The 256,565-nt window shown below is 42.4% G+C and overlaps 5 protein-coding genes across 13 annotated transcripts; 2 read left to right on the forward strand and 3 right to left on the reverse strand.

The window, feature by feature from the left end:
• The first annotated feature begins 18,434 nt into the window (after positions 1–18,434).
• On the forward strand, positions 18,435–146,502 carry LDLRAD3 (low density lipoprotein receptor class A domain containing 3). Of its 6 annotated transcripts, none has more exons than XR_003991215.1 (9): positions 18,435–18,550; positions 47,329–47,475; positions 54,977–55,102; positions 57,796–57,930; positions 100,808–101,153; positions 109,431–109,643; positions 130,702–130,849; positions 133,426–133,595; positions 146,372–146,502. XR_003991215.1 is itself a non-coding variant. In XM_030484614.1 (6 exons), the coding sequence occupies exons 1-6, from the start codon at positions 18,517–18,519 to the stop codon at positions 109,492–109,494; spliced, it is 852 nt and encodes a 283-aa protein (XP_030340474.1). In that variant the 5' UTR covers positions 18,435–18,516; the 3' UTR covers positions 109,495–110,430. The 6 variants fall into 6 exon arrangements, 4 of the variants coding, with proteins under 4 accessions (XP_030340474.1, XP_030340472.1, XP_030340473.1 ...); XR_003991214.1 differs by lacking the exon at positions 146,372–146,502 and adding an exon at positions 138,656–140,149; XM_030484614.1 differs by lacking the exons at positions 130,702–130,849; positions 133,426–133,595; positions 146,372–146,502 and having other exon boundaries at positions 109,431–110,430.
• Positions 122,183–129,147, reverse strand: COMMD9 (COMM domain containing 9). Its single transcript, XM_030484616.1, has 6 exons — positions 129,027–129,147; positions 128,800–128,925; positions 128,196–128,335; positions 127,294–127,328; positions 125,726–125,829; positions 122,183–124,887 (listed from the first exon to the last, which is right to left on the reverse strand). Exons 1-6 carry the CDS (start codon positions 129,075–129,077, stop codon positions 124,747–124,749), a joined length of 597 nt encoding a protein of 198 aa, XP_030340476.1. The 5' UTR covers positions 129,078–129,147; the 3' UTR covers positions 122,183–124,746.
• Positions 146,503–148,993: 2,491 nt separating the features above from the next.
• On the forward strand, positions 148,994–189,376 carry PRR5L (proline rich 5 like). Of its 2 annotated transcripts, none has more exons than XM_030482985.1 (9): positions 148,994–149,354; positions 156,703–156,976; positions 158,350–158,430; positions 161,820–161,868; positions 173,895–173,952; positions 177,914–178,005; positions 181,315–181,455; positions 182,882–183,008; positions 186,602–189,376. In XM_030482985.1, the coding sequence occupies exons 2-9, from the start codon at positions 156,807–156,809 to the stop codon at positions 186,982–186,984; spliced, it is 1,101 nt and encodes a 366-aa protein (XP_030338845.1). In that variant the 5' UTR covers positions 148,994–149,354; positions 156,703–156,806; the 3' UTR covers positions 186,985–189,376. The 2 variants fall into 2 exon arrangements, with proteins under 2 accessions (XP_030338845.1, XP_030338847.1); XM_030482987.1 differs by lacking the exon at positions 173,895–173,952 and adding an exon at positions 178,983–178,992.
• Positions 189,377–193,282: 3,906 nt separating this feature from the next.
• On the reverse strand, positions 193,283–212,561 carry TRAF6 (TNF receptor associated factor 6). Of its 2 annotated transcripts, XM_030482984.1 has the most exons (7): positions 212,502–212,561; positions 205,547–205,867; positions 201,606–201,756; positions 200,858–201,016; positions 200,167–200,238; positions 198,760–198,837; positions 193,283–197,901 (listed from the first exon to the last, which is right to left on the reverse strand). In XM_030482984.1, exons 2-7 carry the CDS (start codon positions 205,834–205,836, stop codon positions 197,020–197,022), a joined length of 1,632 nt encoding a protein of 543 aa, XP_030338844.1. In that variant the 5' UTR covers positions 205,837–205,867; positions 212,502–212,561; the 3' UTR covers positions 193,283–197,019. The 2 variants fall into 2 exon arrangements, with proteins under 2 accessions (XP_030338844.1, XP_030338843.1); XM_030482983.1 differs by lacking the exon at positions 212,502–212,561 and having other exon boundaries at positions 205,547–206,872.
• A 5,970-nt stretch (positions 212,562–218,531) lies between these two features.
• Positions 218,532–226,862, reverse strand: OLFML1 (olfactomedin like 1). 2 transcript variants are annotated; one of them, XM_030482969.1, is made up of 3 exons: positions 226,437–226,862; positions 224,146–224,434; positions 218,532–221,033 (listed from the first exon to the last, which is right to left on the reverse strand). In XM_030482969.1, exons 1-3 carry the CDS (start codon positions 226,560–226,562, stop codon positions 220,255–220,257), a joined length of 1,194 nt encoding a protein of 397 aa, XP_030338829.1. In that variant the 5' UTR covers positions 226,563–226,862; the 3' UTR covers positions 218,532–220,254. The 2 variants fall into 2 exon arrangements, with proteins under 2 accessions (XP_030338829.1, XP_030338830.1); XM_030482970.1 differs by having other exon boundaries at positions 224,146–224,244; positions 226,437–226,493.
• Positions 226,863–256,565: the final 29,703 nt, after the last annotated feature.

The following is a 256,565-nucleotide window of genomic DNA, read 5'->3' on the forward strand; positions in this document are numbered from 1 at the left end:
CATTGAGAGAGAGTCATCCCTCAGAGTATTATCTCCCTGCTGCAAAATTGTATTGTTAACTAATACCAGCTGAGATCTTTCCATAGGGAAGTAAATAAATAAGGGCCTCCGCAACTCCTGACTTGTTGCAGAAAAACCACCCATGATGTGTTTGACAGGAAAAGAAAGAAACAAGCTCCCTAATGTGTGAATCTAAAGAAACAGAATTATGAATTTCTCCCTGTTAAGGTTTACTGCAAAAAAGGGCTTTGTCTTCCAGCTTTAGAAAAGGCAGTGTCTTGCTTTAGAGCACGTCTGGCTCCCCGTGGCAGAGGGGCTACAGCAAGGAACAAGGGGTGAAAGCGAAGCAGCCTGGAGCGGGAAGCCCCCAAGCCCATTCTCCCCTGTGGTGAAGGAGAGGGAGGGATGCTGCTGCAGTTCAGGCAGGGTTGGAGGCTGCCAGGGCTGCCTGCTCGCACAACCATGGGGTGCTGTGCCCAGGAGGGCAAGGGAGAGCGCCTGCGGCAACCACAGCTCTGTCAGTCACACAGAGTCTTCAGTCTTGACCTGGTGCTAATATGCTCATTGAAAGCAGCCCAGCAAAGAGGGACTTGGGGTGTTGGTTGATGATAAGCTCACCATGACCCATGCCCTGGGCTGCATCACCAGCAGCGTGAGCAGCAGGTTGAGAGAGGGGATTCTCCCCCTCTGCTCCTCTCTGCCCAACCCAGTCTGTGACTCCATGATTCTATGTGAATTTATAGTGTGAACCAGCTCCTGTGCCCTGTTTCATATGAGCAGCCAGGTCCTGAGGGGCATCTGTAGGAAGCCCTGGAGAGACGAGCCAGCAGATGGCTCCTATCCCCAGGAGCCATGCAGCAAAGAGGCAAAGCATCCCAGAGGAGGCAAAAAAAACCAACACAAAATCCTCTGTATTTCCAAGGATTCTCCCTGTATTTCTAAGTGGGGAAACTCAGGCACGAATCAGAAGCCACTGCAAAAAAATGTCAGAAATAAATCCTCTTCCTCTGCTGGCAAGGAGACGGGGAGCACAGCCACATGTAGGGTCAGGCTACGGGGAAGAAGCAGCACCATCACCCTATGCGTGGGTCTTGCTGCGGTTGGTTTGGATATGCAGCAGCTAAGAGAATTTGGGTTTAGTCCTCGTGCCTCAGGCCTAAATGTGGCCCCAGTGAGTCCCCACCATGTGTAGGGAGGTGGCAAGGGAGCCGAGACCTGATGCTTGAGCTTCAAGAGCCCACACCACATATGAACCACAGAGGAGATTCTTCTCAATGTTTCTCCCCACCATCGTGCTGGCACCTCCTCCATCAGTCTTGCCAGCAAAACCTGAGAAAAGGGCAAGGCAGAAAGTGTAGCTGAGTACTTACCCTCTCCAACAAAAAAACCCCAAACAATCCTTTGGACCCATCCAGGGCTGAAGAAACATGTCATGTGAGGTGTTCTAATGCATCCTGATGGATCTTCAGGGGAGGCAGGAAAAGTAGCAAGGCTTTTCCTGGCAAGGAGAGCCATCTGCCTGCTCGACTGAAAGCAGGGAATCACAGACTGGTTTGGGTTGGAAGGGAACTTAAAGGTCAACTAGTTCCAACCCCCTGCCACAGCAGGGACATAACGGGACGCCTTCCACTAGACACAAAGTGAAGTGATAAATGCTGCTGTTCCTGCCGAGGGAGGTATGGCCATGCAGGAGTGCTAAAAGCACCTGAAAGAGCAGCAAGGTGGAACTGGCAGGGTCACGCTGTACCAGCATTCGGAGGGTGCTGCTCTGACTGATACCAGCTCCCTCTAGTACAGTGGGTATCTTTTGACTTCTAAAGTTGGAGTCATTAGTCACCAAACCTGAGGGCATCTCATCTCTGATACAGATTTCCCGCACTGGCTGCTGATCCAGGCTATAATCACGTTGGGTTTTTTTCCAGGGCCAGGCAAGAAGCAGACTGAAAATTAGTTGAGAGCTGGGGTCAAATGAGGAAGAAGCATGTTTCCCCAAGGAAAAATATTTCTCAGTTAATGAAGTGCAAACACAAATGGCAGGGAGGGGGTGAGGACCAGCAAGCCACTGACCAGTACTCATTAAACCTCTGAGTACTATGAAATATAATGAAGGCCACAGCCATGCTGTCCAGGAGCATCAGGGTAATGCATCTGCCCATTTCTTGTGTTCCTGTGCTCCTGTTAATTTCTTCCCCACTATAAGAAGAGGTGAGGCAGGAGAAGAGCTGGCACAGATGCCTTTTCCTGGTGGGAGTTGCTGTGCCACTCTAGTTTGTCATAGGGTCAAGGGGGATGAAATCCCAAAGCCATAAATCTCGCTGGTGGGCAGCTTAGGAGGGGAGCTGGCACGCAGCTCCTGCCCAGTGTCTTAGTCGTTTTGGAGACAGAGCAAATCATGAGATTAATTCTCGTTTTTTTTTTTTTTTTTTTTTGGATGCCCTTGTCAGCAGAAAAAAAATATTAAATTCACTGTAAGCAGAAGCCTTCACTCATGCTACCCAAGAAAATATATTAACTTAAGAAGCCACTTGTGCTAGCAGGTTTTCAGCATCTGTGTTTACCTCTGGCTGGTTCTTCTTGGGCATAGACAGGTCACGGCCACTGGAAAATCACTTGAGCTCCATGAAAAAGCATTTTTCACACGTGAACAGCATTTTCAAATAACTGAAGTCATCAGGAAATTACCATCCTCCCTGGAACATGGGTATCGAGCCAGGGGCATCACTGGGTCTCCAGCAGAGCTGTTTAACTGGGGTATGGTTTTCAGTGTGACTCAACCCCTGGAGAGCTGGGGACCAACCCGTAACAGTTACTTTTTGCTGTGTCCTGAGAAAGAGGCAGCGAGTCTTTCTGAATCTCGAGGGTGGACTTGGGTGATGATTTTGTAGTTGCCACAAGTGTCACCTAGGATTAAACCCATGCCTGCATTTGGACTTCCCCACTAACATGTTCAATCCAGTGAATTACCAGCCTGATCCCATCTCCTATCTAGCCTCTCTACTGCTCTGGTGGCTTTCCCAGCCTTTCTGGGAGAGTAGGGTTCAGAGTGTCCCAGAGTAATACTGTGGAATTCTTCTGTCCCTGGGGTGGGAGAGCCATGGTGCTGCCCACAGCTTAAGGAGATTAGTAAGAGAGTGACTCTCCCCCTCTACATGGCTCTGGTGAAACACCCCCACCCCCCCAGTCCTGCTTCCAGCTCTGGGGACAACACCACAAGAGAGTCGTGATGCTGCTGAAGCAAGGACAGAGGAGGCCATGGAGATGCTCCGAAGGCTGGAGCAGCTCTGGTCTGGAGACAGGCTGAGAGAGCTGGGCTTGGAGAAGAGAAGGCTCTGGGGAGACCTGAGAGCAGCTTCCAGTGCCTAAAGGGGCTGACAAGAAATCTGGAGAGGGGCTTTTGACAAGGGCCTGTAGTGACAGGACAAGGGGGAATGGCTTTAAACTGACAGAGGAGAGATTGAGATGAGATATTAGGAAGAAGTTCTTCCCCGTGAGGGTGCTGAGGCGCTGGCACAGGTTGCCCAGAGAAGCTGTGGCTGCCCCATCCCTGGCAGTGTTCAAGGCCAGGTTGGACGGGGCTTGGAGCAACCTGGCCTAGTGGAAGGTGTCCCTGCCTGTGGCAGGGGGTTGGAACTAGATGAGCTTTAACATCCCTTGCAACCCAAACCATCCTATGAATATGGCTATAACATGTTGGAAAAATATCCATCCAGGTTCACAAACTGAAAACCAATCTAATTTAACTCACCCTCTTCTGTCTTCTCCTTTATTCACAGGACTGTGCTATAGCAGTAGTAGAGGTGTGGATCTAATACAATCACACGGCCATCTTGCCAGAAATACCCCTTGCCACAGGGGAGCTGCAGCAGCACTGAGCTGAAAGAGGCTCACAACTTTTGCAACTGAATTCCAGAAATGGACTACTTTGACTATTTTTTCACCTTAAGGCAGCAGGATTACAGTCTGCTCTAGATTTCTGATCACACTACACACCTGAAAGGCAAAATGATCAGAGCAACAGAGCCTTAAACTATATTAATGACAACTGATTTCCAGGCCCAGTAAAAATAGAAGGTGGAAGGTTTAATTAAAAGTTTGACGATGACACAGGTAGAAGTGGAGAGATTTATGACCTGCTTTCTGTTTTCCAGAGGAACTGAGCACCTGAAGCACCTGCTAAAGCTGGTGGGATTCATGGGTGCCCAGCACCTGTGAAAACTAGGCCAGATTTGTCTTGTCTACTGAGCAGATGGGGAAGAAGCCATGGAAATATACTTTTTACATGGGAATTCATTTACTGTCTTTTTTTGTGGGAGCTGTCAGTTCCCTGATGTATTACTTCTCCCTCTGCTGGTATCCATACAGGATCCAGAACACAGAGGCATGGGAAATATCTACTTTGTGTCCTTTAGGGTTGCCAATGACTTTTGCCCTTGCCCAAATGACAGGTTGTACTGCACAGCCCTTCTGCCTGCAGGAGGCAGGGTTTAGTTTGGCAGGACCCTCCTTTCACCCATTTCACTCCCACCCAGCAAGTACATGGGTTTTTCTGTATATATGCCTTGGTAGCTCCTTGGTATCCTTGGAACTCCCCATTGCTTACCCTGGTCTTGCAGAACCACATAATCATAGAATTGCAGAATGGTTTGGGTTGGAAGTAACCAGACCAGCTGGTTCCATCTCCCCTGCCATGGGCAGGTACACCTTGTCTTCAGCCTGGCCTCATATTTATCTCTTTTTCTCTCTCTTCTTCCTCTTGCTCTTTCTATATACGTATGTATGTAATCAACAGCTCCTTCTGCATTGCTTGGCTCCTTCGTCTTTTCTTTGCCTGTCAACACCTCCTAGACTAAAGACTCTCCCCTGACTTCTTTCCCTCCTCTGCTAAGTAACCATGAGTAATTCTGGCCATGGCCTGCTCTGTTCCCTGAGCCGTGTGTGGTCTATTTTGTATGTACCCCTTATAGTCTCCTGCATTTGCAGAAAAGCAGTTGCTGAGCAAAGAGCACAACAGCACACATGGGGCCACTGTGGCTGCACCTCAGTTTCCTGCCTGCTTTTTTGTGTATCATGGGAGGATTTCTTATTTGCATGTTTTCTACTTCCAGGCACACTACGTGTGTGTGCACAGACACACACATTCAAATGAAAGACAGTCGTGTTTAATGCATTTTCTGTGTCTTCATCTGAAAGCCAGCAAAAGGAATAATCTCAAGAGTAAATGCTCCCTTGGGATATACTGTGGCTTGTCCAGATACAGCTTTTCTTCACCGGCTATTCCCCGTTGCTTTGTGCTGCCATTTTATATCCCTGCTGTGCTGCTGCGTGCCCTTGCAAAGGGCCCTGCATTAGGGATGGAGATACTTTTATTCATTAAGATCTACTCTTTTTCTGACACTGGTAACATCTGCAGGGGAAAATACATCAGATAGATACACCAGACTTCAGCATGGAGAGGACAAAAAGAATTTCCTTATAACCTTCCTGGCCTGCTTCACTGCCTGGGAATCAGAAAAAAAAGCAGGCAAGGCTGCTTCTTCAGAGTGAAGGTCTGAACCACACAAATGCTGGATGGCCCAGATTACCAGAGGACACATTAGCATGTTCACCACCTTCCAGGGTCAAGTCCACATGTCATGCTACACGATATGGACTCATGCGTGACAGTGGGGCTTTGAGCAACCTGGTCTACTGGGAAGTGTTTAAGTGTTTAAAGAGTGTCTCACTGTTGAAGTGAGAGGTCCAAGTGAGGTTGAATGTGGATATGTGTTGTTCAAAGTTGTCATCTTGTCACAGTTCACACCTTCATCCTGCGTAGTGAAGTGTCAACCCATGCACAGCTGGAATTCCTGCCAACAGAAGGGCAAGAGTTGGTAGGCGAAATCCGCACAGTGCCTCTTTGGGTCCCTGAAATCAGACTCTTGCAGGGCTCCAGTGTTGTGTGACCTTTCGCTAGGCTATCAGACAGAGGTGATTTTCTCTTTTGTAAGAAAACAAACAAAAAATCATCTGACTTCAGAGGATTCATTGTCAAAATGCCTTCCATCTGTGTGGTATTCTGTTTGTTACTTGCTTTTGTCTTCTGCTCCTGAGGGGTTAAGACATGTATTCTTCCTGGGCTATTGCTTTACTACAGAGAGACTGAAAAGGCGGATTTGTTTTATCTATCTATGACAATGTAGTTGTATGTTCTGAATCGCCACTGGCAGAGCCGAAAGCAGCTTAAGAAAGCAGCCAATATCTTCCTCCTGATGCAGAGTTCTTCCCTGAAGGGCAGTCCTTGTGTTTTAATAAATATGATATATAGGAGCTGTGATTACTTCCACTGCTACTGTCCATTTCTCTGTTGTTCACAAATACTGGAGTTATTTTGAAATCCTGGAGCTTTTAACTTGTTTATAGTTTTGGCAGTCCAAGCAGATCTAATTATAGTGGCAATTAATGCTTATTAAGACACACAAACATACAGATTTGTTTCATGGTTTGCTTTCAGATTCTGGAAAGGCTGGGTTGCTCTGCCACAGAATGGCTGCTGATGAATGGAGGATTATATCCTGTGAGTTTTATCTCAGAGGGTGAAGTTCAGCATTTCCTGATTCCACAGAAGCCAATATGCTATCTTGCAACTTATGGAGATGCTGGGTGAGCATCTAAATATCCCTGCCTCAAGCCCCTGGTTAGTGCAAGGGCTCGTGCAATGTGTTGTATTCACTTAGAGCCTCTCTCTTTAAAGAAATAAAAGTAAGAACAACAAAAACAGAAGAAAAGGGGAGGGAAAAGGGAGAAATGTAACATTTCCAGAAAGACCTGTGGGTCAGGAAGAGTAGAGATGGGTGAACTTATAGGCCTGATCCAGAAGACTGGAAAATTCACTGGGTTTTGGCTCAATCACTACACATACAGCAAGATGTATGGCTTCTGCTCTGGTCAGGAAAACAAGGCTTTTGTCCCCAGGTTAATTGGGCTGACATCATTTGCAACACATGTACAGATTTTGTGACAGCAAACCCAAACTACGAGGACCCTGTGGGTGTTGCCACATACAAGACCACAGAAGAGACCAGAGCCATACCCACTGCCAGCCAGCTCCAAGTCTGGAGATCTTCCAGCACGGTGCCATTGGTGGCAAGTTGATACAGTGCTACTTGCTAATGGCCTCTTCCTTGTGGCCCAAGAAGGATTTCTTATTTTAAAAAAAGGGGCTGTATCAGGGCTACAGGCTACATGTGGGTATAATTCTTTAAAAAGAGCGAAGGCGGGCTGCCATCCAGAGAGCCCAGTCCACACTGAAGTCTTAAAAAAGCCAGAGGAAAGACAATGTCACTGTAAGGATTTCTGCAGCTCCATATCCAGCCTAAGAAGACCATAGGCCCTGCTTTCTGGCTCAATGAGCAACATGGAAGATAAGGGCATTTTATCTCCATTGAAAAGATTAATGTCAAGCATGAGGATTAGTTCTCTGCAGCACAAGAGATTAAGTTTGGATTTTGCAAGCTTTCCCATTATCGGCTTTCTCCCCACAGGCACCCTCCCTGGACAACACTGAATCTCAGAGAGTGTCTCTCATCCAGCTGTATTTCCTTTTGCTCTGACTCCACATGAAAGCAACCACTATACTGAGACTGTGTTTCACTGTGCAGATTTACCATGCCTCTCCCATACACCTCCAGGGATAAAACCTGCCTTCTGTACTAGAAAAGGAAAAGAAGTGAGTTTGCTGCTGCTGGGCAGAGGGTCCTATACCTGATCCTGCTGCGCCAGCCAGAGGTGGTATCTCATCCTCCGGCTATAGCCATCACTGTTCATCAGCTCTCCTGGCAAACTGGTTCATATGAGCACTTCTATGTGGCAAAACCAACCAGAATAACTTACAGTATCTACTTACATTGCTTAAACTTATCCAGGTCATTTTGCCTGAAGTGGGTTAAGGGGTGCTCTCATTTGGAAGTCAGAGGAGGAATCAAATTGTCATCATAGAATCACAGACTGGTTTGGGTTGGAAGGGACCTTAAAGCTCATCTAGTTCCAACCCCCTGGGACTGGAACAGGGGGACACCTTGAGCAACTAGACCAGGTTGCTCCAAGCCCCGTCCAACCTGGCCCTGAACACTGCCAGGGATGAGGCAGCCACAGCTTCTCTGGGAAACCTGTGCCAGCGCCTCACCACCCTCACAGTGAAGAACTTCTTCCTGATATCTCATCTAAATCTCCCTTCTGTCAGGTTAAACCCATTCCCCCTTGTCCTATCCCTGCATGTCCCTCAAAAAGACCCTCTCAGGTTTCTTGTTGGCCCCTTTAGGCACTGGAAGCTGCTCTCAGGTCTCCCCAGAGCCTTCTCTTCTCCAGGCTGAACAAGCCCAGCTCTCTCAGCCTGTCTTCATTCTCTCTGAAACTGCTGAAGGAAAGGCTTCTTCTGTATTCAGGCATCTGCACCGCCAAGAGCCAGGAGCAAGACACAGGTGTATGCCAGATGGAGAGCGGAAGGAATGTGACAGCGAAGGATGTGCTGACAGCCTTGAAATGCAAAGTGCCTATGGCCTGACTTCACCCAGGACCGTATGCTTCAGCAGCTGTGTCTGTTTCAAACAACCCTGGGTTCAGGAGGTTCCTCAAGTCTGCTGCTCTTAAGATAATTTCTGGCCATATTTTTTGTCTCACCAGCTTAATAGTCCCCAACTTGAGCAAGGCTGACATCACACTTGCCACTTGCAAGCCAGGGAGCAGGGGGCAGAGCCCACACTGCAGGTATCTCCCAGCACACAATCATCGAATCCTAGAATAGTTTGCATTGGAAAGGACCTTCAAAGGTCATCTAGTTCTAACCCCCTGCAATGAGCAGGGACACCCTCAACTAGATCAGGTTGATCAGAATCACATCCAGCCTGGCCTTGGATGTCTCCAGGGATGGCACATGTTGACATCCTGCTTAGCTTGGCTTTGTCCTTTCTTCTGGATCTGTAGCCCACCAGCAGAGCAAAGACCATAGAGGAATACTTCTTGCTGTTTGTGTTAAATGTTTTAATTTCATGAGGCAGAGAACCTAAACTGTGTCTGTGGGCAAAGCTGCAATAGAAGTAAAATCAGGGCTTTGTTTCAGGAATCTTGGAGTTGCTTTGATTGTTTGCCCAGTAAGGTTTCATATCATGATAGGATCAAATATGCTTTACAGGCAGTAAAACTGAGTCACAGAAGACAAACAGATGTCTAACTTTACAGAGGAACACACACCAAGCTAGAGAACATAAATCATAGAATGGTTTGGGTTGTAACCTCATCTAGTGGAAGGTGCCCTTGCCTGTGGCAGGGAGTTGGAAATAGACGAGCTTTAAGGTCCCTTCCAACCCAAACCATTCTATGATATAGGCTGATGCCAGCTAGCCAGGGACATTAGCATACGCTGACCCATACCTCTTTTCAAATGCCATCGCTCTCTCTGCGTACTGAGTCTGTAGGACCCCACAGACTTGTAACCTGGCCTGGACCATCCAGTTTATGCTCTGTCCCCACAGAGCTCATAATGAAGCAATGAAATCTGGAGCTGTGAAAAATGCATTTCAAATTGAATAATGAAGAAAGTGTTGACGGAAAGGTCCTGTTTAATTATGATCGATAAAATTCTAGGAAAAGGCCCCATTCGTTTTCCCAAGTTTTATTAAATACTTAATAGGCTGCTGCTGAGGTAAATCTATGTGTGTATAATGAGAGTTTAAAAATGATTGTGGCCATACTAATGGCCCCTCACAATATTAAAAAACAGAGTGTGTGAAAATGCAAATACCTCTGTATCTTTCTTGTCAGTTTTTATTTTGCACCTTGTGGGAGCCCTATTTAATCTCTGGCAATAACGAATTTCCCCTGGGTTCTTAGCATTGTCTTTCCTGTCTCTAATAACAGATTGGCAAACCCAGTCACAATTAGTTAAAAGCAATATTGTCGGGTGAATATAATCATGGCCAGTAACTGGGCAACTGCCTGCTTCATCTGATTATCAGCCTGTGACGCACTGTAACCTGTTAACCTTGATGTGACCAGCTTCCTGACACTTGTGGCACAAGTGAAGTGTGACATGATTAAACAAGACTGATCAGTTTTGCTCACCAGGACAATATGCGGCAGCTGCTGTGCTTGGAATGTACAATGCAGTGAAAGCGTTGGATCCCATAATTTAGCTGTTCTGATTGCTTCCCTCTGACTGGAGGGATGATTGTCCTCTCCAAACACATGTAGAACTGTGTGTGGACGCAGTGACTTTTTTGTGATGGCTCCCTGTAGGACAGGACGGGGCTTTGAGCAACCCGGTCTAGTGGAAGATGACCCTGCCCATGGTAGGGGGTTGAAATTAGATTAGCTTTAAGGTCCCTTCCAACCCAAACCGTTCTATGATATGATTCTATGATACAATTGTCCTGATCTTCTGCATAAAATTTGGAGCCTTTCCCCGGGGCGCTGGGTTGCCTGCTGTTGGTGCTGTTGGTGTGGTGTTCTGAGCAGCTGCAGACATGTACATGTTTGGTAAGTTAATCTGTTGATGTGTCCTTCATAAAGCAAAATAAAAAATAAATCTCTGCTAACCTTGCAAGCCCTCTGTTGTTTACTGGAAAAGGCTAATAGGAAAAGGGAAGGAGATACAAAGAAACAAGAACATTAAGATGAAAAGAAAATAATTACCTTGGATGGGATATGAAATCAAGAGCGATATTTTTCCTCCCTGCTATGGACATTTATTTTCACTAATAGAGTACTGGGATGAGGAGACATTGTTCTCCTAATGTAGTCAAAACAAACGTAAAATCCTCAGTCTGACACTGAAAATGACTGATGCTTGTGCAGGAGGCTGGGCTCAGGCAATCCAGATCACTATCGCCCTGTCTTCTCACGTATAACTCTGCATGTTTCAGTCCACATAAACAAATCCTAAATTCTTGCTCAAGGATGAGGCCTTTCAAATAAATACACATCTGTAATTCAAAGCAGAATGCATGCAGAATAAAAATGCCTGAAATTAGCGGTATCATAAAATCATAGAATCATAGAATCATAGAGTGGTTTGGATTGGAAGGGACCTTAAAGATCCAACACCCTGCTATGGGCAGGGACACCTTCCACTAGATCGGGTTGTTCAAAGCTGGCTGTAAATCCTTTGTGCTGCTCTTCAAGTGCTCCTTTGCTGACCTGTGATCACTCTCCAGCTCTTCTCATTGACTAGATTAATTAGTAGAGCTTTACAAGCTACACAAAAGGCTTCAGGATGGCATGGAAGAGAATTGAGACACCAGCCTCGGCAGTGGCAGGTTGGGGAAGATGCTTTCCTGGAACAGTATCTCAGCCTTCAGCTTCTGGTAATTTTGAGAATGATTTCATGGTCAAACACTCACATGTTCAGGATTACCTAGCAGAATATTATATGACTGCCAGCAAATCAAATCATTTTGAATGAAGATGAGCAAGCCACATAAGCCCAGTCAGAGAACTGCAGTTAACTAATCACTTGTCTGACCTCAACTGCTCTCTAATTACAGTGTCTAGTCCTGGGTGCCTTAGATAAATGCTTATAATAATATAATGCCTGTTATAGGAGAACTGGCAGTGGTTTGTGTGTAGACACATCAAGCTGAGAAGGGTATTAAGTCCTGTGAGACAGTGCAGGCAGGTCTGGTGCCTGTTGCCAGCTTCTCCTCCCTGCCCACCACCTGGGGTGATGTTGCCACAGTGCCCAGCAAGACATGTGGGGGCCACCCCAGTCCCTGCTTCCCCTCCATCTGCCCTTCCCCTCTCCCCAGGGTATGCCTCCTCGGAAGATGAATCCTCAGATGGCCCAGGTGTGGACAGGAGCACTCCATTGCTCCTGTAACAGGTTATTAACAGGTGCCAGCATTGCCGTGGGCAGGCAGCGGGCCATGAGACTGTTTTGCTTTGGAAGCAGCCACCCCACGTTAATGGCATGTTTAATGTATAAGCACAGTATTGCATCCAGCCAACATGTGCCAGGCTGCTCAGCACTGTGAACCACAGTGTGGATGGGGCAGCCTGGGGGACTGGGATGGAGTTTCTAATCTGTGAAATCCGGGTCAAAGCAGGATAAATCCAATCTGATGACCCCCCCCCGTGTGACATGAAGCCCTGACAAACTACCACCAGGCATCAACCCAAGTTTTTCTGCTGGAAACCCTTTGATTGTCAAGCTCTAGGGAATGAAGCCCTGAACAGGTACTAAAAGCAAGTACTTAGGCTGGGCTAGCAAAACTAGAGCCTGGGGTCTTCCCAGAGCTTGTGCCTGTGAGTACTTTTTCTTCCGCAGGGAGCAACGAGTCTCTGCCATGTTTGTAAGCTTTGGCCATCTGAGACCTCACACTGAACATCACCCAGCTGCAGCAGGAAGGCAGCTGTCTGCCTCCTCCAAAGCAGAGAGGTCATCTCATCACCCAAGGCAAATATCCACTGCACCACACTCGCAAAAGCGTTAGTGATAGGAGTGCTGTGCAGAGGTCACAGTGGTGGGTGAGGTCTTCTTTGGGCTGAGCACAGGGCTAGAATATTGGGAAACTATCACCCGAACAGGTGTAGAATAGAGAGGAAATGATCGCAAATAAATGCTAGGATTAGCTGTTGGCTCACAAAAGGGAAGATGAATGGAATAGGGTATCCTCTCAGTCAACTAATGTAATTCACACTGGTAATGAATGCCAGCACACCAGTACTCTGCCAAGCCAAAGACATTCTGGGCTAGTCCTACAGTGTGAAATTATTTTCCCATTCCTGGTGTATTTTCCCATTCCCACTCTTTCTTCTGGATGTAGGTTAAATTCAAGGATGTGTTCTCTATTTTTAATAGCTGCCTTGGTTTTTTTCTCCAGGTGCCTGCTTTTGCATTTCTCTGATGTTTCCCGTGGGAATAGTTCTCAGTGACTCCCTACAATGACACTCGAGAAGACAGAATGTTAAGTATGAATCATTGATGCCACGAAGAATTCCCTGATATTGCTACCAAAAGGGAGATGGAGGAGGTAAGAGTTGAGGGTGGAAAGCAGTATTCTAAATAATTTCTTGGAAGCTTTTAAGTGCGTTTGGTAAGTCTTTGCATTAAGGCCATACATCTCTGGTACAGATGTCTTTGAAACTAGCTTTATACAAAGGCATCAGTTTGAGATAGTAGCCTCTAAGCATTTATTTAACTCTTTATCTTTTATTTGGGACAGGATTGATGCAAGGTAACAGTCTGTAATAACACACCAGACACAAGCTGTCTTGACCTGGTGATTTTAGATTGCCCGATGTTAATAGCTGCCTCTTAGCATTCCTGTTGCCTGGCTTCCTGTTTACTTACCATTTGTATCTTAACAGCCCTGATGTGGTACCAATTCATTAACTCCTTCTTCCTCTGTACAGAACAGAAAAAAAATGTGTCCTCCTGCCTCAGTGATGAAGACAGGAATTTGTAGTGATGGACTAATGCTATTGCTAGGATCCCTCTCATTCTTGAAAAAAAAAACTTCTACAACTTGTTTTGCTCTTTTAGAATCTCCAACTCTGCTTGCCATAGGATTTTCCCCATTTTATTGTTCTTTACTCATCTATTTTCTATGCTTTAGTCTTAACTGCCTGTATAGGACAGAAACTTATACCTAAACGTGTTCCTAAGACGGAGCTTTTGTCTCATGAAGAAATTAGAGTATTGATAGCTGTCTTTTAATTGACACCTCTCAGCTGGATACAGGCTAGCTTAATCTGACTTGCTACATCTCAGTGCTAGTCACAGTTTAGTTATCAATAAGGTCAAACTTGGAAAGAATTGACTGACTGAAAATAAAGCTTTGAAAAGAGGGTTAGTAAGGATAAATCTCATTTTCATGCCATCCCAGGAAGTTCAGCCACCAGCATTTCAAACAGCTCTGCTAGGGCCTGACTTCTGCTAATATCTGCAAGATCAGGGGAGCGCTCACTATTTATATCACTAAATTTTTACAAGCTAACCCAAAGGAATGCCTATACAGTGCTCTAGTCAACCTCAAGAGGCTTCTAAACACACTGAATAAATAAACACTCAGCTGTTACCAAATAACCCAAACCAACCAAGCCAGTGGCCATGTAAGTGCAGAACAAGACCATGCTATGCATTTGTGCAACATGTTGAGAGACCTGCAGCCTGTGCAACATGTTGAGGTCCTGCAGTCCTGCATCCAGCTCTGGGGACAACAGCACAAGAGGGATGTGGAGCTGTTGGAGTGAGTCCAGAGGAGGCCATGAATATGCTCTGAGGGCTGGAGCATCTCTGCTCTGGAGACAGGCTGAGAGCTGGGCTTGTTCAGCCTGGAGAAGAGAAGGCTCCGGGGAGACCTTAGAGCAGCTTCCAGTGCCTAAAGGGGCCAACAAGAAACCTGAGAGGGGCTTTTTGAGGGGCATGCAGGGATAGGACAAACGAAGATTTATATTAGACATAAGGAAGAAGTTCTTCTCTGTGAGGGTGGTGAGGCACTGGCACAGGTTGCCCAGAGAAGCTGTGGCTGCTCCATCCCTGGCAGTGTTCAAGGCCAGGTTGGACGGGGCTTGGAGCAACCTGGTCTAGTGGGAGGTGTCCCTGCCCATGGCAGGGGGTTGGAACTAGATGAGCTTTAATGTCTCTTCCAACCCAAACCAGTCTGGGAAGGTGGCTGATAGAACACTGTTATGGAGCTTGTAAGGACTTATATAGTTTTCTAACCTACCTGTATTAACAAAAGTGTGATAGAAGAGACGCAAGGTTCCGGCTGCAATCTGGAGTGTGGTAGCGAAGGGCAGACATGCATGCAGGGGTGGAGAAGGGCTCTCTGACATTGCGTGTGTAATCTAATCTAGGCCATAATGATTTCCTACTGGCTCAGCATCAGTCACATCGTTACCCTAACACTGAAATTAGATCTTGCCTGTCAGTGACATTTGCCTTCCTATCTGGACCATCTCTGTAGTGCAGTACTTCCTGGCTCAATTCCTGTGGGACCAACAATCCCAGTTATGTCGACACAGACATAGCAGAAAGCTTTTACTGAGCACTCCCCGCAGGCCAGGCAAACCATCAAAGTGAGTGTTTCAAAATGCCATTACTCCCTTGTGTAAAATAAAAATATCTCTGTGTTACAGTTTGGGGTCTTATTCCCTTCCAACTCCCTGCACTGATCAGAAACAAACAAAACACCAAACACTAAAAAGACATGTGAAGTATATGCCTTATTGTGCTGCTGTCAGCTCAGAGTTAATTTTCTTCATAGTAGCTGGTATGGGGCTGTGTTTTGGGTTTGTGCTGGGAACAGTGTTGATCACACAGGGATGTTTCAGTCCCTGCTGAGCAGCGCTTACACAGAGCCGAGGCCTTTTCTGCTCCTTACTCCACCCCACCAGGAGCAGGCTGGGGGCCCACAAAGAGCTGCGAGGGGGCACGGCCAGGACAGCTGACCCCAACTCCTACCAAAGGGATGCTCCATGCCATAGGACGTCACGCACAGCACGTAAAGCTGGGGAAAGAAGAGAGAAGGGGAGGACATTCAGAGTGATGGTGTTTGTCTTCCCAAGTCACTGTTATATGTGATGAAGCCCCGCTGTCCTGGAGCTGGCTGAACACCTGCCTGTCCATAGGAGGTGGTGAATGAATTCCGTGTTTTGCTTTGCTTCAGTGCACGTGGCTTTTGCTTTACCTGTTAAACTGTCTTTATCTCAAGCCACAAGTTTTCTCACTTTTACTCTTCCCATTCTCTCCCCCATCCCAATGGAGGGCAGGGAGCAATCATAATGAACTGTTGTGGGGCTGAGTTGCCAGCTGGAGTTAAACCATGACAATACATCAGGGTGTTCTGGCTATCAGAGACACCAGTGCAAGTGCCTCCCAAACCCATTCATTCTAGGCAGAAATAATTCACACCTGCAGCATTCTTCATTTGCCAGCAGGTAAGAGGTTGCTCGTCATTCCTTGTAACATATGTTTCTGAGGATTTGGCTCATCCTGAAGCAGACATTTAAAAAGTCAGATCAACCCTAGAAGTACTTTCTAGAAGGACTTTCTCCTGGAACAGCTTGAAGAACATTAGTCATCGAAAAGACTGAATCTTGGACAAACTCCACATTCCAGATTACCATTTAAAAATATAACATTTTAAACAAACATTTAAATGTAAGCAAACATTCAATTCACCCTTGTTAGCAATGACTTAATTCCTATTTTTTCAAATACCAGCTGAGTTCCAAGTTAGAAGCAGCACACATGGTATAGATTATCTTCTCCTGACATCTTGTTGCCTTGCATTTCAGGAGGGCTTAGAAGAGGTAATTCACCCCTTACCTAATCACATAGCCATTTTGTGGTCAAGATCATTTTTAAAGGTGTCTGATTAAGGACCTCAGTGTTCAACTACAAAAGAATTAATTTAAGTTCTGTCACTCAGAAAATTCAGTTTTAGTTTGGGTCTTATTTTCCTGTAAAGGTTTTAGGATCCAAGCTACTCCTTTCCCTTCCACCTTGTGTTTTTAATGACTTGTCTACTTCTTGTTACATTTCCTTTACCACATATACAAAGGCATCAGGGTGAGATAACACCAGGTGTTTTGTGAAAATATATTAAAAAGAAATTCCCACATATTAGCATAAATGGGGGCTTTCATGATGTGTTTTTGTCATGATGTGGAGCAAAGGAGAGGCACCCTAGTTTGAAAATAGGTGTTGAACCACAGGCATGAGTTAAGCTCAGACCTTCAGGTGACACAGACACCAGAGGTAGTGTAACATTTTACTTTGGTTCAGGATTTACACACATAATATAGTTTTATAGTATTTTCATGAATTACAGCAGATTTTCATTATCAAGACATACAATTTTCATTTTTGTTATTTATTTGTTAGATCGTCTTTAAGGGACAGCAGGTTCTAAAGTGCTGTGGTCCTGCTTGGGGATATGTATTGATCTAGGCATTCATTTATTGACTATCTACTTTACTGCCAAATAATCTGTTTGCCTGTCCTCATCTGCTTTAGATTCTGGAAGCAGCCTGGAAATTTCACACACTGCCCATTACATTGATGGAAAATATCGATATGCTAATTGTGCAGGAGGTCACTGGAAGACCAGGGAACAGCATAACCATCTTGCTGCTCTACATGCTGCCTAGGATTACTTATTTTGAAATCTTTAGCTGAAAATATTGACACCTTAGGTAATGAATAAAACTCACATCATAGAATCATAGAATGGTTTGGGTTGGAAGGGACCTTAATGATCCTCATCAAAGAAACAAAATTTTTTTAAAAACTTTTTGAATTAAAAAAACCCCAAACCAAACACCTACAAATGCAGTGGATTTCCAGTAAGTCCCTCCAGAAAACACAAGTATTCAGGTCAATAAACCTACGACCTGAATGGTGAGGTGTGGGGGGTGAGGAGCTTGCAAACAAGAATGCTATTTGGCTTTGCAGCTAGAGAACTGTAACTACAGAACTGGCTAATTTATAGGTACATTTATGAATACATAAAATGGAAAAGATGCCTTTTTTTTTGCAAGTGCTCCTAGTTTGCAGTTGAATATGCTTGTGTAACTCCCTGCTGCCCCATGGAGTAGGATGAAAAGGTAAAACAAGAGTCAGAACTTTCTACCAGCATTTCTGATTTTTAACTTTGTCCTTTGTAACAGAGTGGGTGGAATTGGGAATTTGCTTCGCTTGAGCAAGGTATCTGGGGATCCAGTCCCTAAAAGAGGCTGACAAGAAACCTTGAAAGGAGCTTTTACCAAGGGCAGGCAGGGACAGGACAAGGGGAGATTTAGATGAGAGATTAGGCAGAAGTTCTTCCCTGTGAGGGTGGTGAGGCGCTGGCACAGGTTGCCCAGAGAAGCTGTGGCTGCCCCATTCCTGGCAGTGTTCAAGGCCAGGTTGGATGGGGCTTGGAGCAACCTGGTCTAGTGGTAGGTGTCCCTGCCCGTGGCAGGGGCTTGGAGTTGGATGAGCTTTCAGGTCCCTTCCAGCCCAAACCAGTCTGTGATTCTATGATTTCCGCAGGTACAGCCTGTCTGCAGGGGCGCAGCCCTGACCCTAACTCTTCCAGACGCCACTCAGGGCCTCCTGCCTACTACTACACATCAAGTTCGTTGTGTGACATGGTGATGCCACCACAACACGTCACCATCCTCAAAACTGGATGTCGGCGCCTGATGGGCAGAAGCTGTGACAAAGCGGAGGCAGCTCTCGTGGCTTTTCCGGGTGCGTGTGCGGGCAGCGAGGCCTGCAGCCCCCGCAGGATCCCCCGGCCGGCTCCCAGGGCCTACCTCCGCGCCTGTCCCCTACGGGGTCCACACCCTCCCGAGCGGGGCGCGCCGACGCGGCGCTGTGGCGGGGCGCCGGCAGCGGGCGGTCACGGCCGCGCTGTGGGGCGGGGCGGGGCGGCGGCGGCCCCCGCCCTCGGTCCCTCCCCCGGCCTCCCACCGCCCACCGGCCGCAAGCTCCGCCGGGGCCGGGCTGACGGAACGGAGGAGCCCCGAAGTTGTGGAGCGGCCGGCGCGGGGGCCATGTGGCTGCTGTGGCTGCTGCTGGGCTCGGCGGGTGAGTGCGGGCGGTGGCGGCTGCCCGGGAGCGGCCGGGGGGGCGTGCTCCGCTCGCCGGAGGAGGGCTCCGGGCCTCCCTCCCTCCCTTCTCCCGCCTCCCTTCGGCGGCTCGCTGCGAGCCGGGCCGGGGGCGCCGCCGGCCTTCCCTCCCCTCCGCTGCTCTCCCCTCCCATGGCGGGCCGGGCGCGGGGCTCGCTGGGTGGGCCGGGCCTGGCCGTGGCGGACGGAGACCCTCCCCTCCCTCCCCTCAGGGCGGTCCCAGGGCACCCGCTATGGGGTGCGTGGGGCAAGCGTGAGGCGAGGCACTTGGCGGGAAGGTTCCGGCGCATCTGGGCCGAGCTTGGGCATCGAAGCCGCTGAGGGGCCGCGGCCCCGCTGGTACAGCCCGGGCCGGCCGATGCGGGCCCCCTTCTCCTTGCCGAGGCCTTCCCAGGGCGGAGGAGGCCGGGGCGGGCTCGGGCAGACGCGCGGCCGGGGTCTGCACCGAAGGGAAACGCTCGGGTCCTGCTTGGGTGTACTTGGCGTATTCACGGGGCATTTCCTACTTTTTATTAATATTCGTCTTGTAGAAACTCTTTTCCCCCTCTCCCCCACGGTCGGCATCTGTCTGTCAAAGCCGGCGAGTTGATGATGTTTTGCGCAGCTTTGCTGCAGGTGTGAATTATTTCTGCAACGTGATTTGAGCGGGCGCCTTTCCAGACAGTGTAAGTAGCCTGGCTGCGTGCTGCTGGGTCTGCTTCCGATCGCGCCTTGGCGATGGAGTGATGACATGCACTGGGTACAACTCTGATTATCGGGTTCCCTTTCTTTTTTCTTTTTTTCTTTTTCGAAGAGTATTTGTTGTCATGAGGAATTGACAAGTTTCATAGCTTCAGTGGTAAAAGTTTGTTTCAAAAAAAGTTTGTGTGTAGATGGATAGGAAGGAAGAGAAGCACAATAGGACTCGAACTGTTTTGAAATTAACTAACTGCAAACCAAAGTGGCAACGTTCGTAAGTCTTGTGTAGGTTTGTCTCTTTGCAACACTACTTCAGCAGTTCCTTCTTTTGGAAAGCTTCAGGCCCAGCTCACGTTTGTTTATCAGGATTGCATTGCCTTCTTCCGTATTCATTTCCATTTACTACTGCCAAAACCTTACATAATTATTCATAGCAAGGTGTAGTTTCCATGTGTTGAATATATTTGCTTGTAATATCACCCTTAGATTCACATGGAGGGTTCCATGCTGCAAGATACTGATCTTCACATGGGAAGATTTCCCAGCCACCCACACTGGTGTTCCTGCTCCACCTTGGCCTGGGGGCAGTGACCAAGAAGACCTGTTTCTCATTTGGAAGTTAGTACTTCAGCTTTTCGACTGCAGGCTGCCCTTCTTGCACAAGAGTTACCCTGCAGTTATTTAACCAGAGGCTCTAGCTTGTTTTGGGGCAGAATCAAAGAGCTTTCTGAGCCCATTGGGTTTTTTTTGTTCTGTTGTGTTTTGTTTTTTGTTTTTTTTTTTTTTTTTGTTTTTTTTTTTATTCACTTCTGTTTTTCTTTTGAAGAGTAAAGTATGGGGTCTTTGGGGATTTCTTTTTTAAGTGTTGCTTCCTTTGTATATTTTGGCGGCCCTGCAAGCTTCCCATAGGGCAAATTAGCTTATCTCTGCCTGGCCTTTGCTCTATTTTGAGTTTTAATTCTGATAACTCCTGAAAATACTTCTTTTCCTGTTGAATCTTTTTTTGGGTGCAGATGGGAAACCTTGAAACCCTGGGGATCGATTTCAGTTAACAGAAAATAACCACTGTGTAGTGTCTCTGTGTCTAAACAGTTCTGCTATGTGCAGAAGTAACTTGTCTTGGGTTGTGTTGGTGAAGACTTGGAAGGCAAAGTATCGATATTTTATTTCCATCTTTATTCCTAATATTGTTGGATCAACTAGTGCTTTTGATTCTGAAAGACTCTTATCTGAATGGGAAAGGTTTTATCATGATGTGATATATCGTGTGAACTTACAGTTCAAGGCCAGGTGGGATGGGAGATGAGCCATAATGGAGATGAATTCTAATGAATACAGGGAATGTTTTGAAGCTGACAGAGGGGAGATTTAGATGAGATATTAGGAACACGTTCTTTCCTCTCTGTGAGGGTGGAGAGGCACTGGCACAGGTTGCCCAGAGAAGCTGTGGCTGCCTCATCCCTGGCAGTGTTCAAGGCCAGGTTGGACGGGGCTTGGAGCAACCTGGTCTAGTGGAAGGTGTCCCTGCCCATGGCAGGGAGTTGGAACTAGATGAGCTTTCAGGTCCCTTCCAACCCAAAACAGTCTGTGATTCTATAATTCTGGTTTGATTTCAGTTTGTAATTGCAGCTGATAATCAGAAAGAAACTATATTGATCTGAAGCATTATCTTGATCTTCCCGATTCCCTGGTTTTCCTTTTCCATTCCCGCCTCATTTCAGGTCTCTTCAAGCTCTTGGGTATGTGCACACCCAGTCTCTTTCACCAAGTGAACAGGGAGATGAAAGCAGGTCATGCCCAGCGCTGATCCCCTCCTGCTGCCCTGCCTGTGCCATGCTCTGACCCAGTTCACAGTGGTTCCCAGTTCCTTTGGCTCGTTGTCAGCCCAGGAGTTCCTGGACGTAGATTAGGTCCTGCAAGGATTCCAGTTACCAGCTTAGACTGTAACAACATTTTTGAGTAAGTTAATGTAGAAGAAGGTTTGTTAGTTAGAAAACAGACATCTATGTATTTCATCTTCCACAGTTTGTACTGCTTCAGTAATACAAGCTGATCTAAACACAGTTAGAGTGAGTCTAGGGAAGGATTGCTTCAGAAAGCTGCAAGTACATAATAGCTGAATAAACCAGTGAAATGTAAACAGTCCCTAAATGAAAAATGGACTCTGTAATTCTGATTATCACTATGCTTTATCTTCTATTCAAGAAAAACTGAATCTACTGAATATATTTGAACGCAGATGTAAGTATTTTTTTCTTCAGCCTGTATATCCTCCATTCAGGAGTGAAATGATGGCAGGAGTCACAAATATTTAGCTAAATGAACTGCTTTTTAGAAGTATGATTGCAAAGTGAGCGGAAAAGGAAGACTACTTTCTTATGACAAGTTCAAACCTTCTCGTTTGAGGTATGGAGTAGGTCTTAAAAATGTCAGTCTTCAACTGGCTGGAGAGTCAAAGTGTGGTCAGTGCAGCCCTGGAATTCCTGAGTGTGGTCCCCAACATGTCACAGCTCGGTGGAAAGACCTTTCTGAGCCAAATACGCAGTGTATATATTATACCTCTTAACTTGCCCTGTGTTAAGGGAAGGCTTTTGTGTCTTGTTCTCCAGCCTTTTGGTCTAATACTGTTGGACTCAGGACCCTCTTCCACAGACAGCATAAACATGCAGGGCTATACATGTGATTTTGTCGCAATTTGTAAATAAATCTCAAATACTGTCAAACAAATGAAACATCCCCAAAATCAAGCTGGGGTAGGAGCTGCTTGAAGAATAACATTGCCATGTTCATCTGCATCGCGTAATGTCTGCTAGCCGAAAACTTCCCCGTGCTACTAATGAAGTAGTATTTCCTTACATGGGAGTTCATTTGTGCTAACACTCAGAGACACTGAGTAGTGTCTCTCACTTTTAGTAGAGGTTTTCAAGCAAAGACGTTCTATGTACTGCATGGGAAGAGCACTGCTGAACACTGTCCTGCTCTACTGTGCAAGTAGAGAACAAGAAAACCACTCACTACTTGGAGAACTGCGTCAGTCCTGTTTATACACTAGGTCTATTTTGTATTTTTGATGCAATCTTCTGAAAAACTCTTAAACTGGGTCTAGTGCTCCATAACCAGTGTTTATCTCTCTCAGCACGGAAGCCAGCAGTGGGCTTGCGTAGCACGTCAGTGTGTTGGAGATGAACAAGGATTCTTGTAGTGCGTTTGGCGAGTCAATAAACTTCCAACTTGGCAAAGCAGTGGGAGAAATAGGTGATACGCAACCAGCCAACCATGTCCTGGGCTGCGTCACCAGCAGGGTGACCAGCAGGTCCAGGGAGGGGATTCTTACCCTCTACTCCGCTCTGATGAGACCCCCCCCAGCAGTGCTGTGTCCAGCCCTGGGGGCAACAACACAAGAGGGACAAGGAGCTGTTGGAGCGAGTCCAGAGGAGGCCACGGAGATGCTCTAGGGGCTGGAGCAGCTCTGCTCTGGAGCCAGGTCGAGAGAGCTGGGCTTGTTCAGCCTGGAGAAGAGAAGGCTCCGGGGAGACCTTAGAGCAGCTTCCAGTGCCTAAAGGGGCTGACAAGAAACCTGGAGAGGGACTTTTGACGAGGGCCTGTAGTGACAGGACAAGGAGGAATGGCTTTAAACTGACTTAAAACTGATATTAGGAAGAAGTTCTTCCCTGTGAGGGTGCTGAGGCCCTGGCACAGGTTTCCCAGAGAGGCTGTGGCTGCCCCATCCCTGGCAGTGTTCAAGGCCAGGTTGGACGGGGCTTGGAGCAACCTCGTCTAGTGGAAGGTGTCCCTGCCCGTGGCAGGGACCTGGAACTAGATGAGCTTTGAGGTCCCTTCCAACCGAAACCATTCTATGATTCTATGGTTTGCTGAAGATGTAGGTCTGCCAGCAGTCTTAATGAGAGCAACTGGGAAGTACTAAGCTTAGTGCAAAGCTCCACATCTGTGCTGGAGAGAATGTTTGGGATTTCTCACAGGAGCCAGCACCCACAGACAGGTTCTCTCAGGATGAGTTTCTGGTTATCTGGTTTGATGCTTGAGGCTGTTGTCAGACTTTACTCTTGCAGGGTCCTTTTTGATGCAGGTACTGAAATAAGCAGATGATGATTTTATGGGTTTCATGTAAACTTCAGGGGTTTTGGTTAGTGTCAGGGCAAGCGATGTCTCCTTGGCTAGGCTTCCATAGGTTTCTGTTGCTCCTCGGGTGTGGGAAGTTGCAGGGCTTAGGAGCTTCCAGTCGTCCATCCCACTTGGGGTAACTCTGCCACAACAGAAACCTGCGGTTGTCGAGGGCTGGGAGGGTGAAAGCGTGATTGCAGTGTTGCAGTCACATGTTGTGATAGGAGGTGGAGATGGCTAGTTATGAAATAGGTTGTAAAAATGCACCTTTCGTTCAAATGTAAAATAAAGTGTTACAAACTTACAGTCAGTCGGCATTGCCTGATACAGAGCGAGACTAGCAAGCTCCATACTTCTTTGGATGCAAAAACGTCCTTGTGATAATATGTTTATCCTACTTCCATTTGTATGCTGATTATCTACCAGGTGAGGAATAAAATGGCTCCCTTTGCTGTAAAGCTGGTGGACTGTAGTGTGAGATGTACTGTGGTGGATAGTAGCGCTCTCTATTTTGCTATCTTGTCCATTGGGGCAGCTAATGATGAGTTTTAGGAAGCCTCGTAGGCTGTTGCTGTTCAGTTGTCCCACCTGCTGCAAACTGGAACTGTGTATGTCCTACCTTTTGTAGAAGGCATGCTGTGATAAGTATTTAAACTGGCATTTTCAGGGCTTGAACTTGAAAACAGTTTCATTGTCAGCAGGCGGGTTTTGGAGATGAGAAGGGAGAAGGATCTTATGTTTCAATAGTTGTTCTTGGGTTTGGGCATTTTTGTCTTTTCAGGTATTAAAGCAGAAGAGATCTTGCAATCTTCTGCTCTGCAAGATCTCGTAACAGGATATGTGAAGATGCAGAATGGAATATTTCAAGTAAAACTAGTTTTAATGATATATTTTAAGCTATCTTTAAAGTGAAACATTTAATGACAGGCTGCCCTTTGCCTGAAATATAAGTAGATCATGGCTGGAGGTAATTGTAGAGTCAGCCATTAGTATAATGAGTTTATCATTAATTTATTGACTGCTGGACAATTTTTGAGGGGGAGCTCATGTGTTTTAAAAAAACAACAACCCAGAACACAAACCAACAACAAAGAGAAAAATTTAAACAAATAGCTTAAGAAAAACCAAATCAATAAACTTTGCCACCACCCCTGCAGTAAGCATTTAACTAAATTAGTGTGTCTCATAATGAAACTGTTAATTTATATGATCGGTGGAAATTTGCATTTGCTGTGGACTGAGTGTGTATCCAGATACTTGCTTCTCTGACATGTACAAACTTGTTAAGCTGCAGTAACTTGATCGTGTCTTTGAGTGTCTTTTTTTATGCAGCCTCTTGTGCTCGTAAAACTGTCAGAGTAAAAGGCAGTTTAAGCCAACTTTATGTTGCATGCAGGATGGACTATTTGGACAGAAAAGCCTTTTTAAGGGAGGAGATGGCATAATGCTAATTGATTTTGGTATGAGTTTTAATTTGCACATGGGAAATGTGGAAGCAGTGAGAAGGTTTCTAAATGGAGCCATTTGACACTCTGCTCGTTCTTGTTTTTGGCTGCTTGTGCAGGTATCCCCAACTTGATTGCAAAGGAGCTTGTGGAATTGGATGCCTAATTTAGTCGCACTTTATAGAAATATGTCCTCTTTGAAAGGTTGAGAGGAGAAATAGGTAGTTTCTGTTGGTGTTGAAGGGCTGGAGAATCTTGTGGATGGATAATCCAAGAGGCCCAGAGGAACAAAACCGAAGTGGAAGCAGTTTGTGGGAGGGTGGCTAGTGAGAGCTTTCTCCTCTGTGATCCTCAAGCCTTCTTCCTGCTATGACCTGGGCAGCTGTGAACTTGGGCACAATTAAAACATATCAAGCAAAGCTGTTTTTTTGGATATGAGCGAACGGTTGTGTAAGTTGCTGTGCCACAGAGTGCGACATGTCACAGTGAACCAGGAGCTGAGGGAATGAGGGGAAGGTGATGTTGCCATGAAACTTGTCTAAAATGATCTCTGTACCATGAGTCTTTATCATACTGTGTGATCCTTTATGTGGGGGTCAGAATCATCATTTTGGGGGTTGGAACCATCTGATCTTTAAGGTCTCATCCAACCTAAACATTCTGTGATTTAGGATTAGGGGCTGATGAACTCATAGCAGATCTGGGGAGGTCCTGATATTGTGTCCTTTTAGGCAGGAGGTTTCAGTTATTTTAAAATGGATTTAATATCTCTCAGACAGCCTGTAAGCCTTAATTTATTAAAGGTCAGGAAGTGTGTAAGTGGAATATGGTTGAAGTATGCTGTTCTGTTATGAAACAGGTTTTTTTAATAGGACCAAAAATATATTTTTTTCAGTTTTCAGTGCTGTATTTTGTGGACTTGTCTCTTAGCACTGATTTATCACTTCAATTGTGAAGGAGCCAGATGGCACAGCTCCAGACAGAACACATCTGCCAGCCACATCTGTGTCAGCTCAATGCTTGTACTCCGCTGGGCAAAGCTGTTCAGGGTCTTCGTGTGCTGCAGGATGTACTCCAGGTTGTATTACTGATCAGCAGCATGACTTTGGGCAAGAACTCTTTCTTTCCTAGCTCTACTCATTTACCTTTTACCTGTTTAATCAGGGTTTTTTGGATACCGACTCTCTTCCCATCTTTCTCTTATGCTATTAGCACTACCCTAATTTTAGTTAAGATTTGTATGTTACAAATAACAGGCAAATCTTTCTACACTTCAGAATAGCTCTTTACTTTGAAGAAAGGTTCTCAATATGATGATTTTTTTTTCTCAAGCATTCCTGTTTTTTCTTGGTTTTGTTGGTGTTGCAGTAAAGTCATTAAGATTCTCCAAACAGAGGAGTTTCAGGTTTAGAAAAATTTGAATTTTGATATAGACACACCAATGGATATAATTATGACAATCTGTGTATTTAGAAAGTTGCTTTTTTTTCCCCCCCCCTTCTGTAAGGCAGGGCAAGAGTTGGCACCTTGTAGTCCTGTTTCTTGTCCAGGATGCTCTTCACAGGTAACACATGCTGTATTGAACCTGCTACCTAGTAGCTGCTTCACAGGGGACGTGGTTGTTGCCCATACATGGCCTCAGAAGGTGATACTTCAGCTGGTGTTTCTGAGTGTGGAGGCTGCAAAGACAGTCTTGGACTTTGTGTTCTGCTGCTGTTTTCCTGATGCAAGAGTAAGTTATGTCAAGGGCTATTAAATGTTTCTGCTGGACTTTCTATTAGTTTAGCTAAAATTCTGCAGCTAAAAATAGCATTATTTCTCAGATTGTGAATCCCTTTCTTGTCAAATTCAGTCTTCTTTCCCTTTCTTTCTTTCCCTGTATCCTTATTCTTTTGTTTGGAAGCTGGATGCTAATGGCTTAGTCTTCACTAAGTTAGTCAGCCTGAAGAAGAGAAGGCTCTGGGGAGCCCTTAAAGCAGCTTCCATACCTAAAGGGGTTGACAAGAAAGCTGGAGAGGGGCTTTTGGCAAGGGCCTGTAGTGACAGGACAAGGGGGAATGGCTTTAAACTTTCGGAGGGGAGATTTGGGTGAGATATTAGGAAGAAGTAGAACCTGTGCTGTAGCTTGAGTTTGGAAGGTGGTGTTTGGGTACAGCAGACTGCTAGGGACTTGGTCTCCCTCGGTTCTTGGTACAGTTTCACAAGTGAATTGTGCATCTAGAGCAAGTTCCTCAATTTCTGAGAGATGAGTTATGATGTAGAGTCAATATTTTTGCTTGACACACAATTGAAGGTGTGCATGTATGTCTAAATAATTTGTGAATTTGGGCACTGTCAGGGAATGATATATGATATGCTAGAGCAGTTCCTTGTGGTGTTTAATATGCAGACTAGCCCTGCTGTGCTTCACCTGCCAAAACACATCAGCTCTTCATGAACAGATAAATTGATAGAGTCAGCACTTAAGATCTCCAAAGGAAGCGCATTTCAGTCAATGAACTCCAAAGGCAAAATAACTCTTCTAAGTTGTTAACTGCTGTCCTGTCAATGGCATAAGGTGCTTTTGTGGCTGGGGCCAAAACTGTAGTTGTAAGAGCTGGGTAGAACTGCACACTACTAAAACACTGGGCTGCATCACCAGCAGGTTGAGGGAGGTCATCCTGCCCCTCTACTCCGCTCTGGTGAGAGCACCCCTGCAGTGCTGCATCTGGCTCTGTGGACAACAGCGCAAGAGGGACATAGAGCTGTTGGAGTGAGTCCAGAGGAGGCCATGAAGACGCTTCAAGGGCTGGAGCAGCTCTGCTCTGGAGGCAGGCTGAGAGAGCTGGGCTTGTTCAGCCTGGAGAAGAGAAGGCTCTAGGGAGACCTTAGAGCAGGTCTAGGGAAGGTATCCCTGTCCATGGCAGGGGTTTGGAACTAGTTGAGCTTTAAGGTCCCTTCCAACCCACACCATTCTATGATTCTGTGACTATATGGTCTAACTGGAATCTGAAGTGCATGTGTTTTGCGTTGAGGAGAATGGTGATTCTCCAGAGGAGTTAGGGGCTCTGATGCTGATCTTGGGGATGGGAGGACTAAATCTTCCATGATCTGAACCACAATAAGAAACATGTCTTATCAAGGACTTGGCATCATGTAAAACAGTCTTCCGCTTTGCTTGTCAGAGTCAGTGGAAAGACAATACGGATGCTGAGATCAAGATCTGCTCTGGCTGGCAGAATGCAGACTGCCATGGTGAAATCCTGGAGTCTGGAAGAACTGTACTTCCCAATCAGTTTTAAAAGACTAAGTCATTAAACTAATTATGCATAATTCAGAATTGGCTAGGGAGCAATAGCAGTGTGTTTGTGGGGACTGTTCCCTGTTCAAATTCAAAACGGGCTTTTTTTTTTTTTTTTTTTTTTCCTTTTAACCAAGCTTTGGAAAGGTGGAAAGAAGGAACCTGGAGAGGAAGAATACGATCCATGTGGCTGATGCTAGTCCCATCTCTTAATAAAGTGCTGGATGAATTTCACATACCTGATTGTGAGTGAAATAAAAGCCTATATTGAGTTAATTAGAATTGTAAAAAAAATTAAAGAATCCCAACAAACCAAACAACCCAAAACAAACAACAAAAAAACTCAAACCCCAAACAAACAAAAAAACCCCAAACCACTGTGAACAGATCATTCACTTTGCCGTATAATCAAGGTTCTGCATGTTAAACTTGCCCTTCATTAACCAGAGTACTGTTGAATTCTGATTTACAGTCTCTAAAACATTTTTGTTTGCTAGCCCTTTCTTAAAAGGTAAGGTTTACCTCCACTTGTTAGGCATTTTTGATCTTGTGAATGTGTTGGCTTTGAGTATCACCAAATGCGAAGGTAAGAAAAAAGTGAAGCCCTGTAATACTTTAGCCTATGAACACTCGCAATCTACAAGCATTTGTTCTTGTACAGTTGGATGGAGGGCTTCCTCCTAGATCTGTACCCAGTATGTGAATTTCAGGAACCAATTCTTTTTTCTCTCCTCCAAAAAAGGAGCCACCATGTGCAGTGAACAGGAGTGTACTTCTGACCAGAGATCAGAGTGATTGGACTAGAACTCTTAACAGAGTACCTGAATGATAAAAAGGGTGTTGATAGAGTTCCTAAGAACAGTGTTCAGTTCTGGGCCCGCCATTACAAGAAAGACATTGAGGTGCTGGAGCGAGTCTAGAGAAAGGCAACGGAGCTGGTGGAGGGTCTGGAGCACAGGTCTGATGAGGAAAGGCTGAGGGAACTGGGATGTTTAGTCTGGAGAAGAGAAGGCTCAAGGGGAACCTTGTCACTCTCTACAGCTACCTGAAAGGAGGATGGAGTGAGGTAGCAGTCAGTCTCTTCTCCCAGGTAACAATAGGACAAGAGGAAATGGCCTCAAGCTGCACCAGGGAAGGCTTAGATTGGGTATTAGGAAAAATTTCTTCCCCAGAAGGGTGATCAGGCATTGGAACAGGCTGCCCAGGGAAGTGGTGGAATCACTGTCCCCGGAAGTGTTCAAAACCTGTGTAGATGAGGCCCTCAGTGACATGGTTTAGTGGTGGACTTGGCAGTGCTGATGTAATGGTTCTATGCTGATTCTATGATTCTGTATTAGTTACATCAGAAATGCCCGGTGTCTCTTCCTGGAGCAGCTTTGGTAACTCAGGTTCTCAAAGTTAAAGGCTCTCTACTTATTATTGACTTCTATATGAGTTAGACTTTGGTGTGTAATCAGATTAGGTATCCTTAAAATTTCTAATGGGATCCTTGAAAATCTGCCAATGGACTGTTTAGGTTTTCTGATGAATTGTTTTAATGGAGCTCTGCCTTGCTATTTGGTTAAGTCTTCAGAGTAGCCTCAGGCTGCTTACTTTCCAATTTCCTTGTGTTATCTGTAGATAAATGTCTACCTTATTGGAGCTTAATGGCCAATTAGCTGAGTCAAATGAAATCTGAAAATACAAAAAGCAGTTCTGATCGCTGGCAGGATCTTCTTGTCCCAACCGAGGCTGAATCCAGAGCTGCTGGCCTGCTGGCTGCCTTGTACATAGTCTCATGAGGACAGTGTGTTCGGCCTGTAGAGCCTAGTTTAGCTAATTTTCACTGCAGTGTTGGTGCTTCAATTGTTTGCTCATCAGTAGCTCCAAAATTAGGCAGCCCACTCTTGTGAACGGACTTTCCCATTTAAGAAGCGATCAGTGTAACTTCCTTTGGACCTGTATCAGAGACACCTTTGTAAGGCCTGTCGGAGCCTGTTAAAATTAAACCAACACAACTTAGACTTCTAAAATACCTGGTGGTTATCTCTTTTGAACAGGAAGCATGTCTGATATGAGGTATCTCAAAGAGGCAGTGACTTTTGGGAAATCAGGCACTCTTTCCACCTTCACCAGTCTGGCCCTTGAAGGTGGCATGAGTTGGGTGTTTGCACACGTAAGCATTCCAAGCTGCTCTGCACATCTCTGTAAGAAAACACACTTGACATAGACTTAGTAAATATTCCAGTGTTTACGTCAGTTTGGAAGGACTGTGTTGGCCTATTGTTTTGGAAAAAAATGTGTTACTGAAATGCTGTAGTAAATGTTTTGGTTAGAGAACAGTTTGAGTGAGCTCAACTGACAACACTAAACCCTAAGTGTAAGCAGCTGTACCAAGAGCTTGTCATTGCATGATTCCAGGGCACAGTTGTTTTGGATACCTTGAAATCTACAGATTCATAATTGTTTTCTAAACAAGCTTCCCAAGTTGTTTCCTGCTCCTTCCACAATGCTGCTGCTTCATTAAATGCTGCTTCAGCATTAAACAGAGTTAAGGGATAGGTACGTATGCATACAAGAGGAGAACAAAAGTTGATACCATAGCAGGTATGAACCATACCAGGTTCATATTGAGACCCTGTGAGTGTAAAGAGGAGGGCAGTTAATCTCTGTATCTAAAATGACTTTAATTTTTTAGGTCCAGGGGATCACTTACCTCTATAAAATCACTGTGTGGTAGTTGAGCAGGCAGGAGTTTGGGAAGCTGGAGTTTCATCACCTAGAGGGTGGGCCTACCTGTATTTTAATCAGAATCTCTGGACTGAGTATTAGCTGGAATATATATATATATATATGGGTATTAGACACCCCATTCCTGGCAGTGTTCAAGGCCAGATTGGACGGGGCTTGGAGCAACCTGATCTAGTGGAAGGTGTCCCTGCCCGTGGCAGGGGGTTGGAACTAGATGAGCTTTAAGGTCCCTTCCAACCCAAACCAGTCTGTGATTCTACGATACCTGCTCAAAGATTTTTTTGTTGTGACTTTTCATGTTTACTACTGAGGAATAAATTATTCAAGATACACCTGTGGCCTTTAATATTAATACTTTGCATTTTTTATTAGGCTTCTTAAATAGCAGTTTATATATTTGGAAAACTATTGATCAGTATATATCTTCAGGTACCCATCTTCTTGGCATCTGGGCAGCAGGGAAATATAAATTATGGATACTTGCAACATTCCCATGGGATAGGAGAGCATTAGTAATCATTAACTGATTAGGAAGACTGAAGCCAAGGAAAGCAGAGTAATGTAATCATATAAGACATCTGTGGCAGGGCTGAACCCCTGTCTCTGGTCTTCTTAAATTCCACCCAGGAAGCTGCCGTTTCCTGAAAGGGATCCTGTCTGCAAGGCTGGATTGTGTCACAAGTGCTGACATTAATCTTCCTCCTCCTGAAGCTTGCATCACCAGCATTCCTGTTGGGAGCAGACTAGGAGTCGGCACACTAGCATTGAACCATTGTAGTGTTTAACGTGTCATTGTGGTGTTTCAACACCAGCTGGGTGATGTACTGCTGCCAGTTGGTGTAGCCTCAACACTGGCAACTGCTGTTGAGGGTGGAAGCTCCAGGAGTGTGGAGAGTTATGTTTAAGTGCATGTGGACAGCACATAGGGCTGTCCGTTTGGTAAGCCTGATGAAGAACTGGGAAGGGGCAGGACAGGTAACACAACGTGCAATGAATGGTCATGTCCTCCTGTGTCTGTTTGGTTTTTAGTAGTACAAATAGGTAGTGGCATCAGTGGGAAGCTCAGGTGGGAAGTACAGAAGGAGTAGACTGTGTTCTTTTTCCTAAATTACTTTTATGTGTTAGTAATAGGGAATGTGCCTGTATGGTACCACTGACAGCCTTGAGTGGCTGGCAGGAGGGTTTTAAATCCAAGACTGAGTTCTGTGGCTTTCTGCTGAGCTTCTGGTTGAATTTATTTACCTTGGAAAAAAAGTTGGCTGACTTGAAGACACACTGTATACAGGCTTAAAATATCTTGAAATAGTAAGGCTTGAATACCACCTTTGCTTTCTCAGGAGCAAATACTGCCACTGAACATGTAGATCACATTTTAAAGTGGTTTTTCCCTAGCTGCCCTTTTTTGAACACAGCCTTTTTTTTTTTTTTTTTTTTCTTTTTTTTTCCCCCTTTGACAAGGTAGTAAGATGTAGTTACTGAAATTACTTGATTTTGTACATGGAGCAGTCACCGTGCCTCTCTGAAGAGGGAGTATTTCACACATGGGTAGAGTGGGACACAAATCAAGGTGATGTTCAAGTAGATGTACAAGTAGAACCAAGATAACATTCTAGAGATAACAGTGCTCCTTGGCAGTGCACATCACCAGGCCTATTGTTTGCTGTCTGCCTTGCTTTGTGCCTTACTTGAAATGGAGATACCACTTACCCACCTCAGCTTCTTGAGTTTCATAAAGGCTGGTAAGTGCTTGGTATCCCAGAGTGAGTCTCATCAATAATTCATTATCACTTAATTGCTGGAGCTGATTTCTGATTGATTTGGTAAGTAGGACACTAGGAAATAGCACATTTCCCCAGTCAGTTCTGCTTTGCTGCTTCTGCCAGCCTCTCATGGGGGAGTTGTCCACATGCCTTCTCACTCTGCCATGGATGCTTTGCCCTAGGGCCACGATAAAACTGGAGGAGCTTGCAAAAAGAACGGGATAGGCAGCATCAGGTGGGGTTTTGGATTTTTTCTTGCATCAGTAGCTTGCCCAAGAAAGGCTGGACCACGAAAGCTGGAGTTGGAGGGTTCAGCTCACACCGTCACTGTGTGTCACTTCTACATCTTTTGGTTGCTCAGATAGAGAGGCTTCTCCTGGATGTCTTTCATTCCTGCTGCTTCCCAAAAGTGCTGAAAGTTCTGCTTGTTCTGTCTGTTGCTGCTGCCTATAAGCTAGTCTGAGAAGACTGTTTCAGTTGTCCCTTTTAGCTCACACATGAAACACATGAACACCATGTAGGACACCTGCAATCTGTGTTATGTTTTCCAGGAACAAGGTTGTTTGGCGCTAGAGTCCTGGGCAAGTTTTAGCATTGCATTATATTCTCTGTATCTTAGTTTTCCCTTGATACTGTCAGCTAGTTCACGACTATGGGTCAGTGTACGTGGTCAATAGTAATTATTATGTTTGTGTTAAATTCCTGAATCAGAAATACCCATCTACATAACTTGCAGAAGATCAATGAGTGTGTAAATCTTTCCTTTCTGTTATATATTGTTTAAATTAGTTAAAAAAATAATTGCATAGGAGGTTAGAAAAATGGGAAATCCATCACATTCAGCCTTTGTTGAGTGATTGAAAAATTGAAGTTAAATGAGTTGTATTTATTAATTGAGCTTCACACCTTTTTCCTTTCTAAAAGGGACTAACCCTTGAGTAAAAGAGAAGCCCTGTTGCTTAAGTAGAAGGCAAAGACAACTGAAGTGCTTTCAGTATAACGGGCAACTATATAGCTAATTTCTCCTGCAGCCGCTCCGGTTACATGGCCATTAACAGTTAAATTATTAATAAAGTACTGCTGAAGGAAGCTAATGTTGGTTATCCTCTTTCCTCTGTGCTAGTCACCAGGGACACAGGGGTCTCATTCCTCAAGCAATGTGAGATGGAGACAGGCTTTCTTCCAGACTTGATGTGGAGAACGTGGCCAAGTTGTCAGTGTCTTTCACAAGGAATTTACTCTATGTTACAATGAATGATGAGCAACCTCTTACCTACTGGTTGAGGCCTGCCTAGAATGAACGGGTTTGGGAGGCTCTTGCACTGGTGTCTCTGATAGCCAGAACACCCTGATGTATTGTCATGGCTTAACTCCAGCTGGCAACTCAGCCCCACACAGTTCATTATGATTGCTCCCTGCCCTCCATTGGGATGGGGGAGAGAATGGGAAGAGTAAAAGTGAGAAAACTTGTGGCTTGAGATAAAGACAGTTTAACAGGTAAAGCAAAAGCCACGTGCACTGAAGCAAAGCAAAACATGGAATTCATTCACCATCTCCTATGGACAGGCAGGTGTTCAGCCAGCTCCAGGACAGCAGGGCTTCATCATATATAACGGTGACTTGGGAAGACAAACACCATCACTCTGAATGTCCTCCCCTTCTCTCTTCTTTCCCCAGCTTTACGTGCTGTGCGTGACGTCCTATGGCATGGAGCATCCCTTTGGTAGGAGTTGGGGTCAGCTGTCCTGGCCGTGCCCCCTCGCAGCTCTTTGTGGGCCCCCAGCCTGCTCCTGGTGGGGTGGAGTAAGGAGCAGAAAAGGCCTCGGCTCTGTGTAAGCGCTGCTCAGCAGGGACTGAAACATCCCTGTGTGATCAACACTGTTCCCAGCACAAACCCAAAACACAGCCCCATACCAGCTACTATGAAGAAAATTAACTCTGTCTGAGCCAAAGCCAGGCCAGTTGTGTAATATGAGTCACAGGTTATCCAGTGACATCACCTGTGTCTCATGATGGTGTTTGTCCTGTGTCCCAGGCTTGTTCTGTTCTGCTGAAGTGGCATGTCTCCTGCTAACAGGAGTGTAGAGCTGCCCTGTGAAATTGCTGTGGCAGGTTGTCACTAAGATTAGTGTTAAAGTACCCTTTTTTGGAAGTGTCTTGAAGGATAGTGACTGTTTGTCTGTTTGTTTGTAATAAAACCAAGATTTTAAAAGGTCCTGAATTCATGGTCTATATGATTTAAGTGCAGGATTCATCATCCTTGCAAAGTATTTTTGTCATTGTAATGGTGATACATTTTTATTTATTTTTTTTTTTTGGTGCTAGTGTGCTGATCTCCATATACTTCAGTGATTTGCCACTATTGGGTAACATAAGTGAAGGAAAAATTTAGGGAAGATAATTATGTTAAATTAAAACCCCCTTCTACTTTTGTAGGAGGAAAGTCTGCTCTTCATTATGTTTTTTTTCCATTCGCTTTGCATCTTGTCTGACGTATATGATCTCTTTCTGAAGTATTTAACTAATTTTCTAAGGCTATAGCAGGGTCCATTACCTCAGGGAGTTTTGTACCTCACCTGTGAAGGCCTGTTCCTCTGATCCCAATGAAGTGGATTCAGAGAAGAGAGAAAACCTCAGTGTATGGATAACTGTGGTTAACCGCACTTTCCGACTGGGAAGGTGGGAGCTGTGGCTCTGCAAGTCTTTGACAGAAAATGTGAGCAGAATGTGTCAGCTTGTCTTTTAAGAATCAGACTTTAAGAAATGAGTCTAAGAAGAATCTTGGGTGCCTTTTTAAGGAAGTAATTGCTCCCAAGTCTTTTCAGTTCAGGTTTCTCCAGGAGAAAAATGATTTTTGGATGTTCAGCACCTCTCCTACAGAGACAGGCTGAGAGAGCTGGGCTTGTTCAGCCTGGAGAAGAGAAGGCTCTGGGGAGACCTTAGAGCAGCTTCTGGTGCCTTAAGGGGCCGACAAGAAACCTGGAGAGGGGCTTTTGACAAGGGCCTGTAGTGACAGGACAAGGGGGAATGGCTTTAAACTGACAGGGGGGAGATTTGGATGAGATATTAGGAAGAAGTTCTTCCCTGTGAGGGTGGTGAGGCCCTGGCACACGTTGCCCAAAGAAGCTGTGGCTGCCCCATCCCTGGCAGTGTTCAAGGCCGGGTTGGACGGGGCTTGGAGCAACCTGGTCTAGTGGAAGGTGTCCCTGCCTGTGGCAGGGGGTTAGAACTACATCAGCTTTAAGGTCCCTTCCAACCCAAACCGCTCTCTGGTTTTGTGATTCCCATTCTATTAAATGTGGGCCAGCGTGTTTAAAGTGAGATTACATGTTGCAGCACCTCTGGTCCTTTGTAAGTCTGCTTAGGTACTTTGTTAGAAAATCTAAATCCAAATGAGCAGCAGCCAGTAAGGGCTGCAAGTGGTTTGAGATGTTGTTCTGTCCAGTAAGAATTGTTGTAGAGTAAGATGATTGAAGAGTTACTGTAACAGCAGCGATGCACAGACACAACAGCTCATGGAAATGCAAAGGCTGGAGACTGCTTTGCTTGGTTGCTGCTTGTTTTAAGTGGAATAGGAGAAACCTTGGTTAGTGTTCAACTAGTGGTCTGTTTTGACAGCAGTAGGTGTCAGTTTAGTACTACGTATTATCTACCAGAACATCCTTTAAAATACCTATTATGTTCAGTGTGCATTGTCTTCTGAACTTCTTGTGGGGTGTGGGAAGGACAGAAAGGAAGGTGCAAATGTATGTGAGTGGTAATGGAGAGCCACAGTTAGAGCCAGCCAGTTGCTTATTTTTTGAGGCTGTAAAAGAAATGTGAACATGGTTGTTACAGAGAAAATATGTTCTGGTTTTCCTTGTATTTCAAAGACATCTCTTCCTGCTTGCCTTATGTTACACAGATGTGATAGCTGCTTGGCAGAAGTCTTGGCATTGCATGGCATTAGCAATTCTCTGCTCACTGACCTGAAAGAAATAGCTGTCGAAACTCAGAAATGCAGGGTTTTGAGCTGTGCTGCCTTATCCAGTCAATACAGTGGGATTTTTTTTCTTTATTTCTTTCCAGAGATTAGGGGAAAAATTAGACAAGCTTCCATGAAGTGTGATAGCTTTCTTTTAATTGTGGTTAATCAAATACAGTCTCAACCAGTAAAAAAGCACAGTGTGTAAGACCCACTACACTAAATTTACACCCTGCAATTTTCAGACATTAGCTGCCGCTAAATTGGCAGAGAGACTGGAGTCAAATATACCTGCTTTGCAATTATATCTGCTGCATTGGTAATTATGGGAATGGCCAACTAGGCCAGTGAGACTGAAAATTAAAATTAGCCCTTAATGTCAGCATGCTGAAACTGCTGTTTCATTTGTGTATTTATTCATCGAGACACTCGAGAACCTCCGTTATGGCCAGTCTCAGGTGCTACTGCAAATGATAATGCTTGCTTCCCTAGATCCTTGAAAAACATATTGGCACATCTATGAATGTAGTGCATCCTAAGTTTGGGGGTTGTGTGAAAACAAGTGTATCCTGCCTTGGAACCAACTAGGTACACGCTTTGAGAATAATAAATTTATCACTTAATATGTAGAAGCTGTGTCTCTTGTCTGAGCATCTTGAGTTCTCTGGGTTACTGAGATGTTATGGACTTCTGTTTCTGCTGAAAAATTCACAAAATTCCTGAGAATCTTGTCTGTTCCTCCTGGTCTCCATCTGTGTAACTCTGGGGGTGATTCCCCTGCTCCGCGGTTTGGTTCCACACTCTGTCTGGACACGTCTGGATAGGAAGCCCTCCCAGCTTCTTCAGAAAGTTCGCTTTATAGCAAACATAAATGTGCTGGATGCCAGGAGGAATGCGGAGCTTTCAGAATTTGCTCAATCAGCAAAAATGATGCATGGGTTTATACCAAGGTTTTGAAGATCTCCTAAGTTTTGAGGGCCGCAAAGATGCTCTGAGGGCTGGAGCACCTCTCTTATGGAGACAGGCTGAGAGAGCTGGGCTTGTTCAGCCTGGAGAAGATAAGGCTCCTGGGAGACCTTAGAGCAGCTTCCAGTGCCTAAAGGGGCTGACAAGAAACCTGGAGAGGGGCTTTTGACGAGGGCCTGTAGTGACAGGACAAGGGGGAATGGGTTTAAACTGACAGGGGGGAGATTCAGATGAGATATTAGGAAGAAGTTCTTCCCTGTGAGGGTGGTGAGGCCCTGGCACAGGTTGCCCAAAGAAGCTGTGGCTGCCCCATCCCTGGCAGTGTTCAAGGCCAGGTTGGATGGGGCTTGGAGCAACCTGGTCTAGTGGAAGGTGTCCCTGCCTGTGGCAGGGGCTTGGAACTAGATGAGCTTTAAGGTCCCTTCCAGCCAAAACCATTCTGAGATTCTAGGATTTTTCTCCTGCATGCATCCAAAGTTTTTCTGCTTTTTGCTAAATCTTCCTCTGTCTTCATTCCTGTATTCTTCACTCTTCACTGTACTCTTAAATGCAGCAACTATTGAAAGAGCCAAAGTCCAAGATCGCCTATATCGCATACAGCCCCCTGATTTTACTGCTAGTTTGAAAGCAGTTTATAATACATGGTTTGCATGGAAAGGGTCTTGCTATGCAGTATTTACTGTAAAGAACTCATCACCAGTGCCTTGTGGAAGGTTGCAGAGCCACACCACGCACCCCACATTATTTTCCTCCCTGTGCTGGGGGCACTGCATGTGTTCCTTTATGATGGAAAGAAGTTGTTGTGCTCAGCTCAGGCTTCAATGAGCAAGTGAAATAGATAAGGTGAAACTAAACTCTTGTGAAAAGAATGAGCTCTCACTTCAGTATAATCCCTGCCATGTATTTTCCTAACAGCATGTTTCCCATTGACAGAATGCAAATGCCATTTATTTTTCTATTGTTGATTTGCTTACAGGAAGCAGCAGAAATCTAACCCATGCAGCAAATACCGAGTCACTTTATCTTCTGTATAGATTTTTGTTATTACTGTATAAAGCGCATCAAAGAGCTCAGTTTAAATGGGAGAAAAGCATGCTTTAGGTAGGTGGCTATAAAAGCTGTTATTTTTCACTTGAAGTGATTATTTTCTAGGTCTCTGGTAGTGATTAGGAGAAATTCCCAAATTCAAGTAAATCACTAGTTGTTGTATACATCTGTCTTTCCTGAACCCTATCTTCTGCCCTCACTTAACTCTCTTTTGAGGTTTACCTAGTGCATGATGTGTCATCAGAGCTACAAGGAAAGGGCAAATGCACATGATCTTTTATAAAAGAAACCTCTTGATTCTGAAGTATTGGCAAAATCTCTGCAAATAGACCTAGGGCATGACATTTGAAGAGGTTCATGTCCTGTGAAGTCTCACTGTTGAATTAGACCAGTGTATTAGTGGTGATCTCCAAAGCATTGCGAGTGTGCTGTGAGTTCCTGGATAGTCTAAAGGATGTTGCTGAGGCTGCACCATGGCTTGTTGTGTTTTCAGTATAGGGTGGAAGAAAACTGGCTCATTATAAGCCAGCCTGGTGGTCCTGTTAAATCAAGGCTTGAGTTTGGCTTGTGATGTTAAATGCATTTTTTTCTAAAAGGATTTTTTTTTTTTTTATCATCTATTTCCAGGTAATTCTTCTGTTTAGGGGCACTGGCTGTGTGCCATCACTGGCACCTGGCACAACCCCTCTCCTCTTAAACTGTTGCTTTTCCTAATTGTCTTCTGCTAATTCTGGTAATTTTAGCGGTTGCTTCAGTGTATTGTTTGGAAAACCATTGTTGTTCCTCTTCCAGATATTTTTAGGAAGCCTCAGGAGAGAGGTTTCTGGTCTCCTTGTTTTCTGTTCTTGGGGCAAGACTTCAAAACAGGAGCTGAGTTGCCTTCCCAGGGGAGGGAAGTCTGCAGATCTCTCTGTGTCTAGATTAAAATTGTGGTTATCTGTCATCAGTTTCCTCACACTTGGAAATTAGCCCAGTGTTGTCGAGTGACAGTTTATGAGATTTTTTTCCTTATTGTTAAGGACACTGATGTTTTGTTTGTTACTCTGGCACGCATCCTGGCCTTTCCTGGCTTTGCCCCCTGTGCGGAGCCTCACATCCCAGCTGTGTCTAGCTGGCTCTTTTCAAGGTGTGGCCTTTTCATGTAGTCACACAGCCCCACTTCACTCTTTGTTACCAATATCACAGCTTGCTTTCTTCTCCTGATGTGGAGCACCGATTCTAAATGCATAAATTACTCCTGCTAGCATCAGGAGTATAATATATAACATGTAATGTGTAAAATAGCAGTCCTGCATGTGGGTTGGGGTACTCCCAAGCACAACAACAAGCTGAGCAGAGACTGGATTTAAAGCAGCCCTGAGGAGAAGGGTTTGGGGATGTTGGTTGACAAGAAGCTCCCCATGATCCAGCAGTGTGCGCTTGCAGCCCAGAAACCACCCGTGTCCTGGGCTGCATCACCAGCAGCGTGAGCAGCAGGTCAAGCGAGGGCATTCTCCTCCTCTTCTCTGCTCTGGTGAGACCCCCCTTGCAGTGCTGCGTCCAGCTCTGGGGACAGCAACACAAGAGGGGCGAAGAGCTGTTGGAGTGAGTCCAGAGAAGGCCATGAAGATGTTCCAAGGGCTGGAGCAGCTCTGCTCTGGAGACGGGCTGAGAGAGCTGGGCTTGTTCAGCCTGGAGGAGAGAAAGCTGCAGGGAGACCTTAGAGCAGCTCTAGTGGAAGGTGTCCCTTCCCATGGCAGGGGTTTGGAACTAGATGAGCTTTAAGGTCCCTTCCAACCCAAACCATTTCAAGTTCCTGTCATAATTTATCTTGATTATCATAATTTATTCTTGATTTGCTTATTCCACCATGTTCACTCAGTGAGTTAGCTTTCAGAGCCTGGCTCTGTCTCTGGCACACCTGTTATCGAATGCTTATTCACCAGTAAGGTCTCAGCATGGGATACCAGCCTTTACCACCTACATGCTTGCTAGGACACAGCATGGCATATCTGGTTCTGATATGCAGCTTTCCTTACTGGGGAAGACTTCCATATGCAGCTGTCAAGACAATTATTGCTCTTGAAAACTTGCCTTTGCTGCTTAAAGAAGGAATTGTGGCATAGTTGTTAAGGACAAGCAACTCTATTAGCCTAAGTAATATCTGTTGGAGTTGGAAATGGAAGGAGTGGTTTTGTTTTAGGTTATCTGGTTTAGATAGATTCTGAGAAGAGACTACAGTCCTTGTCTTCCTCTTAATCTCTTAACTCATGCCACAGCATCAAGAAGGTGTTTGGGCTGTCCCTCCTTCTAGGGCATGTGTGTTCCTCTCCCTCTCCTCTGGGGTGGCAGATGTGCTTGAAACTTGGTGGTGGGTTGATGCATAGAGTGGTGAGAGCGAATAGCTTTTAGGTAAACTTTTTTTAAGCTTGCTGCCCACTTGTGTATAAGTTTTATGCAACTGGATAGTAAGACGGAAGACAGGAATTAACAGTCAGGGTTGAAGAAAGATGTGGCAGCTAATGCTGATTTGTATCATTAAGCTGCTGAGGAGATACACCATTAGCTAATCACAGCTGTGTACAAAAAGCAGCTGTGGTTAGTTTGATGTAGTGCTTCTGAAACTGACCAGTAATCATAGACTCCTAGAACGGTTTGGGTTGGGAGGGATCTTAAAGCTCATCTAGTTCCAATCCCCCTTCCATTAGACCAGGTTGCTCCAAGCCCTGTCCAGCCTGGCCTTGAACACTGCCAGGGATGGGGCAGCCACAGCTTCTCTGGGCAACCTGTGCCAGGGCCTCACCACCCTCACAGGGGAGAACTTCTCACTAATATCTCACCTAACTCTCCCCTCTGTCAGCGTAAAGCCATCCCCCCGTGCCCTGTCACTACATACCCTTGCCAAAAGCCCCTCTCCAGATTTCTTGTATCTGCGTAGTGCAAAAAAAAAAAGAAAAAAAATAGTCCTTTCAGAAACAAGTCTCAAAGAGCAATTAAAAACTTTGACAGTAGACGTTCAGATTCTGTGTTGGGGAAACTGAAAGTTAACTGTGCTAGGTAGTAAAACAAACCAATGGCTCTCCAAGGTGCTCATTGTTACATGGAGTTTCTGTTCATCACTTCTGTTCTAGGTTATTCCTTTAAATATGATTAAGTTTTGGACATTGGACTTTTGTTCTGGACCTGCTAGGTATTGGTTGGGCAAATATTTTTTTTACCAGCTCAGCTCAAATATGTGTACCTGAACCATTATGCAGCTATGCTGCAAAATCCCAAATTCATTTCAGACGTCATTGTTCTTTATTCCTTTCTTGCCCTTCTTGTCATTCAGTTGAATCATACATTCTTTAATCTTAGTGCTGACTTTGTGCAAGAATTACTGTCCAGTTCCACCATTTGCTTCACTGGTTTACACAAGCTTATGATTTATGCTGGGCAATGCTGCTGGAAGTCTCCTGTTGCCAAAGAAGATGTTAGACAAACAGGGCTGTGTTTGAGAGAACAAGTAGCTAAAATCTGGGTATAACAGGAGAAAGTAACTATACCTAAAGGGGGCTGACAAGAAACCTGGAGAGGGGCTTTTGACAAGGGCCTGTAGTGACAGGACAAGGGGAATGGCTTTAAACTGAAAGAGGGGAGATTTAAGTGAGATACTAGGAAGAAGTTCTTCCCTGTGAGAGTGGTGAGGTGCTGGCAGAGGTTGCCCAGAGAAGCTGTGGCTGCCCCATCCCTGGCAGTGTTCAAGGCCAGGTTGGATGGGGCTTGGAGCAACCTGGTCTAGTGGGAGGTGTCCCTGCCCATGGGAGGGGCTTGAAACTAGATGAGCTTTAAGGTCCCTTCCAACCCAAACCATTCAGTGATACACAGATCTGCATGTAATTTGGTTTCATCTCACATGAATGTTTAAAGGCTAGATTTATGGGTGACTGATTACGCCCTGCATTGAGAGAGCACTTTAAAATTTCGTGTTCTATTGTGTTTTGCAGACAGAATATAATTGTCTCAGCAGATTGTGAACTAAAGGCAATTTTTTATTGAATACCTAGCAAAGATCCCTGAATCAAGCACAGACTGGTTTGGTTGGATGGGACCTGTCCAAGATTAAATATAACCTTCAAATCATTCCCTAATAACCAACCATTTGGTTTTACCTTACTACACCATGTGCAGGAAGTGAGTCATTGGAGTTTCTGCTCTTTTGACTAGGCCTGATCAATTTTAAATCTTGAAAATGCTAGACATTGAATATATTGCATCTTGTGGGTCACAGTTGGAAAACTGAAAGAGGGGAAGTTGAACCTGAACAGTGAGCAGTTCCTTGAATAATTTACCCACTGCTTTTGCAAAGAAACGTTTTTGAGTACTCCTATTGCAATGGGACTGTCAGTCTGCCTTTACAAATAACCCTCATGACTTCCAGTGTTGCATATGCAATGTAATCATCAGGCAGTTTAAATGAGGATAGGGGAGGATAGGGATTAAAACTGTTCAAGAGGATTTAAGTTGTCGATAATCACTGGCAGGTGTCCTTTACTTGTGACAGATGGCTTAGGTGTTGTTAGAGGCTTTGCGGCAGAGCAGGAGAGAGCTTGTCTTATTCTTTGCTTCCCAAAGCCAGCCTGAATGTGCACTGGGATGCTTTTTTGCTGTTCTGGCAAGGTGCCTTTGCAGTAGTGCATAGCAAAGCAAATAAAGCTGAAGACTAGCATTTATGGGAATTTGAGATTAATGAACATGCAGCTGCAAACAACTTTTTGGATTCTATTAAAGGTGTTCGTTGAAGAGATGGAAAGTAAACTTCATCCTCATTAGTGTACTTTCCTACCTGTTTGGTGCTGTTAATAGGCAATCTTTTATGCACTACATGCTTGAATTCAGTATAGGGCTTTCTTAAAAACTAATGCCCTCTTTTCATTTTAACATGGGTAAAGTGTAGTAAAGAGATTAAGTTAGTTGCTACAGATGCTTTGTATGGGTTCAGGAGTCCTGACTTTGCTGTTCCCTCATAAGCATGCATTGGCTCTGCCTTCCGTTTCAGTGCAGCGACCATTAAGCCAAGCCTGCCATAATTCCACTCTTGTTACCTTGCTGATAACACTTTTATAGCCAGCAAAGTTTATGTATGCACATGTTAAACTGAAGTTTATAGGCCAAGCATAATGTTTGGAGTTTCTTCACACTCAGCTTTTGAATTCCTCTTCTGGGTGCATTATCTGCATTAGTAGATATCCATAAAGTAGATGCAGAGCGAGTCAGATATTTCATGTCAATACAAAGAAGTATGATAAGATACATCAGTCCTTAGTGGCTAAATTTACAGGAGCAGCTGGACCTGAAGCATTTGTAAATGGTTTTGCAGTCTCTGAGGAATCAAGTCTCATAATATCTTAGCACCATTTGTTTGCCATCTTTAAGATGATGGAGGAAGATCAAAAATTTTTGTTCAAGTCTGCTGTTACAGCTCACCTTCCTCTAGTTGTGATGTGTTTTGCTGGTGTACGAATACTGGCAGGTATTGACGGTCATGTCTTTTTGATGCCATCTTGCTTCAAAATCCAGCTACTGACACGTTCTAGTTTCTCTCCTTTTGTTTTCACCACATGTTGCAGATTTCAGTAGAGAGCAGATTTCAGATGTGCTGAAAACAAACCTGGTGTGGATTTACACCAAGCAAAGGGATAAGCAGAAAGAAAGAATGAATTAATTCAAGTATGGAACATGCTGCGTGTATCATGTGATAGGAAAGTATCCAGAGTACCTCGTCAGCCTCACAGCTCCATACCAGCCAGGATCAAAATAATTCTCCTCACATTTGAAAAACTTTAAGCAGTAATCCATTGAAAGTATCCAGTACAGATCCCAGGATTCCCACAGACATGCCAGAAGGTTGGCAGTGAAGAGTTCACACTTCATCATTGGCAACAGATCCTTTTTGCAAAGAGGCTGAAGTTACTGGCATGGTTCATGAGGGTGTTGAACACAGAAGTGTCTTGTATTTCTTCCTCAAAACCTCCTTGGCCAGGGTGACTATCTACTCTTACTGATGATACTTTCTTATACAGAGGCAGCAGTGTTACCAGTAGTGATCTGTTCAGTAATGGGCACAGTTCTCTGGAGTGCCTCCAGGTAAAGTTGTTGGTTTTTTTTTTTTGTGAAAGATATCCTTGACTTGCTTTCTTAATACAGTGTGAAGTGCTCAGTATGACTTATCCTTTTATTTATTTTTCCCTGATTCTTTTTTCAGTGAGTATTAAATATTTAGATGCGAACATTTTTGGAAGTGGCTGCTAAAACAGATTGACTTTCCTTACTCAGACCCTTCAAAGTGAAACACAAGTCCCTTTTTTTACTCAGCCCAGATGGTATGCTTCTTAAAGTGAGCAATGTGTTGCAGTGAAAATGGACCACTTCTATCCCTTTCTTCCCTTCCTCCTTTACTTAACTGCAAACGTCCATGTAGCTCATATTTGGGCTGAATTCAAAATTAGTCAGAGGCTTCAGGGTAAATATGTCAACTATTGGAAAGCCAGCTCTGCCAGATTGAAGGGATTTCTGCCTCTGCCCAAAGGCAGCATAGCAAGTTGGCTGCACAAAACCTGACATTGGTATGGACCTTATTAGAAAATGGACAAGATCATAGAATCACAGACAGGTTTGGGTTGGAAGGGACCTGAAAGCTCATCCAGTTCCAACCCCCTCCCATGGGCAGGGGCACCTTCCACTAGACCAGGTTGCTCCAAGCCCTGTCCAACCTGGCCTTGAACACTGCCAGGGATGGGGCAGCCACAGCTTCTCTGGGAAACCTGTGCCAGGGCCTCAGCACCCTCACAGGGAAGAACTTCTTCCTAATGCCTAATTGCAATCTCCCCTCTGTCAGTTTAAACCCATTCCCCCTTGTCCTGGCACTACAGGCCCTCGCCAGAAGCTCCTCTCCAGATTTCTTGTTGGCCCCTTTGGGCACCGGAAGCTGCTCTAAGGTCTCCCCAGCTGAACAAGCCCAGCTCTCTCAGCCTGTCTCCATAGGAGACAGATCTGGTATCTGTTATTAGCTAGAAAATTGCCCAAGTCTAGATGAGGCTTTCACATTAGTGTTGGCAGCATGATTTTTTATTTTGAATATGCACAGCTTCCCTGTGGAAGTGGAGTGGGTTGGATGAGAGATGTAGGTATGAGATGAGACAAGAAGGTAGCAAAGAGCAATAGGGAGAGATCATAGAATCATAGAATACTTTGGGTTGGAAGGGACCTTCAAAGCTCATCTAGTCCAACCCCGCTGCAATGAGCAGGGACATCTTCAACTAGATCACGTTGCTCAAGGCCCCATCCAACTTGGCCTTGAATATCGCAGAACTTTTAAATCCTCTCTAATGAAAGTTATTACAACTTACAGGAAAGTCTTACATACTGACCTGAAAGCTATTTTTTAGGGGGAGTGTGGAGAAAGAATTTAGGTTCTGCTGTTGAAGCTCTTGGATGCTTTATAACCAACCTATATTTGGCCAATTCAGGAGTTTCTGGAAAACCTCATGCTGAGAGGGTCATTGTTTTGGCATCTGAATTTTCAAAAATGCCTTTACGGAGTGGATTCCTCCCTGGGCCTGCAGGAACAAGCTAGGAAAGGGTCTTCTCTGAAAGTGCTGATCCTGGCAGCTGTGATCTGTTTGGTGCCCCATGCAGTACTGAAGTGTGGGCCACTTGCCTTGCTGGTGTTGAACCAGGCGTTCAACACAAACCTGGTGTTGAGCCATAAAGACTTGCAGGCAGGTGGTGGGAGGAGGGATGTTTTTGTGACACCTCCACCCTTATCTGGGAAGGTTTGTGCTTCAGTTTTCTGCAGTATGGTCAAGTGCATGTTCCATAGCACTAGCCTGGAACGCAACAGATGAAGATGAAGGGAAGGATATTCTTCCTTCATCTACTGCCTTGGCTTGCAGCTTCCCTCCAACTTGACAATAGGACATGCGATTTTCGTGCTTGTTAAAACCACTGAGTGTCATTATCTTCTCTCACTGAACTCTGTGATTCTGTGATATCTGCATTCCAAAAGCAATGCACAAAGTGGGAAATGTGGTAGATTAAAATGACTGACTAGACCTGTGTTTAATCTTGAATCTTGAAGACAAATCTTTAGATTTCGCCCTTGTGCTGTTTTTATCCTGCTGCTATACCCCCTCCACTTGGCAGAGTCTTAGAGTGCCAACTGCCTTACTAGCCTGGGGGCAGATGTCCAGGGGACTAAATTAACACCAAGAACCTCAATTCTAAGTTAATTGAAAATTTAGTATAAATTAGTCAATATGCTATCCACCTCCTACCCCTTGGGTAACGGCAAAAAAATAGTCTGCAAAGCTAAGTACTGATGTGACAAAAGCTTGAGAGTATGGAGGTGAATTCCTACAGCCTTGTCCATTTGACTTGTGTTTAGACTGACTCTGTGAAGGAGAGATCTTTCTTTGTATTTTTTAACACTTGGCTTTGACCTGAGGATACATAGAAGCTGCATGTGTGTTCCTAAGAAAGAAAATAGCAAGATAGAAATCTGTGAACTGGGGAGTGTGAATGGAGAGCAGCTAAAATGATAATTTAGGGAAAAGAAAGTACTACCAAGTACCATACTTGGGATACTGATAGGATAATGAGAAAACTACCAGGGTCAGGATGCATTTGTCTTGTCTTCATTCAACCACTGATAAACACTTTGATCAGTGGTTGCTTCTTTTTGCCTCTTTTAAAATCCCCTGTAAACTTTTTTCTTCTTTGTCTCAGAGAGCCAACTGTTGCCTGGGAATAACTTCACAAATGAATGCAACATTCCTGGAAACTTCATGTGCAGTAACGGGCGCTGCATCCCGGGGGCCTGGCAGTGTGATGGGCTGCCAGACTGCTTTGATGACAGTGATGAGCGAGAATGCCGTAAGTGACATTGCTATGACTTTAACGTGCTTAATATTACAAGATTGGCTGGGTAGTGTTACCGGTGTGCTCTGTGGTGTGTATTAGGTAAGTAACAAAACTACTGCCAGTTTTTTAATTTAGCTGTTGTTAGAAAAAAATGTACAGCCTTCCTTATCATTTCAGGTCTTTAACATTCTTCAAAGTGTCCAATTTTAATACAGCACTTGGTAGCTGGTGCCTAAACCCCTATTCACAGATGGATAGATTGAGACAGACTTGATTTACTATTCTTTCAGTGGAAGACTGTGGTTTTTAGAGATCCTGTGTATACTGTTCCAGCACACTGTCCTAGTGCTTTAAGTTGACCTCCACTGTCATCGAGACTGCTTCCTTTCATTTCAAAATCATTGACTGTATCCTGTTATTTTTGATCTCTCAAAATGTAATTTTGAACCCTTTGAAACTTAATACTAACTTTCTGGAAAATACACCAAATGAGTTGGTTAATAATATTTACATGTTTTAATCTGTTCTACAGTACTCCTAGTTCTAGAGAGCTAAAAAAAGTCTGACCTGGTTCTCCTCTGTGATTTCATCTTTATCTTAGCATTAATTAAGGTTCAGTTCATGTTATTCAGCCATTAGTTAGCATTAAACTTTCTAGCCTATATGTTTTACCCAGACAGCAAGATGATGCTGCAGCATAACACTAGGATTTAAAATACAGCTGGGAGTGGAAAAAAACTTGAATTTCATGGGATTCTAGAATGACTGAGAAATTTCTGAGAAGTTACTGCTTTTCATCTGACCAATGTTGGTCCTTCACATATATACTTTATGGAGATTTTCATTAAACTGAAGCTGAATTGTAAGAAGCTTACCTTTCCCAGGAGGGACTTCCTTGGAAGTCAAAGACATCGTTAGCTTTGCTTATGGAGCAGAAGGAAGAAAGAATAGCTTCTGCCAAACTACCTGAGTAGAAATACCATGTTTTGTTAAAAGCTCTTGCTTCTTTAAAACTTGATAACTTTTCTTTACCCCCAGTTATCCATCCCTTTTAAAATAAGGGGGCTTTAATAACTGTGCTGTGGAAATCTCCATACATAGTTCTCCTTTAAGCCAGTGAGCTTTTCTCACTTTCTAAGGCATTAAAAGTATCTGTATAAAATATCTGAAGCTTTGCAGTCTCTATAAAGCATCAGGCTTGTGTTGCAACAGCAAGAAAAAAAAAGGGTTAAAAAAAATTAACCTGTCTCACTTAGATTTTACCATAGAATCACAGACTGGTTTGAGTTGGAAGGGACCTCAAAGCTCATCTAGTTCCAAGCCCCTGCCACGGGCAGGGACACCTTCCACTAGACCAGGTTGCTTCAAGCCCTGTCCAACCTGGCCTTGAACACTGCCAGGGATGGGGCAGCCACACAGTCTCTGCACAAGGACCCTGTGTCGAAAAAGTGGAAAATGGGTCAAAAGGTTGGTGTACCATTTTGAAGTAAATGGGTTATCTTTAGTGCTGACCTTTATATACACCTGCTGACATATTCCTTGGGGCCACACCATCACATTGTTGGAAGGATTCTTTTCTTGAGATTTAAGAATATGCTAATATTCTTAGTTAAACTCATAATTTACTCTTGTCATCTTTGTTTCCTATTTCCTTTGCTCTTTGTACATCTTTGTATTAGGTTATTACAGAAAGAACAAGGCGAACACTGCGAACAGCTTTTGTCAGCTAATGAGCAGCAGCTAGTGAGTGGTGGCATGTTGCTGCCTTCATCAGCTAACGAGCAGCAGATGGTGCAGATTCAGAACATGGCACGTCAGCCCTTCTAAGTGCCTGTCATGACAGCAGCCAGAATTAGAGACACACCAAATACCCAAAAGTCTAGATTTTCCTTTGTCACTCAGAGCCATTTCTTACATGCCAACTTTGCATGTTCAGCTATGAGCAAATAGCATCACACAGTGACTACAGTGACTAGCCCTGTTAAGCTGGGGGCTAAAGTGTGTAGGCTGTAGGCTAGAAAAACATCCTATGCAGGGATAGCTTGGGGCAGCACGTTCTCATGTTAGGAACCTCTGCCTGTTACGTGTTTCAGTTTCCACTTGCCATTGTGACACAAAGATAAGGTAAAGCAGGTTTTTGAGTCAATTGCTAAAAGGCCGTGTGATTCGAGTGTTGAGATGTCTGAGCAACAGGGCATTACCCATGCTTCTAAGAATGTGCTGCCAACACACTTCTGCACTGGCTAGCCAGAACTGGCCTCTGTAGGATGAGGGGTAATGGCTTTAAACTGAAAGAGAGGAGATTCACGCTAGACATGAGGAAAAAAATTTTTACGATGAGGGTGGTAAAATACTGGAACAGGTTACCCAGAGAGGTGGTAGATGCACCATCCCTGGAGACTAGTCTAATTACAGAAACTGAATACTTTCAAACTCTGCCTTCCTGCTAAAATGTGTGAAATGTTGGAAGTGTGGGGCTTGTTGGTTTTTTTAAGAGTATGATCTGGGATTTAACTCTTCCTCTAAAAAAGACTAAGTCTACCTTTCTGGTACCCTCCCTTACAATGTATCTCCATCTAGTGCTTTTTAAATGGCTGTGGAGAAAGCACAAGTCTGACAAGAAACCGATATGTAGGTAATATTTTTATACTGACTGCTTATGGCGGGGGTGGTGGCTTTAATATATGAAAGGACAAAATCTAACAGCAAGGCCAGAACTCAGGAACAGAGAAGCATTCTACCAGAGCTTTCACCCTGGAAAGATCATGGCAATGAAAATGTGCAGTTGTAGTAGGTTTTGTGTATTTATGTTAATGGAGGAAGCATTGTCATGTGCTAGGATTCCAGGCTTTGGGATGTTGTGCAAACAAACACCTTACAAAACTGTACAAAACTAATCTTCAGTGGTCCCATTCATATTTCTAATCCAGTAAAAATTTGTGTAAAAGGCTAATGAGTTCAAGACTTCTTTTCTTTTTCTAAATAATTTAAATATGTAGCAGAAAGCTACAAGTTCCTCTATAAAAGTAGTTGTATGTGTTGCAGTACTTGTACGTGTACACGTGGAAGACCTCTGGACCTCTGTTCACAACTTACAATCACGGGGTGCTTCTAAGCCTCCTGTTTTTGTTGCTGCTTACTGTAATCTCCTGGTTGACCTGGAATATTTGTTGCAGGTATATTCTGACAGACATCAGAATTCTTGAGCAAAGCTGAATATTAAACAATGCGTGAAATGAGCATCTGCATTACTTTGGAAGATGCTGTAAGCCAGCTGCTGATCTTTTTGTCACTTACTCAGATGGCTCTCAAACTTGGAATATGAAACTGGAATGAACTCTTGTTTTCACTCATGATCAAGCAACCAAATGCTTAGTAGTTATAATAAGATTTGTAATGATATGACCATGGTGAATGTTTCATTTGAAGCTCAATTACAGAAGTTTACACATGAGTAAGGACAAGTACAGTAACTACTTACATTTGATAGCTTTTTATGCAAGCATTTGTGGTGCTAATTATTTAATCCTTTTGATAGTCTGCTCTAGATGGGGGGGGGGGTCAGTAAATAGCCCGATGGGAGAGCTTGGAATGAGGCAAGTTTAACAGTTGGGTGGAATCAGTGGCATAACTGAAATAAAAAGGTCAGGTAGGTAGTAGTCCAGGATGGAGCGAGAGATCATAGCTTATCGGTACGCTGAGGTCCTCTGAGGAAGGTTGCCCCTGATACTGAAGTCCCTTAAGGGCAGCATTCTGTCCCGACTGAGTTCATCCTGAGTAACTTGGCAACTTTGAAGTAGTGCTTAATTTTTAGGGTATAACAGCTGGCCTAGATTTTGTCCTTTTGTGTGATGATAACTTCTAAAATACTTTTTCTAGTGAGAAATCACTTTATTGAAAGTCTGAAAAACAAGCTTTTTGTCTGTGCTCTCTTACGACATCTTGTGTGCTTTGTGATCATTTCGAAGGACTGAAATACAGACTTCTAGACTGTGAAAGAGTACTTTAAGGCCTTACTGTCTGGCAACAAGTAAAGGCCACTGACCCATAGTAGTCCAACTCTGAAGTGCTTTCTCTTTTTCCCCTTTTCCAAGGAAGCAGTTTACTCTTCATGGCAGCAGACTCCATTGGCTTTTTTACTTTAGCATTGTCCTTTCTCTCAATGTAAACTATAGTTTAAATATTGCCCACGTAAGTGAGTGATAGTTTACTATGTTGGAGGCAACTTCTCATGTTTCCTATGGGGCTAATTTTACTACATAAAAAACCAAAAAAAAAAACCACCCCAAAACAAACAGCAAAAAATTTGCTGCCTTTGAAATGAAGTACTTTTTAGGCTTGCTTTCTTTGAGTTTACATTAGTAATTTATGACTAGCAACTCTTTCACCTGAGTGGCTAAACAGGGAGCAAAGGCAAGAGTGACCCAAAGGCTTTTGTAGGTTCAGTGAACGTTCTACAGTTGGCTGTGTTATGGATCAAAACTCATTAAATTGTGGACCTGTTGGAGCAAGTCCAGAGGAGGCCACAAAGATGCTCTGAGGGCTGGAGCAGCTCTGCTATGAAGGCAGGCTGAGAGAGCTGGGCTTGTTCAGCCTGGAGAAGAGAAGGCTCCTGGGAGACCTTAGAGCAGCTTCCAGTGCCTAAAGGGGCCAACAAAAAATCTGGAGAGGGGCTTTTGACAAGGGCCTGTAGTGACAGGACAAGGGAATGGCTTTGAACTGACAGAGGGGAGATTGAGATGAGATATCAGGAAGAAGTTCTTCCCTGTGAGGGTGGTGAGGCACTGGCACAGGTTTCCCAGAGAAGCTGTGGCTGCCCCATCCCTGGCAGTGTTCAAGGCCGGGTTGGACGGGGCTTGGAGCAACCTGGTCTAGTGGAAGGTGTCCCTGCCCATGGCAGGGGGTTGGAAGTGGATGAGCTTTAAGGTCTCTTCCAACCCAAGGCATTCTGTGATTCTGTGAACTTCTGCCATAGTAGAATATTGTGAGGATTTTATACTGGGAATAGTATTCAAGTGCCAGCTTTTTCTAGGTAGGAAAAAGCTAGCTGAGAAGTGAAACTTTTCCATGTCGTTCTGCAAGACAGCCCTGTTGAAGATCTCTGTGATGCATTTGCCTTCTGTGCTGAGGCAGCTGAATGACTGCAGGTAGCGGTGGCTTTCCCACTAGGAACTGAACTGAAAATACTGTAGAGTCCAAACAGTGATTAACTAGCCCAAAATAACTGTTGGTATTAACTGTTAGGGTTTGTATCAGGTTTTGGGGTGAAAGGTATCCCAGTGCCATTCTGCTATGTTACATAGTGTTGCAAAATTGATCCTTCTCCACTCTGTAAATTCAAGTTAAAACCTGTTTTTCAGAGTTGAAAGATTAAAATCTAACTTCTTTGTGTAGAAAGAGTTGTTAAAGATATTTCAACTTTAACAAGTTGAAAAGAATATTTTTAACTCCATCATGTAGAGTCTTTACTGAAACGCTGCGCCTTGCCACACACGCATCAAGAAAGACTAGATTTACAGCACTGCCTGATGTGGCTGTGGCATATCTCGACATCAGTTAATGACAGCAGAGAAATTTAAAGTAGTTTATTGTCAAAGTCAGGAAAATACCTGTGGCTCTGCAATAATGCAGCATCTGCACACAATGGTTTCTGTCCGGGGAGCTGCTGTTCTTGCATGCAAGTAATCAAGTTTTGATTAGCTGAATAAATCATCATCTCTTGTTGAACTGAGGCGTGGGCGTGAAGCAGTATGAAGTTGTGTGATTGCTGCCTGACAGGGTTCTAAGGCAACAATTTGACTTCAAAGGTACTGATGCTGAAATACTGTGCAGTTTACTTTTAGCTGCAGGTTGTCACAAATGTCTGCTGCTGTGGATCTGCTACATCCCCTTTCCCTCATTCGAGATTGCAAAATAACTCATAAAAAAAAATAATCAAAATAGAAACATTTGTAGAGTTAAAGAAAGTAAATGTGCTTGTCTTGGTGGCCACATCATGTGGGGTGCCCATAAATGTGATAGGCTGGAGGTGTGGACTCGCTGTCAGAACAGTGATGATTCAGTCACCAAGTTTCTTCCCTATTTAGCAAGACTTATGTAAGAGAAACTCAACCTGTTATATATGTGTAATGTCTTTAAGTGTTGTGGTTGTGTCATTATAGCAAGGAATAGCTCTCATATTTTACTCCAATGCCTAAACAGTAGGTTAGTATTTAGATATGACAAGAAGTTGGGCTATGCCATCTTGTCCTGGCTATATTCCTCAATTCGGTAGTTCACAACTGCACTTTACTTGCTGATAATTATAGAAGAACATTTGATGCCTGTGCTCTATCTATGGAAAGAAAAATCACCTGCCCATCATAGATGTGTTGTAACCTTCTAGTTGGGTTATAACTACGTGTAGCCAATCAAGAATGTCAGAATTGCTTTTGTACAAGGGGGTTTATATGTACATATATATATACAGCACAAGGTTTTACATAGTATATGCGAAATCTAATTTTTTTTTCCCCTGCTGCTGTTCATCTCTGCTAAGAAATTATAAAATAGATTACAGTTTTCTTGAAAAATAGAGCCTTTTCACACTTTGTACCCTAAAGATAGCAAAATGGTTTTCTGTTAATGTTGTAGAGCTGTGCCTGCAAACTCTCGCATCTTCAGTGGAAGGTACAACTGGTCCTGATGGGAAGTTACTATTTTTTTAGAGCCTTAAAAGAAGGGGGTGGGAAGATTGGTTTCTGCATAGCATAAGGAGTGACTTCACACATTCACACGTACAACTTCCAAAATAGTTCTCTTCAAAGAGGGGAGATTGAGATGAGATATTAGGAAGAAGTTCTTCCCTGTGAGGGTGGTGAGGCACTGGCACAGGTTTCCCAGAGAAGCTGTGGCTGCCCCATCCCTGGCAGTGTTCAAGGCCAGGCTGGACAGGGCTTGGAGCAACCTGCTCTAGTGGAAGGTGTCCCTGCCCATGGCAGGGGGTTGGAGCTAGATGAATTTTAAGGTCACTTCCAACCCAAACTGTTCTGTGATTCTATGACTTATGCTTGGGGCAGTGACATTTACAACAGACTTCCATGCACAAAGGAGATAGTTGGTCTTGTTTTCTGTGAAGTATGACCCTCTTAATACTGTTCCTTCAGTGCTCCCAGGCTGGTCAATTCACATGGGTCTTTAAGGGACAGTTAGGAGTATCCTGCTTGCTAAATTTACACACTTGTACTCCAGAGTGTTGAGCAATTTAAATTTGCTTTGAGAGGTTATTTTAGTCAAATTTAAGTTTATATGATTTACAGAATGACTAAAACATTCAAACTAGAAAAAAAATCAACCCAAGCAAATAAAATCTCACAAAAAAACCTTAAAGCAGTTGAAAGCAGGCCATAGGAAGGCACCAAACATTGGTGCCACCATTGCTGCCTAGAGTATCCTGTACTGCGACAAAAGGATCTCTAACCTTTGTAAATGCTTTCTTTCATTCTTACCAACTTCTGTCTGTATCTTCTGCTAGCAAAAGCCAAATCCAAGTGCGGTGCTACATTCTTCCCCTGCGCTAGTGGGATCCACTGCATCATCGGCCGTTTCCGCTGCAATGGCTTCGAGGACTGTCCCGATGGCAGCGATGAAGAGAACTGCAGTAAGTGCAAGCCCACCTGCAAGCGAGGGCACTTTTTCTTCTGTCAGCTCATTAATAGAACTTAGAAAGGAAGCATTTGTTAGCCTTTTGTTTCTGAGTCAAATATTTTCCCTGTCATTCATGATCCCAAAGATCCTTGTGGTTTTCACTTCTTTTTTTTTTTAAAGGTACAGTTTAGTCTTAGTTTGTATATAATGCCTGTATGATACTTAAGGCCCCTTTAACTTTGAAATGAGATTTAAGCTGAGTGTTTGACTTTGAACAGGTTCTCTGTGCTCAGATGTATCTCAAGTTGGCCAAATATTAAAGTTTTTTTAATTTTTTTCTGTTTTTTGTCACTGAAGAATGTGGCTTACTTGTTCAGCATTATTTAGATTTCTCTGTTTATGGATGTTCTCAAACAGTAAAAAAACAAAGGGTTATTTAGTGAATCTCTTGGAAGGAAGAGGTTCTCAAAGTCAGACATGCCTGCCAATGCACTAGTTTGAGGTCAGCATCTTGCAGGGAAGTTCACAGTAGAGAGATCATATGAAATACCACTTGACTTGGGCTAAACCCCCTGTGAGTGCATACGCAGATCATTTGTATCTGTAAGTCTAGCATCATAACATATAGCATATATCATAACAGTGAAGAAAGGTTCTGTTCAATCCAGCAGCTCTGTTGTTATTATCAGGAGCTGGGAAAAGCATGTGTCTGTAGGCAAACTTGCAACAGATACTTAATGACATTTAAAGGTCAGGAGGAGGACAAGGACATCAGCTTTCAAAGATAACAAAAGGGGCAATCTTTATAGTGATCTATCACTCTCTGCTTCTTGGAGTTCTTGCCTTTCTTGTTTGTGTGCTTTCCCTGATAGCATGAACATCTCTTAAGGTGCCGTCTGTTGTTGGCCTGGTATGGGCCTTGGGAGGGCCATGGAAATGAGATAGCATCTCTGCAGAGCAAGTGAAGCTAGAGAAAGAAGATTGAAGGCTAAGGAAATGACTTTGGGTTATACTTTAAAAAGCGGACTAGAAAGAAGTTTCGACAAAAGTGCTTTGAGTATCCTTGAGGTAGCGGACTGACAAGTGGCAGGTCTCAACTGAAAATGCACCAGAGTTGGTTATGAATTACATAAATTCCCATGAGCTTGTAGTGTGTAGCTCCAGTAGGACCTTGCAGCTGATAATAACATGCTGCTGATCTCCCTGTTTCCCTTTGTCTTTTAAGAATGCACCTGGCATTTTCTTACATATCCAAGTGTCTGCTCACTGTTTTGCTTACGTAGAGGAACAACACTGTAGGTCCTAAAGTGACTTGGAAAATTAATGTGCTATGCAAGTGTGCAGTGGTTTCAGACCGAAGGAGACTCGGCACGTTCATGATAAATGTGCTTTGGGGGAGCTGGAGGAATTGGGAGTGTTTGTGTTACATGTTGCAGGTTATATGCAAGGCAGACTTTAAGGTTTGTTTTTTAAAAGAGTCTTTAAAAGCAGCTCTTACTTTAAAGAATAAAAAATATGCAGTAAGTATTTGGGAACTGTAACCCCCTGTGTTATTGTGGCAGAGAAGCACTTTGGAGCAGATAAGGCATCTAAACAGCTTTAACATTTTCAATTGGAAAGTGGCATTCTGTTTCAGTTGTCTTATTACCAAAATCTGGCAGGAATTCAGATAATAGTGCCAAAAACAATTAAGGGACAGAGAGATTGATTTATGAGGAGATACTAAAAACTGCTAAGTTATGCGTATCTCAGCAAAGTGATGACTGTGTTGGAAGTTGAGGCTATATGTGTGCTGTATATGAAAGATGCAAATGCTGTTCGAGGAGGGATTATGTAGTTATGTGTGCTGGGCTATAGCTGAGAGTAGAGGGATGAAATTAAAAACGAGAAAATGAAGATGAATATCAAAGAGACCTCCTTGACAGTGAAGATGCATTGATGCTATGGTGTAATCTGCTAGAAGTGTTGAAAACTGCACTGCTTGAAGCTTTAAATGAAACTAGCATAGCATCTTACAGCATGTTTACTACTGAGTTTGGAGTGGGTGAGAAGACTGCTCTACCTAAACAAGTCTGCTTAAATACTGTTCTGGTTTTGCTCTGTATGCAACACTGGGCTTTATGCGAAAGGATTTTCTAGGCACTGTTGTAACGTGCATGCATATTACCCTCAAGAGGGGTTGAAACTCAAACACTGAAAAATTGAAAAATATCTGCATTGCCATTCTATCAATTCAAAATAGTGAGGAGAATGGGGAAGGTGGAAAAAGACAGAAGCAGAGGTAGATAAAGCACAGTTCTCAGCCAGGATTATTGGCTTGTAGTCTGAAACTTGAGCTAGACAGAGTTTGTTGCGATGGGAAGCAACAGGCAGTGTTTATGGTAGGCAGTGCTGTCCTCCATATGTCTTCAGTGTGAGCAAATGCTGAGCAGTGATTGTGACAGGGGCTCTCATGAGTGAACAGAAGGCTTATCACAACTGTGGGTGGACTGAATCCCTGCTAATGGTAATGAATCCTGCATGAATTAGGAATTTCATCTCTCTCTGTTTAGAGAGACAAGGTTGCTTTGATTGCCAAGTTACTCCCACATATTCAGCAAATTGACCAACTGTTGAGTTGTGACCCATTGTCTTTGATTGCTGAACGGCTGTTTCACTGTCTGGGTAAGAGAATCTCTAATGGAAGATTTCACTCTCTTTTTGCAGCAGCAAATCCCTTGCTTTGCTCTACTGCCCGATTCCACTGTAAAAATGGTCTTTGCATTGATAAGAGCTTTGTGTGCGACAGTCAAAATAACTGTCAAGACAACAGTGATGAAGAAAGCTGCGAAAGCCTCCAAGGTAGGCACTGGGGTTTGATCCGACTCTGCAGTATTATCCCAACTCCAATTAATGCAGAACAAGCTGAGGAGAAAATATGATTCTGTTGGCATCCTCTGTGGGCTAGAGCTGTGGTTTCTGAATTCTGCAACTAATGAGAGTGAGATGGGGAGTGTGTGTGTGTGCGTGTTTTGTATTCAGTGCTCAGAAGACTGGAATCTTTTTCAGATGAATAAAAATGCACTTTTGCAGGAAGTGTTTATAATCTATGATCCAGTGCTCACTGAAGTTGCTGGGAATCCATTTAGTGACTTATGGGAGATGGATTGGACCCAGTGGGACAAGTAGTAAAACTTCAGTTTGAAGTAGTTCAGTGGTCTGTCTGTTTACAAGATGAGTAAATCTGTGTAGGCTTAAAGCTTTATATCGTCATTGCTCAGTTACTTTCTGAAAGGCATGTTTCATTGCAGGACAAGTATGCAGTGAAAAAAATTATTCCTACCTTCCTTTGGGTTTGTATTTAGAGAAAAGGATGAGGACGAGGAAGAAAATTTTTGTTTGAAAGTAGCTGTGTATTGAGTCTTGCGAGAATCATGGAATACTAGAATGGTTTAGATTGGAAGTGACCTTCAAGACCATCTAGTTCCAACTCACTGCCACAGGCAGGGACACCTTCCATTAGACCAGGTTGCTCCAAGCCCTGTCCAGCTTGACCTTGACACTGCCAGGGATGGGGCATGAACTAGGGAAATAAGGAACATCAGGCCAAAGGGGTAAAAGTTGAAAGATTCTAAATCTGCCTCCTTTTTTAATCAATAAAGGTTTGCTATATCCAAATAATTGGAGCCAGATTATTTCATAGGTTAGAAATAATCATATTTTATTTGCGGAGTTCTTTCTGTGGTTTAAAGCCAATTTTGTGCAATATGTTTGTATCCACTTTTAAGAATCTCCATTTTAAGAATCTCAAAATGCAATCTGGCTTTTTTTTTTTTTTCTTTTTAACTTATACTAGAAGTCTACATGTAGTGCTCCTCTGTTTGTTTTCTATAACTTAATACTACAGTATTTTATAAAACATGAAGTATATAGGAATGATTTGAGGTTAACAAACAAATTAGGCAGCCTAATAAGATTAATGTGGGTGCTAAGGTTTCTTGTTGGGTTTCTTTTTTATTTTTTTGTTCCTTTGGCTTCTGAAGCTTAGAGCAGCAGTCTTCTTTTCCAAGGTTGGGATGAGTGTTTCCTCTGCAGATTAATTGCCTGGATTGCCTCCAGTTTGATGGTTGTCATGACAATCTGCTTTTGGAAGTGACTGTCAAGCTCAGGAGAAGAAAAGAGCTGGATTTCATGGAGCCGTTACTTCTGTCTTTATCTTTGTTCCTTCTGGAAAGTCAGATTAATAAGAGGGTTAAGCAAAGTAATTCTGTCTGATTCTATACCCAGGAAAGAAAGAGCCCCCAACAAGAAAGAGGGAACTCTCTCTCATTAGGACTAGAGCAGTGATGGTCTTTGGGTTGGTGGGGTTTTTTTTTTGCAGTTTGTTGTATGAGGTTTTTTTTGGGGGGGGTGTGTGTTTGTTATTATTAAAAGAGTCCAAGTACAGAGTTGGGAATAAGGAGCTCTCAAAAGGAATTGCTGGTTCTGAAGAGTGTGTGTGATTGCCTTTGGCAGCTTAGAGCCTCCCTGAATTGCCATTTCACCATCTGTAAGTGGACAAGTCTCGTGTACCTGTCTTTCAGAGTAAGGATTAAACAGTATAATATGCTCTGCTTCCCATATGAATGTAAGTGACAATTCCCTCTGGGGTTTGCAGCTATGAGTATGTCTGTCGTGGATTCCAAACACAACAACTGCTTTGTGTTAATTGGGAATTAGAGGCTGCTGTGGACAGTCTTTGGTTTCTCATGATTCTTTCTACAGCAGATCTAATTACTGTAATTACAATGTGCTTTGTGTTAACACAGTACCCAAGGTCATTAGCTAGAACTCAAGTGTTCTGGGTACCTAGGGACAGAGCAAAGCAAATCTGTAGGGTATTATGAAATCAAGATAGAGGGTTTTCTTCCCACTATATGTGTTACCAGTGTAATAGAGTGTAGTCTGACATACAGGATTGCCCTTGTGCTATTTTTCTATCTAAAAATGTGTTGATTTAGACATCACTGAGCTTCTGAACCACTGTATGCTAGTGTCATTATCACCATGTAACAGATGGAGAAGAGGGGGCATAGATCAACTAAGTGAAGTGCTCTCAGAGAACAACATCCTGGCTGGTAGAAGCAGAGCTTCATCTGTGCCTGTCTGCTTCAGGGGGATGTTGTGAGATTTAATCAATGTTTGCAAACTGTTTTGAGACATTATGATAACATGTGGAATAGAAGTGTGAATTATTAATTGATACTTTGCTCTCCTTCTGCTCTTGGGTATACTGACAAGCCGTTTAAATTAACACCTCTTCCTACTCCTCCATGATCTTCAAAGGCCTCCTTTATCCTGCTGTCATATGCTCCAGTAGCATATCAGTTTGGGTTGTGTCACATACTCCTCCATGCATAAAGATCCTTTCAATCAAGAAGGGTCACTCTGCTAGGCTAGGAAAACAGGAATGTGACCTCCTCCGGCAAAATGTATTGACCTGCCTTTGACATGGAGCAGCTCAAAATGTGCCATCCTTGGTGAATGACAGTTCTGCAAGCATGCTGCAATTTGAGATGAGCCTGAAGTTGTGGGTTTATAAAGATTAACTTTAGTTCTACATAGGGGTGGAATCATTGCGGGGGGGGGGGGGGGGAAGGGGGGCAATTGAGACCCCAGGATTTAGTTGTGAAAATGGGAGGAAGGTCAAGTTTTTGAGAACATGTTCCCACCCTGCTTTGTCCTTACCACTTGTAATTCAGTGTTGCACATCTTACAGAAGGTTTGTATGTCATGGGAAAAACACCAGTTTAAAAACCAGAATCGTGAAAACTTAGCAGCAGCTCAAATGATTCTGCTCTAATTCCTAACAGTAATTACTTGTAGTTCTTGCTCCTGCCATGGTAAACTTCAGAGCCGTTCCTTTAATCCCAGCCCAGCTATACTATGGTCACCTCCAGTTTCCAGCATTGTAATAGTACAGTCTTAGTCTGGAATGTGGTGTATTCATCTAAGTATGATGAATATGCACCTGAGTTTTGGGATTGGATGGAGGATATAATTGCTTGGATTATCCACATGAGTTACACATATGAATTGTGCTTTCGAGGGGGTTATTCCAGTTTTAACAACACTTGATTGGAAATTTCTGCTCCTCTTCTATACTTAATGGATTTAATCTAGGGAAATGCCTTCCTCCCACTCTTTTTGGTCTTATTACTTTAAGGTCTCTATGCCTCGAATTAACTGAGTGAGCTAATCATTTGTAGGCATCAATCATTCAGGCATCCACTCTATTGGAAGGGAATTCCTTCTTAATATTTTTCAACCACCATGTAAATTTATTTAGCTCTAGGACTGTATTTAATTTATTCTCTTAATAGCTTTTTATCTAAATGTGTTTTTACAGTGCTGCTTCCTTTAGTTTCTCCTGCATTGTGTACTTTTAGTAAAGTACTAGTAAAGTACTAGTAAAGTACTAGAAAGCTTTAACACCAACAAAAGTATACTGGATATTTTATTTCAAACTCCTTTTCCTTTCATGGCCCCTTCCTTCTGAGTTTGTTAAACACCTTTACTAGCTTTAACCCCATTGCCTAGGAAAGGGGGTTTATTGCTGGCAGGGGGTTGAAACCAGATGATCTTTAAGGTCCCTTCATTTTATGATTCTATGAAAAACTTAAAAGGGTGTTTGTAGATCTGAGAGGTGTCCAGCCTCTTCACCTGATCTGCCTGAAGCAGGTGATGACTTGGGTAGTGTAAAAATCAGTTTTATGACCTAGGTCAAATCTTAGACAAGCTTTTGTATCACTAGGGGCTCACCATGTTTGTCAACACCTTTAACAGTGGAAAAAAGGGAAAAAAATGGTCTGGCAGCAATTGCCTTGCCCTGAAAGCAGTTTCTGGAAGGCAATAATAATGACATGGGAGTAACTTTGTGCCTTCAGCTCGTATTATGTCTGTTCCGTAGATAGATGTACTTCAGGATGCTGATGGTAGCCTTCCTTCAAGGCACAGCTTACTTCCATGATGGAGTAATGGGAGTGACTTATTGGACTCTTGCTGTAATCTTTTTTCTTTTTTTTTTTTTAATACATGTTTTTAGTTACTAGGGCTCAAATTGCAGTTCTCAAGCTACTTGCAAAGTCAGTATGTGCACGTAGTAACAGCTACTTTCAGTCAGTGGCTGATAAGGGAAGCTGGAAATGGAGGCTGTAAATGGCATGGGGTTTTCTTCTCACCTGTGCAGAAATGAAATATGAGCTCTTAACAGCTGTGTCCAGATATTTTTACCTTCACTTCATGACATTTATGTCAAATTAACAGTTCTAGAAAAAGGTGATTACATGAGTGTGCAGTTTCTTTGCCTGTGCTTCAGAACTTCACGACTAGGTGATAAAATGTCACACTAGAGGAACACAAGTGTAAAATAAAGGACATTCTTTCTCCCCCTTGTTCTTGAGGCTAATTAAATTCTTTCTTGAGCTGTTATTAGTAAAAGAATTCCTTTCAAATACATTTTCCACAATTTTTTAACAGCATGTAGGTGTTTGAAATACACTGTATACATTGGTGTGTCACACTGTGTCTGGGCTACTGAATTGCATTAACTTTTTTTAGATATCAGTCTCATTTAATTGGGCAAAGGCTTTTCCTGCTGGACTGTAGATGCCAGCCCCCAGTCTTTTTGCTGTCAATGGACGGAATCCAAATAAAAGGCACAGATAATCATAGAATCACAGAATGGTTTGGTTTGGAAGGGACCTTAAAGCTCATCTATTTCCAACCCTCTGCCACAGGCAAGGACACCTTCCACTATACCGGGTTACTCAAAGCCCCATTCAGTAAATCTCCCCTCTGTCAGTTCAAAGCCATCCCCCCTTGTCTTGTCACTACCTGCCCTTGTCAAAAGTCCCTCTCCAGATTTTCTGTACCACCTTTAGGTATTAGATCCAAGCACCTTGTATAAATGTGTCTCTATCCAGATGTTGTAGCAGTTTAATACACAATCAATGATGTAATTCACCTCAAGCAGCATGTTTTCAGTGGAGGCAGTCCCCTAGAGCAGGGTTACCAAAGGTCTGTTGAAAAGTTTTACTGACATCTACTCAAAAAGAATAAATGGAGCGACTCAGGTCAGCCAAATGTCTCTGTAGCTAGTAACTGTGATGGTGAAATGCACTTGACTCATGTCAATGGGGAGGATAGCTAGAAATGCAGAACTGAGATGAAGGTGACCCCACGTGTGTGGGACCGCAGTAGGTCTGGGCGGTTGCGTCTGTTAGTTTGAGAAATCCTTGCTTGGAGTAATTCTGTTTTTTTTCTCAAAGTCGTTCCACTGTGCTGGCATCGCTACAATTTTACTCAGCCTTACAGAAAATATGATCCCGTATCATCTTACAGGAGAAATAACAGTATGGAAAACTGAATTTTGGAGGATGGGGGAATGTGTCACAACCGAGGTGGTATTAACATTAAAGTGAGTATACCAGACTTCCCTAGGTCTTCATGCTCACTCCTGCCAAATGCTGGTCCCAGCCAGCTCAGCGGGAGCATTAGCTTTCTGCAGCTGAGGCAAATGGCAGTTGTTATTGCAGGTCATACTTCAGTGGCCGTACCAAGGTGCTGTATTCACAGCAGAGCATGAATTGCTTTAGCGTGATTTTTAATACCTGAGCAAGATATCAGACAGGGTTCCAGAGAGAACCCTGACAAGAAATCCAGAGAGAGGCTTTTGACAAGGCCATGTAGTGACAGGACAAGGGGGAATGAATGGCTTTGAACTGACAGAGGAGAGAATTACATGAGATACTAGGAAGAAGTTCTTCCCTGTGAGGGTAGTGAGACACTGGCACAGGTTGCCAAAAGAAAGTTCATTTCCAGACATTAAGCCGAGATTCATCTTCAGCCAAGCATTTCTGTACCTGTAAATCTGTGAAGGGTGAGGCCGTTGAATTCTAGCTTTCACTTCTTAGCTGCTCTTGCATTAAGACTTTTGTCCCAGAGTCTCATCAAGCTTCCTTGGAAAGTTGGGCACCACAGTGGATTTTCTTCTGCCTGCAGAAAATTGTGGTGAAAGACATCATGCCAGTCTGTGGTGTGTGCTGTTCCCTGAGTTTGCCAAGCTAACTCATCTTCCTATCTGACATTACCAGATATTCTGTGCTAATTTTCTATAAAAGATCATACTAAAAATCCATATTTATGAGGGATGCTAAAAATGTAAAGCAATTATATGGTTTTCAATTACATAAACATCAACGTGCAATGGAAATTAGATGCTGAAAATAATCAATTTTCTGTTTATTTTTATTATAGAGTCTATGCAAACAGTAAAACCTGCAGAACAAGCAGGGGGAGGAGTGCGGAGGGTACAGTGCCATAAAGTGCTTTTAGAATCTCTATTCAAATTTAGTTGTCAAAGTAGGTATTGGCTGTTAAGGGAGGTAGCAACCTGGTTGAGTAGGAAGTACCACGTGCCGATGACCTGTTCCTATCTATGTCGTGTTAAGTAGTGTTTCCACTAACATGTTCGAAGGTTGGGACAATGAGAGTGCCTGTTCATGTGCCCTGAACATAGAGGTAGCAGCAGCCAGAGCCCCCCTGATACTTCCTGCTGATGGCATGGTAAATGAACTTTGGCATTTTTGGTTGACATCGGCTGTATACCTGATCTCTATTTTAGAGATGACAAATACAAAACTTCTAACTTTTGAAAGCTTTGTGAAAGTTCTCAAGGTTGACCAGAGAAGCTGTGGCTGCCCCATCCCTGGCAGTGTTCAAGGCCAGGTTGGACGGGGCTTGGAGCAACCTGGGCTAGTGGAAGGTGTCCCTGCCCATGGCAGGGGGTTGGAACTAGATGAGCTTTAAGGTCCCTTCCAACCCAAACCAGTCTGTGATTCTAAGTTGATAAAGTCATCTGAAGAAAATAAATACTATTAATCACTTCTGAACGTTATCTGTCGCTTGAAGTGTACCAGCAAGTCACTGTGGGTTCTGGGCACTGGTGCTGAATTACATACTTCAAAGCGGACGCTTTCAAATCTTTTTTGATTCTAATAGCATTATTGCACCACCGTAAATACAGTGATTACCAGTTAGTTGTTAAGTGGAAGTAATTTTGAGGATCTGGTGTTTTTGCTAAGAGGTTAGGAAACTTGTTAACTGCACAAAAGCCTGTGGGAATTAAAAACTAGCTTGTTTTGTTCAACTGTTTATTCCTAGATCATCATTTCCCTTTGACTCCAACATGCTGAACAGCTAGCAAACACCAACCATATTTTAGTGATGGGTGTCTGGGAAAATACTTTAAGACTTCTTTAGGCAGATTTTTCCATGGTAAATGGTGCTTGTGATTTACAGGAGAAGACTCAGGACTATCCTTCTACAGAACACGTTCTAGAGCTAAGAGTTTTCTTCGAGAAGAGTTTTCTGAGCTAAAACTTGAACTGTTTTGTCAGTTAACTTTGAAGTCCATGGTGGCTGGGTCCTTGCTGACTGGTTTGCGAGGAGGTGGTTTGGACTTGGCTTGAGGGAAAGAGATCATTCTATGCAATTAAATGGTAGCTCTGCAAGCTATTTGGCACTGATGCATGTAAGAATCCATAGCTGCAGGAATATTGTATGAGAAAGAGAGTATCCTTATGGGAAGTGACTGACTTGCTGTCAAATGTATTTTCCTTTTTTCACACTCTAGAAGCACAAAGCGATAAGCATGTGACTTCAGAAAAGCAATGCTGGGTGGGAATTTTATCCTTGCTTAATAACTGTATGACTGTGATCAGCCAGGAAAAGGCAGATGAGAAGACCTCATATTCTGCTCAAAAGCTAACAAATTCCAGATTGACTCCTCCCCCTCCCCCCGTTGTTTTTGCTTCCTATTAAAGCCAAATTTGTCTGACCAGATTGGAACAGGTGTGTTGATGATTGCTTAGACAGAGATATTCTTGAGAGATGGCTGAGACAGCAAGGTGGCTACAGCAGGTATGAGGCCAGGTTGGACGAGGCTTGGAGCAACCTGGTCTAGTGGAAGGTGTCCCTGCCCATGGCAGGGGGTTGGAACTAGATGAGCTTTAAGATCCCTTCCAACCTAAACCATTCTGTGATTCTTTGAAAGGACTGAAGCGGTTGTTGTGGTAAAAATGAGACATGATGGCAGTGAGCAGAGCCTGGCTTTCAAATAGTTGGAGGAGATCATAGGCAGGGGCTTGAGCCATGCTCCTACTTAATTATTTTTTTTTTCTTTGTTTTGTTGTGTGAAAGGATCACTTGGCCATAATCTTGTCATATACTACTGTGTGGAGCCTGCTTGTAGAATTAGACTGAGATGGTGGAAACCTGCTCTCACGCACACACAGTCAGTTTTGTGATAAGTCAGCTGCCAAGGTTTACATTCCTGAGCCCAAATTCTTGCTCTTTCCATTCAGTTCATAGCACAAGTATGATCAAATCAGTGAGTGTTTGCAGAAGCCACTGCTGGTCCCTTCCTTGCTTTCCAGACTGCCTTTTCCACCACCTCTTGATAGATAAATCCTGGAGAGCTGATGATTACTTGGCAGCCATATGAGATCAGATTCTAGTCATGACTGATAATTGCAAGAAAATACCCAGAGAATACCTTCTTGGCCAAGCTGGATGTAATTCAAGACTCTATGTGAAGGACTGCTGGCTGGAGGTGCCTAAAGAAATGTGTAGAAGAGTTATCATGAGCTTGTACATGGGAGAGAGATCATAGCCTTTGCAAGTGCTTTTGCAAGCTCAGGTCTGAGGTGGAAACCAAGCAAAATGGAAAAGCACTGTGAAATGAGTTAGCCCTTGACTAATGAATTTCCAGGAAGGTACAGGGCTGCTTTTGGTCTGTGCCTTTCTTGTGTGCACATCAATAATGTGGTGAGTCTTTCCAGAAACCCTAGTACGGAGTAGAGAAAACATACTGAACCTGTTCCTGTGCTCCTTCATTTATTGTTTCACTCTTGCAGTGTTTTCTACTTTCTCTTGTTAGAAAAACTCTTCAAGCAATTTATTGATGTTTTGTTTGTAAATTTCGGGTTTTTTGTTTGGTTTGTTGGGTTGGTTGTTTTTGTTTTGGTTTTTTGGGGGTTTGGTTTTCGTTTGGTTTGGTTTTTTTTGTTTTGTTTTGTTTTTTTTATTGCCTTCTTTCCTGTAGGGCATCAGGTGCTTTTCCTCACTTGTTTTTGTTGTTTGTTTGCTTCCTGGTTTCTTTCTCCCTTCACTTTTTGTATCACGCTCTTCATGTGTTCTGTCCCATCCCTGGCAGTGTTCAAGGCCAGGTTGGATGGGGCTTGGAGCAACCTGGTCTAGTGGAAGGTGTCCCTGCTTGTGGCAGGGGGTTGGAACTAGATGAGCTTTAAGGTCACTTCCAACCCAAACCATTCTGTGATTCTGTGTGTGCTTCTGTGTTTGGTTTTGGCTTTTCTGGAGATGTCAAGAGGAACTATACATTAAGCCACATACAGACGTCAATCCACAACCTACAGTTAAAATACTACAAAGTTTTGTTCCCTCTTCAGGTAAATCTTTCCTACTCAATCATTGTTTCATATTTTGGTGTCACCCTGGAAGGGCAGGAGGTGATCTACGTTTAAAATACAAACCTCAAAACCTCATATGTGGGAGAAATCATACATCTCCCTGACTGGATATACATTCCTTTCTGTTCAGCCCAGCTCTCTGAGGTACCACATCTCTGTCCTCTCCAATACAAGTGCCCGACAGTTGGGCTTCTATGGGAGCATTGCCAGTTGGCAATATAGTATACATAGCAAATGTGTGTTTTACAGAATCACAGACTGGTTTGGGTTGGAGGGACCGTAAAGCTCATCCAGTTCCAGCCCCCTGGGCAGGGACACCTTCCACTAGGCCAGGTTGCTCCAAGCCCCGTCCAACCTGGCGTTGAACACTGCCAGGGATGGGGCAGCCACAAAATCCACAAATCTATTACTGTTGATGAAAATACTTCTTACTTTCTTGATTATAATTTCAGCAGGGTTTTAATATTAAAAGCTTAATGGTGTCCACAAGTCACAGGTGAGAAAAGGAGTCAACTTCTGCTCCTGTTTTGCTGAAGCTGTTAGAGCAGGAATTTTCTTTCTGCCTATTTTACCACATGATCTATACTGCTTATATTTTATAGCCTTGATTTATAGCATATGTTATGAGTTTCTTGGACACAGCAGCAAATGTGGCATTGCAGCAGTGGGTGTGCAGAGCAGGAGCTGCACTAGTAAACTAGCCCACTCATGTATAGTAAAGGCGAGGAGGGAGAGGAAGCCCTTTGCAGCTGGGTTGAGTGCAGGCTGCTGCCAGCAGTTGTTGAGAAGCATTCCTCAGTGACACCTGGGAATAGTGCTTTGAAGAAAAATCTCCCCTGGGGTTTCGATGCTTTTCAGCCACAAGTCTTTGTCGTTTGCAACAGGGTGGAGCTGTTCTTGCAGTGCTTTTGCCCAAGCTTTTCAGTTGTGGGAGCTGACTGAAGAGAGAGGGCAGGGAGAACAAAAAAAATAACTGGGCTTTGTCAACTCCTCCCTTTCCAGGGGCTGCAGGACTGCCTCTCCAAAACGGTTACATTAACGCCTGATGGCAGTTGCCTCTGGCATTGCAATTACAACATAGTCTGTCTCATCTCCTGATAATCATAGAACCACAGACTGGTTTGCGTTTGGCAGGGACCTTAAAGCTCACCTTAGTCCCAACCCCCTGCCATGGGTAGGGGCACCTTGCACTAGACCAGGTTGCTCAAAGCCCCGTCCAACCTGGCCTGAGTAAAACCTTTACCTTTCTTTTCTCTTTTGCATACAGAACAAACTCTCTGGTTCTTTAATTTCCCAAATAGGGGAGCGGACTTCTCTCAGCTGTTGAAGGTAAAGACTGATGTTGAGATTAGAGAGCTCTGCCCTGCACTGGGCTGCTTCTGCTCCTTCTGTGAACTGTATAGTGAATGTGCCCCCTGCATTTAATAAACATGCCATCCCATCTGCATTTCTTAATGAAGATCTGATGGACCAGTTGCTGGGTCTTTTAAAATAATTCTCTTGCAAAAAGATTCTGCTTTTCCTGAGGTAGGATTTATGTAGTGCTGAGCTTGTCTTCTGGCTTGTTACTTTGTCAGTGGTTAGACCACGCTGAATTGAGGACCATTCTGTCATTAGGAACTTCTTAAACTACTGCTCTATGGCTTCATCTTTAAATGTCAACCTTTCTGTTGACATTTTGTGTGTGGTTCAACCTGTCCTGATCTTCTGTCCTCTGCATTTTATCTCTTGCGGGTTTTTATTCCCCCCAAGTCTTGTATGTTTGCATAGGTGCTTTATTTCAGAGGAATACAGGAGGGATGCAGATGTTATGACTTCATTTTTAATTATTTATTATACTGTTTGGGCTTTTTTGATCTCTGGAACTCAAAACAATGATCAAATAAGAATTCTCTTTCATTTTTCTTGGCACTAGTTTCTCTCTCCATGGATGGAAGTGACTGAGGTTGGTTTTCACAGAGTCAGTGACTGGTAAATCACAAGAATCTATCCTCAGTCCAGCTGAATTTATTACCTGCTTCTGGTTTTGCTGGATCTCAATTTCTAAACCCTTCTTCCGCTCTGCATAGTTCACATTTAGCTGCTGCGGGTGAAAGGCAGCTATGCCACAGCCTCAGCAAGTATTTGACAGCATCTTAGGCACTTTCGAGCCGCATGAAAATTATTTCAGGAAGTAGAAATGTGTTTTTACTTGACAAGTATTGTGTGGAATGTCCAGAAAAATGATCTGGTTAGGAGGAGACCTTCCCTGGGAGGGGAGAAGGAGAAGAAAAAGAGAACAACTGTTTATTTTTTACTGCTTTGAAACAGCACCTCTCACAGCTTACTATGTACTTAAACCTGTCTGCTTACTGACTTGTTTCCATTTCAAACCTGGATATAATGAACATAACTTTATAAACATGAGTGTTTAGAAAAAGGGTAAGACAGCTTGAGGGACCTTGTTCTTCAGAGTGTTATATATACTGCTTTCTCTGGAAGTTCCTTTTGCAGAGCAGTTTATGTACAGCTTCAAAGTATTTCCTGCTTAAGAACAATAAGTATCTTAATTAGATAGTTCTGGGCTTTTTTTTTTTTTTTTTTTTTTTTTTAATTTATTTTAAAGATATTTTGCATGGTGAGACTTGAAAGTGATGTTTCTACAATTCCTTTGACTATGTCATCAGGTTGTCATATTCTCCTGAACTGTATAAGCTACCTGCTGACATTATTTTGCTTTTGGGACATCTGGTCAGATGAGGTGAGGTTTATACAGGTAGGCCTCCAAGCCAGGTTTGAAACTGTCAAGAAGTGTTGGTGCCACGCTGCCATGTCTTTTATAGGAAAAGGGAAGGAGAAGGCTTGAGGGAAGGTGTTTATCATAGAATCACAGACTGGTTTGGGTTGGAAGGTATCTTAAAGCTCATCTAGTTCCAACCCTCAGCCATGGGCAGGGACACCTTCCACTAGACCAGATTGCTGCAAGCCCCGTCCAACCTGGCCTTGAACACTGGCAGGGATGGGGCAGCCACAGCTTGTTGTGCCGCCGCCACCTTCTTGTGCCAGTGCCTCACCACCCTCACAGGAGGGAAGAACTTCTTCCTGACATCTAAATCTCCCCTCTGTCACTTTAAAGCCATCCCCGTTTGAAACTCCTGTCTATTGTCATTTAAAGTATTTACTATTACAGATTCTGATGCCACTTCTGCTCTGCATAAGTGTGCTTTACATGAAGCATGGGTTTGGTTCACTGAGGTAGACGTGTTGCCATAGCAGGAGTCTTTAGTGTTAAAGTAGCACTCGTTCCTCCAGGTCAGACTGAGCTTCCCACTCTAGAGACGGTACAGCCCATCACTGAATCTTTTGCCATGTTGCATATAAATACATATTTTAAAAATGCTTTATATAGGTTTCCAGAGCTCAGGTCATTCACTCTGTGTTCTGTTAGGTGCATCCTGCCTCAGGTTTTTCCTTGCAAAATGGCAAAAGCCAAATTAATGACGACAGCTCGCTCAGAAGAGACATATTCAGTAAGTTCAGAAGGCAAAGTGGGAGTCCCAAGAGCTTGCACAGAGAAACTGCTTTGTTCTCCATGAATGCTTAGTTCTTCTCATTTGATTACCTTTCCAGAGGAATTTCATTGAGGGCGGTGGAGCGCAGACTAAGGTAAATTGTAATTTGAGTCCTGTGAAAAGTACCAAGTAAGCTGCAACTCAGGTATTGAAACTTTAAATAAAGGGCTGTATTTCAATCAGTACCATGTGTTTTAATCTGAGATGAAGCCTTAAATATTGCAGAATCTACTAGCACGCTGGAGCAGCAGAGTTATCGGTAAAAGCAGGCACTTAACTTGCTGAATTCTTATTTCTGCTGTTTGCAGTAGCATTTTTCTTCCCTTTCTTCCTCTCTTTACACTGTCACAGGCATCTCTGGAAACTCATTTACCCTAATCCCGTGTTTGACTCATGAGACCCAATGAGCTAATAGCTTGAGAATAAATTGCTCTAGCAATTGCATTCATAAATATCATGAACAGCTTCCTGAAAATGGTGTTTAATTACTTGAGACAAAGCTTTCAAAACATTAAAACAGCTTAAAAATAATTACTTGGCTGAAGCAATGAAGGTCTGTGGGTACGTTTCATTTTTCATAACCCTCTATTTTTTTCCCTTTTCAGAAAATGGCCAAGGAGCCTGTATTAAAAACTAATTAAATGTGCAACCCAAGGAAGACACAGAAAATTCAGAATTTAATGCTAATGCCTTTTTTTTTTTCATTTTGCAGATGATTGCTGCCCACTCACATGCACATGAGTATGCACATCATTGACATTTACAAAGAGCTGACTGTTAACTTTGATATTCTTGGTTTCCAGGATTTTATCTCACAATCACATTATGTAAATGTGTTTTGTAGTGGTTTGTTGTTTTGTTGTTGTTTTTTAAACTTGAGCAGTTTAAATTCAGAATAAGTGTCTGTCTGGAGCACTGCATGTGATGCATCCTGGAAAAGCGTGGCGGAACTATTTTTTCTGTTGAAAGAGAGTCATGTTGCTTGAATTTAATTTTAAAGGCTCTAAAGTATCTTGAACGGGGTAAGACAAACACATCTGACTGATGTGGTGTTTGCCAAGTGAGACAGTGTCCCGCATGGCATCGAATGCATTGCGCTCAGGTGTGGAGGGTTACTGCTGGGTAATTGCTGCCTTTCCTAAAGAAAGACTGGCGGAGAATGGATGGAGAGCATCCCTGAGGAGAAGGACTTGGGGTGTTGGTGACGAGAAGCTCACCATGACCCACAAACTATTCTCTGATTCTCAGTGATAAAATGTGTGCGCTTGTGAGGCTGTGCTCCTGTTGAAACTGTGTAGAAAGGAGTATGCTTGAAGAACGAGCACTTCTAGCTATCCGGTTAAAAAAAAAAAACAACCCAAAACCCACAGTGTTGGATGACAAATTTTGGGACATCACAGGATATGTCTGTTGAGGAGGTGATATTTGACAAAACCTGATTACCATCGCTTCCGGAGGCGTGATCTATTTGTTGTTGGTTGCATGTTTGATTCAATATGAAGAGAAGATCCTGTGGAGCATCCCAGGGCTCTGTAGCTCTGCTGGCTGGGGGGCAGCTCTGGGGAGTTCCCATGCCAGGTAGTTCACCTACCAAAGAAGTAGGAGAGAAGCCTCATTAAAGCCTAGTTTGTGGGTGGTAGTCATGTATAGGCAGGAGCTGGTGGGGACAGGTGATGGATGTGGGAGGAATTTATATTTACTGGGAGAACAGTGTACTTCTGTGAAGCTGCAGTGTATGGTCCATGGTAGCAAAATGACTTTTCGTGAATGCTGTCAAATGCTTTTGGAAATAATATACACAAACTTGTCCTGTCCTTCTCTGAACATAAATCCCTTCTAGCTTTTCATGGGGGGAAAAGGGGATTGAATAGGCAGAAATGGTTCAAGATCATACTTAAGGCACATTAATGTGTCTTTAACCTTAAAAGGTCATTAGTCCATGAATACTGACTTTGAAGTTTGCGATGGGGGCTATTTACCAATCTTGTCCTTTTTAAAACAAAACAACACACCCTTATGTGGGATTGATGCTCAGATGGGAGGGGAAGTTCACCTGTCAAATAGAGAATTCTATTTGGCAAAGAACTTTCCTGTGCAGGTCTGTGTTATGCCAAGAACATGGAGAATGGGGCTTCTTAGCACTACTAGACTTGTAGTTTGATTGTCACAGAATATTTAATGAGTGACATGTGTAGCTAGAGGGGAGTGGTTTTTTTGGGGGGGTCTTTTTTTTTTTTTTTTTTTTTTTTGTGGTTTGGAAGTCTGTTCACTTTCATGTGGCTTTAAGCTTAGAGTGAAATGCAATAACTTGATGCTGTAGGTGCCAGCCGCCAGTCTTTTTGCTGTCAATGGAGGGAATCCAAATAAAAGGCACAGATAATCATAGTATCACAAAACAGTTTGGGTTGGGAGGGACCTTAAAGCTCATCCAGTTCCAACCCCCTGCCACGTGCAGGGACACCTTCCACTAGACCAGGTTGCTCCAAGCCCCGTCCAACCTGGTCTTGAACACTGCCAGGGATGGGGCAGCCACAGCTTCTCTGGGCAACCTGTGCCAGCGCCTCACCAAGACAGTCTTGCTGTCAGGAGAGTCTTGCTCGCTACAGCGTCAGTGTTCAGTAACACCTCCCATCTTCTGCAATGAGCACAAATGTGTGCTCCAGCAATCGGCAGACCCAGAGCATCTTTGCTGGTGGTGCTTTCATTTTCTGTGATGTGGTTCATGCATATGCAACTCACCACTGTGCATTTTAATATCCAAAATGTTTTTTTTTTCCTCCTGGTCCAATACAGAAGTTGCTTTGAAAGCCGAACTAATGTTTGGAATACTTCCCATATTTTGCCCCAGAGCTACAGATATATCTGTTCCATCATATTTTTATGACTTGAGAATGGGCCACTTCAGACATTTTGCTGTATAAAAATTGAGGTAGATTTTTCTCCGAATTACCCTTTAAAATTAAAAACTTCATGCTTTGCGTGTCAGAGTTGTGTATAATTTGCTATGATGATAACCACCTGCCCTCTGTAATGGAGGAGTGAAATGTCTTGAGCTGTTACTGAGTAAGTCTGTGCCTGTTTCAACAGCTTCTGTGTTCCCTTAGCACAGATAAAGAAATCAGCTATGGGTTCTGTTGTGGCTGAGCTTTTCTGGTGTGTTACAGCCACTCTGTGGGGAATTATCAGCCTTTCATACATTTATACCGTGACAGGGTTATGTTAGTTATATTTGTAGTTTCTGTTTTGCAGTTAATGCTGTGTTTGGTTTGTGTTTAAAATTATTAGAGCAAAGGGAAGATATTCTTCTCTGGGCTACATATAGAAAGCTCTGGAAATAACATGTTTGATTTTCTATCATAAGAACTGTGTCACTCCAGAGGATAATGTTTTCCCTTCTGGTTCCCATTACTATAATAGATGCATTCAGAGCATTCTGTTTCTGTCCATTAACATGTAATCATGTGATTGATTCTTGCATGTGAATTAGATACTTTTTCCAAAGGAAATACATATTTTACATGAGTTTTCAGTTCAAAGCACTGGCTATTTGACTTGCCAAGAGAAGATGTTTCTGTGTCATGTGGATATTTTTATTGATCAGAATTTCGTGGGAGGCTGACTTGCCTTTCTGAATGGATCTCTTGTGTTGAGGAAAACTGCTGACCAAGGGTATTTTCAGACATTGTTAATGATTCAGAGAATGTACTGTCAAATAGTTTCTTTTCAGGTTTTTTTATTTTTGGCATAACATCAGGTTAACATTCAGCTTGTTGTGTCTGCATCCTTTGGCACTATGAATTCTTTGCATACTTTGGGATAACCATCCATGCAAACCCTGTGGCTCTGGCTATTTGTGTACCTCTGTTTCTTTTGTTCCCTGATAGAAGGGGATAATACTATATCTGAACTGTAGTAGGATTTCTAGGAGTGTAGCCAGCAGCTGTAAAAATAAAGAAACCTAAAGCACCCATACAACCCCCTTTTTCAGCCCTAAAGAATTATATGGTATGTCCATGGATGATCAATACTGTCTTCCTTCAAACTGCCTTGTGCCAGAGTATAGGATTGATTTGAGACCATAGTTCCAGAATCATTAATTCTGGGGCTGTGTGCTGTTTTATCAGCCAGTACAGGTTTGACCAGTATTTTTGGATTTAGCCACAACACTGGCTATAGGTCAGTTGGAGGAGGACAGATGATACCTATTCAGCTCAGTCTTCAGACACAGTCACTTGTTTTTAATACATTTTTTTATCCCAAACTAGCACTTTGCATCATGTGTCCCAGGTATTTTCAGTTTCACATTACAGTCTGTGGCCTCAGGACTTTTGCTGGGGAGGCAGTGGTTCAGCAGAAGGCACCTAGTCTAGGAAGGGTGTTGAAGCCCCATGGGTAAGCAGATACTCTTGCATGCTTTGTTTACTGCTGAAGCTGAAGTAGACCTCACCTTAAGAGAGCTCCTGCTTTTATCTTCAGAGATGCAAAGAAGGATGTTTTAATGTAATTCTTTATCCTGAATGCTCCAGTCCATTATGGCTTCAGAATTTATTGTGATTTGTGGTATACACCAATTGCAAAGTAAATGAGAACATCCCAGCTGCTTTTGCCCATTGCTGCATTGACAAACTCAGGAGCAGGGTGTCAGTGATAAAGTCTTGTGATCTTAATCTGTTCTTGTATTGATTGTAATGTTTCCTCTGTAATAGAGCCTCTTCCTAGAGCTAGGAGTATTCATGGAGCCTTAGCTTCATGAATGCATCCTCCAAGGAAGGAAGAGAACCTGCTGGAGGGAGTTTGACATTTAGTCACACATTTCACAGTGCAACTCTTGCTCAGTACGTGGAGGTATCCCTTGCTGTTGAACTCCTTAATGTTAATAAGAGGATCTGCATTGTTGGCACCTGATTTTACAAGTCAAAGATGTTGTTTCTATGTTTAAAAATACTTCTCTGCTATTGTAGCTGGAGTATAAATATAGGGACAATCTGTCCGTAGGCTTCCTGGCATACTCTCATTGTCACCAGAGATCATAAAAGTAAGATCAAAGAAAGTGTCCTTGCCACTTGGGCCATCCTAATCAAAGAACTGAGAGATTGAAGTTCCTTGAACATCTGTGATCCTACTCTATGACTTGCAGCAAGTTTCTATCTCTATTTCTTTTTTTCCCCCAGCTTTTAAAATAGTAGTGCTTCCTCATCTCCCAAGGATGTAGTTGGAGATTATATCAATCATTTGTTGATTGATTGCTTAATCATAGAATCACAGAATAGTTTGGTTTGAAAGGGACCTTAAAGCCTGTTAACATCATGGCTTATTTATTTTTTACAGTATACATCTAAAAGTAAGTTGTTCTCTCTTAGAAGTTTTAAAAGACAGGAATCATTTATGTCATTTTAGGCTTGACAGAGTAGCTGTAATTTCAGGTGATTAAAAAAGAAAAAAAAAAAAAACAACCAAAAAACCAGAAAGCAACGGCACAACAGCAAAGGAAAGCTCTGTTGCAAATAGTCAGTTGTATGCTGACAGAGGCCAAATCTCCATGTCAGGGTGTTTGGGTAAGGTTGGTTGCATCTTAATGTGATATCCAGAACTTGCAGTAGGTAACCTATTTGATGAAAGATTATCTCCCTGTCTGCTTTTATCAGGGTGTTTTGTATGATCTACGCAAGCTGCAAAGCACAAAATTACAGAGCAAGGCTTTTGGGAAATGAGAAATTTTTTTTGTTTGTTTGTTTGTTTGTTTTCCCCTAAGTGAATGGGGTAGTTCCTTGTATTGAGATATGAATGGGTTTGTGCAGTTTGATTCAAATTTGGCTTCTCCTGGTAGATCATTTCCCTGGGAAAGAGGAGCTTGTGTATGTGGGATTTCCCTAGAGAAATCAAAACTTCATTACCAAAAATGCCACCAGAACTGCTGTTTGACCTCTGCACTGGTGAAGTGGGCACCTGTCTGTCTGTGTGTGGGAACTGCTTGTACCACTCAGCAGTTTGAAGTGCAACAAAAAAAATGTAGTTGCCCTTCTGATCAATACACTCTGATTCTAGCCTTTTTATGTTTGTTTTATCTCATGTTAATCCTCTTGAGAGCGAGAAGACAGTTAAATACAGAAGGCGTATTTAATCTCTGAATTCCTGGAAGCGAATAGTTTAGAGTTGTATGAAAAAAGAAAAAAAAACAAAACGTGAAGAGGATATTTCCAAAATAAGCATTTACATTTTGATCTCAAAATACTCAGATTCACCTCTAAATCTCTCTATCAAATGTTGTTTTATCTAGGAAAATATGAGAACATACACTCACCCCTTTTCATGTTTATATGTTTTCATTTGAAATCAGTCCAGCAGTTCATAAATATGCAGAATATCAGAGCCCAATTAAGTCGCTTGCTATGCAAGTAAATAATGATGAAGGGAATCACAGACTGGTTTGGGTTGGAAGGGACCTTAAAGCTCATCTAGTTCCAACTCCTGGCCCCGGGCAGGGACACCTTCTACTAGACCAGGTTGCTCAAAGCCCCGTCCAGCCTGGCCTTGAAAAGTTTATCGGTTGTTTCTTATTCACTGTTTTGGGGAGGTGTTTTTGCTTACACAGGTAAGAAATTTATCAGTTTGTGTCTCTTGTGAGGATAAAGGGCTTAGGTGGCCTTTTCCTAGTGTTGGAATGACTTCTCATTACTTCTAACATGTCCAGGTACTCTGCTTCCAATGAAGCCTTTCTGGTTTATTAATTTTTATTTTTTTTTTTGTTAATTGAGCTTGGTGTGTATTAGGCAGATTTTAGTTCTTTGAAAGACTGTCTTTATTAATCAAATCCACTACCCATCAAGAAGAGAAAAATGCCTTTTTGCTAAAACAATGCAATTAAAGAGTGTTTCCACAGTGTTATTTTTCAAGACCTAAATTTACGCTCATTCAGGGCAGCTCTTCTTGGAAGTCAGTGATACAGACAGGGGTTTTTAGCTATAAATCACTGATGAAGGCTAAAACATGAAGTAAATGTAGAACAGAGAAGACATTATTTTTTTTCATTTGGTAAAACAGCTTTTGTTTTACTACAGGGGCGGGGGAGATTTTTGCTGTTTTTAATTAACAGCAGGGGAAGCATCTGGTTCTCTACAGAGGGATTTTACTTGGACAGTAATTTCTTTGTTAGCATCTTCATAATGATTGTGTTCGCATGGTTTGTGTGAACGCAAACCAGCCTCTGTTCCTCTAAAGTTACAACATACAAGCCCCTTGGAGTCTGGGGGGATGATGTAAATGCTGTGGAGGTACTAGGGGTAAGAGACTCATTGCTCCTTGATTTTGTGGTAATCCAAAGGTTATATGTATATGGAGATGCTCCTGTGCCCCCTGAACTCAAAAAAGAACAGTTCTTGTTTGTTAGTTGTTTCTGTGCCCCATCCCTGGCAGTGTTCAAGGTCAGGTTGGACGGGGCTTGGAGCAACCTGGTCTAGTGGAAGGTGTCCCTGCCCATGGCAGGAGGTTGGAACTTGATGAACTTTAAGGTCCCTTCCAACCCAAACCATTCTATAACTCATTCGATGATTCTATGATGTTACGTGAGGTGAAAACACCATTACCTTACGAGTATGATTTTCTAAATAGAAAAGGCCAAGGGAAAAGACTAGAGGCTGAACCAATCACTAAAATTTATAGTAGCTAATGAAGAGTAAAGCAGCTATTTATTACTGCATTTCTTAATGGTGGACACACTTTCAAATGAATATGCTTTACCACAACACATAGCTCTGTAATACCAAGTGATGTGTAATTGCTCCAATTACTCTGTGGAGTAATCAGCTCTGAGGAGAAAAGCTGATACTGATGGTGACAGCGGGTTTGACCTTCCCTGGTTTGGTGCTGGTGGATGCTTTCCTGAGCTCCTTTAGGTGGTGTGGTCTTAGAATTACCCTTTTGCTTGAAAAAAACATATATTATTAAGTTTTTTACCAAGAGTAGTTTTTGACTTGCATAGATTAGATTTGCTTCATGTAGAGGTGTTGGGGGACAGAAGGAGGAGGAACACTGCAAGAAAAAAAAAAATATTTAAAATTTCATGATTGCCAGATCTTGAGTCATTTTCTTTCTAAGCAGATCTGCAGTACATGTCATCACCCACTGACTTTCGTTTCCTTTTAACCCGATTAGAAGGAACACGTACACTAGCAGTCCCTGTGGTGGAGGGGAAATGTACTAAGAGAAAGGATGTTGATGTTACCCCTCATGCAATCACTCCTCTCGGGCCAGGCGAATTTTATATATAGTGTAGAGAAGAACTGGTTGAATCTTTTCCTTATTTCCAAGTATTGGGCATTGCAAAATGAAGCCCAGACGTGAAGGAAATTGGAGTTGTGTAGGGTTGTGTGTGAAGACATGCCCGGTAATGGATTGCTGCTGGCATGGTAAGTTAAACACAGCTATACCTATATATACCTCATCTTAAATATTCGGTTGACAGCTCTTGGATCGCATCATCTCAGCTGCAGGGAAAGAGACTGCTTCCCTTCCATCATTTAGATTAATTTCTGTCAAAGGATATCTGTTCTCATCACATCATCCTAACCAGAAGCTATTAGCTAATCTATAGTTTACAAGATACACATTAAGATGTCTTCAACGGCACTATATGTTAATAAACTTAGATTTGCATCAGTCTGAAAAATTAAATGTCTGTCATTTCAAGCTTCAGCAAGTACTTGAAGTTCAGTGCTAATATTGGAGGACGAAACTGTTACCAAGTACTGATCAAGGTGACAGTATTTGTTGTGAGAACTTGTCAACCAGTCTTGAGATTTCTTTTGTTGTTGTTTTAGAAAAAAAGAAAAAAGAAAAAGAAAAAGGAATGCCTAAGTAGTTTAAATTGCTTTGTAGGTGTTACCAAGATGAACTCTCCAAGACTAGTTGCCCTAGGGGTATCGATATTAGGATCATCAAAATAGAATCATAGAATAGTTAGGGTTGGAAAGGACTTTAAGATCAAATGTTAAGGACCTGATGTCAATATAGCATTCTCCATTTGAAATGGGTAGAAAGTCATCTGATATTGGAGTAATTACTCTGGTGTAAATGAGATTGAAATCAATATCAGATTAGTGGCTAATTGGAGGCCTCTGATTGGTGTGGGTATGCCTTCAGGGGCTGGGGAGAAATTCCCATTGCCAATTCTGCTGGGCAAACTCTGTTCTTTCCCACATTTGCTGCCATTTCTTTTCGTCCATGCCTGAATTTGCAAGCTTTCGTTAATCTAGAGGTCTGTATAGTATAACTGAAGAGCTCTCCTTGGGGGACAGTATTTCAGAATTGTCTGCTAGGAAACATAAACCTGTGAAACCAGAGCAGGTGGAGAAAATTTATATTTATTAAGAAGTAAATCTTACAAACCTCAAATCTTCCTGCCTAATATTGGTGCAGTTGGCTTATATTCTTACTGCTCTTTGTCAAGTCCCAATTCTGTCTGTTTTTCTCACAGGCTTGCTGTATTGTTCTGTGTTCTTGTATTCAGGTTGCGGTACAGCTGGCTGACAGATGAGGGGGATTGCATTTGTTTTGCTTTGAGCAAATTGTATTAACTAAAATACCTCCCACCGGGCTTGCAGTTTGCTCTAAGTAGCACATATCATTAGCTTTTAAAAACCAACAGCATCATAAACTTAGTATTATTTTTGCTTAAATGCTCTATAATTTAAGATGCGCAGTATAACCCTGAGGCAGAACAGCAAAGCTGGATGCACAACTCTGGATGTCCCACAGAATAATGTGGGTTTTTTGTAGATGGAAAAGAGCCTGTATTAACTAGAAGGGAGAGAAAGTTACTTTTTTATTATTATTATTATTATTATTTTTAATTTTATTTTATCAGCAAAGCAGGTTAATTGTTTGACCAGAGCAATCAAGCATGTAAATTAACACAGTCTTGACAGGTATGTTCTTATTTTATATACATGTGCATCTATTACCGGAGAATAGGGTGCCTGGCATGTTTTCTTCTTGCCAAAATGCTTTTGGTAATGAGCAGCAGGCTATGGACAAGCTGTGGCTTGGAAAATGTCGTTCTGTATCTTTGGTTTCCTGCTTTCAGTCAGGGTCAGCATATTCTTCTAGGCAGCTGGAAGCATTTGATCGCACCTTTTTAAAGACATTTTAATGATAAGGACCTTGTCAGAGTTAAACTTGGAGCATGAGAAACTTTGGATCCAGTAGGAAGAAACAAATTGATTTCTCTGTGAAGCGGGAAGGGGTGAAGGGAGAGTCCCAAAGTGCCTGGTTTGCTGTAAGATACAAGAACAAACATATACTGTGTGTTCTAGGAGGAAGTGTCATTAGTTACAGGAGAAAGTCAGAGCCTTGGACTATTTCTATGCAATTCAATCTGGGTTAGGGTTTATTGAAGTGACCCCTTGAACTGTTAAAAATGCACAGTAAACAATGGATGAATGAATGGGAGCTTTTCTCTGCTGGAAAAGATGGAATAGTGTTTAAAATGTTTATCACACACCAGAAGCCTCAGCGCAGAGTGCATTGCCATGGCAAATGCTTATGCGTTGTGGCATGCATTCACTGAGTATAAGTAAATAGAACAGATAAAATTGGTCTGTTGGGCTTTAGATTAAGGGAAATTTGTCTTATTTAAGACAGTATTGGCCTTGGGTCATGCAGTGTAGTATATTTTCTTTCATCCAGCACATTATTAAAAATGCAGTGCAGTATAAAGGATCATTAAGGATGTGCTTTTCATGCATTTCAAAGTTAGGAGTGAAATAGCGATCAACTGGTAAGCGAATGAATAATTAGAGTTTCAGCAAAGAAATCATGCCAAAGACCAAGTCAGAAAGAAAGCTTGTTGCTCATCTGTCATGTATCATTTAGAACTACACTGATGATACTGGTGGAGACAACAGAATGAGAAGGATGCATGTTTGGAAGATCTGTGCCATTAAGGTGTGGCAAAAGTAGTTGGTCAAAAAGATAAACCTAGATCTAGGTCTAGACTGAGACATATCTAGATATGCAGCTGAAGTGTTCTGTCTCTGCTTCCATTCGGGCAGGGCAAAGTAGTTTCGCTTTAGTTTCATACCAATATCTGATTGGGATGATCTCAGCAGGAGGTCATTAGCAAAGGCTCCAAAGGTGGAGGACTCAAATGCACAACCAGGATTAAGTCCCAGCAGGAATGTATCATTTGCACTTAGATCAGAAATACCCAAGATAAGCTGGTTTTCGTTTTCATCCACTATCATAGTTAAAATTTGTCCAAGGGTATGGAACGCTTTGCTGCCCTCATCCTAGGGTGATTAAGAACAAAACTCCTTTAAGAGAGCCTTTAACTGCACAGCTTCAGGCTATTTGGGTGGGAACAGTCTTTTCCTTCTGGTTTTTGTTGTTTGGTTTTTGTTTTGGTTTTTTTTTTGTGTGTGTGTGTGTGTGGTGGTTTTTTGTTTGGTTGGTTTTTTTGGGGGGTGGGTTGTTTGTTTTTTGTTTTTGGCTTTGGTTTTGTTTTCAGGAGAGGATTTGAGAGCCCTTGGGGTAGCGAGGAAGTGAAAGAGGAAGGATACTGCAAAAACTGCGTGGCAAGAGGCAGCTCTGTATTCAATTCTCCTTCTTAAGTACGGCTTAGGTATTTATATGTTGCACCAAGTAGAAAAGCATGAGCAGTCCTTGGACAAGAGATTGGAATTGCTATCTTCGGTCTCTCATTGCTAGGCCATGACCTCCAGCCTAGGGAGGTTCAGTAACTTTGAGGAGGTAGAAGAACATGGATTTGAACTCCCTTGACTAGGTAAGATCGCACAACCCATATTTCCCTGTGCTGTCAGATGCTAGAGAAGGAGAGAATAATACTGGTTTTGTGTTAAATGTCACAAAACGTCTGTTATGGAATTAGCATGCAATGAAGAACATGCATAATATTTGTTTTGTACAATGAGTGTCAAGTTTGGGGTCTTTGTGTAAGAAACAGCACTGATAACAGAGTTTGGAGCACAGAAATGGTCATTGCTTTTTCCTTCATCTCTCCAGATTCTATTACTTCAATACTGGTTTAATTATTTTCTTGGGTATGGTTTCTTGCTACTCATCCTTAAAGCAGCATGGTTTCATTCCCAAGGGCAGAAAACCTTTCCTTTACTGAAATTTGGCTAGTCACTTTCAAAAGGATGCAGTTTTTCTGAGTCTGCAAACCTGATTTATTGGTTAATCCCCACAGAGGATATAGAAAGTGTCATATGTTATATGTTCTATGAGGTTTTTTTGTCTAGACAGAGTATTAGAGTAGGGTTATAAAGATACTCAGGAACATCTGTAATTTTTAAATGTAACAGGACCTATTACTAAGTAACTTCTCAGCTGCCGGTTGCTTTATGCTGAATAAATCCAAATGCCTGCACTTGCTTCCTGCTAAACAGCTTTGGCCTGTGCTTGGATCCAGTCTTATTCAACTTATCAATGACCTGAATGAAGGGATGAAGCATACCCTCAGCCAGTTTACTGATGGCATGAAGTTGGGGAGACTGGCTGATAACACCTGAAGGTTGTGCTGCCATTCAGCGGGACCTCAATAGGCTGGAGAATTGAGCGGAGAGAAACCTTATGAGGTTCAGCAAGGGCAAGTGTTGGGTCCTGCACCTGGGAAAGAAGAACCCCAAGTACCAGCACAGGCTGGGGGCTGACTCGCTAGAGAGCGGGTCAGCTGAGGAGGAGCTGGGAGTATTGGTAGAGAAAGCTCCGGGGACACCTTAGAGCAGTTTCTAGTGCCTAAAGGAGCCAACAAGAAGTCTGGAGAGGGACTTTGGACAAGGGCCTGTAGTGACAGGACAAGGGGGAATGGATTTAAACTGACAGAGGGGAGATTTCAGATTAGGCATTAGGAAGAAATTCTTCCTTGCAAGGGTGGTGAGGCCCTGGCACAGGTTTCCCAGAGAAGCTGTGGCTGCCCCATCCCTGGCAGTGTTCAAGGCCAGGTTGGACGGGGCTTGGAGCAACCTGGTCTAGTGGAGGAAGTAGATGAGCTTTAAGGTCCCTTATAACCCAAATCATTCTATGATTCCATAACAAAAGACTCTTCTCTCCTCCAGTCACTTCCACTTGCACTTCTGGCTCAAACTTGTTTTCTAGGTTTCCTCTTTCTTTCCCTTTATCTGTGCTGCCCATCATCCCTTATGAGAGCTCTGACCGTTTTGCTTGAAGTCTCCTGACCCCTGGCTCCTGTACCAAGGTGACAGAGTGAAATGGTAAGAATAATGAGTTAGAAGAGAAAAATGTCACTCAAACCTAAAGATGTTTAGGGACTTCTGACATCAGGTCTGCTGTTACTGAGCTAAGAAAGTTAAGGCTGAATAGGCCATTTCTGTGGAATCATAGAATGGTTAGGGTTTGAAAGGACCTGAAAGGTCATCTGGTTCCATCAAATGAGCTGCTGCCATAGACCACAGGTACATTTGGATTAAACTTGTTAAACCAGTACTTTTTTGTGAGCATTGTATTATTGAGAATGGTATTTAGAACATGCCATAATGGGCAAATTCCTGTGTCCGGCATCTTGCCAGACTAAGGATTTTCCATCAAACTGAGGTAATCCTGCTAACCTTCACTGATTTCAAGGGGAAACCAGCTCATTACCACAGCAGTAATTAAATCTGCATGCCTACTTGACGGATTTGATACTTAAAGTAGAAGTATTGTGGTGGGGTAGTTGAGATAAATGACAGTGCAACGTTTGCAAGACTGACATAATCTGATTTTATTTTTTCTGTTTTCTGCTTTTCTTCTTTCATTCTTTAAAAGTGTTTCTTAGTGTATGGGTATGCATGGAGCAATCCTCGGGAAATACACACTAGCCTGGAATGTTTCTAGCAGGTATTTTCCAAGTTTTGAAGAAGAGCATAGAGGATTTCCATCAGATGAAAGTTGCAGAGTACATTAAAAAAACAACAACCAAACAAACCCTTGAAGAATTTCACTTGAAACCATGGGCTGTATTTTTGTGTATATGTCTCTGTCACACTGTTGCTGGCTGTTAGCAGAATGAAGAAAAACAAAGTGTCTTTGGTTAAGAAAGTTTTAGACTTATTTACAAAAAGCTTTGCAATTTTGTGTGATTAGAAGTATTTAACAGTAGTCTATGAAAGTATATATTAATATTTTGCTTCACTTTTTAAAGTGGACATGATAAACAAGTAGGGATTCTTCCCCACTGAATTGCAAATTATCTGTAAAAAAGAAATCTTTGCTTTCTGGCAGTGTACCGGTCTAGTTTGTTGAGAATCTCCTAGTTAATAATACACATGTGGCTCACAGGTTCAACAGCCCGTAGACTACTGAGACAGAACAAATACTGTAGTCATTTGGTTTACTGGTAAGGGATCACTGATCATAGGTCTTTACGACACTTACTGAAAGTGCTTTTTTGGCATTCTTGGGCTCTTGACTTTCAATGCTTTTTCTTTTTAATTACCTTTTTAATTACTTGCCATCCACCCTGGGAACTCACAATTGGCTCTTCACTGAGGACTTTCAAAATGAAGAATTCCTCTTGGCTATTACGCTTCCACCTTCTTTATAATAGCAACTCTGCTGATTATGATATACACTTCCTCCTGACTTGATAGAAGTCCCTTTCTGTCTCTTACTTTAGATGTGGTCCAGCACAGCTTTAGCCCTCTGCCCTGTCATACAGCTTTGTAATGCTCAAGTCTTTAGCACTTGTCATGTGTTCTGAAAAGCAGTTTCCAACACAGGTGATGGGATTGAGTGTCTGGGATCTGACTTTTGTTGCAACAATATTTTGAAACATTTTGGACATGTTTGGGGTGTAGTTGCTCTTACCAGTCTTTTTGAAGCTCTTGTTTGTTGCCGTTGTACCATATCTGCTGACAGAGGGGAGATTTAGGTTAGATACTGGGAAGTTCTTCCCTGCAAGGGTGGTGAGGCGCTGGCACAGGTTGCCCAGAGAAGCTGTGGCTGCCCCATCCCTGGCAGTGTTCAAGGCCAGGTTGGATGGGGCTTGGAGCAACCTGGTCTAGTGGAAAGTGTCTCTTCCCATGGCACAGCGTTGGAACTAGATGAGCTTTGAGGTCCCTTCCAACCCAAACCTGTCTGTGATTCTATGATTTGAGGTGTTCCTCTTAAGCCAAAGGATACCAGTCTTGGCTCCAGATAACTGGAAGAAAAGTTAGTGGTAATGCTTCCCTTCCTGCTTTCCTTTCTGAAAATCTGCTGGCTGATTAAACATTGGCAAGATTTCTTGACAGGTGAAAAAACTTAAATTTGATTAAACCAAGAAAGATCGAGGCTATGGAGTTAAGCTGGAAAAGGTGTTTGAAATACGGATGAGTTGACCTTTTTGTTGTTTTGGTTTAAACAGTAATGGATTGTTTTAATGGGCTAAAAAGATAGTATTGCCATTATTGTAAGGACATGGGGTTAACTTGATTAATTTACATGGGGCTGTGCAGTGTAGGCCTCTGAAATGTCCTGTGGTTTGCCGAGAAATGTTACTGGTCATGTTTGAGTACCAGTTACATTCTGGAAATTGCTGGGGCCCCCATGCAGTGCCTCTGCTGCCACAGCATGGAATTTAGATGCTTTTTAGTAGGCGGCAAGATTTTACATTGTACGGTGTCCTTTATAAAAGGCATATCCCAAATCAATAAAACACCATGTGTACAGCTGAAGTAGACTACCCTAGAAAATAAGGAGACTGTTAAATGCTTGCTTATAGCTTTGAAAGATTTTGACCTGTTGATTTAAAAATTTACCATGCACAGCGTGTACACCTGGGCAATTATTTTTCTAGGCCAATTAAAAATCTGGCTTTCCTTCTTGATTATTGCTCTCCCCCAACTTGGAAGGGACCTTAAAGCTGATCTAGTTCTAACCCCTGCCACGGCCAGGGACACCTTCCACTAGACCAGGTTGCTCCAAGCCCCATCCAGCCAGGCCTTGGACACTGCCAGGGATGGGGCAGCCACAGCTTCTCTGGGCAACCTGTGCCAGCGCCTCACCACCCTCACAGGGAAGAACTTCTTCCTGATACCTCATTTCAGTCTCCCCTCTGTCAGTTTAAAGCCATTCTCCTTGCCCTGTCACTTGTCCAAAGCCTCTCTCCAGATTTCTTGTTGGCCCCTTTAGGCACTGGAAGCTGCTCTAAGGTCCCCTGGAGCCTTCTCTTCTCCAGGCTGAGGAAGCCCAGCTCTGTCAGCCTGTTTGTTACTTTAAAAGAAAAATCCATTGTAGAACTGGACATCCAAAATCATTAGTCACCCTTGAAATATTAGGTACTATGTTTGAATGACAGTGAAAGAAAATTCCATGTTTGAGTTTGATCTAAGCTAACTGGCAGAAATGGAGTAGCCCATGTCTTGGGGGATAACATGCTTATGTACTGCATGAGAAGCCAATTGGTAGCAGGCAGCTTTAATATTTTTTTTTGAAGAGTGTACAACTAACAAGTGTACAGCAAATATGTATTAGGATAACACTCTCTTACGTTAAATGGTAAAATTTACAGTACTCCTCTATGCTACATTACTAGTACTCTCTGCCTTGTTACTAAAAGCAGTTAAAAGAACGTTTTGGTGTATGGCACCAATGGAGGTAAAAGCACCATGCTTTCAAGAATGACTTGATTTGAAAAATTTTAATTTTCAATTAAGCTTGAAAGGACAAAGTGCAAAATTAACAAACTTGCAATTAATTTCAGTAGTAATTATGTAAAAATTCCAGGCATATAGAAGATGAGAAGCGTGGAATAATTAGTTGTGGATTTTTTTACTGCTGTAATTACAGTGATGAATATGCATGAGGATGTTTGGGGAAGGGAAGCACAGCAAGCAATTGTATTTAATTAAACTTTTAGCTGGCTTAGTTATGGAGGCTGCTCTTTTTTCTTTAATCCTTTCAAAACTGCTGTGAAACTCCCGAGGCAGGGTAGTTCCACTCGAGTGTGAAAATTACTGTTTAGGATCTGTTTCTTCCTACGTAGAGGTCTACCGGGTCATCTTCATGGAAAGCTGCTTGGCAGAAAAGGACCTGGGGGTGCTGACTGATGCCTGCTGAGCATGAGCCAGCTTGTGCCCAGGCAGCCAAGAAGGCCAACAGCATCCTGGCCTGTATCAGCAACAGTGTGGCCAGCAGGGCCAGGGCAGTGATCATCCGCCTGTGCAGGGCACTGGTGAGGCTGCACCTCGAGTCCTGTGTTCAGATCTGGGCCCCTCTCTACAGGAGAGACATTGAGGTGCTGGAGCGGGTCCAGAAAAGGGTGACAGAGCTGGTGAAGGGTCTGGAGCACAGGTCTGATGAGGAACAGCTAGAGGACTGGGGTGTTCAGTCTGGAGAAGAGAAGGTTCAGGGGGAGCCGTATCACTCTGCAACACCTGAAAGGAGGATGGAGCCAGGAGGTGGTTGGTCTCTTCTCCCAAGTAATGGGTAATAGGACAAGAGGAAATGGCCTCAAGCTGCACCAGTGAATATTTAGTTTGGATATTAAGAAAAAATTTTTCCCCAAAAAGGTGTTCAGGCATTGGAACAGGCTGCCCAGGGAAGTGGTGGAATCACCGTCCCTGGAAGTGCTCAGAAACACTTGGTGGACTTGGCAGTCATGGGGTAACAGTTGAGCTTGATGATCTTGAAGGTCTTTACCAACCTAGTTGATGCTATGATTCTGTAAGTCATAGATAACCATTATGTTCTGATTTTCTGGCTCTTGAAACTTCTGTGGAAAGCCCAATGAAAGTGAATTACAGCTTTTATTGTTTGTGTATTTAAAAGGTTCAAAGAGAAAGATGTAGAGTGATACACAGGTGAGCATGAGGTGGAGAAACCATCCTAATCTTCAATAGCATGAGGCAAGAGTGATGGCTGTACACAGTGATGTTGAGATCAGCCTTTAGCTTCCAGAGGTCTTTTTTATGGGTTCCTTATCTATAGAAACAGAAGGTAGCTGAAAAATTAAAGAAAAATGGTTTGTAAAGGGAGCAAGGAGTCATGAGGAGTGAGTGTATATGATTTGTTTTGTGGTTTTATTCAATGTTTTCTAGATATTTGGTAAGTTCAACTTAGCCTAGAATCCAGTGTGGTTTTTGTTTGGGTTTTTTTGGGGGGAGGGTTATTTTTGGTTTGTTTTGGGGTTTTGGGGGGATTTTTTGGCTTTTTTATTTTGTTTGTTTGTTTTGTTGGTGTGGGGTTTGTTTGTTTTTGGTTTTGGAGGGGTTTTGGGGGGGGCAGTTTTGGGGGTTTTTTTTTCTTTCCTAATTTGTGTTTAGTCAGGCTTTTTAGGTGTTATGTAGGCATGTTAAATCCATCTCCATCTTGAATACATGAACAATGTGGATTTTGACAATGGCTTGTTAAAATATCGCACAGTGCTGGGGAGGACAGTACAGAGTTGCTCCAGGATAATTAAATGCACCTTAACAGTAAAGTAATAAAGCCTCCTCCTTTACAATAGTAAAGAAAAAGTAAATAATCCATTCAATTGTCTGTGTGGAGAAAGGGTATGGTGGTGGATGCTGAGAACTCCTGACTGATCCAGGCTGACAATTTTTAGCTCTACAGCTTTAGGTGGATCATTGTATTAATTTAAGCCTTGGTCTTTAGGAAAGGAAGATGTTCACCTGTCTTTTTGGATTGCTGTAATGTTTCTGTGATTTGTCTATGTATACTTGAGGGAAGAATACTATAAAAGTAATTACGTACGAGTTAGTGATTTGCATCTGTACTAAAAAGGAGCAGTAGTAAATGTGTTTGTTTATTCCTGTTTGAAATGAAGTATACTCTGAAACTTTTTTTAAGAATGATTTTTAAAATTGCTGCAGATGCTCTTATGTGGCTGTGTATATGGGAACGTGTTTCAGCTATTACGAAAGAAGCTCCCTAAAACCTTTGCCCAAATGATGTAGTTATTCCCCAGTACATATTCTATACCGTCACACAGCTTTTGTTTAAATATATCCTGCCACATCATTTCATCTATTTTTTCTTCTTTCTGTGAAGTATATCGTTAAATTTGCTCTGCATCTATTCCCTTTTACCCTTGTCGCCTTTAGTTCTAATCTGCATGACAATCTAAAAATGAGTCACTGAGCTTAATTTTTATAACCCATGGCTATTATAAATACTTTGATCATGTCCCCTCTTTATCATCTTCTCTCAAGACTAAATAAATCTTACTATTTTCTCTATTGGTATTTAAGCCCTGTTTCCCCATTCATCATCGTATCTCATGCTGTACTCTCACCAACCTAATTCTGTCTGTCTTCAAGTAAGCTGGCCAAAATAGGATGCTATCATTCGAGTGCGATTTCATTAGTGTTTTGTAGAATCACACAAGAATATGTTTAATATCCTTTCCTTGTGATAAGCCAGTTTTCTATTAACCTTCTTTACCACTGCAATGCATTAGACCAAGATTCTGTCACTAAAGGTTCATTTTCATGTGACACATTAGCTAATTCCGTGCCTTTTAAACTATGCTTAGCTGTGCTAATCTTTATTATTTGCCTCCTGTCTTTTCATGCAGAATGTGAACTGTAAGTATACTACCAAAAATCTCTTCATTTGTCCTTGCATACAGTAATTATCTTGACGTAGTGATTAATAATTATGATTCTTGCCTCTTCATACAAATCTGAAAATGCATTTTTCCTTCTTGCATTGAACACACACTTTTCATATCAAGAATTGCACAATTCAGCATGATTAGCGCAGTCAGCCAGGGTCAAAGGGAAAATAAATGTTTCCACAATCTCTGTGGAAACAAAAAGCAAGACTGCATCTTCAGCAGGAATAAACCTGGCACTCTCACATTCATTAGGCTGCGTTTGTCAGTGCTGAATAAACAGCCTTTCATCAAGTGCAGCAATTTAATTCATTCTGTAATTAAAGATATTTTTGCTTAATTTATTTATATGAAAACTTGCTGAAGTGAGACCAAAATTCTTATAATGCATATTTCAAAAAGAGGAATGAAGCTTCTGCATAAAGTCCCAGGTACTATAATATCTTGATTTACTGTCTGAAATGTTACACTGAGTCCATCCACAGAGGAAAGCTGTCCAAGTTTCTTCTACACGTGAAATGGAAAGATGAGCTCCTTCTTCCCTGCCCCTGGGTCAGGGCAATCCCAAGCACAACTGCAGGCTGGGAGAGACTGTATGGAGAGCAGCCCTGAGGAGAAGGACTTGGGCATGTTGGGTGGCAAGAAGCTCCTCATGACCCAGCAGTGTGCGCTTGCAGCCCAGAAACCACCCGTGTCCTGGGCTGCATCACCAGCAGCGTGAGCAGCAGGTCAAAGGAGGGGATTCTCCTCCTCCGCTCTGGTGAGACCCCCTAAGTCTTGTAGAATATATAGAATTGTCAATGAAGTATGAACTTGTATTGAACTCAGAAGTAAGATAGGATCATGCAACAAGTGAGAGAAAATTCCTTAAAAGAGGAGATCCATCCTCATTGTAATGAAGGTGTTTTCAGCCTTTTTTTCTGTGTATCTGAGGACAGGCTTGGTGAAACTAATGCAGGTTTGTCAGCTCACTCAGAGAAATAACCCAAATATGGATTTTATGGGGTGTTTTGGGTTATTTGATTGTAAGGGGTGAAGGTTTTAGTGGGGTTTTTTGGACTTACAGGCCAGCGTACAAATTCAGAGGTCTCAGGTTGCTTCACTTTTTCTTTCCCATCCCTTTCTCTGGCATTGTACAGTCTGTGTCTTGTGATCAGGAAGGTCAAATAGGGCTGTGCAATAGCTACTTTCACAACCAATTGTTATCATCTTTGCTGTTGTGTTTTATGGTTTATTGCTTTTTTTTTTTTGCCCCCTTTTTTTTTTTAAATGCTATGAAAGGCGAGATTCAGAGTTCGATTTGCAACCAAGTATGATGTTTGTTAACACCTTCCTGAAGATATAACCTGAACATAGTGAAGCTACTGAGGCCACAATCTGGCAAAACTTTGTTGCTGTTTACACGGAGTTTACAGAGCTTGTAGCTGGAAGCAAACATTAGTTTGTATGTCTAACAATTGTAATGCAAAGTCAGGATAACTTTAAGAAGTAAAGTATCTCACGATGTAACTTCACACAGGTGCTTTCTCTGCTGGAACCGACTAGCGATCACCATCTTGGTTTGAACTGCGTGTCTACCCAAATCCACTTGGTCAGCATGGTCTTGCTTTCCTCTCCTTTTGCTTTCTGGAGGTAGCTTGTGGGGCTCTTGCTGGAATAGATTTGCTGCCTGTTCCTCTGCAGCATCCTAGAAGCAGTCATTGAAGGGGGCGTTGGGTGGGTGTGAATGGATGATGTGAAATGGGACCATAGGAAGGGGATTAGGTGACCTAGCAGGTCTTGTCTGCCTCTGCTGTCTGGTTTGATTCTTTTTTTTCTACTCAAGATCACAACCTGCTAATGGTTTCTGAATAGCTAGGACACTATCTTGAATGAGTGAAGCTATGTGGACCTTGCGTCTGACAACATCTAATCGCAATTCTAGAAAAAATAGGATTGATCATAGCAATATATAAGACAGGGCATGGACTCTGTACTAACACTTTTTCAAAAAACAGAGCCATTAAAATACAGTCCTTGAATGATTAGACTAAATTTAAACAGTATATCTAAAGCACACTTAAGCAGTATTTCTTGCCAAGTACAGCTGACTCTGCAGGGTCTGTTAACCGTGCGCTGCATCTCTTCAAGCCTGATTATCTTTTTTATGCACCCTACCACTAATGCAGCATCTTGGAAACAGTTAATGTCCGCATTCTAGCTAAACAGGATGTCTCTTCTTACCAACCTCCAGAATAAACGCTATAAAAATGCAGTTCATCTGTCTGTCCTGTACAGCATCCCACATTGAGCTTTTTCCAGACATCCTATTGAAATAACATGCATTTTTGCAGGCACGTAAATCACCCAAGATAAATAGGTAACAGTTTCGTAATGTGGTGTAATTTAGTTTCAAGGTTGATAGATGATAAAAACATAAGCATTTTTTCATTTTAATTAGCATACTTTTTGTTTTGAGTTGTATGGGGTTTTTTTCCCTCATAGGTATTCAAATGCTTCCAAAGAATGTTAGCAGAGCATGTCATGGAAATTTGAATTCTAAACTCTCAGGGCCAGACAGGAATATGAAAGGCAAAGCCACCCATGGCCTTTGACAAATCTATTTTCTTCATACTTTTGACTTGAAACTGCTTAAGACCTTTCAAAATTAATCAATGTAGAGCATGCTTCTGCAGGGAGCAGGGACCTGATACAGCATCCAGGCTCTTACCTACCTCAGAGCTCTGCAATTCCAATTAGCCTTTCCAGAAGACAGGACAGTCCACATGCACATAAATTTGCCAGTGTTGTGAAGGGTATTTGGTAGGAAATATACTTGTTATGCCATTAGTTGGAGAAGTGAAGATGAAGCTGATGTTGGAGACTGACTGTGAGTCTGCTTGGGTCTTCCTGGTTAGTTACACTGTTCTCTTAACTCTTGCATTGAAACTTTCTTTTGGTTTAACTTTCAAGACTATACAGTACTACTCATTAAGTGTACACAATGGATTACACAGCAACCAGAGACCCAAAATCTGGATTTTTTTCCTGCAGTTGGGGAATGCTGTTTGTGAATTGAACATCTCTTGGAAGATGAGGGGGAAGGAACAGACTATGGTACAAAATCAGTGGCTGTTATCTTCCACTTAGGCACAGTGCTTGCACTTGGGGCTAGTGCCTGGGATGCTGCTAGTTGTCATAGGTCTTGGCAAGAGCACCAAAAGCATGTTTATGCTGTGAAGACAATACAGTTTTTCTTTCTTTGAAGCACGTTCTCTGCTTTATTTTATAAGCTTGGTCTACCAAAGAGCCTTTTAGCAGTGCTGCTATTTGAGATTTTCAGTTTAAACTTAGTGCCTGGGAGGAGGGTGATAGTAGCGAAAGCCCCTGGAACTGTCAGTGTACCAGGCTCTTGCTGAGTGTCATAAAACGTTACGAGAAGTGTGCAGTAACAAACTTCTTGGCAGCCTCCTTGATAGTGACCCTCCGTTTTCAAAGTAGAAAGAGCAGACAAACAGAAGTAACTGAACCCCTCTATTTAGAGAAGAGGTCTTTATTAGGAGAAAGTTCATCCTTTTTATGGTCTGCCCCTGCTTTTTGGCATAGTTTCTATACTGGTTGTGAATTAATCAAATTACACCACTAACCTTTTGGGCTATCACATGTCTAGGCAGTGCTGCTTGGATCAACGTTGGACTGATCCTGAATTGCATTTGAGTAACACTTTAATTTCCTCCTTGGCCTCCATCCAGCTGCCAAGCCTGGACCTTTTGTTTTCTGTGCTTGATGGCAGACTTTGGCTTTACAGGTTTTTACATTGCTGCCAAGTTAATTTTAGAACTTCAGTTGCCATGACTACTGCTAAGTATTTCTTAGTTCTCTACTTATTTGCTCAGTTTGCTGCTTTCACTTTTTTTTTTTTTCTTTTTATGTGTGTGAAATTCATGGAGTAATTATCCCACCCTGCAGAAGATAAAAAGGAGGGCATGTGAGAGGTGAGGCTCTTGCTCTCCAGTCTGGTGACTTAGCTGCTCTTTCAGTAGCAGCAAAGATTTGAAAGAGCTGCTCTTGTAATGTGCAGTCAGGATGAGGGGTTTTAAGTCTGGGGAGGAAGGCACAGGTAATGCACTCACCTGGATGCACTGAATGAGATGTGCTGAGACCACTGCTACTTCTGCTGACTGTCTTGAGGTTTATCTGTGTCTTGCTGGCTAATTGTATAGACTTATACAACTATACATAGTTCCATGTCATAGAATCCTAGAATGGTTTGGGTTAGAAGGGACCTTAAAGCTCATCTAGTTCCAACCTACAGGTGTCATCCTGCTGCTTTCCCAGAAATTTTACCCATTTACTGAGTGCCTGTTAAGCGAAGATGTAATCAGGTTGTATTATTTTGGCCAGTTCCCATCGGTAAGCTCTGTTTAGTGTGTGTAACACCTCTAATAACAAACCTCTCTTCAGTGCCTTAACCAGAGAAAGCCAAAGCAGGGCAGAAACATGCTTTGAATGCAGTTGAAAACAAATCCTTGTCTTAGGTGTCCAAGGGAAGCATGAGGCTGCGTGGGGAGGGGAGCAAATGGTAACTGAGCGTGAAACTCCGTGAAGTCAGGATGAGAAATTTAAGAGATTTTGGAGAAGTAGCTGGATGCCCTAGGAACTCCTTGCACAAAAAGTAAATAGTGGCAGAGGCTCTGCCTGTCCGTATTTGATTTTTGTCATCTTTAACCTTCCAAATTGCAGCTCTGCTCTTTAGCCAGTCAGAATTTAAATGCGTTGCTACAGTAGCGTCTTTGTTGGAGATGGACCGTGACTCGTGCTCATTAAGGCTACAGATGTCTGCTCAGATTATGCATTTCGAAAGCTTTTTCTGTGATGAACTGTGAAACGCCAGGCTTGAGCAGAGGATTGAGAAAGATAAAATAATAGCCCCTCTTCCCTGTGTCTGGCAGACTTAATGCAGTTGCTCTCAGATCTTTTTAAAAACTTTGAGGCAGCGAATTTGTTCACAGTCAATAAGATAGCTCTCTGAGTGCAACCTGTTGTGTTTCCTTTATCAGTCTTTTCCTAAATTATTCACAAAGCTTTTTACACTGCAAAAATCTCTAATCCGCGGATTCAGCACTTCCCAGATAACTAGGGTTTAATAGGCATAAGTGGCAGTGATAAACTGTTTATATGTGGCGTGATTAGAAAACATAGATCTTCGTAAGGGAGAGAGGGGAAGTAGGAAGAATGAATTTAAACCTGAAATTGGTGACTTTGCATTTAATAGCAGAACAGGCAGAACTATTTAAACCTGACTGGATAATACCTGCTGCTGCTTCTGGGAGAAGATGACTGAATTATCTAGAAATTCAGTTCAGTGACTTCTGTGATGTGTAGACGTTTGCTGAAAGTTACTGGAGCAGAGCTAAAGAGATGTGGCTCTTTCTTCCTAAAGTAGTGGTGCATGTCCAGCTAAGATTTTTCAGGTGTTCTCATATCTCCCCTTCTCCCTATTGCAGTGTGCACAAAATGCGTAGAGGTTCATCATGCAGTCCTATTTAGTGTCATGGTTTAACCCCAGCTGGCAACTGAGCCCCACACAGTCCCAACTGGTGGAATGGGCTAAGAGTTGACAGGGTAAAAGTGGTAAAGCTTGTGGATTGAGATGAAGACAGTTTAATGGGTAAAGCAAAGGCCATGCACACAAGCAAAGCAAGACAAGGAATTCATTCGCTACTTCCCATCACAGGCAGGTGTTCAGCCATCTCCAGGAAAGCAGGATTCCATCATGCATGATGGTGGCTTGGGAAGACAAACACCACCACTCCGAATGTCTCTTTCCCTCCCTTCCTCTCTCCTCCCCCGCTCCCTCCTCCCCCCAGCTTTATACACTGAGCATGACATGGTGTGCAGTATCCCTTGGGTCAGTTTGGGCCAACTGTCTCCTCCTAACCCCTTGTGTGCCCCCATCCTACTCACTGGTGGGGTGAGGAAAAGAAAAGGCCATGGCTCTGTGTAAGCACTGCTTAGCAGGGACTGAAACATCCCTGTGTGATCAACACTGTTCCCAGCACAAACTCAAAACACAGCCCCATACCAGCTACTAGGAAGAAAATTAACTCTGTCCTAGTCAAAATGAGCATAGCTAGGTACTTGTTATTCCCTTCCACATCTCTGTATACTCCCCTGGCTTTGTTACCAAGGAATTACTAAAAAGTTAATCATTTCAATATGATCAGATATATAGTAAGCCAAAGAAAAAACTTGATGTGTAAGTCTCTTGTAAGCAAAACTGTCTCATAGTTCTGCTACTTTTGTTTTAGCTGTGCTATAGAGCAGTTTTCTTGCCCAGAGCATTTTGGAAGACTGTTAAGAGCAGTTGATTTCTCCTCCTTGAATGGGAAGTGCCTTCTCTAGGGCTACATGCCAAGGTAATGTTACTTTCATCTTTTGCAGGTTTAATATAAAGCCTTTGCTAGAAAAGGTAGGTTAGATGCAGGTGTGTCTGTCTTGGTTTAAACTACACCACAGCAGAAGCAAAATGTCACTAGACTTCACTTGTAAGCACGTTTTGGTAAGGGACCTTACGATTGTGCCATCTTGGCCCAGAAGGCGAGAATAAGGTTGTTACAATGGTGGAAGAAGACTTTATTTCAATGAAAGCTGAATCTTCCTAGGCAGAAGATCCATCTCTGAGATAGGGTGCATTCTGTGTTCCTGTAAAGGTATAAAGGCTATGCATGTTTAGGGAGCTGGGGTTTTTTGCATGGGGAGGGAGAGTCTTTCCATGCAAAGTATTCAGCACTGCTCAGGGCACAAGAAAGAGCACTTGATGGGTAAAATGGATTTTTTTCATCTTCACAGGATCATAGAGTCACAGCATAGTTTGGGTTGGAAGGGATGTTAAAGTTCATCCAGTTCCAACCCCCTGCCATGAGCAGGGACACCTTCCACTAGACCAGGTTGCTCCAAGCCCTGTCCAACCTGGTCTTGAAGACTGCCAGGGATGGGGCAGCCACAGCTTTTCTGGGCAACCTGTGCCAGCGCCTCACCACCCTCACGGGGAAGAATTTTTTCCTTACATATATATATATATATATATATATATATATATATATATATATATATATATATATATATATATATATTTTCTGGGCAACCTGTGCCAGCGCCTCACCACCCTCACGGGGAAGAATTTTTTCCTTACATATATATATATATATATATATATATATATGATATATCCGTACCCCTCAGTGCAGCTCCATGTTGGACACACACAGGCTAGAACTAGCTGAATGGATGGAGATGCTTATTCAGATCCCAAAAGCAATATTACTGTGTTGGCACGTTCAAAAGCTGCACCAGATAGCATTATTCAAAAAAGCACCTTCATGGGGCTCTGCTGGTTTGGAGATCTCTACACAGACCTGTGGTCCCTAGTGTAGGCATGCCTTTAGGTTGCTCTTGTTCTCAGAGGTACATTGAACTATGCGGGAATGCAAGCAGCAGATCTAAAAACCTGAGAAAGGGTAGAGCTACTGGCAAAGAAACGATGTTTCACTGGTTGCAGTAATCCCAAAGCTCCAAATCAGCATGTTAATTTCAAATTTACCCAGAATCTCTGCAAGATGTGTGGGTTGTTGCATGAAAAGAACCAGATAAAATAGATGTTTTGTTTCAGGCTGTCCTAAAGCTGGTCATTAGATCCCATCTGACTTTGATCAAGTATTTTCTTCTTCAGCAGTCTGGTTAATCTGTTTGGATTTATGGAAATTTTTTGTGCAGGACCTCAGAGATGCTGTCCTAAACAGATGGATAACTTAAAAGTTTTGGAAATATATTGACATATAATTCACTCTTCTCATTTTTCTTCCCTTTTAATAAAATGGAGATTATAAAGAGAAGGGATGGTGCTGCTGTGGAATAATCCCATGGTAACTAATTAAGTCTCATCAGTTGTGCAAAGGCATCCTGTTCTCAGTCTTATGCCAATGCACTGTAGCCAGTGAGCTAAGATGAATGAAAGTCCTGTGGTATTTTATTGGTATGTCATAATATATTTACCTTCCTTGCAATGAAGGTAGTGCATGGATCAGTTCTTGCAAATAAACTTGTTGATGTTCACATAAAAGTGATCTGCTTGTCGCTATACTCCCTAGGCTAGTCCTTGTCCATGTTATGAATTCATTTCTCAGGTGGTAAATTTAGGGAGTGTATTAAGGAAGCTACAGCAATATGTGATGGCTGTAATTAAAATTACTAATGCATGTAAATTCCTTTCCTCCTTGCTGGTTTGATTTACATTCTTCATGCAGAATTTTCACACTTTGATTGAGCCAGAGATCTCAGGTTGACTGGTAAACAATGATTTTTGCTATCTCTCCAGCGCAGTTGCACAGGGAAATAGATTTAGTAAGGATCCTTGCTGAGATGTGTGACCTTAGGTATCAAGAAATCTGCATGTCTTGCAGCTGACCTGCACAGCTCTAGTCTGTGGTTGGAGTGGCATCATCAGTAAAACAGAACTATTTAAGAGTGGTGGATTTAGTAGTCAGTAACAGGACCAATAACCATAGAATCACAGACTGGTTTGGGTTGGAAGGGACCTTAAAGCTCATCCAGTTCCAACCCCCTGCCACAGGCAAGGACACCTTCCACTAGACCAGGTTGCTCCAAGCCCCGTCCAACCTGGCCTTGAACACTGCCAGGGATGGGGCAGCCACAGCTTCTCTGGGCAACCTGTGCCAGCGCCTCACCACCCTCACAGGGAAGAAATCATGTTCCTTTAGTTCTAGTACAGTCTTTCTTTCCTATCTCGTTCCTTCTTACTGAAGTAGCTGTGACTTAAAATAGAGAAGTTTAAAGGATTAGCTATTTTATGTTGTGTTACCTTACTTGACTAATGCATAAGTTATTTTTAGGGATGCTGGAAAATGTGGTTTGGTGTTTTACCATGGAAGTGAACTACCAAAATAAAATACTGGGAAAAATACCCAAAGCATCTTAATGCAGTACAATGGGTTCTTGAGGAAAGCTCTTCTGTTATACTGGATACAGTTGGTATATATTTCATTATTTTGTTGCTAGAGGAATTTGTAAGTGGCTCAGTGGCAATTCTGAGTGATCAAAAAGCTGGTTTAGTTGGTAGGCGAAAGAAAGGAAAATAACATGTTAAGATTTACTGTCCCAGCCTTCTGCAGTAGGAAATTAAGAATTTGAATGGATAGTCCTCTTGTAATTGTATGGATGCTGGAGATCTAGGGATTGGGTTTGTTTTGGTTGTTTTTGACTTCACTTCTCCTTTTTTCTTGAGATAGATGAATGTCTTGTCAGAATAGTACTTTTCTTTTTGAGTCTGTAAGGAGTTACAGCCTGCACAGAAATGGAAATTCTCCCCCCAAAAAAGAAAATGGTACACAAAGGCTGTATGATCTTGTGAACATGGGGCTGAAATGGAGCCAGGAGAACATGGTTCTGTGGTGCTGGCTCTGGCCTCAAATGCGGCAGAGTTGCATCAGGGTGTTTATGCCGTTTTGCTTCTCTGAGCCTCTTTCCTCCTTTGCGTTTGTTGCCTTTTGCTGTGTTTTCTTATAAGGTTTGCATATAATTCAAGATCCATTCAGATGTCGTCCAGTCATTATTCCATTACCTTTTGCTTCTCTGGGCCCAAAGCCCAGGCAGGAATTCCTTCTGCTGTATGACAACTGAACAAATCCAACTTTTCCACCTTGGATTCTAGTGTGCTGTGCAGCTAGCTTACGCGCTTATGCCTCAGATCTGGGTGTCTTGCCTCTGGAAAAAAAAAGTTATGACTGATAGGTAAGGATGGGGGAGATACTCCCATGACATAATGCATATAAGTCCTACTACAGCATGTGATTTTGTCTTTCTCAGATGGTCTCACCCTAGTAGTTTATATGCTGGCATTAACTGTGGATGAGGATGGACTGAGTGATAGTGAGCCAATCTCTGATTTGCATGCATATGCTTTTCATAAGCTAATTTTTCACAATACAAAGAAAATTTTAAAACTTGCTTTTGTTTCACAGCGCAGTAGCAGAAAACACAGCATAGGTTAAGAGGAGTTTTATATTAAAACACATCTCAGACTTCCTTTTCCTTTTGTCTTGCAGAGGCAGGTAGCGGCCAAGATTATGTGACCTCAGAAAACCAGCTGCTCTACTACCCTAGCATTACCTACGCTATCATCGGCAGCTCCGTCATTTTTGTTCTTGTGGTGGCCTTTCTTGCCTTAGTCCTGCATCACCAACGGAAACGCAACAATCTTATGACCTTGCCAGTGCATCGACTGCAGCACCCTGTCCTGCTGTCCCGGCTGGTGGTCCTTGATCACCCGCACCACTGCAGCGTCACCTACAACGTCAACAATGGGATCCAGTACATGTCCAGCCAGGCCTACCACAGGCCAGTGGACCTGGATTCTCCACCATCCTATTCAGAGGCTGTGCTCGACCAGAGGTATACACAGAAGCTAATTCTGTGCTCACCAAAGTTTCACGCTACTGGTTGTAGCTTTGTTAATCTGTGCTTTTGCTCTCCATTTATTGAGAGCAGCCCTGAGGAGAAGGACTTGGGGGTTTTGGTTGATGAGAAGCTCACCATGACCCAGCAGTGTGTGCTTGCAGCCCCTAGAGCAACTGTGTCCTGGGCTGCATCACCAGGAGTGTGACCAGCAGGTTGAGGGTGGGGATTCTCTCCCTCTACCCCACTCTGGTGAGAACCACTCTGTAGTCCTGTGTCCAGCTCTGGGGGCAACAACACAAGAAGGACGTGGAGTTGTTGAAGCGAGTCCAGAAGAGTCTGAGGCCTGGAGCACCTCTGCTATGGAGAAAGCTGAAAGAGATGGCTTGTTCAGCCTGGACAAGAAAAGGCTCTGGGTAGACTTTAGAGCAGCTTCCAGTGCCTAAAGGGGTGACAAGAAATCTGGAGAGGGGCTTTTAACAAGAGCATGTAGTGATAGGACAAGGGGGAATGACAATGACAAGGGGGAATTTCAGCTGACAGAGGGGAGATTGTGACGGTGGTGAGGCACTGCCACAGGTTGCCCAAAGAAGTGGTAAATGCCCCATCCCTGGCAGTGTTCAAGGCCAGGCTGGATGGAGCCTTGGGCAACGTGGTCTAGTGTGAGCATCCCAGCCTGTGGCAGGGGGGTTGGAACTAGATGATCTTAAGGTCCTTTCCAACCCTAACTATTCTATGATTCTATGATTTAGATGAGATATTAGGAAGAAGCTCTTCCCTGTGAGGGTGGTGAGGCCCTGGCACAGGTTGCCCAGAGAAGCTGTGGCTGCCCCATCCCTGGCAGTGTTCAAGGCCAGGTTGGACGGGGCTTGGAGCAACCTGATCTAGTGGAAGGTGTCCCTGCTCATGGCAGGGGGGTTGAAGCTTCCAACTCAAACCATTCTGTGATTCAATGATTTATCCTTATTACTGCTTTTGACAGAATTTCAGCATTGCATTTCCATCACATGCATAGGGCCAGATCTGGGCAAATTTGAGCTGCTCCTGAATATGAAAAATAACTGGTCCTCAGGTCTCCTTACTGTTACTGGTATTAAAGGGATTTAAGGCAAACTTAAGTTAAGCAGCTGTCATTGGTAGTAGAGATTTTGAGGATGACAGGAGAATGCAAAGAAATGTATCACTTGTCTGGTAGTGTCCTGTGCCAGTCTGGAATCAAAACATGAAAATTAGCTTTGGAGTTTTGCCAAAAAAAAACCAGCTAGGTTGTAGGTCACAGTATCTTCAAAAAAATTACTCTGGTCATATGTAATAACTATATAAAGGTGAGAGGTCTTCAGTTCTTGCATAAAGAAATTGTCAAGTCCATCTGCTCTTCACTATTTTATCAATAGAAGAAAAGGACAGGACTCTGAACTGAAAAGCACTGTTCTCATTTTAAATAGCTGAAAGTGCTTTGAGCTTTTGTGGGTGGCTGCCATTTGGGTTATGATGTGTTTGCAGTTTGACACTGGTTTTATTCGTAGAATTAACCTTTGTTTTAACCTCTGTCTGTAGAGTCTTTCCAAACAAAACTCCTAGACTGACATCCTCTGTACATAAAAAGGGCATGGTATGAACTTCAATGATCCAGATTGTTCACTGTCACCCTGTTGATATTTTTTAGTATGAACTCTCTGATCTAAAAATTATAGTATGATCTTATTCTCTGCATTTGACAGCAGCTCCCATGTCTTAATGTTGATATTCATAATAATGCTATCTTTTCATAAGTAAGGATAACTAAATGAGCAACTGTCCAGATTGTAATCACTTCTCACCTGGGCTGATACAGAGCAGCTATTTAATACATAATTGCTCCCAGGGCCTGTTATCAATCTACTAAACCCTTTTGACCCTTACCTGTTTCCTATCAGAACCAAAAAAACCCAGTTTTCCTGAATCCAGTACTCGTCTATGCCTACTTAGCAGTTGCTCTGCATGTGATATCATGACAGCAAAAGTGATTAGTCATGTAGAGAATTCAGCTCATTATTTATTTGTAGGCCATAAGCCATTAATCTCTGTCGCTTAATGGAGGTTTCCTTAGAGCTTTCTTGTATTCACATCATTTAGGTGTAAATTCACTACTTGCCTTATTTCTTTTGAAGCACTTTCTCAGGTTGTGTAAATGTTATATAGGGAAAATTCTTGCTTCGTGCAGGAGTCTTTGAGGATAAGCTGAGCTTTGTTGGAAGTGCATAGCCATGAAAATTGAGTGTAGAGTGTTAGGCAGAATGTAATTAGCTATGTTGCATCTTGGCCGGAAACCTTGGTGCCCAGTGGGCGTGTGAACGTTTTGGAATGACATGTATGAAGTAGGCAGGTCTGTTTGAGGTTTCCTGATGAGAGTCATCATGAAAAAGCTAAGAAATATGGTTTGTTTTTTTCACAATTGAAAAACTATGTACCACCTTCCATACCACTGTTTTCAGTAACCTCTTACTGTGTTGTGTATCTTACAGCAGACCACCTTGGTTTGACCTTCCTCCACCACCTTATTGTTCTGAATCTGAATCCCCTAATCAGCCAGATCTTCCTCCTTACCGATCTCGGACAGGAAGCTTGGCGAGCACAGATACCCCCATGGCAGGAAGCCCTCTGGGAACAGCTGGCAGTTGGACAAGAGACATCCATGACAGTATGGATGGCCACAGAACTCTTCTTGAGAGGACAGCAGATCAAAATGATTCTCTGGTCAACCACGCTGCTGAAAGAGAAGTATAACTGCTCCAGGATTTGTGATGGGCAGGAAGGCATTTACTTTTTCAAGTCCATATGGGTTAATCTGCTGTGGCTAATAGGTTTCAGGGGGACATGTGCCTGAATGATGACTTGATTTGAATCCGCACTAAGTTAATGTGTGAATTGAGCATTTTGGGCTCATCAGAGGCAGGGCTGCAAGAGCTAAACCTAGAGTCACGTCAGCTCTCCACAATATTTGAGCAAGCAAGTTTTGGTTCAGACTACTAAGAGAAACGTCAGTTCTGTGTCAAAGAACTGATGTGATGTCTTTCTTGGACTATATACTGTGTATGAATGTATATATGTGCTTGTATAATAGAGATGTTGCACACACAAACTTTGCCAGAAGGACTGTTGTTTTCAGACTGCCTCCCGTCCTATCGACATGTGAGCTGTTTCTTCTTACTGCCTGGTGCCAACTGGTGGTCCTTGAAGCACATGAGATGCAGTCTGGAGATCTGGTGTCCAATGCTAGCCCACTAGCAGTGCTCAAATTGCAGAAAATGTCCTACTTGACCCTTCTCTTCATGACCTGGAACATTCTTACTGTGAATGTAATTTTCAGAGTTTAAGCTCATGAGGATACAACAAATCTTTAACTGAGCAAGATGGGTTTTTTCCCAGATGCTAATATCTAGGCTGAATTTGCATGGGTTTTCTTAGGAGCACCACAAAGGTTGGCTTATGTGTCAAGCTTCAAGGCTGAGTACAGTGGCACTGAAGCTTCTCAAAAAAGCAGTGCAAGACTTCTTTTCAAGAGTGAAAAAAGCAACATTAGGCCATGCGTTCCTTCTTAAAAAAAGAAACAAAACCAAAACCAACAAACAACCCAAACAAAACCAACCAACCAAAAAAGTCCCCCACAACCAAACAAAACCCCCAAAAAGGCTAACCCGCGCCACCCCACCCCACCCCCCGCTCTTGCAGTTTAATCTTGAATACTAAAACCAGCTTGAGGCAAAAACTCATTACAGAAAGCTTTAATGTGAATGACTAGTGTGTTATATTTGTAAAATAACTGAAAACAGGTCATGCGGTGTTGGGCTTGTCAGCCCTGTCTATAGCATGTATACACATGTTTAATACTATATGTATGCCTATAAGTAGTGTGTTGCACAGGTTTAGTTCAACTGCACCACTAGAACTCTAAAATGTCAAAATTCCACCATTATTCACGTTCATTTGGTTGAAAACCAGAATTATTTGTGCCTGTTTTGTCCTGACTCTTGGAATGGTCTCCTGTGAAGTGTTTATTAGTGCACAGTGTTGAATTACCTGGGTGAAAGCATCTAAGAGGTAAAGGCGGCAAGAGGGAAGGTAAATTGTGCATTTAAATGCCACCGCAGTGCTGTGTACAGAAAACTATGCTTAGTTACAGGAAACAATGCAGCATGTTCCTCTTGACCGGAGGGAAATTGGCCTTGAAAAATTATTTGTATTTATATATTGGACACATTTCCCACTTCTCCTTCAGTGTAATGAACAGTGTCATTAAACAGACTTTGCTGTTCATTGGAAATGAAAGAAGCTGACTGCCCGCACCTCCTGCTTTCTTCCTCCCCATCTTTCTAAGGTAACATCTTTTGCCCAAAGGTTATATGCTCAGAACACAAGAAGTTTTGAGCTTGAGTGTAAGTAGGGGAACGGCTCGAATTCGGTCTCAGTTCCCACACATACACCTGAATTTATTTTCTGTGGAGTTTTGGGTTTTTTATAATTTCCAGTTCTGGAGTCTACTGCCATGGTATGGAAGAGGCAGGGTCCAGGCAGATTTACAAGCATAGGTCATACCAGGACTGAGATGACATGGTGGGAAGTGCTGGAGAATTCTAATGCTGATGGGCTTCACTGCCTTTGGAAGCAGATTAATGGCAGCCTTTCATTACAGGCTTGCTGGGAGCTCAAGCAATGTAATTACACTGCCCTTCACAGAGCAGGACTTAGCTAATTAATGACTCCGACTCAATAGGCTGACTGTTGTCATCGTCACATAGCAGTTATTCTTTATTTCAGAGGTATGTTAAACTCAGGTACATAGCTGAGTTAATAGTAAAGGTGGGTAGAGGGGTGTCTCCTGTGAGCACTGGGCCCTGCTGTCCGCTCTTGATTTTTGTTTGAGTTCTGCTGAAGCCTCTGTAAGAGAGCTACATAATGCTGTATCAGAATTAGCCTTCACGTTTTTCTGTTGCAATTTTAAAAACATCATGTTGGGCTGTAAAACGTACTGTTGAAGAGTTTGGAGTAGCTTCATTGGAATTAACCACCTTTTTAATTTTGAAGTTACCTCAGGCTGTATTAGTGAAACTAAATCATTGTGTCCTGTGTAACTTACACAGCACATATCCCTCATGCAAGCCTTCCATGGGGGACTGCATTTCACCATGTGCATTCTAAGACACCAGGGTGTGTGAAAACCAAAAATTGTTTGCCTGTGGGATCTGAAAAACATTGCCTTGCTTTGCTAAGAAGTAGGAAAAGAGTGGACATAGCCTGCTTCTTCTGCCTTCTGTGTCAGGCACTGTTATATATGTACATAAATATATATATAGATATATATAAAAATAATACTCTTTCAGGTTGTATATATTCACGAAACTTTTGCATTGAGATAATCCATTTGGACCTTACAAAAAAAGAAAAAGAAGGAAAAAAACATTCTAAATGGTGTGACGTTTTCCCTTCCAGTTAAGGGTATATTTATCTTTGTATAGGAATCTTCTAGTTTTTGAGAACACAAGTTACAAAAGGAGATTGTGCCTTTCTGATTGAATGTTAATATAGGAGTTTGTTAACCACATTTCTGGCTGTTGTTACATATCATTGTCTAGAGACCCAAAAAGAGAAATAAGTCGTGTCTTCCTCTGTTATTACTTATGGGGACCACTGAACTTTGAGGAGCACAGAGGTTTAGTATCTTGTTCCTAAAAGGCATGCTAAAACTTTTAAGGAGGATTTTCATCTTTCTCCAGTTTGCTGGTTTGTAGAACAGATTTGCTAGCTGGTTTCTTCAGAAATTGCTGTAGTATCACGCAGAAATTGTTTATAACATGTCAATTCTAGTACTGTTAATACAGCGTTATACTGCATTATTCAGTGGCATCTTTGGGAAAGTGTGATAGCAACAACCATACTGGTGAAATGAAATATTTCATTGAAAATCCACAGCTTGTAAAGCTGAAGTTAAATGTTCATGAAATACCGTGTGGTAGAATTTCTTTCCAGTAGCTGGTAATACTGTTTGCAGTTCCTCTTAGCCATTTAATTGGAGGTCAGTCCTCCAGGAGCTTTCCTTTATACATAATATTTAAATAAATGGATGTTATTTCAAAGACCTATTCTTACAAAAGTAAAACTGATGAAAGTTTTCTTCCAGATCCAGATTCGCTTTCCACATCTGTATTGAATGGTAACCACTGCAATGAGTAACTCTCTTTAGCACAGGTATTAATATAATTGATTCCAAAAAACCAAATTGAATCCCAGACTGCTTTGGGTTGGAAGGGACCTTAAAGCTCATCTAGTTCCAACCCCTGCCATGGGCAGGGACACCTTCCACTAGACCAGGTTGCTCCAAGCCCCATCCAATCTGGCCATGAACACTGCCAAGGAGGTGTAATAAACAGTAAGATTTGGGTTATGTAAAAATAAACAAATTTCAGGAGTTTTGAGTGTCTGTAACCTCTGCTGAAGTCAGAGTGCTGTGCGTTTAAAATCAGGCCCTTAGCGAATCTGCTTGATAACAGTCTAAAGTTCCTTGTAAGGCAAATTACAATTTACCTTTCTGGTATTGTGCTAATGGAAAACTGGCAGTAATGCTTTTAAAAGAGACCCTGTGAATAATTTTCTCGGCTCTTGTCTACAGCAACATACCTGACAACACTGACTGCATTGCAATTTTTAAATAACTCTGCATTTATTCTTCCTCTCCTTTCAAGTCAAATCAGTTTTATTTACACCACTTCACTTTGATACAGCTAATACGGCCCTTGTGATAGATTTAGAAGCTAGGAGGAAAGAGATGATGACTCTCATTGTAATTAATGCTGCAGCTTGTTAATCTTGTGTGCTTGACTTTTTAGACATCTTAGGAAAGACAAATGTTTTTAGTAGATAAGAAAAACTATTAATGATGAAAAGGATAGTGGGACACTGATTCTTAATTTCATTTCTAATGAATATTTAAAATTGTATAAATGAAGAGTTTAATGCTGTATTTGCAATGTGGTGACTGGATGGCAAGTACTGTTTCTAACTGTGGCTCATTGGAAGCTACTTTGCATATAATGCCTGGAACTAAAATAGTAAGACAAGTGCTCTTCTTGCAGTTCATACTAGGTGTGACATATTTTTCATTAACACAAGGCTATATTGCACTTGTGGACTACAATATGGAGTGCAGAAAGAATGTTAGCACTGTGCTGGATCTGCCTGAATGTATCCCAGAACAGGGCTGTGGCCTTCATTGTCCTTTTTTTCTTTTTTTTTTTCCTTCTTCTTTTTGATATTTGAGGGTTATTGTCAACTTGAAATGGACACGTTGAAACCCAACCCCCAACCTTGTCTTAAACTTTTGTAAACTGCAAATCTTCTAAAATGTATTCTGTATTCCTGAATAAAGTCGGTGTTTTAATACTGTTCACAAGTGAGGATGTCCCCTGTCTCATGAAGTCTCGGTTGTTGTAGTTTTATAGCCTCCTATATGAGGCTTTTTGCATTCAGCATAAGTTTTGTTAAATCTTTGTGTGTTTTAAAAGTATTTTTAAAAGGAAGTGAATTTGGAAACCCACATTTACCTGTGTGTATAAAAATACTCTGATATATGTATTCATATTTATACCAATGAAATTGCATAATTTCATGCTTTCTGGTTCTCATTTTGCCATTCTGTTTGTGCTATCAAAGACAAGGCATCTGAAAGGAGTTGTGTTTTGTTGTTGTCTGCTTTGTTGCAAAGCTCTGTAGGCTTCAGCAGAGATTCATAGAATCACAGAATGGTTTGCGTTGGAAGGGCCCTTAGAGCTCACCTAGTTCCAACTCCCTGCCGCAGGCAGGGACACTAGTGTCTAGCGTCTCACCAGACAGGTTGCTCTAAGCCCCGTCCAACCTGGCCTTGAATACTTCCTTAATATTTGCGCCTTAAAAATTAAATACGCAGTTCATTTCAGCAGCGATTTCTGAGGGCAGTAACTTTCCTTGCTGGTTTGCAAGCAATCTCCCAATCATTCAGCCTCAGTTAGCTGTTGGTGAGATAAACAAGCAGCTTTTCACTTTTTGGGGAGCTCTAGTCCAAAACGATGTGCTGTTACTAATTGAAGTAAAGGCATCTCCATGTGGAAATTCACAGCTCTCTGCTTTTCAAAGCAACACTGAGGGTATGCATATTGCATAAAGCTGGATTGATTTCTCTAGGAAATTAACTTTTCTGTTTTTCTGCCAAACTGTGAATAGAAAAACCAGAATGTGATTCTCTGCTTCCCAAAATCCCAACAGCATTCCTAACAGCCTTACTGAGAGGACCACTGCAGATGAAAAGGTTGAGCAGTCTTGCGGCTGATCCAGCCCTTGGCATTTCTGTGGGAATGGGAACAATGTGGTTCCATGGTACTGTTGCTTTGGTGATGGATACCGTGCAGAAGTGTGCTTTTCACTGGAACTGATTTGGGACCATCACTTCCTATATGCTTCCCAACAGCCACTAAATGGGTAAGTACTCTTTTATTACAAGTTTTTTTTTGGTGCTGTCACTTGAGGTTAATTCCTACTAGTTACCCTGAGGTAAAAATTTTATGTCTCATTACTTGATACCACAACCTGAAACTCCTTCAAATTTAAACTATGGTCATTTCTCAGCAGAAAAATATAGTGTAAGCACTATAGGAGCAATGGCTCTGCTTGACCCAAACCAGCTCAATTCTAGAGCAGCATCCTTGTAACTTCAATTTGATTGAATGAATCAATCACAGAATGATTGTAGAATGGTTTGGGTTGGAAGGGAGCTTAAAGATCATCTAGTTCCAACCCCCTGCCATAGGCAGGGACAATGGTTTATGCATTTTTTTAGGTTGCTATTTCCTTGACAAATGCAAGTTACGTTGCAGCACAATGATGATGAAGTATGATTTTCCAAGATCCAGCCTCCTGACCACTGGTTAGTGCTGTCTTTTCCATCCATCTTTTAAATCCATTCAATTTAACAGAAGATTTTTGCAGATTTGAGAAGAAAAAATGAAGAGGTAAGTCTGGACCTGCAGGGAACTGTTTCAAGTTCTCTTTCCTTTTGGAAAAATTCAGGCAGTGGTGGAAACACAGAAACAATTCTTCTAACCTCTAGGTACTTGTTTGCCTTATTTGTATTTGCAGACTTACTGAAACAGTTATTCCATGTAGCTTTTTGTGTGGAGGAGGGCTCTGTCTAGAATTAAGTTTTCAGGCTGGGACTTCACCTAAGAGTAGGTATTTCTGTAGATTTCTACAGGTTAACAAATAGGTGGAGTCTGTCTCCCAGAAGGGAGTGAGGGTGTATTGGAAGTGGCTCGCTATAAATAATGCTGATTTAAAGATGCAAACAGTAGTTGCAGTGGGTGGAGGGTAGGGCACAGGTTCCCGTAGGGACACTGTCAGGTGGCCAGCTCCAGTATTTTTTGCTTTATGCAATTGGGAAAGAAGTGGGAGGAAGAAAAGTAATTTTGACCCTGAGTGTGTAGGTAGCGCAAAGTAATATAGGGAACTACAGAGAGGAGAGAGAGACCTGGGTGCTTTTTATGCTGGCATTTGAAAAATGAGCTCAAGATAGTGCTTTGAAGGGTGGCTTGATACTATTATTTGTAAAAAACAGTCCCCGCTTTCTTTTCTCGGTGTCGATATCACGCGCGAGATGAGGAACGTGTGGGGGAGAGCGTGGCTGGATGTTATTTTTGGATTTTTATTTTCCTTTGAAAATTTAGGTGAAGTTAATTATGGAATGACAGCGGTGTCTGATCTGAAGCTGGCGCTTTCATCTCACCTCCTGCCTTTAAAATAGCTGCGCTCTTATCTCTGCTCTGAGGAAAGGGGTGTGGGGGGAGGGCACCCCGTGCTCTCACAGCCTGCTTTCACCAGATGAATGAAATGCCTTGTGAGATCCGAGGCAGTTACAGACTGCCAGCAAAGATGTTAAGAGCCTGACACTGTGCTGATAGCGTTTTTATATAAAGTGAGCAAAGGAGCTCTGTTTCTAGCATAGGCTAGGTGCAGCATAGAGAAGCACCTAGTGTGCACAGCAAGGTGGGCTTTGGGTGGGTGATTCAGCTCTGGAACCCCAACACAAGAGAGATGTGGAGCTGTTGGAGCGAGTCCAGAGGAGGCCACAGAGATGCTCCGAGGGCTGGAGCAGCTCTGCTCTGGAGACAGGCTGAGAGAGCTGGCAGTGAGGTGCTGGCACAGGTTGCCCAGAGAAGCTGTGGCTGCCCCATCCCTGGCAGTGTTCAAGGCCAGGTTGGACGGGGCTTGGAGCAACCTGGTCTAGTGGGAGGTGTCCCTGCCCGTGGCAAGGGGTTGGGACTGGATGAGCTTTAAAGTCCCTTCCAACCTAAACCAGTGCGTGATTCTTTGAGTTTTATTTCTCAGGTCACTGAGGCTAGATCCATGTGAGGGGAGACCTTGGATCGCTAGATATGCTCGAAATAAGGGGTTTTGGACTCTAGCCCTCTTCCAGTGACTGAGGATAGTAGCTGAGCCTGCACGGCATTCCCTGTAGTAAATTTGTCTGAAAGCTCTTAAGCCACATCATGAGATCCAGGCATCCCCTTAAATGGAGGCAACATAGTTCATCTTTACCAAATGTGACAAGTCCAAAGACAAAGCAGGGGCTGGGGGGGGTGGAATGAAGGGAAGGGAGGGTTAAGAAGATGAAATGACATGTCATCTGGAAATGAGCTTGTGGTGTATGCTTTGGAGAGTGTCTGACTTCACATCATCAGCCAAGCAGTGGCCTATGAAAGATCCCTGAGGCTATGTGAGGGCTTTCCCCCACCACTCTCAGCTGGTAGGAAAATGCCAGCAGGTTGGTCTGCCCTTATCTTGGTTCAGTGTGAGAGTTTATTAAGAGTTTATTTGTGCCCATGGTTAAATCTCGTCTGTCAGCTTCATGTTACGTGTCCCTTTAGTGAAGGTCTGGTGCTTCTGTGCGTGTTCAGTCTCTGGCCTGTCTTCTGCCCTTCCTTTCTCCTCAGCTTACATGACTGCTTTACAATGTCCTGCTGATGGAAGGTAATTCAAGCAATTAAAGGCCATCTCTGAACTTTTCTGGGATATTTTGATAGCCCAATATCTGCCAATGTGTTTTATCGCAATTTGGGATAAGGCCATCGTGTATGGGCTTTGTACCCTCTGGTATGATGGGTTTTAGAATGATAGAATCATTTAGTTTGGAAAATACCCTTAAAATCATTAACCAACCATTAACCTTACACTGCCAACTCCATAACTAAGCCATGTCCCGAAGAAGCCATGTTTCCAAGTCTTTTGAATGCCTCCAGGGATGGTGATTCCACCACTTCCTGGGCAGCCTATTGCAATGCTTGACAACCCTTTTGGTAAAGAAATTTTTCCTAATATTCAATTTAAACCTCTCCTGGCACAGCTTGAGATTGTTTCCTCGTGCTTTTCAGTCATATTTTCAGTCAGCAGCTCGTGCAGATACAAGTGGTAGCATACTTCTCCATAAGCAGGACCCCTGATTTGAGCAGATTAGCAGTGCATTAGTTATGATGTGTTTGTGTTTTTGAAGTGTCTTGTTTTGTTTCCATTCAGATATTAGAGCCTCGCCTGTAGTCTGGTGAGTCTAGGAGTCACAGCTTCCGGAAGAACCTTTCAAATCCAGGAGCTAAACCAGTAAAACATCTGGGATGATTACTGCTGAGTTAACAGCCCAGTGGGGAAGCAAATCACTGCATGACCCTTCATGCTCCTTGTCTGCCTGGTCTCCATTTTCCCCCCGCAGCCAAGGTACCCTCATCACCCAAAAATCAAATGCAACGCAGTACAATAATACAATGCAAGAGTCTCCTTTTACTTCTCCAGCTGGGCTTGTTTTCCATCCTGTGCTACAGAACAAGGGGGCATGCAGACACTAAGCTGAAACGCTCCCCATCTTGTTCAGCAAGAAATTACTCAGTGAGTTGCCATTGTGTCCCAACAACCTTGCACTCCCTGGTAGATAGGCGAAAAATGACCCTTTGTCTTCCATGTGGCACTGGCACTGTGGGTGACAAACACTTCTCTTCTTATGCCTGTTTATTTTATGGTGGCGTGCATTTTTCTAGATAAGCAGTGTGGTATTCCTCTCGTTAATCAAATGTGTTGCTGGCCTGTGACCTGCTAAGCCTAGAACCATTTCTGTTAGATTTAACCCTGTTGAAGGCAGGGTAGAAGGGGCTGGTGGTTCTGGGAGGATTGGGGTTGTGTCTAGTCACATCACATTTCTTTGCTGAGAGCCATGCTCTCAGATAAATAAGTGAACCTGTCAAGCATTAGCCTGATCATTTAACAGCCTCTCTTTGAAATGCACGAAGCATTTAGTCCTCGTTAGTCTGCAAGTAAACCAGTGATTCACAGTTAAAGGTAAAAGAGAAGAAGGAAATATCAAGAAAGCTTTCAGACAAGCTTCTGAAAATTGCCAAAGAGCAGCACTTTATCATTTTCCAATTGCATAATGCTAGTTCCAAGGCTTTTAATTTTTGAATCTTGAATGCCCTCTTAAATACACCCTGCCCCCTGAGTGAGACTGCTAATGAAACAAACAGATGGTGATTTGAATAGAGTAAAAGGACATCATAAAGATGTGCTTTGAAATAGCCAGACAGAGCAAATTACACAGGAGACTGGGGAAAAGAAAGTGACTGGGGAAAACTGAGACTGGGGAAAACTGAGAACAAACCACCACAGTATTTCCTTTAGTCACCAAATGGGCCAGCATATGAGTGGAAAGCTGTTTAATGAGCTTCCATAATCTGATAGTAACCCCAAAATTTTCTCTGCTGAAAGTGTTGGCGTGATAAATACAGGACTGTAACCTTGATCGAGCACCAGGCCCAGTTGCATGGATCTGTCTGTGCATCTCCTGCTGTCTCGGGGGCTGCGTGTGTCAGCAATGACATTGGTTTGCTTCCTGTTTTAAGCAATGCCTGCAGAAAAAATATAACTTTTTTTGTTGTTGTTTGCCTCTTTCCCAAACTAATGCGATTTGAAATGCTGTGCCAGAGAGTTTGAAAGGCATGAGGCAAAAGTCAAAACTGTGACCCTCTCAATATCAGAATATTGTGATAAGCTTGAGTATCTTCTCCCTCAGTGGGGAAAGGGGCTGGGGAAGGATGGCCCCTGCGCAGCTGCCTCGTCACTCCCCTCTTTTTACTCCCACTGCACTGTCTCTGGGCTGCTTTGTGCTCCATGGTGCTGGCTGATGCTGCTGATTGGCCTTTCAGTGGTTCTTTCTCTCTGGGGATCTTGGGCTGATTTACAAACACTGAGTTAAAGTTTATAAGATGCTATGAGGAGAGAGAATGACAAAACAACAGACTAATTTCAAGTCCAAAGTAAAAATAAGTAGTGAAATATCTGGCCCAAGACTGCAGGCTGAGGAAAACCTAATCTGATTTAAAAAAGCTAAACAACAACAACAACAAAAAAAACCCAACTGATTTTCTCTCTCTCTCTCTCTTTTTTTTTTTTTTTTTTTTTATTTTAAATACAATTCTTCCCTGTGAGGGTGGTGAGGCGCTGGCACAGGTTGCCCAGAGAAGCTGTGGCTGCCCCATCCCTGACAGTGTTCAAGGCCAGGTTGGATGGGGCTTGGAGCAACCTGGTCTAGTGGAACGTGTCCCTGCCTGTGGCAGGGGGTTGGAACTGGATGAGCTTTAAGGTCCCTTCCAACCCAAACCAGTCTGTGATTCTGTACAAGCAGCAGTTTGTGTAAGAGAAAAGGAATGCAGACGTGGTAAGGAGGCAGCCATTGACCCTTGCAAAGTGTCGTAAGAAACTGGTGATGAGGAAGGATAAGAAAAAAAATCAAAGGATCTTTTCATCAAAAGCGGAGAGAGAAGCTGCAGTTAACCTGGTCAGATGTGGGAAACTCAGCATAGAAGAGAACCAATACCAGAATTTGCAGTGGTGTCCTCCTGACCAGACCCTATCAATCTTGCCAGGGAATTTGACAGATGAGAAAAGTCAAAGAGCTGCTGAGGGATTCTAAAATCAAAGGGCTTTGAAAGCTGGATCAGAGAACAAAGCTCAGTTTTCCCATCTGCTTTGAATTTATTGTTGCTAATGAGGAAGCAGTCTCTGGTCTGAGTGAGCATGCTGGACCAGAGGGGTCACTTGAGATTTCCATCACATTCAGGAGAGGGTATCAAGAGGCTTTCTCTAAGTTAACTCTTTCACTGTCAAGCATGTACAAATGAGCAATTCAGAGTGAGATGGCACAAGGAGTGAAATGTTGGCTCCTTCCAGGCAGGTGGAACCTTAGAGACCTTAGAGCAGCTTCCAGGGCCTAAAGGGGCCAACAAGAAATCTGGAGAGGGGCTTTTGACAAGGGCCTGTAGTGACAGGACAAGGGGGAATGGCTTTAACCTGACAGAGGGGAGATTGAGATGAGATATTAGGAAGTTCTTCCCTGTGAGGGTGGTGAGGCGCTGGCACAGGTTGCCCAGAGAAGCTGTGGCTGCCCCATCCCTGGCAGTGTTCAAGGCCAGGTTGGACGGGGCTTGGAGCAACCTGGTCTAGTGGAAGGTGTCCCTGCCCATGGCAGGGGGTTGGAACTGGATGAGCTTTGAAGTCCTTTCCAGCCCTGGCCATTCCATGATTCTATAAACCTCTTTGTGGACCAACCCTAATAAAGGACTACCCCTGAACATAGCTAGTTTATTGCAGGCATTTCTCTGTCAAGTGTGGGATGTCCAAACATCACAAAAAAAAAAAAAAAATCTGTGTTTATATTTCACTCTAGGATGCCTTATTAGGCCCTTTCCCTGTTCTCTGCATCTGTTTCATCTCAGGTTTATTTGAGTAATACATCGCTCGACCCCTGAGATATCGCTGATACCTGCAGGCTCTGCAGACCTTCCTAAAGGCCTGCCGAGGCTGTACTGCCCTTCAGGACATACTTATTCTGTAGCAAATCCTACAGCAAATGACTGTATACCAGGCAATCCTGACAAAAACGAAACTCCCTGGGCAACAGGGAGCTAGCTGTGAAAATGAAATTCATGTCAGTGAGTCGATCAGAATCATCCAGGCTTGACTCATTCAGAAAGCGCCACAGTCTCTTCCTCACTCTGCAGGGGCATGTGCATCATACAGACAGTAGGGAATGTGAATACATGACATTTCTTTCCTGTGCCCAGCAAATTTAACTCACAGCTATATGAAAGGAAGGACAAGGCTAAGGGACAGGATGCTGCTGGAGAGGCGGAGAAGGGAAGGGAGCGTACCAAGGGGAATTACCTCAGTAAGTTGCTGGTTTACATGGAAGGTCTGAAATTGAGACAAAGCAAAGGAGGTTCTTCAAAAGAAACAGATGAGCTGATTTTTCACTGTAGCCTCCATTCACAATTTCCTTCCAAAGCCTTTCATATGAATGAGGTAGAAGGACACACTTTTAAAGTGGGTCAGGGAGAGGTGAAGACTTGCTATCAGCTATAAACCCCAACAGGACATAACTCCTTTGAAGAGCATTGAAATAGTGATTCAGGTTTTAGTTCAGGAGTATGTTGTATTCTTAAAGCTCTGTGGTACTGTGTTCCTGACAAACGGGGGAGAGTGATATATTCCACAAAAGACTGTTTTCTTTGTAGACAGCAGAGAATCATTTCAGCCTGCGCTGTCTCAGGGAACACAATACTCTAGCATTGACCTCTTTTTCTTGGCAGTATGCTCGGTACATTTGTAAGTTCCTTTGCCTACACACTTCAAGAGGCTTAACACCAGGAGGATCAGGCTAATTATCCTATCTCCCCCCCAGATAGATGTAACGTAGCTTTCTACCTGCTGAGCAAAAGACAGAGGTAAAGTGAGATGCTCAAGAGTCCTGGCTGTGTCCCCCTTTCTAGAGAATTACCAATGGATTGAATTTCACTACCTGAAAGTTGACTTCATTGCTAGTGACGCACAGACTTCATGGCTCTCTTCACTGCATCAACAGAGGCATTAAGACAGTCTGTGTATTTTTTTTTTTCTTTTAATACTTTATTATTATTACTGAATTCTTGAAATAGGATGGTGTTCTTTCATTGTCAGAGTGCAGTCTGCTCTGGAGTGGAGAATCATAGAATCACAGACTGGTTTGGGTTGGAAGGGACCTTAAAGCTGATCTAGTTCTAACCCCCTGCCACAGGCAGGGACACCTTCCACTAGACCGGGTTGCTTCAAGCCCTGTCCAACCTGGCCTTGAACACTGCCAGGATAATACAGAATGATTTAAGAAAAAGGAAATGTAGAGGAAGAAGAAATTTTAACCCAAAATGCCACAAAAGTGATTTTTCTTGGGGAATGTTGCCTTGGGATCCATTCTGATACTGCATATTGGATGGACCCAGAGGGAGGGTTATCAGAAGTATGTCAGAAGTATCTGAAGCCTGAAATCTGATCCTGAAATAACTAAACAAAGGAGCAGGATCGTTGTTGGTATGGATGAGAGCAGCAGTGTCAGTGTCAGTCCCCAAGGGTGAAGACAAGGCCTCTGCCTTGGAGAACACACCGTCTAGAGAGGTGGTGTGCAGACTAGGGCAGAAGAGGGAATGACGGGTATACCTTGGTTAGATTTCTTGCTTAGCTGTTTTTATTTTTGGGGGGGTTTTTTTGGTTGTGGTTCGTTTTTTTTGTGGGGTGTTTTTTTTTTTTTTGGTTGGGTTTGGTTTTTTTTTTTTCTTTCTTTCTTTTTTGTTTGTTTTTTAAGCATAGGAAAGGTTTTTAATTTGTTTCTTGCCTGAGGACAAGGTCCAGATTTCATTTCATTTCCAAGGGTCTTTGCTTTATTGAAAACTATGTTACCACACCCACAAGCGGAGCTTTGAACGTGTCTATTCTAGTGCCTTTAATATTAGCCAGATCTTCTAAGATAGTACCAAAGGGAGAAATGAGGTCACTGGAAAGCAATGGATAGAAATTGAAAATAAGATTTCTTACAGGATTGATGTGGTAGGTGAGAGAAACAGTGATGTTTGAAGTTTACCATCTGTGCCCAGGAAAAGGAGAATATCCTGAGACACAGATGGCGACATACACTTTCATGCTGCCCTTTTGAGAGAAGAAAAAGAAAAGTTGTCTAAATCCACTCCTGTCTAAATCCAAGCTCTCAGTTATGCAGTGCACTCCAGTCATACTTTTGTGTTTCTTTGATTTCATTCTTATCTTCTGATTCTCTATTTGTCACCAGACATGTCTTTACAAGAGCATATCAACTGTCTATAGACAGCCAGTTCAAACTTTCTAGATTATCCATGACACTCTGCTGTTCTGGTTTGGGATAGCCTAGAATAATACTGACTGTAATTAGTGGATTAAGAAAAATAATACTCAAAAGTAAGGGTCATGTCTTGATGTGGGCATATAAATGAGACAAATACAGAAACGGGCTTGGGAACAAGGCAGCAATGCCTAAGTGTCATAAAGCACTAAGGAACCAAGTAATTTGGGACAGTGCATAACTTTCTGGTTCTGGTCATAAATCTGCAGTGAACTTTCTGCAGGCTGAGCCCTGCCACGATGTGGAGCAGAGAACACAGGCCAGGGAGCCGTGCTGGCTTGTGTAGCACTTTGTTGGAAAGTGGTGATGACATTTGCCTCAAGACTTACTGATGCAGACAGATAGGACACCCCTTGACCTGCAGTCACTGATACAGCTGTAAAGATGTCAGCATTTCCCATTAGCCCAGTTCCCTCTCAGTGCAAAGGCCAGGTGTTGGTATGCTGCAGTCTTTTCATTTAGGTTTCTTATTTCTTCTTTACAGCACGCTGCAGAGTGTCAAAGCAAACTTGGGTTGTGGTGGGCTTTTTGGGGGGTTGGTTTTGGTTTTTTTAGGGGTTTTTTTGTTGGGTTTTTTTTGTGCGTGTGTGTGTTTTGGTTTTTTGGGGTTTTTTTTGTTTTGTTTTGGTTTGGTTTTTTTTGAAGAAACTAAAAATCCCACTGCAAGGTCCAGATTTTCAGTGTAAAGTTTCTCCTGCATCTTATTTGCATGGCTGAGTTATAACCTTCTAAATCACAAACAGAAGCCCTGGCTGACTCAAGCTAACAGCTCTAATGGATGCTATTATATTTCTGCTGCTAGTTGGCAGTCAACCTTCACTACCTCCTCAGCATAAAGGGATGCTGTCAACATGAAAAACTGCCTTCCTTGGGGGAGAGAGAGGGAGCCATACCTACTATTGTTCCAAACCAGCCTTTTACAACAGCAGTAACTCAAAGAGAGTAAGGATGCAAGTGGGATGCTATTTACCGGTCTCTGTTCGGCGTGTTTACTTTGCATGTTTGACAGCACTCTGGTGTACGAGTGTTGCTGGGATGCGTTAGCATTTTCTCAGAGTAGCAAGAATATGGCTGCTGGGAGCTGAGGGTGCAGAGGGTCAGTGAGGAGAGAGGATGCTTTCATCCCAGGCCTTGTATTAACAGCAGCAAGAATCCATATATATATGTGGAGAATAGAGATCAAATATATAGGATGCATTGTGCTTAGAATTGTAGAATCACAGAATGGTTTGGTTTGGAAGGAACCTTAAAGATTGTCGAGTTCCAACCCCCTGCCATGGGCAGGGACATCTTCCATTGGACCTGGTTGCTCAATAAAACTTGTTTGTAACATGCTTGGAGGTGAAGGAGCTCTCCCACCCCCCTCTTCCTTCCTTCCTTCCCCATAGATGATTTTTACAGTGCCCTGCTCACCACTATTTAAAGCCAAAACGATGCAAAACTTCAGTTGTCTGCGATGAGCCAGTTTGGAAACATTCCAAGTTGTCGGCATCCTCTAAATACAATGCTGTGCTTTCCTTTGCGGGTGCCAAAGCTGTCCCTGGAGGAATTTGCAATGAACCTGGCAAAAAAAAAAGGCAGGGTTCCTACTTCTTTGTGATTAAAATGACTGGCACACTGCAGAGAACTGACTGCCAATACCTCCTCGGCCAGTTTCCCCTAAACCGTGCTCAGCTGCTTCACCCCACAAATGTGTTAGCAGATGAGAGACCTTTTGCTAACCAGTGAATAATAACCCCCTTTTTGTTTTGCTGCTAAAGTGAACGGGCCTGTGTGGGCTATTGCAGCCACTCGGTTGCTCCCAGCTCCTGAGGACAGCCCAGGCTACTGCTTCCTGACCAGGAACTGCTGAGGGAATAGAAATGGGAGATCAAGCTCGCCATCTCCTGGGGAAAAGGTATTTACGCTTCCAGGGAAGTTTAGTTTATTCCTTTCATTCTCACGCTTTTCTTTGTGAAAGACCACGGTTGTAGAAGTCTTAGAAAGCATGCCAGGCTTGCAGCGCTAGCTCTGACCCTACTGTGGTTCCTCTTCTTCCTATCAAACTTGATAAAACAAAGACGTGAGTTTATGTCACAGGTATTTTTGTTATATACTTCATATATACTTTAGCAGTAGCAACATCGGTGGCAAGACTCGTACGCATTAATAACCCCAGAAAAGAGGTTTGTAGAGCGTTGAGCAGAAGCAGGAACAGTCAAGTTCTTAATGTACTTTAAACGTTAAGGACTGTTTAGCGACTGACACGTATGCCCTGTGAGAACAGGGACATCATGAAAGCTACAGCAGATGTTGTAGCCACTGACTAGTCGCAGTATACCTTAGTTTTCACAGATAGTTATATGTCACTTCAAAAACTGATGCCTACCGTGAGGCTTCTAAGGATACCTATGGATTTAGCAGGGCTGTGCTACTGCAGTGATATTCCCAATGTGGTTATTGTAAAGTGGTAAGCCAACTGGAGTCTAAATTACATTGCATTAATCAAGTTATACATTGGAGGTGACAGTAATAGGCAAGGCCCAAATGTCCCAAGCTTTATTAACTTATTACATCAACAATATTAGGGAAAAAAATATTATGAAAACATACTAGGAAGAAGTTCTTCCCTGTGAGGGTGGTGAGGCGCTGGCACAGGTTGCCCAGAGAAGCTGTGGCTGCCCCATCCCTGGCAGTGTTCAAGGCCAGGTTGGACGAGGCTTGGAGCAACTCGGTCTAGTGGGAGGTGTCCCTGCCCATGGCAGGGGGTTGGAACTGGATGAGCTTTAAGGTCCCTTCCAAGCCAAACCAGTCTGTGATTCTATGAAAAACAGAGCAAAACCCAGCAGCTACCTGCACAATGTCTGTGTAGATGGGGGAGGAAATATGTGACAGTTAGTGTAATTACTGTGTTGTGGAATAAAGTCTGTAAGGGGTCAAGTAGTTAGAAAAGGGTCTGGGGAGGTAGGATTCCTCAACCCCCGGTGCTATCACTGGTTTATTGCAACCTTACACAACTACTTTACCTCTCTACAGCTTAGTGAGGTGAATTTTTTCAGAAGTATGAGAAAGATTGATGAATTCATTAAACTAGTTACTTTTGTAGGGGTTAGTGTGATTCAGAGTAACTACAGTTATAAAGCAGCTACGGAAATTACACCTTGTTCCTAGCACCAAGAACTGAGATTAAGCTGGGCTGTTGTGATTTTGGAGAGCCACGTTGTTCACTTCAGAGATTTGTTACAAAAACCCCCACCTTTTCAGTCTTGATCTGGGCAGGGGGTCCCATATATGCTGTTAAATATAAACTATTGGAAAATTGGATACCAAAAAAATTGCAACTAATATTTTTTACTTAGGTCAAAACAGTTCTAAACAGGGATGACTAGTCATGATATGTGAAGTGAAATAACAACATCTCCATTATAAACAAGCAAAAACTTCGTATAGATAATAGTTTTGGTAGAGCTTGAACATGTAAATGTCACAAACCCAAAACTTAAAACTAGAGTAACTATTATACCTGTATCAAACCATCATGAGTCTTATAGTCTTCTACCGTTTTAAATATGTTTTGCTGTTCATACTGTTTTAAACTAATGTTTAAAGATTGTTAATTGAAGTGGAAGCTGGGAATCCTAAAGGCATTTTCTTCCTAAGTTGTTCTTCCTCCCAATCCCATCTATAGAACTTTTAGCCTGAACACCGTGAAGTACACATTTTTTGCAGTAAGAGAAAGCAAAATTTCATTCAGAATAATACAAAGTAGGCTTTAAAGTTTTTAATGCTTTTTCAATGCTTTGACATAGTCAAATCCAACACAATGTCCGAACTGTGAAATTACAATTCAAATTTAACTTGCATACTTGTGTTTTACAAACAAATCTATGTATTAACTCAGTTACACTGCTTTGCTTAGTATAATTGAGTTATCACTTGAAACACAGTGAACACGTAGAAGGTGTTTTTTCTATCACTCAAATACTGGAATGAAAATGGATTTTTTGAGCTCCACTTCCCAACCAAGGCTTGTGGTTTCTTGGGAGGAGGAGTTCATTCAGGTGATTCACATACTATACCAGCTCTACTCTTTATTAATGTCCTTGAACTATTCTTCTCTCAAAATGAACAACTGTGGTGACCCCATTCAAGGGAGATGCAACCTAGAGTGAAGAATAGCCCCTACAATGCTGAAAGGCACAGAATATAGGGCTTTCTAGGCCCCACCATCAAAAGCAGAGGGGGATTTTACTGCTTCGTAAATAGGAGGGTGACATGGTTTCATCTCAGCTGGCAAAAATTGAAAGGTAGAAGTAAGCTGAAGAAGGGAGTGTTGGCTCAGGAACAAGCAGATAATAAAGTAGTTCTGAATACATTTAGGCTAGCCTACCAAATAGCAGCAGTACGTGGAAAGAGGATAAAAAGTAAACTGATTTTGAGAGCAATCATTTTATGAAAGAGATCACATGACTGCCTGCGGTAGCAGGCGTATTCCTCCCTCCCTGCGCAGCTGTCTCTGTAAATAGAACTTTAATGTGAAATATTCTTGCTGGTCAGGTAATGACAGTCTTACTCAGCCTGTCTTGTTTTATACACCTGTTTTTTTGAGCAGTCTCAGCTCTTCTGGCAAAGGTGATAACAGCTAACAAGAAAACACATATCGCTTGAGGCAAAGATTTGAAGGCAAGCTCTGACAGCTTTCTTGCAGAATGACTTTAGCTATACCTCTTGAAGTCATCAGATCTTTGTCCTGATTCTGATCCAGTGGACAGCTCCCTTTAAGTCTTCACAAGCAACTTTTAGCTGCCTGCAGCTAGCACCACTCTTGACACTGGAAAAGCTTTTCAGTTTTAAGTCTTGCTTTTCTTTCAATTCTATAGCTGTATAATGGTTTTGTAAGAGAACTCTATGCACCTATCAGTTTTTCATTTCATTAGGCCCTACAACATTCTGGCTGTAGCTTCAGTATTTACCTAGAGGATTTCCTCTGTGTATTCACTCCCTCAGCTCTTCTAACACTATGAGTATTTCATTATGCATCATTTACCTCCTTGGTGAGTCTTACCTTCTAAAATAAACCCTACAATATAAACTATTTGGGATTTTTTTAAGGCTAGGCTGCAAAGGCGACAAAAGTTCCTCAAACTGAAGAACTTTTCTAGTCTGGAGCATTATAGAAGCTTATCAGAAAGAAGCATCTGAATTTTGTTCATTTTCTGCACTTACTCCTCCACACGTTCAATGCACATGTTTTCAGGTCAGGGTCATCACCTGTAATATTGCACAGAGCTGGTGCCCATGGAAAAAGGTGTCCCAAAACTGTATTATAATGAAGAGAAGACAGTTTAAAAGATGAATCCATTTGAACAGGAAACAAAAGCGCACTCTCCAGCAACAAACGTAAAGATCCATTAAACAGCCTACAAACTAGCACCATCACAAAGAGGCTGAGGTAAGCCAGGACAACATGTCTTTTAGCCTCAAAATGATTCACAAAATCAATTATCAGTTCATTTTTTAATTAAAGGAAGAATTATATAAACGAACAGCAGAACACTTTGGGGAAGTATAGGCACATATCGCCACAGGAGGGTTTCCTCCTGTGTACAGACAATGGCCATCAATTCTTTACTTTCCCAGTCTGTCTTTTGTGCAGTGAACGCAAAGCCCAGAGCGTAATAAACCTGAACATGAATTATCTGAACTTCTTCTTTTCTTTTCCAACAGAAGGAGGAAATTACTTGCTGCTAAAGATGTTCAGACTAGTCATTTTGCAAATGGTGCTATGAAGCTGATCAGGAAGGAATGTGTTGTAGCGTAATTGTCCTATTTCAAAGCATTAGTCTGTAATAACCTGCAGCACGGCTGTGCTTCATTGAGAGGGAGAAACTGTTACATCCAGCATGCACCTCAGTACATGCACATTCCACAGAGAAACACCCTTTTCTGCTAGTGCTGGAAGGCAGCCCATCAAACAGCTTAAGCCTTTTAGATCCTAATTTCAAGGCAGAGAGATAGCACTTGCTTCACTGGCTGCAGCTATTAGCTATTTCCAGTTATGACCCTTGTGATTAAGCCAAGCTCTGAGACCTCAAATCCTTTTCTAAAATAGAGACTAGCTTTTGTTCAACAACATCGTAGGAAAACACTTTCTGGCATCAGACCAAAGGAATGTTTAAGTGTTAGCTTTTCAAAAGCTATCTTAACTCAATCAAGAAATCTCTTTGTTTTGTTACAACAGGAAACATGTTATGCTAGGCTGCCACTTGTAAGAGCTATAGGTGGAGAATACTTCCCTTCCTCACTGCTGGAATCCATATCCTTGAGTATTCATTTGTTTGCAACTGCAGAAAGTTGGTCCCGGATCCTTCCCAGACCTTCTAACATAGTGTCCAGGGTTTCTTTGCTCAGTTCCACAGTCAGTGCAGAAACAACAGGACTATTTCCACATAAGGCAACATCTTCCTGCATCTGAAAATAGGAATGCAGACATTAGCTGATGAAAAATTTATTCATGTGTTTTTTCAGCACCATTATGAAAATCAGCGTTTAATAGCTAGATTAAGAAAAATGGCTTAAATTTGGCATCCAGCTCCATTCTGAAGGACCACAGCACATTTTCTAAGCTGTGTGCCTCGCTTATGAAGCATGCTCCCACTGACAGTGTGCAAGTAAGCATAGACTGCCATGGGTACAGGGAAATCTTTAAGAGACTCATAGCAGGAAGCCACATCCATATCAAAAACATCTTAGGAGATACTGCATAGGATACTTCACCCCATCCCACACACAGAAATTAGGGGTTTTTTTTTCCCCCATCTCTCCTGAAACCCACTCATCGCACTTTTACTGGTTGGGGAGATCCAGAACTCTGTAGAATATAAAGCAGCAAGTTCAGCTATACTCCCCAAATGATAGATATGGCCACTGAAAGAAGTTATTAGTAATCAAAAGTAATTTCCCAACTAATGCAGTCAGCTAAACATGCTGATGAGTGGCTTAGACTTAAAGGGAGATGACTTTATAATTTATCTTCATTTTTTCTGTAGAGAGCAATGGTGAGCAGGAACAAATACACTGCGTTCTCGCATCCTCATGCAAAGAAAACTCTCCCTTGCAAGAAAAAGAGGGCTTTCACCAGAGACATTATTCCCAGGGTCTTTGGTATTTCAAAGATCATCTCTGGTTAACTGCCCATCAGGCAATAGGGCAAGCACCAGTTACCTGTCTGCACTGGTTTGCACTATCAGTGGTAAGTCAGGTGTTGGACTTGGTTTTATCCTGTATCCTTTACAGCCACTGACATTACCTTTAATTGAAGCAGGCAAGTAGGAACTGCCATTCTGCTGATGCTGTCTGAAGATGTCTTGATGTCCACCCTCCAGTCCATGTCGACCAGCCGAGGCAGGGAGACTGAGGCATTAAAAAATGGGTCTGTTAGGCCTGACAGCACGTGACGACACCAGACCCCGGAACCTCTGACTACCAGGATGTACATACTTCTCCACTACTGGCCCTGGGAAGCATACAACTTCAGTGCTCCTACCTGGTTTCATATCATTTTTACTCTGCAAAAAAGTAGTTTCTGAAGGCCTCCTCATGACACTGGAAGGACAAACAGGGTTCTCCAACCATCACATACAAAGATAGTACAGTGCAAGACAAATATAGGTAAATTCACAGAGCAGCTGGGAGGAGAGCAGTAGCTATCCACGTTTTTATGCTAACACAGATCCGTCAGTTGGAATATCTGTTCTTTAAATCACTTGCCTTGGTCCCTGTGTAATATATGTCAGATATTTCATTAATACAATACTAAAATAATCCATTTCCTAGAAGACAATCTCAGGCTAAATATTCTTCTAATGAATAGAAAGACATGAGTGTCAGAGCAAAGCTCCTGAGTGGTGCTCCAAGAGCTTTGCCTCTGGGTTGTGAAGAGCTAGCTAGTGTGTTACGCTAGTGTGTTACACTTGCTGTCATTTCCTCGAATGCATGATAGTGTCAAGGATACAGGAAAAAGCATTACGTGTCTTGGTAACACTAGAGCATTGTTTAATGTAAGCAACTGCTTTATTTATTGTATTAGCATTACACAAGTTTATTCCCTTTACATGTTTATAGGCTATGAAAACTTTGAGGGACAGTGTATTTCCAGGTCTTGCCATACTGTTTAGCTGTTGGGCATTATCTCCTCTGCAGGCAAAGAAAAGGGTAAGGAAGATCCATGCAGACCTCAGAGTAGTCTATTATGTACCAGTTCTCATTTGTAAGCCTCCAAGTACTACAGTTGTAAAGAATACCTCTTGGGGAGAAAAAGTATTGTAGCTGCATGGAACACCTAACTGGGATGTAACTCATTGCCTGTGATACTGTTGTTAAGAGTTTGCATTCTTTAATTACATCACAGTTTAGAAAGGTGAGAAAAAAGAGTTATGAATATATGCAGTGTACTTTCTGATACCTGGAAGAGAAAGAATGCAAAGAATTGACTAGATGTGCAAAGATAAGGTATTCCCCAATATATATATCTCTCCTTACATTGAATATGGACATGACTTTATGACTTAAATGGGGAGGTCAGAGTGCTTCACTTTCAAATGCTTGCAAATAATTAATTGCTGTACATTGCACTTTGGAAGGCAGCAACACATGGAGCATTAAATGGAATTGCTTGAGGACTGGAAACAATTTTGCACAGATCTAAATACAAGCTTTTTGGCCTCTGCTAAGCTCTGTGATGCTGCAGTCATACAGCTTCATCTAAGGCAAATGGGTGTATCCCTGTGCTACATTAAGAAAACACATTGTGATGCACTATTCTAAACAATGACCTCGGGAAACATTAATTGTATCGAGGTATGAATTACTACTTACTCTGACTCGCTTGTGCTTCATTCCTCCAAGCAGAGCTGTGAAAAAGTGAAAAAAAAAACCCCAGTATCAGCAGTGCTTGGCGGGGGGAGGGGGGAAATGAAAAGAAAAAAGGTAATGAAAGCATTTAGACTGGCTTATCCCTGACAGAAAGGTCACCAGGGCTGCAGCAGTAAGCAGGGGTGAGAAACTGCTTATGCCAGAGTGCCATGGAAAGGCTGTCACTGGTGATGGTAGGCAAACTGGTGACCAACTATTACTTCTTTGTAAGTACAGCTCACTTACACCGCGTACCTTTCTCCCAGGTTTTATCAAAGTGATGGGCGTGCATGCAAAATTGCTATGCTTTGCCACCACCTCACATATGTTCTACCACATACAGTGCGTCTACACCTAAGCCAAGGTGGTAAGTGGACGGGCATCTAGATACTACCCGAGCAGATTCTGTAGTGCTGAAATCTAGCCCTCAAAGTTTTATCATTTTTCCACCACACGGATGAATTGTTAGGATAAAAGGGAGTTTGCCTTATGTGAATGAGTCCCATACCCATTCCAAAAGTCGTGGAAAAACCCTCTGTGCCCATGGCTGTGTTTTGTTTGACATTCTAGTCAGATGACGTATTTCATTCAACTCTGCTCATCCCAGCCTGTGTGATTATGCCCAAGGCACACACAAAATTAATATGAGGATGAGGCTTTGAGCAACCTAGTCTAATGGAAGGTGTCCCTGCCCATGGTGGGGGTTTGGAATTAGATGATCTTTAAGGTTCCTTCCAACCCAAACCATTCTGTGATTCTATGACTAGAAACAAGACTTTGCATGCTGCCAGCTATCCACATATCAAACCAGATATATTGGCTTTAACTTTCCAGCTGAGACCAAATGGCAGGTGGGTAGCACTCACATATTCTCCAAGATTATTTTAGTCAGAAGGTTTTTCAGATTTTGGTGGAAGTTTTCAGGAAAGAGTGCGAGGATATCTTCTGCACTTGTCAAGCCCCGGTACACGACGTGCCTGGTGAGGTTGTGCAAAGCAGATACCAGCTGTAGGAAGGGAAGAGGAGGAAGGGCTCTGCTGGGTTGAAAAGCATTACATGCAGCACAGGATGAGCCTTCAGTAGCCAGGAGAGACACAGCTTCTGCAGCGAGACCGACCCCACCAGGGTCTTGGACATCCAAGTGCTGCCTGCCAGCCTTAACAGGTAGGGAGCTCAGATTCAAGCTGTCCTCCAGCGTGCATGCCTCTTTCCTTTTGCCGCCCTGTAAGGCCACTCCGGGCAGTGCCTCCGAGGGAGGATCGCTTTTACCGAGCACGTTTCGTTCCCGCAGCGGCCACGGTCCCTGGGAGTCCCACGGGGCCGCGCATCGTCCAGAGGGCCTGTGCCAGCCCCGTACTGGCGCCGCTGCGGGCCGCTCCTCCCCTCCCTCCCGCACGGTGAGGCCCAGCCGGCAGCTCCCGTCCTCCCGCTCCTTCGTACGGGGCCCGGCGCTGTCCCGCCCGGTCCCACCTGCTCTGCTTCCTCGGGGTCGGCGGCGAGGCCGGGGCAGGCGCGCTGCGCCAGCGGGCCGAGGCTGGCGGGCGGGCTGGAGAAACACTCCTGGCACAGCTGCCGCACGGCGTCCTTCGACGGTGCCTGGCGGGGAGCAAAGCGGGGGATGCTCAGCCGCGGCCCGGGCGATGCGGCAGCCGCCGGCCCGGGCGCCCCGTCCCCCAGCGGCTCGGGAGACCGCTCACCTTCAGTAGGCTCTGCAGCGCGGCGAACTCCCCGTCCCGCAACGCCGCCATCTTGGCGCTGTCAGCTGAGACGGGCGCCGAGTTCCCCGTGACGCGCCGCCGCCATCTTGGCGCTGTCAGTGAGGCGGGCGGGCCCGGGGCGGAGCGGGCCGCGCGCTGTAGGCCTGCCCTCGAAGGGGAGCGGTTCTTGCAGCCACAAGGCTCGGCACGGCGCCCGGCCTGCGGGAACCCTGTGACTGTCGGGGCTGCTGCTGAAGACCGGCTGAACATGAGCCAGCTTGTGCCCAGGCAGCCAAGGGGGCCAACAGCATCCTGGCCTGTATCAGCAACAGTGTGGCCAGCAGGGCCAGGGCAGCGATCATCTGCCTGTACTGGGCACTGGTGAGGCTGCGCCTTGAGTCCTGTGTTCAGATCTGGGCTGCTCACAACAAGAGAGACATCGAGGTGCTGGAGCGGGTCCAGAAAAGGGCAACAGAGCTGGTGAAGGGTCTGGAGCACAGGTCTGATGAGGAACAGCTGAGGGGACTGGGGTGTTCAGTCTGGAGAAGAGAAGCCTCAAGGAGATATCATCATTCTGCAACTACCTAAAAGAAGGATGGAGAGAGGATGTGGCTGGCCTCTTCTCCCAAGTAACAGGTGATAGGACAAGAGGAAATGGCCTCAAGCTGGGCCAGGGGAGGCTTAGATTGGATATTAGGAACAATTTTTTTCCCCAAAAGGGTGATCAGGCATTGGAACAGGCTGCCCAGGGAAGTGGTGGAATCACCATCCCTGGAAGTGTTCAGAAACCTTGTAGCTGAGGCCTTTAGTGACATGGTTTAACGGTGGTCTTGGCAGTCCTGGCTTAGTGGTTGACTTGATGATCTTAAAGGTCTTTTCCAACCTAGTTGATTCTATGACTCCAACAGAAAATCTAGATTTCTAAGGACTTACTAGTCTTAAAAATACCAGTGAACTTAGAGAAACCGTAACAGCCTCCTCAACCGGGAAGACTGAGCTGGCTTGGAATGTGCAAACACTTGAAGCAGAGCCAGCTGCATCAAAAGAAAAGTATTTTGCTGGTTCCAAAGCACAGGAACCTGAGTGATTAACGGAAAAACTCACTAGTGCCTTTGTGCTAATGTAGCTGCTCTTAACACAATCTCAAAAGTACAGAGACACCTTTAGAACAAAGATCTGTTTCTAAATGGTAGCTGTTTCAGCTGCTTCTGATCTCTAAATAGACACAAGGGTCTCACCCCTGCTGACAGCACTGCAAGCCAGGAGGCATGTGGGCCTGTAACTCAAAACATCCCACATCCAAATGTCCTAAAGAGCTTGTGGGGAGCACATCTTGTCTGTGTTTTCCAGCTATAACAACTGGACTGAAGGAAAAAAGCACTACGTTGCTGTAGTTTTTGCTAGATAGTAGTGATTATTTTTAAGGTTGCTGGTGAAGGCAATACCAGCAAAATACCCTAAGTATAAAATTATACATTAGTTCTTGTTATTTATGTTATGGGTACAGCCAAGGTTTTCACAGTTCATATGCAGAATGGAATAATAATAAATAATAACAATAATAATAAAAAAATAGTCCATAGCCCCTAAACTGTTTATCTACTTTGAGACTTGCTTATAAAAGAATACCAGTTAGAAGGTGGAAATTTTGTGTTCTCTTTTTGTTTCTTACTAGGTAAGGTAAGGAAAATGCGCATGAAACTTGGAAGATAGTGGTGCAGATCCAGCACCAGAAATCCCTGCGACAGCTGGTCTTCTGCAGTATCCCAGAAGAGCTCATCTGTGATGAAGTTTGCTGTGAAAACACTGGGGGGAAATGGATGGTAATTCTGAAAACAAACAAACAAAGAAAAAGACAAGGAAGCTTCTCTTCTATATTTTTTGGAAATTACGACAAAAAATTAAGTAGCTGTTTTAAATAGAGACAGGGAATTATATAATTATATTATATAAATATATAAATATATATTATATAAATATATATAATAATATAAATATTATATAAATGTAATAATATATAAATAGTATATTATATAAATATATAATTATATAAATAAATATGTACAGGGAAAAAACTTCTATTTACTTCTTTAGGAATGAGATCTGCATTGTTACCAACAGAGCAGAGATTTCTGCTAAGAATATTTATGGTATAACATAGTACCAATTCTTCCCTTAATAGTGATAGAATCCTACTACCATGGGGTATTTCTACAGCCTTTTTCCCGTTGATAGCTCTCAAATGGAGGGATATCTTTCACAATGGAAAGCATTAATATTATGGAATTATAAACGGAATGGAAAGTCATAGCCATAGGGCCAAGAAACAATATCTAAATTAAAACTGATGTTATGATGCAGATAAAGAAGGAACTCGTTTTTAGAGAGCTTGAAAAATAACCATGACATTCTTATGTATTTCCATTGCACTGTGATTAAATGCACCACAGCATGAAAGACTGGAAATAAATTTGGCCTCCACTATGTGAGAACTCTAATTGCTCAGTACCAGCAATTTTACACTGTGTTGTCTTTATTTGAAGTAGCTACTAGGAAGAATTCTAAAAGCATGCGGGGCAACAAGAATAATCTAATTTTAAAATTCACTCTAAAATTTCTCTGCATTGTGAGGGAAAATATTTAATCTCAAAGCAGATTTCTTTTTTCTGTTTTCAAAAAAATAAATAATGATTTGACCTTGTCTTGCTTATGGATCAGAATTAAAGGGAGGGCAGGGACATGGGACATTACAGTGGGGATCCCTACCATGGCAGGGAATTTAGAACTGGATGAGCTTAAAGGTCCCTTCCAACACAAACCATTCTATTATTCTATGATAAAAAAACCCAACACAAACCAAACAAACACCACCACCCGCCCTCCCCCCCCAGAAAATACCCAATAGGGATCTTTTCTTGTACCTTTTTCCTTTACTTCCATACATTCATGTCACAAGGTGAGAAGCTAATACAATGTCAGCAGCATCCTAATGCTCATAAGGAAAAGCAGATTCCTAGTAGTAAAGTTGCTTATCCATTTTCAAATTGGAAGATGCAGGACTTAGCTCCTAAATTAATGCAGTAGAGATGTGACGTCAAGTATATGTTGGTTGAATTGGATGTAGACTGTGGTGACCAAGAGGAGAGCTCTGCCCCCAGCCAGGCTGCAGGTAAGCCCTGCAGTTTCGGGGCATAGGACACGGTCACCTGTATGCTTGTCAGCACTTACCAACTCCACAGGAGAGACAGCAAGAGGAAAGCCTGCTTATGCAGCACCTGCTACATTGCAGACTGATGCGTTAGCTTCAGAACATAGAGTCATAGAATCACAGAATGGTTTGGATTGGAAGGGACCTTAAAGCTCATACAGTTCCGAACCTCTGCCATGGGCAGGGACACCTTCCACTAGACCAGGTTGCTCCAAGCCCCGTCCAACCTGGCCTTGAACACTGCCAGGGATGGGGCAGCCACAGCTTCTCTGGGCAACCTGTGCCAGGGCCTCACTACCCTCACAGGGAAGAATTTTGTATGAGAATAGGTGAAAGATCAGTCACCGTTAGTTTAAATTACAGCTCAGTAAGTAAAAGAATTCTTACTCCGTTATCAATGAATTGCTGGTGTCATTCAGGCCCCTTTTGTTGCAGTTGCTGCCTTTTATTGGTTTGAAATGACAAGTATTAAAGGCTTATTTCTGCTTTACTAGCTAGGACTGTCTTTTCATTCTGTGTTAATATCGGAGAACATTATCATAGAATGGTTTAGGTTGGAAGAAACCTTAAAGATTTATCTAGTTCCAACTGGCTAGTTCAAAGAAGTCCAGGTTTAAGTTCTAAGAAATAGTGATGAAATCGTTAAGCCTTGATTTATTTGAAGAATGCCTTGATCACACATGTAATTGCAACAGAAAACAATCGAAAATCAGTTTATTTCTCTGATTGTTTTGAGTGGCTTAAAACTCAGAAAAGATGAGGTATACCACATACACTCAGAGAAGCCTCTAGTAATGCTTCAAAACAGAAGAGCAGGATTGTAAAAACTAATAAACTTGAATATAAATTATATCCCTCTTTCTTCCACTAAAGCTCTACCTCATCACAATTTAAATTACCATGCTTAACTTACCAGGGCACCATAAGAGTAAATGTCAAAATAAATATTTTAAAAATGTCCTTCTGTGTATTATTAACACCACCATGGACTGTTAAAATTATAGGGGTCTTTAAAACATAATTGATTTTTTATTATTTATCTGCTGTTGCCACTTGGTTCACTTCCTTGGGTGTAAGTAGTAAATCCCCAGAGGGGTGTTTCATGTCTGTGTAAAGGTATATTAGATGCTTTGCCTCTGGCCTTTTAGAAATAGTACCAATGCAGCTGTGTTTGTGCATCTGTAATTTCAGGACTTGAGCCAGCCTCTCAAAGAAGCTTCCTCTTGGCAGCCTGTATTTTACTGTCATCTTCAGAGCTTTGTGAAATATCTGATAGCAGTGACTGGGCTGTGTGAGGCAACAAATGCTGTGGACTATTCATCTGCTCTGTCATGGAAATTTCTATCTCAAATTATTCGGAGGTAAGAGGTGTCATTCAGTGTCTTGAACATGTCATGGCCGCCCAGTTGTGTTCGCAGCCTCTGTGCCCGCGTGTGTGTGTGTGCACACACACACAGGGAATAAGGGCTCTGATGAGGACTCCTATGACTGTCAGTACTAACCAAGCTGGCCTGAGATGGCCATCAGCCTCATAGACATATAGTCATTTTCTAATCAGGGAGTAACACAGTTTCTTTACTTGATATCTATCACAAACTAAGAGAGCATTGTTGTAAGAGGATTTCTGTAAGAGCTGCTTAATTTTATGCTTCTATTTCTATTCATAGAATTATAGAATCACAGAATGGTTTGGGTTGGACCCCCATGTTTTTCTCCTCAGAGCTGCTTTCAATCCATCCTCCACCAGCCTGTAGTTGTGCTTGGGATTGCCCCAACCCAGGTGCAGGACCTTGCACTTGGCCTTGTTGAACTCCATGAGGTTTGCACAGTCCCACCTCTCTAGCCTTTCTAGGTCCCTCTGGATCCCATCCTTTCCCTCCAGTATGTTGACTGTACCACACAACTTAGTGTCATTGGCAAACTTTCTGAGGATGCACTCAATCCCACTGTTAGGCATTAAATAATACTGATCTCAATACCAAGCCATGAGGCATACCACTCATCATTGGTCTCCACCCAGACATCAAGCTGTTGACCACAACTCTCTGAGTGTGACTATGCAGCCAATTCCTTATCCACTGAGTGGTCCATCCATCAAATCCATGCCTCTCCAATTTAGAGAGAAGTGACAGTGTCAAATGCTTTGCATAGGTCCAGATATATGACGCCAGTCACTCTTCCCTTATCCACCAGTGCTGAGGCCCCATCATAAAAGGTCACCAGATTTGTCAGGCACTGTTTGCCCTTAGTGACGCCATGTTGGCTATCACCAATCACCTTTCTGTATTCTATGTGCCTTAGCATAGTTTCCAGGAGGACCTGCTCCATGATCTTGCCAGATCATGTGCCTTAGCCACTTCATCTGACAGTTCACTCAGGACCCACGGATGCATCTTGTCAGGCGCTATGGACTTGTGCACCTTCAGGTTCCTTGGATGATCTCTAACCTGATCTTGTCCTACAGTGGGTGGTTCTTCATTCTCCCAGTCACTGCCTTTGCCTTCTGTGTCTTGGGTGGTGTCGCTGGAGCTCTTGCTAGTGAGGACTGGGGCAAAAAAGTCGTTGAGTACCTCAGCTTTCTCCATGTCCTGGGTGACCAGGTCTCCTGTTTTGCTTATCGGGGAGGTACAGTTTCTTTCATCTTTGCTGTCGTATGTACCTGAAGGAACCATTCTTGTTACTTTCTATGTCCCTAGCCAAGGCCCTGCACTCCTAGGCCATATCCCCATAACCTCCCCAGGATACACATCCCTGCCTCCACTGCCTACGCATTTCAGTTTTGTGTTTGATATGATAGCCACAGTTTCTTCTTCCTGAACCCATGAGGCTCAGGAGAACCATATTTTCACAAAGAAAGCCCAAACTCAGATTTGGCCAAACCGTAAATATTTCATTTCACTTTAGCCTCTGACAGCCTTTGATGTCCATGTTGCTATTCTTCTACAGGAGTCAACATAAGTTTCCTTCTGATTAAGAAATGGAACAGGCTGGGAACAACTAGCTACACCAAGGTGAAATCAAAAGTATATTTTCAGAGCTGTGGGAACCCTGAGCCTGTAATGGCAAGGGGCATGGAGCAATAAGCATGAGAGAGGTGCTGTTTGGAGCTGAAAACAAAACAAAAACATTTTGCATGTGTCCTTTCACGTTTTATGGCTATGGTGATTTATGGTCTTTTCCTCTCAGTAAATTGCAGAACACAGCTTGCAAAAACCCCACCCTCTTAGGACATGCTATATTTAATCCTGCACCCTAGATACGTAGTTTGATGTGTTCTCTGAATCTTTTGCCATGCTGAGAAGAGCACCTAAGCGTTGGTAGGCTTGTTGTTTTGTTTCCTACTGACTGGTACATCCGGCAAACAATCTGACTTCATTCTTTGTAGCCACAATGATACCATTGTACAATACCACAGATCAGTGTCATCTGATGCATGGTTCCTCATAGTACCAGCAGCTGAATTGAAGGGCTACTGAGAAGTGTCATAGCCTTAAAAAAATTATGTGGTCGAACTTAGAATTTGTTTTGTTTTGCTTTGTTTTGATAGCTGTTGCTTAAATTAGGCTCCCCAGTATTTCTTGATTAAAAATATCTTCTTCTGACATGGTTATAAAATTACCTTAGTTGAAGGGTAAACCCAGTGAGTCTGTCATCAACCCCAGGAAGTCACTCATTGTCTTATAGCTCCTGATGTTGCCCTGTCAGTGGAGTACTTGGTTGCTTTTCCACAGGCTGTGTATCCTCACTGCAACAGACTGTATTGTCAGAAGAGTCACTATCTGGGGCTTGTCAATATACGGTGATGTAACATGCAACTTCATTATGCAGTGACACAAACACCATTGAGCCAAAGCGCTACTTTCAAGGAAAATTGCTTCCACCAGTAAAAATAATGTTTAAATCAACAGAAACACTGTTTTTTGGTAGTAAGGCAGCTTCATGTCAGCAACAAATCTGAATCAGCATGTCTTGAAATGAAACGCTGAATTCTCGTATCATCTCTGCTCTGGAGACAGCCTGAGAGAGCTGGGCTTGTTCAGCCTGGAGAAGAGAAGGCTCCGGGAAGACCTTAGAGCAGCTTCCAGGGCCTAAAGGGGCTGACAAGAAATCTGGAGAGGGGCTTTTGACAAGGGCCTGTAGTGACAGGACAAGGGGGAATGGCTTTAACCTGACAGAGGGGAGATTGAGATGAGATATTAGGAAGAAGTTCTTCCCTGTGAGGGTGGTGAGGCCCTGGCACAGGTTGCCCAGAGAAGCTGTGGCTGCCCCATCCCTGGCAGTGTTCAAGGCCAGGTTGGATGGGGCTTGGAGCAACCTGGTGTAGTGGAAGGTGGCAGGGGGTTGGAACTAGGAGGTCTTTAAGGTCCCTTCCAACCCAAACCATACTGTGATTCTGTGATAAGTAAATGTTAAACAGTGTTTGGAGAAAGTTTCAGTACTTTAACTCGGTACTGAAAAATATGCTTCACTTTCAACAAATCATACTAGTATTATTTTTTTTTCTTAAGCAGAAGGAAACAGGAAGCATAACTCTTTCAGTATCACCACTGACTCAGATTTGATTCAACTAGGAAAGAAAAGTCTGTAGTAAAAAAACCCATTAAAATCCCCTTTCCTTCCTGGAGCAGGAAATGTAAAAATAGGAATAGGCTACTTCCAAATCCTGCTAAAAGAGGTGAAAATGTCTCATTTATTTGCAGAAAAAAGAAAAAAAAAAAAGGCTCTGCCTTGGTTTGGAAAAGGCAAGTGTAATGACCTAACCATTTTCAGATATGAATATGCAGCATCTTAAAAAAGCTCTTTCTGAAGTGACATTGAAAACACTGAAGCACACAGAGATTTGCAATAGCAGCCTTGATTTTCAAGGCTGCTATCGCAACCTCCAAAACAGTGTCAATCAATTCAATCAATCTGTGAACTATGAACCTCTATCGAGCCATAAGATATAAGAGTACAGGCAGTGCAATACTTGTTGACTTCTGACTGTTTGAAGCCAGTGAGCAGTACTGGTACTCCAGTTAGCATCTCCAGTTACAATGGCTGTGATTATAAATGTAATTTAATTTTTCTAAAATCACAGCATTTTATTAACTGTCAGGTGCATCATTTATTGAGCTCCTAATTGACAAACACTAGTATTACATAAAATGTTCTAGAGAATCACCACTTACAAAAGGTTGAGAACTTATTTTCTTTTAGCCCAGGTTTAGGCTTGGATGTTGATCCTTAGTTAGAAACTTTCTGTTACAACTCTCTTTCTTTTGGTCAACTTGAAGCCACAGATTGAAAAATGGATGCCTTAATTTTCCACATGTTGAAAAGAAGCTTCATGTTCAGAAGACTCACTAATCCAAATGATTTGAGGTGAGCCTCAACAACTGTGCAGTTCCAACTCCAGGCATTTTGAAGTGGCAGCCTCAGGGTCGAAATCTCCTTCTGCTGGAGGCATGAGAATCACTCTATTTGGATAGCCATTCGCATTTCTCAACATAAGGAAGCAGGAGTTCTGAATTTTTTAGGTCTGATGCACGGCCAGCAACTTGACTAAAGAAGCACTCATATTTAGGGGGACTCGAACAGGTACACCTCTCTCAAAATGCTGAGGCCAACCCTCCTCCCATCTAGAGCAGGAATGTTTCTTGCAGAATACTTCCTTGGTTGCATCCAGCAATCTCCACTCACCTTCTTCTGCAAATACAATCTACATGATTGACTGGAACTGAATCAACACCCCCAGATTAGGGCACAGGATACAGGAGAATTTTATTACGAGTTGGGTTTCCTGGAGGGAAGTCCAGCTAAAGAAGAGGCTTGCGTTCTCCTCAGTCTATTGTTCAGTCAGACTTGGACTGTGGCCTTTTCTGTTTATTTATTCTGACAGTCCATCTCCTTGCATACCAATCTGTATGTGTACAGTAAACACTGGAAGCTCATTCTAGTGGTAATAATGCATTGCAGCAAAAAGAATCCACATCTTGCCAAGTCAGCTGCTCATCTTGGTTGGTCCTGCCCTCTTCTCTGCTGCCAGGCCTGTGCAAAAAAGGTAGGTGCAGGCAGTCTGTATCCTGTGCATACAGACTGTCATTCCTCTGAGCACTGCTGCATCCTGCAACTTTCAGCAGATGAAAAAAATACCTTTATGTTAGCAAAATGCCTTTTTCAAAGGTAGTGGAGGTGACAGAAGATTTCATTGCTTAAACTTACATATTTATAACAGAGGAAGTTAGTTGAGTTTTGTTTTTTGGGGTTTTTTTGGTTAATTTTATGACCATTGTGTGTAGAGAAGGGGGCAATATGGAATCAGATAATGGCTAATTAGAATTGACTTCACTGACTTTGCAGTTAAGTCTATGGCTATGTATTTGGCATCAATATAGTTTAACTTTTGTTTACCCAGATATTTCTCTTTGCTTCCTCCCAGGAATGTATGACATCCTTGTGCCATGGAGTTTTCCACATCAAGACATCTGCCCTTCACAGACTTTGGAAAACATAGATGTGAAAATAAATTCAACCACATCTGTAATTGTAGAGAAGGAGTGATTGAAGTGCAGGGAACACCTCTTGTCAACTTTTAGCTAATACAAGTAAAAATAGTGGTGGTGATTTCTGAGAAAAGTCACTTTTCCATATGTTTTTCTTGTTCCCGTGGTCCATACAAGGCATCTACTGTTAGAGGCAAAAAAGGGCTTAAGCCCTCCATATGTTACATTGCCTGGTAACCAAATGCAAGCTTGCTGGGGTGCCCGCTAGCCTGCCTGAGCTGAGATTTATGCAATCAGACAGGGTACCTATTTCCAGATGTCTGTAACAATTGTACAGTTAGACTAAGCAAGCAACTCGCAGTGGTAGAACTACTAATTTGTAAACAGGTTGATCATTTATGGTGAAAATGATCATCATGAAGATGCTCCGAGGGCTGGAGCCCCTCTCCTATAGAGATAGGCTGAAAAAGGTGGGCTTGCTCAGCCTGGAGAAGAGAAGGCTCCAAGGAGACCTTAGAGCAGCTTCCAGTGCCTAAAGGGGCTGACAAGAAATCTGGAGAGGGGCTTTTGACAAGGGGCTGTAGTAACAGGACAAGGAAGAATGGCTTTAGGCTGACAAAGGGGATTTAGATATTAGGAAGAAGTTCTTCCTCCTCTGCCACTCCATCTCTACTCTCACCCTGTGAGGGTGGTGAGGCGCTGGCACAGGTTGCCCAGAGAAGCTGTGGCTGCCCCATCCCTGGCAGTGTTCAAGGCCAGGTTGGATGGGGCTTGGAGCAACCTGGTCTAGTGGATGGTGCCCCTGCCCATGGCAAGGGGTTGAAACTGGATGAGCTTTAAGGTGCCTTCCAACCCTTCCAACCCGTTCTGTGATCTGTGATTCTATAAAAACATATCTGTCAGACAACATGTAGCTGCACTTGCTTTTGCCTCTCACTTCCAGAATCCCCTGTCTAGACCTGAACATCACTTCTCCCTCACTGAGCAACTCTATGCGCTAGGTGCAGCCTGATACATTGTCTTCATAAAGCACGTTTCCCAGGTGCAGGTGAACACCACAGTCTCTTTGCATACATGTGCCTCATTTGGTAGACTTCCTGGCCGACGATGCGATGCCATGCTAGCCCATGCATTGCTTTACTGAAGTCTCATTAAAGCAGTTTTTTTCCACAGTTCAGGACTGTGCCTTTCCTTAGCCATGACCTAGCAGATGAACTTGTTGTTGCAGAGGGAGGATGTGAGAAAGGATGCCTGCCCAGGGCAGGGCATGGTGCATATGGATCCGGTGGGTAATAATTCAGGGTAAATTACAGTTTACTTGGAATGTTTTTGCCATTATGATTTCAAATGTTTCAACAAGGTGTGAAAATGGTAGGGAAAGGAAGGAGGGAAAGAGGGAAGGAAGGAAAAGAGGCCTACAAGAAATCTGGAGAGGGACTTTTTACAGGGGCCTGTAGTGACAGCACAAGGGGGAAAGGCTTTAACCTGACAGAGGGGAGATTGAGATGAGATCTTAGGAAGAAGTTCTTTCCCCCTGTGAGGGTGGTGAGGCGCTGGCACAGGTTGCCCAGAGAAGCTGTGGCTGCCCCATCCCTGGCAGTGTTCAAGGCCAGGTTGGACGGGGCTTGGAGCAACCTGGTCTAGTGGAAGGTGTCCCTGCCCGTGGCAGGGGGTTGGAACTAGATGAGCTTTAAGGTCCCTTCCAACCCAAACTATTCTGTGATTCTATGATGTGTTGAATATTTTTGGTTGCAAAGCCCGTGTTGGCCCTGTGTCTGTTCTAGTGAGCTGGCACTACACACACACAGAGTCTCAGGTCTTCTTTATGAATGGCTGAAATTCCAGTCTTGTTTGGCAGAAGGGTAAGTTCCACATGAACAGTCTCTGTGGAGAGGTTTTGAAAATAAATCAAAAACCTGAGAGACTGAGAAAAATTGTGAGAACTGGAGACGCATCAAACCAATTTGCCCAGCGCTGTTGAGATACGACTCTCTTCCACACAAACGCAGAGCCCTAGACACAGATTCCACAGCTAGTGTTCAAACACCACGTTAGCTCTCTGGAGGAGAGCATGTCTGTACACAGAGCCACTTGGCCACTGTACAGTATTGCTCGTAAGCAAAATGAACACGTTTATGGGATTCTTTAGTATGGCAATCACAAGCTGAATTCCACTAGTGCATAGACCCTACTGGCTTGCTGTGACTCCTCCTATGCAGAAGGTTGATACAGTTTTCACCATCATTTAAGCAGCACTTTTAGCATCTTATATCCTTCCTCGTGCTTTATGGTGCTTTTGTGGTACAAACGCTGCATCTGATAACAATAGATAATTTGGGATCAGAGACATCTGATAACATGGAAGAATATTCTACGAAGCTATCTTTCACTTTACCATCCACGTAACTAGCACAAGCTGTGCTTATTCCGGGTATTTGCATCTTACTCTGTATATTCAAATGCAGTCCAACTTTCAAATGCACCCATTTGTGCGCCTCAACCTCTCTAGTTTAATCCTACAGTATAATGTCACTGTATACATCACTTCTATGCCAGAAATCACTGACACTCCTATGCCAGATAAGAGCATCTATTCAAGGTGTTTAACTGGTTATAACTCACTAATTCTGCCTGTCCCTTTCTCTGTGTAGATAGATAAACTCTGAATGGACGAAGGTTTTCTTCTTTCCCCTGTTATCTCCCAGCCTTCTTCCCCACAGCACAACCTCATTCTTGGACAGACAAAATAAGATTTCTTAGCCACTAAAGGCATCTTCCAGTTTGGCTCAGCATCAGGAGTGATACATCTGGAAGAAATGACCTGGCATTTACAGTGGGAGTCAAGAGCAGATGAGTTAAGAAGCAATAAGCTGTAAACCCGTAAATTCAGACTGTGGCACCCAGCTGCCTTCTGTAGTTCCTCCCTTCCTCAAGGAAGGCAGGGTCACCTCTGGAAGGTGAGGCCAAGTTGGCAGCAACTGTGCCAAATGGTTTGGCACAGCATATGCCACTTGACAACAAATCAGAAGCCTGCTCTGAAGGGAAAAGGCATGTATGCTCATCATCCCACCAACTGTGGGATGGCTGGGAGGGTTCAAGTCTTTCCCACATTCTTTCTGCATGTAAACATAGACAGAGCCACTGTGGTCACTTCTGGGGTGACACATGATTTCTTCTTGACCCCTGACTAAACTGCTTTGTGTGTCAATCAGCTCAGGAGGTGAACATGTCCTTCTGCTGCACCCACACAGATTTGTTGGTTTCATCTGGCTCTGAGAGCTACAGCAAAGTGAGGATACTGATTGCACTTAGGTGTTTTAAGGAGAAAAGCCTATTTTTTCTCAGTGAGGGAGCTCTGGCTCCAGAAGTGGCTTTCACCATGTAAGAATGCTTCTGTTCCACAAAGCAAGTGAGGTGTAGGAAGTGAATATCTAAAGGAGGCCTACAAAAAATCTGGAGAGGGACTTTTTGCAAGGGTATGTAGGGACAGGACAAGCGGGAATGGCTTTAACCTGAAAGAGGAGAGACTGAGATGAGATCTTAGGAAGAAGTTCTTCCCTGTGAGGGTGGTGAGGCCCTGGCACGGGTTGCCCAGAGAAGCTGTGGCTGCCCCATTCCTGGCAGTGTTCAAGGCCAGGTTGAAGGGGCTTGGAGCAACCTGGTCTAGTGGACGGAGTCTCTGCCTGTGGCAGGGGGGGTTGGAAGTGACCTTAAAGCTCATCTAGTTCCAGCCCCCTCTGCCACAGGCAGAGACTCCTTCCATTAGACCAGGTTGTTCCAAGACCAGTCTGTGATTCTGTGAAATAAAAGACATACTGAAAATCAGTAGACAAATCACAGGAAGTTGGGGATGAATAAACAAAGGCACCTTAGAAACCTGTAATTAGAACAGTGTGATTTGGCATCCATTCACCAGTAAGAGTCATCTAATACCTTGTGATTCACTTGTTTTGCAGTACGAAGGAGGTCTTACGTGCATACTCTTTTGGGTTTGCAGCTTTGAAAGACAATATAACCCAAAGCTGTTGCCAGCAAATAGCTGATATACATGAAATATCAGACCTCTCTGCAGCCGGTAACTGAGCCGTTGGTCACCTTGCCAAAATTACCTACTGCAGTGACCTCTTTACTGGCACAGCCTACAGATCCTAAATGACCTGAAAGTGAGCCCCAACAGTGCTGCTTTGGGGCTTTCCTCATACTAAGGGCACACACTGGGATTCTCTCGGGCTCTTCGGCTGATATGACTGTGTAATTCACACAAAAATTGGTCCAATTGCCTTTTTCTGATGCCATCCACAGGACAGAGTCAGGTCAAGCTCCTTTGGGGAGCAAGAGAAGTGTCATTTTTGTAACCTGGTTCATCTTCCATCACACAATGATGACTAGACCAGGTTGCTCAAAGCCCTGTCCACACTTCCTGGCCTTGAACACTTCCAGGGATGGGGCAGCCACAGCTCCACTGGGCAACCTGTGCCAGGGCCTCACTGCCCTCACAGGGAAGAACTTCTTCCTAATGTCTCATCTAAATCTACCCTTCTGTCAGGTCAAAGCCATTCCCCCTTGTCCTGTCCCTACCTGCCCTTGTCAAAAGCCCCTCTCCAGCTTTCTTGTCAGTCCTTTTAGGCACTGGAAACTGCTCTAAGCTCTCTCTGGAGCCTTCTCTTCTCCAGGCTGAACAAGCCTGAAGAAGAGAGATAACCAAAGAAGAAAGAGAAATAACAAAGAAGAAGAGAAATAACCCAAAGAAAAAGCCCTCCATTACCAAGCTGAAGGAGGATACAGCGACGAAGCAATTAAGGAGGTAAAAGAAACCATGAGAGGACCATCAGGGAAAACAAAAAGCAAAATGACAGCCGTGTGTTTCAAAAACGGCTGTCAGAGAAGACAGGCACTGCTCTGAGGATTGACTGAACTGTGATATTTGGAAAATGTGACATACCACTCACGCCTAAGGATAGAAACTAGATTGGAGAGGGTTTAGGATGGATGTACAGGATTCCAAGTAATTTATTTAAACATTCAGTTTACTGACCTTGGGGATGAAAGGCAAGAGGGAGATGGAGTGGATGGAGATGCTGGAGAGTCAAAGTCAGGAGTGGGAAGGAAAGAACAGTCTGTTTTGCTTGCTCGTGTGCTTTTGATATTTATGTTACTGTTTCCAGCAGAGGCCAACACAAGGAAGACTGGTTGCCACCGACTTTGCCTAGCTGTGGTTATTCGTGTGACTATAAAGTATCACACACAAGCGTGCTTTAGTTCTTTTCTTCATTTAGATCTTGTCTCCCCATGGGCTAGTTTGTCTTCTCTTCAAGGTTTGCCACTGACATGACAAACAGTGCTCTACAGAGGAGAAAGCTTTAGAAACACAGAAATTAGAGATGGAAAATTCCTCTGGAAAAGATCAACTAGCCCACTGTGCTTGGTAGGCCAAGGGATAAACATTGGCTTTGGGCTTATTTAAAATACCACAAGAAGTCGTCTCCTGGAGCAACTGCTCCACCAGGCAGTGGATTTTACAGCCAAGGCATTGTAAGGGTTCCCATCTTCAGCTTTTTGCCTCCTTTCAGCCTAGTTTCTCCTTCCTGATAATAATAATGCACTCAGCTCGGCAAACCTAAAGTTTTTCTCCCACAGTACCTACTTTTTGTAGCTGTGTGTTCTACATGTCATGTGTAGCTGTATTTAGCTCTTCCAACTCATATGACAGCATCTCTAAATCAGTCCTCACCAATTCTACTTAAAAAAAAAAAAAAAAAAAATCCTGTCTGTTTGCCGAATCATTTTTGATGTGAAGATGTTCAGGACTGAATGCAGTGTTCCAGGGGGTTTACACTACAATACCACTAAGAGGCCTTTGTTACAGTTTCTGTTTATGAGCTCTGCTATCCCATTGTTTTCTTGTTTCTGCTTTTCCCCCTGGTTCTGTCATCTCAAATTACAGGCCTGTCTAATTTTCTCTCTTCTGCTGTTGTAGGTCTCTTTCAGCATTACAGCTTCTGAGAATCATTCTTCCTGAAAAATAGGGATTTGAGTTATTTTTCAGCAGGTGTAGTATAGCTGCATTTTTCCCTGTGGAATTACATTTGGTTTCCTGAATATAATATGTGTCAGTGCTTTGACTTGTAAAATTAATAGACTTGTAAAATTAATATCCTGCGGCTTGGAGGTGCTTCCCTCCCTGCCCTTCCCCTCCCCAAGCCTGAAACCATAACAATGAATATTAAAATATAACTAAAGAAAAAGTAATGGTTTTAAATTCTCTTCACAGAACTTTTTTAAGCCTCATAGCATCACTGATACATGGAATTTTCTCACTACAGCCCCAAAAGGAAGATGAACCACATTGTTAAATAATTTGCACAATGCCACTGAGTACTGCCAGACTTGTCCTTGCTGTCTGAGCTGGGAGAGGAGGTTGTTGCTCCCAACTTGTCCCCAGCCATCTGCTCCACACTCCTCGTTGGAATCTGCAAGGTAACTTCAAGCATAGCTACTAGCTAATCCTTTGCTGTCCAAATCATCCACTTCAGTTGAAGTAAATTATTTCTTGCTTGGTTGTGTGCTCTCTCTCTCATTGGTCAGCTGGAGCAAATAAATGTTTTCCCAGCAGATGGAAAGGAAAAGAGAACGTTGGTGGAGAGGATAAGAATAAACTGAAGGATGTTGACCTCAACATGGTTCAGCTGCAAGCCTCAGCTCTTTGGAAATGAATGCCAGAATGAGGAATGCTCTTCAGAAATGATCGTAGAATCACAGAATGGTTTGGATTGGAAGGGACCTCAAAGCTCATCTAGTTCCGATCCCCCCTGCCATAGCAAGGGACACCTTCCACTAGACCAGGTTGCTCCAAGTCCCGTCCAATCTGACCTTGAACACTGCCAGGGATGGGGCAGCCACAGCTTCTCTGGGCAACCTGTGCCAGGGCCTCACCACCCTCACAGGGAAGAACTTCTTCCTAATATCTCATCTAAATCTCCCCTCTGCCAGGTTAAAGCCATTCCCCCTTGTCCTGTCACTACAGGCCCTTGTCAAAAGCCCCTCTCCAGATTTCCTGATGGCCCCCTTTAGGCCCTGGAAGCTGCTCTAAGGTCTCCTTGGAGCCTTCTCTTCTCCAGGCTGAGCAAGCCCATCTTTTTCAGCCTGTCTCCATAGCAGAGGTGTTTCAGCCTTTGGAGCATCTCCATGGCCTCCTTTGGACTCACCCCAACAGCTCCACATACCTCTTGTGTTGGGGGCTCCAGACTCTCTGCATTGCCCTCCTTATAGATCACGCTGTGGGTATTTTCCCAGAACTCATTTCTGGGAAGCAGATGATGCTGAAGACCCGATGGATCACACAGCTAAAGCAAAGGCGATACGTTGTGGATTCATCCCATCACTGAGTGCATCATAAAGCAAACCAATAAAAGGTCACATCTGTTAGTCACAACTCTTGTGGTTTGGCTCCTGTTGAAGCCCAGGCTGTGTGAGAACAGGACGTGTGTATGCTCAGGGCTGTCTTGCTGTAGAGCGTGCTGCTGAGAGGATGTGTGGTGTTGAGGCAGACTGTCGAAAACAAAATTAAGGCTGTAGCTATTTTTCACATATCCGTTCATTATATAAATGTCTGTAGCAACATTGTTGATGTTGTCAACTTGCCTGTTTTTCAGTTCTCTGAGGTGATGCTGCAGACTTGAACAAGGCCACAGAAGAGTCCTCTTACACAAAGCGCATGGCAGTCCATTTGCACCATGTATTGGCTTCAGAGCTGAGAGCAGGCATCTTTCAATTATCACTTGTCTGTAAGGCAAGTAGCTTGCTTTGAAAACAATATTCTTCTCTTTTGGCTCTCACAAAAGCTAAATGGGAAAAGGGGGCTATTAAAGGGTATTTTTCACATCTGTCAATCTAAACATAACTGTTTTCCCTTCAGATCTCTTTCACTGCAATCTTATTCCACTTGGGTAAGTTTTAGGGGCAGGATTTACCTAACTTTGAAAGCTAGGTGCATTTTGCATAATCTCAGATAGCTAAAGTTAGGTAAAATTAATCTCGCCTAAGTATTTTTATATCTCTCTGCTGGGCTAATGTTTCTATTTGTCTGTCTTGTCTGCCCTTGTATAATGTCTCCTCAGTACCATAAGGTAACTGGGAGCCCTCGCTCCCAGTGACAAGGACTCTCCACAGAAGCCTGACTTCTTCCTGTTGAGAAAATCAAAGGGAACTTCCCCCTTTCTCCCAATGCAGTGGCAGGGATCTGTTCAGCTCTTTCCTCCCTGTTATTCCACAAGTGGGAGTGCAGCCATGCATCAGGATGGTCACATTAAGTCTGTGTTGTGGCAGTGATGTCCCTAGGTGGTAGCCCTGAAGCTGAAACCACATGGGTATGATGGCTTTCTGCTCGTAAACCCAGAGCTCCACAAGTCTGCATGTGCAAGTATGTGTCCCACACCTGAAATGTGTTGTCAAGTTTTAATTCATAACCATGTGAGCTAAAATTTGGGGAAAGATGCCAACTTGTGTGCTGGTTTGTTGTCATTGGTTTCTTTCTCAGAATTTCTCTCAGATGGAGGGTGCCATCTTGAGCAGGTATGTCAGGTCACCATTCTCATCACCTGCACATTCCTTCGCTTGCCCATGCAGAACAGTTCAGCTATGATCAATCACATCCTTGCTTCTGCAGTCAATCTACCCATAGTGGTGGAAACTTCCCAGCTAAACCATGAGCCAAAAGTTGAGACTGCCACTCAAACTACACTTCAGCAACACTGTCTCTGAAATATTAATAAGTGTTGGCTTGAAAAGCAGGTGCAGAATTAATGAAAATATTCACTTTTAATTGTTAGTAGATTAACCGATTTTATGGCTGGATAGGTATCAACTGTCATTATACGCCACATCAGTCTGGGGTAGGAAGCGTGGTTTTGTACGTGTTCATATAGAATCATAGAATCACAGAATGGTTTGGCTTGGAAGGGACCTTAAAGATCATCTAGTTTCAATCCCCTGCATCATCTAGTCCCCCTCTGAGAAGCATCAGCTTTTCTCATTTTAAGATGCAACTTAGTTGTAAAGTTACAATTTGATTTCTCTTTACAAGCAGTTTAGTGGGTTACCAAGCAGCAGCAGTACCATTCATCAATTAATTCACAAAAGCCTCTTAAGCAGCTAGAGAAAATGATGCTATTTTACACATTTGGTCTGTCTCCTTTAAAGACTTAAAAATCTCAGCACATTAAATTAATGCGTAGCTCTCCAAAAGCTGGCATTACAATTTGAGTTACACATTCCATGCGACTGCTTGCTGATTGCAACTAATTGCAGCTTTTTAATCTCCTTATGGACTCAAATTACACTTTTTTTTTTTCTCCGGCAGTTTCCTGCCTAATACTGCTGCAGACTCTGACAGCCCAACAGAGCAAATTGCACGGGGCTGCGGCTGCCAGAGGAACCTTGAACTGTGAGATCAAAATAAAAGAAGCCCTATCTTTCCAATGGCACATCCACTTCCCCATGCTGCACATTTTATTGGCCATAATGACATGTTTCTTTATCAGTAGCTCAGTAAGAAGGCAAACTTCGTGCCCCAAGACAGGCCTGTGAGGAGCTTTTGGCAGGTCCAGCATCATAGAGCAGCTTCCAGTGCCTAAAGGGGCCAACAAGAAATCTGGAGAGGGGCTTTTGACAAGGGCCTGTAGTGACAGGACAAGGGGGAATGGTTTTAACCTGAAAGAGGGGAGATTGAGATGAGATCTTAGGAAGAAGTTCTTCCCTGTGAGGGTGGTCAGGCCCTGGCACAGGTTGCCCAGAGAAGCTGTGGCTGCCCCATCCCTGGCAGTGTTCAAGGCCAGGTTGGACGGGGCTTGGAGCAACCTGGTCTAGTGCAAGGTGTCCCTGCCTGTGGCATGGGGTTGGAACTGGATGAGCTTTAAGGTCCCTTCCAACCCAAACCTGTCTGTGATTCTATGATTCTGTGACCTCTTGGCCGACTCGGCGAGACCCCTAGCATCGACCCTGCACCGGTGCGGTGGAGACGCCTCATGGTGCCTGGGCCGGCCGCCCTGTCCCGGGAAGGGCCTCGGAGCTCCTCCATCCTTTCCTTTTATTTCTCTTTCCTTTCTTTCCCTAAAGGTCAGAAGAATTTAAACTTACTGACTCTGCCGGGACGGGCTTCCCCCACCCCTCAGCGCGGGGAGAAGCAGCCCCCTGAGGCCGGCCCCACTCCGCCTGGCCCGGCTGGGCTCGGCCCGGCCCGGCCCGGCCGCCTTTTGTCTGTGCTGGGAGGAGCCAGCAAGAGGCAGATTGTAAAAATAAAGGCTGGCCGACGGCCAGGAAGTGTAAAATCCTGGCCGGCTGGTGGCAATTTCGCCAGATCGCGGCGAGAAGAGGCAGCACGTCCGCTGGTCGGTCCGTCGGTCGGTAGCGGAGCGGCCCCCCCTCACCCGGCGAGGTGAGGCGCGGCCGGGCGCCGGTCTCCGCTCCGAGGGGGCTGCGCGGCGGCGGCGGTGGCTCGGCAGCGGTGCTGGCACCAGGAGGGAGCCGTTGGCCATGCGAAGGGGAAGCTTACCCAGTGGCGTCCTGCGGCAGGGAGCGGGCTGAGGCGGTCCCCCGACCCGGCCGTGCCTCTGGAGCAAAGCGCGGGCATAAAACTGGGTAAGTTCTCCTTTTAAAAATATAAAAAATAGACCCTCCGGCTCCGTAGCGCTGCCGAGTGAGTCATTTCCAAACGACATGGCTTGGTCTAACCCTTTCCCCCGCCCAGAAGGCACAATAGTTCTGAAACCGGGGATGAAGGGAAAGAGGTTTTTCTTCTTCCCTCTTTCTCTAAATAAATTGAACAAGCACGTAGCTGCTGCGAGACGATTCAAAAGCTGCGAGTAGCAGGCCGCCTGCCTAGTAAATTGAAGGGTAGCCCCATCCCTTTCTCTTTTCCCTGTGGCCTCTCCCCTGTGGTGATGCTCCGCTTGTCTCCCTGACTTGCGCTCAGAGCCTCTCTGCCCAGGAGTGTTCACAGTCCTTTTCCTTTTCGTGGCCATAACCTACTTTTCAGTTCCTTCAACTGCCAAACCCATCCCCTGCTACCTTCTTCTCTGTGGGACATTAGCCACAGCCACACGTTGTGCCGCTCAACACAGCTCCTGGCCATCCATACTCAAAAGAAAAGCCTGGAGCACAGCTCTATTTTTTCCCCTCCTGCGTTTTCCAGTCATATGATGGTTTGTTCATGGAAGTGGGCTGTCTCAACCGGAGGGATTTTTTGTTTGTCAGCAACAAGTGCTGAGCTTCTTATAGGCGATGCTGCAATTTTGTGGTGTGAAGGGTTTCAGTTATGCAGAACTCATTGCTACCTGCATCAGTACTCAAGAGCTGCTTACATCATGTGTATCGTGGTGTATGTGCATGCATGTTTAATGTATATACCCAAGATCTTACGTCACGATGAGGCAACATGCACAAGACACAGAGGCTGATGTGTAGTGTTTTCTGACCCAGATTGCCACAGTTGAGCTGTGCAGTAGTCCCTAATGGTATCATCATCAGAGACAAGACGGTGTGCTTTCCCGATAAACTCTCTTTTCTGTAACTAGGAAACCACCTACCTAGGGTTAAAATCCTGTCCTGTAACGCCTTTGAAGAACTTTGTTAGCATTCAGCATTTGTTAGTGGCTGGTGAGGCGCTGGCACAGGTTGCCCAGAGAAGCTGTGGCTGCCCCATCCCTGGCAGTGTTCAAGGCCAGGTTGGACGGGGCTTGGAGCAACCTGGTCTAGTGCAAGGTGTCCCGGCCCATGACATGGGGTTGGAACTGGATGAGCTTTAAGGCCCTTTTTAACCCAAACCATTCTGTGATTCTATGATTCTAAGCTAAAATTTCACAGTAATCTAAGACATTGTGCGATCTTGATATGCAGTTCATAGACAAAGTATGGCATTCTTGCAAAGATTTTAGCGCCATGGACTTCTATAATGTATCAGAGGGAGGAAAATTCTTGGACTTGGGTCGAAAACCAGCTGCTTTTTGGTGAAGCCAGAAGGAATCTTTTCTAGACATGGATTCTTCTGTGGTTGTCTATGATGGGTATATCCTGAATCTCTGATTGAAGTAATTGTCAAGTCAGATGCAGTGCATTGCACTCGGTTCTGCATGGATGGTACCTGCAAGGGGCAGTGCCAAGGGGAGACAGGGAAGTTCAAGCCCATGTGGGAGTCTTTTTTGCTATGTCAGTTTAATAGCAGTATTTCCTTTTGTCAGTTTTACATTAGAGTTAAGGTGACAGTTTCACATTTGTTTTCAGCCTTCAAGATAAAATTCTTTGTAATTATTTGTATGCAGTGTGTTTATGGGCCATCTGATACCAGTCTCAATTGATAAGACTTCTAATGTTCATCTTCAAAGTTCAGCTGGAACACAGGTGGTGTTTACCAACTCCTCTTCCTTAAATTTCCAGCAACCAAGGGGACAGACTAGGTGAGATATTTATCCTTTTATCTGAGAAATAACTACATGTAGCTTCCATGCTTATGGAAAGAGTGGAGGAATGGGACTTGAATGCATCATTAAGGGCTTAGAAGTAGCAGGCAAATAAGTACTAGAATGTATTCATTTGTAATTCATTTCAGTGAGTTCAATTTTCAGGTGACTTTTCTGGCTGCCTGTAGTATTTCTGAGGTTTTTTTTCCCCACAGTGTATGGCCTTTGTACTCATTGTTTCTCCTGTTGTGAATTAAAGCATAAATACACACTGAGTATGTATGTGCTGAGTTCCAGGGCTTATTCAGTAGAGCGTAACAACTGTACTGAACACATAAGATGGGCCTAAGTGCAGCTCAGAAGGTGGAAGATTGTGCTAAGGATTTTAGCAAAACCCCAGTTATACTAGAGCTGGCTGAGCGTAGGCTGTGAATATCAGCAGGCAAGGTAACTGCCACGCTTTGTAGACCCAGGGTTAAAAATGTGGGGGATACTAATGGTTTTAATAATAACAACAGGAATGTGAAAACAAAACCAAAAAGGAATAAGTATGACAGCAAGGAAGCACAGAGAGATTGCCATTATAATGGCAGCAGAGATAGTTCCTAAAATAATTCCAGTCGCCAGTGTTTTATTTGATGAAGTGTATCCAGCATCTGATTAACATTCCTAGAAAATTAAGCATGTCATTACATTTAGACTGATACAACTCTTTTGCTTCCGAAACTATGTTCTCCCCTCCCTCCATGCTTCTGCCTGGCACACTATCATAGAATGGTTTGGGTTGGAAGGGACCTTAAAGCTCATCCAATTCCAATCCCCCTGCCATGTGCAGGGACACCTTGTACTAGGCCAGATTGCTCCAAGCCCTCTCCAGCCTGGCCTTGAACACTGCCAGGGATGAGGCAGCCACAACTTCTGTATTTGGATTCCTATTGTTTTGGATGGGATGTGGATTAAACACCAAAGTTTTCCAGAGACAGATTTCCAAAAGTGTGAAGGCATGAAAGGATGAGGGTGTAGGAAGGACCATAGCATGAGGTTGGGCCCCAGACTGCCTCCAAAATTGTTGACATTCTTGCTTTCGATAACTTCTAACATACATCTAGGACAGTTTCTGAACAACATTAACCAGAAAGGACTTTTGTTAGTTATGGAATAAATCTTGATTTTTATCATGTCTTTCTAAAAAGGAGACCTTGTTTATTTTTAAGAAACTGAGCAATTAGGTACTATAAGAGGAACTGAAATTGTTGTAAATTTAACGGTGGCAAATGCTGTCTGTGGTTTCTTAGAATATAAACGAAGCTCATGTATGTGCAGTTGCGATGACCATAAAGACTTAAGTTACAGGTTGTAGGCTGCTTTTCTACTTCTCAATATGGCTGTGTAGCAAATAAATGGGGGATTTTGGTCAGAAATAGTGTCTTCAGATCTTGTCAGTTGAACTTGGATCAAGGATTTTGCCAATCACATACTTTGTTAAGGATTTACAAGGAGAATCGGATAACAAGAAGCTAGATGGTTCTCTGCATATTTTTTGCGTCTGAGGTAAGATGAAACCACTCATGGGTCTGCAGGCCTAGTACATCAGGGAGTTATCTTAAGATTATGCTTCTTCCACACCTAGAATCATAAAAAAAAATTTCTGGTGTGTGTTCCAGTCTTCAGTTTGTGTATTTTAGAGTAACGCACAATTGCACAAAGCATATAAAGGAGAGGAAAATGGACAAGTGTGTATCTTTCTTCATGAAACTGTTTTTTTACCACTAAAAAAAGTTTAAATGGCAAAATATCACTTATATCTGGATAACACCTCATTCTCTGAGACCTGGGAAATTCTGAGCTTTCAGGAGACCTGGGAAATGCTTGTTTCATAGAATCACAGAATGGTTTGGGTTGGAAGGGACCTTAAAGCTCATCTAGTTCCAACCCCCTGCCACAGGCAGGGACACCTTCCACTAGACCAGGTTGCTCCAAGCCCCATCCAACCTGGCCTTGAACACTGCCAGGGATGGGACGTCAACAACTTCTCTGGGGATCCTGTGATTTCTCCACTCTTCCTTTCCCTCCCTTGCTTTAAAGTTACTTTCCCTTCCACCTGCTTTAAAGTTACTTTTTGACTGGTGGCTTTTTGGCCTGAATTTGGTGTGAAGTAGTGTTGGTACAAGTTTTCCTCTAAGAAGCAAAACCATTTGCATTTTTTGCTGCCCTGTCAATTCCATTTGCAGCTGTTGCTCTGAGTCTTGCAGAAAAGGGATCAGAGGAATTGAAAATGGTCTGGTTTTTTGCTAAATCTCAGTTACCATGGGCTTTTTGTTTGTTTGGCCCAAGATTATCATTCGGGTTCATAACTTGGAGGAATTGCTGCCAACTTTTTCTTTGGGTTATTCTTTCTTCAGTAGAGATCAGTTGATCGAGGTATATTGCCTGATCTTGCTTTTCCTCCAGACAGTCATATGTATTATGGTCTGTTGGGAGGGAAAGGTCTTTTCATCAAATCATTTTATAACGATTTCTCTGTTTGTTTTCATGGTTAAGAGGAAATAAAGGATAAAAAAATCTAGCTTGATGACTGTAATGTTTTTATAAATGCCTCTATCTGTGTGTGTTGGAAAAGGATTTGTCTCCATGCTTGATTCTTCTCTTTAAAGATTCAGATTAATCCTCAAAGTGTTTACTCAGATGTGATGAATTACAAGTGGATGAAATAACATTGTTGTCAGATTGACTCATCATCCCCCAGTTGAGAACATTGACTTCCAGTTCTGAAGAGCTTGCTCACTCGAAGACCTAGTTTTTACACAGATTACGTATCTCCCTTGTTAGAGATCTGGAGGGTTTAGAGAGCTGGCTTTTGAGATGATAATCAAGGATAAAAGAAAACAAAGACCGGGGGTAGGACAGCTGAAAGGGAAAGAACAATCCCTATCTCTTTGACTTACTTATGATAAGTGTCTTGCCCCCCAAAAGTAGGGTCATTAAGCGAAATGAGAAGAACAGAGAGTGTTTTAGGATATATCAGCTATCAAGGGGTTTGAAATCCCCATAAAGCATTGTCCTGGCAGCTGGAGCATATGGCATTGAGAGATTACCTTGGTGAGGTTGTATCTCTTACGAAGTTGATGCACTTCAGTTTCCAGGTCTTCGTGCTTTTTATAATCAATGTTAAGAGTGTTGCTTGGTGGCTAAAGCATGCTGCATGCTAGTGTCTCCCTTCACTCTGTATAAAAGGGGAAAAATAATAATCGGGTCTCTAAAGCTTTTTCTAGTTCTGTGGTTGATAAATAATAGGACTGTGATTATTTGCAGTAGGTTTTATTTGCTGGTGTTCTAAAAAACTTTAATCTTAGGAAGAGGAGACTGTAGATATGAGGGAATTTGGACTCAAGGCCTCTAGGAGGACAATATCAGTGAATATTAGTGAAGAATATTAGGAAGAAATTCTTCCCTATGAGGGTGGTGAGACACTGGCACAGTTTGCCCAGAGAAGCTTGGAGCAACCTGGTCTAGTGGGAGGCATCCCTGCCTGTGACAGGGGGTTGGAACTGGATGATCTTTAAGGTCCCTTCCAACCCAAACCATTCTGTGATTCTATGATTCTGTAAAGTAGCAATTGTATTGCATTTATAACTATGAAAAATACATGCTGTTTTCCTGGTATAAAAATTGTTAACCTAGAAATTTTACTGCCCTGCTAGAAGTGACCTGTCACTTACTCAGCTCCTTACTCTGTCACCTTTGGAACTCTGAGATTACGAACATTGACACAAGCACTGGTTTTGCAACAGAAGCATCTGTAATATGTACACTTTGCCTCCCAGACACCTTTTGGTATGTTGTGAGAAAAGCCTGCCCTTGGCTCTCCAAGGTGCTGTGGCTCTTATCCTCTGATGATTTCTGATGTAGTTAAAATTGCCAATTGATGGCAGATCGAAAGTGTGTGGGCCATGTCAAATGAACTGTTACTTCAAAATGCACACAGAGGACTCTGCTGATGTGGTTGTATTAGTTTACCTTTATTCTTCTTTTCTAAAAGTTATCGCTATTTTTATTTTTTTTTTTTTAATTGGAACAGAACAGCCACAGAATCAACACACTGCTGCCTTTTCAGACAACAACAGTCAAGGCTAAGCTCATGTCACGAAGGACTGTCTGGGCTTTGTCATCTCTAAAGACAGCCAGGAATTATCTAAAGACAGAAGAAAGTTGCACTTGTAGCCATGTTCCAGTTCCACAAATACCTATGCAAACTGTATTTAACTTGTGGGGGAATAACCACCATATTTATTTCTTGAATAGCACCAAGAATTACAGTACTACATGTTTCAGGGCCTTAAAAATGAGGTGTTTTCTGTGTTTTCCACTTTAATTTCCTCGGCTGTGGGGCGCATGGTGTCTGTGGCATAGCAAGAGCTTGTGAGAGCTTCGTGGGGGTTTATGAGAATCAATGAGGCTGTGCAGAAGTGGGGTAGCAGAGTGAGCTCATCATGAAACCGGGCTGGCCAGGTGGGAAGAAAGCTGTTCTACGTGTGATTTGGGGAGTGGAATCTGAGCAGTAGTTGTATTAGAAGTGCTGTGCAGATAGACATTTCTTTGGCTGATCATCTCTGTTTTCATGTCATGCTGAAGATGTGGTGGAAAAGAGAAGATCTTACATCTCTTGTGTGCAGTTCAGTTACAGAACTTTTCCTCCTGCTTTCTCCTTTCTCCCATGTCTCCATTCTCCAAATCCAACTACATTGACTGCTTGCATTCATCTGTAGTGGGAAGATTTCGAAAGAGCTTTGCCAAAGTCTTTTTGTGGTTTTATCCAAGCTAACTTCTATTTCTGTGGTTTACTTGGGGCTACTTATTCATCTATATGGAGATGATGATCAGAGTGGAAAATATGGGCATTTCATGTTTGGCCTAGCAATTACTTCTCACTCTGTAGAAAACAATCCTGCTTACTTTCAAAATAATCTGGTTGTCAGATCTCATTTGCAGAAGTGCCCTATTGTATCCTTTTAGTAATGGACTGATAATGAGTGGGTGTATGCCCTTGCACAACACTTCTCAAAAAAAGCAGACAATGTTTATCTTTTCTTCCATTGTTCATCTTTTATTCCATTCTGGTGAAATACTTTTGTCTTTCTCCAGTTTCTACTGTTTTATACAGGCTGAATGGCTAACTGTATTTAAAGGTATTTATAAAGTGCCTCTGGCAGAAGTGTTCAGGCACCTCTGTTCTTACATCTCTGCCAGTTGAAATGGAAAGAGAGACCGTGCTTGTATTTCTGGCTGGCTGTGTTGGGTCATTATTCAAGGAGCAAGATGGGAAACGGGGCTGCTGTTGAAGAACTACAGAAGATTTGCCCAAATTCGCTGTTAAGGGGTTGGGATATTTCACCCCTCCTGTCTCTGTCTTGCTCTTTTCCTTTCTCTTTGCTCTGCAGGACTGCTTCATCATCTTGTGATGTGTGTCCGTGTCACAGCCTGACCCCATGGGGGGCTGCAAGTCCAAGGCTGACTCTTTGTTTTTGCTGCAGACAGAGTCCTGGATTTTGAAGATTCATTGACATCTCTGAGATTAACATTTGGATCTTCAAGAGAAGAGACTTTCTGATGGCCCTGCTCCGCTCCACCTGACCCTATGACTGGAGGGTTCACTGCGGCTCCATCCTTTGCTCTCCAGTTCCACAAGATGGGTTCATTCAGAAGGCCCCGACCTCGCTTCATGAGCTCCCCAGTCCTCAGTGATCTGCCACGGTTCCAGGCAGCCCGGCAGGCCCTGCAGCTCAGCTCCAACTCTGCCTGGAACAGGTGAGCAGCCCCACGATAAGAGCCATGCATGTCTTACCTTCGTGCTTCAGACTGTTTATGGCTAAGCTCGCCTGTTTATAAACACGCATGAATTTTTGGGGTGCAAGCTTTGCTGGCATTGAAAGCCTCTGTGGAGGTGAAAAAAATAGACCTAGTAGTGTTCAGCCTTCTTTTTAGCCAGAGTTGTTCAGAGGTACTGTCTTGAAGTAAAACAGGATTGCTCTTTGTTAACAGTTGTATCTTTTAGGTACCATTTAGGAAAACACATCCTAGCAGTGTAATAAAGACCAGTTTCTTAATGTACAATAGGCATTTATCTGCATATTGTGAAGCTTTTACCACAGTCAAGTTCCTCTGACAACTGCTAAGCTTGTGGCTTCTACCAGTACTTCGTATTGACAGCTAAATCCTGTCTGCAGTGTGTGTCATGCAGCAGTGGCAATGGGAAAAACAACGTGTAGTGTGAGGAGTGAGATGTCCCAATCTGGTCTAATGGTCTGCTGCTACCAAAAGTGAGTGTTCCCACCTTCCCTTCTGGCACCAGCTCTGTGCTCTGCAGACCCTCTCTTGCTGACCTAGCTCAGCTTGCTAGTGTCGCACAAGAGGCTGAGAGAGCTGGGCTTGTTCAACTTGGAGAAGAGAAGGCTCCAAGGAGAACTTAAAGCCGTTTCCAGTGCCTGAAGGGGCCGAAAAGAAAGCTGGAGAGGGGCTTTTGGCAAGGGCCTGTAGTGACAGGACAAGGGGGAATGGCTTTAGACTGACAGAGGGGATGACAGATTTAGATGAGAAATTAGGAAAAAAAAATCTTCACTGTGAGGGTTGGAAGGGACCTTAAAGCTCATTTAGTTCCAGCCCCCTGCCTTGAACACTGCCAGGGATGGGGCAGCCACAGCTTCTCTGGGCAACCTGTGCCAGGGCCTCACCACCCTCACAGGTGCCTCACCATCCCTCAGAGGGAAGACTTTTTCCTCATGTCTAATCTAAATCTGCCCTCTTTCACTTTAAAGCCATTCTTCCTTGTCCTGTCACTACAGGCCCTTGTCAAAAGTCCCTTAGATCCCCTAAACAGTCATGTTAAGGTTTTATCTAGTATGAACATGTTCTTTGTGATCAGTGTCCCTATAATGACTGTCCCTTGCTTGCTCTGGGCACAAGTTGATGCTGGTTCTGCTCCATCTCCTGTGAGAAGCATAGGTAAATAAGAGTGATGATTTCCAGGGCAGAAAGAGTGGCAGTATTTACGTGCAATTAACTTCTCTACCCCATTACAAGCACTCAGCTTTTGGTGGCTAGCTCACATTGCACTCTTGTGTTAAATCACACTGGTGGCTGTTATTTATGGATGTTTTACTGTCTCATTTCTTTTTTGGCAGTGTTCAAACAGCAGTGATAAATGTGTTCAAAGGGGGAGGCTTGCAGAATAACGAACTTTACACCCTCAATGAAAATATCAGGTGGGTTGCTGAAATGCATGAAAAGGGATTTTTGTTGCTGCTTGTTTGGTGTTTGCTTGGGTTTATTCCCCTACAGAACAACAGTTAGAGGATATTGGTGGGAGGAGCAGGGATCGAAGCAAACTTACGCACAGTTTGGGGGTTTCAGTCTTAACTTAATTCTTTTTTGCTGTGGGGTGGAGTGAATAGCATAGGGCACTTGGATAATGTTTCTCTGAGTTGTGTGGATGCATAGTTTTGCCAAGGACGGGATGTGTATTGACTTGGACTACAAGGATTTTGTCCCTTCCAAGGGAGTTTGGCTCTTCTGTCTGTTTTATCAGGGGATTCGTGGTGGTAATAGCATGTCTTCTCTAAACCTGAGCTGCTCAGAACAGTGAAGTCTTTAAAATGAAAGCACAACACAGCATTTCATATAAAAGCTTAATCTCCACATCATAATTGCAGACCAAGACCTGAAAATACAAAGCCTCAAGATAAAAAAAAGTTAAAGCCTAATAAAGATTTTCCAACACTTATGATAGTGATGGTTAAAAGTATTTTTTTTTTTTTTTTTTTTTAGCATGTTTCATTATTATCTGTGGTTTCATTCTGATTATTTGGAAAGTTTGGTTAGCATAGATAGGTCTGTAAAGTAGATAAAGAACAATTTACTTCTGGTTCCAAGTGCTGCTAAGAGGAGTATTGTCAAAGCTCATGGGTGTAGTTCCTCCTCCCTCTCTCTTTCCCACTACATCCATATTCATTCATCATGAGTGCTGTCATACAGGTCTCCACTTCTCCTTTTCTGTCTGCCCCCTTCCACCCCCCAATTCCTATGGCAGTTTTCCTGAGTGCCAAGATTCAAGTAGCAGTTTGGGCTAAGCACATACTCAGCAGCAGTCTAAACTACCCCCTTCCCTACTTTCAAAATCCATGCAGCTTGCAGAGCATGAGACTCTCCTACTTGGTCTGGTCCCAAAGGTGAAAGTTAAATATAATTCCTTCTGAGAGCTGAGTAAGGGCAATGTTTGTCTCATGCTTTAATTCTATTTTAGCGTGATCAGTCCTCAAGTTAGGTTTAAGTACTTGAAGCAGTCTTAATTCTCCACAAAGATGCTCCAAGGGCTGGAGCAGCTCTGCTCTGGAGACAGGCTGAGAGAGCTGGGCTTGTTCAGCCTGGAGAAGAGAAGGCTCCAGGGAGACCTTAGAGCAGCTTCCAGTGCCTAAAGGGGCCAACAAGAAATCTGGAGAGGGGCTTTTGACAAGGGCCTGTAGTGACAGGACAAGGGGAGAGTGGCTTTATACTGAAAGAGGGGAGATTTGGGTGAGATCTTAGGAAGTAAGTTCTTCCCTGTGAGGGTGGTGAGGCGCTGGCACAGGTTGCCCAGAGAAGCTGTGGCTGCCCCATCCCTGGCAGTGTTCAAGGCCAGGTTGGATGGGGCTTGGAGCAACCTGGTCTAGCAGAAGGTGTCCCAGCCAGTGGCAGGGGGTTGGAGCTAGATGAACTTTAAGGTTCCTTCCAACCCAAACTGTTCTGTGATTCTATGATTCCTTCCCACCCTTGAAGGAACTAGTATGCCAGGCAGAAGAGACATGTTGCCTGGGGCTGGACCATGCTTTCTTTCTGTTGGTTACCGAAGTGTTGAGAGCTGTGTGAAGAACAGGAGATGCTTTGTGAACTGTGTGCACTTTGTAAACAGTGCTGGTGGTGGAAGGGGAAATGCCCTTTTCCATGGACAGGCACTCCCAGGCAGCCCTTGGGAACACTCACCTTGAAATACATGATTGATGTTTCTGCAGGTGCTCTGAGCATTGGTTACATCTCCAAATGTCATTCTTTAAATAGGGCATTGAACATTCAAGCAGCTCAGTAATGTTCATCTAAGGAGCAAACAACGTGCAACTGCATGTATGTGTGTATGCATACCTGCACCCAGTGGCTCTGGGTGTTGAGGTTGAGCTGGTGCATTTTCCTTGTTTGCAGTTCTCCATTCATCTCTTGGGGGAAGTTAGCAAATGCTAGGTGCTTCAAGAGCCTCGCAGATTCTGCACAGCCCTTAGTTGTTTGACAATGGGAAATGCAGGAGAGTTTTAAAGCAGGACAGTAATGACAGGACAAGGAGACAAGCACAAGGTAACATGTTGCTCTGGGTTGCTGCCACTAAGTTTTGATCTCGCTGTGATTTAATATCATCTCACTGGATGCTTTATTACTGCCCTGAAAGTCAGTTGTCGTAGCAAGAGGAAAAGTGCCATCAGGAGATGGGATTTTGGTTCCTAATCATGGCCAGGTCACCTCCTGCTTCCCAAAATACAACCAATCTGAGAGAGAAAGAGTCAAGGCCCGTTGGCATGCAAATAAGTGAATAAGAAGTGTTACAAAGTGATTAGGGGGGAAGGTTGTTATCAAAATTGACTTTCAGCAAAAATTAGGAAAAAGTAGTGGAGTTTGTTGGTAAGAACCCAAGCTGAGAACTGGATGGTCCCTGGTTCAAAGGCTGTTTTTGAGCACTCTTGGTTATACTTCACGTTGCTAAAAAGCAAAATTCTTTTGAAGAGAAACAAAAAAAAAAAAGCACTGTATTGCAGTGGAAAGTGCTGGGCATCTTCTAAATTTTAGGCAGAATTTCCTGCTACAGAATTTAAGCTCCTAGTCACTGAAAGGTGGAAGTGCAAATGCACTGAACTTTGTAAGTTGTTGGTTTGGGTTTTTTTGATGCTTCTTCTGTAAAACAACCCTGATTTTTATATCAGGGTTTTGAAATACAACTGTGTGTTAGAATTTAAAACTTTTATCACAGCCTGATTTAAAATCCAACAGTTTTTATCAGAAATACTCATTTGGAGTGGCCTCTGCTGGCGTGTATTGAAAACACCTCTTGTTAAATTTCTACCATTTCTTTCTTGAAAAATATGCTGCCTTTTTATTTTTTACATGTGGTAGTCATGAGAAAGCTGCAGCTTCTGTTGTGTGATTATTTCATTGCTCCTCTCCCTATTTCCCAGAGAGATAGGCTATCTCTAGGAAAATGAAAGGCATCTTTGTTTAAACAAAAAGCAGAAAAAATTGTGAATTTCAAACTATATAATTTTAAATTGTCTTCCCAACTTTCTGTGCATTCAGGGGGCAAATGTGGGGGTTTTTGCTTGTTCTATGTGTATGGCTTATAAATACAGGCCTGCAGGGAAACTGTTTCATTACTTCATGATTTCATGACTTGAGAATAGCCTCTGTGGGCATTTGTAGAGTATATACCTAAATGTAAAAAAAATTTAAGTATGGCCAAAATAACACATTCCCATATACTCATGTATCTTTGGTAAAACTGGTAGTAACGTGTGGATATACCTGTAAGAAATGACCAGGGATGGCTGTTACTTCATGGATGCATTCCTTCTGTCTACAGACGGCTGCTGAAGAGTGAACTTGGATCCTTCATCACAGATTACTTTCAGGTATTACATGATTTGCTTGCTTGCTTTGGAGGTTTGCTTCTTTCAGCTTTTTAGCCTATAAAAAAATCAGGACTCCTTTTGACATGCACATAGCCTACAAGGTCCATTTTTGTTTTGCTACAGAAGATGATGGAGGTACTGGACTTTCTGAATGTGGGCCATATATCCTTGGGAGTAGTCATATTTATGAGTATATGTGCTAACTTAAGAGTAATCTTCCTTTGTGCTTCAGAAAGGCTGTTAGTAGCCTGCCAAGGTCAAGAAGGAATTAGTTTGAACTTTTAAAAGAAGGTGGGCTACCTTTCATAGGTTTTTTTCATCGTATTTCTCTAGTATAGAGAATTCAGGAGTAGGTTTTCTGCAACGGGGGCTGGCAAAAGGCAAGAGAAAAGATAATGGATGTCTGTTGGCAGGGCGGACTAGGGGGAGGGCAAAGAAGGAAGTCCCTATCAGCAGGAAATCAGCCTGGGTGCTATTTGCCTTTTAGTCCCATAAATATAAATGCAACCTGCAAACAAGTATAAGATGAAGGATAAGGGAAAGACCTGAGCAGTCACAAATGTGAATAAACGTTATTGCCTTTGACTGAGACTGTCCAGATAGACAGAGGTTCAAATGTAATCACATGAAAGTGTGTTGGATTTTTGAGAGAGCACTCATGGCTTTCAGTGTTTTAAGTTGTCCAGTGTAGTGTTGATTAAAAAAAGAAAAGGAGGAGGCTGCTGAAAACAAGAGCATTTTCTTCCCTGAAAGAGAGAGAAAGAGAGAGAAAGAGAATTTCAGTACTTCTTGAAGTGGAAGTACTGCTGCATACTGTGCTAACAGCTTAGGGGGAAAAGACTAATGTTGTTTCTTATCAGTATTAGATTACGTGACTAAAAAAGAAAAAAATCCCCCACACTGTGCTATTAAGTGAGAAAGAAACTCCTACCCCAGGGGAGTTACATTTCACTTCTCTAGACCCTATCTGCACAAGTCTTTTTCTGCAGAGGCTACTGCTGCTGCTGAGTGGTGGCATGTTGCCTACATCGTGAGCGGGGTCTGGTAGAAAAGCTGTTGAGCCCATAGCCCAAAGTGCCTGGCTTAAGTGGAAATCTGCTACTGCTCCTGCTAATTGAAAAACAGGCAAAGAAAAGTTTGCAACTAAATATATTTGGTGAATTGAAATCCAAAAGGTCTTGATCGGCTACCCGGTGTTAGGCATGGTGTACAAGCGTGGAATAAACAGAAAATGTCCAGAGAGAACTTCATGCACCCGTAAGCCTAAGCAGAGCATGGAGCTGAGCACGGTCCCAAGGGATGTGAGGTGCTGACGTATGGCTGTTATCTGGTTTTGAAAATTCAGACTGTACTGAAAGAGGCCTGGGTGGATTCCAGCACTGAGTAAGACACAGCTGCACCGTGTTGCTGCGCAAGAGGAGCCAGTGACTGCTGGGGACCAGATGACTTGTAGCAGTGGGGCTCGGATGTGCTGTTCTCTTCTTCCAGGCTGTAAACCTCCAGCCTGTCACACTCACACTGGGGCTAGTGGCATTAGCTGAGACTCCTTAGGTTTCTTAGAAGTAGAGCTGACAACTAAAGAGGCTCACTGCTGGAAGTGGGATGTTTGCATGGCATCTCACTTTGAGAGCATGCACTCACCTCGGAGTTTGTTCTTCTATCGCTCTGTTCACCTGAAACTGCTGTTCTCCCACTAAAGCCACTGGGACTAAAACTTGATTTCTGGGGTATTCTTTATTTTTTTTCTCAATGATAAAAGTAGTAACTTGGCATCCATCAAACTTAGGCTCAAGTAAAACTGTTGGTGCTGGCAAGCCATGAAACAAACTGTGAAATAAAGGCTATTGTAGGAAATGAACTTTTTGTCTGTGCTGTGAACTAAGATGCAGACTTAGTACTGATTCTAGGCTGACAGCACATGGCATAGAATCAAATGGCATATGATCATTGAATCATAGAATCACAGAATGGTTTGGGTTGGAAGGGACCTTAAAGCTCATCCAGTTCCAACCCCCTGCCACGGGCAGGGACACCTTCCACTAGACCAGGTTGCTCCAAGCCTCGTCCAACGCGGCCTTGGACACTGCCAGGGATGGGGCAGCCACAGCTTCTCTGGGCAACCTGTGCCAGCACCTCACCACCCTCACAGGGAAAAATTTTTAATGAAAGTTACCACTCCCTCCTAAATGTCTTTACTCAAAAATCCTCAGGCCATGGAGTGGGGAAAGACTATTCATGTGCCAAAGAAGGGCTGACATTATTTCATTTGTCTGTGGGTTCAGTTTCACTGCTGATGCTGGCTGATTTACAGCAATACAGCCACCAAAATGAGCAGTTGAATCAGGCTGCTGATGTGGCTGAAAAATAACCTTGGGGGAGAAAAAATAGTTTTTAGCTACTTCCTTTGACATGTACTCATCGTCTCTGACATGGGGGAGGTGATGGGAGCAGGTCATTGGGATGGGAAGTGGAGTGGAAGTGAATCTTCTGGCAGCAACTTCCTCTCCATCTGTTAAAGCCCACTGAAAAGCTCTCCTGAGAACCAGATTTACTGTTCTCTTGGATAGAAATGGACCCTGAAGGATCTGCTCTCATGTGTAACCAGGCAGTTTTAAATATCGTAGCAGCAGTTAGAGCAACTAACTGGATCATGTCCTATTTAGATGAGGTAAATTGACTTAAATGTTTTCCATTTCTTATGCCACAGCACTTGTAACAGGAGCTACTTGGATAATTTTTAAAATCACATTTTCCATTGTTTTAAGAGTTCTGGCTCGTACATTATGTATATTTTACAAACACATTTTTTCTAACCACTGAATATGTAAGACTAAAATGGAGCAGAGCTTTTATAGTGAGACACATTACCTTTGTGATCAACTTGATTACTCATGAGTCCTTTTCACCAACATTCCTGCAAATTACCAGTTTTTAGCTCCTGAAGTTGCTAAAGGAATGTGTAGGAAGCGGGTGGGGTTAGGCAGTCTTTCTCTGCTACCAGACCATTGTCATACCAGAGTTACTGGGTCTGTTTTGTATTTGAAAGAGAAATATAATTCCTGTAAAGGTTTTTTTTTGGTGGGAACTCAGATGTATCATTCTGAAGGAGATTTGTGTTTATAAATCTGCTGCTTTAGCAACCCTATTGTATATACAAGCCATCTCCTTGGATCAGAGTCTAAGTATAATTGCCAGATATCTGGGACTCGTAATATTGGCTGTGGATCTGCCTTAAAACAATGCTTCATGCTGCAGGTTTTCCAGTATTGATTTTGTCCATGAACTGATCCTGCTGATAAAAAGGGGCACTTTGTAACCACCCCTCTGCTCAGTAACCCAGCAGGGCTCCATCTGCTCTTACTGCTGGGTTAGTTCTCTGGTCAGCTGAACTGCAACAGGAAGGAATCCTATGGCTGTGGAAGGTAAGAAGCTGGGATTTGGAGGAATAGGGTGTATTTGTGATTGGGACTTCTCTGAGGCATCTATAAGATTATTCAGATAACCTACCCTCATTTTCTTGCTGTCTGACCATGTGTTTGTGGACAAAAGTTTTGAAATAAAAAACTAGTAAGTATTGATAAATCATAGAATCACAGACTGGTTTGGCTTGGAAGGGACCTTAAAGCTCATCTAGTTCCACCCCCCTGCCACTGGCTGGGACACCTTCCACTAGACCAGGTTGCTCCAAGCCCTGTCCAGCCTGGCCTTGAACACTGCCAGGGATGGGGCAGCCACAGCTTCTCTGGGCAACCTGTGCCAGCACCTCACCACCCTCACAGGGAAGAACTTCTTCCTAAGATCTCATCTCAATCTCCTCTCAGTTTAAAGCCATTCCCCCTTGTCCTGCCACTACAGGCCCTTTTCAAAAGCCTCTCTCCAGATTTCTTGTTGGCCCCTTTAGGCACTGGAAGCTGCTCTAAGGTCTCCCTGGAGCCTTCTCTTCTCTAGGCTGAACAAGCCCAGCTCTCTCAGCCTGTCTCCATAGGAGAAAATTGATGCATTAAAACCCCCCCCAAACTCATGCATTATCTTCCTGATTCTGCAAACAGTTAGGAAAAAAAACCCTCAATCCTTTGGAAAGGATGAACTGTTTCTTTTCACTCTCTGGGGGCTTGTTAATCTTGAAACTCATGGGGGAAAATGGAAATGTTAGCTGTTTCACAGCTAACCACTTTAGCAGAACTGCTTGGTTTATGTATATCAACTCCAAACTGTCTTCTCCCAAGGAGGAGAGGCGCAGTCCCTTCCCAGGCACTGTAACCTCTCCTAGCACTTTTGGGCTGCAGATGCAGAAAGTCAGACAGCTGGAGTTGGTGCCTCTCCAGCCTGACATCCAGTGCCTACGCTGGCAGAGCGGGTCGGTGAGGGATGACAAGTGGGCTGCATTTCCTCATATAACCCAATGAGAGCTTTGATGTCTTAAAACCAAAAGTGAATCTATTATATAATTTCCCGCCGCTGCAGTGGCGAGCTGTGGGAGGTGACGAGTCCTGACTCAGAATCAGGCCTGGCTTTCTGTTTGTATGCACAACTGCAGGGCGCGAGCACCGGTATCGCTGGGGTGGCGAGCAAAGTCAGAATACCAAGATGTTGGTGTGGCAACATAAAGCTTTTGCTTAAGTCCCTGCTGCCTGTCTTTCTGGGACACCATCTCATCCAGCATCTCTCAGGATGCTCGCTCCCCTTTGAAAGGCTGCAGTCCTGCATCCAACTCTGGGGCCTCCAACATAAAAGGGACGTGGAGTTGTTGGAGTGAGTCCAGAGGAGGCCACGGAGATGCTCCGAGGGCTGTAGTAGCTCTGCTCTGGAGACAGGCTGAGAAAGCTGGGCTTGTTCAGCCTGAAGAAGAGAAGGCTCCAGGGAGACCTTAGAGCAGCTTCCAGTGCCTAAAGGGGCCAACAAGAAATCTGGTTAGGGGCTGTTGAAAAGGGCCTGTAGTGACAGGACAAAGGGGAATGGCTTTATACTGAAAGAGAGGAGATTGAGATGAGATCTTAGGAAGAAGTTCTTCCCCGTGAGGGTGGTGAGGCCCTGGCACAGGTTGCCCAGAGAAGCTGTGACTGCCCCATCCCTGGCAGTGTTCAAGGCCAGGTTGGATGGGGCTTGGAGCAGCCTGGTCTAGTGAGAGGTGTCCCTACTTGTGGCAGGGGGTAGGAACTGAATGAGCTTTAAGGTCCCTTCCAACCCAAACCATCCTGTGATTCTATGATTCTGTGATTTATAACGACATGCTAACAGCTGAAAATGCCATGTTGTCTCTCTCTCCTGGTTAGTCAAATAGAAAAACGTCGTACATGTGACATTTCTTTACTTGCTTCCAGGTTTCTACGTCTGCATCTTTCAAGGCAAGGCAAGGAAATAGTTGTGTAGGCTATTGGAGTGGTAGTTATTGCTGGATAAAGGTAGCACTGGCTCTTCTCTGGCCAAGTGCTGTCCCATGCCTGCTGTTAGTGGCTGCAGCAGCTTGGCTGCTGCACAAGGACAGAGCATTCACACTGGTGGGATTTGCAGAGCTCAGATGTATGTCTGCAATACTCTTTCTGATCACGCTGCTCCTTATTACCTTATTTTTTTTCTCCTCGCTGGCTGGGAACCCCTGTTTGTGCAGGTCTGCTGATTACTTCTGCTTCATCTGGCACTTTCTAGGACCGAGCTTTCATGGAGCAGCTCCAGAGACTCCATGGGAACTGTCCAGCTTCATTATCACAGATGGGGTCCACCCAGCAGCTCAGCCCATGTTACTATAAGACAAGAGAGGACCTAGTCCTGGGTGGCAGTGGCAGCAGGGGCACTCTGTGTGCATCGGCTCCATAGATGCCTGTGATTCACTCAAAATGGTGCCTGGTTGCTATGGCTCAAGGCATCCCTGGAAGTGTTCAAAAACTGGGTAGGCAAGGCCCTTAGTGGCATAGTTTAGTGGTGGGCTTGGCAGGCCTGGGGTAATGGTTGGACTTGATGATCTTTTCCATCCTAGTTGATTCTATGATTCTATGATTTGGCACAGTGTGGCCCAGATGATAGCACTGCTGCCTACTCGGTCTGCCTGGTCTGCTCTTCCTACTCTCCCTGCCTCACTCTTCTCACTTTCTTTTTTAGCTGTCTCTAGAAGAGTAATTTTAGGATGTTATTTCATATTTATCTCGCAATTTGTTCGCTATGTAGGATTGAAATGATCTCTCTGCTTCTGTCACTATTTCCTCTCTTTCTGGAGTAAAAAATAAGGATGGCAGGGATGCACCAGGTACGAGATGCTGCAGCTCATACAGGTTTGCATTTGTTAAAACACTGCCAAGATGTAGGTTTCTGTGCAACTGGCAATAACTTTGTAGAAAATATTTGCCAGGTAAGTTTGGGTAATGCTTTTTTCCTCAAATTAACATCAGATTATCCAAGAAACCCTGGCTATGTGCTTATAGAGCCTGTAAAAGCATGGTTTGAACATGCTGAACAAAAAGTTGGCTGGAAGAGAGGGTTGGATTTAAGAAATCCCATAACATGTGGAAGAAAACCTGATTTTTTTCACCCAGCAAAATGGGGCCAATTATTTTGAGTTTGCTCTGGATCAGTTTACTCCTGTGCCAAGCTTATGTTTCTGTTTGGTGAACTACTATTAATTTGTGGCTTTTTAATGGCATATTGGCCATGTTCAGCTTGGAGATGTGAAAGGAAAACAAAATATGTCCGTAATTACATGGGTGTTCATGTAAGCCTTATTTTCCCCCAAGAGTAGTGGCTTATTGGGAAATAGTAATATTTTTGGATTAATAGGAGAGTTCCTTTTTGCCTTACTACACTGCTGAGACTTTGGCAAAGTCAAGTGGGTGCCATTTTGGATGCCCACACAGGAAGGGTCTCCTTGTTGGGGCCGACCAGCTTATGAAGGGTAGGGAGAGGGTGCCCACCACTGCTGCTGTGCCTGGGGCAGATTCCACCTCCAGTCACTGTGCTGGAGGAGCTGGAATGGATCCTCTGGGTGTGGATGGAGAAACTTGCCTCAGTTTCTCTACAGGGGGGGAAAGGGGAAAATATCTGTGTGAGGAAAAAGAAGGAATTATCTGGAAAGTTCTATGTGGCTGCCTTCAGTTTTTGGAACACGTGTTCCTCTTTGTTGAGGAAAAAGTGAAAAGTGTTCTTCTGGAGCTTTGAATCCTGCCTTCCAAAACTCAGGGCATTTGGCAACTTAATTTTTAAAGGCTTTCGCTTAGCTACACTTCTTGGTGGTATACCTGAAATAGCTGTTATGGTTTTCTGCACTGAGAAAAGAAGCGGGGTTTCAACCTGTGAGATTTCAGAAGCCCCACTTCAATGTGCTGCCCAACATCTCTCTGAATTTCTCAACTGCGTGTGCATGGTGGAGTTTCACATAAATGCATCCTTCAAGCTCACTTGGTGAGCATCTTTATCTGGTCTTGCTTGCGATAAATAAGATAAATAAGGTTTCTTTTTCCTCTTAGCTCTCTACCTCTGCGTTGCCTCTGGCAACCAGGGATAAAGCAGTAAAACGAGACTTGTAATCTAGGCAAGGTCTGCTCCAGACCTCTGCTGTGGTTGCATTTATTAGATTGTATTGATTTGTCAGCAAACCCTGGAGGGCTCTTTAATGAAAATTTACCTGTCTGGCCTGATCTGAGGGGGTAGTGTTGGGATTGAATCAATTTCTAAGCCTATGATTTCAGCAGAAAAGACAGATAGATAAGTAAAATTTCCAGATAATTTTAAGATGGGGAGAAGAGAAATTAAGTGTGGTTGGTTTAATTTTTTATTTTTATTTTTTAAAGTCTCTCTCTTCCACAGGGAAAGGGAGACCCTGAGAGGATAATTGAAACATCTGTAGTAACTATATGGAGCTAAGTTGGGTTTTTTTGGTTTTTTTTTTTTCTTAGAAACCTTAAGAATGAGATGAAGCAATCTGTTTAGCACATAGAATTACAGATAATACATTGATAAGAGCATTATAAATTCTTTACTACAGGGTAATGATTAACATACCTGTTTTTAATAGAGCTGTGCTGCCCATAAAGGTGTACAAATGCATATTTTGTTTGCTGACATAGCTGAAAAGTAAAATAAAACTCTCTGAAAGTAGAAAGCATCAATCATACTAACTTACAAGCAATGTAGGCGGAAAATTGGATCGACTGTGCTCATGAAACACATGGAAATTGATACTTAATGTTCTAGTACAGATAGAGGAGGAGTTTGTATTTCTTGAAACACAAGAAAATGCACTCTCATATATGTATGTGTATGTACATTTTAATGATGGTAGTTTAAAATGACATGGTATTAAAGACCAGCTGTAAATTTTCTGTGCAATATATTAGAGGTAATTACCTTGAGCTATGAGATGAAAAGTAAGAATTAAAGCACTTTAGTCCTTCCAAATGCTTTCAGTTTATTAATAAAGTGCAATATCACTCCAGACATTATCTTACTGCTCAGGCAGAAAAATATTTACAGTGTTTTTTCCATTCATAATTATGTTTACACTCCAGATTTTTTCCTCCCTCGTTTTCAATTTTTGTGGGTTTTGTGGTTTTGTGGTTGGTTTTTAGGTTTTTTTGTTTGGTTTTTTTTTTTCCTGAAAAGTCTTTTTGTTGTCCAGAGCCTGACACATGTCATTTTATTTCTGCTGAACAAATCTAAAATTTGAATGGAGATCCTAACAGCTTAATATTTCCCTCCAAATCTTATGTTTCTGCTAGATTCACCTTCCATTAGTTGATAATGTTTGGAAATGTTGCAGTATTTCTTCATCATCATGTGAGCATATTTATCCAACTTGCTAATCACTGCTGTTATTGTCCAGGTGAAGCGTCTCCCAGGCATGCTCCCTTAGCAGCTTATCCATCCTCTGGCAGTGCCATTCCTCTCACGCTCCGCTGGGAACTCTGCCTTTCTCTTTCTCTCAACCCAGGCTTTTGCAGGAAGGGGGTGGAGGGGTGTAGGGGTGTGTATGTGGAATTCCAGAGTCCTGAAATTGTAGAAAGTAGACTTTTCTTCTTTTTTTTTTTTTTTTTTCTTTTTTTTCCCAGAGTAAATGTATGGCTTTTTGGCTAAAACTGAGTGAGCTGTTGTAAGCAGGGTGAGGTACCACCATGGAGGAGGTGTGAACCACCAGGCTCTTGGTGTTGCATGTCCTGCTGAAGGACTCTCCACTCCTGCTAACCTGGGTGGGCATCAGCATCATGAAATGAGTCAGCAAAGACCAAAGCTGTCTGCAGTATTGCCAGAGAGCGCTGCTTTTTACCTGTTGGCGTCCACAGCTTTTCAGCTGCAGTTAATGAGTCATTTGTACACTGTTTGTGAGTGGGTTCAGAAGGTCGCATGCAAAAGTGCTTTGGGTTCCTGTCTCCACATGGTCACCTGTGTACAGAATAGCAATTCTAGTGCGGTCTCGGACCACAGGGCTGTTCAAGTCAGCTGGGGTTCCTGCACTGAAACTCCTAGGGTTGGATAATACTATAGAAACTGGTTTACAGCTTGACTGTACCACATGGTTAGGATTCCTTTTACACTATGCCAGAGCTACTAAAGGTCAAAGTCTTGTGACTTGGGTGGGTGGTTCAAATAGTACAGTTTCATCCCCTGTGTTGCTCGTAAAATGCTCCGGTTTTGTTGTGTAACTAATATAAAAGGAACCTAAATTCTACATTATTTTTGGAATAAGACCTTACTAAATATTTTTAGGTTTGAATTCTGAAAAAATCAAAGCTGCCTGCTAGCAGGGCCAATATACCTTAATTACAAGCACGACCATTAATTGTTTTTCCCTTGTATGCCCTATACAGTATTTAACAGTTATTGCTGCTAACAGAACTTACCACTGGTCAATTGGATGGCCATTTCTCCTTATGTCATGACTGAACTACTGAACTCTGGATACACATTAGGGGGTTTTGGTGGTTCTGCTTTTTTTGTGGAGGATTTTTTTATGTGTTGGGCTTTTTTTTTTTTTTTTTTCTTTGGGGGGTGTGTGTTCGGGGGTTTTTTGGGGTGGTTTTTTGTTTTGTTTTGTTTGGGTTTTGTTTATGGGGTTTTTGTTTGTTTGTTGTTGGGTTTTGTTGTTTTTTTTTTTTAAAGCGGCATCTTAAAAGTACTTACATCTGTCTCACTTAAAGCTAACAAGCCAGTGCAGCAAAACATGGGTTAATGTTTTAATGTGGATGAAATAGCCATGAGATGGGACAACAGCCACAGGAAGGTCCCCATTTCCTTCCTGTTGCATAACACTGCACTTTTTTCACACTATGAAGAAGACAGTGTCCATATAGTCTTGTCTTGAGATGAAACTTTTCCTGGTTGTTCCCCCTACTATCCACAGCACGTGAAGCAGCTGGTGATTTTGCATGGCTTGTTCTCTCTTACGGGCATCTTTGCCGAAATATTGACAAAGATGCCAATGGAAAAATTTCTCTATGGTATTGCAGTGGCACCCAGCCCCAAAGGGTCTCAGAGCTCCCCTTGCATGAGGTGAGATTCCAAAGCAAAAGAAGTTTCTTGAATTTATTAATTTCAGCATTTTCCTACCTGACAACTTTTTGAAGATAAGCTCTCCAATAGGACAATGCATCCAGAGATGTTTCCTTACTGATAGGATGTGTGGTGGTCTCTTCAGTCCCTCAGCCTCAACCTACTTGCAAAAGACTTCTGGAGCCTGTTTAGATACTGTTTCAGGAAGGGCCCTTCCTTTTCTACACATTTCAGTGATGTCTGATGCTAACAAGTAGGACTCTCTAGTGGCAAGTTCTTCTTTTTTTTCTGGAAAGTGAAGTACAAGTACAAGCAGAGAATGTCACAGAGTGATGTTTCCTTTTTCTTATGCCCTTCATTTTGTGCTACTCTGATACTGGATCCTTTCAGAGGGATAGAGGGCTTTATTCTCTATCAATACGATCTCTGTGGTATGACTGGACCTTTTAGGATGCAGTAACAGCGTGTTATGTGATGATAGCAGCTCCTTTCTCAGGGATTCTTAAAGCTTTTCAGAATACCTGATTCACCTAGTGGTGTTGGGGGAACAAAAGGTAGGTGTTGGTTTTGCACCATTCTTATGTTTGGGGGAATGTGGACAGAAAGCTTATCGGATATTTAGATGTCCTCAACTGCAAACAGGCGTATATGGTAGAGTTTGGCCCTTTGATCACCTCAGTCATACGGCTGAGGTATAGCTTATGTGTCTGCACTCTTATGATAAAAACCATTTTATTTTCTTGAGTCTCTCCCTGTGACCCAGGACATGTCCTTCCTTTCTTCTCACTTCTGGCAAGTGGTTCAACTGTCTGCTGTGTCTGTTCTGTTCTCCTGCCTGGCTGAACAAGAGGGGTTAATGAATTTGCAGCACTTGAAGTGAGACCAGATCTGGTGGCAGGATTGGGAGAAAGTACTATGATATAAAAAGTACTACAATAAAGAAAGTACTACAAGACATGGACCTGCTTGAGCAAGTCCAGAGAAGGCCACAGAGATGCTCCAAGGGCTGGAGCAGCTCTGCTCTGGAGACAGGCTGAGAGAGCTGGGCTTGTTCAGCCTGGAGAAGAGAAGACTCCAGGGAGACCTTAGAGCAGCTTCCAGTGCCTAAAGGGGCCAACAAGAAATTTGGAGAGGGGCTTTTGACAAGGGCCTGTAGTGACAGGACAAGGGGGAATGGCTTTAACCTGAAAGAGGGGAGACTGAGATGAGATCTTAGGAAGACATTCTTCCCTGTGAGGGTGGTGAGGTGCTGGCACAGGTTGCCCAGAGAAGCTGTGGTTGCCCCATCCCTGGCAGTATTCAAGGCTGGGGGAGACAGGGCTTGGAGCAACCTGGTCTAGTGGAAGGTGTTCCTTCCTGTGGCAGGGGGTTGGAAATAGATGGTCTTTCCAAGTCAAACCAGTCTGTGATTCTATGATTCTGTGATATGACTGATCTTTAGATAACTGCATGCAAAGAGGTTAACATCTTTAAAAAAAAAAAAAAATTAAAATTCTTTCATGTTTACTAAATCTCAGAAAAGGCAAATGCATGTCTCTCTTCTCTCTTGGCAGAACCAGCTCCTTGTGAAAGGCTTACTGTTCGTAGAGGAGAAGGTTAAGCTGTGTGAAGGCAAGTATAGCAAGAATCTTGTTTTGGAAGAGAGTTGTGCTTTGATGTTTGGTCAGATGAGGTGATTTGCATGTCTGAAAAGCGTACAGCCCTTTCTGGTACTGTCTTGGGGTGTCACACAACCTCTCAGGAGCAGGTTGCACTGCAGCCCTTGTGGGGCTTAAAGGATGGTGTGCTTTTGAATAGCCATATAGCTGCAACACCTCCACCAGCCGCCTCTCCATTATAAGAGCAGGAACGTCAGCTTCTGTGGCAGCTGAACCTGCTGAGAGCAGTTCTGGACTGGACATGGATCCTGTTGCAGAGCTGCTGAGAGCTACCTTCTGCCTTTTGTTTCTCAATGTGATTTGCAGCTTGGTGGAAGTGTAATTTTGGTTATTGTCTCATGCTTTTGAGAGCTGAGCTGACAGGCTTTGTGTAAATTTATAGAAAAAAACACTCAGGTGGGAATTAAATCCTTCTGGAAAGAAGTCGATCACACATGGAGTTCTGTTCAAACCACTGGGCTACAGATGCTTGCAGAGCCTCTAGCGTGGTGTGGTGACTCTGTTGGATGCGTGTGTGGTTAGTCACATTTATGAACAGTTTGCTCAAGCACAGCAAGCTGTCTCGGGTACATGTCTTTATTCAAAACTAGGCTGCTGGTTGATTTGACCCAGTTTTGTAGCCTGTAGGGAAGATCCCTTGCTAATCACCAGCCTGCTGTATCTGGGTCATTAAATGCCAATAGGCACTGAGAGTCTTGTGGTCTTGTGTCACTATTGGTGCCAGATTCCTCTGCACCATTCTTCACCAACTGACTGCTCCACTCAGCCAGCAGGCTGTAGGACTCAGGCCCTGAAGGAGCTGTGCAGTTGCCAGCCTTCTGCTTGGTGCCTGCTTCTTCAGCGCTGGCCCTGTAAGGGAGGTAAAAAGGCAGACTCATGCATTTTACCTTAAGGAGGTGACTCATGAGCACCTTTCTTTCATAATGTGTAGACTTGGTGCAGCTCTTGTGGTCACAGCAACAAAAACTTCTTGTACATGCTTCTTGGTTAGCTCTGTTTTCCTGGAAAATTCCTGCTGTCCCAGAAATCAGAGACAGAATAATGTTCCTGCTGCAGGGCGTAACGATGTCTGTTTTTCGAATCACAGCCTTACTTTAACATGATTTTTCTTTATATGGCCTGTCAGAATCTCTTTCAATGCCTGTAGGATTTATGATTTCTTGAAGAAACAAACCATTCCCCCTTCTCCTCCAGAAGGAGAAGTGATCTATGACATTTCTTTCTGGCTCCACACACCAAAGTGTTGCAGCTGTGGGGAGGAGGCAGAGGAGGGAATTAAACATTCAATTAGTTTGTTTCCTGTTGTTTTTTTCAGTTACAGTTGCAGTTTCTGGCTAGCTGTTATGGGGGTGTTGGGTGGGTGCTCGTTCGCCTGCAGTTCCAGTTTTGAAGGTAGCATCATACTTGACACCGTGAAGCCTTCATCTGAACCTGCCTGTGGTGGTTGTTGGGCTTTCTGCTCAGAAGGAAACTTCTGCAGGATCTGGTCCTGCTGGCTTTCTGTTCTCTGGCCTTGTCCTAAGCAGCACACCCATGGACAAGCACAGTGCAAGCCCATGTAGAAGTCTCCAGATGGAGAAAGCACTTCAGCACACAGTGATAAGGCTGCTTTGAGCTGCAGTTGTACTTTGTTCCAGTTCCTCATGTAGGGCCTTTAGTCATCTTGAGGCTGAGCCTTCAAAGATGTCTTGAGCAGCTGCCTTCCATTACTGTTCCTTGAGTCTTGACTGCTTGTGAGCTCCAGCTGAGGCTCTGTAGAAGGTATCCTGGAAAATCCTTTTGTCAGAATCTTGTATTGTTAAACCTGGGTCTGTATTTGTGCCTGACATTTCTGGGGAATATATCCAAAACCTGAAAAACATGGCAAACCTTTTGCCTTGTTTGGCATGGGAAAAATCTCTTAAGACACTTAAAGGTTTTGGGCCCAAATGCTGAGGAGCACACAGGTCTGTAAGTCAAGCCTATGAGCATAATTTAAAAGTCTATCCAAACCATTATGTTCAGTAAAGCATTTTTTGTTAATAATAGGCTTTTGACCACAGTTGTATTCCTGTTATGGGAATCAGGAATTGCATAACTTAGTCTGCCTTCATTTTAAATACCAACTTATATTTGGGGTATTTGTTCTTGTTGGAGTCATAGGAGGGGTGACCACAAGTGGATTTAATTCTGGAACTTTCCAAATGCCATGTTTGAGAGGAGCACAGTGGCTTTGTGGCTCATCAGGCTCCTGACTACTGTGTCTGTGATTGGGAGCAGGGTCTCAGGTCTTGTAAACGGTCTCCCTGACTCAGTTGCTTCAGAACAGTTGATGTTGGCTGTTACAATTGTGCCTGACAAATTTGGTGGCCTTCTTATAATGGGGCTATGGCATTGGTGGATAAGGGAAGAGGAACTGATGTCATCTACCGAGACTTGTGCAAGACATTTGACACTGTCCCACATAACATCTTTGTCTCTAAACTGGAGAGTCATAGATTTGACAGATGGACCACTTGGTGGATACGGAATTGGCTGGATGGTTGCACTGGAAGAGTTGCTGTCAGTGGCTCGATGTCCAACTGGAGACCAGTGTTGAGTGGTGTTCCTCAGGGGTTGGTGTTGGGACCGGTGCTATTCAACATTTTTGTCAGCAACATGGACAGTGGGATTGAGTGCACCCTCAGAAAGTTTGCTGATGACACCAAGCTGTGTGATGCAGTTGACAACGCTGGAGGGAAGGGATGGGATCCAGAGGGACCTGGACAGGATGGAGTTCAACAAGGCCAAGTGCAAGGTCCTGCACCTCAGTTGGGGCAGTCCCAAGCACAACTGCAGGTTGGGTGAGACTGGATTGAGAGCAACCCTGAGGAGAAGGACTTGGGGATGTTGGGTGACAAGAAGCTCCCCATGAGCCAGCAGTGTGTGCTTGCAGCCCAGAAACCACCCATGTCCTGGGCTGCATCACCAGCAGCGTGAGCAGCTGGTCAAGGGAGGGGATTCTTCCCCTCTGCTTTGCTCTGGTGAGACCCCCACCCTGCAGTCCTGCGTCCAGCTCTGGGGGCAACAACACAAGAGGAACAAGGAGCTGTTGGAGTGAGTCCGGAGGAGGCCATGAAGATGCTCCGAGGGCTGGAGCAGCTCTGCTCTGGAGACAGGCTGAGAGAGCTGGGCTTCTCTTCTGAGAAGGCTCTGGGGAGACCTTAGAGCAGCTTCCAGTACCTAAAGGGGCTGACAAGGAATCTGGAGAGGGGCTTTTGACTAGGGCAGATAGCAACAGGACAAGGGGGAATGGCTTTAAACTGGAAGAGGGGAGATTTAGATTGGATATTAGGAAGAAGTTCTTCCCTGTGAGGGTGGTGAGGTGCTGGCACAGGTTGCCCAGAGAAGCTGTGGCTGCCCCATCCCTGGCAGTGTTCAAGGCCAGGTTGGACGGGGCTTGGAGCAACCTGGTCTAGTGCAAGGTGTCCCTGCCTGTGGCAGGGGGTTGGAACTGGGTGAGCTTTAAGGTGCCTTCCAACCCAAACTATTCTATGATTCTGTGATTTACCAGCTGGTTGTCAGATTCAGCTGATAACACATGGCTGTGCTCCCATGCTAGTTGAGCATGCTAACTTTGAGCTGTGAGATTTGCAGTCCTTTGCTGTGGAGTTAAATCCTCCAGTTAAAGAGGAGTTTCACTTTGTTGTTGGAATTAGTCTCATGTTTTGCACAGAGCTGTCTTCTTTGCAGTAAGGGACAGAGCACTTTATGGTCACAGTCTTGTGTCTCTGTCAGTTAAGGTGAAACTTAGCCAAGTGATGTCCAGTTTTGGATGGAAACTGTGAAGGCTGGGTTTGTATCTCTTATTTGGGGGATTAGAGAGTATTGGGAAAATTCAACTTGATTTTGGTGTTCTTCTCGCTGAAGCTCTTGCTCCAAATCTGTTTTCGTAGGTGAGGATCGCATTGATGTCCTGTCTGAAATCTGGGATCACTATTTTACAGAAACTCTTCCTACACTCCAGGCAATATTCTACCCAGTCCAGGTAACCTTTGTTATAATTCAGTCTTCAGTCAGGTGAGGCAATGTAGCAACGTCTGCTATCAGCCCATAGAAACTTCTCTTCTGTTCCAGCAGCACTTTTTGGCCATTGGCTAAACAGGTCTTAAAACCTTTAAACTAAATCTGGGAGGGAGTAGCATTAACTGTGTAAGAAGAACTGCTACAATCTACTGGGCAAGCACAGGGTTTGGACTGAATTTATTCCCATTTTCCTACCCTCTCTCTCTGCTTAGCTAAGCTTGAATGCTGAAACTATTGGATGATACCTTGTCTAGGCTGAAGCTCTGTGCCATTTGTATTTCTATTTCTTCTGCTTTTAAATTGCTGGGACTGTTGGTGCAGATGATAATACTAATAACTTGTCTTCAGAGGGGCAAATCTGAAGACTAGATCAGGAACAAATGTGTCTTAACTCACTCTAACTACTTTTGAAGGGCTTATGTCCCAGTTGTGCTTTTGGAAAATCCTCTGTTGGGATTTTTTAAGCTTTAATAAGGGGACAAGTAAATCTATGGGTAGAGGATGAATGAACACCTTCATGTAAAACTTCTTTACTGGGTATTTTGAAAGCTGAGTATCCCATTGGAAGTGTTGAGCAGTATCATTTTTTATCGTAGTTTTAGTCAGGGTTTCCATACAAGCAGTGTAATTACCTCCCCAGCCTATTTTGATCATCTTTTCCATGAGAGGAAAAGGAAAATGTACTTCATGAGGAAACTGATGTTCTTGGAAATGCTAGCCTCCTCCTCTTGACTTTTGCCTCCTTTGCAAGACATTGCTTTCCAGAGCATTTTAAAATTATTTTCTCTTCTATTGTTTGAAAGGCAGCAGGTAAAGCTCAAAGGTTGTCCTTTTGCTCTAATCCTGTTAAAGCTGGCATTTCCTAAAAGGGAAAGGACTTCTGCAAAAACAGGTACTAACCTTTCTACTGTGTTTATTTTTATTCTTTCCTTGCTGCAGATGCTTAAAGGTAGGTGTTTGACAGGTAAAACTGCACAATTATAATATCGTCCCTTGTCTGTCATACCCACTGATGCTAATAATTCTGCCACTTACAAGAAAAGTCTATTCCCCTCCTATAAAGTGTCTCTAATGAGAAACTGAACAAAAGTTACTGCACAGTGGGTGCAGCTTTTGGTAGTAACTATGTGGTAGTGGTGAAAGATTTACTATGGGATGTTGAAGTTCTTTGAAAGCATAGCTTTTTTACTGTATTTGTCATGTCACAATATCTGAGTCACTCAGAATTATTTCATAGAAGCTCTGAAGTTAGGAAAGTATTGTCTTTTAACAGATGAGGAACTGAAAGGTGACAGACAGCATATTTAAAGTTCTGTAGCCTACACAAATGTACCTAAATACATCCAAGAATACGCCCAGGTTGGATGGGGCTTTGAGCAACCCAGTCTAGTGGAAGGTGTCCCTGCCTGTGGCAGGGGGATTGGAACTGGATTCCGTGATGCTATGATAAGAATTTGACTCTGGGTGAGCTCTCTGAGGCTGCAACAGAGAGAGTTGCTGGCGCAGCAAGGAATAAGAAGTTGCTCTTTTCCCAGGCCAGTGCCCTAATAACAAGATTGAGCTCTTCCTATAACTACGGTACCGTATATCCCTATTTACACGGTATGTCGCCACATGTGAAGAGAGCTCATCTAATAAATCTCTTTAACCAAGCCGCAGTTCTTTATGTGCTTCTCTGGTAGATGGGAAAGTCAGTTTGTGGTTGGTTCCCTGTTCTTTGCTGCAAATGTCAATGTGATTATTTGGTCATGCCCTTCTGTGGTTCCAGCAGCTGCCCATTCAGAGTGCAAGTCAGCTGAATGTGTGAGTGTATGATACTGAAGGTAGTAACTAGAAGTAACTTCCTATCTCAGCTAAGTTTAAACCTGAGGCTCATAGCTGTTACAGAAATATGACCTTTAAGCCAGTCAAGTTGGTTAAATTGCTGTACAGAGGGAAACTATGTAAACAGGTCACTGGCTTTCATATAGTTGCAGCTGTTGATGTAACTACTTGGGGTGGAAAAAGAATAGCAAATTTTGTTTTGTTTGGCACGACAAGATGTTTGCATTTTGAAATGGGATATGAAGTTAATGGGACTAAACTGCATGGTATAAATAAGAAGTGTGCAGCTGCTGAGATACAGTTCAGAGATATGTACTGGTCTTTTCTACACCTCTGTGTTTCTAAACACACAGTGATGGTTTAAAACAGCAGAGTGCTTTTATTATGGCAGAGCTTCCCTCCAGACTATTGGACTTAATTTGTATTTACATATTAATGTTGTTAATTATGACATTAAGCCCATTATGAATTAATGATTAACTGCTTTTAATTCCTTCCAGCTAAATATTTGCCATGTTGAGTGTGTTATGGAGACCATAAAACGGTTCCCAAACAGACCATGGGGCAGAGATTAATGTACTGGGAAGAACAAGAGAAATTCTTAAGGCTAGAAATTGCTGGGCAGGGCCGGAAGGAAAATTTCTGCTATTAAGCTGCAGTGGAGCAAGAGAAAGCCATGTGGATGTTAAGCATCCACATAGCAGAGGGAAAGGCAGTAACACCAGAATGCCTAATGGAGTCCAAATGTGTTTATGGTGAGAAATCTTACATCATCTTCATCTGATAAGCCTGCTCACTTGTGTTGTTGATGTAGAAGAGTAACTGGGAGGATACAGAGCACCTTGTAGCTCCTTAAAATAATCAAAGCTGTTACTCTTTAAAATAATGTTTGGTACAAGCAGTCTTGCTAGCTTTGCTGTAGCCTAAATCCTAAAACCTGTAGTGGACTGACTTGTGGATTTTTGTCATATCAGCAAGGTCTAAAGTGTAGACCTTGACCAAAAAGAGGATTCAGCACAGACTGGTTGTAGGCTTAGTTAAGGAATGCTCTGTACCAACCTCTTTCCCTACCAAACCTTCTCTGGTTTCTCAGCTCAAAAGCAGGAGCTGCATCCATCTGGCCTTTGGATGCTTGTGAGCAAATTGGGTGGCGGTTGGGTTTCATGAATATGTAGTCTTTTGGTGAAATACAGACCCATTTGTGGCTTCGCTCCAAACCTAGTGGCATCTCAGGTGAGGTGTTACTCATTTCAGAATTTGTGTGGGACAGAGACTGATAGGGAAGTGACCAGAGAGTACTATGAATCCTCAACCGTATCAGCTGGGGGCGCTTTGCTACAGCAGCAAGGGCAGGATAGACCTTTTCTCTCTGTGTGCATACGTGTGTTGATATGATGCTTACACATCCCTTTACCAACTCTTGGACTTTACCTTCTGTGTTTTTTAGGGTCAGGAGTTGACGATTCGTCAGATTGCTCTTCTTGGCTTCAGAGACTTGGTCTTGCTAAAAGTAAAGTTGGAAGAAATTCTTCCTCTGGTCCAGACAAAGCTCCCAGCTTCCATTGTCCAGATGCTGTTAATTCTGCAGGTGGGGAGCCTCTGTTCTTTGTCTAACTCCCCTGGGGTATCTCAATTTCATTGAACTACTAAGAACCCTGGAAAAGAGAGTGAGAAGGGAAGAGGGTGTGATGAAGGGGAAGCAATGTGTGCTAATTTGGGAGTGTGAAGTGTAGAAATGAGAGCTGAATTTGAATGTACTGAATTTCCCTGGGAACAGGTAAGGAAGTTACCATGAAAGGGCTGGGTTCTGCTCTTTGGTGTTTGTATTTTTCTTGCTACCTCTCCTCTCCAGCTAGGAACAGTCATAGGACACTTTTTTTTTTTTCCCCCCCCACATAGATTTTGGTCTCCCAGCTTCTCTTAAGGCCTCTTTGTGCCCTAGTTCTCCTCGTTTCTCAGCTTTACCATGTCAGGGTGAGACTACATCACAGCGGACTGTGGGATTTGGATGAGCTGTGGCTGCCAACTGCCTGACACCAACTCCTTGGCTGGCTGGGATGCTGAGCAGTGCCTCTCATGAGAGGGGGAATACCTTTTGGCAGCAGGCAAAATGTTATACATCTTCCAAAGGCCTCTCCCAGACCTTCTGGGAGGACTAACCTTTTCATCCAGACCTCAAGAGAATATTTTCCAAGCATGCCAAATACAGTCAAGTATACCAGCTGGTTTATCTTTTTATGTTACCCAGCCTGACAGTCCTGCAAAATATCATGTTAGCAGGTGGCTGTTTGTGTTTCTTTCACTTTTATTTCTTCTCCAATGTACCTTATAAAGAGTGGGAGGGAATGAAACTTCCTCAAGTGCAATCAAAATTGCAAAGTGGCTAAGCTGGTATTTCTATATAAGTTCTTGCTGTTCTGATGTTCCCAGTGACCCAGACTTTAATAGCAGAATATACTAAAGTGTCAACTTAATTTCCCTGAAATATTTTAATAAAAGAATCTTGAGGGCAAAGAGGGTCTTAGAAAGAAAAGCCCACTGAGGCTTAGCAGGAAGTTAAGCCTGTGAACAGTTTCTGAAATTACTGTTAGTGTTATCTACCATCTTCACAGCTGTAAGCTGAACTACAGAGGGTGCCTTTCCTGCGGTCCTGCCTAGGAAAGGAGCAGTGCTTTGCCAAAGGTGTGTTAAGGCTTTTCTACAAAGATCTGTTTCCTGGTAGAACTGGCAAATCCTTGGTGTGAGTGTACCTTGTACCTTCCTATCGCTTCATCAGAAAAAAGACAACTAGGTACATGATGTCTGTAGAGTTATAGCTATGGGTTGACCATGGAGGTTGACCAGAATGGCACCCAAAAGCTCCATTTGGGCTTATCAGCTGTGCTCCTCCAAGTGGTATACTGATATGGTTGAATTATTCCAGTGCAGAGATATTTGGCAGATGCCAGGCTTTACTCAAAAACTTTACTCAGAAGTAAGTAAGGGTAATGTTGCCTTTAATGTTTGAATTTCAGAGCGTCCATGAGCCTACTGGACCCAGTGAGAGCTACCTGCAGCTGGAAGAACTTGTCAAGCAGGTGGTATCACCATACTTGGGTTTGTGTGAGGATCATGGCTTCTCTGGTAGCACCTGCTTGCTTGGTAAGACATGTGCATTGTACAGAAGGTCTTGTTGGGGTGTGAGGCAGTGTACATTTGTGCTAGAAAGGAGACAGTGCATGGCTCCATGAGAAACAGAAATCAAAGGCTAAAACATCTTGGCCCACTTGGTGGACCAGTGCAGATCTCATGAAATTCAACAGGGCCAAGTGGAAGGTCTTCCTGCCTGTAGCGTGGGGTTGGAACTAGATGAGCTTTAAGGTCCCTTCCAACCCAAACCCTTCAAACCCAAACTGTTCAAAAAAAAAAAAAAAGGGGGGGGTGGAAATTAAAAATCTGAATTTAAACTGTGGATAAATGGGTCTAGGTAAGACAACTGGCACTTCGCTTCAGGAAGTGGATCTTAGACTGGAAAACTCCTCCACACATGATCCAGGAGCTCTGTTATCACACGTGGCCAGCCAGAAGAGATTGGCTAGCTAAGAAATGGGTGTAGTGATACTAATTTGATAGTTGAGATGGTTTAAATAGAACAAGTAAAGAAAGCTCTAGTCTTCCTTTGTATTTATAAGCTTTAGCCTTTGTGTAGATGCAGATTGTAGCAAGCTGGAGACGCACAACCTGTCTTGTAGTACACCTTAGCAGCACAGGGGAAAAGATGGTCTTGCACTCAAAGGACTTATCAGGACTCAGATGATCTGTGCCTCTAAGAAACTCATGGCATCACTTCAGGCTAGCTATGGCTCAGCTTTTTTGTTCTTGTGGTTGTTACACAATTAAATATCTTTTATGCAAGCGAACATGGTTATACAGGTCAGCATTGATTTGTAGACCTGATCAGAAGCTTAAATCTAGGCTAAAAAGTTGAGCTTTGACTGATTTGATTGCTTTGCTGTTTATGGACACCTACATGCTGCTGGGATAGTTTGGAAGGTAGCTTGACTGAAGTTTGCAACCATCCTGGATTTCCACCAGCTGAACAAGTCATTAGTGACAAAATTTTTCACACGAATTGGCCTTGTAAAGCTTATGTGCCTTAAAATAGTTGTATTTACTTCTATTTTAGCTGTCATTTATTTGTGTGTATTTCCAAGGTGGCCTTTTGCCCCTGCTCCACCCTGTGCTGAGCAAGAGGAAGGAATGAACTTCTGTTTGCATGACACAACACTGACAGCAGAGCAGCACTTCTCTGCAAATATTCTTGGTATTTCAAAGTGCTGCTGTGGTGGTTGGTTCTTTTCCTTAAGTCCCACTTCTAATCAAACCTCATTCTCTTCCTCTGTCCTTCCTTCTGTCACCTTTTTGCTTTCTCAGAACGAGTTTCTTCTCTCACTGGGCAGCTTCTAATGATGATGGAGCCCAGTAGGTTCCCTATAGTAGCTTTTTCAAAATGCATTGTTGGGCTTTGAAGGTGCTTGATTCTCAAGAGATGCTGTGGAGGCCAAACAGCCATCTGGACTGGAGCCTTTAAGACAAATGAGTGTTGGGAAATGCAGTGTTTGATCACAGCTGTGGATGCACATAAGGCTTTAAGTATCTTAAACTTGATTTAAAGTGAGAGAGGAATGCAGCAGGCATAGGTATGAAAGGGGACAAGAACAACTCACAGCGGGGGTTCATAGAGGGAATAGGGAAGAAGATAAACAACCGCAGTGTGTTTTAAACCTAATATCACTGCTGATTTGAGTTTGCTTGCAAAAAATCCCTTAAAAATTCCTCCCAGTTGATGTTCCTTGCCATAATGCACCAAAATAGAAATAACATTTCTAGTTAAAATATGAATGACAACTCCCTTAAGAGACTGTCTGTTGTGGCCAAGAAAGTAAAGGGTGAAAAATAAAGCAATAAGTGAATATTCAGAGTTCAGCCTAATTTTTACCTGCTTCTCATGAAGGATTTTAATTTCGTCGCACAGAAATAATCTCTGGATATTTTTTCCTCAAAAGGGTCAGGTCCAACACTACAGCTTGCTGTGGCTTGAGATGCAGGTGACACCTAAAGGATGTATTTGCTGTAACCAGCCAATAACTGTTTGCCCATATTCTTAAGCATTAAGAGAACCATTTAGAATGAATATATTACTGGCAGCAGTTGGGTGAAGTGTTGTCATAGCTTGGCTGCTGCCAGTGGTGGAGTTCTGGCTGCTCACCTATTCCTCTCTGCAACAACATATAGTTTGTTTTCTGCTTTTTTTGCTAATGCAAGCTTCCAAAACTCTTACAACCTTCAGTTACAAGTGCGTTGCTTTGCATTTTGTTACTCTGACTCTTAGGCTCTGTAGTCTTGGTGGGCTTTGAGCAACCTGGTCTAGTGGAAGGTGTCCCTGCCTGTGGCAGGGGGTTGGAACTAGATGGTCTTTAAGGTCTCTTCCAACCCAAACCATTCTATGATTGTGGCTTTATGAAATGAGAGCTTACACATCAAGGAATTTGGTGAGAAATAGGAAGACAGGTACGGAACAGATTTATCAGCTGCTTAGGGAATAGACCACATGAGGTGTTTAATGCCACGTAGCAATGCTGCATGGCTATAGAAGGCAGCAGGTGAAAAGCAATGCTGTCTGATTCAGCCTGAATTACAGCGAGCCAAGGGACAAACTCAGACCCCTGCTTTTGTTAAAGCTGTCAGTGTCAGAATTGAAATGGTGCTTCATGATACAGGGCTGGGGACTGCATCTTACGTTTGAGTTTCAAACCTGTCCTCCAAAGGTCCTGCCTTTCTCTTCCGTGTCTTTGCCCCCTGGGTGTTGTGGGCTGTTGCTGTGTGCTGTTAGGTCTTGCCAGTGTCCAGCCCCAAAACCTGATATGTTTTGAAGTGGATGAAATGCTCTTTTTCTTGCATAATCTTTAAAAAATACAGTGGGATAATGCCAGCAGAGCCACCTTTCCCTAGGGAGCTGGAGAGCTAGCGCAATGCAATCATCAGGAGTATCATGTTGACACCAGCTATTGGCATCTGCTGTGAGAAACTTTCTAGAGAAGATGATAGCAACTTATATCCTCACAGGATGTTTCTTGGACTTGTGCTGCTTTAGGAAACCTGCACATGAGAGCTCCTACTTGGTCCTCACCTCCCTGGGAAAGAGAGGAGGGAGACCATCTGGATGCTAAAGGAAGCCCCTTTGCTGCACTGGGTAGCTGTTGGATTACTTCTCTTATGGGCAGCAGCACTGTTGCCGTACAGCAGGATGGAAGGTGGCTCTTTCCCAAACCCTTGGAAATAATCATAGAATCACAGAAAGGACCTTAAGCTCATCCAGTTCCAATCCCCTGCCATGGGCAGGGACACCTTCCACTAGACCAGTTGCTCCAAGCCCCGTCCAACCTCCCCCTGCCGGGGATGGGGCAGCCACAGCTTCTGTGGGCAACCTGTGCCAGTGCCTCACCAATAATAGTGGGAGATCGTTTGTAACTGACTTAATAGTTCATAACTAATGAGCACCTGGTGGTAATGAAGTGAGACATTCTGTGGCTCCATGCTGAGCCCTCTCTGTTCCCCAAGGCCAGTAATAGCAGGAGATAGTTCCTAACTACCATATAACCTGGTAGTAATGAGGTGGGAATGCCAGCCTAGCAGCTGGGGCAATGCTTTGTCTGTGCCCTGTTGACCCTTCCTGCTTCCTTTTTCTCTTCCAGAGAGACGGTACTCCAGATCCCGTCCCAAGACTGGTGCACCGAATTATTCATCTCACGTGGTGATGAGCCGGCAGCCTGGCGAGATGGCCCTGACCCCGCTGACAGAGCAGGAGGGCGAGGCTTACCTGGAGAAATGCGGTAGCATCCGCCGCCACACTGTTGCCAATGCTCACTCAGATATTCAGCTCCTGGCAATGGCCTCCATGATGCATACAGGAATTGTGATTGAGGAGTCGGACAGTACTGACAAATGCCTCCTCCTGCAGCCCAGTTTTAGCCACAGGCAGTGCTCCAGTGAGCCCAGTATTCCTGATGGGCCAGAGGGAGTCATGGCAGCGGGTAGGCAGGACTCTGCAGAGCTGAACTGCACATCAGTCAGCTAGAAGTCTTGCTGAGGAGAACTGTATGTATATTCAATATGTGTTGTGTCATCCCTGCTGGGAAAAAAAAGTTAATCAAACTTTGCTCATGTCACTGAAATGGCCTTGAGGGATCTTCTGTTTCTTTAGGAGTACTCTCTAGATTTGTTTTTCTTGCCTGTCTGGGATCGTTGTTGGTGAAGGTACCAGGCTGTTCCCAAATGAGCACTGAGGGCTGCAAAGGTTTCGCTGTCTACAGTGTACCTTCTGTAAGCTTTCTCCTTCTGCTAGTCCAAAACCTTTGGCCTCGGGTTTCCTTCTGTTTCTTTGTTATGATACAAATTAGCCTCTTTCTGGTTTTTGCCATCTCTCCCAGCTTTGTGCTACTGGTTTGCTCTTTGTTCCTGCAGCAGAGTGCTCTGTGCTAAATGTCCTCTTTGCTCCTGGCGGTGGGGATGGCTGAGGATGGCATTTTTCGCTTTTAAAGTTGAACTCAGGGATGAAACTATTTGCATCCTGCAGAAAGGTCTGCTCAGTTGGCTTATGAGAGAAGTAGATCCTTCACTTTGCCTCCCATAGGCCTGGATGAAAAATCCAGATCCAACTTTTTTTTGCCCCAGACCCAAAGAAAACTCATGGAGTCCCAGCTGAGTACTTCATACGTACCATATTTGGTTCCAGTGACATCTTTGGGGGTGGTGGTGTCAATTGGGTGTAAAGGATGGGTGAGCGTATAATTTGTGGGAATATATAGTCCTGAGCATCGTGGCATTTGGCATCAATTTGCTCTCAAAATGTCGTTGTTGGAGGGCTACAATGAAAGGAGAAATCTGTCCTTTGGGAAGGAGGCACTGGGCAGAGCCCACACTTGTGTGGGAGACATAAAGGTGCTTCTTCAGCACTGGCCCATCGTGATTTCAGACGATTTCATCCTTGGGCTGCTCTGGTACTTTTAGCACTTGTGAAAACATAGATAACTGGCAGGTAGTAGAAAGGAGTCCTGTTCTGGTAGTGTATTCATGAAGTGCTCCTGACCTCCAGTGGTATCTGACTCAGCGCAGTGCTGCTTTTAAGATCAAGTGAAGGTTCTTTGCAGTCTTGCTTTTCATTTTGAAGAGTATGAGTGGTTCCAGTTTGCAAGTGTCTGCGTCAGGCCCTGCAGCCTGCAGTGTCTGCTCTGTAGCATCACTTAGTACTCAAATGCTGCTTCTATGGGAACAGAACCCATCTGTTTGAGCAATCCCCTGGGTTGCTCTGCGGATGTCTTGCTAAGCAGATTTGCAAGTGTAATTACAGGCATAGAGGTGAACCGAAATGCTGCCTTAAATGTCAAATCCCATTAAAAATAGGGGTATAACACCACTGCCACTTGAATCTAGTCCCTGTGGTGCTGGCTATAAATAGATCTGTCTTGACAAGGAAACAGAAGGTTAGGATGAATCTTCAGGATGTTTGGTTTTGGTGGGTTTTTTGCATGCTATGACATTAACTGCAGAGTTTGCCCTGATTCTGTTGGTCATTAAGCGTCTCCTGCTCCACTGGCTGCATCAAAAGTACAGCTCCAACCTGTCAGGATTTGGCCTTAGCAGCAGATTATTATTTGGTAACAAAGCATCAGAAATACCAGTGACGAGCACAAGTCACGCTACCTTTGTAAACAAGGGTATTGCCTTGTCTCCTGTGGTTTGCAAATCTTGAAAGAGATACTTGAGAGGGCCTGATTTTTCTTGCAGCCACCTAAGGCACCCTAACTATTGGCCTTTGTGGAAATGCCAAGTGTTGTGATCACCATCTGTGCTTACATATTGAAGAGGAGAGATTTAGTTGTGTTGGCTGCCTCCTCCTCCGAGTGTGTGCAGTCCAGTAAAGACCAGGAAGATGTGGTTTTAAGCAGTCTTCCCTTCAGATGGATTCTAGGATAAATTGCCCTCCTATTCATAAGTTGGAGTGACCAGGCCAACTTATTTGGTGGAATCTGCCCTAGGGTAGCCACGGATTGTGGTGGAGCTTCAGAATCTCTGTGGTGACAGCCAAGCCTAGTAGACCATGCTGGTCTTGCAGCATTTCAGTTCACTCTTATGAATGCTTTTCTTTTTTTCCAGTTCTGCTCTAACCCGTTTGCTTTCTGTAGCTACCCAAACCATTTGGATCAGTGAGCAGCACCTCTTTTATGGTGAAAATTAGAATGCTTTATTTATTTCCTGACATATTCTTGGATCATCTCTAGGGCTAATAGAAATCCAGTCCTGGTTATAACTTGAATTTCTTTTGTTTTACATGTATGTATAATTTTAATTATTTTGATTTTTGTGTCTGTTACTTTGCAAAGATTTGCACCAAGCCACTCTGAATCGTGCACTTCCTCAATCGTTTTGGTTTTTAGGGAGAATTAAAGCTGGTGGCTTTACTTTGTAAACTGAAGTAAAGAAAAGTTGTTCTGTAAACTGCACAGAGGGTCTGGTCATAAGCACCACTTTTACAGCCATGTTAGATGCAGAAGCATCTGCATGCCTGTACCACTTACAGGCAGACTGGGTGAAACTGGGAGTGGTTGGAAAGCTGGGGGCAGACCTGGGAGGGCTTCTTCGCTCACCACGTCGCAGAGCCATGACAGGGGCGCAGGGCAGGTCTTTTCTACCCTCATCCACTCGAGAAAACCTCTTGGAAGAGCTGTCAGAATGTGACCAAAGTATTTCTCTCACCACCTCCCCAAGTCTGTCTGTTACCTTCTAACTGGATAATTACCTAGGTTGAGTCACTTCCCATCACACTGAATCTTTCTTCTCTTTTTACTCTGTCTCCTCTTTGTAGTAAATGATTTATTCTCTATATCCATACAGTTCTGTCGTAAAATTACTGAGGGAGCCTCATCAGAGATATTCATAGTCATACAATCTTAGAATCACAGAATGGTTTGGGTAATAAACCATTAAAACTCATCCAGTTCCAACTCCCTGCCATGGGCAGGGACACCTTCCACTAGACCAGGTTGCTCCAAGCCCCATCCAGCCTGGCCTTGAACACTGCCAGGGATGGGGCAGCCACAGCTTCTCTGGGCAACCTGTGCCAGGGCCTCACCACCCTCACAGGGAAGAACTTCTTCCTAATATCTCATCTAAATCTCCCCTCTGTCAGGTTAAAGCCATTCCCCCTTGTGTCACTACCTGCCCTTGTCAAAAACCCTCTCCAGACTTCCTGTTGGATACTTTAGGTATTGGAAGGCTGCTCTAAGGTCTCCCTGTTTGTATTTCTGTAACCAGCACATTACCTTTATTACTTTATTATCTCTATATCTGAGACTATTACAGCTGTACTGGGAATATATGAGTCAGAAATAGGTGCAGGTTAAAATATGGCTCCTTTGCATTCCCACACCGGCTTCCATTGCTGTCTGATCATCTCTATCCCATGATTTGATTATTTCCACATGATGTTCAGTGGTCTGACCTTCCCTTTCCTAAGAGCACTAGACTTGCTTTTCAAGATCATTGTGTTTTCTACTCTTGTAAAGTTTAAACCCCTTCCATTTCCAGGGGATACAAAGTCTAGGTGCCATAACAAAACCAAAACAAAACAAAGTAGATCAGTGAGTTGAATTTTAAATATTGATTCACTTTCTGAATTTCAGCTGTTAGGATGAGGACAGGCACATGCCTATGTAAAGGACTTTGGCATGAAGATACATAACTGTTAGCCCAAAGAACTCTTTCGAGGAGGTGAATCTCATTGAAGGGACTTGCTAAGGTCAGTCTAAACTCCGCACTGTGTGAAGTTTATCACACCCAGGTGTGACACTGAAACTAGCATGACTTTTATGTGTTACTTTTCCCTGGCAGTACCTTGGTTCCTCAAACCCCTGTTACCAAAGCCCAAGCTCATAGCTGGCTGAAACGACCACTTTATTAAAGGCAGCAACAGAAGCAAAATTAAATCTCGGAAACAAGTCCATGCATGCATAATTGAGTAACAAAATGGAAATAAAAATGCAAGCTCAAGCATACTGTTGTAGGGCTTGACAAAGCCAAACTCATGGACTTCACAGGACACCTTTGCCTGACATCCTACTGCTGAAGAGAGAAGGGAAAAACCACAGGTTACCAATACTCACGTGGAGCAGACGAGTCAGGACTCTGCAGAAAACCATCTTCTGTGCAATGAGGTGAGATAAGTTAAGGTTTGTCTTGTTGCTTTTCCAGGTTCTGTCTATAGGGGTAAGAAACTTTCATGTTGTCTCAGAGATCAGTCGGAACACAATCCAAAAGGAAAAGGCAGTTTATCAAGCGAGGCTATGACTGCGCTTATAGGGAAATTATTTTTCTGTTTCAGTCTCCTCACACAGCTTCAGAAATTTTCCAATTCTAAAATTGGATGGATGGGGCCTTGAGCAATGTGGTCCTAGTGGAAGGTATCCCTGCCTATGGCATGTGGGGGTGGAACTAGGTGAGCTTTAAGGTGCCTTCCAACCCAAACCATTCTGTGATTCTGTAAGTTCCAGCTGAGGGGAAAAAATCCAGCTACACCCAGCCTTCCAGAGCTGTGAAACTGGAGCACTTGTTTCAGTGGAACAAATGGGTTTAAGGAACATGATTGCCAACCATGTTCCTTAGAACAGAATACACCATGAAGCAGGGCTCCAGGTTTTGAGCAGAAAGAGCATCATGAAGATAATCTATCAATCATCTCAGTCTTTATCTGCTCCTCCTGCATCATAAAATAGCAAGGTAAATAAATAAATTTTTACAATGGCACTTTTTTTGTTTGTTTTGGTTTTGGTTTTTTTTTTTTGTTTTGGTTTTTTTTGGGTTTTTTTGAAATAGAAAATTGCAGTCTCTTAGAGGGGATGAGAAGAGGTGATAATAGTTCTGCTTGGCATAAAATACAATGGTAGACTGAAGCTATGACTACTACAGAATCTCTTTCTGCTTACTTGTAGGCAAGAGGAAACAAAAAAAGAATAGGAGAAACAAGGACAGCGCTGTCTGGGGGGTTGGATTTTTTTATTGTTGTTTGCAAACTGGAAAAAACTGTAGAGGTAGTGTGAACTTGTCACACAGTGTGACCTGAGCATCTTGTGCTGACACACATATTTTTATCAAGCAGGTTAGGTTTAATTGGGGAAAAAAACCCCAAACCAAACCAGACATGAAGTCTGCAGATCATGAAATTTTGTATTTCAGGTCACTAAAGCCCTCAGATCCTGTAAGGGGAGTGGTAGCACCTAAGTCCACTCAGGCCAGTCTGGTCAAGCCACCCTTTCCAGATGGAGCAGGCAAAGGCTCACTGGTGGGGAAAATGAGGAGGGTGAGACAGTGGTGACAGTGAAATGTATCACCTTTGGTCATTTTTCCTTCTAGCATAATAGCTTTAACCTGACAGAGGGGAGATTGAGATGAGATCTTAGGAAGAAGTTCTTCCCTGTGAGGGTGGTCAGGCCCTGGCACAGGTTGCCCAGAGAAGCTGTGGCTGCCCCATCCCTGGCAGTGTTCAAGGCCAGGTTGGACAGGGCTTGAAGCAACCTGCTTTAGCGAAAGGAGTCCCTACCTGTGGCAGGGGGTTGGAACTAGATGAGCTTTAAGGTCCCTTCCAAACCAAACCATTCTGTGATTCTATGGTATCTGAGCATGCTTTCCCATCCATTACACATAGCAGCTATTAGGACCAATTTGGATGAAAGATAAATGTAATTAACTTGACATTAACTGCACTTGCCTTACAGATTATGTCTAGTAAGTACCACCATGTTTCCCAGAAGAATTTGAATGTCTTGAACAAAATATACATTTGATGGGGCATGGAGTCTGAAATCAAGATTTCCCTTCCTGCAGATGCTGTTAAAAAACAGCTTGACTCTCTCTATGTGGTTGGTTGAGATAAATTAGCAGATTGCCATGAAGCAAACACACATTTCTCTGACAGAGGAACTCCCTTTGGTTTCTGATCCGAGTATCTTGCAACAAAGCTTCAAACCAGAGTTGTTGTTGTGATAAACATAAGAAGCAAGCAGGATGTGGCCAGAGGTGATTGTGTTCAGCATTCAAAGATGATCATCCTGTATTGCATCTTAAATTACAGGATGATCATGAGAACACTGAGTTTATTATCAGTTGCACTAGCTCTGTCTTCTAGTGATGAATAAAACTATCAATACCCTTTACAAATTACACAAGATTTTATCTTGAAATATATCCTTTGCCTGCATGGTGCTATATGGTACACCCCTCATTAAGACCAGCCAACGAGACAGAAAAACTACCCCAGAGGTCCTGTGTCAGTTCATCTTTTTGAACAGCCCTCCAGAGGAATAAAGATGCAGCATGCAGTGCACAGTTTAATTAGTTTATTTTTTAAAGTCCTGTCAGAAATACAGCTGTGCATTAATTACAAAATATATATTAAACAATCTATTGCTATTTCCAAGGGAACAGGAGTACTTTCATTCTGTTCAAATGCAAAACAATACAAGCCTTTAACAATGACCCCAGAATCACGTTTTGCATCTATCATCAATGTATTTGATGTGAAAGCATCTCTAAATAAGAACAGAAAGGCCACCTTCATTTTATTTCATGGGCAAGTTTAATAATCCCACAGCAAACATGACCAGGCATATCATGAGTTCAAGTCTATACATCTCACATTATCTGAGCTCCCACATATACATTACATACTAACATCTTTAGAAAAATAATTTTCCCTGCCCTGCAGGGGAAGACATTCAGAGGCAAAAAGGAAACACATTTGCAATATATTATAATCGGAGAATTTGTGCCATAGCAGCTTTGCAAAGACACGTACTAAGTATGGCTGGCTTAAACCACATTCAAGACAACCGAAATTTGGGAGATAAAAAAAGCTAAGCCACTCTCTAACCCACTCTGAGATCCAGTAATACTGCAAGGCATCAAGAGTTACAGACCTAAAGAACCCCATTCCTGAAGAAATTATGCAGGTAAGTGGTTAAATCCTCTAATTTCTTCATACTTGTTTTAGAAACAGCTCTCAACCCTGCGTACCTTTCTACTTCCATTTAAGTAGTTCTAGCAATTACCTCTCAATCTACCATGATAAAATTGATTTCTAAAAAGAAAAGGTGAGATCTGGAGGAAGGTAAAAAGAGGCTGTTTCAGTGAAAATGCATTTTCACACAGAAACTGAATCTCGTTATGATAAACTTAGAAAAGTTCAAATACAAGCTAATAGTCACAAAGACTATAACAACATTGAGACGGCAAAGATGTAGACTCTTGAATTCTTCCATTAGCTGAAGTTCTTATTTGTAGGAGAAAGCTGTGGAACTGCAGTTAAAATAAAGAGTAGCTTGGAAGGTGGGGAAAGAAAGAGGAAAACTGAATAAGTACCTAAATAAACATTTCATTAGCATTTATAATTTTTCATGGAAGTTAAGACTTAACTGATACTTAGCAAATTAGCTCTGAGAGTCTCTGATTCTGGCATTACAGTAATTTGGCATCACGTGGAGTTCTACCTGGTAATTTTAAAATACAAAAACAGTAGAATAGCAGCAGTGACTAAAGCATCCATGTTACTGTAGCCAGTGCAGTATTACATATGCAGTAGCGTTCTATTCCCTATCGGTTTGTGTTACTGTACAGGATTAAACCAAATCATTTAAACTCCTGAACCTGCCACCAAACTGAGGTTCCTCTCAAGGCAGAAGTATGGCAGATCTAGCAGATAAGGAAGGCTCAAAGCAAAAATTCAGTTCATAACACAAAGCTTCAAAAGGAAAGAAAGTACTAATGCACCTGGTGGGTCTTGGATATAAACTATTAGAACACAGATTAAGGACATTTTTTGTTAGGATCACTAGGGTTGAGAAAGTAAATGTGGCAGGAAGCAGCTCTCAAATTACAAGTCTCCTGCTCCCCCACCCCCTCAGAAAAAATAAGAGAGGAGAATGGTAGTCTTTGAGCATCTTGAAAAAACATGGATAACTAATATAGCTTGAAAATGACCAGAGAACTAGTGTACAGTGCCTTCTGGTTACAGTGGGCCTGGGCACTGTCACACACATTAAAAGCTCTTGGTTAAGAATCGTTTAACTACTAGGCATAGTCTAACAAGGCACTCTGAAACAATCCCGCTAATAGGATGAGGCTGTTCGGTATAAAAACTACTTAAGAGGTTTAAAAAGACAGTTTTAAAGCATGGATCTCTTCCTGTTTTGAGTAATATATGCTCACCTGTCCTCTTAACACACAGAATACACTCAGTCAGTCAATGACTGACTGCACTTACCACTAATCAGAAGTTCATGTTTCACTAGTGACAATACTCCATTTAACATAATCCCTCTTCTACTAATAGGCGGCTCTATCTACAAAATAAACTTTAGTCATCTGAATATGATGAACAAAGTGGTAGGTTGGGTCCTGGAGTTTTTCATCCTCCCAAATCCATACACTATAGTAGTCTTTCATTAGCCTTGTATGTATTAAGCATACACATTTCCCCTACAGCATTGATTTGATGAGGCCAAATAACTGGAATACTCTTCAGTATCTTTTAAATTGCAGTGTCTCAAGTTGTTCACTAGGTTGGAGAAATAATACACATACACTTATGTATCACTTTTCTTCAGTATCAGACTCTATACTTAAGTTTGGGGTGACAAAACCTTCTTCTTCACTCCTTTCAAAGACAAGAGTCAGACTTTATCAGCACCATGATAAGCTAAAATTTTTAGCACCAGTGAACACAAACTACTCAACTTTGGTCAAAACTAACATTTTTGTGGCATACACGCAATCAATAACAGAAAGCAATAACATACACAAACGTTAGTAAACTCCTGAATTCTTGCCATAGTGAACCTAGTGTTTGGTAAACGAGGAACTATGGATTTTCTTCCTCAGAGCAAACAGGATTGCAATTTCTCTTCACACTGTCAAATCTCAACAGGTTTTTCTTTCCCTCCAAAGTGTTGAGGGTGGCCCAGCTCCTATTGTCTAATAGTACAGGAAATACCCACAGCAGATGGATGTTGATATGGCCACTGAGAATTCACAGGAGACAACAGAAATCGTAAGTCACCCACAACACCAGCAGATCACTCAAACTGCTGCAGGTCACCACTTCACCTTTGGTACCAGTTCAGGTTTCAACAACAGTAAACCCAATTCCGCATCACCCCATGTAGTCAGTACATACCTTCACTCATGTATCCAACTCACAACCTGAAAAAAACATCCAGCACTAGGAGATCCCACCAGCACAAAGGTATCTCATTCAAGTGCTACACTTTTCTCTCTCTGGTGATGGTGACTGACATTCTGGGCCCAGAGCACACACTTACAAAAACATTTATCAAAATAAAGAATTGGGGGGCACTTTCAGAACACATTAAAAATATTTCCTCAGTAAACTTGGCTCAGAGTTGTTTAGCCTTCTCCACAACACTACCACATCTTTCAGAAATACTCGAGTCAATTCTACATAAACATGCAACTTCCTAAAGAGAACTGCACAGAAGGGAAGGGTCAAAGCATACCTCAACCCTAGATGTTTTGAGCAAAGCCTTAACCTGACTTCAGATTTCATGAGAAGCATAGCCAATTCAAACTTCTAGGTAAGTCAATACAGAAACTGTCTCAACTCTCCCAAGCGCTGTGAAAAACAAAACTAAGAAACCTCCCCCCTCCTTATCTTCATTAATTTAGCTATTTCCCTGATACAGTATCTATTCCAAGGCACTGAGGTGAAAAGATTTACAGGTCTTTTCTGATAAAGTTTTGCCTAAGATGTACAGATATGCCAACAGGACTTTCCTGTAGGCAGTTTTGATTGACAACACTTCATTTAGTTAGCTTGCTACTGAAGCAGCTTATTACTTTAATAGAGAACAATACCAAATAATTGAACACATGACCTCATACAGAAACAAAAGTATACCAGCAACAACGAAATTCTATTCAGGTGAAGATGAGCTATGTTGGCAACTATGATCTTTTACAAATGCAGCATAGATGGACGATGAAGCATAATCTGTGGTGGAAGAACATGACTAGTGGCTCTGCTCCTCTGGTTAAGACTTACAAGCTACATAGCTCCATCAGCACTGCGAGCTTGAAATCCCTCTCTGCGGAGACTGTTTAAATCTAGACGTGTTAGAACTTCACAGCGCACCAGAAGCGTATCGTCCTTTACAAAGGTTCTTTGTTTCAAGGTTTGCAGGTGCATGAAAGTCACATAACCAAACCCTTTTGGATTGCGCTGAATTGTTGGTCTCTGGAAGGCTAGTAACTCTGGCTTGGCTTCCATTACTTCTTCATGATTCTGCCTCTCAGGGCCTTCCGACTGATCCAAAATAGAAAGTCGTATAGTGCCTTGGAAAGGCCAAGGCAGATGGCTGTCATATTCTCCTTGCATAGTGTGGACAAACAGAGAAATAAAATTAGCACACCGCTGAGCATTTGGTAACTGGATATGCAGGCGCAAACACAGCTTGTAGCCTGGCTTTCCAGTATAGAAGCCAGGACTGTGCATCACAACAGGTCTCTCTTCTTCCTGGGCTTTCTGAAGTCCACTGAAGTTCTCAATCTTCCAGATATAAATACCATTACATTGCTGTGCTTCCATTTCAGTAATCTTTCCCTCCAAATTTCGGATAGTACGTTTGAGTTCTGCCATGTGAGTGTTCTGAGTCTCCATTTTAGCAATGAGTTCTCTGATTTGGTGATCTTGTCTTACCAGACGACCTTCCAACTGCTGAATAGTTTCTTTGAAGTTTTCAACTTCTGGATTACAATCATATGTGGCATGTGACACATGTGAGAAGAGGGCAGGCTCAAAGGGTAAGCCATTGATGAAGGGTACAGGATTTGTAGCAGTAACACTGATATTTTGAAAACTCTGAGCCATCATTCTCATGTGAACCTGAGTGAACTCCTGCATGTGTCGTGCCAGTTCATTCCTTTGCATCTAGAATTTAAGAAAAGTGGAATTAGGAATACATCAAATGTTATCTGCAATCCCATCTTAAATGTGGCTTGGAAGAAAACCAAACTAGTTGCTTCTGTTATGTGATAAAAACTGGAATATGAATCAAGGACAGGTGATGTGACAAAGCAGCACTTGACCAATGGAGGGTTCCAAATTTAAGATTGCTGTTACGACAAATGAGAAAGGAAATTCAAATGCCAGTGGGCAAGTACTGTTCTACTCAAAATAGCGACATGGTGAAAAAAGTGTTAGTGATAAACATCCATTTCCTATTTTTTTCTGTCTTATAAATCAGCAATGTATTCCTTTCATTGATTTGCTAAAATGCTCCCCCATACCAAACACAAAGGTGTATGAAAACTGATGTAGAAATGCTGAAGGGAAAAGATCGATTTTTACAAAGAAGTATAAGCAACTAAAAATAAGATTATCCAGATTAAATAATTTTAGAATTTAATTTAATTTAAAGCACTGTCAGGTTTTCTTTGCTGAGCTTTAAGAGCCATAACTCTATTTGGTCAGAACATTGGAGGAAATGCTAGAAGCTACTTTCTTGCCATGAAAACTGAGTAAACACTCTTGCATTAATAAAAGCAAGTTATCAAGCAAATCATTCACGGAGTTTTTTTAAATTCGAAAAGGACTTTTTAAAAGGCAATGTATGAACATGTAGTGTTTTACAATCACGATACCTCAAAATGACAGAAAAACCCACCCACAAATCACTGAGGATTTGGGCTGGCGAATGAGACAAGAATAGGAAAACACATTAAAAAAAACCCAAAAAACAAACACATGCTGAAGGTCTGCAATTCCTTATTCTGACAAAAGGCTTACCTTTTCTGGACACCCAAAGGCACTGTAAAAACAAGGCACTGGGGCAGTAGGACAATCATTGTCATAATGGTTAGGCATCTAAAAAAATCAGATTTGAAATTAATTTTTCCATCGAAAGTTTTATTCTTTTATACCATCCTAAAAGAATATGACTGCATGGACTCTGAATAAGTAGCTGAAGTCAGATCGGTTTATACCTATGTAATTTCTCAAAGAAACATGGAATTTTTGAACAAAAATGTTAACTGATGATAAAAATTCTACCTCCTCCTTGTATGTACATCAATGATTCATTACCTTTGTTCTTACAGAAGGCATCAGAAAGCATTCAGGTTTTCTTGCCTTTTGTTTCTAGCCTATCCTCGAAGTCAGATCACAGTCCATTTAATAGATTCATAGAATCATGAATCACAGAATGGTTTGGGTTGGAAGGGACCTTAAAGACTCCAGTTCCACCCCCCTGCCACAGGCAGGGACACCTTCTACTAGGGCAGGTTGCTCCAAGCCCCGTCCAACCTGGCCTTGAACACTGCCAGGGACTAGGCATTTCCTTCCCTTCTGAAGCACTACTTGCATATACTTGTTTTGTCTGTTTTCATTATCTTCTTCCTCAAAAAGCTCAACTTACTTAATTTTTTCTTACAGTCTGTGTTTTCCAGACCCAATTATCTCACTGCTCAGGATCCTCCCTATCCATCCCCACCTCAAAAGCTGGACAGCTTCAGCTGAGGCCTTACGACCCCTAAGCAGAGGAAAGGATAACGCAGTTCATTATTCTACCTTACAACACACTTTTGCCTTTGTCATTACTGAACTCAATCCTGTTTTTTAGAATATTTCTCCAATTTGACAAGTTCGTTCTTAATTTTAACAGGGATGGGCTGTAAATTGAAACACATTTATCATCTTCCTGTCAATGAGGTTATTCAATAGAAGAAATAGTAATGGCTATTACAATAGTAATGGACAAGCAGAATTCCAGCCAGCATCTACAGTTTGGTAGTGAATTATTTATAGCTAATTTCCAACAATGGCTAATTACAAATACTCCCCTGCCCAAATCAAAGCCTTGTCTTCTAATTTCAGCCATAAGCACTGGCAGCTTGGTATTCATTAGCCTCCACTCAAGATCAAAACCACGCAGCATGGCCCCACTCAAGCAGCAATATAGCTAAATGTGATTTGCAGACAGAAATCCAAGAGGTTTACCAGACTGCAACTGAAAACTGAAGTGGCATTTGAAAGAATATTACACCTGCACTGGATGAAACATTTTCAGACAGAGAGAGCTAAAGATTTATTAGGTAGTAGACAAACTATTTCTTCAAATTTGATCTCAGGTTAAAGAAGTAATGTACATGCAAAACATCTGCCCCAGATTAAACACAGAGAAAGGTAGTCTCTTACCTGCTCTCTGATGAGCACTGTGTTGCAATATTCACAAAATACATTGGCAAGTGGGCAGGTTTGGTCATGAAGCTTAGTTATCAAACAGAAAAAAAGAGAGGAAAGAAAGAATCAATGAAGTTACACAATTTAAAATATTGCCAACTACCTCTGATATTTTTATGTGCATTCAAATTTTACACTTAGCTGTATGCAACTGTGATAAAACACATCCATATAAAGAAATAGAAGCTCAAAAAGGAAAGGACGATCCCCAGTATTACTCAAGTAAAAAAATGCAGAGCCAGGAGAAGAATTCAGAAATTATCTTGGTCTTTTATGTTAGGAGATATCCCCAAAAGATGCAGCTCCTGACACATCCTTTCTGCCAGGCATAAGAACTGTAAATGTAAACACTGCTTCATGTGTTACTTTGGCAGTAGGTATTGGCCTCACTGACGGGAAGGCCAAAATTCAACAGTTCTTACACAAGTCTGTTCACATGCAGGGTTCCAAATAAGTTTGTATTTAAGCACAATCCTCTCCCCAGCTTTCGGCTGTTCTAGACTAATGACCTGAGTTTGTAGCATCTCACCTGTGCAGCACAAAGAGCTCTTCTATACCAAACATCTTTTTTTTTTTTAACTGATGTTCCATTTACAAGCAAACCCATGTGAATGAGGGTTGAAAAGCCAAGACTTATGCTAAATACCTCTTTATCTTCATAGGCCATAGATGTGGCACAGTTTGGACAACAGACTTGACGCCTTGGACACTCCTGTGTTATGTGCTCTTTCAGACGGTTCTTCTGGAAGGCTCCCTGGCACTGTGGGCATTCCACAGTGGAAAAATCACACTGCAACTGATGGTCCTGAACAAGGACAAAAGAGGGATTTGATACTAAAAACAGGTACTGTGGTCTCATCTGTTTTCAAGATAAAGTACAGTACAGGAGGAATGAATTGTAATCCTTCCTTCATACAAGTAAATCCTTATACACTTATGCTGACTTTACCCATGTTATTGTCCCGTTACCAAGATCAGGACTTCATGTATTTAGAGCTTTAAGAATGCTTAAAAATTCAGCTCTATGTTTGGCCTTTTAACTTTGCATTTTATTTTCCAAAAGAAAATATTTCAACTAACGTATCTAGCTGCTCTGAGGGAATATTAAACTGACTTTAGAGAATTTGTGTGAAGTACAGATACAGATCAAATACAAACATGACTGATCAAAAGAGAAAGCTGCATCAGTGCAATTTTTATGCAGTACAATGTTCACTTGCGAATCACCTAATTACAATTAAAGGCTCATCAAAAACCAAATACATGTAGCTATAGTCTTGAATGAACAGTGCACTGAATCAGCATAAACAAGCATAAATATGAGCATTTATGTTACTTAGAATTTTAACTTGCCCAGGAAAACCAGGCTGCATGTTTTCCAGACTAATTCTTACCTCTAAATGCCTCAGCTCCATCTTCATACTGCAGCCCTTGTTAGGACACTTCACCGTTAAGGAAAGGATTTCCCGTTTAGCAAAGTTGTCAGGAAAAAGTTGATTTTCAAGCAGAATTTCATTGTCTACTGGACATTTGTGACCTGCATCTCTGTAACGCCAATAAGAAAGGAAAAAGATACTCCAAGTTCCCTTTGCCCTTAACTTAAAATATTTTTACATTAGCAAGACATTAGTGGCCAAATTATTACACATTAAGGAAGTCTTTGAAAAACAATGGCCTTTATGTGACACTTAGCAGACAGTATGCAGTGTACATCAGAGAAATTGTCAATACACAAGATTCACTAGAGGTGGCATGACTGGGGTGACAGCAGCTTCTAACTCAATAGTTCTTATTTGGATGAATGCCAGATGGATACTCTGGAAATAAACTTGAAGAGGATGTAAAGAAACTGAGAACTTATGGTCCCATTTCTGCAAGTAATAACATAGCTCAAACAACAAAGAATATTTCACATACTATTTCAAAGCAATCCTTTAAAGATTCTTGGACCTTCTCTCCTTTCTTTCTCACTTTATAAACAGCCAAGATGCTGACAGCTGAGCAAAAGCAAAAGTGTTTGTTGTTCCAGATTCACTTCATCTATGTGGCATTACTTTTCATATAGCTCATTTCACTGTTTTTGTTGGACAACCATTTGATCATCTTTGAATTTATTTAGACAGCAGAGAAAGGTGAAAAAACTTAAGACATAAAAATTACTATGAAAAGTATTAGGTACTGGAAGACTCCTTATAGCAGCCTTCCAAATACCTAAAGGGGCGAACAAGAAATATGGAGAGGGACTTTTTAAAGGGCAGGTAGTGACAGGACAAAGGGGAATGGATTCGAACTGGCAGATGGGAGATTTATACGAGATCTTAGGAAGCAGTTCTTCCCTGTGAGGGTGCTGAGGCGCTGGCACAGGTTGCCCAGAGAAGCTGTGGCTGCCCCATCCCTGGCAGTGTTCAAGGCCGGGTTGGACGGGGCTTGGAGCAACCTGGCCTACTGGAAGGTGTCCCTGCCTGTGGCAGAGGGTTGGAACTGGATGAGCTTTAAGGTCCCTTCCAACCCAAACTATTCTGCTATTCTATGAAAACGACACTGGATTTGGAACTGGGTGTTGTATCTGAAGCCATTTTAACAGCAAACAGACTGGAAGTTGGTGCTAACTGGTGCAAGTTTGGAGTCTGATGGTGGAACATGGGTGCATGTAACTTGCACGAGAGAATTAACAGCCTGTTCCACTTTGTCAGGTTGTCTACCTGCATTAAGCACAAGAATCATGAAGTAAAAAAGGGATTCACCTCTACCAAATTTTCCTTAAAAAAATATCCAGTATCAGCTTGTTTCTGAAAGTAGTAGGTCAAAATATCTATTCAAAAGTAAGTAATACAATTGAAGAGGCATGGAGATCAAAGCTTCTGAGCTGAAGTGCTAATGGAAACAGCCATAAAATGGAAAAATACATGGGGCAGAAAAATGTCAGAGAGCACTTGTGGTGCAAAGATCAAAGGCCAGAGCATTGTCACTGCTCACAAGCGTGAGAGGAAGTAGGACCTAGTGGGCTGTGGAGACCAGGAGGGAATTTGTGTTCTTTGTTGGAAAAGGAAATAATTGCTCAGCAACTCCATCAGCAACATTGCAAGAGGAAGTGGGGGTAAAGCTGAGACTTCAGAAAGAGACAATGAACTTCCTTTCCTAGGTTTTGCTCACCAGAAGTCTGATAGTCATACTCCTAAACAAGTGGAAAACTGAAAATACCTAGTGTGCTGTTTTGTTTCCTAGCTCCCAGGGCTACGATCAGAATACTGATCTTTGTCACAGCCCAGGAACATTCCCTCACCTCACAGACATCCTACAGCAATCAGTTTTCACAGGTATATTTCCAATACCCTGTTTAGTGAAGCTCAGTAGGCCTGCTGAGAAGACAGCAGTCTTATTTCTACGCAAAAAAGCTAATCACATGTAAAAAGAGCCAACAACAGATTAATTTGAAATAATGATTACTGGATCCCCAGTTTAAATAACTAACAAAGAGTAAAATAAGAATGAACGGCAGATTTCCAGTGATTATAGTAAGGAAAAAGCAGTAACATTGTAATATATTAATCACAGAATGGTTTGAATTGGAAGGGACCTTAAAGCTCATCTGGTTCCAACCCCGCCACTGTGCCAGTGTCTCACCACCCTCACAGGGAAGAATTTCTTCCTAATATCCAATCTAAATCTACCCTCTCTCAGGTTAAAGCCATTCACCCTTGTCCTGTCACTACAGACTTCAAACACCATTTACAAGTATAGGGACTGTGTTTGAAAGGCTGCTTAGATCCATCTACAGACAAAGATGTTGCTATACATTTTCTATCACAGAACTGAGTTCATGCACCTCAGTTCCAATTTATCTTCCAGTGGAGGCTTTTCTATGCTGGAATTACTTATCACACTGGGGTGTGCCCTCCAAAACAGTATCTGTGAAACAGTAATCATCTGCTACAAAGCACAATGAATATTCCTATAATTTCCCTTGAAATTCAAACATAGGTATGAAAAGTAAAGCCAGAAGAATTTTGTTTGAAGAAAAAGCCTGCTCTGATTTTATCAACTGAGCAGTTCAGCCTCGAAACTGAAAACAGCTGGCATGCACTGCTAGCTCTCAAAGCTTTCCTTGCTGCCCCTTGTCAGCTTATAATTCTGCTTTACCAATAAACAGAGGTTCTGATATTTGGTGAGGTCTTCTACAAGCCCTAAATCAGCTTTGACCTAAGATACAAGAAAAGAAAGACTGGAGTGAAACTTAATTAGTTACTGCATCTGAACTTGGTTCTTCCAAAATTTCTCATCAAGTGCTTTCCAGAAAGTAACACTTGTACACTACAATTTGTAGCTTCTTAGGTAGATAAGCTTCTTCACTACCATGACTCATAGCACTTCAAAGCACTTTGGACAGCATTATTTAAAAAGATGCCAAGACTTTCTGGGAGGGAAACATTTTCTGTGATCAAATCCATCTGGTCTAATCCTGTCCCTCAAATTGTAAGATCTGAGACTTCGGTCTTTGAAAGCTTTATAAAAAAATCTTTCTAGTTGCAGTCACAACTCCTTCAACATGGACAACTACAATTGTTTGTGTAAGTCACAAGAAGCAATTCATCAAAAACTGCTTGCCCGTCCTTTGTAATTTAATATCCTTAATCTCTGGGCTCACTTGAGCTGGACAGTGGGGAAAGAAGGAATAAACAGAAGCAATTTTTTCCCCTGATCAAATGAAGGCTGTGACAATAACTTAATTGAGGGGAGGGGGGAGGGGGGGGGAGTACTTAGAAAATGCAAAAATCACTTTCCATTTTCATTTTAGCTCTGTAGAAGCTTCTCAATGACATCAATCATTACAGTACTGTACACATTACAAACTTCAGTACGAGCAAAAGCTTCTCATCACTGAAACGGTTTGAAACTGTTTGCAGACCTGGAACTTTGAGCAGAGCGACTGCTCTGTTAATTGAAAAAGGAAGAGAAACCATTTTCCATGCCTGGGGTTGAAGAAGGAAGTTTCTCTACCTGCTGTGAAATGTTGCGTTCTGAGCACGGGTTCACTGCAGTTCCTCACTCAGTCCTGTGGTAAATTCTAACCAATGACCGTAACTGCGCATCTCGTCAGCAGAATAATAAATGGTAAAGTACCTAAAGCTCTTGCAACCTCCAAACTCATGACATTTTGGCCATATATGGTGTTTATCAGAAAATATCTTTGATGAATTATAAATTCCCAGAGTTCTATTAGCACTCATGGGTAATTCACCTCGAGCAGTTCTGTTCAGTTTACATTGTCCTTAAACTACTCTGCTTTGATAAGTGAATTCCTTCTTAAAAGCAACTTCCATAAATTTTCCTTTACCTTATGGATTTGACAATGCAGCCTTTGCAAAAACGGTGTCCGCATGGTGTCTGCACTGCTTCTCGAAGAGCCATCAAACAGATTGGACATTCATATTTACTTTCCAAGGGGGGGTCAAACTCCACATCATAGCCTTGTGTTTCCTCTGTGAAAGAACTCTGAGGGTTTCCAGTCCCACTGTTGGCACTGTCTTCTTTTACTCCAGCGCTGCAGGCACTGGCCATGGCTGCGCAGCAGCCGCTCTCCACGTCTTGGGCTCCACTACTGTTATCACTGTATAGTAAGCTCATAGTAGCTAATCAAGTGCTACACAGAAATGCCCTGCAAGATGACAAAAGGATGTGTTAATTTAAAATACTCCAAGACTTTCCAGTCAAGTCTTTCCAACCAGGAAGATTTGGTTCTACTAAAATGACTGGTTTTGTTTTGTCCCAGTTTCTGTTATCTATCTTTTTTACTTACCTTGTGATATATACGAAAGAGCACTGCATCCTGTCAGCCTAGTTCCAACACAAACACACACACCTTTTGGGAACTCTTTCATCTGACCCCTTAATTTCTGTAAAAAGATGAATACTCTTTGTCTTTGCTATGCTTACTGAAAATGCCTCTTTACCCCTTCAATATTATTTACTTCTAAAACATTCAAATGTAATTTGCATTAAAATGCTATACAAAACCAAGTTCTATGGGATGACAATAGCTCAATTCCATATTTACCTTTGCGGTGAATAAATGTTAACATTTTCTGTATACAGTGATTAATAGGACAGGTTTCAAATCACTTTATGTGCATGCCCGCAAGTCCAGGTGCCCAAACCAAACAGATGTTGTGCTGCAAATGAAATTCAAATATACAGCACTGCTGATAACATTTAAGAACTGCCAACATGACTTTAAATTAAAAAGCTACACATGAGGTAAGGCTAATGCTTCCACAGCAAAAAAGCTATCTACAAACCAGTAGTACTCAGAATTCGTGCTCTTCTTTGATGATGAGGGAACTTCAAAGAAAGGGCTGAACAACAAACATGAATTCTTGAAGTCCAAGAAATTTTCGTCCAACTCCATTTTTTAATGGTTACAACCATTTTCTTAGAATCCTACTGTGGGTGGTTTTCTATATAAACCGCATTTCTTTGAAACACAGAGGTTATCACAAGGTGCAAGGCAGTATGAATAGGCTGAGGGCTATGGGGACAGGCATGTGAAACAAGCCCACTAAGCCCAGGTTAGTTTGATCTTCTTTTGCACAGCAGTATAGCCAAAGGTCTCTTGAAATAATATGAATAGACACTGCCAGGGATGGGGCAGCCACAGCTTCTTTGGGCAACCTGTGCCAGCGCCTCACCACCCTCACAGGGAAGAGCTTCTTCCTAATGTCTAATCTTAATCTCCCCTCTGCCAGGTTAAAGCCATTCCCCCTTGTCCCGTCACTACAGGCCCTTGTCAAAAGCCCCTCTCCAGGTTTCTTGTCAGCCCCTTTAGGCACTGGAAGCTGCCCTAAGGTCTCTCCGGAGCCTTTTCTTCTCCAGGCTGAACAAGCCCAGCTCTCTCAGCCTGTCTCCAGGGCAGAGCTGCTCCAGCCCTTGGAGCATCTCTGTGGCTTCCTCTGGACTTGCTCCAACACCTCCACGTCCCTCTTGTATTGGGGACCCCAGAGCTGGATGCAGGACTGCAGGGGAGTCTCACAAAAGCTCCCCCAATGGCTTAGAATGGAAGCAGAAGAATCAATGCTTAGAAAGATGCTCTGTGACAGAAAGACTTTTTTTAGACTGCCATCAGTAGGTCTCTTTTTCTCTGGAGGGGGGGGGGGAAAAAATATCAAAACAAACCTACTTGCTCCTGTTGTTAAGCTAATGTAACTTTTATTTACCAGCTGCTGCAGAGGATGATTAGTCCTCTTGTGAAATCTGTATTTCCCCCAAAATCACAGTAACTAAGTTAGGCCGGTGGAGGGGGAACGCTGGTATGCAGGATACTGGAATCCACCAGCCAGCCTAGGACTGAAAGATTCACATTACTCTAAGCCACAAGGGTATATTTAGTGAGACTAAGAAAGGGAAAAGGAACATGTTCCCCTTTAGCAATGTCATAAAGGAAGTCAGGAAGTTGCAAAGAGGAAAATATAATAGCTTTAGCCAAGTTCAGCTGTCACGTTAATTGCAAAGAAGTGTGCAACTCTTCCCTTGGGCTGATCCTTGGAAAAAATAGACTATTTGAAATACTGTTCTTATAAGGAAGTAACCAGGATCTGACTCAGTAAAATCTCGATAATTGAAGACTTTGAAAATCTAAGTGCTGTGCATGTGGTGTTCTCTTTGCCTATTTGTTTTTACAGACATAGCAGGTATGTACAGTAAGTTTACAGAAACAGAAGTCCTACAGCAGAGCCATTTGAGTGAATGACTCACTGCAACCAGTCACCATCACAGTCTCACACAAAAATCCCCTTATTCTGTGATACACTCTGCTCCCACATGGAGCTTTTTGTCTGCATATGACCAAGGGGTTCATCAAAAAGAAGTGCAACTACCACTGTCTCTTCTCTTGAAATAGAGAAATTCAGGCACAAAGAAGCAACTTAAACAAGGTGATTAAGAGATAGATCTTTTAAATTTTGTTCATGTTTTACATAAGAGGGTTGTTCCTCCTCCTCCTCTTGTCCATTTCATCTTATCTGTGATGAAAATCCTCCTTCCTCCACACATATGTATAGGTGTGAGGCAAGGAATAATTTTCCAAATCAATATCCACACTGCTGTTACTCAGACCATTAACCAAGGCCCGATTACTCCACCATAGTTTAAAATTATTCCTCTACAAGTTGTAACTACGTTAGTAGGAATTGCTTCCATTTCTTGTGGCACTTATTTTATCCTCCACAAGTAGTAACATAGATCCAATCTTGAACAGAGCAGCGCTAGAGCAAACCCCATTTTATTTTGAATGTCGCTGACAGGTCTCTCCCTTGATGAAGGTGGGACAGTTCCTGAGCCTGGTCTGACAGTTTTGCATGTTCGTCCCCTGGGGAATTCAAAAAACTTTCAGGCTAGAAGAGGATGGATTTTAAACCCCAACCAGTATATATCCCCAAATTCATATCAAATTGCTACCCTTCCTTTTCGGTTACCAAATAGATGACCAGTGAAGTAAAAACCTAACAAACATTCCCCCGAAAACACACTGGTTTTATTTCCTGTTAATAATAGCTGCTATTGCTCCTCTGTGCTGAACAAAATTGAGTCAAATACAAGTACAAAAATATGCAAATACTAATTTATAACAACTTGCCTACACCACAGCCTTTAGAATTTATCCTGGTAGTCTGCTCTAAGACTTTTTTTGTTTGGACAAGATCCAGTCTTCAGATTGAGGAACAACTGAAATTAAACTGGATTATTATTACGTGGTAATTCTTGGTTTTGCTAGCGTAGAGTTTCTCAGGTAGAGGAAGCTTTGAAACTACGTTTGGTAACGCATCTGAAATGCCCACTTCTAGAGCTAGGAAGTCCTATCAGACTTGCCGAGTAGATGGATAATGGGTTTTAGCTTGCACACACAAGGTACCCAAAGTACTTGGACCAGGGAAGGCTGATTTCGCTCTCCAAGGCAAAAGCTGTATTGTGTGACAACAGAAAGGAAGGTGCCTTCCATGCCAAATGGTAATGTGCAGAATTTGTCTGATCAGTACTTGTGCTGCAGAAATGTGAAATGCCCTCAGGATTAAATCTTCAATCCCTAAGGATCATGTCCCAGCAAAAACACAGTTAAGACTACAGGGAGTCCCTATGCCATTCTTCCAACTCCAACATCAAACCATAATGCAACCTTTCTTCAGCAAGCACCCTGTGCTATGTCACTATTTACACTGTTACCTTACAAGGTGATTAGGTTGATCTGAGATAGCAACGTCAGACCAGAAGAGCAAACTCCTGCAAGAATAAACATACCTTATGATTCACAAAACCAATCTCAAAACAGAATTAAAGCCCCTGTATTTTAAATCAACATATGCAACAAAACTCGGTACTCTGATTTGTGAAGTCCCGTCATGTAATAGAGCTTAAGTAGGACTTTTACAGATTTTCATGCACCAAAGAGCCACAGGATTAATTCAGAAACTTTCTAAATCAAAAGAAGAAACTACTGGTACCAGACAGTATCTTCAGATTGCCTGGAAAATTACACTATAATTAGAGTAACAGGGAGCAAATAATTTATCCATTGTAACCGATTTACACTGAAATATGAAACAATACCTTTGAGCATTTAGCAAAGGTGAAGGAACAGAGTACACAGATTGTACTGGCTACCACGAAATAGACAATTTTAGTATTAATCAGTAAGTATTGGGTACAATTAATTTCCACATGCCTTTTCCTAGGAAATTCACTCTGAGTAGTCATATAAATAAGGAAATCAATACAGAAGACTACTCCAAATCCCTTTTCTTACTTGAAGCTCACAAACAAAATTAATCACACAGCCAGCGGGGAAATGCCTTCAATGCCTTCGTGGTCTGGAAGACTACTCTTCTGCCTTGCCAAGAACAGTTTTGTACATAGAGATTTCTGGGTCATGAGACTGACAGACCAGTGGAGTGACTTTGGATCATTTGTTTATGAAGCAATAACTGCAACACTTATTCCCAAGCATATTAATCAATGGTCTACTGACAAGTGATAAGTGCTGTGTTTGCATTGTGAGGTTTGTAACTACCATCCCTGTGGCCTCATCCAGGCAGACCATATAAAATGATGCAATTTCCTTTTAATTAGTACCTGTAAAACACTTTCATTTCAAAGCTATCACATGGATAGGCAAGCCAAAGCAATAGGAGATTCAGGCAGAACTTGTAACTGCAAAAAACAAATTCTGGTTTCTTGTAGAAGCTTGCAAGCATGTTGCAAGCATTTTGTTGAGATAGCAACCGTTTTTGGTTTTCCTAATAGCAGTAACTGTTCAGACTTCCAAGTCTCTTGGATAACCACTATACTTACCATTTAAATATGTGAACCTAATGACTTAAAATTGTAACATTTGAGGCAAAAGCAATCGATTAACAACATTAAAAGCTCATTAGACACAACCAACAGCTTCTGCCACTAGAGCAGAGCAGCCCTGGGGGATTTCTGAAGCCTTATGGGTGATTTCCAGAATGACTGAGAAGCTGTGGCTGCCCCATCCCTGGCAGTGTTCAAGGCCAGGTTGGACAGGGCTTGGAGCAACCTGGTCTAGTGGAAGGTGTCCCTGTCCGTGGCAGGGGGTTGGAACTGGATGAGCTTTAAGGTCCCTTCCAACACAAACCTGTCTGCAATTCATTCAGTGATTCTGTTTCTAAACTCGACAGCTCTGTATTTTTGTAGAGTGGCAGTACTTTATGGTAATTTCATTATCACGAGTAATAAGTTATTACTTCAATAGTGGTTTCCATCAATTTCATCTGTTTCAGATAGGCCACACTGAGTCTTTTCATTCTTAAATAGAAATTTCAGCCATACGTGGGAGGAAAATGTTTTAATTATATCCTTTATACCCAGTAGTTAGCTGAAAGTACTTCTCCATGTTCGCCTCTGACAACTTGTTCATGCTGCAGAGCTACCCGTGAGCGATGTGCACTGTGTGGTGCCATAGATACCATTGACAGAATGATTAAGAAAGTACTGATTATGAGGGAGAGGTAGGAAAAGGAACAGGGAGAGGCAAAGTTACTGGCTGCACTAACAGCTTATTTAACATCTTCAGTGCATTTTACCCTGTGTTCACTGTGTTAACACTTGCAAGAAAACTGCTTTGTGTTTTCATAGAATGATCAGAGAACGGTTTGGGCTGGAAGGGACCTTAAAGCTCATCCAGTTCCACCCCCCTGCCACGGGCAGGGACACCTTCCACTAGACCAGGTTGCTCCAAGCCCCATCCAACCTGGCCTTGAACACTGCCAGGGATGGGGCAGCCACAGCTTCTCTGGGCAACCTGTGCCAGCGCCTCAGCACCCTCACAGGGAAGAGCTTCTTCCTGATACCTAATCTAAATCTCCCCTCTGTCAGGTTAAAGCCATTCCCCCTTGTCCTGTCACTACAGGCCCTTGTCAAAAGCCCCTCTCCTGACTTACTATCGGCCCATTTAGGCACTGGAAGATTGTTAACAGGGAAGATGGTTAACAGGAAGATATCTAAAATGTTTCTGTGTATTTTTCAATCTTCATTCCACACTTGGAAAAGCAGAGCCCACTTTCCGGGTGACGCACTGGAGGCTGCACAGGAACTAACAACTCAGCAGCTGCCCACTGCTCACGCTCCCATAGTTGTCCGATCGCACAGTTAAGAGGCAAAGACAAAGTCACTCCGGCCGGTTCCCACCCCGCGGCAAACCGGCCTAGCCCCGAGCCCCGGCCGCCGACAGACCGCGGCCCGGCTTGTGCGCAGCTCAGGCCTCAGCTCCATCACCGCCCTCCCTAACGCCGGCCACCGCAGCGCCAAGGCCCCGGCCCCACACAGCCGTGCGCCGAGCCTCGCTCTGCGGGAAGGGGCGGCGGGGCCGCCCGCCTGCGCTCGGCAGGATAGTGGCTCCGCTTCCCAACGCGCAGCCGCAGCCCGGCCGGGACAGCGCTCCGCGGCCAGCGCCGCCCGGGCAGCCCCTCCGCGGCCCCCGCCGCACTCACCGCCCGCCGCTCCCCGCCGGGCGCCACTTCTGCCTTCTCCGCAAACGGGCGCCGGGCGCAGCGACGCGCCACGGCCGCTACAGCGCCCCCTGCCGTCGCGGAGGGAGATCAGCAGTAGGGTTAGGTGCAGGGGGGCGGGGTGTGCGGAGCTAGTCCGCGGGGCGGGATCGGGACGGCTCTATCTGCTGCGCTATTCCCTCGCTCCCGGGAGCCAGCGAGCGCGCACACCCTTGCACCCGCCCAAGCGCCTGGCCTCGCCTCGCCTCGCTTCTCGATAGCATCGGCCCTCACCTGTCCCTGCCGCCGGTGGCAGACCCCGCGCCCTGCGCGCCGCCATGCTACTCCGGGGCACTGCGCATGCGCTAGTCACGGAAGGCGCGCCGGAGGGACCAAAATCGGCGCGCGAACGCCGGGCTGAGGCCACGGTAAGGTAACGCCCGCGAGCACCCGACGCGCCTGCCGGCACCGCGAACGTGGAGCGGTGGCGGCGGCAGCGGCAGCGGCAGCGTTCCGAACCGGAAGGCAGCAGCGAGCGCGCGTTGCCGGCCCGCAGGCACCACAGGATGGCGTTGCCGGTACCGGCTAACAGCACCGTGGAGGGTACAAGCGCCACCGCGCGTGCGTGGAGCTCGAGCTGCAGTACCGGAGCTTGGTCACATGATGGCAGGAGCGAGGGGCGCCACGCCGCCCCCCCACCTGCAGTACCGAGCTTTGGCCACAGGATGGCAGCAGCGAACGGTGCTCAGCGCCACCAAACCCCCCCACCTACAGCAAAGAATTTCGGCCACGTGATGGCAGCAGAGAGAGGGGCCAAGCGCCACACCGCTCATCCCCCTCCCCGCAGCACCGAGCGGCCCGCAGAGCCACCTCCCACCCTCCACCTGCAGTACCGGCCTCGGACCACATGATGGCAGCAGCGAGCGGAGAAAAGCGCTGACATGGTCGTTCCACCAATTCATTGTCTCAAAGGTTGGTATAGGAAGCCGAGATGGAATTCCAACTATCTTTTGTCTCAGAGATGGATGGGAGGAGTTAAGATAAGACTCCAATATCCAACTGAACTGGTCTAGTCTAATGTTTTCTTCTTCTTACCTCCTGCTTTCCCTAGCAGTTCATGGTGGGGAAATCTCTGATGACATTTCTTCCCAGCCTTGCACTAGCAGGTGTTGAATACCCATAATCATGTCCCTTCTGTTCTCTTCTGTGCTCATTTCTAGAAATACCTGAGCTGTTTCCCTTGGCAAAACATACTGAAACATGAGACCTTGAGAACAACAGTACTCCATCAGAGAGAAGGTCCATCTAGCCCAATAGTCTTGTCCCCAAAGTGGCCAACCATCAGCGTCTAAAGGAGAGCCTGTGAGCAGTGCAGGTCTACTTCTGCCAGGCTTCTGGGGGTGTTCTAAGGCCTCAGTGGCTGGGACCCATCTCCGCTGGGACCCCCACCTCACCGCCTTCTGCGAAGGGCCCAGGGGGCATGTCTCAGCTCAGCCTTGGGCCTTCAGTCCCTGCCTGAGCCACACTGTAGCTGTGCCTGTCCCTGTCTCCTGGATGGGTCTGGGACCTGCACTGCAGAGAGCTGCTCTCCTGGGTGGATGCCTTAGACCTAGGGCATCACTTGTCATGCAGAGTTGAAGGCATAACATAGCCTAAACTATTCCAGATCTAGTCTAGTCTAGTCTAGTGTAGTCCGTTTCATTTGGTTCCATTCTGTTCCATTCCATTCTGTTCCATTCCATTCTGTTCCATCTTTCATTTCAACTGCCTCTCAGTTCCATCCCATTCCATCCCATCCCATTCCATCCCATCCCATTCCATCCCATTCCATTCCATTCCATTCCATTCCATTCCATTCCATTCCATTCCATTCCCTATGCTCACCCTGAGCTGAATAACAGTGACACTGATTTCTCTGCAATGTCAGGGGTTTTCAGCTCCAAAAACACTTTCAAGGACACAAATCACAAACCTTTCGAGTGGAAACAAGATTTTATTTTATTATTCCATTTGATTTTGATTTCTTATATTTTATGTTATTTTAGAATCATTAAATCCTAGAATGATAGAATAGTTAGGGTTGGAGAGGACCTCAAGATCATCTAGTTCCAAGCCCCCTGCCATGGGCAGGAACACCTCACATGAGAAGCATGTCGCCCAAGGCTCCGTACAACCTGGTCTTATACCTTGCCAGGGGATCTCACCCACGGGTCTGTGCAACCTGGTGTTATACATCGCCATGGGACGGAACACGCACAGCTTCTTTGGGCAACTTGTTCCAGTGCCTCAGCCCTAACGGCACCCTGACACTTCTTCCTTATATCCAACCTGAAAGTTTTATGTTATTATTTATGAGCATTGTCACTGACCACACACAAATGTGCAAGAAGAAGAAGGTGTGTGGTAGTGTGGGGTATTTCCGAAAGCATGACACCTAGCAATGATAAGCACACTATTGACTTCCAACACTTGTTTGTCCTCTGCGCTTCCTGGCCAGGGATGCATGAAAAGTGCTCTTGTGCCTGCCCGGCGCTGGTGTTGCTTGCAGGGAGAGCTGGAGAGTGGCAGCTGCTGATGGGACAGCGAGGCTGGAGCCCTTTCAAGCACAGGCTGCTGTGCACAAACAACAACCCCCAGGGAGATGGAACCAAGGGAAGAGCAGAGCTCACTCTCACTCCGAGCTTGCAGTGGGCAACGGAGCCAAGAGAGCCAGGGCACGAGAATGTCTTGGAGGTGCGAGAGCAGCGGGCAAGAACTGAATCCAAAGGGGAGCCCTGGCAAGGGCATGCACTCAATGCTACAGAGGACAAGCGGTGACTCCTGAGGCCTACCCTGGGAGTCCAGAACGCTGCCCCCCCCAGATGCGGGGCACGAGGGCCAGCTGCGTGGAGCACGAGCAGCTGCCTTTGGGCCACAATAGCCCAAAAGAGCACCATGAAGGCGCTGTGCTCGGCTGCGGAGGAAGGCAAAAAACCCCTGAGGACACTTGCAGGTCCTCTGTGGGGAAAAAAAGCCTTCCCCCCCCAGCTGCAGGACACGAGGGGCCACCTTTGTGGTGCATGAGCAGCAGGCAGTAACTCAGCTAGAATGGACCAGAGGAGCCCTGACGAGTGGTCCTGCTCGCTCGATGCTCAGAGGAAGGCAAAAAACCCCAGGGGACCAGTGCCAATCTGTCCCGGGGGAAAATTCCTTCCTGACCCCAGCACTGGCGATCGGCTACTCCCTGAGCATGTGAGCAAGACCTGCTCCTGGTCCACGGGCTGGTCACACCTCCCAGGAGACACCCAATCCCTGTTCTCCCTCAACCTGGAGCCACCTCAGGTTGGCTGAGAGAAGCACTGGGATGCGTGGAAGCATCTCTGCATCCTATTGCTCACGGCTGCTGCCTCTGTTTCTGTGGGGGATGAGGATGGTGAGCTTTACAGTGCTCCTCAAGAAGACATTCCTATGGTCTGGCCATGGCTATCCAGCTGAAAAGGATTACTATACCTCCCAGGAGTTAAAAAGCTGTTCCCGCCAGGAGCTGGCCTTGCAGCAGAGAACCTCCAGCAGGTTCGACCAGCTGCTGGTCTTCCTGCCTGAGCCCCCTGTAGGTAACTCCAGAAGCTCAAGAGCTTCCTCTGGGATGTCTTAGGGCTGCCCCGTGCCGTCTCTGCCAGGGAACACAGGAGGCTGCTCCTTTTTATCCTGTCCTGGGGCATTGTGACTGCTGCATTGCCGGGTGGTGGCATGGAATGGAGAGACATGGAATGGAATGGAATGGAATAGAGTGGAACAGAATGGAGTGGAGAGGGGCAGAATGGAATGGAGTGGAGTGGAATGAAATAGAATAGTAGTGGAATGGAGTAGAATAGAAATGGAATGCCCCAATAATTCACTATGGGATTCAGGGAGAAGGGAACAGCACGGTGAGGTCAAAATTCAGACGTCAGGCTATCCCTGAACTAATTCTTATGAAGAGTTCTCCATGGTTTTGAGAACCCATTTGTAAGAGACTGATCCAAAATCAGACTCCACTGTCCATTTTCTCAAAGATTGGTATGAGAAGCTGAGATGGAATTCCACCTATCTTTTGTCTCAGAGATGGATATGAGGAGTTGAGATAAGACTCCAGTATGTATTGCCTGGGAGAGGGGTATGAGGAGCTGAAATGGGACTCCACCATCCATTGCCAGAGGGAGGAGTGGGAAATTGCTGAGATAAGACTCTTTCATCCATTATCTTGAGGATTGGTGTGAGGAATTGCTGCCTGTTATCCCAAGAATTCCTGCAGACATGTGCAATTGAAGAGCTGGCTGCAAGACCAGGGAATCTGGTCCACCAGGAACGTGTAATACGTGACATGAAGAACGGGTACTCCCCCCAACTCATTATAAAAGGAGGAAAAGGTAATCATGAAAAGGAGCCATTGCCATGAGGACGACTCTAGAAGGACACCTCCATGAGGACACCCACCTCCAACGACTACTACGGAATCTTGAGGGACACTGCTTCGATATCAGCTACGAACCCTGAAGGACTCCCACCACCTCTGATGATGACGGACCCCCGGGACACCTCTGGATCCACGGTGGTGACTATATCTCGCTCTTTCTCTCTGCACCCCAAATCCTTGCATCATTTCCATCCTTTTCCAATCTGTCCTATCCCTATCCCCTTTATTACAATAATTTCCCTTTCTTTATAATAATTGTCTTTTTGTAATAAACCAACTGATCGATTATGGTACTTGACCTCTTTCATGTCTTAATTTCACTCCTGGGATCCCGAACGAAATAGGGTCTGGCACTGCGATTTTCTCCAGTCGGACCCTGACAGACCTTTCTCACAGCCAAAGCATTGAGGAGTGCTGTTGTTGTTATGAGGATGATGATCCTGCTGTCATAGCTGAGAATGCTAGTTTGCGCTCTGAAAGCTGCATAGGAGCAGATAAGCCAACCCAAGAGGCCCTGTTTGTAGAGTCTGAAAATGAAAATGCAGCACTGGAAAAGCAAAAAGCCAGTGATTCAGATTAAACAGGCACTTGAAGAAAGCACAGCACAAAAGAACTTGAGTAATAGGGATAATAGGATATGTTATGTAGATGGTGAAGGTAGAGGTCATAAACTGTTATTTGCAATGAAGACTTCTCTGTGTTCTTCTCCTTGTACCAATTTCATTCCCATGGTAACAATCAATCATATCATCTACCTGAACTGGAAGCCAATGCCCTCTTTCATGCAGTCTTGTCATGGCTTACTACTGCCTTGCCAACAACGCTTTGTCCTTGCTTTTTTGGAGAGTGGTATCTTGGAGCAGATTATTCAGTTCATATATTCATGACTCTTCCCAGTTCTGAATAAGCAGTCCTTATTTCTGCCCTTGTCATCACAGAATTAGCCAAATGTCTCTTCTGACTTTCTCAAAAATATCTGTTTGTGTGTTGCCAGTTACGAAAATTAATCAAATCCATATATGTTTATGAGATTACCAGGAAGCTGGAGGAAAAAGTCTGCCTTCTTTCACTTACGTGATTGTTAAATGACCAGCAGAACAGACCATAGTCACACACGTGAGTTTCTCAACTGTGTCATTGCTGCTGTAAGCCTGAGAAACTGTTGTCACTACAGTCCACAAAATTCATGTCCTACCACTACTCACAGCTCATTTGCGGTTTATTCCATGCTGCAGGACCAGTAGCCTAATCTATTATGTGTTTCAGGAAGAATATAGGCAAGACTGAAGCAATATGAGTTCTTCTTTGCCTTTGCCATAGCTATGGTGAAATGTCATGGTGAAAATCCTGGATGAGCACAGGAATCAGACCATACTTTGTGTTAGAAAAGAACACTAAAAATATCCCTAGTGATTAAGAAGAAAAAAAAGGCAGTGAGAGAAAGTTTGTCCTTAAAAGTATAAAATAGAGCAAGGGTGAACTTCAGAGTGAAAAGAAACCCCAGGGAATCAGTATCAAGATTAACATCTGGAGATTCCAGCTCTTCAAATTGTTTGACTGCTAATACAAATTTTTGAAACTAGAAGGTTTGAAAATTTGCCCCTCCTTGTAACTGAACCTCAATTTTAAGATTTAAGAAAACTTTGTTATTTTCTTGTTTAAATTTCTTTTTCATTTTGTACAGTATGAAATAATCTAGTGAAGCTCATCCATATAAAACTTTCTCCTTTTATCAAAACTGGGCAATACCTTTAATTCATTATGAAGCTTGGATTTCCAGGGCAGCAAGGTTCAGAGAGGACCCTGCCTGAACTTTTGAGGACTGCTCATTGACATCTCTGTATAGGATAATAATGTCAGCTTTCTTTGTTGTTTAATAGTGTGGCACATAGTATATTCCAAGAATGCCTTTTCTAAAGAGCAGACTCAATCCATATTTGCATCAAAAGCCTTTATTTGTTAATTAAAAAAATTGCACATCCTTTTGCAATAAAGGATCTTGAAGCATTCCAAAGGTGGCTAATACCATTTCGTATTTCTGTGTTTGTAATTTTACAGGTGAGGAATAGGAGGCCAGATAGTTAAATCTGCCATTGACCCATGGTGATACAGTGCCAGCCCACCTTACTTTCAGCCTGAGGATGTCTTTTCTTTAACTGTGCTTCCTATGGCTTCTGCAACACAGAAATAATGTGATAGTCATTAAGGCTGCTTGGAATTATTAGTTTATTTGCTAAAAGCAGAGCAGCACTGTTGCAACTCAGCAGTCCTTGCACTCTTAGCTGGAACTACTTTTCGAAATCATTCCCCGATGTTTGGCTGTTCTGTTGAAGTTACTTTTGAACAGAACAACAGCTCTTTCAGTGGAAAGAACAAAATGGGCATTCTGTAGAAACAGCTGTGGATTGCCTTTCAAGCACCATTTTTTGGTTCTTGTTGTTATTAAACAAAGATGTAACTTTGTTTAAAATCCAAAAACCTGTATTTCACAAGTAAAGGCCTAGGGTTTGTTTGTGGGTTTTTTTGCTTGTTTCTTTTGGTGGTGTTTTATGAAACAAAAGCGTGTTTGCCCACAGTTCATCTGTTACTGACAAAACCAGGAATGACCAGCGACATGCCCTCACTTGCACTACTGTGCTCATCACGGCCACCTTTTCTGTATAGGTATTTTGCTGGAGTCAGATGAGAAGTGCTATGAGTAGTGGAAGCGATTTGAAGTATTGAGAAAATGCCTCACAACTAGATGCTGAAAGAGTGATACATAAAACATTTAAAAATAGTGTCTGATGCGGAACAGATCATCTAGGAACATTCCTTCTGACACACAAGCAATGATACACTGAAAAAAAATGAAAGGTGGCAAACTGAAGCTGTCAGAAGTGAATATTTAACTGCAGCTAATGTATTAGCAGGATCAAAACTGGACTGTACAGCTATATGGATAACAAAAGTGTGGAAATGTCATGGAAATATTCTAGAAGTTCAATGATAATGAATAGCCTTGATATAATGGGCAAGAACTGCATGTTAGAAATAACATACAAACATAGAAATATTTGTGAGGATGTATATCTTCTTCTATGCTTTGTAATATAATAAACCTCTCCTTTTAAATTATCTTTATAGATAATTTCCCTGGAAGCGTGTGATTTTATAGTGCTTACAAGGCTTCCTACAGTGAGCTTCAGGGTAGTAAAAGTTGTCAGATAATTTGTATTGGACAGGAAGGACTTCTGATTTGATTTCCATGGCGCTGAAGTGGAATACGTAGTTTTGACAGGAAAAGCATGTGTCAGAGATGGATTGATGTTTTTTGTTTTGTTTTTTGTGGGTTTTTTTTTAGTTCTAATTAGCTTTAGTCTTTAAGACTGATTTGGCAGTGTGTGTGTGTACATATGTGGTTTTGGATCATCATGTAATTCATATTAATGGAGTCTTTACATATTATTAATTGAACATTAGTTTAAGATCACTGGGGTATGTAAGCTTAAACGTATGCAAAATAGATGAAAGTTGTAACAGATGGGAATAATGTAATTTTAATACACTTTAATGATCCTGTTGACATGGGGCTGATAGCTTGTAAGTGTACTTGAAAAGTTGCTAAAGATCCTAAACTTTTTGCTTTGTGTGCAGCTTGTAAATGATCTGGGATCCATCACCCCAAGCAAAGAGTTGTTTTTCTTTAGGATTGTAATGTATAGTGGAATGGCTACCCTGACGCTTTGGAAAATGCAATACCGGTATTTCATAAGTATTTACAGCATCCAAAACATCATAAACACATTGTATGCGAGAGGTGCCTCCACTAGGAAAGTTGTAGACAACATAGAGTGTGTTGCATGCCATGAAAGCTGCTTCAGCATCCTTGCTATTGCATGATGTGTCCCAAGTGTGCTCTACTGCCATGGTTATGTGGTTTATTTTAGTAATTACAATGTTTCCTTCAGTCTCTGGTTCTGCATGGATTGCCCAGAGCCCTTGCTCATCAATGGCAAGGTCTATTTTTGTAGGTGGAGAAAGCTGATAAGCAGGAATCCTTCCAGCCCCTGGCAGTAGCATTTGGTCAGTTATGTTTCTTTTCTGGATATTGAATTTAATTATCTCATTTAAGGAGCCATATCGGTGATAGAATAGGAAACCCTGATATATGATGTGGCCAGTTCCTTGCCAGGGAAATGGCAAGGTGACTTTGCGAGCTTTTAGAGTATGATTGCTTTCCATGAATGTCATGATATTTGCAAATTCCAAAATAACATTATTTACAGAACCATTTAATAAATAGATCTTCGTATGCTTTTTGCCAGGATCTTTCATCCAAGAGCCATGCTTATCTCCAGTCTTCTTAAATATCTTTAGGGACTTAATACCTGCAAGCATGTGGTCACAACCTGCAAGGAAACACCCAAAGACAAAAACCCAAATAATTAGAATATCCTTTCTTTGAATTACTTAGTTTCCTTTTAATCCTACTATAATACCAGAGTTAATATAACACTAAAGGTGTCAGCAGCATGGCTATGATAAGTAGTGTCGAAGCTAATTTTATATGATATATTCAGCATCTCCTCCTAAGGAAACTGCATATCTCACTACAAAAATGTGTTCTTTTCTACTCTATTAGACCAGTGTTATCCAAAAGAGATTCTATTTGTGTACCTGAAAAATGAGCAAGAGCATAGTTAGTGATTCTATGATTATTCTTGTCAGATCTTACAGGGCTCTAATTTTTACTTCAGAGAAGTTATTTCTGCTTTAAATCAACACAGTAAAATAATAAAACTTATTTCTTATTGAAGGCATACTAATTAAAATCCATTTTCCTGGTATGCCATGTGTATAGGTTTTTTGTTTCAGGAATTCTCTTATTGTCTGCTAGCCTCTTTTTTTTTTTTTTTTTTTTTTTTTTTAATAATATAAAGTCAAATAAAAATAGATCACTATAACAGGAAGTCAAAACATTTGGTAGTCTTACCATTCCCCTTCCTAACACCTGAAGCACAAAGGAACTAGAACAAATATATAGATCACAATTAATTGTGAATGCCTATACATTAAGGTGGGCTTTAAATGAACTGTGTTATCAATTATTATGCTAGAAACATGGCCGATAGATTTACATTGTTTACCTCTCTATAGGCATAAAATTGGGACCATCAGAGAGCAAGCCATAGTTTTGGCTTCATTACATTTTGTATGCGCTTTGCACAGATGTTTGAGACCAAAAAACATTAAGTTTGTCAAAGACTTGGCCATCCAGATGCCAGGATCTTTATCCAATATCATCCTTTTCAGGAAAAACTCTACTGCAAAGCATATTAACAAACTCGTTTACCAAAGGCACTCATAAATTACAAGAGACACTATTTGAAGTTTAAAGAATTGCCTTTAGTGAAGTGCATCCATTTTAGTAAACAGAACATAGCCCTAAGGCAGAAAGTTCTGGCAGTAAATGAAATGAAGAAAGCAAAACCAGCCTCCCTGTTTGGCCTGATATGAACCTATTGAAGTCAGTGGCAGGGTTCCAGTTATTTGGAGAGCAACCTTTATGTCATTTGTGTGATACCCTCTAACCATAGCATTTAGATATGCTGCTACAGCATGCATTTTTTTCTTGGGAGTTCTCCCTCTACATGCACCTTCCTTGAGCAAGCTTTCCCAAAGCTAACGGTTATTGATTAGATAGATTATAAAAGCTTAAAAAACCTGTTGAATCCAAATACCTAGCCAGTCTTAGCAATATCTTCCTCTGCAGGAGAAATAACATGATTGCCAACTGAAATCTATTAATAGTGTCTCCTTTTTGAGAGATTTTTCACTCTCTGTGTTTCATAACAGCTTGGAGGAAGACTGAGAAACAGAGACATTCACAGTGGGCAAAAAGTTTACCAACTTTTTTCCACATTCTCCACAATAATATCTTCAAAGCTCACTGTTTCTTATCACACCCCAAAATGCTCAGATCATTTGCCATTTACCACCAAAGCAGGATGAGATACCAACTACTAAATGTAAAAACAGTGATTCTACTTGATTGTTATTTTCAAGTCTGTGTGAATTTGAACCAAAAACAGTAACAAAGTTGGACTTAAAAAACAGGTTTTTGCTAGTTTTGGAACAGCTTAGCAAAAATAATTGTAACTTCTGGCTGATATATGATAGCATAGAAGCAGACCTGCTATTTGCTAGGTCTTGCTACTTTTTCTAAGTGCTGTAAAATCTGCACAGGGACTAGTTTTGCATTGGCATCCGTGGGACAAGCATCTGACTAGTACTGACAAAAGTAAAGTTGCTATGAACTGCTGCAATAAAATTAATAATTTCCAACAAGGGAAATGGAAAGTAATTTTTTTCCCTCTGAAACTCAGAAAGATACAATTTTCAAAGTGTCCTTACCACAGTCAGTTTAAGAATCCTACATTTTTTCTGCCTCAAAAAAATGCCTAATATTCAAAAAATCCAGGTATGGAAAAAGAAATCTTGATATTCAGAGCATTCAACTGTGGTGTAATATTAGATCTTAGAAGAAGAATAGGTGATTGCTTCTGTTACCATCTGCCTTATTAATCTTTTGCTGGAAAATTCAAGGAATAAGTTATAAACTTATTTGTAAAATTAAATCTAATTGTGTTGGAGGTAGTGGAATTGTATAATTGAGGATGCTGAAGATCTTTCACCCAGCTTTTTAAAAAATGGCAGTTTACATTTCTTATTGTTTATTTTTAATTTCTTACTACTTTTGAATGAAAAGGAAACAGACTACTTCAAATATGTCTACAATATGTAATTTACGTCTAGAACCAACTTTCTTAAGGCAAAGCTACTTACAAAACTTTTTTTTTTTTAAGGTGTAGATTGTGTATATATTTTTCATACAAAGTACCTTAACACTTAATTTTCAGATGAGAACTGAGCTTTGCTTGCAGCTAAATCAGTGTGTTCTCATGATAAAGTACATGGAGGGGAGAGGGAGAGAAAGAATAACAGGGGAGGACAGTAAAACAGATGCAGATTGTAGAAATGAATTAAGTCCTTTTATTAACTCATTAGTTCTTCTTTGAGTTGAGCTTTTGACCCCTGCTCACACCAATAAAGACAGACTACCATTAATTCCTTGGTATAGCTGTAATACTAGGAAATGCACTGGCATTTTTTCTGTGACATTGCAAAAGTGTACCTTCAGAGGCTTTTTACATAACTTTATAATAAAAACCAGCTTCCAAGGAATCAATTTGATATGCAGTAGAGTATCTGTAAAATAAATGTTTGAACTATACTTTCTTCCTTCCCTCTCCCATACTATTTTTGTAGTTGGATTTTTTTTTTCCTAGATTTTTTTTTTTTTTTTTTTTAAGTCTAATATTTACACAGCCAAAGCTCCCTGCAATTATCTGTGGTATTCACATAACTTGTGGAAATCTGTTATCCCTATATCAGCATGCATGCATTGACTAGGGTACTGGCTCATTCACATCAAAGTTCTGGAAAGTAAACTGTTCTTACTTGCATTAAGCATGAGCTTAAGTTTCTTTTTTTCTTCTGCTTCTTCAAATAGCTGCTGTTTCACCAGGTCTTCATGTACTTCTATACATGTATTAGAATCTGTGACAGATCCAAAATAGTCAATGTCCCTCTGTGCTCGTTCAATTCTTGTTAGCAAATTCTCTACTTCACTTTTAACCTCAGCCTTATAACTGTTCAGTCCTGCCAGGCGTGACAGTACCATCTTTGAAAAGTCTCGGAATTCTTCCACGTAATCCAGTATGTCTTGGTTGCATTTTTCCAGCCTCTTCTTGAGTTAGAACACAGGAAGAAAATACATGGATATACATGTATATTCTGATGTATGATTACAACCTCATTCATGATTACTTTAAAGACTGTGCTATTCTCTTCTTTTCGATCTCCCTGCCCCCCCATCTATTTCAAACTGATGGTCTGTCGCTGTTTATCTACATGAAAAGGACATATTAGACTAGCATCAGCATTCACAATTCTGGACAAAAAACCCCACACTTTTTTTCTTGATGTGGTTGCTGACAACCAGATACTTTTTTTTGCTGCCTAAAAAGTGGCAAAAGTGCTCTGGTGGAAACAGCCAGAGACACTTAAGTGCACATGATCTCTGACTACTTGCTTCCCAGAAACTTTTCAGAACTTCTCCTATATGACCACTGGTGAATTTGTCACAAAAGCTTTTCTGCAGGAAATCTACAAACGTGAACATTTCACATAAATGCACCTCTTCTGACCAAAAGAGTATCTAGTTTAGCTGGTTTTCATCCATTTAAAATGGAAAATAGAAATCCTATGTTTGAGAAGGTTGCGGGTTTTTTGTCAAATTGTTTGCTGTATTTAAAAAAAACCCAAATGCAACAACAGATGTTTCTTTATACCTAGATTCAAATTATCAACATTTTTAAAGGTGAGGAAAGTGGTTTCTCTGTTGTAATGCAGCCGCTTCTATGAAGATCATAGGAGGCCTGAAAACAGAAACCCAACTGCCACTTTGGGAAGATGAGGAAATTGAACCGATATATAAACTCAAACACACAATCATGGTAGACCTAACTGCTAGATTGGTTGTTCTGATTTGGTCTTTTAAGAACAAGTTTCAGGTGTTTTATTTAAGGTGATGGTTGAATAGGGGACATCTGAGTTTGCTAAATGAGTTTGCAGTATGCATGTGTTCCAAATAAACTTGGCAGTGGTGGTTTGTTTGTTTTGCAAAATGATCATTGTGTTGTGTCCTTCTGCCCCCACCCCCCTCCCCCGCCTATTTGTATGTGACCGTAAGTTCCTAGGATGTTGTAATTTCTACAATTTTAAGTATTTTCAGGTGTTCTCTTCCATATCTGCCTCACCCTTATTCTTGTTCTTTGTTTCTTGCCCCTTGCACCAAATGCTGCAGGTAGAATTGCATCATTTTTAATGGGTGCCAAATGAATGGAAATTACAATGTGAGGTTATTCCTATAGTAGCTAAGAAAATTTAAATCTCAGTCTATACAGTGGGAACAGAATACCAGGCTAATCCTTCTTTCTGTGTTGTGATTAAGACCAGTGAGAGCTTTGTACAAAAAGGGAATGCAAGATCAGGCAAGTTAAAGCTTCTCTAAAAGTCTGCAATGCAAGTCAGGAGCCAAGGACATGTTAATGATTTAAAATTTGCTATGTATGATTACAGCATGACAATACTGAAAAGGTATTTTGCGGTTCTGGTAGTTTTCTCCTGCAGAAAAAGAAGGTAGTACTGGTGCTTTTGTATAATTAACTGAAAGCAAATGACTATTCCATCCTCCCGGCTCTAAGGGGATTATTTCAGCTCCTAGTTAAAGTGCAGATGCACTGCTAGTTTACACAAATGTGTCTTAAATTTTCTTCCAGGTATGTTCATCTGATATCTATTAATGTCCTTATTGTCTTTACTAATACTTGAGCACTTCTACTGGTGATAATACAATTATACTGTTCCTTATGATGGACTGTGACAGTACTATAAATATTTGTATATTTAGCTAAATTCACTGATGTAAAAAAATACAAGTGATAACAGAATAAAAATATCACATTATGAAATTATATCCTGTAATAAATAATGATGTGGTGATTAGGAATCATTATAGTTGAAGGTTTAGCTACAATTTTACTTATTTGAAAAAGCTGGAAATTTATCTCCCTGATATTGTTTATCGTGCAAACTGTTGTGTGTTCATATACATAGAAGAACCTTCATACATTTTCAAACCTCTTTGCAGTTAGGCAGTATTACAGAATTATACAGCTAGCACATACCTCTAAAGACAGGAAACGCTGGTCGATGTAGTTCATCAGTGCTGCATCTTGCATCATATATTGTGCCGCTCCCATGATGCTTGTGAGGAATGGAACTAATAAAAATCGAAGTTGCAAGACTACCATTGTTTCATAAAATTTTGAAGCAAAATAGTAGTGAATTAAGAGTGTGTGTGTGGATGGCAATCCCAAACACTACTGCCAGTCCAGGATTAAATGCAATTTAAGAGTTGTTTGATGCCGTGATGTGAAAAAGTAATACTAAAAATTACTAAAAAGTTAAAAATACTGTGGCTACAAGTATTAAAAAGACTTAAAATGGCTGTTTCAGTTTGTTATTAAAAAAATAAATTGTGGAACAGGAACTGAATGTGTTTATTTCTAGAAGCCGTATGACTGTTTTCCAGTCTGTGATCCTCTGATCAATCCCAGATGTTCAGTACTGAGTCACATAAAGCCTGTAGGCCAAATTTTATTAAATACAAATAAAAATAATTTATTTTCCTTCCTTTTTCCTCCCATCTGCCTTCTCATGTGACTGACACTGTGCAGTATGTGTTTGGTGTAAGTCAGCATAGATTCAAAGTCAGTGGAGCACTGGTCATTCCTTAACAGGGAGATCTGATGCATAATATCTGTAGCTATTTCAACGACCACAGCTGTTACTGTAAAACAATCTAAAGTAATAGTTTTCACTTCCAGTATTCAGCCTATTTACAGTTACGACAGTAGGACTGAAAAAATATTTTTTAATTATTTTTTTTCCTTGTCCTTCTCTTGCCAGCATGTTTCCAGATAAAATCAATATACTTAACACTGTTCTGTGCCAATTTAATGTAGTCCTTGAAGGTCTCATTTCAGAACAATAATTCTACTTAGAATGACTTAAAAATTGACTGTAATCATCTTATTTAGGTCTATTGCGTTTGAGGCAGTATTTACTTATTCTTTTTCATCATTTCTGTGAGTGAAAGCCTTGTCTAGAAATATATGTGGCTATGCTAACATTGTATTTGTTAGAAACCATGTATTAGGATGTTAGAAAGCTCTTTGTGTCTGAAGCCAAACAGGATGTCTGTGTTTGTCTTTCTCAGAATTCTCCACCTCTTCACTTTTTTAATTTCCACTTTTTTTCTCTACATTTCTTTTCCCCTCATAGTTTTTTTTTCCTTTCTGACCACCTTGTATGTAAGCATGTGTTTTGTGCCAGAATTCATGAAAATGTGGCACAGCAGGCAGATTTTTAGCTCCATTTGCTTGATTGTTGCAAGGTATGCATGCTTTAAAGGCAAATTTTACAGAATTGCACAGATAGGTATTTTTCTTTTAATATTGCTTCACCTCAAAAGGCATAAATATTTTGCCAGTTCCTATTTAAAGGTGAAATCAGTGATGCACAAAGACTTCTATACCACGTGATACACTTGATTCTATACTCCAGTGCCATTTCACTTTACTCCAGAACTTGTGTCTGGGAGGACAAAAAGCTTACCTGCTTGGATCCTTAAAGTATTATGCACTGAGAACAGACACCCTAGGAAGTATAGTCTTCCTTGATTATGTCCTATGGTATGTCTTGACAAATGTGTTGTCTTCCTTAAAATGATCAGCTTCAGCACTGTGGAAGAATACAGAAAACTAATTCCTTTTCTAAGTTCCTAGGTGAATCTGGAATCCTTCTGAGTTGTTCTCTGAGTTTAGTATGTCTGTCACAATAATCTAAGGTAATGATCAGGAGATGAAGACTATGGAATTCAATAGGTTGATTTCTTCATTTAGTGGAGGGAGGATTCATGTACCTGTGTAAAACAAAATCTCTCACTGTTTGCTTGCAGTTTGGAACATGCCTGACTTAAGTTGTGATTGCAAGTCCTATCTTAAGGTAATGTGAAGCAGCAACTTAACTTTATGACTTTTAATATTCTTTTTCACTGCAGTCTGTAGTCTAGGTTGCCATTTAATATAAGGCAGTAGTCTTTTGGAGTATGGCAAAGCATCAGCCACAGCAGAGCTCCTTGCTGAAAGTTTTTCCTTAGAAGAGGTGTTACAGGTTATGTCTGATTTTTTTATAATTGCCGACAATTCTCCAGACTTCACTGGATGAACAATACCATATATCAGTTTCTGAACAACCTTATTTCTACTTGAATCCAGACCACATAACCAAATAAAATACCCTAAGCAAAATACAACGAACTTTCAAGAAAGCATACTTAAAAGTCAAGATATAATTTCTTTCCTTCATCTTAAAACAGGGACAAATTATCTACAAAGCAAAATATCTTGAACTGCTAAACATCCTTTATAAGGTTAAGCATGCTGTATAAGAAACTGGATTTTGTAATGTTGCTGCATTATTGCTTAGAATTACCAGCATTTGAAAGACCAGAAGCTTCCAAGGATTTCTCTAAATGAGACATTCCCATGCTTAATAAGCTATAATCTCTAGATAAATGGCAATGATGGTCCATGTTAGATGCTGTATTCTGGGAGGGCATGCTATAACATGTGGTTAAGAATGGAGCTTTGTTGGTTTTGCTTTTGTTGGTGGTTTTTTTTTTTCTTTATTTGTTATATATTTTCCAGTTCTGTTCTGCCTAGATGTATTCATATACATTTTTTCCAGCTACATATTAGCTGTATATGTAATAAATATGTATACATTTATGATAATAATTTAAAGCAAGATTGCTTGGAATGCCTGAGAAGAAATTGGTCTCAGCGCACAGGATGTTACATACTAACAGAGCAGAAAGATTATTCTTATCTCAAGGAACACTTTTTCTCTTGTGAAATACTCCTGGAATAGGTTTCTTTTTACTATCTTGACTTGACAGGCAAACTTCTAAAAGGAAACATGTCAATAGAAGCGTATATGCATTTTCACTGTTTTTGTCCTCTCTCTGGGTAATATGGTATTCTTTTCTTGTCATTGCTGCTGCTTTGATGCACTTATTCCATGTTTTCACCATTTGGTGTCTCTGTTTTGACAGCTGTTTGAGGTTTCCAAATGAAAAACAGGCATTTTCAGCTCCTCATCTGTGTTTGTGATTTCAGATGCTGGATGGAGTTTTCTGTGTTTTAAAAGTGATGCTGAAATCAATTCAGAATGGATGACAGATTTGGGGAAAAAATGTCATTTCTTTAAAATATTATTTCATTCTTACACTACTACACACTATGATTTGTTGGTGTTTTTGCTTTAAAAGTCAGTTTCTTTTTGGCATTTCAGTTGGTAAAACTACAGCAGTGCCACAATAAGTCAGGCTTTTTGCAGCAATATGCTGCACTCTATGGTACCTGCAAATCCTGTTACAGTCAGGAGGAATGTAGTGAACTCTGAGTTTACTTTGCAGAATCTCATTTCTGCATCACACTCATAGTGGAGAAATTTTATCTATCATGAGATAGGACCTCAGCCATGGAGACCTTGAGATTACTGCTCAAGGCACTTCCTTGCCTTGTCTGAGATGAGTCTCTCTGATTTTTTGCAGATCTCCAGCTCTTCCACATCACTGCTGCAGCTTCCTCTTCCAGGTCTTCCTCAGTTCCTTTTCTTGCCTCTAGTTCCATTGTAGCTTCCTGTAGGCATGCCTTAGTTGCTCACAGGAACCACGAGACACATTTGTTGTCCCACCAGAGCCATAATACACAAACCTCATTTTGTCATTGCTGGGTCTGTCCATGCCTGTGATGCTAATAGACTCCCAGTGAGCTCTGTAAACGCAGCCTCACATTTTTCTTTCTGAGCTTTGGAAACAGTGCTGGCTCCCAAGCTCCCTCACTTTTCTTCCTTGGCTTTTCTTGTTCTCCTAATTCTGTGCCCTATGTTACTACAACCCTGAAAAAGGTGGGAAGCCTGCACTCCTGTGTCTTAGACCTAACTAATACATATATATGTATACATCAGGTTTTACTCCTGAAGACAAGACTGGCTTAAAACAGGATTGGTTATGTTATTCATCTTTAGTTTACCTCTACGTGTAAAACAGTAATAGATAGATTAAAAGAAAGCATCAGGCACAGTCTGATTTACAGCTTTCTACATTACTGACTTTATACAAACATGTTATAGAATAACTGCTACTCAGCCTGATGCATCAGTGATAAATCAGTGCATGTGTGCCTTGTGGTTTTGCATCTCATGATCATTAATCAAATGTGTTACAGGCAAAACAAGAGAAAAAGAGATAGCTATCTGAAATAATGGGATTTTGTTTGTGATTGCAATTTTGCTTAGTTTACAGTTGCCTAATTCAGTAGGTCTTGGTGCTGATAAATAATAATGATGCTTTGTATTAATAATATATAGTGTATCATTGTCTTATTTTCTAGTTTTGTTCAGACTTGGGTCTACAGAGTCACATTCCTTGTTAGTACTGGCCACTGTACTGTTGATGTAGATAGTTTAATGCTGGGATCTGTGAGGTTAGAAAAGATTTTTGTCATTGATTCCAATTAATTATTTACAGTTAATTAATTCCAATTAATCCAACAATTCTAATTCTGCCTTATTTTGTGTAAACTACTTTCAGTTTTATATCTTAGGGAGTGATTCACATTTCAGTAAAAAAGACAAACATAAGAAATCCAGCTGACGTCCTTAAGTGGTGTTCAGCTGTGAGAATAGTGTCAGGAGTGATACCAATAAAGAACGTAATACACTGTGATAAAAAGGAGACTGCTGAATTTTGGGATTCAGAGAAAGACCTCCACTAGGCGGCTCTCAAGTCTTCAGAATTGAAAGGCAAACTTCACTGAAACACACAGTTTCCAATCTCTGATTGGGATAAAGCATACATAAGGAAGTATGGTTCAGATGGTCCAAAATGATAGAGAGACACACAAATGGAAAGCTCTTAGGAAAGCTCTTAGTAAGCCAGGTGCTAACAAGCTTTAGCAATCCGCTGCTGCAGGGACAAGCTCACAAGCATTAGGGATCCGTGCCTTCCAAAATGGTGGAATCAGCAAGAGCTTGAGATGTCCAGTACCTGCAGGAAAAAGGTAATCATCTCCTGAGGACTGGCTTTAAAAGCAAAAACAGAAATGCAAAATGAATCCTCATTTTATTTGTACTGATTCACAGTTGGAGCTAGTTAAATCATAGAATGATAGAATGGTTTGGGTTTTAAGAGCAATTGAAAAGAGCATCGAATTAATTAAGAGCATTGAAAAGAACAGAAGGACCAACTCACACATCTTACGGATAACGTTCCTGGTTACGCACCTGAATATGGAGTTTAGGACTTCCACAACAACATGATATTGCTTACTCAAGAGGGCCTACAAGAAAGTTGGAGAGGACTTTTTGTATGAGCGAGTAGTGGTAGAACAAAGGCTTTAAACTAAAAAAGGTAGATTTAGATTAGACATCAGGAAGAAGTTCTTCCCTGTGAGGGTGGTGAGGCACTGGCACAGGTTGTCCAGAGAAGCTGTGGCTGCCCCATCCCTGGCAGTGTTCAAGGCCAGGTTGGACAGGGCTTGGAGAAACCTGGTCTAGTGGAAAAGTGACCCTGCCTAGGGAACTAGATTACCTTTAAAGTCCCTTCCAACCAAAACCACTCTATGATTCTGTGATTCTATGATTCTATGATTCTATGACTCTATGATGACGTTGATTTGACTTCCATAAAAAGTTCAAAGCATATGTGGAGGGTGAGAGCATCTGTTTCATTAAGTTTACTGAACTGCAGTCACTTTCTAGGCAAATAGAATAATAAATAAAGGGTGAATTGGTAAACAAAAACATGCAGAGACACAAACCTAACAGACAAGGGATAACGGATTGTGCATCACTTGTGTTTTTCTGAATTTTCATTTTTCCTTTTTTTTTGTTTTCCCTATTATTATTGTCTATCGTTACTGTTGTTATTTCTATTATCGCTATATTTTGCTTAATTTGAATTATTAAACTGTTCTTGTCTCAACCTGTGAGTTTTACATTCTTCTGATTCTCCTCCCCATCTCACCCGGTGGTGGGGACAAAGTGGGGGGTGAGTGAGTGGCTGTGAGGTACTGACTTGCTGGCTAGGTTAAAACACCACCACTTATTGATTGAATCCTTTCTTAAATACTTTTCTATGTGAAATCACATTCTACCCCATGCATATGAGTGAAACGAGAGCCAGGTGCCTGCGACTGCAGAGACAGGCATTAGTGCATAGGGAGCTAGCAAAAGGAGTCAGGACAAGAGGGAAAGCCTTTTGTGCCGGCAGCTGGAGCAAGTGAGGACCAGTCTCAGGAGTTGGAGGGGCCACAGATCTTGGGAGCATCTTGGCTGAAGACCCAGCCAAAGGCCCAACCAAAGCCCTGGTCAGACCCCACCAAATCTTCCCCTGAGACAGGATCCCGGGAAAACTCCCCTGTGCGCAGCGTTTTTCCCGTCCACACGGTGGCGCTGGCGGTGCAGGGGCGAGAAGCAGGTCCTGAGCCCATGGGGTACGTGACCATGGTTGGTCATGGGTCAGACTGTCCCAGGGTGTGAATGAGCCCCTGGGGCAGCCATTCTGAGCTGCTGCTCCTCAGAGCAGAGCTCCTGCAGCCGGGGGCTCTCCCTGGGGTCGGGAGCTCCTCAAGGTGAGAGCCCTCCCTGTGGAGGTGAGTGATGGCGCACCTTGGGTCATTGGACATCGGCGGTCAGAGTCAGCAGTGTAGTGGTGAGTCCATGTGACATGCCGAACTTGTTGTTGATGTTGGTGGAGCTTTAGTTGAGTTTGAACAATAAATTTTGTTTAGCCCCAGTTTATTGGTTCAGCAACATTTAAATTGGCATAGTTGGCGGGATGTCCATAGAGGAATTGTTGAGGAGGCCCGGATGCATCCCTTCACCCCAGGTGCACAATGGGCAAAAGAGAAGTGGTTTGACTCTCCTAAAGAGAATGTGTGTATGGTGAAGGTGGTAAAGAAAGCATTTGCATGTGACATGCCGAACTTGTTGTTGATGTTGGTGGAGCTTTAGTTGAGTTTGAACAATAAGTTTTGTTTAGCCCCAGTTTATTGGTTCAGCAACATTTAAATTGGCATAGTTGGCGGGATGTCCATAGAGGAATTGTTGAGGAGGCCCGGATGCATCCCTTCACCCCAGGTGCACAATGGGCAAAAGAGAAGTGGTTTGACTCTCCTAAAGAGAATGTGTGTATGGTGAAGGTGGTAAAGAAAGCATGTGCACCATCTTGGGCATGTGCCTCGTATGGGCACAGGACTATTTTACGACGAATTATTTGGAGAAGCAGTTGCAGATGGACTGTTTAAAATAGGAACTGAAAGGAGAAAGAGAGCGAAAATGTTTGTTGGAACAAAGAATTGAAATTATGCTGGCACGAGAAAAAAAAAACCCAAACCCCAGTATTGTCCAAATTCGGAAGTTGTTTGTGAGCACAGACATGGAGGACTGGGACAGGGATATCTGAGGGGATTGTAATGAGAGTAGTTCTGAAGAGGTGGAGGAGCCAGAGGAGACAAATGTGCACAGGATTTGATTTGGACACCGGTCACAGAATAGCCGGTAGTAAAAACCAACCACATGTAATTATTTTGAATGTTTGTTTGTTTGTTGTAAAACTCAGAATTGGATGTTCTGTCGATCCATTTGCCGTACCTTGAAGCTTAGATTTGTATAACCCTGAAACTAAGCAAACTTTGAATTGTACAATTCAATAAACCTTTTTTTCCTCTTTTGTCTTGTTTTATAGTGTGAAATCTGCTTATGAATATTCTCACTGAAATTTGGTTTGCTTGATTGTTCATGTTCATTAAACCCATTCACAAGAGTACAGTAGTCAAATGACATTGTTTTAAACTCAGAGTGTTTACAGGAAATGGTGATGACAATTTCCCAGCTCAGTTCAGTTGACAATGCCAATTGTGGTTTTGTGTTATATTTAGCTTCGAAACAGGTATTTTAGGTGTGATGCATGACTTCTGTTTACTAAATATCATATTAAAGCTTACCAGGGTAAAAATGTGAAAAGATATTTTTAAAATTTTAAAGGCCTATAATGAGACATTGTTTTTTTTTGGTTGGGTTGTTGGTTTTTTTTTTTTGGGGGGGGAGGGTGAGCAATAGTATAGACTGATATTGCAACATTTCATCGTATTTCCTTGTTGTTTCATTTATAGTTGCACTGAAGAGATGGATTCATAACCTGTTTATCTACATGCTGCAGAGAGAAGGGATCTGTATATACCTGGGAAAGCTGTTAAAACTTTTTAAGTAGCTTTGCTTTTGAGATGAATAAGTGTCCCTAACTGGTGGAAAAAATTGTTTTTACTGATGATGAATAATGTATACTTTTGTAGTTCATTGACAGTTATAAAGAGAGTTTGTAACAGGGTGCTGTGCTCTGAGACTAAAGCAGTGAATTGAGGACTCTTCAGTTATATTTTTTAAAACTAAAACTCTGACCCTACATTAAATTTCCAAGTGATCAGTGATGACATGTTCAGAGATTATGGTGATAGCTACAGTACTGGAAACTTGAACTGAATAGGGTGGAGTTGTGCTAGCAAGTGTCTAATTAAATCTATCCAAAACCTAAAAGATAGGAAAATGTCTATGAACTGGGGGAACTAGGACAGAAAAGGCCCTGAAGGGGCCATGCAGAACTTGATGAGGGTTGTTGAAATTTGTTTTGCTGTTTTTTTCGCATTACCAATAAAGGAAGAGGGGCAAGTCCGAACTCAGGAGTCATGCTTAAAAATAAGGGGTACTTTTTAATATATATTTTTAAAAGCTCAGATTATGATTAAAGAAGAAACTATTTGTGATTGTCTTTCTTGCTATTTATATCTGCTTGCTATCAGCTGAATCCTGGTCTCAAGGCAAGCCTCATTAAGAGGCTGCTCTCAGATTGCGAGATGGGAGTCTTCGAGATTGCTACTTTTGGAAAAGTTGGTTAAATTTTTACACTGCTCAAGCGTACTTCTCTGAATGAATTCAAAATTAAGAATCGCATCCATGCGTTGGGCCAAAGAGACATACTCTAACTTTAAATGGAGATCCACAGGTATAGGTTTCTGTCTCACTCTAATCCTGTATGAAAGATACATTTCATCAATCTTTTTTATTTCTGCTAACCTATTTACGGTCTCCCTGATCCTGCCAGAGAGTCTAAACAAAATAAACTGTTAGCAATTGTGGTGCAAAACAGGGGGATCTGAGCTACTAAGTACAGAGTAAGTACATAATAGGGGAGAGTTTTGGTTTGGTTTTTTTTTTGTTTTAATGCACATTAATATAACCATTAGTTCAGAGAAATCTTCTGACAAACAAGCTCCAGGTCAGAAGACAGCTTATCGGTTGGACCTGCAGAGCAGTCAGCTGTGCAACTTTGGAAACTGACATTTTTGAAAGCCCCATCATATCAGGAGATCTTCCTATTTCCATTTATTGTGGGCTTTGCATTATGCTGCACCCAATCTCTGAAATTAAAAAAATCAGACATTCACAAAAGTGTACAAATTAGGCATAGTATCTTCCAAACCAACAGAGGGTGAACACTTAAGCATGACACATATGCAAGAAATGGATTTTTTGGCCTTTATTCTGTTTCTAAGGTTGGAGTTATCACATTTGAAAGTCAGTGTACCAGATGTGGTGGTCCCAGTGCCAGTTCAGTTTAGGATAAGTAATACAGCTCATGCGCTATGCTGATTGAAAAAGGCATAAACATGTTAAGCTGTTATAAATAATAGGTAAGCATTTCTTTAACTCTTCTTTAGAAGTCAGCCTGTTGTTTAGCAGTACTGTCACTCTTGTACTGAATCCATTCCTCAAGCTTTGTTGTACCACCAAAATTGATTATCTCCATCCGGGAAAAAGGTCACATATATCTGTGCACAGCACAGAACATACTGCAGTATTGTATCAAGTGGATTTGATCTATTCCCTTTGACCTGTCAGAGCTCGGTGCTCACTGAATATGTGTGGTTTGAAATGTGAATTTCTGCTGAAGACAATTCAGTCTTGTCATATAAATATTCAACCCATAGAGTCTTAGGAAGAAAAACAACACATGTCTGAAAAGAAAAGCTGAAAAGGACTAAATCCATTCAGTAAGACATAATATGTGGTAAAATTTCCCATCTCTCTAGCTCTCAGTTGACCAATCAGAAACTGTTTCTATTAACTGAAAAACCAGAAATTCATTGCCACCATTGTGGCCTTTTATTGGGTCATAGGAAAAAAAAAAAAAAAAAGCTGTTCTGCCCTGCAAGCTCTCCAGCCCGGCTCTGTTTGTTTCTCTGAGTAGATAGGGCATGACTAAGTCGTCCATATGTTCAAACATAAAATTCCTGCTGTGGTTCTCTGCAACAGAGGACAAGCAGCATCTGTACACAGGGGATATCTTTTCTGCACTTGAATCAGTATAGTCCTCCAATGGGACATATTTATTCCTGACACTTGGGAGCTAGCATACTGCTGCATCTTTTAGGCCTGCTGGTATAATAACAAGATAGTCCCTTTTCTGCACATGATATTTGAGTATCGCATCCAAATGCTCTACCACAAAGTCACTGTCTCCTCTGTGTACTTCTACCTCTCACAGAAAGATTGTGCAGTCTCTGTAGAATTGTCAGTGTACTGGGCCATGAACACAGTGGGGTGAGTTTTGAGAATAATCTGGGATAAGCAGTCAGTGCAGTCATTCTTACATGCTGTGCTGCCAGGACAGAGTTAGGCAGAGAATTTGTGTGTCTTCCTATGAGCGGTGTTAGTGATAATATGAGCCAGCAGTGTGTGCTCTCAGCCCAGAAAGCCAACTGTATCCTGGGCTGCATCAAAAAGAAGCGTGACCAGCAGGTCAAAGGAGGTGATCCTGCCCCTCTACTCTGCTCTCGTGAGACCTCACTTGGAGTATTGTGTGCAGTTCTGGTGTCCTCAACATAAAAAGGACATGGAGCTGTTGGAGCAAGTCCAGAGGAGGGCCACGAGGATGATCAGGGGGCTGGAGCACCTCCTGTACAAAGACAGGCTGAGAGAGTTGGGGCTGTTCAGCCTGAAGAAGAGAAGGCTGCTTGGAGACCTCAGAGCAGCCTTCCAGTATCTGAAGGGGGCCTATAAGGATGCTGAAGAGGGACTCTTCATTAGGACTGTAGTGGTAGGACAAGGGGTAATAGCTTCAAACTTAAACAGGGGAAGTTTAGATTAGATATAGGAAGAAGTTCTTTACTGTGAGGGTGGTGAGGCACTGGAATGGGTTGCCCAAGGAAGTTGTGAATGCTCCATCCCTGGCGGTGTTCAAGGCCAGGCTGGACAGAGCTTTGGAGCCTTGGGCGACATGGTTTAGTGCGAGGTATCCCTGCCCGTGGCAGGGGGGTTGGAACTAGATGATCTTAAGGTCCTTTCCAACCCTAACTATTCTATGATTCTATGATTCCATGTCTATTCTTTTAGATCCTTTGACAATATTATCTGTGTATGTCTACCTGAAAGGTGATTTAAAAAGATGTTACTGCCTGGGGTGGTATAATTGTAAGTGACAAATTAGACTTGGCCACTAGCTTCTTTTCTGTTACTTTCTTTACCTTTCTATCTATAACTATTATACAGACAGGAGACAACTTGGACCAACTAGAAAGCGATGTTAGTGTAGGAATTGTTGCTTTACAAACCAGTTGTAAGCCAGTGAGCTCTTCTTTCTAGTGCTAAGCACTTCTAAAACCATCTCTATTTGACAGTTTTGGCTCAAGTATCACATGGGTGAATGAATGTGATACAACATATATGGAGAAATACATAGGATAAGCTTTAGCTCCTTATTAAACCTTTACCGAAAAAATATGCTTGTGCATAGTCTTAGAAACAAAGAAAACACTAGAGAATTAAAGATGAATTAAAAAAAAAGCAATGCAGGAAGATCTGGCAACCTGGATAATGCATTGTATCCTTACCATATTACAGGCCCAAAGCTGCAAACAGACTGCTTTTTGTAGAGAAACAGGTGCTGCCACTGGAAAATGTCTCAGCTTGACATCTATGGCCATATGGTCAAACCTGTGCCCTCTGCATATTGTAATGCATGCAGATAATTCTGCTAAGTTTAGAAAAATAGGAATATGATGCAGTGGTTGTCAGCAGTTAGACAGGATTACAGCAAATTCTTGCATGCACAGCCAAGGGACATCAACTTGTTGGTGATTGTTTATGCTGCATGTGTGACCTAATTGTGAGATCTAAGCTTTGACCGTCAATGGTCCTGACTTTCAGCAGCTCTTTCAGTTTAGGTTGGGCAGATACTTGTCTCAGGAGAGAGGTAACAGATATTGGACCACTAGCATCATGGCCTTGCAGTTGCTACTGGTAATAGATTTCATTATTTCTCTTTTGTTCTGCTCCAGTGTACAGTCCAAGAGGCTGAAACCATCCACAAATTAAACTAACTTGTTTGAATTTGAAATAGAAACAGGAACAATTTATGATAGCATGCAGCGGTAGGAACAAAAAGCCCTGCCTCTTGAAACCTGTTCGCTGCATAGAAACTTCAATTTCTGTTGAGTCCATCATGCTGGCACTTGTCCTGGCAAACTGTTGTGAAGCCATCGGCGTGTTTAGCATAGTTGCCAAGGTGGTCTGTGTGTTAAGGTACAAAACTGGACACAAATCCAGGCTAAGTAAGAGTGTAGATTTTAAATGGGAATATGTATACCTATAAACTGTCTTGAGTTGGTATAGCAGCTGTTATGGGATGATATGACATCGAAAAAGAGAGCTCTTGGATAAAACTAGTCGAGTAGTTAGCGGTAATTACACATCCAACTATATGCTTTGTAACACGGAGAGTGGCTTCAGCTGGATGGTCTGGTAAATGTGAATTCTCAATAATTTCTTTATTCTTGAAGTTGCCATTGACTGAAATGAGTTGAAACCAATTTTCCTTTCTCTCTCTGAACTTTACCTGGTTGCTTGGCATTATTAAGCAGTTGTTATGTTTTTCACAGTTGCTGCATTTCAGTCATAAACATGATAGGTGAAATGCACTTTGGATGAAAGATGCCACAGACCACTAAGTGCTATTACGGGACCTGTTTCCAAAGCAGTTATTGGGAATGCAATTGTACGCTTCACAGTCTTTTTTACCTACTTAATTACCTAGTGTTTGTGTCTACAACTGGGCTAATAAACTTTAAAAGCCATGCAAAGATTTTATAATGCTAGTGGTACAAATAGAATATTTGCCTTTATTCTTACTGCTCAAAAGCTTCACAAGCTATGCTATCCCAATTACCTGTTTTCAATGAACATCATCCCATGAGAAATTTCAAATCCCCTACAATCTAACTGAATGTAGGCGAAATGCAAAATGCACGTGGAAAAAACCAGTTTGCCCAGGAGGACTTTTGCACAGACTAATTCTTAGAGAATTTTAATTTACTCTAAAACACCTAGGGTGATTCCTTCAGGTAGCAATTGCCAATTTATGCTCAATGAGAAACACATTTTCCACAGCTACCTGATTAGTAAAAGATACTTCTTTTCAGTACAGCAGTATCCTTGATACTGTAGAATAGCTGTAAACTACCTTTACCTTTTTTATCCAGATTGTGACATATGGGTGGCATCGGTTGACTAGTTATTCAGAAAATATGATTCTATATCATAAATATATGTACATAGTGATTGATCTCTGGTTTGAACAGTTCACATGCATGTGAAAAAAAGGTCACAAAGTGGTTTAATATAGAACAGTATGCAGATAGTTTGTGCTGGATTTAGATCCTTAGGGTAAACAATCTTCACATGGAATTATATTTTTAAGTAAGGAACTGTCTAAAGCTAGGAAACATTGCTAAGATGGTAAAGTATTCCCTAGAAGTCTATAGAAATGCTGACTAAATTCAGTTTTATTTTCATGGAGTCTATCCTACCAGTATTTTTTTTGGACTAGTCTCCCATTAAGTTGTAATTTATTCCTCTCCAACTTCATTCCTCATTACACCATTGAAATAAGTGGTAATTATCCCTGGATATGGTGCTATTTTATAGCTGGTCAGATTTATTTTCCTTTTGGCTTTAGTTCAACCTTTTTAGATGGTGCAGTTTAGTCAGGACGGCTTTGATGTCTGCAGTGCTCCCCTCTTGCGGCTTTTTCCAGTCCTTTAACATCTTGAGAACCACGTTGAGGAACTTGTGCAAACTTGGTGAGGTTTCCATCATTCACGTACTTTGTATTCACGTAACTTGTTCGTAAGAATGATGTAGCTAGAAATGGTATGGGAAAGAGTGTTGATGACTATGAACTATATCATTATGCCAATGTATTGACATCATTGTAAAAGTATCTTTTTTTAATCCAAAAGCAGCAAGTTTTCTTTTTCTGAATGGTGTCCAATACAGAATGATATTCCAATTGAATTTTAAAAGCCTCTTTCTCAAATGTATGCTTACCTATTTTGGAGTGTCCAGATGCTTCACATATTCTGATTTCCTTTTTCTTCCCTTTCATAGCTGCTTGTAATGTTAACTATATACTCATAAATAAAAAAAAAGCTTTCTTGCCTGAAGGAAGTTTATTGTGTGTTTGTAAAAGATTGGTTCAGGGAGTTGAATTCCACTGGACCACACACACTTGCAAGAGCAGTCATAAATTTTGCAATTGCAAGCATGGTTAAATCTTTTATTTATAAGCTAACATACTTTTTATACTGTCAGAAAATAATGAGCAGAATGTATTTCTGGTACATCTGTCTTAATGTCAGGAATGTCTGTCAGTTTACAATTTTCAAACAAATAGTTTGCTGTAATCTCAAACATCAGTCTTCAGTGTGAACTCTAGGGTGCTAAATTAAACAAACGGAAGCCCTGTCTTTCTATAAATAGAAAGCAAAGGTGTTTTGATAAATTAATTTTAAAAGAACCTTAATTGTATGCAAAATATTGTGGAGAAAACATAAATGGCAGAGGTCTATTTAATTACAACTGGCAAACAGGGGAAGCTGGACAGATTGTGGCTCTTAATTCTGATCACTGCCTATGGGGGCTTCAGAATCTCTGTTCTCCCAAAACTGATTATAATACATCTGATGCAGCACTGACATCTCAGGGATTTCTGAAAGATGTGAATTTTGCAGTAAAATTGGAACAAAAAAGACAAAATTTGGGCACAGGTCTGTGTTCTGTCGCTTTTCAACTCCATCTGCTTGGCCTGTGTGTATACATGTGTATATGCACGCTAATTAACTTGGAAGGAGGCTTTCTGTGTTTGAAAGCTTGCCTTTTTTTTTTTTTTCAGCTGCATCACTTGATCTGATAAAAAGTATTATGTCTCCAAATAAATCTTGCCTGATTTATATCCTTAGGCTATTGTAGCTACAGCAATGTTAGCTAATTTGCCAGCTTTTGCACAAATATTACAGCAGGGTTGTGGAGAAGTGTAAAATAAGGTAGGCAGAATTTGACACATTAGGTGATCAACTACATGTTTGTATTTAGATTATTTTTAGTTCGGCTTCTGTAAAGAGTTGGCAGCCAGGACAGAGCAGGAATAGCTGGGGAAGCTGCACAGCAGAAGTGATGAGTAGGAAGGCTACTTGTCTATTTCCTAGGAAACAAATGTGAAATTTTGCAATTTGATTTTACATTCTGAACATGAAACAATCAAATTCTAAAAAGCTGTCTCTTCACAGCATTCTGCATTGAGTAGTTTTCAAATTATTAACTAATAGAATAGGAAATGTTTCTGGAATGCTTAATCTGAATAATAAATAAGCAGAATAATTTACTACTCATTCTTTGCTAAACACAGTCTCAACAATTTCAGTTAAAAGCTACATTCTACTGCTGTTCAGTGAAGGCTGTATTATATGATGTTTTGACAACAAGAATTACCAGCAGGAAATTCAAAAGGCATTAAACAACTCCATTTTTATATTACATGCAATTCATTGTTTTACTAATAGTCTTTGTAGTGAAATAATACAGAAATCCACCCAGGTATTAGACATATTGTCCCTGAACACAAAGACAGAATGAGATTTAATTGCTTGTTTTCAATACAACAATATTTATAATGTTAATTCATTACTGGCTGAAGTGAAGGATATCAAATCTTGTCAAAGATTTTTATATAACATGAATTTCAGTGTAGATAACATCACAGTATGGAACCAGTGATACAATAATCAAACAGTGATGGGCTTTGACAAGGATGTTTTTCAGGTGTATAGAAATGCAGTAATTTTTTGTATTCTTTTTCGACCTTTTTTTTTTTTTAATTTGTTATTGGGGAAAGAGTACAAATGTTGTAGGAATCAGACAGCAGACACAGCTCTGAAACAACTGAACAATAGAAAAAATATTGTGGGTTTTTTGTTTAGGTTTTTTTTTTTCCCTCAGGGCTGAATGCCTAGTTGCTTTTCTTTATTATGGCTTTGTTTTGGCGTTGCTGCACAGTTGATTATCACAGCAATCTTTCTGCCACCCACCAGTGTGACCTTTCTTTTTTAGTTGTGGAACTGGACCTTGTTCTGGGCTCTAGGCACGGGCTCCACCATGACCTTCTGAGTCTGAGTGCTTGTTCATGGACTGCCACTACATGTTCTGTTCAGCCTCATCTGCTACCTTACCTCTTTGAGACAGAGCTGAGGAGCCAAGTTGGACTGCCCTATGGGCTCTTTTGATTGCCAGTTGGATCAAAGTATTTCGACATATGAATTTAGATTACTATATGAATGTTCTTCTGCTGTTGAGACAGGAAGAATTGTCACTTTCTTCATTGCTTTTTTACAGTTTTACCACAAATCTCCAATCTATTTCCTCTTTTATTTCATTATTCAGGGAATGACGTAGACAATTCAGAGTAGAATATCCATCATGGGATAGACCTTGATGATCTTTTACCTCTCAGATGTCCTTCAAACTACTTTGAACAAAAATAAACACTGGAATTTTCTGTCCTGAGTGCTTCAGACACGATTGGTCACCAACTGCCTCAAATGGGTATTTTGTCATTTAGTTTCTTCAGGTCAGGAGGATAAAAAATGGATATTGTCAGTTGAAAGCACTCAAAATAGCTTAACAGCCATATCCTTAGCAGTACCTTTTACTCTTCATTTTGCCTTGATTCCAAAATTTACTTTATAATTTGTTGACTACTTCTTCAGATTTGCAGTCTCAGAAGATGAAGGTGCCTTCCTCTACCCAGAACAGCTCCCACAAATCTGTCTGAAAACATATTTTAGAAATGCATCACCATAAATCATTAAATATTTGCACTGAGTGGTGGGGGGGCCGTGTGTATGTAACCGCCCATTAAGTGAATGATACTTCTTTTCAGTGTCTGGCCTGGAAAAGATATGAGTATACTGATGCTGTTAAGTGGAGTACTGATCTTTGGTTTCTATTCTTTTCCCTGTGATATATGCAAATATAACCCAATCCTTCAGAAGGTGAATGCATAATAATGTGGTTAAAAGTAGTTAGTATCAGAACATGCTATTTTCTCAGACTCTCACATGGTATTTAATAACCACAATGTTCTGCATGTAAGTGCATCATGTGTCTGTCTGTTTATAGCCAGGGATCTTTAAATACTTTATGAACATTAATTGTGAATAATATGCAATAACACATATAAGGGAAGAAGTTTTAGCTTTAATTCATGTTTCTCAGAGTTTGAAAGTCCTTTTATTTTTTCACAAGCATATGGAGGTATTAGAAGCAAATTCTAGTGACTGAGATATTGATTAAAATCTATGAGGACAAAAATCACCTTGGTTTTTAACTTGAAAGTTGGTGCCCAAGACTTGACTTTCAAATCCCATTTAAAAAATGAGAATATAGAAACTGAATTCCTAATTTAAGGCATTTTGTCAAAGATCCAGAGTTCAAATAAAAAGATCTTATAATTGTATATTCTTAGATTTCTAGTAGTATACTTCCTTGGCAAAAAGACAGAGCACTTAAGTGGCCTTCTTCAAGTACTTCAAAATTACAGGAATTAATGCTGCAGCTCATGACAGAAACTGCTTTTGAGACGCTGAAAGTGTTCTGGAAGCTATCTTGAGCAAGACTTTCCCATTGTAAGCTGTACATTTTTGGACACTTGCAATGCACAATCTCAGCACTGTTCTCTCAGGTCCCACGGAATATTGCAGAGGAATTTTCTGTGTGATTTTTATCCTAAGCTGAAAACTTACCTTGGGCATACACTGAATAAAAATGGCTCTTTTCTAGTTGAAACTATAAAAGGGGACGACTCACAGGTGTACCTGCTTGAGCAGGCATGTGCATACAGTAACAGATGGTTGCTTGGAAGTGGTCTGTGTGAGCATACAGGGTCATCCAAATCATCCTGTGCCAAAGTGCTAGGGCCTCATATAATGGTGCAGAGAGTTTTTTACTCACTTATTCTGACCACTAAGTATTTTTTCTCTATACAAAGATAATAGACCTGGCATGGCTTTCTGAAGAAAAAGAGATCAGGATAGTAGAGATAGAAAATCCTTGAGAGATGGCTAGAACCAGTGAAGCTTGAAGAATATGGTTTCTTTGTTTGCTTCATATTTGAAGAATATGGTTTCTTTGTTTGAATGAGTATTTAGTACAGGCACTAAAAAGGCAGTCTGTACAAAATTGAGTATGTGAATATTTTGTTCAGTGCAAGTTGGGATTTGCACTAATTTACACATGAAACCATGAAAGGGTTGCATCAAGCACAGAAAGACATTTGGCTGAAAATCACCTAAAATGGATACTGTGTGCTGGAACAAAAGACACAGCAGCAGCAGAGTGTGCTACATGTACATTGTCTGCACCAACCCTAGTGCCTTTATGATCTGTATACTCTATTAGAGGAATGAGTGATTGCTTCTGTGTATGACCAGATGTGTTATTTGAAGATCATTAATCAAATTTCCCAAGGCAAAAGAAACATTAAGCAATTAATTGAGATATAATACTAGTGTTGTAAGAGGGTTCTTACTATACTAATTAATCAAACCAAGTTGGAAAAAGTTGTTCAAGGAGCTCTGAAACACTTTCTGATATATTTCAGAGAAAGGAGCTGTGAGTATTGCAGAGGAGATCTGCACTATTCAAGACACCCATTTTGCACTCATGCCTTCTGCTGATATAACAGATTGTGTGTTACAAAGTGAAATCAAGATTTTCTTTTATACTAACAAAGGCCTTTGTAATAAGCTGCAGTTGAGTGAGACAAGGAAACATGTCTTTTTCTCTACTGAAATAGAAGAAAAATTATTTGAGTTTTGGAAGTAAAGGCAGGATGCTGTTTTAATTATTCATTTGGGGGGACTATGGAAAGAATATATAGTTAAGAAGAGCTATATCAATAATTACGTTCATATTTTTAATGTTTAATGCAACAGCATCTAGGATTCATAGGTTGAAGGCACTTTCTTGTGGACACCATACACTTTCTGATGAAGGAAATGCTCCTGTGTCACTAGCAGATTTTAAAACTGCAGAAGATTCTGAAAAGGTAAAAATGGGACAATAGTAGAGCAGTATCTAAAAAGATTACTGTCTTGAAGGACCAGTCTTTCTTGGATTCCTCTGCTGCATGGCAATAAGAAGAGAGGCTTTGTATGATGAAAATCTCTTCCCATCTTACTATATTATAAGGATGTTAACGTCAAGAGAAGGGAGGCATGTAGCCACTGCTGCATCTTCCTGGCAGTCCTGCAAGGGGGATAAGTATTCTTTGCTGTTAGATAGCCTGTGGGAACTTTCCCTTATGCACTAATAATTGAAAGTGACTCATAGTAATAGTTACTTGAAAATTTCAGCCTCAATGATTCAGGAGGACACTGCATGCTGTCTTTTGATGGGCAGAGGCAGACTTTTTGAAGGGCTAAGTGATAGGTTCTTCAGGTTGATAGGAGCATGATAGCAACCTTCATCTGGTGCTGAAGGTAACAAGGACAGTTCTGTTAGTTATTTTTTGTTTGAAAGCTTTCCAAACTACCTCTAATTACAACTCTTGTTCATCAGTATGTTGTCTGAAGAGCCTGGACAAATAAGTTTATGAGAAGCATCCTATGGTCAGTCATGCAGGAAATAAAATAATTTGAAATAGAAGATCAGATTTTTTCATGACTGTATTTAATAAAAGTAACTATTAGATATGGTTATAGTTGCCTCTAGGACCTCCCCCCCCCCCCATTTTTTTTTTCCTGAGATCTTTCAGGAAAAAACATAAATACTGATTTTTCTTCAGAAAAGAACAAGAAAGTGCAAAAAAAAAAAAAAACCCAAAAAGATATATATGTACACAAATATCTGTGATGAGAAAGGTTGTACAGGTTATTGAAAAACTTTTTAAAAATTATACTGATTTTTGAGTGCACATGGAGGTGGCATAAGGACATTTCTAGGGCTTATTTATGCAGCATATGATTAAAAGATTAGGAAAAATATTAAATTATATTTGGCAATTTTCTTTTTAGGAATCAGTGCCAACAAGATTGTATAATCTACATTGCCATCTGATCAAAATGTAAAATCATTAACCTTTTCGAGCTTAGGGTTGTGAATATTCTAAGTTTTTCTTGGGGGTGTTTCTTCCACACTGGATCTTCTAGGTACTTCTAGATGTGGACTTCTAGAGACTAGAATAACCTGAAAACAACAGCGTGTCGCTTGGGTCCCAGTGGCAATATAACTATTGGAAGATTTTTTTTTTATTTTTTAAAAATCTTATTCTTCTCATGAGGGATGCCTGGATAGGATTACACTAAAATGAGAGTTTAGGGTAGTTTAGTAAGCTAGCTTAATAGTTAACAGTAAGCTTCCCTGGAAAAAAAAGTAAATCCTATCTGTACAATTCGTTTCTGTGCAGATTAATTTACTTACAAGTTTAAAAACAAACAAACAAAAAGATTGTTTTGTGTCCATTCATGTAGTTTTGTTTATGCAGAGTAATACATGAAATTCCTGAGATCCTATTTTGGTCTCAGACAACAATAGGCAGACAAGGGAGCTGGTTTTACAGTAATTAAGCACTTGTATACATACTGCACCCATGTTAAGGTTTAGTACCAGTATTCGCTCTTGAAAGAGAGAAGTTCACTGGAACAGCAACATCACTGTGTCTTTTCTAGAAAGTCCATGTCTAAGGACTGCTCTGGCAGTACAAAAGGAGTTATAAAGCAGGTGTAATGAGGCACTGGAAAAGGTTGCCCAAAGAAGTAGCAAATGGTCCATCCCTAGCAGCATTCAAGGCCAGGCTGGACAGAGTCTAGGGTGACATGGTTTAGTGTGAGGCATCCCTGCCTACAGCAGGGGGGTTGGAACTAAGTGATCTTAAGGTCCTTTCCAACCCCAACTATTCTATGATTCTATGATTCTATGATTCTATGACTCAATTCTAGTCAAGTTGAATTTATTTATGTTACTATAAGACTAGTAAGCTTGTGCCACATATTTTTGCAATATGAGATATTTATGTATTTTAAATGTACACCACTAATACAAGAATGTACATAAACCAAGCATAAATTCTGAGAGAAGATGACATTCCTATCCGAAAAACACACTGACTGAATTTATAAAATAGGATCACATTTTAAAATGTATGGTTCATTCTACTTCTGAATAGGGATGGACTTAGGCACATCTGTAAGTGTTTTTTTAGCCAAGACCCAACAGAATGTTAATTAAATTGTGTGGTTAATAGATGTTCTAATGCTATGACCAAATTGTGGGTCTAGGTGTTTACATGACTACTTCGTAAGAAAAGCCTAGGTGGTAGAATGTGTCAAAGAGCATATCTGTCTATATCTTGCGGCTGTGTGGAGCAAGATTGTTCAGGTGTTCATCTACAAAAGTATATGATCAATTTACTAACTCAGAAATATCTGCACTGTTACTTTTGTGGATATGCGAAGGAAAGTAAGACTTCAGAAAAGCCTAAAGAAATGCATAGTAGGATAGCAAATTAACTCTGGTGGTGAAATTATTCAGAATAAAAACCTTTTGTGAATTCTATGTTTAAAGATTGAGACAACCAAGCAAAAATTACTTTACTGATGTTTATTAATCCCTGTTCAGAAAGCCTCTTCCATCATTTTCCAGATATTTTTGTGTGGTTCTTTTCAGAGGCTTTACTTCAGTATAAATGGAAACTAAATTTAGTTATGTGAAGTTGCTTTGTTTTCATTTTCTGTAATGGCACCATTTACACAATTTATTATTTGTTTCTTGTTAATTCACATCCTTCTCAGCCTTGCTACAGTTGAAGTAATTTAGTGCAGTCACTGCACAGAAATTGGTGTTTATGGGGTCTATAGTGTGTGCAAACAAGCATGCTAGTTCAGTCTACAGGAGGCTGAGATGTGAACAGCCCAAAGCCCACATTTTCTCTGAAGAGTCCTTCTCTCAGACACAATCATATCAGTCAAATCACTACCAGAATATCGATGTATCTAGCAAGCCAGCTAGCGGATCTTAATATCTTCCTTTGTCAATAGATGTGAGCTTTTTACTCTGTGTACCATGTGCATGCTTTCCAATAGGAAGAAATATGCTGCAAGAGACATGAATCAGTATAAAATCAATAATTAGATTATGATTTTATTATCTTGGCTTAGACACTTGCTTTCTTATGATTTTGGCATATCATTTTAATTTGACCTCTCGTCACCTTTTATAAATCTCTGTATGCATCATAGTCGGATATTAGGGCAGGAAACACGGTAGGGCTTTGTCTGGGAAAAGGACATGCTCTGTTATGGGAAATGTCTATTTTAATAATCTTTGATATCTAGTCTTGATAAGGTTGTGGATTATTTTGGAGTAAATGAGGTTTCACTTGGATTAATCTCTTCTGTCCTTTAGCCCTTTATCATGATGACTTCTAGTTGACTTTTGCTTTTTTTTAGCCTTTATGTGACTCAGAATGAAGAACCTGAGATTCCATCAGCCCTTTCACTTTCATAAGCAGAAGTCCCTTTTGTTCCCTGCTGCTCTTAAGCACAGCACCGTGCCTCTGCCTTGTAAGGGAACATATTAGTGTTTACAAGAAACTTCCAGAGTTGAGGGAACTTTGAAGTCACTCTTGATAGTCTGTCACTGGAGAAAAAGGAAGCAGTGACAGCCTATGATTTGTCACAAAACAAGAAATAATCTTTAAATAATTGGTCTCATTAGATAGAGGCTTGTTGTTATGGTAATATTATCGTCCCAGTTGATGCAGAAAACTGAACAGGGCCATAAACCAGCAATTATGGGATGTGTCAAAATGAAAGAATTGGGTAAGAAATAGTCTTTCAGGACATGATTGTTGGCAGCTTTCCCAGGAAACTTCTAACCCAGAGATGCCTGATTCACCTAATTCCTTGATGCAGTCCACGTAACACAACAATAATTGGCTGCTTCCTGAATGAGGATCTTGACATCAAGATCATTCACAAATCCTGACAGTACCATATTGAGCTGAGAGTTTCTTTTCTCTACCTGTCCCATTGAATGTATCCTACGGGCCCTTAGGGCTCTGATTATGATACTGAAATCTTTAAAAATGTTCAGAAGTTTGTGAATGATGTGATCATACTGTGTATATGCAGTATGTAGTATATGCAGCACATAGTATATGCAGAAAGATGTTGCAGAAGGGAAGATTTTGAAGTTGGTGCTTTTGAAAAGCTCAGCAGAACAGTGAAAAGCAAGAGTGGCTTTCAAAAAGAGATGCAAGATTAGGGCTGCTGTTAGTATGGAAGAAACCTTTGTGGTGCAAGATGAACTTCGCTAGATTGTTGTTTTTTTTAAACCTCATTTAATGAACAAAGAGAAAGCTTAATTAAAACAAACAGCAAGATTTAACTGAGGAGAGTAAAACTTAACTGCAAGATAAATAACATCAGTAGGTTGCTTGGGTATTTATGAAGGCAAAATTGAGGAACTGTTGTATATTATAGGTTGCAGGTAGATTACCAGCTGTTATGCTGAACTGCTGCACATTAGGCACCCCAATTTCTGTGCTGATACTGTGCAGAACCATTCCTTCCTGTGCAGAACCTTCCATCCATAGAAAGAAAGAATAATCCAGTGGCTGGAATTCTGGACAAGGACTTGAGAATGCTGCCACTGACTTCTTGTGGGAATTGGACGATTCTAGGAGACTTCTGATCAGCTGCATATGCAGAACTGTAATATTTTAATACTTCAACTTGTCTTTCAGTCACGGTTATTTTGATGCTTTTAGCCGACTACTGTTTCTTCATTTTGTTAAAAAATAATGTAATAAAACTGTTAAGACTAGCAGAGAAGGGCTTGGGGGTGTTGGTTGATGAGAAGCTCAACATGAGCCGGCAGCGTGCACTCGCAGCCCAGAAAACCAACCGTATCCTGAGCTGCATCAAAAAGAAGCGTGACCAGCAGGTCAAAGAAGGTGATCCTGCCCCTCTACTCTGCTCTCGTGAGACCTCACTTGGAGTGTTGTGTACAGTTCTGGTGTCCTCAACATAAAAAGGACATGGAGCTGTTGGAGCAAGTCCAGAGGAGGGCCACGAGGATGATCAGGGGGCTGGAGCACCTCCTGTACAAAGACAGACTGAGGAAGTTGGGGTTGTTCAGCCTGAAGAAGAGAAGGCTGCTTGGAGAGCTCAGAGCAGCCTTCCAGTATCTGAAGGGGGCCTATAAGGATGCTGGAGAGGGACTCTTCGTTAGGGACTGTAGTGGTAGGACAAGGGGTAATAGCTTCAAACTTAAAGAGGGGAAGTTTAGACTAGATATAAGGCAGAAGTTCTTTACTGTGAGGGTGGTGAGGCACTGGAATGGGTTGCCCAAGGAAGTTGTGAATGCTCCATCCCTAGCAGTGTTCAAGGCCAGGCTGGACAGAGCCTTGGGCGACATGGTTTAGTGCGAGGTGTCCCTGCCCATGGCAGGGGGGTTGGAACTAGATGATCTTAAGGTCCTTTCCAACCCTAACTATTCTATAATTCCATGATTCTATGAGGAAGTGGAGTAAGAGAACTGCTGTGTTGTCATTCTCCCTTGTCTGAACCTTCATCCTGAGGTAGAATATTTAAAATGAAATGATTAGGCCACTTGAGCCCAAAACTAACTAGAACATTTGGTTCCTGTGCAGCTGCTGTTTCATGTTAGCAAATATATTCAGATTCCACAATGCTTACATATGTATAGAATACCTGGTCATGGTGTGCAAGGTCCAAATTTTTCTACAAAGAACTAATTTTTCATTTCAAGAACATTCAGGGTGTATCGATTCTAGTAAATTAAATAGTGCCAGAGAACATTGACATGTATCGGAGCTTCGTTGACTGTATTGTCACACTCTTAAAAAGGTGTCCTGCTTCATTTTGGCCTGAGGTTACTTCCACTTTCTCAAACGAACTAGGCATGATTCAGGTGTTGGCATTGGTCAGGGAGCCTTCCTGATATGCAGTTTGACTGCAGCCTGTTTTGGTGGGGAAGAAAGTTTAATAATGTGGACATGAGCCATTCCATGTCAGCTGGCCTAAGGGTCAACAAACAGGCTTGTGCGTACTAATTTACTAGCCTAGCCAAGACCTACTTCTAGAAAAAAAGAGGTTTGTGTGTTTTGTTTTGTTTTTGTAAAATTAATTGCAATGGAATTCAGTTTCAAATTATTATTTCAAAATGAAAAGTCAAGGCCCTTTTTTTAAAAATGCCAAAATGAAATGTTTTAACATTAATACACAACAGCTATTTCTTCTTTGCTGAAATGACTCAAAAATTCGTTTGTGTGCAAACAAAAACTCTTCTTCTTTGAAATGGTTTGAAAAAAATGTTTTTCCAGTTTTAGTGCTTAATGCTCTTTCAAAATGTTTTTGTACAGCGGTTGGATACGATTCATGTGCCCAGCCCCTAACTGGAGGGCTCTATTTAGAGATGCATGGCAATAATACATGTATGAAAGAATTGACCTAGACAAGCAGAGATATGCAGGCAAGAAGTACCATATCTGCCAGTACCAAACACATAATGTTTTTCTGCTGGTTTAAGTGGCAGCTAGTTAGGTAGTTAGATGCATATATAGTCTTTTTCAATATTCTGAATGTGTAAGAATGTTGTGACCCCTATTTTTACTTTTTTTCTTTTTATATCTTTGACTTTACCATTTAGTGTAATAATAGATGTGGGGGAAATTCTGGATTTTCAAATAAAACAGATAAAATGTTCGTTGCAATTTAAGGAATAGGTTTTGCAATAAGATTTTTGAAAAATAATTTACCCGGTTTTACTCTTTCTATTTAAACTACCTCTCTGTGAAAAAATACATCAATTTGAGAAGGGCAAACACTTTTAGTTAATGGATTTACATAATGAGTTTTATTACATTTATTTTTAAATTTTACAAGTTTTACAAACCAATGATAGCTTCTCTATTTCACCAGATATTATGCTGATAAAAAGTGTTAAAACTGAATTGCTCAAATCTTCTGTGCTAAGATATATGTGTTCTTGGGATATCCACATATTCTTTAACTCTCTCTCTTGCTGGTAACAAAAATTACGTATTATCCAGGACTAACAGTGAAGACATTTGGGATTACAGGTGCTAATTATGATCTCTGCAAATTGGGCTGCTTATGTATTTGCATATGGCTACAGTATGTGAGTGCCTATAACTAGACATATAAAGAAGAATCTTTTCTGTTTGTAATTTTTTGATTAAAAAAAGAATTAAATTTTTCTATGATTTTCTGTAACACTTATCGTTAGTAAAGTGACAAATTCAGAAAAATATTGGTGGTCCTATGAAATATTAGACACATTGCATGGAACCAGCAGAATTTGTACTACTGAAAAAAAAATTAAGAAAATGACAGAAATAGAGGTTGCATCTAATTAACCCAATATCTGGGAGGTAGATCATGAAAATAATGCTTAGGTAGGGCACAGGGATACAGTCATTGGAACTGTACTTGTTGGCAATTGATGATGATAACTCATGACTTGAAACACAGCATTAGCATGTATATATATACACAAGTATGTGCAGGTTCTGAAATGTGACCCTGCTTTTGTGAAGTCAGAATAAAAAGCCCTCTTTGCCCTAGAAATGCCTCTTTCTGTCAGGCAAGGGTTGAGAGAAAGATGCAGATGGGTAAGGTAAGGTGAAAATCCACTACTTTATATTTTTATAATGAAGAACAGCAAACCCTTTTGCTCTTAGAATTTTGGGGTTTTTAGTGAGCCAGATCCTAGAGTGTGGCAGAACCTCCATCTCCAGGAAGTGGAGCAGAGTCCTAAATATAGCTCAATCTGGAAAGTATTTGGATGACACTGGGGTAGGGAATGTTTTATGAGGTTTCCATGTATAAATAAAAGATGAATGCAATTAGCACTCACCACAGGATATTTCCTTCTATGTGACCCAAATTTATTTTTTTATGGTTTTCAGCAGGAGATGTGTCATCAAATGCCTTTTGAATATCAAACAGTTTGAATGAGCTGCCATAATCAACTCCATAGCCTTTTATAACTGTCTTTGTGGAGGAAATTTTTGCCTTTGAAATCCATATTGGCTATTCTCTTTCAGGTTATTACTTCAAATATGCTTTGCAACTCTTTTCTAATTAGTGAGTCCATCTTTTTTGTAAGCTCCAGACGAACAGTGCTGTTTTGATTTCTCCAGGTCAGGATTGCATCCACTTTAACAACACTGAGGCCTCATTTTTGTACTTGTGAACTCTTTATTTGTGCTCGTGATTTTTCCATGATGACTGCCACAACCTCTGAATTCATCCTGGTCTTAATCTTGACCGTCAGAATAACTTAGAGCTTGAGGCTTTCATGAAGTTCTTGGGAGTTAGATCTGCTCAATATTTCCAGTGGTCATACTTATTTTCTTCAAAACTCTAGAATAAGATCAGCAGAGTTTTGAATATTATTAAACTACTTATGTAAAGTAATATTTTGCTCCTGTTAATCATTGTCATCAATATTTGCTTAGAATTCAGTCCACATTCAAGCCCAATGACTTCTCAGTGAAGTAGCAATTTCAATGAACACCAAGAGATAATGAGGGTATTTTGGGGAGATGTTCTTAAGACTGTACTATTCTGCAATCAATTAGTTTTAATAAAATTGTCCACCATCACCCTTATAGAAGTTTCAAATGTGCATTAATTGTATAATGCCTGGAGTAGACACTGCACCAGAAGGGGTACTGACTTGTAAAGAGCCTGTCTTCCAATTCAATTGCAAAGCTAGTATCTTTGTTCACTCAGAATTTATCTCTTCCCTACCCGAAACAATAAATATATTTTTCTGGTATTGCCACCTCAGAAATCTGAAGTTATTATGAGGAAGAAATACGGAGGCAAGGGAACTTCATATTAGGGAAAAAAAAAAAAAGGTTTTATATTACCAAATAATATATTGAAGAAAGAAATAGCAAGTGAAAGCTCAAGCTATCACAGAAAAAATACAGCAAAATATGAATGCTCAAGATATGAAAATTTTGAGATAATTTTTCCACTTGTAATGGGTTTCTGTGGCAAGGTTTTGGTAGCAAGGGGGCTACAGGAGTGGCTTCTGTGAGAAGCTGCTAGAAACTTCCCCTATGGCCAATAGAGTAAATGCCAGCTGGCTCCAAGATGAACCCACCACAGGCCAAGGCTGAGCCCATAAACAATGGTGGTAGTGCCTCTGTGATAGCATATTTAAGAAGAGGAAAAAGTTTCTGTGCAGGAGCAGACAGAGAGAAGAGTGAGAACATGTAAGAAAAACAACTCAGCAGCCATTAAGGTCTGTGAAGAAAGAGGAGGACGTGCTCCAGGCATTGGAGCAGACATTCCCCTGCAGCCCCTGCAGTTGAACAATGTACTCCTGCACCAATCCGTAATATACAGCCAGAGTGGATGGCAAGAAAAAAAAAAGGAAAAGTGTGTCGTGGAAAAGATATGTGTCTCCCCTCAATTTTCCTCTGTATTCTTAAAATGTTTGCTGTAACATCAAAATTAAGGACTGAGATACTTAAGCTACAGCATGTCAGCGGACCAATTGTAAGAGATAATGTACATGCTTTTAGCCCATAGCACTGAAGGAAATTCAAAGTGATCTATTTTACCTCACAGTTCATTAAAGCAGTTAACCGAGAATCTGCCATAAATCAGTCTTGCCTCCAAGTTCTAACCCAGCTTGGTGTCCTTGGTTAGTCATGAAGTGACGTATGCGGTACTCTATACATGGCACAGTAATATAACCCTTGCTTTTGAGGAGGTTCTCGGATAAAGCAGTAAAAAGCTCAGTGAGGTAAACAGGCAGGAGGCCCAAAGTCATGATAGAAGAGTGGCTCCAAATGGTTTGATAAGCACTGGTCAAAACAGACCAAAGCTTAGGGCTGCTGTTCTAAACATTGCAGTACAACAAAGCTTGAATGAGAGTTTTGAAGGCAAATGGTAGGATTTTTTTTTCTGCATAAGTTAAAAAATACACAGGTACACTGCTGTTTGAGAGAGAACAGCAGCCAATACTACACAGATAACATTTTATGTGATACAACCTAAGCTGTCATGTGCATGTCACTGTATTCTTTAGCCTGATTATGTATAGGAAGAGTGGCTGGGTGCTGCTGTCCCTGTGCGTGGTTTTTGGAATGCAGTTATTCAGTTTTACAGAGGAAAACCACAGTTTTACAGTGTTCTTTCTCTAAGAAGCAATTTTCATAGAAACATTACTTAGTAAGGCTATGAAGTGCAATGTAAATCTGTCATACTGCTTCAGATTTCCACTAATTGTGGTGCTACAGCAGTAGTTCATTCCTGTAAATAGTATTGTCCATTTAATAATCTCAGTAGTTGTGATCTTCAAAAATCCCTCAGGCTATCTGAAAAACAAGTGAAAAATAATTCCTTCTGTAGAGTTGAATAAAAGGGACTCGAACAGGGGAAATTAAAAACCTTTATATAAAGTAGAATCATTATCAAGTGTAGAAAGAGCATTTGTCAGAAAGGAAAAATTTAGAAGTGCTGAAATTTTCACTATGTATCACTCATTGTGTCTTACCAGTACTGCAGTCCCTTATAGACTGATGAGTAAATAATGTTTTATTTAATTTGTTATTTGATTACCATGAATTACATTGTATAGCTCGGTCATCATAAAAAAAAATATTTCTGTGTATCCACCGTGCCTTCACGTTTTCAAGAGAAGGCAAGAGAGTTGTAAGTTGACACTAT

Source organism: Strigops habroptila, chromosome 4 (genome assembly GCF_004027225.2).
Source record: "Strigops habroptila isolate Jane chromosome 4, bStrHab1.2.pri, whole genome shotgun sequence".
NCBI classification, from domain to species: Eukaryota; Metazoa; Chordata; class Aves; order Psittaciformes; family Psittacidae; genus Strigops; species Strigops habroptila.

What these genes read in the sequence shown, in the direction of transcription:
- OLFML1 (XM_030482969.1), bottom strand. Translation starts at nt 226,562, where the DNA reads ATGGTAGTCTTGCAACTTCGATTTTTATTAGTTCCATTCCTCACAAGC. An exon ending in AGCGTTTCCTGTCTTTAGAG is followed by an intron (nt 224,435 to 226,436) that starts GTATGTGCTAGC and finishes TTCTAACTCAAG; the next exon opens with AAGAGGCTGGAAAAATGCAA. An exon ending in TAAGCTCATGCTTAATGCAA is followed by an intron (nt 221,034 to 224,145) that starts GTAAGAACAGTT and finishes GTTTCCTTGCAG; the next exon opens with GTTGTGACCACATGCTTGCA.
- TRAF6 (XM_030482984.1), bottom strand. Translation starts at nt 205,836, where the DNA reads ATGAGCTTACTATACAGTGATAACAGTAGTGGAGCCCAAGACGTGGAG. An exon ending in TGGCCTATGAAGATAAAGAG is followed by an intron (nt 200,239 to 200,857) that starts GTATTTAGCATA and finishes TTGATAACTAAG; the next exon opens with CTTCATGACCAAACCTGCCC. An exon ending in CAGTGCTCATCAGAGAGCAG is followed by an intron (nt 198,838 to 200,166) that starts GTAAGAGACTAC and finishes TGATTTTTTTAG; the next exon opens with ATGCCTAACCATTATGACAA.
- COMMD9 (XM_030484616.1), bottom strand. Translation starts at nt 129,077, where the DNA reads ATGGCGGCGTTGCGGGACGGGGAGTTCGCCGCGCTGCAGAGCCTACTG. An exon ending in TGAAGCACAAGCGAGTCAGA is followed by an intron (nt 125,830 to 127,293) that starts GTAAGTAGTAAT and finishes TTAATGCCTCAG; the next exon opens with TCTCCCTGCCTCGGCTGGTC. An exon ending in CTTGCCTGCTTCAATTAAAG is followed by an intron (nt 124,888 to 125,725) that starts GTAATGTCAGTG and finishes TCCTATTTTCAG; the next exon opens with ATGCAGGAAGATGTTGCCTT.
- PRR5L (XM_030482985.1), top strand. Translation starts at nt 156,807, where the DNA reads ATGACTGGAGGGTTCACTGCGGCTCCATCCTTTGCTCTCCAGTTCCAC. An exon ending in TCCAACTCTGCCTGGAACAG is followed by an intron (nt 156,977 to 158,349) that starts GTGAGCAGCCCC and finishes CTTTTTTGGCAG; the next exon opens with TGTTCAAACAGCAGTGATAA. An exon ending in ACCCTCAATGAAAATATCAG is followed by an intron (nt 158,431 to 161,819) that starts GTGGGTTGCTGA and finishes TTCTGTCTACAG; the next exon opens with ACGGCTGCTGAAGAGTGAAC.
- LDLRAD3 (XM_030484612.1), top strand. Translation starts at nt 18,517, where the DNA reads ATGTGGCTGCTGTGGCTGCTGCTGGGCTCGGCGG. An exon ending in GCTGCTGCTGGGCTCGGCGG is followed by an intron (nt 18,551 to 47,328) that starts GTGAGTGCGGGC and finishes TCTTTGTCTCAG; the next exon opens with AGAGCCAACTGTTGCCTGGG. An exon ending in GAGGCTGTGCTCGACCAGAG is followed by an intron (nt 101,154 to 103,660) that starts GTATACACAGAA and finishes TGTATCTTACAG; the next exon opens with CAGACCACCTTGGTTTGACC.